General features: G+C 39.5%; 1 protein-coding gene, 1 long non-coding RNA gene and 2 pseudogenes across 17 annotated transcripts; 2 read left to right on the forward strand and 2 right to left on the reverse strand.

Annotated features, from left to right (window-relative positions):
* Positions 1-20,392: 20,392 nt before the first annotated feature.
* On the reverse strand, positions 20,393-59,050 carry FMR1 (fragile X messenger ribonucleoprotein 1). Of its 16 annotated transcripts, none has more exons than XM_026479765.4 (17): positions 58,752-59,049; positions 49,049-49,101; positions 45,650-45,743; positions 42,824-42,895; positions 42,396-42,544; positions 41,170-41,263; positions 40,966-41,082; positions 38,608-38,778; positions 38,441-38,519; positions 34,480-34,589; positions 32,888-33,022; positions 32,315-32,377; positions 29,963-30,049; positions 27,268-27,463; positions 25,539-25,646; positions 24,980-25,062; positions 20,393-22,795 (listed from the first exon to the last, which is right to left on the reverse strand). In XM_026479765.4, the coding sequence occupies exons 1-17, from the start codon at positions 58,800-58,802 to the stop codon at positions 22,685-22,687; spliced, it is 1,773 nt and encodes a 590-aa protein (XP_026335550.1). In that variant the 5' UTR covers positions 58,803-59,049; the 3' UTR covers positions 20,393-22,684. The 16 variants fall into 16 exon arrangements, with proteins under 16 accessions (XP_026335550.1, XP_026335549.1, XP_026335545.1 ...); XM_026479764.4 differs by having other exon boundaries at positions 25,539-25,685; XM_026479760.4 differs by having other exon boundaries at positions 20,393-22,846; positions 25,539-25,685.
* A 175-nt stretch (positions 59,051-59,225) lies between these two features.
* LOC130544177 (uncharacterized) lies at positions 59,226-204,192 on the forward strand. The gene is made up of 3 exons (XR_008960226.1): positions 59,226-59,569; positions 93,608-93,729; positions 199,758-204,192. It is a non-coding gene; the product is annotated as an uncharacterized LOC130544177 (long non-coding RNA).
* Positions 105,728-106,102, reverse strand: LOC123002293 (60S ribosomal protein L31-like; annotated as a pseudogene).
* Positions 186,539-186,920, forward strand: LOC113241889 (60S ribosomal protein L31-like; annotated as a pseudogene).
* Positions 204,193-288,358: the final 84,166 nt, after the last annotated feature.

Here is a 288,358-nt window from a genome sequence, read left to right on the forward strand (position 1 = left end):
CCCCTCTCGACTGCATTTCTATCCTTAGTCTTACAATATTTTACTCTGGCTTTCCAAATGGTTTTCTACTGATTTTATTCTATTGTTCTTTCCAGTGTTAATAGGCAGTCCAAAGGGCGAAGGAGGGAGGAAGGTTTCTATGCAATTAATTCTTGACACTTAGCCCACTCGACCCCACCCCCACATCCAGGAGCAATTCATAATGCTCTTTAGTGTCTTAAAGGATCTGACAAGAAAAAAACCCTGCTTTTCCTTCCTTGTATTTTTTATAATTTTTTTTTTGCCTCAGCTTTTCCCAAACTAACCAGAGGACAGCTGCCCCCCCAAAACACTATTAACAGCTTCTGAAACTACTGTTTGCAACGTTGAGAGACTGAAGTACCTGAGATTTTACCCTACTTGCGAGTAACAAGGTAGGCTGCTGCAGTTTCATGGGTGCTGGCAGAAGATGCAAGACAGCTGGGTCAGGGACAAAAGACGAAAGCTCCCCTGAGACACGCAGAAACTTGAGAGACCCATGAAAAATTGCCCCCCAACAGCAACCTTGTTCATGTCATAGCACCTGTGGAAAATGATCGTGTGACCAGGCACCACGCAACCACCCTGAGGGCTCAGGGGATTAAGCTAGAGCACACAGGTTGGGCACTCAGTTCTTGAGCACTTCACAGGTTAGGCTCTCTGAGACTTAGATTCCCCTTCTGCAAATTATGGGCTACGGGCAGCCTGATGATGAAGGTTCCTTCTAGCTCTGGCTTGCTGTGATTTGTCCTGGACAGAAGCATTTTGGGTTGCTGTAGACAGGCAAGGCATGGCAGTTCTAAAACGCTGCAGTACTCCGAAGCAAGCCACATTATGCCTTTAGAAACCGAAATTACTAACTGGAACTCAGAGGGACAAAATCCCTAAGATTATGCCTGAGCAGTCCCTGGATTACATAAGACTAATTCCAGATTGGGGACACAAAAAGCCATGTGAAGTGTCCATTTTGAAGATTTTCAGATGGCGATTTAAAATTCTGCACTGGCTTTCCTCTTTCATTCTATATTCTCGAGGGAGCTAAATTTGATACTAGTCAACCCAGACCTAATTAGGGAGGAAAATCTGTTGTATGGGCATGAATACAAGAACTGCTCCATGAGGTGGTACTTACCACTGCTCAGAATGTGACTACTGTTCTTGTGGAAAATTGAGAATTGACACTATTTTTTAAATATTGCTATAGACAGCCATGAAAAGATGCTCAACCTCAGGTAATCACGGGAATGCAAATTAATCAATAATGAGATATCATTTTATGCTCATCAGATTGGCAAAAATTAATAAATATTCATAAGAATATGCAGAAATAGAAATTCAGTCATTGCTGGTGGAGGTGTAAGTGGGTACAACCACGTTGGAGTGCAATTTGACAACACTTGTAAAGTTAAATATCCACATAGTCTGCGATGCAGAAATTCCACTTTTAGGGATCTATCCTGCCATCCATCCTGCCATCCAAAGGAGACATGTACAAAGATGTTCATTGTTTTAGTGAAAGCAGTGTAAAGGATGTCTCAGTAGGGAAATGGAAACACAGTGTAGTTCAATCCTATAATGTAGTATACTACTAGTCTAGTACTTAATGGTGGTCAGGATCAATCACCCTAGCCAACATAGCAATTCTCTCTCTCTCTCTCTCTCTCTCTTTTTTTTTTTTTTTTTTTTTTTGCTGCTTTGCCTAGTGGCATGAAGCGGCAGTCCCAAATTCTAGTTCAGTGGAACCATTGTTGTGTTCCCTGAAAGAAATAGTCCTCTCTTAGATAATAAGCTTCCAAACATAGCAGAAACCAGAGTTGTGAGAATGAGAAGTAAAGTGCAAAATTTTTGCAAGTGGGTCATTAGGTATTTCTCACCACCACCCCTTAGTTCTCAGCCTTATGCGTCTGGTTATGGAAGAAACCATGCTGTATGTTGATTGGCCTTAGTTCAGAGCGCAGGACACATCCTGCAAGACAGCACCTCGAACTCACAGGGTGTTTTCTCTTAGGTGGTGTCATACTAGGTTTTCAAGATATGATTTCATTGTTCTATTAGACCAACCTCTTTTTTTCAGCTTTATTAAGGTATAATTGCTAAAAAAGTGTAAGATATTTAAAATGTACACATAGTGATTTGATACGCATATACAGTGTGAAAGGATTCCCTCTATCTAGTTAATTAAGACATCCATTACCTTGCATATTTAGCTCTATCTTTTGTTTTCTCTTCTTTTGTTTTCTTTCTTTCTTTCTTTCTTTCTTTCTTCTTTCTTTCTTTCTTTCTTTCTTTCTTTTTTTGGTGAGAACATTTAAGTTCTACTCTCTTAGCAAATTTCAATGATATAATACAGTGTTATCAACTAGGGTCACCATGTGTCACATTAGATCCTCAGACTCTATTCATCTTATAGCTGAAAGCTTATACTCTTCTTACTAACCTTTCCCTATCTCCCCCACCTGCCAGCTCCTGGCAATCAGTTTTCTAATCTCTCTTTCTATTTCTATGAGTTTGACTTTTTTAAAAAGTTAAGATTCCACATATAAACGATACCACAAAGTCTTTGCTTTCTCTGTCTGGCTTATTTTTGGGAAAAAAAATCATTTATTGGACTATGTTCTAAACAAATTGCTGGGACTACTGTTGAGTTGTAATAATAGATGTGTAAGCTTCAATTCAGCACATTTGAATTACATATCCTTTAATCAACATTGTATTTACATGGAAGTTAAGTTGGAGAACTTCCAGTTTTAAAGAACTCCCAGTTGGGCAATCCCTAACACCCATTGGCCCCAACAATATTTGAGAATAAGTTCATCACAGTTTAAAATCATGTAAGGTCACTTCAGGTACAGTTCATGTCTCCAATACTTGTGGTTGTTTAGTAAGTGTAAACGTTAGCTCATACATGAAAAATAATAGTTCATTCATGAACGATTTTACTGAATTTGAAAATCTTTAAAATTGAGATGGATCCTTCCTTGTACATTGCTGTTCTTATTTGTTATTTGATTTTTATTAAACTAGAATGTTATTATTCATTACTGCAACAGACCAATATACAGATGTAAGTTTGTTCCCCTTCCCCCATTATTAAATTAACCCATTGTTTTTCTTCTCTTTTTTTGCATTCAAATTCTAATATTTATTTTATTATTTATGAATACTTCTGGTATAATTTTATATATGAAGTTCAATAAAAGAAAATTTTCACACTGTCTGCATTTTTTTCTGGCCATTTATGTTTATTCATTTCATTTAATGATTATTCCTGAAAGTCATTGTGTCGTATGGAAGAGGGAGGTGTTAAAAAACAATCCACTCCAGTGTATCTGGTGTGAGATATGCTTGTCATCTAGTGAAAGGAACTGCTGCCTTTGCTCTAGTTGGAAGACTGGGGCTTAGGAAGTCTTTTCTAAAACTGATGGTTCTAGGAAAATGCAACTTTAGCTGGGATCTGGGGATTGGGAACTTGCTGCCGGAACTCTTGACTCCAGACCCTCACCAGCAAAATGAGTGCCCTGCATATGACGCTTTGCTCCCCCTTTGGCTCAGTTTGGAATTCAAGCATAGTATAGTTTTTGTCTAATTGGTCATACCGAAATCATATCAAAAACCCTGTCTGCAAGGTAATCTAGGAAATGTAGTTTTTAGCTTTGTAACTTCTGTAGTATAGAAGGCAAACCCCCAAAGACTGGATGTTGAGCAAAGAGCAAGCCATTGTCCCCTTCAGTAGCCTCACACCCAGCCAGATCAAGGCTACTGCCACCCAGGCACATTCCACTTCTGACTCACTCTACCAGCTCCTTCCGCTGTGCCTCCTGTCGTACAGAATCCTACATCTCCATCCTTTTTTTAAAAAAATATTTTATTTATTGATTGATTGATTTGTCAGAGAGAGGGAGAGCACAAGCAGGGGGAGCAGCAGGCAGAGGGAGAAGCAGGCTCCCTGCTGAGCAAGGAGCCTGATGTGGGGCTCCATCCCAGGACTGTGGGATCATGACCTGAGCCGAAGGCAGATGCTTAACCAACTGAGCCATCCAGGCATCCCTACATCTCCATCCTAATGCAGAGAAACTATGCCAAATCGTTACACTTTTCCTTTTCCCTGCTTTCCCGCCCCTTGAGTGAGCTCAAGTTTAGCTTCCTACTGATTAACCCTTCCTGGGTTCATCACTGTCCTGAAAACTCTCTGTGGTGGACGCTGCTCCTCCTTCCACTTCCAGGTGAAGAGAAGGGGTCAGTAAATGCCTTAGATCCCTTTGCTACCCCAGACCATGGTTTCAGTGTTTGCGGTCAGTCTCCTCTGTTTTGGAGCTCATGTTATTTGATTATACCATCTGTTTCATTTTCTGCATCTCAAGGGCCTAGTACATTCTAGAAAATTCTATCCTCTACTTCTCTGACTTCCTTTCCATCACAATTCTCGGCCATTATCCTCACAATGAAACTGGCTGCATGGCTCCTTCACCTTCCAGTTTTCAAATCAGAAGGGCACTGAAGTATTTCTCCTCCTCAAACACTTTGCAGCATTTGAAACTCTTAACTTTCCTCCTTCCGTGAGGGAAGCTACGTGTCCCTACAGTGCTATAGCTCTATGGGAGCAGGGATCTGGCTTATTTATTGATGTATTTTTAGTGCCTACAGGGCACATGGTAGTCACTGAATAAATATATTTTAATGGTAATTGCTATGACAGAGCACAATTCTCACATCCTTCGAATCCCTAGCCCATTGGCTAATGTAGGTATTCCCTGAGATTTAGCCCATGGCTACCTATTTGTGCTGTTTTTTTTTCCTGAGTGATATAGTTATTTTCATTTTTTCAGTGGTCACTCCTTGTCGGTGAGGCTTTCATCTTTATATATCTAGCCTCACCCCTGTCCTGAGCTCCAAACTGGAGATCAACAAAGCAAGTTCAATGTTGTTGCTTCTGGGAGAACCAGATGGAATAAGTCAGAGGCCCTGGGCTCTGGGATTTGCACTTAAGTGTGAGAAGCAGGCATATAAAATGCAATTATAACACAATGTGATGAATGCTCTTAAAAACAAAGATATGAACAGGGTGTGGTAGGAGCACAGATGAGAGGGCAAATAATTCAGCCTAAAGTTGTCAGTGAAAGCTACTGAAAAGTGACATTTAATTTAAGTTTTGAAGATTGAATAGAAAATGTTCAGGCCAATAAGATGGGAAAGGTTTTTTTTTGTTTGTTTGTTTGTTTGTTTTTTCATGGAGGAGGCCGAACAGAGACCCAGAGGAATGGAAGGACATGATAGATATGGTACGTTTGCAAGCCAGGGATAAATATTCTGCCACACCCCGAAGTATGTACGAACCCGACCTTTCAATCTTCTTCTCCCAAACCAATACCTGCTCCCGACTTCCTTTTTCCTGTGGATGTTCTCATCCTTTGGATCCCTTTGATTGATAACCTCTGGGTTATCTTGGATTCTTTATCCCTCATGTCCAATTAGATGCCTGTTGATTTTGCTTCAAAATACTCCTCAGTCCCATTCCTCCTTTCTATTTCTACTTAAAGAGTCCTAGCTTAGACCTGCATTACTTCTTCCCTTGACCAGCAAAAGTTTCCTGAGAGATCTCTCAACCAACAGGGTCTCACAGTTCTAACCCACCCTGCTTACTGCAGCCAAATGATTCTTCCTATGGAAATACCTCTGCTGGCTCCGTAAAGGCTACAGTATAAATGATGACAATAAATCTGTTCCTTCCTTCAGGAAGCAGTCTCTCTCTTTGGTGCTGGGCCCTCTGCTAGGCCTTCTTCTCTTTCCTTCCTCACTCTACACTGTCCCCCCAAAGGATCACATACACTCCTGCAGCTGACTTGCCATTACGTCCTGATTATTTACAAAACCGCAGTTCACATCTCTCTCCCGAGCCCCACTGAAGCCCCTCTGCTTGGCTGACTCACAGCCCTTCAAACTGCTCACATCCCAAATTGAATGATTATCCACCACAAACCTGCACTTTCTCCAGTGTTCACTATCTCAATCAGAGGTACTCCCTTTTATCCGGTTGCTAAAGTGGGAAATCTGGGGGTCTTCTCTGAGTGCTACATAGTTTTCAATCCCCACGCAGTCAATCAACAAAAGCTCTCCGTTCTAACTCTGAAACTAGGTGTGACGGTTAGTTTTCGGGGTCAACTTGGCCAGGCTAGAGGACCTAGTCATTCCAGCCAACACTAGTCTGGGGGTCACCGTGGAAGTAGTTTATAGCTGTGGCTTAACATCTACGACCAGTTGACTTCAAGTAAAGGACATTACCCTCAGTAATCTGGGCGGACCTTATCGAATTCGTTGAGAGACCTTGAGAGCAAAATTAAAATGTCCCTGAAGACGAAATTCTGCCTCAAGATGGCAGTATCAACTCCAGCCTGCATTTTCAGCCTGACAGCCTGCCCTAGGAATTCTGAACTTGCCGGCTCCCGCAATCACAGAAGCCAATTCCTCAAACTAAATCTGTATCTATTTTATAAGTTTTTATGGGTTCTGTTTCTCTGGAGATCCCTGACCGATACACAATGTCTCTATTCCATCCACTGCTCTTGCTTCCACATCACTCTCCTGTTCCGTAAACCTTTTTAGGACAGCTGGATATGGCCTTGACAGCCCAAATGCCTTTCCTGGGTTCCTGGTTCATGAAAGCTCACCTGCTCTGCACCTCTCTTACCCCCCAGCCTCAGCTCTTGCCCCTCTCCCTCATTCACGTTATGGCCGCGCGCAAAACTTGCCCAGACGCATGAGGCCCTCTGCTGCCTTTTCATCTGCTTTCCCCTCCTGTCCTCTTCCTCTTTTGTGCCTCAGCTTAAATATCACTTCTTCATGAGACTCTTCCTGACCCCCAGGTTATATCCCCTTCTGATACTTTCCTATGAGGTTAGATTATAACACTACTAATCCTATGGTGCTTGAATGTGAAAAATCGAAATCACAGTTGATTCAGAGAAAGAAAGGTCCGCTCCACGTTTATCACCTCCTCCACTCACTGTTGGGAGTTTTTTGCAAGACAGGATGACTTTTTTTTTGTTTACACTGAGTTTGAATTCCTCTGTTAAACACACATGCTTCTAAATCTTCCGTTTTTTATCACCCCATCAACAAGGTAGGAGAGGGAAGAATGCCTATGTTCCCCTAGCTGGAATTGGCATGGGACACTAAAGGGTCTAGAAAAGTCTCTGATTCTTCAGGGATTATAAGGGTGGCTAAAGATAATAAAATGCCAAAGTCTTAGTACCTTAAAACAGCAAAGGTTGACCGCTTGCTCATGCTACATGCCCAACACAAGTGAGCAGGGGTACTCTGCCCATCGTTGTCCCCGTTAACTGGATTCACGGAGGTGCCACTGTCTTAGGATGCCACCATCTCAACTTGAGCTTCCAAGCTGCTGTGTCAGGGGAAGAGAGTGTGCACAATCACAGCATCCCGGCTCGTCAACGCGTCGGCCCAGAAAGGATGGGCATCCTTTCTGCTTTCACCTCATCGGCCAGAGGAAGTTACAGGGCCAGGCTTCCCTCAAGGGAGGCATGTGCCTGGAAGCAAAGAAGATTCAGGAAATGTGGTGAACCCTAGAAATGTCTAACACTGGCATTAATATGAACAGCCGATCTTTTGGGGGATGAGCCATGTACTGCACGCTGTGCTAAGAACATTATATTAATCCTAACAGGCCTGAGGGAAGTGTTAATATCTCCATATTTCGGGGAAACTGAGGTTCAGGGAGATTGTGTGATTTGTTTGAGGCTGTAGGTGATATTTAAGCTGGGATCTGAACGTTCGTCAATTGACTGGCAGTCACTACTCGCTCTCCTGCCAAGCGCTGCTGCATTGCCGATGCCACACTCTTGTACTTAATGCCCTTTCCAGAACTCCATGTTTTTCTACCGGTGATGCCCTGGGCCTGACAAAAGTGGGAAAAGTGCATTCTTGGCAAACTCCAGTTCACCCCTGCTGATCCATTTCAAACCAGAAGCCCTCTGTGAAACTTCTCCTGACTTCCTCCTGCAGAACTCATTGCCCCAGGCTCAGCTGCACTCAGCTCAGATCCCTAGCAGAACACTCATCACGTGGTTTTGTTATTATTTGTTAACCCTCTTATTTTTTCCACGAGACTGTGGCTCCTTGAACTCCATGTCCCATTTCTCTCTGTATTTCCAGGGCAGAGGCAGAAGAGCTGGAATCCAGCCAGCACTGCCTATGCAGACATGCTGGATGCGGGTCTAAGCGCTTTACATATGCCAATTTCACTCTCACGCCATCTCGGTGAGTTGGGCGCTATTATTTCCATCATCCGTTTTACCAGTGAGGAAACGTAAACTAGAGAATGTTTAGATAACTTGCCCAAAGCCTCATAGGTAGTAAATAACTGTGCTGGGATTAGAACTCCCGCAGTCTAACCCCAGAGCCTAAGCATGCTTAGCCACTATTCTGCTCAAAACGTCTTCCAGCTCATATCTTAGCCCTTTGCTCCTAAATACTTCATGTATCTCCTAAAATCAGGAATATTCTCTTAAATAATCACAGTACAGTTATCAAAGATGGCAAATTAGCATTGTCCTATTATGTAATTTACAGAACTTATTCATAGCCAAGTTTCCTAATAATGTCCACTGTAACCGAAGACAACAATTATTTTCTGGTTCGGAATCCAGTGCAAGACCACATGTTGCATTTAACTGTCATTTCTTTTTAGTATGCTTCGACTGGAAACAGTTCCTCAGTGTTTCTTTGTCTTTTATGACCTCAATAATTGTGATGAGTACAAGCCTTTTATTCTGTAAAATGTCCATCGATTTGAGCTTGTCCAATGTTTCCACATTATTAGATTACACTTATTAATTTTTTTAACAGGAACACTGCTGAGTGAGTTGTGCCCTTCTCAGTGCATCATATAAAGAGGCATGATTATCTCTTTGTCCCTGTAATTATCTATTATCTTATGCTAATTTTTCTGTTTCCCACTGTCATTTTCTTCTGCATCTCCACGTCAAATACACTGCCTGACTCATGGTGTATGGTGGTTTTTTTTTTAAGATTTTATTATTTATTTGACACAGAGAGAGAGACAGAGAGGGAACACAAGCAGGATGAGTGGGAGAGGGAGAAGCAGGCTCCCTGCTGAGGCGGGAGCCCCATGTGGAGCTCGATCCCAGGACCCTGGGATCATGATCTGAGCCGAAGGCAGACGCTTAACGACTGAGCCACCCAGACGCCCCATGGTGTATGTTTAATAAACATTAGTTGTATGAATAAATCTTCGTTCTTCTAAAAGAAAACTATTAATCAAGCCCAAACTATGTGAATCATAACCCTAGTTTCTTCCCTTTCTCTTTCCCCACACATAATAATCATCAAGTCTCACTGATTCTCTCCCCTAAATATCATAGCGATCCCATCATCTCCATTTTCGATGCCATTGTATTGGCTCATTAGTCCAACAACTTGGCCTCCCTGCCTCTAGTCTTGCTCCCTTTAATTTATCTTTGGAAGATGAGCGAGAGAAAACACCAGTCCTGTACAATGGGCACAAGAATAGGTTTAATTGTTAAGTGTTACTAAGATGAGGCACAAGGTCTCATGTTCGGTCATTATCCCACAGTGAAACCTGCCTTCCCAATGGGCCCAGAAATTAACTGGATTTATCAGTGGGGTTTCTGGAAGTGTTGACAATGGCAAAGAAGACACTGTAAAATGAAGAGGGTCCTAATTAAGAATACAAACTTCCTCATGAAAACTGTAGGGCTTAGGTGGGGGGTGGTTGAGAGCCATGTGGCTAGCTCCTATAGTTGTTAGATAGCTTCACTCGCAGTGAGCTATTCAGTCAGAAATAGCAGGAGCTGTTGGCCAGGGCGCGTACTGCCTAGTCAGTAAACGGCCGGAAGCTATGCAGGTATCCAACACAAGCACTGGTAGGGAATCAAGAATATCTTCAGTAGTGAGACCCCAGCTATCTCATTGGTAATCTCGAGTGAGCCTTAGAAACACCTCCTGGTGGGAGGAAAACCCATATAAAATGGTGATAAACTGTGTCCCTCGTGCCCTCAGGTAGATCCCGCTAATGGCACCAGAATCTGGGGATATATAGCCTGCGCCCACCGGGTCTTCGTTTACCGAAGAGTTGTACGGCGATTCTCAGGAAGTGGGTAACCCTGTATCCAAGCGGGAGGCAGGGGAGGCGGGGAGGCTGTCTTACTACACGGGAAAACTAGCCCTGGAAGTGGGTGAGAAGAACACAAATGCTGCTTTGAGTTGGGTCCGAGGTGAATCTCTGTATTTAGCATGGATATCACAGGCAATGGACACCACAGGCAATGGACATATGAGTGTCGAAAATCAAGGCAAAGAGCGACTGAGTCCCCTGCCTGACAAAAGCAATATCAGAGGCATTGTATGATAGTGTGGTGCTGATAAGATCCCCCGTAGCCAAATCAAATTAGGGATGACATATCTAGCTTTGTGATAATTGGCAGTATGGTCACTGCCCCAGACGGGTACAGTCTGTCCATATCTGGACTAGGAAAAGAGAGATTATTTGCCCCTTGATCCTCTACTTGCTTCCCAGAGTTGGATCTGTCCATGCCCAACCAGATGGGGTCCAGGACCTCCCCTCGGGCTGGAGTGAAAAGCTCCACAGAGACCCAGGGCTAGCAATTCCATTACCAAAGGCAGTCTCTTGACATCAAGGAAGACGGCTACAGTGTAAAGGTGACTTACTGTATGAGCATTAGAACCACAGGAGCGTCCTCCACTTGCAGAAGAGGGGTATGACAAACCCAGTGTCAGAGTTGTCCGCCTGCTGGGGAAGGACACCAGATGCCATTTTAAATTTGTGTTCATCCACATTTCCATGATCTATGTAGTAAAAATTTTCCTGCTACTAACTATGGTCGATGAAGAGCCAAAGACAGGGGGGAATTATTATTATGTAGTGTGGTGCCCATGCAACTACGCCGCTTCAATCGCCTGACAGCCCCACTTGCTACCCTTCTGCAGCCAAGACTGTGTTTGTGCCAAGGTCATGTTTCCTGTAGACCGCTTCCAGTCAATAATTGAGCAACAGTGGGGGTACGAATGCAGATCCATTCTTACGAGGGGAAGAACCACTGTAACAGGTGACTTTGGCTCAAGAACTCCCCATCAGCCTGGTGGAAACTTGCTTGGAACTGTGTTATAGCCTAAGATCCTTGCTACCCAATTCTCCTTCCTTCCTTTTCCAAAGGCCTGTATGAGCCAGTCCTGTCTTCCATAGTATGACCAAGTTCACCCTGAATGACAGGTTTATGAAGCTGCCTGTGAGTGCAGGCTCTGGGTGGCGTCGGTAGCTTCTTTGTATGTCAAACGACAGCCCTTCTTGGTGGTTTTGTTACTGTGCTGGGGCTGCACATGGATCTAGTAGGCCACCGTAGATATGGCTATGACTGATGTCTCACGGGCTCAGGTGACTTACTTCTTGCAGATGCTTTGCTTTTCTCAGGATATGGCCCTTTCTAGGAAACAAATACGTATGTGACTTATTAATTGAGCTTGGGGGTGAGTTGTGTTTGTTTTCATAGGGTATGACTTGACTAGTCTCATCCTGGGTCGCTTAAAGACCTGACTGGAGTGGGGCCAATACCAGCAGCCCATGAGCCCATGAAAAGGTGTATTTCATTCATTGAGGAGCAGAATGCTTTATTACTGAACGCAGGACTTTGCAGTCTCCCCCATTGTGCAGAGCAACTAATGCCACGGGTTGTCAGCACTTACCATCATCATAACAGATGGCTTGGTATTCTACTGAACTTGTTCACTCATCAGTGAAACAAGTTTCTTTGTATGGTACCAAATCTCAAAATTGAGGCCCCTATTAAGCCAGTCACTTAGGCAAAGCAGCCAAAGGGCGGATCTTGGTTCCCTCTGAGTGGGTAGCCGCCTATTCTTACAGGTGGTTTAACCCCCAATCAGAGGTACTTCCATTTCACATTTCTCAGCTTGTGGCACGTTGTCGATGATGAAGCAATTGTCTCTCAGTTCCAGACCATCCTTCCGTGTTCTGCTCCACTCTGTGAGGCCAGTGCTGCCTATTAGGTTCTGCCCCTAAGAGGCTCTAGAGGGAGATTGGAAGACAGTGGTTCATGGTTCTTCACTCTGGTGGGAATGGTTTGCTCCAGTAGTAGCAGCTGAATCCAATTTCCAGATTTCCCCCCTCTGTCTCAGAACCAGCATCATCACATCTGCTCAGAGACACTAGCATCAACCAGTTGGCAGGCACTCCTTCCTCAGTGGTCTAAGTCCCCGCCCCAATGGGGGTCTTCCCGTGAGTTACCATGGTACCAGTACCAAACAACAGCATCCCTTTCCTAGAGGTCTGGGTTTGAATTCTGTGGGCCTCTCCTTTGAGCCTCATCCCGTTGTTCCCCCAGGCCTCAGGAAGGCAGAAGCTTCCTGCAGACCCCACCTCTGTGCTACCTTAATGTTCCTGTTCTGAATTTTCAATCCTTTAATGTCCGTCTAGCCAATCTCTATATTAAATTCTCTATTAAAAGCACTGGTGTGATTTCTGGTTTCCCAACAGGACCATTGCTGATACGCCTATGTGATAGAATTTGGTTTAGTGACAACAACCCATTGCAGGATGGAATGTTGGAGCTGAGACTCACACTTTTTTCTGCAGTGAGACAATGTGTCCCCACCAGAACCAATAATGGTCATTCAAAAGCATGTACTATTCAGTGGCGAAGAGATGACCCATCCATATACTGGCAGAGTTTTACTGCCAGAGGCATCAGATGTGAGAAGACACCAAAGACACAGACATAGTGAAGAGAAGGGCCATATGCACCCCAATGTTCATAGCAGCAATGTCCACAATAGCTAAATCGTGCAAGGAGCCGAGATGCCCTTCAACAGATGAATGGATTAAGAAGATGTGGTCCATATATACAATGGAATATTACTCAGCCATCAGAAAGAATGATTACCCAACATTTGCATCAACATGGACAGGACTGGGGGAGATTATGCTAAGTGAAATAAGTCAAGCAGAGAAAGACAATTATCATATGGTCTCACTCATTTATGGAACATAAGAAATAGCAGGGAGATTGGTAGGAGAAGGAAGGAAAGAATGAACGGGGGGGGGGTAAACAGAAGGGAGAATGAACCACAAGAGACTATGGACTCTGGGAAACAAACTGAGGGCTTCAGAGGGGAGAGGGGTAGGGGATTGGGATAGCCCGGTGAGGGGTATTAAGGAGGGCACGTATTGCATGGAGCACTGGTGTTATACACAAACAATGAATCATGGAACACTACATCAAAAACTGAGGATGTACTGTATGGTGACGTACATAACATAATAAAAATTAAAAAAAAAAAGATGTGAGAAGACAGGTCCCAGATACTTAAAACTCCATGGGATCAGAAGGAGTTATGGGGGCAGGGCGGGTGTCATTCCACTGCCTGTATTCCTTCCATGGCTTTACTGCAGGGGGCTCTGATCACGTTTGGCTACCAGGCTGATGACTTAAGAGAGATTCTTAAATAACATTCCCAGGTGCAGGATGTGCTGTCTCTAATAACCAAAGAGGTCAAACAGGTGAGAAGGGCTCCTTTTGCGTTGCTAGTGTTTGCAAGGCCAACAGTTTTTCCTTATTAGGCCGTGGAATAGCTCTTTGGGCAGCTGCTCTTATAGCCCCCAAAGTTGAGACCTGGTCCTGGTCTCTATCCTAATTCAAGGTCTTGCCACCTGTGCACAGCTGTGCTTAGCATGCATACAGAGCTGTGAGGGCCACCAGAAAAATATCATTACTAGATGGGCACCTGGGTGGCTCAGTTGGTTAAGTGTCCGACTCTTGATTTCAGCTCGGGTCTTGATCTCACGGTCGTGAGTTCAAGCCCTGTGTTTGGCTCCACGCTGGGCTCAGAGCCTACTTAAAAAAAAGGATCATCAATATAATGTAATACACTTGCCCAGCTCATTCCTGATATGTTGCAGTTATGAAGTAATTCTGGGGAAGTTCAAAACACCTGCGGCAGGACAGTAAAGCTCAAACTTCATGCTTTGGCAGGTGAAAACATTTTTGTTTAAAGATTTTATTTATTTATTTGACAGAGGGAGACAGCCAGCAAGAGAGGGAACACAAGCAGGGGGAGCGGGAGAGGAAGAAGCAGGCTCCCAGCGAGGCAGGGAGCCCGATGTGGGGCTCGATACCAGGACCCTGGGATCAGACCCTGAGCCAAGGGCAGACGCTTAACGACTGAGCCACCCAGGCGCTCCAGGTGAAAACAATTTTTGCTCTTCCCAGAGAAATTGGGAGAAGACATCAGCAATGTCTAGGGCAATTCTGTCCAAGAATGACATACTGTGAGCCACATATGTAATTTAAATTTTTCTAGTAGATCTATTTTTAAAAAATCAGTAAAAAGAGGCAGGTATAACTAATGTTAATGACAGAGTTTAGTTAACCCGATAGATACAAAATATTAACAATTCAGTATTTAAATATAAAAAATAATTAGTGAGATAATCTTCAAACTAGGTCTTCAGAATCCATCGTATATTCTACACTTAACAGAATATCTCAGTTCAGACCAGCCACATTTCAAGCGCTCAACAGCTGCCACATGTGGCTAGTGGCTGAAGAACTGGACAGTGCCACTCTAAGGCCACATACCAGGTGCCAGGAATGGCTGCTATCAGTTCGGTCACCTGTTGGTGTATCGGATGCCTTGAGTGTCATGGTGGCCACTATTAAAACCACAATGATCTGCAATCAGGGGCCACAGACACTGCATTTACTCACTGGCTAAAGAGGGCTGGGAATTAGAAGATATTGTGGCCTACCACTCCCTCCTGGCAATGGAATAAGTCTTATATGTATTCTTTCTCACCCACTGGTATGTGATTCTCGTTCAACTGCACAATCCTGGCAGGCTTTGGAAATACAAGAGGCTCTGAATTCACAGGGGAAGATGGCAACACCCACACCCACTCAGTAGGTCAGTGTACCACGCTGGGTTGAGGGAGCCCAGCATGTCCATACCTATTATGCAGTCTGACAAAGGGACCAATGGCATCTGCAGAAATTGTGCTGAGTCTCTTGGCTGTAAGTAAAACCAATCTCAAACCCTGCCATGGAAATTCATTTTGTTGTCCAAGAACAACAATGCCTCAGGCTCTAGTGTCTGGTAGGTCCCAGTCTGCTGAATCCTCCCCACGCATGTTCCAGGCTACATGGACCAGGACAGAAAGTCAGCAATCCCCTTGAAGAGGGCAGAGGGCTGGGCCCTGGGCCAAGTTTGCTTTTGAATGAACTCAAGTCTGAATTGAAGGGCCCTCTAGCATTTGGGCTAGAAAACCAGTCTCCTGGGTGGCACAGACCCCTGTTGGAGATAGGGAGTCTCTGAGAGTCTCTTTCAGCAACATTAAGATGTGGCTAACCACTTTGCTTCCTCCTCTGGAGCCTTCTCCAAGGACATGGGAGGCTTTGCAGATTTGCTGGCCACGCAGTAGGGAAAATGAATGGCCTCCATCTCCAAAGGGAATCCCCCTCCCGGGACCTCCTGGCATCAGCTCTCTGTAAAAAAAATCAGTCATTGATGGGGCGCTTGGGTGGCTCAAGTCGGCTGAGCATCTGACTCATGATTTTAGCTCAGGTCATGATCTCAGGGTCGTGGGATGGAGCCCTGTGTTGGGCTCTGTGCTCAGCAGGGAATCTGCTTAGGATTCTCTCTCCCTTCCCCTTTGCTCCCCGCCCCTGCTGGCTCCCTCACTTTCTCTCTAAAATAAATAAATCAATCTTAAAAGAAATGTTCCCTGCACACCTCCCTATGTTCTCTCTGCAACCTCCTTAGAGTGATTTATGGTTTACTTAGCCCACTGGCCTCTACTTTTCCCATCTCTCCCCTTACTTCGGGATCCCTTCATTCAAGACCCAGTGCCACAGCATGCTGCCTGAGGGAGCCTCAGAAGAGGTCTGGAGTGGTGCTTTGATGCCTTTCCACTTTTGCTGAGACCTGAGGCGCCTTACAGGACCCCATATCTCATCTTCCCCCTTTGCATGGGGCCTAAGTCAGCCCCCGGAGGATTATCCCATCCCTTACTCCCTGGCAGAAGGAGTAAAATTAGGGCTGTCTTCCTCATGTAAGATGACATCAGCTTTGCTGATGCTGAATGAAAGTCATTTGCTCACAAGTTATCCCCGACGTCCAGGGTTTTCCTACGAGCATGCTAATAGTGCCAGAGTGCCTCAAGGCTGCTGGGACCTCAGCAGGGAGGTCTCACTTTGCATTCAGTGTCTCAGGAGAGGCTCCTCGTTGTGGCTGTGTGAATCTGACTTCCCTGCGCGTCCAGCTCAAGCCCAGGGCAGGCACACTTGCTCTCTCCCCATGGGTCAGACTAGCCAATTCATCCGGCAAGAGGGAATCCTGTGGTAAACCCCAAATTTTGGTCACTCCGTGTCTCACCTCGTGGGTGCACCTTCTTCATCATGTAAGCTGTTCAAGGCTCAAGGGATTCCCGAGACTACTTAGTGAACCTCGCCCCCACCCCTGACCAGCCCCTGGGTGGTAGGTACACTGCACAACGGACAGGGTTCAAATCCAAGAAGTTAGACTAAATCTACTATTCTAATGGCACTTGGGACCAAGGGCTCTTTTCTCCCGATTTCTTTCTTCTTAGGGCTCACAGGCTGACTTGAGAGTGCTGAGGGACCAAATTGTTTCAATCTGCCTTACATGGAGGACTTTCCAGGGCCTTTGTGGCGCCTGGGACGGCCACAAGCCCCGCAATAACATGTTCACCGGGGATCTCAGCTCATCCAGGTTTCCCACTACCCTCGGAGGGCTGCTGTCCATCCTGGTATGGCTTAGTTGATCCCTTTTGCAGTTTCCAAAAGGCCCGAGCTGGAGTAAATGGCAGGTGCCTCATGCTGGGCATCATCTGTGAAACAGTGGGTGAAGGCAAACGGCACAACACCATAAAAAAGGAAGAGGTTTTAATAAGGGAAAATTATCAGCAAGAAGAGGCACCTGGACGCCCATTTTCTCTTGCAGAGATGCAAAGGTCACGGCATTGCTGGCTGCACCCCGGGGCTGCGCTCCGGGGGAAGGTTATTTCTTCTCTGGGACTTTACCCTCCCACAGGGTAAGCCTCGCAACAACCCTGTACGCAGACAACCAAATCAGGGCTTGAAACTGCCAGCGGTCAGGGGCGCCGTCTGGGAACGCAGACCGCTGGCACCTGCAACCCTGTGGGAAGGAAGCTGGATTTGGACTGTGCGGCTGAAGAGCCTCCTGAAAGCTGGATCTGCGCCCAGTCCCTCCCGCCAGCTGGTTACAAGGTAACTTGACAGGGGCTCCCAGAGTCATGGGACAATCCTGTCTGCCGCGCCACACTTCAAGTGGAAACCTGATCATTTCAGACCCTTCCAAGGCTCTCTGAGGTCCAACCTCTAATGTGGCACCGCAGGCCTCCCTGACAGTACCTCGTCTCACCTCTCTTCCTCAAATTCTGTGCCCTAGCCACACGGAACTCTTGGAAGCTTCCCAAATACGGATTTCCTCATGCCTAGATTATTGCCCGCAGCACCCTCACACCAAGCTAACTCCTCCAATCTGTTTATTTTTATTATGTTATGTTAGTCACCATACAGTACATTCTTAGTTGTTGATGTAATGTTCCATGACTCATTGTTTGTGTATCACGCCCAGTGCTCCATGCAGTACGTGCCCTCCTAATACCCATCACCGGGCTAGCCCATCCCCCCACCCCTCCCCTCTGAAGCCCTCAGTTTGTTTCCCAGAGTCCATAGTCTCTCATGGTTTGTCTCCCCCTCTGATTCCCCCTCTTCATTTTTCCCGTCCTTCTCCTAATATCCTCCCATCTGTTTTAAGTAAGATTCACTTCACCTGAGAAGCCCTTGACTGGCTCCACACCACCCTGATTTGGGCGGGTCCCTCGGTGCTCCCACCTCGCTCTGTGCATTTGAGCATTTACGGTACCGTATGCTGCCACTGCCCATTGACTCAAGCTCTCCCACTCGATAGTGAACTTCTTGAAGGTCTGAGATATTATCCCTGTATCCCCAAGAAGCTTGTGAAGTGCCTGCTATATAGTAAATATTAACTATTTAATGAGAGATGAAATCATGGGGGTGGTTCATTAATACTCTCTGTAGCTTTCTCCACATAAAACATGATTATTAATGCATATACAACTTTGGAGTTGGGATACCTTAGCAACCATTTCTTTAACCCATGAAAAAACCAAAACATAGAGATGAAATGACTTACTCAGTTACCACAGAGCTAGCCTATGCCTGGACAGGTGTGGAATCTACCCCTCAATTCCCTTTTCCGCAGCGTAACTCCCTAGGTCCCTTTCTGTCATGTAGTAGCTACACTGCATTTGCAACTTTTAATGATATATATTTCTTGAGCACCAGTACTCTGTTCTTTGATGCAGTATCTCACCGGTTTTGATTTCCAGGGAAATCTGACAAAGATGCCTTAGTATTTACCAAAGGAAATCTATACCTGAAGAAATAACACTGGACTTTTTCTTCCCCGCATAAGCCATCCAAATTTTGGATGATGCTGAATCATCACCATATACCCCAATTCCCAGGATTCTGCGTAACCGTCTCTTGTTGACACTCGGTCTTCCTTTCACTATTCAACCTACCTCTGTCATCAAGCCTATGGTACACATACATTGGTGGGAAAACCTTTAAGCACTCAACATTGAAGCTTAGTCTTTAATCATTTAGCAAGTGCAATTTGCAGAGTTTTAATGCCTCTCCCACTAACATAAAACTCCTTAGCATTAAAAAAAAGGATCTCCCCGTTTCTTCATGGCAAATTCTAAGAAATGGAAAGAAAATTCCTTTTTTAAAATTGAGAGAGAGAGGGAATGAGAGCGAAAGAGAATGAGCGGGAGGGGTGGAGGAAGAGAGAACCTCAAGCAGACTCCTCGCTGAGCATAGAGCCCAAGATGGGGCTCAATCTCACAACCCTGAGATCACCACCTGAGCCAAAACCAAGAGTCAGATGCTTAACCAACTGTGACACCCAGGCGCTCCAGAAAGAAAACTTCTAAATAGCCCCAAATAAAATTTTTAAATAGCCCTAAATAAACATACAGTGGAAAAGATGCTCAAGATTTAAATACTGGTACCCGTGGGGCGCCTGGGTGGCTGAGTCGGTTAAGCGTCTGCCTTCGGCTCAGGTCATGATCCCAGGGTTCTGGGGATCGAGCCCCAAGCTGGGCTCCCTGCTCAATGGGGAGCCTGCTTCTCCCTCTCCTCCCCATGCTTGTGCTCTCTCTCTCTCAAATAAATCTTAAAATAATAAATAAATAAATGCTGGCACCTGTTAAGCCTTCTGAGCAATCAAGATTAGCGTCTGCTAATGGCTATTTCAGAATAACCGGTTATCAAAGGTATCAGAAGGTCATGAAGGAAAGATACTATTTATGGCCATGAGACAAATGGACTCAACAGGGATCAAATCAGTATACGGACTCTAAAAGGCATTATAGTCCTAAACACCAGGAGCTCTAAGATCATGATCAGATGGGAGAAAGGCCTCTGAGTTAAGCCGAGTTAAGTCTCAAGGCTGATGTCGCCAACAGGCTATTCATATGTAGCACTGAAGAGCACTGTGAAACCAGGAAAACCCAACCGAATTACTTGTAGACTGGTTTTACCTATCACATCTAATGGACCGTGCTTAGCTCTTCTGGCCCTAGAAGAGTCCAGAACCAGGCAGAATAGGTAGCAGAGAACCAGGTGAGTAGAATGAAAACCCAGAAAGGCAGAAAATGAAGATGGAGTTTTCAGAGAGAGAGTGGGCGAGGGGAGAGGCAGGCCATCAATGTAGAGGACACTGTCCTGCATCCTTAAATCATTCTGGATGCTAACACGGAGAACTTCGACCCAATCACCTCCCTACTTCTACCCTTTTTTCTCGGCTGTGCCTGAGCTTCTTGAAGTGACTACAACAACCATTTCAGGCACCATCTACCTACAAACTCATCATTTATTTTATTACGGAGATACATCAAAAGTTTTGTTTTCTTTTTAAAACTACATAGATACTTTAGTATTTTCCAAATGGCAGGGTATATTTCTGTGTGTGCAGACAGGAGTATGTGTTTAATATGGTTTCGTGGCACCCTATGTAATTAATGTGTTGAAATCTTCTAACTGGGAATACAGAGAATCATTTTCTAGAGGTTATGTTTTTGCCTTTTAAGGGCACATGAAATGTTATTTGCAAGGCATATACGCTTTGCATGATAAATAACTCCCCCCACCCATATTCTGCTAATATTTGTTATATTTAGAAATTTAAGACCAGGAGCAAACATCTGTCAGACTAATTTTTTGCTTTTTCATAAGTGCAACTTTTTAATAAAAATTTACATCTAGATAAACAATCTTCAGATTTTTGAAACTTTAATAAGATTTTAAAAACATCATGACTTAGAACTGAAAAACATACACGTTTAGCACACAAATATTGTAATACGAATCAACTCCAACTCCATTTGAAAACATGTGAATCAAATTACAGTTTTAGAAGTTAGTAATTCACATTTAAGCAAGTTAGCGCCTTGCTGAATTCAGCCTTTGTAAAAAAAGAGACTTAGTGCATATTGTAATGGCACAATGTGCTTTTGTACCATTTTGTTGATTTTTTTTCCACCTTATTAAACAAGACCAGGTTCTTGAAAGTTGGTAGATAATAGCTAACTTCCTATGACATGTGAAACTTCCAGTGGTAACAGTTACATTTTGTAACAGAACACTTTCTATAGATTTCTTTTCCTATCTTAAAATTTTAAAAGCAATCATTTGTTAAGGATTGCATCAACATCAATTTAGCAGAGGAAGATCAAACTTTATTGAAACTGCTTGCATACAAAATATATTGCACTATAACCAAACAAATGTCAACATAAAATCCAATCTGTTGTCGCTAATATGTACAGAGAATATTGCCCAAGAGCAGTTACATTACAAGGTCATTCTACCTTGGTTAATTATCTACAGTATTTTAAACCAAACAGCTTACAGATGATGTGTGCAAGGTACCAATTTCTGTTTTCAAATACTATACATTCCCAGAATAAATAACTAAAAATCAACATTAATGTTTGGCAATACTTTTAAAAGACTTTTTAATATTCTTGAAATCATGTGCAGTTTGTTGCCATTTTTATATGCTTATTTGTATGCAAGGAAAAGTAACTGTAAAATGAAAATTCAAAGAAACAAACTCACAAAATACATCAGAGGCAGAACTTCGGTTTGCACGGCTCTGTACAGATTCAGTGGTACCCCTACTTGGAGTTATTTTTTAAGAAAAATATAACATCTTAAGAGTGAAGGTCCTTCACATATTTTTCCTCAGTAAATTTCATTCATAAAAAAGACTCAAAAACAGAACCAAAACCCAACACATCAAAAATCAAAAGAAAAAACTAAAGAAGTATTTGTTAACCCATTCTAGTCTGCTTTCCAATTCCGCTTATACATTAGACCTAATATTTCAAAGCTTACAAAACATTTAACCTGCTTCCAATGTTTCTTAGACAAAGTACCTGTAACTTCACAGGATTATTATGCACACATGAAAATGACCTTTCTATCTCCCCCAAATAACCTCAAAATTAAAATATGAAAAACTTCACAAAACTTGGGGAGGACAAAATAAAAAAGGCTCTAAGTTAAAATTGGTCATCAGGCCAAAGAGCAGGCATATCCTACTAACTTTCGACCAGGAAGATCTGTTCCTAGCTGAAAACATTTTAGCCTCTCTCAAATGAAAAGATAGTTATTTCTTCTCCTGTCTATACAGAAAAATTACACATCTCTCTCAATAACACTATTTGTCAAACTTCAGTGCAACAAAACAAAAACAAAAACAAGTTCTATTCTTTATACTGCCTAACCTGATGTTTCTGTAAGGAAAAAAATATGGAAAGCATGCATTCTTCTATAAAGTACTAATGTTTGACAGGGTTTGCTACATCTTTAACATTTAGTGTTTCCAACTTATCTTCCCTGAACTCTGCATCCAAATATAATATTCCTACCTGCCAAGATATAAAAAAGGCACAGATCATACAACTTTTTTTTTTTTGCTAATGAAAATGACAAACGTCACATCACACACATCTCAGGGTCCACTAAAATACTGGAAAAGTGGACCAAACATAAACTGACACAGGACATGAAATGACATAGTATTTCATGGACTTCTACAGGAGATTGAAAACAGAAGTGTAATATGATTACCAAAAATGCTATTTATTCAGAAAAACTGAAATGAACCGGCGAGTTATCACCTGATGCAGAAAAAAGTTCCAAATTAACAAAAAATATCACTGCTCAGTACTTTATAAAATAAACCAAACTAAAATCCTGCCCTGAAGTGTTAAAGTATACTTAAAAGCAATGTTTCAAAATTTCAACGTATCTTTTTGTGCAAATTTGAAAATTGTTGCTTATGGCCAATACCAAAAAAATAAAATTCTTAACAGAATTTGTATTCATTTCATGCCCTGTGCCATCTTGCCTACTATTTGTCTTTGGCCTAACAAAGTTTTCTAATATGGAATAAGAGTTATGGAAATGGTTTAGGAATTGTAACTTCAGAATTATGCAGTTTAGGGTACTCCGTTCACAAGTGGTTGCTGACCATCCACGTTGTCTGGCTTTTCCTTCTTCTGGTTACGATCTTTACCCGTGCGCAGCCGATTACCTTCACTGGAGGTATTCTGTAATGTTTTAGTGTGGACACTCCTTTCATTATTGCAGTCAACTCTGATCTAAAACAAGTTATAGTTGTTATATACACAGACCATATCCTATTGTAATTTGTAATTGGCCTGACAAGAAATTTAAGCCTGAAGTGTCAGTTCCACATGTTAAAAAGGGAAATGGGAGTGAGAACAGAGGAAGTGCAAGAAATTAAGATCAGGCAGGGCTTTTTAATTTAGTTTATGATTTTAAAACACTCCTCTTCTTTAACTGGAACACATTGGTCATCTCATTGCATCCAAAGTTAGATAAAAACTCACAATCCTACCGTGTCTACTTCTAAGCAGAATAAAATAGCGAGAGACAAATAGTTAAAATGATTTCCTATTACTAATTACGAGATAATATGTACCTACAATACTAGAGTTCAAAAGAATGGGTTATTCTTAAAGATTGTGAAACCCAAGAGGGACCCAGATTGATGCCTTCCAATTCCACCTTTACCAGGATAAGAACTCAACTCACTTGAGTTTACACCTGAATTACCTATCATGGGTAAGATTAACATTCTCTTAACTGAGGCTCCCACTGTCTTACAGTAGAAAAATCTGAGCATTGCTTTCTTATAGCTTGTATTTTCAGTAAGGCAAGTCAGATGATCATACAACTTGAACTCTACCTGAAGAATAATAATGGTATAAGGAAATTCAACAACACTAACGTGTGGAAGGATTGGAATACTAAGACATGTGTAAAGATGAATGCAATTCAGAAAATAATATCCTAAGATTTATACGATAGTTTAAGTGCCAACACAGAACACTTAAAACATCGCTAACAATTCCAGATGCTGTATAAAAGGAAGATAATATTGACCAATGGGCTTAAAACAACTATAATATTGATCTGCTTGAAGTACAAATGCTACATAGATCTCTAATTTCAAAGTGTGTCCAAGTGTTGGGGCTCTGTGTGTGCTCTAAATGTCTGGCTGGCAAGGGTTTAGTGCTTTGACTTGGGTCTATTCACCTACACAGAAAACACCACCTTTTTATTTGATGTCCCATTTTAATTTTAAATATAATTATGAATATACATCCTTTTGATCAATACGATCAGATTGCCAAATTCCTGGAACATGTCACTTTAAGCAGGGAATTAAAAGGCCAGCAGATAAATGCCTTACACCTCTGTAAAGTACATGTACGTACATCATTTCATCATCTCTTTACCTAGATCTAAGGTCTTGCCTATTCCTTAAGAACCAGCCAATAGTTAACACCTACTTACAACTACTATGAATCCTACGGAACACTCTGTCATGAAGTTTCTGCTCTTAAAAAGCATCTCACTAATCTTGGCTGTTGGTCCTAAGCCAATTCATAGTCAATAAGGAACCCTAACTACTTGGATTAAGGATTAAGAGTTAAAGAAGCAGAGGAGAATATGGGTTCTGGGAATCAGACACCAGGGTTCAAATATCACTCCACTGTATGCTCACTATGTGACTGTGGACAAAGGACTGAATCTTTCTGAAAGCTTCAGTTTACTCACCTAAAGAACAGAAAAATAAAACTACTTACCTCAGGGGGCTGCTGTAAGATTAAATGAGATAACACACACACAAAGCACTTAGCAACAGTGTCTGACATGCTCAGGAGTAATTTTAAAATTGTTTAACAATGGGTTCAGCACTGGTGATGACCAACTGAAATGGGATCTCACAATAGGGGCTGGTTATAAATGTACTAGCTGAAAGCCCCATTAGCCCTGTCTATCACGATTATTACCTATGAGATAGACACCTTCTCTTCCTTACTTTCCACTCAAAGAGATCACCCTATCCCTGCAACTCAGGGGAAGAGGGGTCCACAGGGTTTACTCAGGTCTCTTTCTCAGTACATTCCAGGATGTCCCTTTTCTTGGGGGAATAGGGAGGGGGACCACCAATGTGGTATTGAAGTCCTAACGGGCTGTCAAAGTCTTCACAAATGCTTAAGACTGGATAGTCTAGAGAAACTTTCTTTGTATATTTGTCACGAAGAACTAAGATTGCCCACAGTTACAATGTTGAAAGGAAAACATTTCACATGTACCATTTTGCAACTTTTGAACATGTTTAAAAATCAAGTAAAATAAACTCTTAAGTCTCAAACTACAGTAATTCAAATAATTTAGATATAAAGAGGCACATAGTTTACCTGGAGGGATGCGTCTGCTGTTCTTCCTTTAGCCTCTCTTGGATTACGCGGGCGATTATCTGTTCGGGAGTGATCGTCATTTCCTATAGGGCCATTTTTAAAAGGTTCAACAGTTAACGGATTCTGATGTGCTTATTGGAAGTTCTTTATTCCTACATTCTTAATTTATTCAGACCACAGAATCTAAAATATAATCAACAATCTAGTGATTCCAGTTATATAATGCTTAGAAATTTAGCAAGCTACCAAGAAGCAGAAAATATTTCAAAGGCATTACAATTTTGCATCAACTATGTTACAGGTCAACCTGAGCTAATGATCACATTATGTGTAGAATCCCTAAAGACGCTGAACTAGTTATCAGTGTTTATTTGTATATTCTACACAAACCATAGAAGGCTAATGTTCCACTGATTACTGCTGAGCCTTTCCTCTGTTGACCGGTATAAAACAGGAAAAATGGGGTTTTAGTAATACGTCCTTGAATCACCAAGATTTTTCATAGAACTTCAGTTGTTAAAATTCACCTCTAATTATTAAGAAATGAACATCTCTGTACCTTTGAAGCCACCTCCACGTCCTCTTCCTCCCTGTCCTCTTCCTCCACCGCCACGTCGTCGTCCGTCTCCTCTGCGCAGAAAGTTCTCCCTCTCTTCCTCTGTTGGAGCTAATGACCAATCACTGAGTTCGTCTCTGTGGTCAGATTCTGTTTCAGAAGCATTTGATGCTTCAGAATTAGTTCCTATCGAGAGTTAAAAGTTATATACCATTGTCCGACTTAAAAAAAAAAATTAGGTTAACAGAAGCTTCCAGAGACGTTTCAGGGGTAATCCAATACTCTTCCCAATTTATAAGCCCAAAGAGTATTATCACCTTCCATTTTGTAAAACAAATTATCTTAAATTCAAAATGAAGGGTTTCACAATATTTGAGGTAATTTTGGTTTTAAATGTTTTGGTTCTCATTAAAAAAAAATAAAAGGTATTTTATTAGCCATCTAATTTCAAACCTGAGTATGCCACATCATTAAACAGCTGTGCTCCTTTAAACATCTGCACTCTCTGGAGGAAAAGTTGTCTACAACAGTTAAATGCAATACCTTGATAAACAAACCTCTATAAAGAGAGTTCCTTTTAACAAGGTTTGGCCCAGGGACAGAGGGGAATGCATACATTTTGGTCACCTCTGAGAGGGTGGCAAAGGCCACCATGGCGACTGTCTCGGGGAAGGATCTTTTGTGGGATTAGGGATTGAACTTAGCTGAAAGGGGATATGCTTGCCTGATGCTTGGTCCACAACCTTCCCTCCCACTCCCACTGAAATAATTTATCATTAATAAAGGAATTATTACGATAAACTCATTATGCGTGAGGGGGTGGGTTAATGATGTAGGGGGGATGGGAGTGGGGGAAAAGAGCTCCATGGTGAGGTGGGACTTCAACAGCAAAAAGAACAGACTGTTGGGAGAGGGGTTAGGGGTTAGGTTCAAGGTTGGCCTTAGGAGTAGGTTCTCTCTCCCCCACTCCAGAATATCAACTCTACTACCTCTCTCTCTTCCTCTGTTGGAGCTAATGACCAATTATAGCTTCACCATTATAGCTTCTTTCCTGTGGATCTTGAAGGCTTTTCCATCTTAAAGAGTTCCTTTTTGAAATGCAAATATTTGTGAGATGGATTATACCTTATACCATCATTAGCAAGTTACATAGTAGATACACAGTTGAGCAAGAAAGACAGTAGGCACTGGCAGGTGGGGACAGTGTTCAGTGGAAGGTACTGGGAGAGAAGAAAGAAGCACTGACAGAAGAGCTGGGAAGGCAAAGAGAAACTTTGCCTACTTCTTGACTGTGCCTAGGGCTGACTTTGGCCATGACACTCAAATTCACCTTATGAGCCATAGGATGCAGAGCCCTGATTTACACAGTCCATCCAGCAAGTATGACCAGCACATGCCTGACAAAAAATGAGCCACAGTACACAAATGAAAAAAATTTTGGCTATACAGTAATAAAATTAGGAAAGGCCTTAAGAAAGTTATCAACACACAAGGGCTTAAGCAGATTTATCCCCAGTCAGAATGTGGACAGAACTCACACCTGCCCTGTACACTCTAAGTGTTATCATCAGGTTTTAACTCTATATGTCTCTTGCAACACAATTTGACCCACTGTGAATTGGAAACCATGTAGTGAGAAACCGTTATAATGGGGTTCTAATGAATATTAGAGATTAGCAGCTATTAAGTCTAGGAACAGATAAAGTTACTGAGTAAAATGCTTAGTTTGTACCTGAAGTATATCCAGGACCGCGTCTGCCGTGCCCCCTATTTCTGTAAGGTCTACTACCTCGACCCATTCCTTGACCATCATCAGTCACATAGCCTTTTTCCTTATCTGTACGATTTGGTGGTGGTCTAGAACTAGCTCCAATCTGTCGCAACTGCTCATCAATTTGTAATCTCTCCAAACGCAACTGGTCTACTTCCTATTTAAAATATACAAGATAACAGTAAAAATAATTTGACATTTTACTTAATAATACCTTTCTCCTTTTCATCAGATAAAAAAATATACTGGAAATATTTCAATTTCAGTTCTAAATTTATAGTAAACACTGTTACACAGAATTATCAGGAAATTGAATGGTCTCCTTAAAAAGAAAAATTACTATAGATAACAGATTATTGATGTCCATAATTAGAGCTATAACAAAAATACTCAGCATTAAATTTCTACTAAATAGAATTTAAAGTTGATTTGGCACTATTATCCAATAGAATCTGTTAAGGCACAGATATGCTAGTTGGGGGACTTCTTGATGATAGGATATTGAATAAAGCAACTTTAAAATGCAGGTAAATGACATTTAAGGTTTAACGAGCCAACCTTAAAATCACACACTGTAAATAATCTTAATTGAAATATATTTGCCAGTTAATATCTTAATTTATGAAGCACTGAGTTTGGGCCATCTTCTGCCTTCAAACAACATACATTATGGTAGGTCTTTGGATGTGATTACACCATTAAGGAAAAATTATTTTCAGGGAACTGAAAATGCTCCTATTCCTTATATGGTGGGGAAGGGGGGGACAACTATTTAAGAGCTAACCAAAAAAGTTAGATCTTAACATCATGCCTTGAAACCTCTTAAAGACTACAACTGCTAGAACAAGTACAACGAACAGTATTAATATTGATCAAAATATACACCTGGGGTCCACTGACAGACCCTTACACACAGTGCTTCTGATATGCTGGGTTTTGTCAAATTCAGATGAAGCCTCAATTCTAACCTCTGTCCTTGCAATCTACCCATAAAATATCTCCTTTACTGGCTAATAGGGAACTGGAGCCATAACTCTAACAGTACTGGGTGTCTGAGTAAAGCAGCAGCCATCATAGGGACTGCCTACATGGACAGTCACTGGATAAGCCTCTGTTAAGCTAAGTTCTTAAAATCTTGGTTGTGGAAGCTTCTGGAAAAGAAAGGGCAGATACGTTCAATCTGTGCTCGGAACCAGAACTTCTGTTTTACAAAGGACTTGAGCAAAGGAGAGACTGAGTGAGTAGCTTGCTCCAAGAGTATAGTTATAGCTCATGGAATGGGTGTTATCTTGCAAAACAGAATGGTAGTCCAGGTTATCCCACTGGGGCAAAGCAGTCACCTTTTGGTGAGAGATGCCAGGCCCAATCAAGGGAAGATCTGGTGATGGAAAGAATGGCAACAGGACAGCTGCTGATAACCAAAAAAGATATTCAATTATGAAGAATAAATAAAAAGATCTAAAAAAGAACATTAGTCAAAAGAACAAGGGATTGATTACAATGCAACCCTAACTCTCCAGGTCATCGTAATTATTTAAGCTAAGAATATGAAGAAAAACACATACAACAGATTACAAATAAAACACACTTTAAAACAAAAATAAATAAGCAAACCAACGGGGTATCCTACCCATGCAAACCTTGCTGGATGAAACCTTCCCATTTTCAATTATTAGCTGACCACCATAAGATGAACAAAATGCCTAACTATTGCACTTTTCCCCCCTATTTGCATCCAAGTCAAAATTTTTTATTTCTTTCAAGAAATCAGCAAAAATATTCTTATTAAGATAGGATCATAAATAAAATAGAATGCTGGATTATTTTTAAAATTCTATTTAGTACTAGTCACTTGTAATTTTGATGCATATGGATATAAAGAAGAAATTATAAAAGTGACATGGGTAAGATTTTATTTCATTGAATTATAGAATATTTTGGCTAAAAGAAATTTTAAAAAGCATCCAGTAATTAGGGAGAAGTGACTTGCCTGAAGTCACATAAGCTAGCTCATGGTAGAAGAGAGACTAGAAGCAAATCACTGGCCTGCCAATCCAGTGCTCTTTCCACTACACCTTGTAGCCTCCTAGTTCCTGATTTCCAGTTTGCAATCTAGAGGAGGCATAACTGTATAAATACTAAAATGAGCATCTACAAGACACACGTTATTTATATTTTGTGTAACATAGTATAGAGAAAAATACAAAGGGTAAACATTTAAACAGAGGACTTCATGAAACACTGGGATTTCCTCGATAAATGACATAAAAGGGACAAACAAAGGCAAGTGTTAACAGACACAAAATTTGTCCTGGGAAAAAACTCATAGAGGCTAGAAAGGATCAACTGGATGAAAAGGCAATATACAGGAGTACCTACATTGAATGTAAGGGCTTAGCAGAAAAATAATGGGAAATAGAGGGATTTATTGAGAACTGGGATATTGGTCCTTAAATTTATAATGATAGAAAATGGACTTGTGCTTTCAGAAGGAATATAATAAGCAAACCAAAGTGAATATTTGCTCTATTACCTTTTACAGGTCATTCATTGTAATGTACAGGCTAGAAAGAACCTTCACTGCTGAAAGACTGACTGTGGAGTTTTTATATTTTAGCACAAAAGGATTAGAAGTTAAAGTTCTTCTTGTTCTCACCTTTAAATAGTTCAGGTGATAATCCAGAAGAACAGTGGCATTAGCAATGCTGTCCTTTGTTCCCACAAAAACAAATGGTACCATACCCTGAAAAATAAATGGCAACAATAATCCTATAAAATTAATAATGGATTAATCTGACAAAAATGAAAATAATAACTAAATCCCTAGCAGAGGGCCTGACGAACAGTAGGTACACAAATGTTTGTTGAAAATGTAAATCAATACATGGAAACAAAGTAGTTGGCATATTTTACACACCTACTGTGAATAACGACAGATCAATACAGCAACCCCTTGAGTGTACCAGATTATGTTTTAAACGCTACTATTCAATGTTGGCAAAATCACAAATTACGTAACTCAAAATTATACAAGCTCTGACATGAGATGCATAAACAAAACGAATACTTTAAAGTACTCTAATTCATACGCTACAGGTTTTATCTACATCAAATTCTTTAAAGAGAAATTCAAAATTAAATACTAGGGCACAGTAGTAAAAACTAAATCCATTTTGCTAACCAAGGCAAGAGAGTACGAACAAAACACAAACAAAAAGAATCAGGATAAATTAAAATGCACTAATTATTCTGTGTGGGGGATTGAGGGTAAGAGGCAGATCCATGAGCACAAAATTCAGCATTTCAATAAATATCAATAATGTACTCTAAAAAATTATAAAAGGTTGAATCACAAGGAAAGCTTGATCTTTTCTCTATGGTACTACTTCAGTACAAAGACAGATTTTTAAAAAGGAGTATACTAAAAAAACTATACTTCTAGCCCATCGGTACAAATGAGAAAAAAAAAATATTTCTTGTCACAAGTTCTAGGAAGCCCAGGTGTTGTGCAAACTACTAGCTGGCAATTAGGACATTCAAAGTCGAGAATGCTTCAATAATTTTGCTACTGGAGAAATACACATGGTTACTGATATTCACATATGACTACAGAAAACCATACGGTGGCTTTGATGAGGATATAATTTTCTAGGTGAAGTTTCTAGGTGTGAAAAATCAAGACGCTGTCTCTTTAGCAAGTATCACTCTTTTAAATGAAAAGAGCCTTCATCTGATGGGCGTGGCTGCTGCTGGGCGGCTTCTGCTTGCAGGCATTCAGGAGACAGCATCTTAATGTATGTGGGGCTGGAACAGGTTTTTTCTTTACCCTTCCACGTGAACATGGCGGTTGATGGGGAACAAAACTGACCAATCAGGAAATAATGCTTGTAAAATGACCTTTACCTGGTAGGCAAGGTACTGCTTCCTAGTAGCAGTGACCCCCTGAAGAGTCAGGTGCCACTGAAAACCCATGGGCTTCATGAATATGGATTTTTTTTGCATTGAATAATATATGAACTATGGAAATAATCAGGCCTATAAATCAGATCGCCTTTTCTCAAAAACATTTTTGACTGTTTTTTCCCCAACTGACATTGTTACAAAGCAGTTAAACCTTATTATACTCCAAAACATCATATGATGAAATGCTATACTCTTCCCTCTAGATATGTATGTCCAAAATAAACTTCAAAAACCCTATGTCACAGATATAGTCTGATCACTTTGGAGCAAACGATTTTAAAACATTTTTTTCTTTCCCCGCATCCAAACTGTTGTTGTACCCAAGTGCCACTCTGATTTGAGCACATCACTAGGGGACCAGAACAGTAAAATGAAGAAGGGCCAAGAGTACAATGGCGGCCTTCCACATGGACACCAGAAGAAAGGGATTCCTTGACTGGGCTTTTTTGCTTTTAATCTCTGGTGAGCCATAACATTTTCCCCATAAACAGTTCTCGCAGGCCAGGTAGGGGGCCCTGCGCCCTCAAGAAACTCATGATGTGGCCAAAGAGATTAACAAGTGAATGTCTATGTAGGAAGTGCTACTGACAGGGATCAGCACACTGGAACACAGAAGCGGGAAAGGCCCCTGGCCCAGCCAGGGGGAGGAGACCTGCGGCAAGTACACAAGGAAACACTGCACAAGGAGTTAAGGTCAAAGCAAGGTGAGAAGCTGGACAGTAAAGAGCACCCCGGTGGAGGAAACATATGCATACAGAGATAATAGTGTTCAGAGAACTCTAAGTACTTCAGTGTGGTTCAAGCCACTCTGGAAGGCAAAGGGGGGAATGATAAGAGGTGACACTGGACAGGTGAACATCAAAGAAAGGCCCGATAAGCAACAAGATGGAACTTGAGCTTTCTCCCCCGGGCAATGGATGAACATACCCCAAAACACTCCTCCACCATCCCCCAACCCTGATGATCATTTGTAGTCTTTCTTAACAAGGGGAATAAACATTAAAATATAAAATTAAAATGTATTTTTCAAGGAATGTTTTCCTACCTGCCAAGCCTTGAGTTCAGGTTTCTGGGATTCCCCTGCTACAATTGATGAAACCACTAACACCTAAAGCAGTATAAGGAATGCAAGTGATGTCATTAACTATAACAAATGATACACAGAAGCCTGAACGCAGGACTTTCACTGTAGGACTTCTAAACCCATTTCTAAACAGGTTAGTTCACCTATTGCAAACCAGTTTCTAGAATATGGTTCTAAGTAGTAACTAAATGTATCTAACAGAAGGTACATTTTGAGCTACCACAACCTGCAAAATTTCAAGATACAGCATGAAAAAATGAAAGACCACCCTCAAAAGAAAAAGTGTGATCATTAATTGTAACCCCATATTTTATGCTTATACCATCATATTTGTCACTGTGAGTAAACTGAGAAGTACGTTTATCACTTCGGTTTGTAACGTCTCATAAGCTGGCAATCAGATTTCGAAAAAAAAAAAAAAAAAAAAAGAGTAGCCTGTAAGCCTAACCAGAGAAAACACCCAAAACACGAACTGTGACATCTGGGTCAAAGAAATTCCTTTTAGTATAATTCAAAGTGACAAATATTTCTTACCCTCTGGACTTTTGTACTGTTAGGTTGAGAAAAATGAGCGCTGTTTTCCTTTATATCTATATGTTTTTTTTCTTCTGAGGGAGTAGGTCCAACCCTTGAGTTACTGGAAGGTAGGGAATTTGGTGGCATGATTTCCTTGGTAAAACACACAAAACACAAAAGAGAAAAAAGGACCAATTTAAAAGACTGTATTTAGCCCTGTTTTGTATCAATGATCATATTTTAAGAATATAAATTATTATAAATATTTTGGCAGACAGAATTAGAGAATGCAAATATTATGCAGTAAAACTCCCAAGAGATCTAATAACATCAGCTAAAAGAACCTTTCACAAAAGAAGACTAGACAATATGTTAAAATTATGGCAATTTGGGGGGATTTTATTTTTTAATTTTAATTTTTTATTATGTGATGTTAGTCACCATACAGTACATCCTTTTGATGTAGTGTTCCATGATTCATTGCTTGCATATAACACCCAGTGCTCCACGTAATACATGCCATCCTTAATACCCATCACCGACCTATCCCAATGCCCCACCTCCCTCCCCTCTGAAGCCCTCAGTTTATTTCCCAGAGTCCATAGTCTCTCGTGGTTCATTCCCCCTTCTGTTTACCCCCCCTTCATTCTTCCCTCTCTTCTCCTACCGATCTCCCTGCTATTTATGTTTCATAAATGAGTGAGACCATATGATAATTGTCTTTCTCTGCTTGACTTATTTCACTTAGCATAATCTCCCCCAGTCCTGTCCATGTTGATGCAAATGTTGGGTAATCATTCTTTCTGATGGCTGAGTAATATTCCATTGTATATATGGACCACATCTTCTTAATCCATTCGTCTGTTGTAGGGCATCTCGGCTCCTTCCACGATTTAGCTATTGTGGACATTGCTGCTATGAACATTGGGGTGCATATGGCCCTTCTCTTCACTACATCTGTATCTTTGGGGTAAATACCCAGTAGTGCAACTGCTGGATCATAGGGTAGCTCAATTTTTAACTTTTTGAGGGACCTTCACACTGTTTTCCAAAGTGGCTACAATGTACCAACTTGCATTCCCACCAACAGTGTAAGAGGGTTCCCCAAACAGTATTGTTGTACAGAAGAGCACACCCTTACCTCCCCCAACCCACACAAATACTTTAAAAAGTTGCGGCCAAAAAGCATATATTCATGAAGATAAAAGTGAGGGTTATAAAATTTAATGACTGGGAAGAGATATTATGCCCAGATAAAAATTTAAAGCACACAAAATAAACACACATAAACACAAACTAAAAAAGACAAAGGATGAAAGCCAGAGGACCTAACTAGTGTCCCAACTTGGTCTCTGTCAGCAACATTAAGTAATATTTCAAATGTGCCTTATACTCTTTTTAAAATTTATGAACATCCATTTTAAAGACTGAGAAAGAAGATCTGAAGGCGTTCAAGTAACTAGTCCCAAAGTCACTCTCCAGCTATGACAATGACTGGCTTAACTAATTCCCAGCACGTGCATAGTACAGAGGCCTCTAAATTAAAATGTTGAATAAAACAATACGAAATTTTTATCAGACAAACCAGAAACACATGCACTATAACATACCTCTTCTTGTGGAACGCTTTTCTCATTTTCGGCTTCAATTCTCACCCTCACAACTCCTGACTTGTCCACAATTTCCTGAATCAGTTTTCCATTTTTTCCTATTACTTTGCCTAAGAAATGAATAATTCATGTTTGGTTTTAAAAAGATATAAAACTATCACATAAAACCATAAGATTTCAAAACCAAAACAAAAACTCTTTGAAAAAAGACAGAGTTAAACTGGCTTTCTGTTTTATTAGGCTGTCACTGTTTAAACTACTTTGGTCAAGTATCAGAGGTATTTAAATCTCAGGAATTGATGGGGTAATTTTGAATTTTTAAGGAAGTTCAAACACAGGCTCTTATTTTACATAAAAGGGTCTACTTGGAACTTGCTGGTACAGTGGTATGTATCACTCTTTCTGCAAAGTTCTGTGAAAGGAATTAAGGAAAAGGACAGATAATTCACTTATTCGACAATTTTAGTTCTGTCTGTACCTGATTTAAATTCGCTTCTTTGCCCGTGGTAAATATTTTTAGAATTTTATATGTCACATTTATAAAAGATACTCTAAGTTTAAAAGGGATTTAAGCAGCTGTACATACATCTAAAAGAAGTGCACCTTTTTCAGGCCACTGTGTTAACATAATATTACTCCTGTGTATCACTCATACGTTGTATCAGTATATTAAAAGGTGAAATGTGACTTCTTAATCTTTATTAGTCATAGAATAAAGGATTAAGAAATCACACTTTAAAATAACTCAAAACCACAAAGAAAAAACTTAAAACCAGTTCAAGATTAACTATTATTCAATACCATCTGTTAAAACTCCAGAGACTTCAAATACTGGTAATAAATAGGCATTCTTTCCCTCATTTCATAAAACTCAATCATATCCTTCAACTGGGAAATGACTGCTTTCGTAGCCATCATCATGCATTTGAGTAAAGCAAGACTGCAAATAAAAGAACTATTGGTTCCAGGAGTCTACATGTGAATTACATTGGTTTCTAAGTGCCCTCCCAAGGTACCTAAAAGCACCCTTACACTAGCCAAGACCATCATGTGCTTGTCCCACCACCTCACCTAAGGCAGGGATGGGGAAAAAAGTGGAAGCCAAAATTTGCTTTGAGTCAGTCCTACAGAAGAATCCAGGGAAAGCCTCACAACAGGAACTTGTGTTTCTTCTAATGAGCATAACCCCATCACTCTTGCCACGTCTGGCAGCCCCACTCATCCCTATCACCTCTTTTGACTGGTCAGTGGTCAGGGAACAGAACTGACACCAAATCAGGACTCCTGATATAGGTAGGTCCTTTTGTCAATTATTTCTGCTCCTTTTGTCTTCAAATGAATAGAGGTGGGGGGAAAAAAGAAGTTACATGGAGTCATCCCACAGTTTGTTTTTAATCTGTAACACTTATATTTTCATGAATTAATGGGATTTTAATAAAGGTCTAAATGAGTCAGGAAAAAGAAAAATGAGCTTGGTACATGCTGCTGTTAATATCTTAACTATCCTAAGTATTATGTGTTAACATAGTTAACTGAATAATTAAACAAGTTCACTGTCGAAGTGGATGAAAAACAAGGAAATTTTTAGAAAAGAATGACAAATTCATGTACATGCTAAAGAGAGTTTGTGAAAAATAAAGAGATCATAAATCATACTGTGGGACTCAAGGAAAACTCATGCAATATTAATTAGACATCTCCCTAAAGATCTGCCTTGCCAAATCTCTTATTATACAAAAATGCTTTCTGAAAACTCTCAACATTCCCAGTGTTGTAGTAGACCATCTCTAAACAGAATTGTTTTATTTTACTCACTAGAAACAAAACCAAACCCAGGCTGATTGTACTTCAGCAGGCTTTCTGGTGCAAGGTCACGGCTGGAACCCTCTTCTCTTCAGGTATGACCAGAGGTAGAACCTACTTTTAATAGCAGATAACGCAATTCTACACCACACAGTCATTTCCAAATCCCAACGGACAGCTTACTACAATTCTGCCTACTGAAACGGATGGAATTGTTCTAAATGAGGAGGAGAAAAGAGAAGTAACATTTACAGAGTCCCCTACTATGTTCAGAGCTTAGGTAATGTACATCTATCTAAACCTTTCTATCTACATCTTCCTGTTTACTTATCATGGCAACTCTGTGAGGTGGACATTATTCACATTTTTTAGAGGTAAGGAAAATAAGATTCAAGGTGAGCTACCAAATAGCTACCAAAAGGTGAGGTAAGGAGTGAAATCTAAATCCAACTCCAACTCCAACACCCAAGAACTTTCCCCTAGAGGCATCATGCCATCTCCCAAATGAATGTTAGTGAATCCGACACATAAGTTTCTGTTTGGTAATCATTGATAAAACTGTCTACTGGCTATATAAGAATTTCTAAATTTAAAATAACTTTTCTAACTATAAAATGTATGCAATTGGCTTGACAAGCTGTAAATAAAAGGAAAATAAGAATCATTCAAAACCCCACTTATCCTGAGGTAATAAGGACTGCACTATACACACAACGGTGTCCAAGTTACCTCAGTAACATCACATTCTTTAGCTGTCTGTAGAACACAGCTGAATGATTAATTCTGCATTAATTTCACTAGTATTTATCATTGAACTAATTTTATTCAAGAGAAAAATATTATTCCAAGTGTGTTTAATGGCATAGGAAGATGTTTATTAATTCTATGCTGACAAAAAAAAGCAGGCTAAGCAGGACTGAAACTATGGGAACAAAATGCATATAAGTCCTTATTTTCTTGTTCTTTAAACTCTCCAAAGGGCATGCATTACTTTTTATAATCAGTTGTGATATCAAGTTCAGAAAATTAAAATGTATAGGCAGTATATCCCAATTTTATGTATAAATTAAAGACATAGGTAGTGTTTTGATTTAAAAAAACCCAAAAAGCTGCAACTCGTTTTGATATGTTCTGCTAAAGATATCTGCAGCATTTGAGAATATTGGTAGAGAGTTTCTGGTATTTGCTGGTACTTGCGATGATGATGGTAATGAAACAATAGTACTCAAAGACAAAATGAATAATTATCGATGTTGCAAAAAGCCCCAGAGACATTCAGAGTTACTTGTAGCTTTGCGACTTATTAGATTTAAGTAACCTACATTCAGATCTTCAACTCAGAGATAATTCAGAATGCTGTCATAGCCCCATCAGAGAGATCCAATAAATATCCAATATCCTCCAAATTATAAAGCCCTCAAATGTCATTCATTTTGAAAAAATGGTTTAAGACTGATTTTTTACAAGACTTATCTATTTATTTGAGAGAGAGAGAAAGAGAACGCACAGGGTTTAAGGGCAGAGGGAGAGAGTCCCAAGCAGACTCTGCACAGAGCGCAGAGCCCAATGTAGGGCTCAATCCCACAACTCTGAGGTCACCACCTGAGCTGAAACCAAGAGTTGGATGCTTAACTGACTGTACCACTCAGGCACCCCTAAAAATTTATTTATTTCAGAGAGAGAGAGAGAGTATGCACATGAGCTTGAGTGGGGGGAGGGTAAAAGGGGGGGAGAGGAGCAGACGCCCTGCTGAGCACAGAGCCCAACGTGGGGCCTTGATCTCACGACCCCGAGATCATGACCTGAGCTGAAATCAAGAGTTGGATGCTTAACTCACTGAGCCACTCAGACACCCCTTGAAGAAATGTTTAATTTTAAGATACAGAAAATTCACGCTGAAGAGGCTGTACAAAACTTATCCTTCCAGGCACTAGTAGGTTTGAACTAGCAAAGCAGTATCTTTTGTATACCTTCTAATTTTTGAGTATCGTATTTATCAAATATTTTCTGTATACTGTAACAACAGACCATATTTCAAAGATTAAGCTTCAATTAAATGACTCCCAACGTGAGTGAAGACTGAATTCTATCGGTAAAACTAAACTGTTTCCCTAACTGGTGTTTTTGTAGTGTATGTCAACAGTAATTTCTGACTCACCAACTAAGTTCCTTGGAACTTGTATGACATCTTCAGCAAATTCAAGAAAGCTTCTAGCCTTTTTCACTGCATCCTGATCCTATCAACAAAAGGGGAAAGATTTAAGGCAAAAGAAGAGCCATATAAAATATTGTTATTTTAGAAAAAATACATAGTAAAATATTTACCTCTCCATAAATATGAAATGTGCAGGTATCTTCATCTAGATCAATAGCAGTGACCCCAGGTACTTTTCTAGCTTGCTGAATATTAGCACCATGAGTTCCAATAGCTAGACCCATCAGATCTTCTCGTACGATAAATTGTTCATGAAACCGTGAGGCAAGTTGCCTTGAACTCTGAAGAGAAATGCATATCTCATTAATATGCTTTATCAACTATTAAGACAACTGTATTTAGGTCAGCCATATAAATTATCTTGACCCTATATATTAGGGGCCTATAAATTAGTTTCAATTTAGGTTATTGAAGGTCTATATCATTTGATATATTTTTATTAATAGGAAAGGGCTTCTTGTCAAGTTTCCAAGGTAACTTTTGAAAACCTACTTGCAAGGCTGCCCTACGTAACCAATGACATCAATAATGTAATAATTAAGAAGCAGCTCAAATGTTCCCAAATAAAAACCAGCTCACCGGACCTGACAGACTCAGTGTTACTTAAGTAAAAAAAAAAAATTAAATACCATCTTTACAGAAAATTGTATTCACCTCATTTTTATTAAAGGATATCAGTACATATACATACATATTTTTTCAGTTTTTTTCCCTGGAAACTGCACCATTTATATAACTTATCATTAGATATTGTGGTCTAGATATCCATCCCTCTGATGAAGTGGTGGTATTAAAATACTCTCTTTCCCCTACCTCCCTAACCTGAGGAATGGAATCATAAAAATTGTTGGTGCAGTCATGAAATCAAATGATTACAGAACACCAAAGATTTACAACTTCTCCTGCATATGCACCTGCAACTTAATACGAGAGTCTGTAAGACCTTGTGATCTGGATCCACAAGTATGAATTCTTTCAAATATTCAGTAATGACTGAACTACGTCACACTTGACACCCCAAACTTGTGGATAACTGCTCTCTCTTTAAACAGCATTATCAAAATTTAATGTTTAGTTCTAGCATGCCATTAATGAAAGCCAAACATATTAGTGGCTCATGTTGAAAAATGGAAATTTCTTATCTGAATATGTGGATCTCTTTAATATTAGTAGTGAGGAAAGATAGGCATGCACACTAGTTTCTCAGTATTCAACATACCTGCTAATTGGAATGTATGAGTGTAACTACTGTAAACAATTTTAAAAAGTCTAATATCCATCTTGTAGATCAGAGTAACAAAATGTATCAAATATTCCTAGGACTTTTCAAGAAGTCTTGTTTTTTGCATCCTGGTTCATTCACCTAGTTTATTCTTTTCACTGATAATTCACTGATAAATGGTAAGCCAAAGGTATCATAACAGATCATTTAAGAAGAACTGGATGTTTAAGAAGAGGCATGAGTATATTTTTCATAATACTCACAATGAAAATAAGGAGGCTGTTCTGGCCTAAACGTTATGAGAGAATTGCTAAAGAAACCACAAATGTGTGAACATAGGGACATCAAGAAAGAATGAGAGTAAAAAACCAATTAAACAGACCTCCATGGCCATAAGGAAAACAAAGTAGCAAAAGGAGATATGAGTGTCTCCTTTCCTGCTAAGAGTTCAGCAATCACACATCAAGTGGGAAGGTGGCAAGTTTCACAGGGTTGTACAAGACTACAGCCTTGACTACCTTCTCTCTTAATATGCAATTTGGAACTCTTTTTTTTTTCTTTATTATTTCAACTGCATGGTGTTTTCCCTCTAATGAAATGAATAATGACGAGGAACTCTGGAATCTGACGGTAATACACTTGAGTTGGGACATTAAAATCCATTTAGTTTCTACGGTTATGGTTGGAAGTACTAGATAGTTATCAATGAAAATAAATGTATGGTGATGGAAATTATTGGAAGATTAATAAAAGTAGATAAAATGCACCTGAAGAGACGAAATAGTAAGTTAGGGAAATAGCCTCTGGCAGGAATCTGAAGACAGGAGTTTTAAAGAGTGACAACCAATTAGAATGAAGAAGTTCTATACCCTTTTAAACAGAGATAAACATACATAATGAAAGGAATATGATTAGATATTTAAATACTCTCTAGTACTTAAATGATAACATGTTATATGGAAGAAGCATTGCCTCATTTTATTAGCAGCTTTGATGAACTTCTAGAAAAAGTGAGTTGACCAGAAGTTCCTTAATATATATCAACTGCTGCTTCATTCTGAAACCTTAGGCATGAAAAACTTTAGTATGATTAGGCTTTGTATAATTTAATTTTTCAAAATATAAAACATAGGGAAATTGCTAAGAAACAGTAAATAAAGGACAACCTGCCCATATTCAAGTTTTGTAACTCCACAGTTATCATTTCTAGATAGCCTTACAAGCAGCACTAGGGAAAGCCACATACCTCTAGCTGCTTACTGGCTTCTTCATTTCTCAGTATCAGGGACAGCTTAGTGCGCAGACTCCGAAAGTGCATGTCAATTAGCATGTGTGCTCGTTTCGAGGTGACTTCATTGATAGACTAAACAATATTTGAATTAACACCATTATTATCAAAGCAAATACTCCAAATGAAGTACACCAAAATAGACATGTCAAAAACACTCACCAAAATGACAAGCTGATAATTTTCTGGATCATAAGTTACGGAAAAGGCACCAACTGCCTTTTTAAAGTCCTTATGTGCCGATTCTTTGGCACACCTAGAAATAAAAAGAACACCCACTGTGACGTTAAGATGAATGACTGCCAACTACTGGCGTAAGTATATGCAGAGATTTGCACTTGGTAGAACTGTGAATTCATACTAAACGTGATACATGCAAAACGTTATATGCGTTTAAAAGTTTAATTCCTTTGCTGTACATCCCTGAAATACTTTTAGCCCACTCAAGTATTTGAGATTACAAAGAAAGGTTCCTTTGCTGTCCATCTCTGTAATACTCAGCCCATTCAAAAATCTGAGATTACAGAGAAAGGAAAAAACTGGTTATGCTCTTAAGGGATTGCTTGTGGTCTTAGATTACCAAAGATGACATTATTTAGGAGAGTCACTCTCCTCTGAAGCTTCTTTATTTCAGTTACATATGATTAGTAATTTTCTTAACTGTTGAAAACTTCTGGGGATAGCTACATGGTACCCAATTTTATTCTGCTGCTTTTCTACAGAAAAACCGTTGACCAATTTAAGGGAGAGAAGGAAATGTATATGAATCAGAAAGCACAAAACTTTCATAAATATGCAATCTCTTGGTCAAAAAGCAGGATTTCTATGCATGTTGAATTGCAAGTTAACATTTATCTAAAGTGTGACATATCCAAATCAAACTCATTATACCCCCTTGATGAGACCTTTAAAAAGGAATCTCTTATCTAAAAAGTCTTTAAGCATTACTCCAGACCAAGGATGATAAGATTGAGACAACCTTTGGAAGCTTCTTTAACTCTACTTATTACATATTTACCTGAAAATATTAACTTAAAGGAAAAAGACCTGGAGAAATCTTCATTGTCTAGAATTTGATTTGTGACTTATGACAGAAGACCTATACTAATTGATTGTAAAATTTCAAAATTCTATGAACAAAGTGTATTTTAGAAAACAAATGGACATTAGCTATGTATCTAGCCAGTGAAGTTTAGACAAGTGCAGTGCTGCCTTGATTATTTAACTGGAAAAGCTAAAGGAGACATTTTTTTCACAACTTTTGTAAACCACTTTTGCCAAAGTTCATTGAATTTAAAAACTAATATCTATTATTTTAAAATTTATATTCTTTTAAATTAATTGCATATCACCTGTAAGTTCTCAGCACTTCTTGCATAACGACTTACATTTGTCGTAAGTCTTCTGGCACGTCCAGTTTGATTTTATGGAAAGTATCTTTCGTGGCAGGTTTGTTGGGATTAACTGATCGTAGACGTTCAATTGTGACAATTTCATTGTATGTAGCATCACATGCTGCATATTCTATCACATAAAACTGAGAGAAATAGATAAAAGTCATTCCTGGTCATAGTTTTTAAAGGGAGAACAATAAGCTATACCTATACAGTTATTTTTAAGTTCTCTAGAGGGAAGAAAAAACTCTACTTGATGAATTAACTAAAACACACAAAACATACTGAACATGTAGAGAAAACATTTTAATAAAATGACCTAAGTTAGGGATTACTTTAAAACAGAAATCCACACTGAAATGTAATACCTGGGTTTAGAAAAGGCAAACAGTACAAAAAATTTTAAATATGCAGTTTCCTACCTCACCCTTTATCATCCTCACTTTAGCTAACCACCAACAGCAAGGCTCTTTTTCATTTGCTCTGGAATAAACCTACACAAAAATTACAACATAGATTATTTCATAATTAACATCATTCAGAAATCTACAGATTATCAGACATTGAAGAAAATTCTTAAAATGAGCCTTTCAAATTCTTAAAATGAGTCTTTCAAACCCATATGCTGTATGCCTTAAAGCGGACAGCAACCCTACAGTCAGTCATAGACACATAGACACATTCTTAAAATGAGCCTTTCAAATTCTTAAAATGAGTCTTTCAAACCCATATGCTGTATGCCTTAAAGCGGACAGCAACCCTACAGTCAGTCATAGACACATAATCAGAAACTACTGGATTACCTGGGAGAGCCCTGTACAAAGCACCTTCCTATTTTCTTTGTTTCGCATCAGTAATAATCAGTCCTCTGTATATGAATGCTCAAGAAAAGCAGATTGCTCAGAAACCTGGGCATACTTGCCTTGGATACTTTGTCAACTACGAAAATGTATCTAAAAATGTATTAACTTGTTTTTGTTTTACTCTAGTAAGTAAATAACTGATTGGAAGTTACTAACCCTGGCCTACTGCCTGGTCACTAAATGGGTGAGGCCTCTGACCACTCAAGCCCACTAAGGATACCACCCTGGCATTCATGTCACCTGGTGTCTAAATGAACAGATCCCTGGTCACTCACTGGTCTCCTGTCCCCTTTCTCTCTCCACTAAAATGGACAACTCCATGCTGGCAATCCTCTGGATACCACCTTCCTGCTCTCACATACTGGATCAGTTCTTCTAACCGATCTTTCTGGTGACCACGTCAAAGTTCACTTACGATGTGCAGCATGGAACCTTTTGTGAAGACACTAGCAAATCAAGGTTAATGGGAAAAGAGCACAGTAAACATGAAGAGACAGACAAAAATACTCAAGCAGAAAGCATGGAGAATAAGGGGGACAGGGAGGAGAGGAGAGAGAGCTCAGAGCCTAAGGCTGATGAGTAACTCAAGGCTCCAATTCTTGTCTCCGTTTTACAACTGAAGTTAAAAGTCACACAACTCAGTGATTAAATACAGCTTAACCTATCTTTCTCTCTTGCCCTCATCACGTCTTCTCAATTCTGCTCTAGCCAGAGAAATAACCTCAGTTAATTTTTACGTAATACAGTGAGGTCATCCTAGCAATAGCACCTCATTGGTCTCCCACCTGTCATGTGACTAAGTTGAGGAAAATTTCCTTTAATCCATCACTATAATGAGCATTCCTGATACAGACAGACCAAAAGACCCGGTGTCTTGTGTCCCTTTCATAACCTAAGTTAATGGTCATATAATACAGTGACTAATACAACTTAATTTAACCTACCTTTCCCTCTTGCCACCATCAGGCCCTTTCAACTCTTTTCTAGCTAGAGCAATAATCTCAGTTATGTATCACTGTGAGGCAATACAGTAAGGCCACTCTAGCAACAGCATCTCATTGGTCACCACCTGTCATGTGACTTAGTTGGAAAAAAAAAGTCTCCATTGTCCACCCCAACATTATTAGAACATTTCGGACATAGACAGACCAAATGTCCTTGCCTTCAGGAAGCTTGTAGTCTCCTGGGGAAGTGAAAAACTAAAGGTCCTCAAGTACAGACAATGTTTGTGTTTCCTACTAGGATCACAACACCTCACAACACCAAGCCCAGGCCCTTATACCTAGTAGGGTACTGAGTACATTTTTGGTAATTACATAGTACTTTATTCTACTTGAGAAAGAGAAAAGAACACAGGCCTGGACATCTGGAGACCTTCCCTGAGTATTTTCTAGAATAGTACTCCTGCCCGTATATCACCTTCCATCTTCTTACTTTTTTTCTTCCATCTGCCATAGTATTAGCTACCCTGACTAGAATGCGACCTCATCAAAGGCAGGGGACTCTTCTGTTTCACTGTACCATCTGTACCCTAGCACAGGAAATAAGAATTCAAGGACCTAGTACACTTTACACCTTACTTGTATATAAATGTCTACTTAGCTGCTTCCTTCATACCACAAATATTCATGAAGTTGCAACTATTAACAAGATATTGTGGAGAAAGAAGAGAAGCAACTTAAAATGGTGTGAAAGGGGAGGAAGGAGAGGATACTACACAGATCAACTACAACATAAAGCAGACTCCAAGTGCTTTAAGTCCCAAAACAATTTTCAGTGGCTAGAGAAATTATAAACACAATGTTTTTGTTAATGTGTTATATCTCTATAGCACATCTTGGTCAAAGACATCAATGGTACACGAGCAGGTGGTTCACAGCATGCCCAGTGAAAAGATGTTTTCCCTAAACGTGTTTATGTTAAAACTCATAGCTGGGTTTTTAATACACCAGAAGGATTTACTACTACTTAAAGAAATTCTAGAATGCTGCTCTATTACAAGGCATGATTTCTTCTCCTTTGTAAAACTAATTTTCCTAATCCATTTTGCTTAAAATGGAGACAAAGTTGTAAGCTAACAATACATTATTCAAATAAAGATTCAGAGATTGAAGGAAAGGGTAAAAGGAATTTCCTAGCAGGCAAAGGAAATTAGCAGTGACTTTCAACGATGCGCCCTCAGTGCTGCTCAGGCAGCCACATTTAAGCATCATGTAGTATTTCAGATCATTATTAAGATGGCTCAATCAAAAGCACTTGTCCATCACAGCTATAATTTTCAAGGTAGTTTAAGCTGTGTTAAAGACAAGAGGTAGAAAAGGCACAGGCAAATTAAATGCACCCACTCCTTCAGTGCTTAGTAACTTGAGGGCAGGGGAAACTTACCTCAACTTCATCACTTTCATTTATATCTTTATTATAACCTACAGGTGGAGGGAATCTCACATCATGGAATGGAATCTGCCTCTCTGGCTGCCAACTGCAAATAAGCAAACACATAATTAACATGCTTTCCGGTTTAATGGAAACAATGACCACAATGCCATCAACTCTTGGTTAAGTGTGACCTTCTGTTTTTCTAGTTTAAAGAAGCAAATGCTTTTTAAAACAGTGTTTTGCTGAGTGGGGCATAATGGCAATGTAGAAACATTTCAACAAACTCTGCATGCAGCATAGCAGCCTTGTAGTTCTATTTGGAATATTCCTCTAAACACAATAGATCGACATTACAATTTTCCAAACAGGTCTTTCTTTCAGTAATTTCAACCTCTAAGAGTGCTAAATGCAAGGCCACAACAGCAATTTCCTCTGATGCTTAAATTAAATGTTAGTATCAGTAAGTGTTAGTAACATCATCACCATACTTCTACTTGCAAAAGAATTTTAACCACATTCTAAGGACCACAGAAACTGGTCCTAAATGCCCTCTAATTCCCAAGCAAAATGGGGCAGCCAGCACATCAGGAATTCACAACTCACTTTTCCCCCTTTAAATTTAAGATCCCACGAGGTGGTCAATTCTTGCCATGGATAGCTGGCTGCTGATCTGCATGGCCTGGTGGGGTCTGTTAAACCACAGAAACCCGATGGAGACAGCCTACAGGAGTTTGGTAAGTTGCCTATGTTTTTAAATTTAAAATAATATGGAACAATTTTGAAAAACACCAACTTATTCTTTTATATCCAAAATGATATAAAATATTAAAAGACAAACTTTGCAAAAACATTGCAGGACTCAACTGCTGCAGCAGTCATTTCTGGGTTTTTTCCTAAAAAGCTTTCTTTAGTAAAATCCTACTGAGAAAAGTGCTAATATTTTTTAAAAGATTGTATTTATTTGAAAGAGAGCAAGCACATGGAGGTGGGGGCAGGAGGGATGGACAGAGGGGGAGGGAGACTGAGAGAATCTCAAGCAGATTCCCCACTGAGCACAGAGCCTGACTCGAAGCTCGCTCTCAGGACCCCGAGATCGTGACCCGAGCTGAAACCAAGAGTCAGATGCTTTAACCAACTGAGCCACCTGGAAGCCCCTAATTTTTTTTTTAAAGAAGAGCCATATATAAGGTAGAAGGGTAGGTAATTAAGACAGAATTTGTGGAAATCTGATTAGGCCTATGTTAGACTGAACCCATTATTATACACATTTGAAAACTATGAAGCTTTAGAAAACAGTGTCTTTACCTCAGAAAATCCTTTTTATATTTACTGAAAATTAATGACTTTTAACATTTTACAAATTCATTGCTAAATGTGAGTGGAAAAACATGTAATAATACATAACATAATTTTCTGGGTTCCAAAGGAAGAATTATTTTAAGTTTTAAGTGTACAGAGATAAAAATTCAAATTCTTTATTCAAAAATGTGAAATATGGAAGGTAAAAACATAGCACCTAAAATAAGCTGGTGTTATAGTATTAGGAATTGCTTTACGACTGAAAGGAAAGAAAGGGTAAATACAGTCTGAAGTTCTATAAAACATTAGTTTGTTTTTTTTTTTTTTTAACAGAAAAACAAAAAGGAAACACCCAAGGAAGGGCAGAGACTACTTTGGTAGAGACCTATCATACCCTAGTGATGTGCTCAAACCCGGTGTTGAATCTCAAACATACTCCATGAACACAAGGAAAACCGTTCATTTGTTTCAAATTCCCAGGATGACATCTTGAAGAGAAACGTTTATACAGATATAGAACAGAAGAGAATTAGGAGGTCCGAATGCAGAATAATTTTAGGTTTATAGTAGAAATCTGACTCAAAACAAAAGAGAACTGATCTGATAAGTCAGTGTATTAACCAGACACATTCTTAAATGCATGGAGGAAATGAGTGTTTGCTTAACACGTTAGATTAAAGACTACCGGAGAAATTAAAAGAGTGGCAAATAAAGATAACTCTTCCTTGATGGGAAACAGTGTTTATCTAGTGATGGGAGCAAGCGGATTAAGAGTAAATTACAAAAAAAAAAAAAAAACTTTCAAGTTCAAGATCCTTCTGTTAAAAGCGTGATGTTGCTGTCTAGTGTATAAACAATGCGAATCCATGGATACTTGAGCCAGCAGAGGCACATTCTGGAACTTCTGGCTCTATGCATTCAGAAAAAGTTATTGTTACTCGTACTTGTATTCTGGACTGAGATTAGTATAGAACTGAGAAGAAGGTTGGATATTCTAAATCCTTTTATTTCTGTCCCCTAAATGTGTTGCAGGCATCCAAGAGTACTACTACTTTGTTCTCTTGGTAGCTAAAAGATACTGCTAACAGTCAAATTACAGTATGTCTGGGTCAGATACTATATTTTAACAAATTTACTGATATAACTTACATACCATAAATCCATCCACTTGTGTATGTACAATTCAATGGTTTTAAGTATATTAACAGATATGTGCAACCATTACCAGTCAATTTTAGAACATTTTCACCCCATGCCCTTAGTTATGACTCCCCAACCCCCCCAGCCCTAAACAACTACTAAGCTATTTCTTTTCTCTATAGATTTGCAACCTGCTTTGGGGATACTATCAATACTCTTGGTACCCAAAATCCAAAATGTTAAAATTGTTGATCATTCTTCAGAGTTCAATATAATCCTAAGATCATAACATCGACACTCTAGTTTAAGGAGTTTATATGTACTTTAGAATCTTGAATGGCTACTCTGAAAACAGCCTTTATTAGTATTCAGGAAATTTAATCAAGAAATTCGTCTCTCCTGACAAAATGCTAACATCTATACCAATGATGTCTTTGTATAGCTAACGTTCCTAGGCTATAAGTATTTCTATATACTCTTCTAGCAGAAAAGATTGATTACTGCTATTACTGACTATAAATACATGAAACATGTAAAATAAGCTAATAAGTAAATATGATTATTCCTGATAAAATACACTGGACAGCTAAAACCATCAATTTTAGATTTAACATTATAAAACCCACATTAATTTTACCAATACCCATGAATCCATTCATTTTCATCTTGTAACAATACAAACATTTCTATCTAAACTCTCAGTTACTAACACAGAAGACTCTGGTTTTTTTCTTCACATTCAAGGGGACTGGGATGTAGGGATCAAGGTTAAATGAAAGGGATCTCTAAGGTCATTAGCGGGAACAGTCATTCCATTGGTTGTTCAAGAATTTCCTGGGCAGTAACATGAAGATCCATTCCTGAAAAACACTCAAACGAGACTTGAATTTTTCTAAACGAGGAGTAAAAAGAATAATTAGTATAAAATAGTATAGAACCTGAACATTAAAATTATATCAAGACACTTACTTGTTTTCAAATGCAACTGTTATTGAATCTTCATGAACATCCTTTACAAATGCCTGGAAGAAAAACACCATTTAAATTAACTTCTAAGCTTAAAAATCATGTTTTTAATAAATTTTATAGATACCAAACATTTTCTGTTTAAGAAAAAAATGGAGCTTCAAATGAAAGTTTGTCAGTTTGTGCAGATAACTCATTCATAAATCACATCTATATTTGGCCACCTACTATGTGCAAAGCCCTAGGGATACGGATTAGTTAAAACAAAACATGAAAAAAAATGCTCCAGAGTTCAGCATCTAATGAGTGAGTGAGAGCGCTAAGTAATTGAAAATTACAATGCAGGTGTTGAGTACAAACCTGGAGGTGCACTTTAGGCTAGAATTATTGAAAACAAAGAAATTTGTTCCATGTACCACATGCCAGCCAGTACAGATTTGTTGCAACTTTTCTTCTTCTCCTTAATAAAATTTTAGGAGAATACCACAGTAAATGACTAAATATAATCTCAAATCTAGGTAGACACAAGCACACTAAATTTTCCCTACCAACGATATGCTGCTAATACCACTAAAATGTCCAATTAGCAGAGTTTAATTAAATTCCCAATCTCATAAGCACCTGCAGAAAAAAACCAGTAATACAGAGTAGAGGTTTAAATCTTTGAAATCTGATGACGCAATTGCTAGTAATCTGCAGAAAGACATAACAAAATAGCTAACTAATTATCGAAAATTCTTTAATCAGCATGCCGTCCGTAATTCTATAAAATGACATAACTAAAGTAATAGCTAACTAATTATCAAGAATTCTTTAAGCAGCATGCTGTCCATAATTCTATAAAATTAAGTTTTTAATAGGTGCAGGAAAGGCGGTTTTGTTTCTGTTTTCACAATCAGAGGAGTAGGATAAAACATAAAGAAACCCAAGAGGCTTTATATCTTAATTCATTTTAAAATGGCTTGAGAGATTTAAGCTTCTTACTCAAATTTGTTCTATACACATTTCTCTCTGCCTGTGGGATTACAGCCAAACTCCTTTCGGGCTGTAAAGGGCCCTTCAAGACCTGGCCCTACCCCTCAGCTCTCCAAACTTCATCTTTCACATCCCTGGAGGCTGTGATCCAGCAGTGCTAAAGGACTTGGGCGTCTCTCCCTTAAATGGTCTTCCTTCTTTCCCATTGTCTTTCCCCTCTTTTCATCTAGCTACCTCCTATTAGTTTCTTTTAGGTTTCAGTTCAGATGTCACCACCTATGGGAAAACCCAGACTAGGTTAAAATCCATCCTCTACATTCTTACAGCATATCCTGTGCTTATCCCTACTATAAACTTACCCCACTATATTATTATTGCTCATTTCCCCACTAAGTTTCCTAAGGTCTTATTTTATTTACTGTTGGACTTCAGAGTGCCTACGAACTCAATGAGTAGTTATTAAATGGATCATTGCTTAAAGGGTTCCTATCCTACCCTTAGAGGAAAGACTATGTGTGGGGGGGGAGGGTGGTACGTTCATCAGGGAAGACAAAGTGAAGAAGGTGAGTTTCCCTATCAAACTTTGAAAACTGGGTCAGAGTTAGCCACACAAAAAGGAGCGGAGGATAAAGGAGGCCTGCCAGGCCTAAGGGGTGGGGGTGGGGGGGAAGGAACAAAGGCTTTGACCTGGAGAAACAGCTTAGGGTATGGTAGAAATAAATCCTTTGTGAACCAAGAAGCCAACACAATTCAATGGGGAAAAAGAATAGTAGTGTTTTTAACGGTGCCACCGGGCCGACTGCATATCCACGTGCAGAAGAATAAATTTTTGACCCTTATCTCAGACCGTACACAAAAACCACCTGAAAATGCATGAGACCAAAATGTCAGAGCTAGAACTATAAACAAACCAGTGATCCAATGCAAATGTCTTGGTAAACATCTTCAAAGGCTTGAAGTGATTAAAAAAAAACCTTAAACTTCTTCAAATATAAAATTAAAACTTATCAGTCAAGTATTAATTAGCTGCTCTTAAGAAAAATAATCAGGTGAGGCGGGGCCCTGGAAAACATTTATATGGAAACTACATAAACAGACACACCAATCTTCTAAAATTATGCTTAAAAGAATAAAAGCAAAGTTATGCTAAAAAAAGCTTCCTTATAAGATCAAGGCGGATGGGGCACCTGGGTGGCTCAGTCGTTAAGGGTCTACCTTCGGTTCAGGTCATGATCCCAGGGTCCTGGGATGGAGCCCCGCATCGGGCTCCCTGCTCAGTGGGGAGCCTGCTTCTCCTTCTCCCACTCTCCCTGCTTGTGTTCCCTCTCTCGGTCAAATCAATAAAATCTTAAAAAAAAAAAAAAGATCAAGGTGGACTATAATGGAAGCCAAGTATTCTGCTATCCCCAGCATGGCTAAATTATTATTTCTAAGTTAAGCATGTCTATAGATGCTAGTTTGGAGGGGAATTCATATTTTCTTCCCATTGCTTTTCCTTGCTTATTTTTCCTCAGCTATATTTAAATCATGAGTAGTTTCTACAGCAGTTTTTGAAAACTCTAGTTTAATACCGACCATGATGTTTTAGAATATACTAGATTTCATAAGGGTGCATGCCCCGAGTACTCTAAGGGGTTGTCTGCCTATTACTTCACCAACAGAAAGGCTCGATTTTGAGTTAAAGTTAAAGGAATTGGTTACTCTTAATTCTATAAAGTAAGCCCCCCAAATTTTGAAGAATGGGACCAACGGGACTCCCCCACCCCATTTCTCCCTTCTCTTTACCTGATAGCTAATACCAAATTAACAATCTGCTTTTGGGGAAAGGGAGTCCACCAAGGATGAAAATCAAGACTCCTATTAGGAGGTGATCCCTTACTTACCAAGAAGGGCCACTGCTTCTGCTTTCATTCTTGTCTGAAGTTTCACATTTGTATGTATTGGCAGTAATTAACATTAGTTCCTTACAGTATATTATGCTGAAAATGTTAAGTCCTTTAGTCAGTTAAGAGAACCTTGTTGTAGCTGAGTGAGGAACTGTTCTCACTTAAACAGGCATCTTTCCAATACTATTACCCTTGTCTAAAACTATTCTGTCTACCATAGCACCCACTGGCCATATGTGACTATTTATATTTAAATTAATTACAATTAAATAAAATTACAAATCAGTCTCCCGGTTATACTCGCCACATTCCAAGTGCTCAATTGCCACACATGGCTTAGTGTCCACTGTAGTGAACAGCACGGGCAGAGACCATTTTCAACACTGCAGAAAATTCCATTGGATAGAAGGGATTTACAGGGGCACCTGGGTGGCTCAGTCGGTTAAGCGTCCAGCTCAGATCATGATCTCAGGGTTGTGAGATGGAGCCCTGCCTCGGGCTCTGTGCTGGGTATAGAGCCTGCTTAGGATTCTCGCCCCACCCCTGCCCCCCTCCCTCTCTAAAAAAAAAATAAATAAAAATAAATAAAACATTTACAAATGTTGGGGACTGTTTTCAAACCCACCTTAGAAGCATTCTAAAAGTCAATCTCATTACTTTACTGCTGTATTCTTATTTTTCTTATTTTTCTCTCTTTGCCACAAAGTTATTGCACAGTTTAATCATACTCACCACATTTGCCTAGTTCCTAAAATCAAACATTGCCTCAAAGGAGGAAGGTCTGCAACTGTTGTGACTATTAACAACAAAAGCTTTCAAAGGCTTCCAAGGCAATTCCGGATATAGAGTGTGCCCACGGCCTTCAATTTAACAAGGCTTATCTGTATGTGGATGTTCGCACGACTGTTCCAAAATCAGTCATTTTTAGTCATTGTTTGCATATTAAGTAAATACAGAAGGTAAGTAATATCTTCTGTTTGCTGCTGTAACACACTAAATAAAACTATTGTTTGCATCTGGCCTGCGTTTACACCAAGGACAAACACCTCTTTTGATTTCTAAGTCCTTTTTACTAAACTGTCATTCACTTCCAACAAGGGTCCCATCTTCCTGATGCTCATCATATTTTCTCCAAGGAACCGTTGTTTTGGCCACCCCTCCCTCACCCCAACACTCTTACCCTTGTGCCCTGGAAAACCCCAGAGCACTACTACCTCCCCTGCCACCAACCTGGAAAACTACATTTTGTTGTGATCCCTACCTATCTACACCAAGCGAAGTTGGTATTTGGGGAGAAGATGTTCAGGAGATTCCTGAGAGGTTACCAAAGAAGGCAGATTGAACAACAGAAGGCACAAAGGGAGCTGCACCATACTGAATGAGAGCTAGGGATCTTATAGGAGTCAGTAAACTTCGTAGTTAAGAGTTTTGCTGTGAATGAGACGTAGGCTCAAAATTTTGGTTCTATAAGCTATAAGGCTTGACTCTCCAAGTGATCTCTGTGCCTCAGACTCCTCAAATGCAAGGAACAAATGGATACGGGGGGACTGCATTCTAAGGGTGTTGTAATGAAATCATACATGTCTGTTGCCTACTACAATGCCCGCCTGGCACATAGTTGGCACTAAACAAATGAGAGGCAAAGCAGAGAGGGGCGTATTTTATAAAAGATGCAGAACCATAAATACTCTTGCAGTTGAGAAAGTTACATCTTAACAAAAGCACACTAAAAAAAATTTAAAAATTGGGATACAAAAAGAAAAGGCTGTTTCCTCAAGGATACTAAATACTGAAAGGTTATTTAGATTCTGAGAAGAAAAAAAAGTGCTGAAAATCTTTGGGGTTCGAGAAAGGTGCTAAAGTGCAGTGTGAAAGACAAATACGGGCTCCTCATCGGGGGAATAAACAAGAAATCAAAAAGTCATTATGGGATCCTCAACTTACTGGCAAATAGATCAGAGAGGCAGTCACAGAATCATACTTACCAAAGTGTGCGAAGACTAGAGTTATCCAATTCAAACATTACGAGGATTGATGAAATTAAGAAGTCCATCCTTATCTGGGTGAACGCCCCCTCACCCTCAATTTCACACCCCTTAGCTTAGTAAACTCACAAATGAATCACTGGTCACAAGAGTACTTACTGTATAGTCAAAATTTCAATGTGAGGCCCTGACCACCACTGAAAACAACTACTACATTATCACTGAAGACAACACATGCAGTGCAATAACTCTCCTTAGAGAAAATGTAGAGCACCACAAAATGTCCCTCCTAACGAAAGCACACAGGACCGGAGGATAGGGGGATAAAATACAAATCCAAGGCTTCACAGATAAAGTGAGTTACCGCTTTGTCACCCTTGTATGTGGGCACTAACAACATAAAGGGATGAACAATGTAAAAAGTACAATTAACCTCATCAACAATCCTTCCAACCACAGCACAGGTCCAGGAATACTTGACTTTACTTGGGCACTTACCACAAATTCTGAGGAAAAAAAATGCATTCTTTTTTATTCATCCTGACCCAAAGACAATACACAGGTAAAGAGAGAACAGTATGAACTTTCCTGTGTGTATGTAGTCTAACTTTTTAATACTTCAGTTCTTAATGTGCTTCCAATATAACAAAAGCAAATTTCAGAGCAAGGTCAGAGATTTTCAACTTTCTCTTTCCTTAGTGGGTATTCATATGAAGAATTACAGTGTAATAATAACAAGTTGCAAGAGGTAATAAAAAGGAAGTTGATACATACACTGAGTAGGTCATGACATCTTTGTATCAACAGTAAAAAAGTGGTAACATCACTTTGCAACTGTACTTAAAAAACGCTAAGGAGGTTTTAGAGTAACAAAATAAAATAGAAGGTTACAAGGAAATAAAAAAATGGGCAGGAAATCAAATCCAGTTCATTTCTTCAAGCTAACTTTCATCATTTCAGGAAGTCAGACTATCTGATCTCAAATTCCAGATCTGAGGACCCTTCCTAGCTCTAATGCTTAGTAGTAAGCCACTTACCCAATCTCTTTGTACATCTTCATCCTCATCTATAAAATGGGAATAACAACAGTACCTCAGGATTGTGGTAGAGGATTAAATAAATTATTTACAGATGTAAATTATTATACCACTAAATTTTGTATTAAATAATTTGGAGGTTTTCAGAATGTGTGAACATGAAGTTGGAAAATGCACAGTTCAAAAGGGGAAAAATGATGCTTCCACAGACACCAAACATTAAAAAGTTAGACTTGGGGAAGAAAAAAAAATGTGGTTGACCTGAATAACTCACTTCCTTGAAGTACATAATAACACCTGTATGCAAAGTTAGATCTAGAGACTTCAGAGAAAACATGAGTAACACCTTATGCAAGTTTATGTGTGGTAAAACACTGATTTCTAGAAGGCTATGTAGCTAACATGACATGCTAGGCCACCAATGTCTTCCTTAAAAACATTTCTTCCTGGTTGTACATTTTATCATAGCTAGCTGCTAGTTCCATAACATTACTCACCATGTTAAAGTCTGTCCTCAGATACCAAACTTAAAAACATAAGATATATTACATGAAAATCTAAAAATAAGAATATAATTTAGCATATTCACACCATATTACAGTAATGAATCGGATATCAGTCACTACATTTTCAGAAAATAAAAAGGTGTTATATCTTATGTTTCCAACACAGGATTTATCCATCTTTAGTAATTTTCATACTGGTACCAAAACCTAGGATCGGGATATGCTAGTACATTCATATCAGAATGACACACATTCTATACTTGAAATGGAGTTAAATTCATGTCCATTCTCAATATACTAAAACTCAGTCCCCCCCAAAGAAGAAACCCCCAACACCAAAAAAAAACCCCCAAAACCCAAAACACTACACTATTTTAGGCAGATGCCCCTAGAAGAACTTATTTCAACATTATGCATTTAGGAAATGTTTTGTAAAGATTATCCAAGTGTCTTCATGTCTTAAATAACATAAGACTCTAAGTTGTACACAAGACTATCTTTTTCTAAGTCAAAGAAATACCTAAGCATGAGAGTAGTGGCTCTGACAACTACTAAATCTAACTTTCAAGTTTTTAAGAATAAACACCAGAGGGAAAAATAAAAACGAGCTGTTCAATCTTAGGTTTAGGTTTCATGGTTCTGTTAATTCTAAATCCTGAACTTTAGATATTTTGCAGAGAAAGAATCCAAATATGCCCAGCTATACTCTATCCAGTTTATATTGTAAACTTGGACTATGTGCTCAGAAGATGGAGAATCATCCCTTGCAATATGGTGGTTCTGTTAGGCAAATCAAAGTCAAATTCACTAATATTGAAGTCATTTGAGTTGTTCAGTTTTTTAAAGGCTTTTCTATCAATTTGATGAACTGCGTTCCTATTTTTTTCATAAATATAACATTTCTACCAGTAGTAATTTTTTTATTGGTCTATTTCCCATATTTTCTGCCCATCTCACTGGAAAAGCAACTCAAGTTTACTTTTTGCTTTACTTTATAACTCACAACACTATGAGTCCTATAAAAACTTAAACCTTTTCATTATAGGAACTATTTTTCTACCAATACGGACCATTTGAGGTTTTCTTAAAAATAAACATTAATTAAGTAAATGTAACAGCAATTTCTCCACACATGTTTTTAAAAGATTTTATTTATTTATTTGACAGAGAGAGACAGCCAGCGAGAGAGGGAACACAAGCAGGGGGAGTGGGGGAGGAAGAAGCAGGCTCCTAGCAGAGGAGCCTGATGTGGGGCTCGATCCCAGAATGCCAGGAACATGCCCTGAGCCAAAGGCAGACGCTTAACGACTGCACCACCCAGGCGCCCCTCTCCACACATACTTGATCAAGTTTGACATTTCTCCTCAAGGAACTAAAGGACAATCCATTCTTTTTATTCATCTTCAAATTAAGCAAATTCGTTTTTGAAAAAACCCAACTAAAATGGGGGATTAATAGCAAAAATAGAGGGCACTTCTTATTATATTCCAATCAGTTTGCAAGCAAAATCACCAGAACAAATCATAGGTTGCTGGAAGAGAACAATAAATCCTTCAAGACCACGATGTGCTACTTGCCCTCTTGGAGCAGGCAAACTCCACTGAAAGACATTTAGAGTGGTGTCCAATCTAAGCAAATATCACAAATTAGAATACTGCTCAATCATTAACCACTGCTTATATTTATTACAGTTAGCACCACAAATCTAGTGAGCAAAACTGCCAATCTAGGAACCAGAATGATTCTACACTAACTAGCAGGAATTATTATGGATCACTGAAATAAATGCAATCAAAATTTTGCCCGCAGAGTCAACTGAAACAATTTTATATTGGTGAGACTGTTAAGGACATAAATGCTTTTTTCCTTTTACAGCTATAGGTTTTTTCTTTTGGCTAAAAGTATGAAACAGTTTACATACTTTACACACTTATGAAATACGCTGATCTCCAAATATCTCCATAGAATTGGTAAACACACACAAGAAGTCAATTGTTAAATTTCTCTTTGCCAAATGAGTCTCGTTTGAAATGCTGAAGTTATGCTATAATAAATTTAAGAATTTTGTTGGACAACTACAATAGCTAATTTCCATGTGTACCTTCTATTGCCCGAATACTCAAAGGTGGGATATTACCTACAGAAGTTATAAAGGAACATTCAAGAGAAAACGAGAATTTACAGATTACTAGTACAGTAAGTAAGTACCAACAGACGCACAACCGATACATTAAAATATTTTTAATCCTCCTTTTGAAAATCTAAGCTATTAGTTGATCTGCAACGGTGTAACTTAAAAAAGAAAAATCCACCGTAATACTCTGCATGTCTATTTAAAACCTCAATACTGTCCACCGCAACATTACACATTCAGAGAAGACAGTCAAGTACCTGGGGCACAAAACAATTATTTCCACTCATGATTTAAAATTCTCTAGTAATGATGTACTTTCAGTTAATTTCTTGCAGTTTCATGGCATATATTCAGGCCTTTGGAGGGTTAAAAATGTTTTCCTTAACTAGAAGAGTTGTTATAATGTTTTTAGATGCCGAAGCATCTGTATTCCTGAATTTGGCCGCTTTTATAACAAGGGAGGGGGACCGCGAATATTTAAGGTTACGAACTTCTCTAATGCATTACTCGGTTATGTCAGGGTCTTCCTGAAACTTTTGGATCTAAAATCTCTTCTGAAATTCACAAAGAGAGGCCACTAAAAATCAGTTGCCATTGTGATTCGGAACTGACTACAGCGTCTTACTACTCTTTCTCCACACCCCTTGCCCAGAACAGTGGAGCTCTCCGAAGTCCCAATGCTGGACCGGAAAAGAGAAGCCAAAGGAGATCTCAAACCCTCTTTACAAGGCAGGAGGCGGCTCGACGGAAGCGCCCCCCGCTACTCAGCAACTACCCACACGTCAGGCCCGGATCCCACTGGGAGAGGATATTTAGTAAAGGGAAATAAGCCGTCGCCGTCACTTCGCGGGGATACCGGCCCTTCCCGCCAGGATCTTGTACCTGCCGCCAACCCTTGTCCATCCCCAGGTCTCCCTCGGCTCCCGAGAGGACACCTTCTTCTCCTTGCCCGCTCTCATTCCGATAGGCGCCGGGGCCTCTCATAGGAAAGGCAGTGGGGCTCGAGGGGCTTCCTACAGGCCCCAAGTCCGGTCCTTCTCTCCCAAACAACATCCCAACGAGCGCACCCTGGCCCCCGGGCGCGGCGCTCGGGAAGAGGGCCCCAGGCCTGCCTCCCGCCGAGGCCGAGAAGAAAAGGGAGGGAAAGAAGGGCGAAGATGGGGCCTGCCCTGGAGCCAAGTACCTTGTAGAAAGCGCCATTGGAGCCTCGCACTTCCACCACCAGCTCCTCCATCTTCTCGAAAGCCCAGCTCGCGCCGGGAGCCCGCCCCCGAGAGGTGGGCTGCGGGCGCAAGAGGCCCAGCCGCCGCCGCCGCCGCCGCCGCCGCCGCGCTCCCGCACGCCCCCCGGCAGCGGCGCCGCCGTCACCGCCGCCACCCGCGCTCGCCGTCGGCTCACCGCCCGCTCGGAGGCGGCCCTTCACCGGAAGTGAAACCGAAACGGAGCCGAGCGCCTGACTGAGGCCGAACGCTCCGGCCGCTCCGCGTGTAAACACTGAAACCGCGTCACGTGACCGACACCGCCCCTCCCCCCGCGGGCTTGGCCCCCTCGGCCCCGCCCTCTCTCTCCCCGCGGGCCCAGGAGCGCGCGCATGCGTGCTACTGGGAAACCAGCTGGGGGCCGGGCCCAACGTAAGGCGCGCGGGCTCGGCGTGCGCGGGCTCGGGGGAGGGCGGGAAGGCGGGAAGGGCGGTGACAGGTCGCACCGCTGGCCGAGGTCGCGCGGCTTCGCGTCGCCTGGCGAGGGCCAGAACGCCTATTCCTGTAGAAGGTCAAGTACAGGCGTGGGAAAGGTCCTCCTGTAGCAATCAAGTATATTCACTTATCCGAATCTGGGCTGGCTTGGGTTGGAGGGTTTGTTTTTTTTAAGTGGGGCAGAGTCTGAGCTGGAGGTGGAGTAGGGGACAAGACTAAAGCTGAAGAATTAGATTGAAGACGACTTTGAACTAGTAACAGTGGCAACCACGGTGACCCAGGCTTGTGTGACCCTTAGAGGCAGAAGGTGAGAGTAACGCCGCCCCTTCCCCCAAGAAATTTTGGGCTGTCCTGTGGATACATTCTGTGCCCTTTGAGGGGCAGTGGATTGTGTCAGGACCTCTGGAAATGTTAGTCCTCCCTCAGACCCAGTACTGACCCATGTACTTCCCTTCCCTCGATTCAGTTTCATACTTGACATTTAAAAAAAAAAAAGAATGTCTTAAACACTCGTTAATTTCTTTACCATTTATTTTCCTACTATTTTGCCCCTACTGTGTGCCCACCCTGTACTGGAGGGTGGGGTGGGCATGTATGCAGCAGTCAGGTGACCTATCTACAGGGGCCAGTGCACCTGTTTTCCTTGCAGCTCTCTCCCTTTACCCTCCACAGTACAACAAACCCCAGCTCTTTCTCATTCCTGTTTCTGCACTGTGCTTGTATCCACTTTGACCTAGGTTTCTTTTGGAAAGCTTGTATCCAACTGAGAAGTTTATTGAGCCTCTACCATATGCCAGGCACTGTGCTAAATGCTAGTGAGAAATTGGTGAAGAATAAAGAGAGAAAGATTGCCAACATTTAACTTGGAACCTAGGGGCATAGATGGACATAAATCAAATTATCAGAAAAGTAAATGTGGAGTTGCAACTGTGACAAGGGTGACGAAAAATTAGGTACACCTATAATAGTGGAACAGGATCCAGTCTGGGGTGTGTGAGGGGCGGTCAGAGCTGGGAAATGACTCCAGCTGGACTGTGACCAGGGAGAGTTGGTGGAGGTGGGGTGAACTGCCCCAGACAGGTGCCCCAGAATTAGAGGCATGCTTGGGCCTCCAGTTCCCTTCCCACCCTACTCCTAGCCAGAACAGCAGTGTTACTGGGGTGGAGTTCCAGTTTTAAAGCAGCAAATCAAGGGCCACATTCCTTGAGGCCACAGTACACAAAAATGAGCCATTGGAATAGGATTTCTGGGGTAGTCACGAGATGTGAAGACTGCAGGATGGCTGAAAGAGAATCTCACCACAGGCTGGATGGGAGCAGAGCCCTTTCTTTAACCCCAATGTAGTAAAAGGGGACAACTTGATTAGAATGGTTATACCGTCCACATGTAGGGTGTTGTTCAGTTCACCCAGGGCTTTCAAACATTGTCAGCTCTTCAGAACCTGTACAAGCCATGCTAAACATGGTGCTGTCCCCTGAACCTATGACTTTCATGCCTCCATGGCTCTTACACAAACTTCTGGTTCCCCGGAACTACCCTTCTCCTTAGGGTTATCACATGGATTCCTTTTTTTTTTTTTTTAAGATGTATTTATTTTAGAGAGATAGACAGTGAGTGAGCTGTGAGAGGGGCAGAGGGAGAGGGAGAGAAAGAATCCCGAGCAGACTCCACGCTAAGCACAGAGCCTGACGTGGGGGTCGATCCCAGATGCTGAGATCATGACCTGAGCCAAAATTAAGAGTCGGATGCTTAACTGACTGAGCCACTCAGGCGCCTCTTAGATGGATTCCTATTAGCTAGTTATTTTACCTCAGGTGCAGAGAGTTGAGTTAACTTTGCTCCTCAATTCTCAGCACATTATCATCATCAGTCATGGCCAGGTCCTTCTCTTATTTTTATTATTTTATATTGTTGCTATTATTTTTCATTGTCTTACTCAATACCCACTCCCATTCTTCTTCTAGATACCAACTGCAATGTGTTGATATAGATCCTTAATAATTTAAGACAGGCAGTGTTTTGTGTATGCCTTTACATTTACAGAGATGGTATTGGACTAGAAATGTGCTTCTTACTGTTTTCACTCAACACTGTGTTCTTGAGCTATATCCACGTTGCTGTGTGTACACCTAGTTTTGGGCTTCTAACTGCTGCTGAGTATTCCGTAGATTTTCCTGATACATTTCCCTAGTGATGGGCATCTAAGTTACTGCCAACTCCCTGATGTCACACTGTGGTGAAAACCCTTGTGAATGTCTTTACGAACCTTTGCAAGAATTCGTGTGTGTGTGCTCTCATAGAACTTTGTACATACTTCTTGCTTCCTCACCACACTGCTTGTCATATGGCAGGGATTCAGTAAATGTTGGATACCTCTCCTATGATGCTACAATCACTTATTTATATTTCTATTTCCCTCATTGGACTGTGAGTTCCTTCCAGGCAGGAAAGATGTCTTATTTTTCTTTGTATCCCTGGCACAGAGTGGTTGATTTTAGGAAATGTTTGATGAATGAATACCTGCCTAGGTTCACTTCCTGTACGTGCTCTGACTTAGTTTTGCACTTAACTCCGTCTTTTTTTTTTTTTAAGATTTTATTTATTTATTTGACAGAGAGAGCGAGACAGCCAGCGAGAGAGGGAACACAAGCAGGGGGAGTGGGAGAGGAAGAAGCAGGCTCCCAGCAGACGAGCCTGATGCAGGGCTCGATCCCAGAACGCCGGGATCATGCCCTGAGCTGAAGGCAGACGCTTAAGGACTGAGCCACCCAGGCGCCCCCACTTAACTCCGTCTTAGCGTTGTTCTGATCTCTAGCTCTTGCAATGCCCCTTTCAGGACAAGCTTAGCTGATTTCAGACACAGGCTCGGTCCTGTTTATGAGCCTTCTCCTCCCATATTCTCTCTCAGTCACTGGCAACCCTTTCTTCAAGTGAGTTCCTCAGGCCTAAAACGGGGTCATTTTGACCCTTTCCATCACACACCTAATCCATCAGCAAATCCTTTCAAAGTTTACAATCTTTTTCTCACCACTTGCATTGCTAAGACCATGTTCCCGGCCCCCATCTTCTTTTGCCTGGATGACTGCAAAAATTTCGCTGGTCTCCCTGCAGCCCCTCTTTTTTTTTTTTTTTTTTTAAAGATTTTATTTATTTATTTGACAGAGATAGAGACAGCCAGCGAGAGAGGGAACACAAGCAGGGGGAGTGGGAGAGGAAGAGGCAGGCTCATAGCAGAGGAGCCTGATGTGGGGCTCGATCCCAGAACGCTGGGATCACACCCTGAGCCAAAGGCAGACGCTTAACGACTGTGCCACCCAGGCGCCCCTCCCTGCAGCCCCTCTTACCCTCTTGTCTATTCTGAGCACAGAAGAGACAGGACCTTATTCAGGTGTCAGTCAAGCCACTCTGCCACTCAAAACCCCTCCAGTTGTTCCCTGATTGTCTCAGGGTCAAAGCCAAAGTGCTTATTTATTCTGGCCTCAGTGCCCTATATACTCTGGCCTCTGTTATCTGTCTCACCTTCCACCTCCCCCTTCACTCCATTCCAGCCATACTGGCTTCTTGCTGTTTCTTGAAACACCAGGCAGGTTCCGTCTGTCTCCTCTCACTAGAATGTAAGCTCATTGAGAACAGAGATTTCTTTTATTCACTGCTTGTCCCCAGTGCCTAGCACGGTGTTTGGAACATAGCAGGTGCTTACTAAATATTTACTGAGTGAATGAATGAATGAATATGTGGTGAGGACCCAGATCAGATCAAGTCTGCTCCCATGACTATGTTTATCTGATAGTGGAATTGATGCTTCAGCACTTCTAGCTTTGTCTTGGCCCCTAGCTTCCATTAAATTGCTGCCTGTTGTCTTTGCATTGATGTATTCTGTGTTATTTCCTGCTCCTTCGCAATTTGAGCCCTCTGAGTCTTTTTCATGCCTCAATCCCAGCTGAAATGCCCTTTCTCTTTTCTAATTCTAGAAATCCTGTGTATCCTCTAGGACCCAGCTAAAACTTCACTTATTTCATGACACTTTCTCTGACAATTTAACCTCACTTTGACCTATCCTTTAAACTAGGCTTTAGGAAAAAACCTTTTAAAATTAATAATCTTGGTGTTTTAGAACAGTTTTAGATTTACAGGAAAATTGAGGCGATAGGAAAGAGTTCCCATATCAGTTCCCTGATACCCCCTCCCTGTGTCCTCTGTTATGAACATCTTGTATTATTGTGTTACATTTGTTGTCATTGATGAGCCAATATTGACACATAGTTGTTAACTGAAGCCCATAACTTACATTAAGTTTCACTCTTCGTGTTGTACAGTGTATGGGTTTTGACAAATGCATAATACCCTGCAGCCACCATTACAGTATCATATAGAATAATTCCATCACCCTTAGAATCCCTTGTGTTTCCTTGTATATTCATCAGCTCAACCCACTAACCTTTGGCAACCACTGATCTTTTTACTGTCTCCATACATTTACCTTTTCCAGAATGTCATACGGTTGGAATCCTATAGTAGGTAGCCTTTTCAGATGGTCTTCTCTCACTTAGCAATAGGCATTTAAGATTCCTTCATGTCTTTTCATGACTTTATAGCATGTTTCTTTTTACTGAGGAATAATATTCTATCATCTGATGTACATGGTTTGTTTATCCACCAATTGAAGGACATTGGGCTGCTTTCAGTTTTTGTCAATTATGAAAAAAGCTGCTGTAAACGTTCATGTGCAGGTTTGCGTGGACATAGGTGTTCAACTCATTACGGTGAATACCTAGGAGTGCAGTAGCTGGGTTGTATGGTGACTATGTTTGGCTTTGTAAGAAACTGCTTACTGTCTTCCAAAGTGGCTGTATTATTTTGCATTCCTACCAACAGTAAATGAGAGTTCCCACTGCTACACATACTCACAAGCTTTTGGTATTATCAGGGTTTTGAGTTTTCGCCATTCTAATAAGTGTGTAGTGGAATCTCATTGTTTTAATTTGCAATTCCCTAATGGCTTATGATGTAGAGCACCTTTTTATGTTTATTCGCCATCTGTATATCTTCATTGATGAGGTCTCTTTTCAGAACTTTGGCCCATTTTTCAAATGGGTTGTTTTCCTATTGATGAGTTTTAGTAGTTCTTTGTATATTTTGGATACCAGCCCTTCATCAGATTGTGTTTTGCAAATATTTTCTCCCAGTTTGTGGCTTCTCTTTTCATTCACTTAATGGTGTCTTTCACAAGGCAGAGGTTTTTAATTTTAAAATAGTCTAATTTAGCAATTTTTTTCTTCATGGAGCATCCTTTTGGCATTGTATCAAAGAAGTCATCACCAAACCTAAATTCACCCAAATTTTATCCTGTTATCTTCTAGAAGCTTATAGTCTTGCAGTTTCCATTTAGGTCTATTGATCCATTTTGAGTTAATTTTTGTGAAAGGTGTAAGTAAGGTCTGTGTCTAGATTCTTTTTTTTTTTTTTTTTGCATATGGATATCCAATTGTTCCGTTGCCATTTTTTTGAAAAGACAACTGTTTCTCCATTGAATTGCCAACTGATCTTTTCCAAAGGAGCAAAGGCTATATTTGTATGCATCTAATTCTGGTCTCTCTCTTCCATTCATTGATTTGTGTATTCTTCCAGTAATACCATATTCACTTGATTACTGTAGTTTTAACGTAAATCTTAAAGTTGGGTGATCTCAGTCCTCTGATTTTGTTCTCCTCCTTCAATATTGTGTTTGCTATTCTAGTCTTGCTTTTCCATGTAAACTCTAGAATCAGTCTGTCAATATCTACAAAATAATTTGCTGGGATTTTGATTGCAGTTGCATTGAATCTATAGATCAAGTTGGGAAGAAATGATAACAATATTGAATCTTCCTATCCATGAACATGGAATAACCCTCCATTTACATATTCTTTGATTTTCATCAAGGTTTTGTAGTGTTTCTCATATAGGTACATATTTTGTCAAATTTATGCCTCATTTGTATCTCATTTTTTTGGTGCTGATGTAAATGGTATTGTGTTTTCAAATTCTAGTTGTTCATTGCTAACCACTGCTTTTGCTGCAACCCATAAATCTTTTTTTAAAGATTTTCATTTATTTATTAGAGAGAGAGAACACACGCATGTGCAGGGGGGAGGGGCAGAGGGAGAGGAAGGCGCAGACTTCCCACTGAGCAGGGAGCCCGAAGCAGGACTTGATCCTAGGACCCTGGGATCATGACCTAATCCAAAGGCAGACGCTCAACCAACTGAGCCACCCAGGTGCCCGTGCAACCCATAAATCTTGGTAAGTTGTATTTTTTTCATTTAGTTTAAAATAGTTTTAAATTTCTTTCGAAACTTCTCCTTTTACCCATGTGTTATTTAGAAGTGTGTTGTTTAATCTCCTAATATTTGGGGATTTTCCAGTTATCTTTCTGTTATTGATTTCTAGTCTAATTCTTTTGTGGTCTGAGAGCAGACATTGTATGATTTCTGTTCTTTCAAATTTGTTAAGGTATGTTTTGTGAACCAGAAGTTGGACTGTTATGGTAAATGTTCCACGTGAACTTGAAAGTATCCTGCTGCTATTGGATGAAGTAGTCTATCGATGTCAATTAGATCGAGTTGATTGATAGAGCTGTTCAGTTCAACTATATATCCTTACAGGTTTTTCTGCTGCTCAGTCTATCAATTACTGACAGAATGGTATTGAAGTCTTCAATAGACCAATAGATTGGTCTATTTCTCCTTGTGGTTCTATCAGCTTTTGCCTCATGTATTTTGATACTCTGTTTGTTGGCTGCATATACCTCAAGAAATTTTATGTCTTCTTGGAGAATTGACCTCTTTATCATTATGTAATACCTCTCTTTATCCTTGATAATGTTCCTTGCTCTGAAGTCTGCTTTATCTGAAATTAATATAGCTACTCCACCTTTCTTTTGATTAGTGTTAGCATGGTAGATCTCTCTCCATCCCTTTACTTTTAATCTATTTGTGTTTATATTTAAAATGGATATCTGGTAGACAACATGTAGTCATATCTTCTTTGACAGTCTCCATCTTTTAATTCATTTTTTTGTAGACTATTCACATTTAAAGTGATTACTGATATAATTTGATTAATATACCATGTTCGTAACTGTTTTCAATCCATTACACTTGTTTTTTTCCTTTTGTATCTTCCTCTTTTTCTACCTTCTCTGGTTTTAATTGAGCATTTTATATGATTCTATGTTCTCTCCTTAGGATATCAATTATACTTATTTAAATTTTTTTTGTGGTTTCCTTAGAATTTGCTATATATTTACAGCTAATTTAAGTTTACTTTCAAATGACACTATATGGTTTCATGGGTAATGTAGGTACCTTATTATAGAGTATTCCCAATTCCTCTCTCCTGTCTCTCCTGTCATTTAATTTCACTATTCATGCACAATAATCACCAATACATTGTTGCTGTTATTGGTTTAAAAAGACAGTTATATGTATATCTTTTAGATCAGTTAAGATTAAGAAAAACAGGAGGTTTTTTTTTTTTTTTTTTTTTACCTTCATTAGTCCTTCTCTTCCTGTGTTTCTATAGATTCGAGTTTCTAATCTGCATCACTTTCCTTTCCTCCAAAGAAGTTTTAACATTTCTTGTAAGGTAGATCTACTAGTTAGAAATTCTGTCAGTCTTTAGCTGAGAATGTTTTTATTTCTTCTTCACTTTTGAAGGATAATTTCATTGTGTACAGAATTCTATTTTTTTTCCATTTCAACACTAAATATTTTACTGCACTCTCTTTTGACATGCATGATTTCTGATGAGAAGTCTGAGGTAATTCTCCTTATGCCTCCATAGGTAAACCCCACTACCACTATCCCCTGACTTCTTCCAAGTTTTCTCTTTGTCTGTAGTTTTCTTCAGTTTGAACATGATATGCCTAGCTGTGGATTTTTTGGTATTTATTAAGCTTGATGTCTTCTGAGCTTTCTGAAACTGTGATTTGTTGTCTGTCATTAATTTTGGAAAATTCTTAGCCTGTATTAGTTCAAATATTTTTTCTCCTTTCTTTCCTCTTCTGGTATTCCCATTATGTTAGTGTTACACCTTTTGTAATTGTTCCCCTGTTCTTGGATATTCTCTTTTTTTTTTTCTTCTTCCATGACTGTTTTTCTTTTTGCATTTCTGTTTGGGAAGTTTTCATTTACATATCTTCAAGCTCACTGATTCTTTCCTCAGGCATGTCCAATCTACCAATGAGCCTATCAAAGGCATTCTTCATTTCTGTTGTTACAGTGTTGTTTTATTAATTTCCATAATTTTTTGATTCTTTCTCAGAGATTTCATCAGTCTGCTTACACTACTGATTTATTATTTCTTATATTTTATACTTATACTCCCCCTGTTCTCCACAACAAAGGCCTGCCCTCCAAGAGAAATTTACTTACCAGAGCCAGACCAGAGTCTTTTTTCCCCTTAGGAAGTAAGTTACTGATCTGATACCCATCCCACCCAAATACTTCAGTGCATATTTCCTACAAACAAGGACATTCTGTGCATAACAACAATACCACCATCAAAATCAGGAATTAACATCAATAAAATACTACAATCCTGGTATTCTGTTCAAGTTTGGCCAATTATCCCAGTAAAACCATTGATAGCAAATGGATCCAGTCTATAATAATATTTTTACATTTAATTGCCATGTATCTACAATAGATACTTGGTTTTACCTTGATTTTCATGCCCTTGACACATTTCAAGATTATAAGATAGTTTTTTTGTACAATGTCACTCAAATTGAGTTTATCTTATCTTCTATCAGTGTTAGACTCAGTAGTAATATTGGAGAAATGATGCTGTGTTTTTCTTATTCTTTCTGTTTCTGCTTGTTCCATTACTTGCTTATGTTCATGAAAATATTTTTCCTCAAATTTCCATTAAAACTACAGTGCTGAACATTTTAAGGTTATAAGGGCAGGAAAAATAGGATTAGAGACAATAGCAAAAAATGTAACCTGGAAACCAGTTGTGTGTGTGGTGTCTGATTTTGACTACTCATTTGTTCTTGCATATTGTCTTTTTCCATTAGAACCTTTAATGTATGTAATTCATAGTTGTTTTAAATTCCCTGTCTGATAACTCTAAAACCAGTGTCCTTTTTAAGTCTTATTCCTGTGCTTGCTTTGATTGTTCAGACTGTATTTTTTTTCCTGCCTTTCCACATGCCTTGCAATTTTTTGTTGAAATCAAGGCATGGTGTATTGGGTAATAGGAACTGAGTTAATTAGGCTTTTAGTTTGAGGTTTTATATTAATTTGGGTAGTAATGTAGCTGTGTTTATTCATTGCAGCTGTAGGTGGAAGAGGCTTCAGTTTCCTTTAGTATCTTTGTTTTTGTTTGTTTTTTTTTTGTCTCCTTTGTTAACTTTGGGTTTCCCTGAGAACTCCTTCTTACGTAGCTTGTCGTTCAGCTCTCTTAGTTCTAATCTACTATTACACTGGAGCCCTGCTGATGTGGTGGCAAGGTGTCAGGGAGAGAAAACATTCTATCATCTTATGATTGACTCTCAGAGTTTTAGTAGACCTGAGTGACCTGACCTGTGTTTTTCAGAAGCACTTCCTATCTCCCCACCCCCTTCAGGAGATACAGGAAGGTTAGAGGGGACTAACATTGGCAAGTAGCCCCTCTCCCAGGTCAGGACTGGCTCTGGTAAGTAAATTTCCCTTGGAGGCCAGGCCTTTGTTGCGGAGAACAGGGGGTATATTTTAGAATGGTTGCTTTTCCCCACCTCTGCCGGGAAACAGGAGGGACTTTTTCTCTGATCTTCACTGTGAGAACCTCATGGGTTCCTGGAGGCAAAACCCATGAAAATGTAGGCCTCCCCACAAGATTGGTTTCCCAGGAGTTTTTAACTCTCAACCAGTCTACACCCAGCCTCAAGCAATTCATCAAAACCACCATTTAAGTGTTCCTATCAATAATTGGCTCCAGCAACTTCTGTGTTCGGTAATCTGATCTCTGCTGCGATTCTCTGAATGCACCTGTCTCTCCACATTTTGGGCTGGCAGTTTGCCACGTGACATCAGTTCTCTGGGTCCAAGAAAAGTCATTGCTTTTCTGTTTGCTCAGCATCTTTCTTGTTGTGAGGCGGGGAGTGACAACTTCCAAACTCTCAACGTCTCAGAGCTCTGTATGAGGCATTCAAGTTGGAATTTCTCTTGGACATTGGGGTTGTGTGTCAGAACTCCAATTCATAGCCCAAACATCACCAGTAAGCCTGCACAGGTAGAAGTATTAACTTTCAAGTTAATGAAGTGTCTACTTTATTATGAAATAGTTATATTATTTTCTTTTTATCTATTAAGAACAAATATGCATGCAATCTGTGGCAGGCACTGGGCTGACTAACTCCACTTCCATTCCCAGTCTCATTCTCCCTTGGCTGCCTCTACCCTAGAGGCCAGATAACCTAAATATGCATTTTTTCCAGCTACCAGAGGTGAAAATGGCTACAGGGCTGGCTTTCTTTCTTTCTTCTTAAATAAGTTGTAAACATGAGTTTATTAGCAAGCTTCTGAGAAAGTGCTTTTTTGAGAAAAGCAGACAAATTTGGCTGGTGTTGCTACTTCCTCTGTAATTCCTGCCTTGATTGTAGATTTGGTACCTAAAGCTAGGGAATGGCCAGGTAGCATCAGTAAACCATTGCCAGCAGCCACCCAGCACCATATTTCTTGAGTCAGAAAAATAAACCTCCATTTGATTAAGCCTTCTTAATTTGGCTTTTCTATAACCTACAGACATATGCACTTCTAACTCATGGAACACCTAACTCATATGGAATCTGAGCTATAAAACCAAGAAATGAGTCTAATAGATAAACACTAGGAAGAGCAGGAGTAAGTTTGACTACAATGAAATAGTAATACTGATACCCACCCATTCAAAGAACTAAAGAAAGATTAGTCTTAATGTTGAAATACCAGGGACTAGAGTTTTGCTGATTGCCATTTATTCTACACATATGTTATGTGAGATGTGGAGGGAATGTTGATTCTGTGTAAGTTCAAAGTCGCAGGGACCAATAGCATGAGAAAAGGGCAATTTTTAAGGAACTAGGGCTATCGTAGTGTCCCAGTGCTGTGCAGATGAAATTAACCAGAGGATAGATTTCTCAAATTGTCTGAGTAGGGGTAAGAGGTTCTTCCTTAACCAGTCTTCTTGGGCCTATTTGATCTCTGTGTGCTTCAGTTTCCCTATCCATACAATGAGAGTATTGATAGTATGCACCTCACTAAGGCATAGTGAGCATTAAATAAGGTAATCTATGTGAAAAATTTAACTAACGTCCACACATCAGAAGTATTGTATCAACAGTGTTAGAACTAGATTGTGGACATAGCCCTCTGCCTTGCATTGCCATTACCAGCCACAAACTCACTCAGAACGTTGCCTCACTCTGGGGAGCGGCACACATGACTGGCTTGTTCTTCACACATCAAGGAGCCGAAGAAGGGCTCTTAATAGCAGGGCAGAGATATGTTTCCAAGTTGCAGTGGACCTTGATTTGATCCTTTATTTGAGCTTGATGAGCTGCCAAAATTAAGTGAACTTTAACCTGGAGGGCAGTAAGTAAAGTCCTTCAGAAGCGTGAATTTGTTGAGTAACAATCGTGTTTAGAGTTCTTCCAGGAATTGACTAAGCTTGGAGGTCGGTACATCCTCTTTGAAATGTGGAATATTGTCTGTCTTCAGTCTTCTGGCATTTTTCTCATCCTCTTGATTTCTCAGAGATTGTTTAAAGAGGTTACCAACTGTCACTGTCTACTATAGTAGTGGGTCAGTACATACCACGAGCAGGGCTTTGTTTATCAGTATGATTACATTTGATTGCGTATCACTCAAACCTGACAAATATTGACTTAATTAAAGGGTTTCTAAAATATTATTTTATTTATTATTCTCATATAATGAGAAGCCTGAAGACAGGTAGTGTGGAGCTAGTATGGGGGAATCCTTCTGCTTTTTACTTACTGTTCTTGATGTCCAAATGCTTGCAAGTTGACTGCTCCTTCTCCAGGCCTTGAGTATACATTTTATGCAGGAAAAAGGGGGAAGATTATAATGTACGAGGCACATGCCAGCTGCTCCTTAAAAAAAAAAAATCGGGAAAATCCTAGCTTTTCAAAAGCCCCATGCAATAAACTTCTGCTGACATCTCACTGGCCGGGATGATGATTCATGGCCACACATAGCTACAAGGAAGCCTGGGAATTGCCATCTCTTAGCCAGACACATTGCAGCTCTAAACAAAACGGTTTTTTTTTTTTTTTTGGAGGAAGATGGGAATGGTATTGGGTACACAGCTGGCTGCAAGTGCCACACTCTGAATCCATGGTGTCAACTACGTGTAACAATAATAGCTGAGGAGCCGACACTTGCAAGCTAGTCAACCGAGCAGAGGGTGTTGGTGAAATGTAGAAATGTTTGCGCCTGGCCTCGATGGAAAGGTTGCCTGTTTTGAAGGAGTAAAGGAAAGTTTAACCTGAGAAATATGTAATTTTTATATTGCAAAGCTGTATTCTAGAACTTTCTTGCTCCTCTCTTTATTGGCAAACCTGTCTTTTCAGAATTAATGGGAAAAATGTTTTGCATAACCTTTAGAATCTAGGCAGAGCAGGGCTCAGACTCTTCCAGTAGAGCTGACATAAAAATACTTCAACCATTTAAAAATTAAAGGGACAAGAAAAGACTGAGGAGTGGTAATAGACCAAAGGTGACTAAAAAGACATGATGACAAAATGCAATGTGGTGTCCTAGTTTGGGTCCTGGAAGAAATGAAAGAAGGTAGCAGAAAAACTAGTGAAATCAAAATGAAATCTTTAGTTTAGTTAATAGTAGTGTACAGAAGTTGGTTTCTTAGTTGTGACAAATATAACAAGGTAATGTGTATGTTAATACTAGGGGAAAATGGGTGAGGGCTTATGGGAGCTCTGTATCATCCTTTGTAACTTTTCTGTAAATTGAAAATTATTCCGACATAAAAAGTTTATGAAAAAATTATGGGACTGTTGTAGGAAAAATTGTTTCATGTCAAACTAGGTGATTCTATTTAATTAAAAGCAACTGTAATTAGAGTGAATGGGATCCAAGTGTGCTACTATGAGCATAAGATATTTTCACAGTTCAAATTTAAGCATGTCCAAAAAACTGATGGGAGGCAGACCCACCATGAGTCTGTTTTTCATGAGGGATGAAAAGCCTACTATGACAGAAGTTATATCTGAGGTGGAGAGATCAAGCAAATGTGGTTCAAGGACTGATGCCACCATGGGACAGAAGGACCGATTCAAAGTATAGTGTGATAGCAGTCATTCAGATTGTATCCCAGTTCTGGAATCCCTGACATCATGCCAGTGTTCTAGATGTAAGGAAAACATTAACGAACTCATGAAGTTTGCCGACAGAGGATGTAAGGTGTCAACTGCATTGGGCCCATGATTTTCTCCAAGCAATAGACACAACATGATCCATTTTAGCAGTGATGGGAGTGTGCATCCTTAATTTTCTTATTGTAGGACTGTTAGCAATGGGCCTGAACATCAGTGGTCTGATTGGAGGGCAGTGGTAGCATAGTTTTAGTGATAGAAGATGTCAGTATGGGAGAAGAGGGACATAGAAAATGCCACAGGAACCAAGAAGGCTGGTTCTAGGAGAACACATGAAGCACAGCCAGGGGACTCACCAGAAGTATGTTTGCGATACTGAAGAGGCCAACATCTCCTCTGAACTGTATAAAAATACTAACACGCAACTGCCATTGCAACTTTCCTTTTACATTGAGATTGGTATGACCTGAGAATCACAGTTTATATGAGAATGCATTTTGCAAGGCCTCACTGCAGAACTGATTGCTACTTGCTGGGTTCTTTTAGTACATGAAATCTGACTCATGGATGCTGACCAAAATACAGAGTGATAAAAAAGGAAATGAAAATCAGTTTGGCTTGAAAGATGTGTATTTGAAAATGTTACTTTCTTCAAGTAAATGGTGATCTTGTCTTGTAAGAAAGAAGATAAGCTACACTTTAAGCATTACTATTATTCATGGAAATTGACCACTTAATTACTCAGGAGAAATTAATTCTTCAGCACAAGGGTTTAGGGCTGGTGTCAATCTGATCATTGACAGTTAAGTCTTATAGTAAGGAGACTATATGAAGAACACCAAAAAATGTTACAAATATTGTAATTTTTAAAATCAGAAACTTCTTTACCATAATGAATTTCTGAAAATGCTTGCAATAAATCTAGAGGAAAATCAGGCAGAGTTTTAAAATTCAAAGTCAATTTATAGCTTGAAATAAAAAATTCCCTAATTTTAGTGGAGTTACCAAGTCTTGGAAATGGAGAGGGAGAATTTGAACATATATATCCCAACTCCAATCTCTTTCCCTCTCTTGAGACAGATGCTGACCCTTACAGCCATTGAGTGCAGGTAAAGCTTTGGGCTCTGCTTGAGCTCCAGTGGAGACAACTGCTGTGGGACTTTCTCCTACACGGGCTACAGAAACACCTGGTGACCAGCATCCAGGAGTCCTGGGCTTAGAAGAAGAATGCTTTACATCCCAGGAAAAGCTTGGTGGTTAGAACAAAATGGAGTCATCTTCAGTGTCTTCTTGCTGGGGACTGGCAATCTATTTACTTCCATATTCCTGACCTGTGGGGCTGAATCTTTTTTCACCTGCCTCCAGCTGGAGGACTGCCTCAACTTAGGACTCTCTAAAATCCAGAACTGAGCCCCAAAGAGGGAAGAGTAACAAAATAACCATCAGCTCAGAGGCTCAGCAGCCAGAGAGAAAGATCCACCAAGACACATCCAGGTGAATGGCTTGGTAGAGGAAACAGAACAAATAGAAACCAGGGATGCACTGTATGGTGACTAACATAATATAATAAAAAAACATTAAAATAACAATAATAAAAAAAGAAAGAAAATAACAAGAGCATTTAAGGATGTTCAAGAGCACAAAGAAGGAGTCTCAAGCTCTACAACCGGATCTCCCAACTGAACGATACAGTAGATGAATTGGAGGAGAGTCACTGTTGGGATCCAGTCTTGCGGCCTGGAACATCAACCCAAAACATACACAAAAAATGGACATGGAAATCATGAGAGAAAGCCACCAGAAAGCCACAGGATGAGGTACTTTACAGGGACACCATGGCACAGACTCTGCTCCCTTTCCTGGCTGGGGCCAAGTTCCAGTCGATAATCAGGAGAGCTCAATGTTTGTAAACCTTGCCTTGAAGGAAAGCACCCAGATTATTCAAATTGTCCGGAATGTGATGTGAGTTTGAGAATAAAAGGGCAGTGGTATAGCAGTATTTGGCTACTTTCCCTGACCTGGGGGAATCCCGTCTACAGGGAAAGTGCCATTGGCAGCTGCACCTCCAGGTGGAACTTAGAAGCAAGGGAAAAGTCATGGAAAATTATGCTGCATCTACTCTCATACCAAGGTAGCCATTAGTGCTGTTTACCAACTATTTCTAGTTCTCCCCTGTTCTGGGAAATTGATACTATCTTAATGTTTCTGCAATTTTTTTTGTCTTAGTCTTTTTTATTTCTCATTTGTATTTTTTAACAGCAAAAGGAAGTTGGAACCCTGAATGGAGAGGAAACCAGACATTCAAGCAGGGGCCTAAATAAGTATCTCAAATGGATGCCCCAGGTCCTGTTACTGCAGATGGTAACATAGGAAATTAGGGATGTCTTGAGAACCACCTTGCAACCCCAAGAAATGAGCAGTTGCTAACTTTTCAGGCAGGGATTTGATAGTACCCAGCGCTTTTAGAATCCAGAAGTAAGTGGAGACAGCAGTGATGAAAAAACTGATAACTTTCATAGAGCTAACTCTCCTTGTAGAAATGGTCTGAAATATGGAGACTACAAAATCAGGACATTTAAATAGATACCTAAAGTTTTAAATGTAGAAATGGATAATAGTAATACCAGTAAAGTTTTAAAAACCTTTGTTTTTTATTAACTTTTCCCGAAAAACTGGCCAAGGAGGGAATACACTTCAAGTTAAAAGTTTTTGTTAAAAGTAACTCTTGTAAAATGTGTACTAAACTTTTCCCCTTTAAAGGCACCTGGAATCTTTGAGCTCTATGATTTATGTAGATGAATTCTTTTGCTTTTAAGTGATGGTCAGAGGACAAGGATTCAGAAATAATTTTCTACATGGAATGACCCTTCCCCCAAAAATGTGTATGTAAATATTACACAAAACTTCCATTGGTTAGTGGTCCAAAAAACAATTTCTGTCTGACATTTTGTTTAAAAGATGACTGAGTTTATGCGTGCATTTTGGGCAGGTAGATCAGACAGTGCTGGGACTTTTAATGGGTCTGAGCAATTGCGATCTAAGTTTTGGCATTTCCATAATGATCTATGCTCTCCAAGTGTACTGAATTGAAATGGCCTTGAGGTACTTTACATAAAGGATTAAAATAAGTATAATTTTAACAAATTAGGTACCTTGTTTTACTTCAGTCATGATTTTATTTAAGGGAGAAGATGATCTTGCTGGAGTGGGATGCTGCTGAGACTGGGGGCAAGGGAGCAGTTGTCAATAAGCCCAGACTGTTGTTATTAAATAGTTCTTCTCTAAGGCTATCAGACTTGGGAAAAGAGTAGTTTGTTTGCTTTTCTTTTGTTTTCTTACTCTTAGAATATTTTAAAATCTCAACTTGAGACTGAGGGATCTGAGTTGGCAAATAGAGAATTTGAACTATCCTTTTTTTTTAAAGATTTTATTTATTTATTTGACAAAGAGAGAGACAGCCAGAGAGAGGGAAAACAAGCAGGGGGAGTGGGAGAGGAAGAAGCAGGCTCCCAGTGGAGGAGCCTGATGCGGGGCTCAATCCCATAACACTGGGATCATCCCTGAGCCAAAGGCAGATGCTCAACAACTGAGCCACCCAGGCGCCCCTGGACTATCCTTTTAATAAAAACTGGAGAAATGTAGATTGTAAAAGATGGCAGGGGTATTTAATGGACAGTATCAGACAGGATAGAAATCTGTTGTGTTCACAGTACAATAGTGCTTATGGCATTGAGCACACAAGAGAAGAGAGAGTAGGAGGAGATCCAGAAAGAGAATTCCCATCTCCCCACATTCTCAGGTCACAAGGGGCTCCTCTTGCAGGCGCAGCCAGAGTTAGCCAAGATGAAAGATGTCAGAGTCTCATTTTAGACCTAAAGACACCTGCAGATTGAAAGTGAGGGGATAGAGAAACATCTATCATGCAAATGGATGTCAAAAGAAAGCTGGGGTAGCAATGCTTATATCCGACAAGCTAGGCTTTAAAACAAAGACTGTAAGAAGAGAGGCACAGTATAATAATAAAGGGGACAATCCAAGAAGAAGATGTAGCAATTATAAATATTTATGCCCTCAACATATAAAGTACCCAAATACATAAAATAGTTAATAACAAACATAAAAGAACTAATCGATAATAATATAATAGTAGGGAATTTTAACACCCCACTTACATTGATGGACAAATCATCTAAACAGAAAATAAACAAGGAAATTATGGCTTTGAATGACACACTGGAACAGATGGATTTTACAGATATATTCAGAACATTCCATCCTGAAACAGCAAAATACACATTCTTTTCAAGTGCACATGGAACATTCTCCAGAATAGATCACATATTAGTCCATAAAACAAGCCTCAACAAATTCAAGAAGATCAAAGTCATACCATGCATCTTTTCTGACCACAAGGCTATGAAACTAGAAGTTAACCACAAGAAAAAAATCTGGAAAGACCACAAATACATGGAGGTTAAAGGACATGCTACTAAGCAATGCCTGGGTCAACCAGGAAATGAAGGAAGAGATAAAAAAGTATATGGAAACAGATGAAAATGAAAACACAATGGTCCAAAACCTTTGGGGTGCAGCAAAATTGGTTTTAAGAGGGAAGTTTGTAGCAATACAGGCCTACCTCAAGAAGCAAAAAAAATCTCAAACAACCTAACCTTACATCTAAAGGAGCTAGAAAAAGAACAACAAATGAAGCCCGAAGCCAGCAGAAGGAAGGAAATAATAAAGATTGGAGGAGAAATAAATGACATAGAAACTTAAAAAACAATAGAATGGGTCAATGAAACCAGGAGCTGGTTCTCTGAAAAATCAATAAAATTGATAAACCTCTAGCCAGACTTATCAAGAAAAAGGGAACGGACTCAAATAAATGAAATCACAAATGAGAGAGGAGAAATAACAACCAATACCATAGAGAAACAAATAATTATGAGAGAATATTATGAAAAACTATATGCCAACAAATTGGACAACCTAGAAGGAATGGATAAATTCCTAGAGACCTATAAACTACCAAAACTGAACAGGAAGAGATAGAAAATTTGATAACCAGCAAAGAAATTGAATTGGAAATAAAAAATCTCCCAACAAGCAAAAGTCCAGGACCAGATGGCTTCACAATGGAAATCTGCCAAATATGTAAAGAAGAGTTAATACCTATTCTCAAAGTATTCCAAAAAATAGAAAAAGAAGGAAAATTTCCAAATTCATTCTATGAGGCCAGCATTACCCTGATACCAACTCCAGATAAAGACACTACTAAAAAAGAGAACTACAGGCCAATATCCCTAATGAACATAGATGCAAAAATGCTCAACAAATCACTAGGAAACAGAATTCAACAATACATTATAAAAATCACTCACCATGATCAAATGGGATTTATTCTTGGGTTTCCAGGATGGTTCAAAATTCACAAATCAATCAACATGATACATCACATCAATGAGAGAAAGGATATAAACCATATGATCCTCTCAATACATGCAGAAAAAACATTTGACAAAATACCACATCCATTCATGATAAAAACCCTCAACAAAGTATGTTTAGAGGGAACATACCTCAACATAATAAAGGCCATATATGAAAAACTCACAGCTCACATCATCCTCAATGGGGAAAAACTGAGAACTTTTCCCCTAAGGTCAGGAACAAGACAAGGATGTCCACACTCACCAGTATTACTCAACATAGTGCTGGGAGTCCTAACCACAGCAGTCAGACAACAAAAAGAAATAAAAGGCATCCCAACTGGTAAGGAAGAAATAAAACTTTCACTATATGCAGATGACATGATACTCTATGTAGAAAACCTGAAAGACTCTACCAAAAAACTGCCAGAATTCATAAGCAAATTCAGTGAAGTCATAGGATACAAAATCAATGTCCAGAAATCTGTTGCATTTCTATACACCAATGATGAAGCAGCAGAAAGAGAAATTAATAAAACAATACCGTTTATAATTACACCAAAAATAGTAAGATGCTTAGGAATAAACCTAACCAAAGAGGTGAAAGACCTGTACTCTGAAAACTATAAAATGCTGATGAAAGAAATTGAAGAGGACACAAAGAAATGGAAAGACATTCTATTCTCATGGATTGGAAGAACAAATATTGTTAAAATGCCTCTATTACCCAAAGCAGTCTACATGTTTAATGAAATATCTATCAAAATATGAACAGCATTTTTAACAGAACTAGAACAAACAAGCCTAAAATTTGTATGAAACCACAAAAGACCCCCAAAAGTCCAAGCAATCTTAAAAAAGAAAAGCAAAGCTGGAAGCATCACAGTTCTGGACTTTAAGTTATATTGGAAAGCTATAGTAATCAAGACAGTATGGTACTGGCATAAAAACAGACACATAGATCAATGGAACAGAATAGAAAACCCAGAAATGGACCCATGACTCTCTAGTCAATTAATCTTTGACAAAGCAGGAAAGAATATCCAGTGGGAAAAAGACCATCTCTTCAATAAATGGTGTTGTGGAAAACTGGACAGCAACATGCCAAAGAATGAAACTGGACCACTTTCTTATACCATACACAAAAATAAATTCAAAATGGATGAAAGACCAAAATGTGAGACCTGAGACCATAAAAATCTTAAAGGAGAACATAAGCAGTAACTTGACATTGGCCATAGCAACTTCTTTCCAGATATGTCTCCTGAGGTAAGGGAAACAAAAGCAAAAACAAACTATTGGAACTACATCAAAATAAAAAGCTTCTGCACAGTGAAGGAAACAATAAAAACTAAAAGAACCTATGGAATGGGAAAAGATACTTGCAAATGACATATCCAATAAAGGGCTAGTATCCAAAATATGTAAGGATCTTATAAAACTCAGCACCAAAAAAAAAATATTCTGATTAAAAAATGGGCAGAAGACACGAACAGACATTTCTCCAAAGAAAGCATACAGATTGCTAACAGACACATGAAAAGATGCTCATCATCACTTATGATCAGGGAAATGCAAATCAAAACTGCAATGAGATATATCACCTCACAGCTATTAGAATGGCTAAAATCAAGAAAGACACAAGAAACAACAAATGTTGGTGAGGACGTAGAAAAAAAGAAACCCTCGTGTATTGTTGGTGTAAATGCAAATTAGTACAGCCACTGTGGAAAACAGTATGGAAGTTCCTCAAAATGTTAAAAATAGAGCTGCCTTATAATCTAGCAATCACGCTACTGGGTATTTACCTAAATACAAGAACACTAATTCAAAGGGATACATGCACCCCTATGTTTATAGCAGCATTATTTACAATAGCCAAGATATGGAAGCATCCCAAGTATCCATTGATTGATGTAGGGGATAAAGAATATTCCAATACAATGGAATATTATTCAGCCATGAAAAATGAAATCTTGCCATTTGCAATGACATGGCTGGAAGTAGAGAGTATGATGCTAAGTGAAATAAGTCAGTCAGAGAAAGACAAATACCACATGATTTAACTCCTATGTGGAATTTAAAAAACAAAACAAGCAGAGGGAAAAAATGAGAGACAGATAGATTATGAAACAGACTCCATAGAGAACAAACTGATGGTTACCAGAGGGGAGGTGGATGGGGGGATGGATGAAATAGGTGATGGAGATTAAAAAGGGTGCACTTGTTGTGATGAGCACAGGGTGACGTGGAAGTGTTGAATCACTATATTGTATGCCTGAATCTAATATAACAGTGTAAGCTAACTAACTGGAATTAAAATGAAAACATAAAAATAAAGAAAGATGTCAGAGTCAGATGCACAAAGGAAGTCAGGTGGGACCTGGTGGAAGAGAAGCTGCAGTTCTCACCTCCAGAGCTCAGAGAAGAGTCTGAGCACAGGCACAGGGAAGATGCAGAATTAGAAAAACAAAAAGCTGTTCAGAAAACTGAACTCTGGGGAGAGAAGCTTGACTGAGCCCTGCCTCCAAGCCAGATTGCTGCTGAAAACAGGTGCTGATTGGACGTGCAAAATGCAAACTGTTAGTATCACTGGCCCCTAGAAAAGGGTTAATCTAAAGCAGTTAAATTCCTGAAGAATACATTACTGGCCTTGGTCCCACCCAAGTTTGAGTAGGAATTTCAACCCCTAGTTAACCTGTTATGGGTCTGGCAAAACCATATTCCATACTTGAGTCTTTTGTGGGTTGTATTCACTAGGTTGCTTGGAAGGAATGGACTTTGCAGTTTATCACTATGTTGATCGTAAGGTAACCACAGAGTGCAAGATTAGGCTATTTTGCTTCTTTGGGTTCTTTTTATTATCAGAGAGTAATTTACATAAAGCACAATGTACTCTTTTCAATGTATGGTTCTATGAGTTTTGACAAACAGATACAGTTGTATAACTGCAGCCTTTCCCTCTCACACCCAGCCCCTGGCAATCACTCTGATCTCTTTTCTTTCCATACAGCCTTATCCTTTCTAGAATGTCATATTTATGTATTCATATGTAGCCTTTTGAGTCTGAATTTTTGCACTTAGCAAAATGCATTTGAAATTCATCCTCGTAGTTGCATGTATTAGCAGTTCATTACTTTGTATTACTGAGTAGTATCACATTTTGTGTATCTGTACGGGTACCACAGTTTTTTCATCCATTTGCTATTTGGAAGCCATTTGTGTTGTTTCATTTTTTGGGAGATTATTAATAAACCTAGTATAAACACTTGTTTGGAGATATTTGTGTGAATACAAGTTTTTGTTTCTCTCAAGTGAATACCCAGGAGTGGGATCACTGGGTCATATAGTAAGTATGTACTTAACTTTATAAGAAATTGCCAACGTCTTTTCAAAAGTGACTGTACTGTTTTGCATTTTGATCAGCAGTGCATACATCTTGCTCATAATTTTTGCCAGCACTTGGTTTTGTTATTTCTGAGAAGAGTCATTCTAATAGGTGTGTAGTGATATCACAGTGGTTTTTAATTTGCACTTCCCTGATGAATAGTCAAGTTGAGTTCATGTGGTTATTATCCATTTGTATATCTTTTTGGTAAATTACCTAACAATCTTTTGACCATTGGAAAAATGGGTTTGTTTCTTTTGTTATTCTTGATCCATGTCCTTTGCTACATATGTGTTTTTCGAATATTTTCTTCCTGTCTGTAGCTTGTCTTTTCATTATCTTAGTTTGTCTTTTGAAGAGCAGTGGTTTTTAATTTTGATGAAGTCCAACTTATATATTTATTCTTTATATATTGTGCTTTGTGTGCTCTACCTAAAAAATCTTTTCTTAGGCCGGGGTAGTAAAGCTTTTTTCCTATGTTATCTTCTAGTTTTATAGTTTCAGCTTTTAGGTTTAGGTCTATCATCCACTTCAGTTTAACTTTTGTATAAGGTGGGAGGTATGGGTTGTGCTTCACTTTCTTTTCAAATGGATATCAAAATGTTGTAGCACCACGTGTAGGTGTGGAAAACAGTAGGGCTTAGGCTGGAAGACGGGAAGTGAGTGGAAATAAAGGCCTTTTAAAAGATAGGGAGAGGTGGATAGGGTAGAGTGAAAGTATTCTAAATGTTTTATCTTGCGGGCATGGAGAAAAATGGGGGAGGAAATGGAGCATTTTGATATTTCATTTTATATTTTTAGAGAGAGAGAAAGCATATGTAGGGAGGGGGAGCAGAGTGAGGAAGAGAGAGAGAATCTTAAGCAGGCACCACACCCAGTGCAAAGCCCAACATGGGGCTCAATCTCACGACCCTGAGATCATGACCCAAGCCAAAATCAAGAGTCAGACTCTTAACTGACTGAGCCACCCAGGTGCCCTTGATACCTTATTTTAAATAAATAGTAACAAGGGGCACGTGGGTGGCTCGGTTGTTTAAGTGTCTGCCTTTGGCTCAGGTCATTATCTAAGGGTCCTGGGATCAAGCCCTGCTTTAGGCTCCCCGCTCAGCGGGGGGCCTGCTTCTGCCTCTTCCTCTGCCTGCTGCTCTCTCTGCTTATGCGTTCTCTCTCTTCTTATTCAAATAAATAAAGTCTTAGAAAAAAAATAGTAACAAAATATGTATATTAGAGGAAAGGAAAAATTAGCAAACAGCAATACAAGATAAATAGTAAATATAAAGCAAGATGCAAAACACAAAACCAAACACATCAGACTTTACATTATATTTGAATAGACCGATTTCTCCCAGTAAAAAACAGAGACTCTCATGTAGATTAAAAATACACTTAGGTGCACCTGGGTGGCTCTTTCGGTGAAGCATCTGACTCTTAATTTTGGCTCGGGTCATGATCTCAGGGTCGTGAGATCGAGCCCTATGTTGAGCTCCATGCTGGGTGTACAGCCTGCTTAAGATTCCCTCTCTTCCTCTCCCTCTGTGTCGCCCCCTGCTCATGTGCATTCTCTCTCTCTAAAAAAATAAATAAATGAAAATAAATGTGCTTAAATAAAGTGATAACATTTGACATTAGGGAATAGGCAAAAATTATTAGGCAAATACAAATAAAAAAGAATGTGGAAGGAATTTAATGTTAAAAGCACCAAAGAGGACAAAGAAGGAAATTATGTAATTATAAAAGGCAAGGTTATGATAAACATAAACATAAACCTATGTGCAGTAAATAACATAGCTGCCAATACATAAATTAGGAGCAGTCACTGATTTATAAACAGAAATCATTAGGTGGGGGTTCTAGGAAAGCTGTTTAAAGAGGGCTGCCTCAACTGTAAGATCTCTTTCACCCCTCCCCTTTCCTCTTCCTTCTTAGCATGTTTGATGTGATGGCTAAAACAGCAACAGCTATTGTTTGGTCATGAAACAACTTTGAGGATGGAAGGTAGCACTCAAAATTGCAAAGCAGAGAGATAAAAGGAACCCAGAGCTTAATGACAGGGAGCTGCCATGTCAGTTCTGGGCCATCTATTGCCAAATTTGCGTGTGTGTGTGTGTGTGTGTGAGAGAGAGAGAGAGAGAGAGAGGGAGGGAGAGAGAGAATAAACCTCTGCCTTGTATAAGCTACTGTCATACTGGTTCTCTTTCTAGCAGCTGAACACAATTCATGACTGATTCATAGAGACCTTGAATAACATAATAAATAGACTTGAGTTAATAGCTGTATGTGGTTTGGTAAACATGGAAGTAATGGAATATTTACATATAAATCATGAGTTGGTCTAAAAAGAAAGTCGAAAGAAATTTAAAAGTAGTTCCTTTACAGATTTATTCACTGATCCAATTTAAATAAAATTTGAAGTATATAATATAGACTTATCAACTTAGATATTTGTTTATTTTAAAGATTTTATTTATTTATTTGAGAGCAAGAGATCAAGAGAGACAACATGAGAGAGCATGAGCAGTGAGGAAAGGGAGAAGCAGGCTCCATGCTGAGCAGGGAGCTTGACATGGGGCTTGATCCCCAGACGCTGGGATCATGACCCGAGCTGAAGGCAGATGCTCAACCGACTGAGCAACCCAGGCACTCCTCAACTTAGATATTCAAAAAAACATTTTAAAATAATCTCTGGATCAAAGAAAAAAGAAAATTGAAAACTATTTAGAAAGGGAGTAATTTATATATATATATTTTAGGGGAAAACCCATGGCCTTAGATATTTTCATTTTAAAAAAATGGTGAAAAATAAACTAAGTCCTCATCTAAATTTTTTTAGAAAAAGAACAATGAAAGAAACTAGGAGAAACTATGAGAAAGTGATTAAGAAAAACGAAAGTTAGAGTTAATAAATTAGGAAACAAAAATGGTAGTACATAGGATAAAAATACAAAAGCTTGTTCTTTGAAAAACCTATAAATTAGATAAACCCTTTTGCTAGACTGATTAAGGGAAAAAAGCAGAAAAAACAAAATACAGTAAAATTTATAAGCAGAAAGAAGACATAAGCTCATATGTAACATAGTGATAGAATTATCAGTCAATTATTACATACAGGTCTTTGACAGCAGATTTGAAAACACGGAGGGTTTTACTGATTTCTTTGTATTATGTGATGACCAAAATTGACCAAAGTAGAAGTAGAAAACTGGGAAAGATTAATTTCATAGAAGAGCTTGGAAGAGTGATGTAAGTTCTGTGTCAAAATCCATCAGAGAATGTTGGACAAACTATTACAAACATCCTTTGAAAAGCATATCTGAACTCAAAAGAAAGTAAGGACAATTCCTGGGGAATAGATCAAATGGAGCTGAAAACCAGAGGGTGACTGGAGATGGGGCTGAACCTATCACTGTTATGAATGCCAATCTCAATAACAAAGGGTTTAGAATGCAATGACTGAGGCAGGACAGGAGATAAGCCCATGAGACTGCATAACATGGAGAGTTGAACTGAGACCCCCCACATAAAACTGAGTGAGGCAGCCTAAATGAAAAGCAAACTAGAGAAATTTCACCTTCTAGGGAATGGGGAGAACAAGAAAACTTATCTGTCTCAGCCAGGGCTCTGGGTGGTACATCCACCTCTATACTCCCTCTTCCATCTCCGTGCCTTCCCCCAGAAGTAGCTATTACCCTGCATTTTGTGTTTATGTTTATGTAAATCTCTGCGTATTTTTGAACTTTATAAAAATGAAATACTGAAATAGCATTGTTACTTGCTTTTTTCACTCAGTATTGTCTTCATAAAATTCATTCATGTTGTTGCATGTATAGTGAATTCATTTTCCCTGCTATATAATATTTCATTGTCTGAATTTTCCACCATTTGTTTGTATTCTCCTGTTGTTGGACATTTGATTTTTCCCCTTTTTATTTTTTGCTATTGCAAACTGTGTAGGTATAAGTGTGGCACTCATATACAAGCATATCTAGGCCATATTCCTTGGAGTAGAATTGCTGTTTTCAGGTTTTGAATTTCAGCTTTATAACATAGTGCCAAATTGTTTTCCAAAGTGTTTTTACCTGTTTGTTCTTCCACCAGCAGTTCCCAGTGATCTTCATCCTGACATTTGATGTTATTAGATTTCTTAATTTTTGACAACCTACTGGATATGAAATGATATCCAATTGTATTATAATTTGTATTTCCCTGATTACTAATGAGTTGAGGTATCTTACATGGCTATGTGCTATTCATTTTTCTTCTGTGAAGTGTTGATTCGTGTCTTTTGCCCAATTTTCTGCTTGGCTGTTTTTCTTATTGATTAGTAAGGGTTTTTATGTATTCTAGGCATATTTGTGGCAAATATCTTTTCCTAGATCATCACTTACCTTCTTTCTTTGTTGATGAACAAAAGTTAACAATTTCAAAGGAGTCAAATTTATCAATAGTTTCTTTAATTGTCATTGCTTTATGTGTCTTATTTAAGAAACACTTCCTTACTTTGAGTTTATAAAGATATCCTGCTATACTGTTTTAAGATTTTTTTAGTTTTGTTTTTTCGTATTGGAGTTTTAATCCATCAACAACTGATTTGTGAGTATGGCATATGGTAGCATATCCAGTTGTCTCAGCATCCTTTGTTGAATAGTCTATCCTGTTTCTGTAACACTACTCCTGGCATTTATCATTTCTATATATTTATGGGTCTCTTTCTCCACTCTATTCTGTTTTATTTTTCAGTTCTTTATCCCTATACCAATATCACATTAACGTTGCTTTATAATAATTGTTGACATATGATATAGCTAAGGCAAACCTTGGATAGTCTAAAGCATATAAATTTTAGAATGCATCTATTGAGTACCCTTAAAAAAAATCTGTTGAGATTTTAGTTGCAATTATACCAAATCATAGATCACTTGACCATGAACAAGGCATACCTTTTCTGTTTTTAAGATCTTCATTAATAACTTAAGGATTTCAAGACAATGACAGTAGAACATTAAACCAAGTACTTAGTGCTTCTCGGCTCGGTGTGATTGCACAGGTCGCATACCTAGGAAGCCAGCCCTGTCCACATTCCACCTTCTATACTGTCAATATCGCCTGTATTTACATTCTGTCCAAGAGATACAATCAAAAGTTGATGGAACTAGAAATAGAGCTTTAAGTACAGTATTTAAAGTTACCAAGGTAACCAGAGAGAGACTAAAAATAACAAAGATCAACAATAAGGGAGATGAGAAAGGGCCAGAGGGATCTTGTGAGTTAAGAGCTTCTTTCATTTCAGGGCTACCAGGGATTCAACAGATACAAATCAAGAAATAGATATCTAAGCATATCACCCATACTTCCAGAGAGCTAAAAGCAGAAATAGGAAAAGTAGATTGCTTTTGAGAAGTGGGTTTAGGGTTGGGGAAGGGTGTAGTAGGAGGGGATCTGTAGGCTTTTGCCTAGGATTTTCTGTACCCTTTGGTTTGTTACCATTTACATTCATTACTTGGATAAAATAAAAACAAAGACAAGAAATGCTGCTTTTTGTTATGTGTTGTGATAAGCTAATATGCATGAATTACCATAATTCACTCTTAGCTGATTGTGGACAGAGTATATTTGATTGCTTTTTGAATATGAAAATGCAAAGTTTATAATGATTAATTAGACCCAGATGTTTTCTTACTCTCATGAATTGGATATTTATAACAATGAAATTTCCTTATACTTTACATTCTTAAAAAATGGTTTGATCTGAGTAGATGTTTACCGAATAGAAGGAGATTTTATTTTATTAGGTGGCTGGTATTTCCACTTCTATATTAAATGAGGCTTTCTGTCAGACAGGATGAAGTAAGATTTTTTTTTCTGACTCATCAGCTGTTTCCAGGGGACGTTTTCAAACCAGTTCTGAGTTGGAGGCACTAGAGAGAAGTGGTTAAGATTATGAGGTTTCAGATCCTGGTCATTCTATTTATTAGTTGTCAGACCTCTGGCAAGTTAATAACTCTATTCTTCTGTTTCCTCCATTCTAAAGTGCAGACAGTAATAGTACTCATCACATAGGATTTTGTGACAATTAAATGTGATAAAATATGTAAAATCCTTAAGCAGTATCTGAGACAAAACAACTGTCTAGTTTCTATAGGTCATAGGGAAAATGTGCTTTCAAATATCTTCTTTTTTTATCCAAGAAATGGAGACAGAACCAATAATTTCATGTATTTTACCTCTTTTTGAAAGTCAATTCCAAAGAATCATAGTTGGTGATTTAGAATACTGTTTGGTTTATAACTTTCCTGAAAAGTCCTAGTTGACTCTATATCTTCCACGGTGAATAGCAGATAGACAAAAGCAAAAATCTGGATCAAGTGTTTGGATGACTCTAAATCCACTTAAACTGACCTCACATATGTCTAGTAATACATGGTTTATTTGATTCTTCATTCTGGAAACAGTTATTATCTTAAACTCCAAAGGTAAAGCTAACTGATTTTGAAAACTTTCTTTCCTCTGAGTTACTATAGTGGGGAAACGCATACCCTGAGTTACCATTTGTTTATACCAAGCTTAGAACATATCTATTTGGAAACCTGGCTTGATAGAATTATAATTATGCAAAAATCTTCTGCCTTGTATTTTTACACCCAAAAATTTGAAATTATGTTTATAATTAACAATTCAAGTTCTCTCTATCCCTTCCCTCCTTCTCTTCCTTCCTCCTTCTCTCTATCCTCCTTCTTTCCCCTTTTCTATACCAAAGTAGAACCTCACACTAATCTGAGTTCCATGTAAGCTCATAGCAACAGTGTTTGAAAACATTTTTTCACTTTTAATTTTTAAAATGTATCCTGAAGAGAATATATATATGTATGTGTATGTGTGTGTGTGTATATATACACACAGACTATGAACAGTAATAAATGTTTTTTTATTAAAGATTTTACTTATTTATTTGTCAGAGAGAGAGAGCATGCACAAGCAGGGGGGAGGGCGGAAGCAGAGGGGGAAGCAGGCTCCCCACTGAGCAAGGAGCCGGATGCAGGACTACATCCTAGGACCCTGGATCATGACCTGAGCCAAAGGCAAACGCTTAACCGACTGATCCACCCAGGTGTCCCTGAACAGTAGTTAATTATAACAGTTATACAGTAATGTTTGGAAAATTTAAGAGATTCCAAAGGATTTGCAATACTTAGCAGATCAGAATTATAACCTCCTTTTTAACATGTCTTCATCTCTACCATGTATCTTAGAGTTCACATTTAGGATATATTGCCGTTTCTGAAAATAACACTGCCTTTTAAAAATTAACTTATGTACACACATCAATCATATTGAATTATAAATACAAAATTACTTGATAGAGTAATAGGACCTCTCTCTATTCACTTAAAAGATCTCACTGAAATGTGAGTAAATCCTGGGGGCAAAAGCTTTTATAGTTGTTACTTGAATTTCTTGAGTGAGCTAGGAATGCTTGCTACTATTGGAATCTACCCTTGGGAAACAGACAAATTTAGCATATTCTGGTGATTACCCTCTCTTATGGTTATTCTCCTCTGAAATACCAATGCACTGAGTTATTGAATTGATTGGAACTCTTGGTTTAAGTGACAGAAACTTAAATGAGCTTAAGCCAAAAGGGATTTGTCGGCTTACATAATCTTGGATGGCCTAGAGTAGAGCGAGTTCTAGGCATTCAAGCAATATCATGTCAATTCTGTTTTTCTCTTTCCATCTCTTGGCTCTACTTCCCTTAGTGTTGGCTTCATTCTCAAGCAGGCCTCTTACACTTGGCTGCAAAGACAGCCCTTGGCAGCTCTAGGCTTACATTGTTTCTGGTGCTTACAGTCTCAGAAGAGGCCCCTTCATAACCAATATCTATATCAGTCCCTGAAAAAGAGCCGGACTTGGCTTTATTTGTGAAATGTGTCCATCCCTGAACCAATCAGCACGTTCAGGAATATGAGGTTTATTGATTGGCCTGGGGCAAGTGCATTCTCCCGAGGTAGGGGAAGCAGATGGATAATTTCCCTAGTGGGGTAGTGGAAGGTTACAGGAGAAAAGATATAGGGCAGTCAAAAAACTAACAAAAGCTTGTAGGGTCTTCTCTTTGACTTCAATGTTCTGAAATTTCTCAGTGAGAGGACTTAATGTGGTTCTATTTTCATCAAGTTGGAAGTCATGTCTTTCAGTTCTGGAAAATTTTCTTGTATTTTGATATTTCTTTCAAGTTTTTCTCCTGTGGGGCAGATTGTATTTTCCAAAGATGGTGATGCCTATTTAGCTCCCACCCTATATACTCTGTTAACAGTGTGACCTTGACATTCCTCCAAGGAGTGGTAGTCTATATTCCCTCCCTTTGAGCACAAGTAGACTTTGTAACTGCCTCAAACCAATAGAATGTGGCAGAAGTAACACTGTGCAACTTCCACGGCTAGGTCATAAAAGGAAATATGCTTTCTGCCTGGGTGTGTCCTCTCTCTCTCTCTCTCCCTCTCTCCCTTTTCTTCCATCTCTCCCTCCCTCTCCCTCTCATTCTCCTTCTTTCCTCTCCCTTCTTTCCTCTTTCTTCTCTCTTCTCTCTCTTTTTTATCTCTCTCAGAACACTTATTCTGGGAATCCAGCCACCACATTGTGAGAAAGCCCAGGCCACATGGGTGTGTCAGTTGACAGCCCAGCTAGACCTTCAGTCAACAGCCAGCATCAACCACTAGACATATGAATGAACCTTCAGATGATTCCAGTCTCCAGGCTTGGAGCCTTCCAACTGAGGCCCAGACATTGTGGAATACAAACAGTCCCCGCAATGCCGTGTCTGAATTCCTGTCCCATAGAAACCACAAGAGATAGTAAGTGATTATTGTTATTTAAGCCACCAAGTTTTGGGAGAATTTGTTATGTAGCAATAGATAACTAATACACTTTCCCTCTTTTCTCTCTATTGTCTCTATTGCTCTGCCATTATAATTCTGGGCTGTATCTCTTGAACTGGTCCTCTAATTTTCTTAACTTTTTTTTCCTGTCATTTTGATCTTTATCTTTTTGCTGTACTTTCTGGGAGATTGTCTCAATTTTATATTCCTATCCTTATATTGAATTAAAAAAAATTTAATGTAATTAAATTTCCAGGAGCTCCTTTTTTAAAAAGATTTATTTATTTATTTGAGAGAGAGAGAGCGAGCGAGTGAGCAAGAGAGAGAGAGAGAACAAGTGAGAGGGGCAGAGGGAGAAGGAGGGGAAAGAATCTAAAGCAGACTGTCCGCTGAATGCAGAGCCCATGTGGGCTGATGGGACCCTGCCACCCAGGCACCCCTCCAGAAGCTCTTTTTAGTTATTTTTTGAGTGTTTCTTGTTTATAGCACCCTGTTTACATTACATGTGTGTGCTATCTTTTCATATATCTCTGAGAATATTATTGTATAATCTTATCTATATAACAGTTTAGTGAGACATAAGGTACGTACCATAAAATTCACCCTTTTAAAGTATACAATTCAGTAATTTTTCATATAGTCACAAAGTTGTATAACCATGATCATTATCTAATTCCAGAACATTTTCATAACTCCACCCCCAAACTCCATACCCATTGGCAGTCTCTCCTTGTTCCCTCCTACCCCCATCTCCTGGCAACCACTAATCTACTTTCTGTCTCTATGAGTTTGCCCATTTTGGATATTTCATACAAATAAAAAAGCCTACACTATGTGGGCTTTTGTGTCTGGCTCCTTTCACTTAGCATAATATTCTCAAAGTTTATCCATGTTGTAGTATTGATCAGTACCTTAGAAGTGTTTTTTCCCATTGATGAATAGTTCCTGCTTTCTCTAAATCTTTTTCATTTATTTCTTGTTTGTTTACTTTGGATTCTGCCTTTCATGTTGGAAGTGTTCCATGGATGTGTGATAATCCTTGGATGTCTGCTGATATTTAAGAGTGGGGGACCAAGAGTTGATTGGAAGCTCTGAGGGTATGGGTTTGCCATCTTAGAGTTTCACTGCAAGGTTGTCTGGCTGGGCCATTTGGGGAGGAATTCTGGTATAGTACTGTATTAGTTTATTGCTGTCACAAAGTACCACAGACTGGGGTGGCTTAAGCAACAGAAATTTTTGCCCCCCAATTCTGAAGACTGGAAGTTGTAGACAATTTGCCAGCAGGGCTGGTTTCTTCTGAGGCCTCCCTCCTTGGCTTGTAGATGGCCACTTTCTCCCTGTGACTTCACAGAGTCTTTCTTCTATGTGTGTCTGTGTCCAAATTTACTTATGAGGACATCAATCAGATTGGATTAGGGCCTACTCTAATGACCTCATTTTAACTCCATTGCCTCTTTAAGACCTGTCTCCAAATACAGTCACATTCTGAGGTACTGGGGGAAGGACTTCACATGGGAACGGAGTAGAAGAGAGCTGGAGACTTGGCATTCACTGAAGCCATCTGCTTTCAGTTACAGCACCCCCAGCCCACCACTGTGTCCGATGCCCCCTGTCTAGAGACCTGCTGTTCTAGCCTCTCCAGAAAATAAACCTTCCGTTCCAGCTGGGGTTAGGGGAGGGACCTGGAGTTTTAACTGCATTCTAAGTATACTTTCAAGTGACCTTTCCTTCCAACCTGCCAGAGCTACCTGTTTCCCCCAATTAAGTTATCATCAGGAGTAGGGGTTCAGCATTATAAATTGGGTTACTTTTTAGCTTTCCCTACTGTCAGTTCAGGATTTGGCTTTCTTGGTTCTACTAAGTCACCACTCAGATGCTTTCTAGCTTCCAAAATTGTGTTGCTGTTTTCCCTTCTTCCATTATTTTTTCCTTGTCAGTTTGGACCTTTTAAAAATCTTTTATTGTTGTTTTAGTGGCATTTTAGGAAGAAGTAAAAGCAAATGTGGGTGTTTAATCCATCATCTTTACTCAGAAGTCCCACACATTTATATTTTTAAATGAGCTCATGCTATACAGACTGTTCTATAATCTACTTTTATCATGAAAGAAATTCTAGTGAATATTTATGTTGTATCCATGTCACTAAATAGAAATCTACATCAGTGGTTCCTGAGCTTGGCTGCACAGTGGGATCTCAGGGAGGGGTAAGGGTGGGGGAGCTTTAAAGAATACTGGTGTCTGCGTTCCACCTCCAGAAGTCCTAATGGAAATGGATATGAATTATTGTGGTCCTGGGAATTATAAAATCTCCCCCAGGCAGTTCAAATATGCAGCAAAGTTGAAGAGCCACTGACCTACACTATTGTTCACCGTGCCAGTGCAGTGTTCCATGGAAGGGAGGGAGAGCAACGTGTTTAAACAAACCCCTTTCTCAATGCATAAGTTACTTCAAATGGTTTGATATTATAAAAAATGCTATTACGAATCTTTAGACTTAAAACATTATATTTCTGATATTTTATTGGCTACATTCCTGGAAGTTGGATCACTGTGCCAAAGCATATGAATATTTATAAGATTTGGGGGTACAGTTTACCATAGTTCCTCTAAAGTGGTCTGGCCGCCAATTCAGATTCCCAATAGTAGCATGCGAGATTCCTTGTTTCCCCACACTCAGAAATACTGTGTACCATCATTAACAGAATTTTTAAAAATTCAAATTTAGTCAGTTTTTAAAATTGAAAAATTGTATTGCATTGCTATTCTATTTTTTCTGATTTTATTGTATTTTTTACTATTGTAAAGTATGTATAACATAAAATTTATCATTTTAATCATTTTTAAGTGTATAGTTAAGTGGCATTAAGTACATTCACATTGTTGTACAACCATCACCAACATCCAGTTCCAGAACTTTTTCACCTTCCCAACCTGAAAGTGTTCATTAAACACTAACTCCCCATTCTCCCCTCCCTCTCTCCCCAGCCCCGGAGATCACCATTTCACTTTCTGTCTCTGAATTCTGTTATTCTAGGCATCGCATATAAATAGATTCATAAGATACGCGTCCTTTTGTGACTGGCTGATTTCACTTGGCATAATGTCTAAGGTTGCTATTTTATTTTTAATATATTATTTGTGAGGTAAAACAGTGTTTCTGCTTATTGTCTATCTCACCTGTTCAGTATGACTTGCTTAATCATATAAGGAACATCCGTGAGGAATGTTTTTGGTTCACAGTATCTGAAGCCCTCATTAATTGTGGCTGAAACTCATAAGGGTTCATGTTTTCTTGACACAGACAGGAGTCTGGAAGTAACCAGCTGCTGGTGGTATTGGTTTAGTAGCTCAATGATACCATATTTGCAAGATGACTGCCCCAGCTTCAGCCATCCCATCCCTGTCCAAAGCAGGAAGAATGAGGTAAGGAATATGGGTGACAGCTGTACTTTTAGTCAAGAAAACAAATTTTCCTAGAAATGCTCCTCTCTTTCAGCAGATAGTTGCTTGCATGATTGTGTCACATTACGACCCCCGGTTGCCAGTGATGTGGGCAGGAGAGGGATGGTGGTGCTGGGAACGCTTGCTGAGTTAGACAATCAACAGTGCATGTTTGCCTTTGCCTATTTATCTGTTAGAATGCTTGTCCCTTCTCATTGATTTATAAAAGTTCTTTGTATATTAACAATATTAACCCTTTTTTGTGTATGTCAGACTTGATTGGCAGATACATTTTTTTCCAGCTTCTTGTTTGCAGTTTAATTTTGTTTCAACATACAGAAGGTTGATGTTTTCTAATTGTTAGGACCATATATCTTTTATGGTTTCTTCTTTTGTTCTTGTGCTTACAAAAGACTAGTCCATTTGGAGAAAAGATGAATGTTCTTTGGTATTTTCTACTTGATCTTTCATGGTTTCATTTTAATTTAAAAAAAGCTGGAATGGTACCCTGTTTGACTTCTTAGGAGGAAACACATTTAATCTCCTACCACTGAACATGGGCAAAACAAGCCAGTCCTGCCAACTGTACAAGAAAGTATCTCATGTTACAGTGTTTAGTGGTGGGCAGTGCTGGCAGCTGGATAAGGTAGACTCTTGGCATATTTACAAGCAAGAAATGTGGGGCGACTGGGTGGCTCAGTCAGTTGAGCATCCAACTCTTGATTTTGGCTCAGGTCTCAGGTCATGATCTCAGGCTTGTGAGATTGAGCCCCTCATTGGGCTCTGTATTAGGCGCGGACCCTGCTTAAGATTCTGTCTCTCCCTCTGCCCGTACGCCCCCCTTCCCTCTCTCAAAAAATGAAGGCAAGATATGTTTTGTGGTAAACAAACTTCAAGTGCTGATTGCAGAGAATATGAAATAAAGACACTGGTTTAATTTCAGAAATAAGAGGTATGAATATACAAACGGAAAGACAACAGAGATCAATTTTGCGAGCAGTTGTGCCATGAAACATCCCATAAGCTGATGTACAGTCTGAAGTTTCCTGAGAGGGAGGCACTAGAAAAGTGCAGCTGGAACTGCCTTAGCACAGTGGCCAAAAGTAGTTTTTATGAAGGGCAGAGAAAACCCAGCCTGCTTTATAAAGCTGTTTCCTATATTCTTCATTAACCTAGGGCTGGACACTCTATGTCCCAGACGAAATTAAGGTGACAGCCAAGTGACAACCCAGCCCTGTATAATAATGAGAAAATATACAAATATCCAAGACATTTTAGGCTTAGAAAAAAATATCTTCCCATATGTTTGCATCCAATCCCATCTGTCTTTGATATAGAAAGATGACAAACTGAAATTGACAATGAACTTCCAAATTATTTTTCTCTGCTCCAAATGGAAACTACAGAATGGCCTGAAGAATAACCTGTAAATTCCCACCCGCAGCATGAAACACAGTGACATCATGGTGTTTTCCAGTTCTCTTGATACTGCAAGACTAGGTTTGAGAAAAGGTATGAAATGATGATGCCATATTTTCCCATATTTATTTGTCTTTTCTGTGTCAGAGTATTGGGTGCTTGGACTCATGGCTGCTTTGATAGAAATTAGTACATTTGATAAATATTAGCCATGGAAGGGACCTTTGCATTCAGTCACTTGTTTACTGACCTCCAGACACCCTATGTTACATAGGAAGCCTGTTCCTTAGGACTTCAGTTCACTTGAAAAGTGCTTGTTGATCAGGGCGAAGGTAGTAAACTCTACAAAAACATCCATTTAACTATTCCTCCTGAGCTGGTCTCTCAGTGACACTCTATTTTCTCACAAGTTGAGTTGTGCTTCTTCCCATGTTTTAATAAAATATTTTCCTGTCTACTGCACCGGCTTCTTCAATTTCAGGTCATTTCAGAAAATTGCATGAGTTGAGAGCTTTGTTCATAACATTCAACCTTCGGATTTACAAGTACACACATTTTCACTTTGCTTTCCTTAGTACAGTAGTCCCTGACAAAATGGGTTAATTAGACTTCATACTATGTACCCATCTTATTACATTTGGTTCTCCCACAAGATGCTATTAATGACTAATGTTACAGGCTTTGCATAATTGGTTTCTTTCTGCTTTTGTCCTAACAGTTCTTTTGATCACAGCTAGATCCAAACAACAACTGGCTTAAGGTGACTTATTCCTTTAAAAAAAACCACGCTATTTCCATCTATATAAAAGAAAGGCTAAGGCACTTTAATAATGAGCACATAATAGAGAAAATTGGGACTTATGATTCATAAGGGTATTAGCAACAGGTCTCTTTTTGTCTGGTGTCTACCAAACACCTTAACAACTTCTTCAGGTGCTGCCTTGTTGAATCATGGCTGCTGCCTTGTTAAATCTTGCAGTGCACGTGTGGGTCTTACCTTCACAAAGCATTTTCAATTGCGGGGCTTTGGGCTTTGTTGGATCTAATTGCACTTCCTCCAACACGGTTATATATGCGCTGTAAGTACGCATTTCCCATGCACGGTGTCTTTCTGAACCTTTACATCTGCAAGCTCTTGATTTACCTGTCTTTTGCTGGCTGGGGACTTTGGAATAGATGGAGCTTCTGTTTCCTGAAGCCTTATAGATACAATTTGTGTCATTGGTTTTTAAAATACGATGTTTGGCCTGGAACGGTACTACACTGTTAATGATCATGCCCTAACAATGGAGAAGCGGCCTTCCATTTTCTGGAGAACAGGTCACTGTGTCTGGTGTTCTACTAACAACATCAAAGAGATCATCTATCGAGGAGATGGCAACATCATGGCAGATCTCCTGTAAGTTGGTAAGGGGGTTAAATACTTGATTACAAGAGAGCTGAGTCTCCTTAGAGTCTCCATTTGTATTCATGACCTCCTTTATAAAGGTGAAATTGAACTGTTGCTGTTGTACCGATTCATTTTATGTAAGCCTGGGAGAGACAACAGTAAGCTTCATGGTGATGGATGGGCACTTCAAGATGATGGGCACTTCAAGCTTTGTTTGGTAGCTTTTCTTCCTAATGGCCTCATTGTCTTCAGGCATGGGTGGTGGTGGTGTTGAGCTCCAGGAAAAAGAAGGTAAGCAAGGGGATGGGAATCTGGGCAGAAAGATCAGTGCTCTGGTCCAAGTTTTAGTAGGTTTGTTCCTCAAAGCTCACATGAAAGCAGACAGTAGATAAATGGTGAAATATATCATGTGATCACAACTATGTGAAAAAAATATGCATTGCGAAACAAGGGGAAAAAATAAACCAAAATGTTAACAGTTGTTATCTCGTGGGTGGGAATAGCGTTGACTGGCTTTTTTTCTTATGTCTTCTGCATTTTTCCATATTTTCCATGCTGATTATGCATTGTTTTATAATAGAGCAATAAGTTTATCAATTAAAAATGTGAAGAAAAAACTTCCACATGCCAAGATGCATTTGCCTCCGTGCCTTAGTATAAATATATCATACCATGAAATATAATTACTAAATATTTTTTCCTGTTGCTGGGAATAAATAACAACATGCGATCTTGGCTTTACTCAGCATCTTTGAAAGAGCACACACTTCAAGAAGCAGAAGTGCATTGTCGAGCATTATTCCAAAACCAACAGTGTTTCATAAACAATTTAAAAAATTTCGTGGCAAAGAAGTTGTGTTGAGGATCCCTCAGATACACTGCTTGAGGCAAAAATCATACCTTCATATATATCAGCTTTATTGAGATTTAGTTCACACACCATATATTTCCACTATTTAAGGTGTACATTTCTGGCATTTTAGTGTATTCACAGAATTGCAAAACCATTATGACAATCAATTTGAGAACATTTTCATCACTCCCAAAAGTCACCCTGGATCACCTAGCCATCACTGTTCATTTCCCCCCACCCAACTCCCCCAGCCCCTGGTAACTGCTAATCTACTTTCTGTTTCTACAAATTTGCCTGTTGACGTATCTTATAAATGGAGTGATACAAAATGTCTTTTGTGACTGCCTTCCTTTACTTAGCATGGTGTTTTTGGGGTTCATCCATGTTGTACTATGGATCAGTACTTCATTCCTTTTTGTGGCTGAGTAATATGATGGTATGGATATACCATGTTTTATTTGTCCATTTATCAGTTGATAGATGTTTAGATTGCTTCCATTTTTTGGCTATTATGAATAGTGCTGCTATGAACATTCATGTACAAGTTTTTGCATGGATATTTTTGTCATTCTTCCTCTCAAGTTTATACCTAGGAGTGTAATTGCTGGTCATATGGTGACTCTATGTTTAACTGTTTGTGGAGCTGCCAGCTTGTTCTACAAAGCAGCTGCACCATTTTACATTCCCACCAGCAGTGTATAAGAGTTTCCATTTCTCTACATAATCATCAACACTTGCTGTTATCTATCTTTTTGATTATAGCCCAACTAGTGAGTGTGAAGTGGTATCTTACCGTGATTTTGATTTGTAGTCCCACTATGGCTATTGATGTTGAGCATCTTCTCATGTACCCAGTGGTCATTTTTCTATCTTCTTTGGAGAAATGTCTGTTCAAATCCTTTGCCCATTTTTAATCAGGTGTTCTTTTTATTGTTGAATTGTTGAATAATGGAAAGGATTTGGAGCCTGGCAATCCCGGATTTGAACCCAGGAACAGGCACTGAGTGAAGGTGCTCAATTAAGGGAGAACCATTCTTACTGTTTATCATAGAGCTCTATAGGGGATGGAATGTTCTCTGTGAAGGAATGGGGTATTCTCTGCAACTGCATTTTTCACATAACTGCAGTTTATCCCTTTGCTTGATGAAAGTTGAAAAATTTCTCAACTGCCTTATGTACTTTCTCTGTTTTACTCAACAGAGAGCGCTGAACCTGATTTAACCCTGTCTTGATAACTACTTGGAATATCCTGGATTGTATTGTATTTGTAAGCCCTTGTCAGGGCATTCAGGGGCCACTAAGGTGTGGAGGGTTGTTTGCTGAGGCTCTTGTGGCTCTTCTAGTGACTTCTTTCCTCTGTTTGGGATTCATTTTTCAGTGAAACTATTTCTCACAGTGTTCTTCCTTCACCGGCTCACTGTGTCTAATTGGATTGTAATTTTAGAAGGAATGGAAGGTTACCAGGGGAAACCAGATAAGGAAATTGGTTAAATATCACACAAAATTCAAAAATAATAGTTTCTAGATGAAAAGTCAGAGGGTAGCTTTTTTTGTCTACTACACAGTAAAGTCCATGCCCTTTGCTACAGCTGTTTTGTTGAAGGTTCATTTACTGTTACGGTCCTGTTTGAGCTTCAGTTGGTTGAGGTTGCTAGAAGTTACATTATTGGGCAGGTGGAATATTGTACTCATTCCATATTTAATAAGGGCTTTTGCTTCATTGTCAGTTTTCTTTCAGATATATGTAAACTCTCAAAATTCAAAAGTCCCCAGGATCAAATTTTAAGTAGTATTTAATGAAAATATCAACCAAAACAGACCCCAAACCTTTCATTAAATGGGAGAGTGTTTTTTTTTTAAGATTTATTGATTTATTTGACAGAGAGAGAGACAGCCAGCGAGAGAGGGAACACAAGCAGGGGGAGTGGGAGAGGAAGAAGCAGGCTCCCAGCGGAGCAGGGAGCCCGATGTGGGGCTCGATCCCAGAATGCTGGGATCATGCCCTGAGCCTAAGGCAGATGCTTAATGACTGAGCCACCCAGGAGCCCCTAAATGGGAGAGTGTTTTAAAAAATAAAATCAGACTCTAATATTTAACTTTTTTTAAAAAAAGATTTTATTTATTTATTTGCGAGGGAGAGAGAGAGAGAGCACAAGCAGGGGGAGCAGCAGGCAGAGGGAGGAGCAGGCTCCCCGCTGAGCAAGGAGCCTGACATGGGGCTCGATCCCAGGACTTTGGGATTATGACCTGAGCCAAAGGCAGACTCTTAACCAACTGAGCCACCCAGGCGTCCCTAACTTTTAATTATCTAGAGGTAAAAAAATCTGTATTTGGGATTTCCATAGGGAAATATCATCAAAGTACCCCATTTGGGCACTTGGGTCAACCGACAACAGTCTTTGTTGAAAATTAACACCTATTCCAGAGGGACCTATTGTTTTTTGTGCATAACCTGCACCCTACTAGGAAAAATTTAAAAACATCACCCTGGTTCCAAGGGAGGGTTGGGATGATGACTGACATGAAAGGGTTAATTGCACCGTTGGGGGGTTGCCCACTAACTAGAAGTGCTGTGTGGAGGCCCATGCTCTGGGGGAAGCCTGGCCTGCAGGTGCCTGGCTGTGTCAGATATTACGCTGTGCTGTTTATCTGTTCAAAATATTTTTTGAGGATTATAGGATTATGTTTTTGGTCATGAGAAACCAGCTTGAAAATTTTCTGACAGTTTTAGTAGATGTGGGGCTTAATAAACAAGCCAGTGGAATGCAGGAGAACTCAGCCTGGGATCTTGCTAAAACTTCAGAACCAGGTGTCACGTCCCTTGAGGGAAACCGTGACCTAGAGGGTTAATTGCTGGCCCCAGCTTGCCTGGAGTGAGTTCAGCTGCAGGCTGGAGGTGGCTGAAGTGGCCTGCAGCTGAAATCCTGACCTACCGGAGAGCCAGCTGGGGTGCGGCTGGTTTGAGGGAACGGTATCTGTTGGGACGGTGTTCTCACTGGGGAGGCCGTTTGGCAACCTGTTTTTTTCAGAAGTCCATGCCCCACCATGGCAGGCACACGTTGTTCTAGGACCTGGTTCTGTCTATCCTACCTGATCCCATTGGACTCAATTTTTTCATGCTCAACCGCATCAGGAAACATTAAAATGGTAGGCTAGGTCTCAATTCTAGGTTTTTTTTTTTTTCTTGTTGTTGTTTGTTTATGGGGTTTTTAATTTTTTCGTCTTCTTTCTTCCTTTTGGTGGCATGTGTCATGCCTATTTTGGATAGCTCATTAGTACTCGCCAGTGGACATCTGCGGCTCCCAGATTCCCTGTGCATTTCTCAGTGTCTGTGATTGTGATGCAAAACCATGTGCTTTATCTGCCAGTTCTCTGCTACTGTTGTTGCCACTGTGCTTGTGACTGCTGTCATTTGTACCCTTCCCTCCTGGCCTCTGCACAGCTGTGCCTTGCGCTGTCTTTGGGCTTCAGGTTTCCTTGTGTTCCTATCTTTTGTCTGATATAACCTCTCAATGCTGCTTTGCTCCCCCAAAAGGTGGGCCATAGGTCTCATGATTCTCCCGAGAACCCCCCCCCCCCAGATTGGTTGCGTGACCATGGGGTTGCACCCTGACTGTGAACACTGCTTTCTGGTTTGTGTGACAGCCCTGACTCCCATGATGAGTAGAGCCTCCTGGCCTGCCTGGCTCTTAACACGAGACACCCCAGCTTTGCAAACTGCTGACTTCCATGAAGCTCTGTTTCCCACCATACTTCGGCTCTGTTTGTTGGACTCCGCTTTTCATCTTCTCTGTGGCTTTAGCCAGGAAGGAATAGCAGCTTCTGGGCAGCATGCCATGAGAAAGGCTATTCCCTCAGGAGCAGCACTTTTTCTGCTTCTCATTTTCAAATGTTCCTGCTTTAAATCTTCCTTCCCTTCCCCACCATGGCATGCAGGTTCCTTCTCAATCTATACAATCTATGACAGAAACTGGTAGTTCCTTGCAATCTGTAACACCGACTCGTAGTACATGTATACCACAGAAGGAAAAAATGCCAAGAGATATCAAGATAATCACGACTGCTGTGTTGGAAAAACAGAAACAAAACAAAAAACTCATAAAGAGCAAAGAGGAATTTCCAAGAGCTTCTGATAACCCTGACCTAGAAGAAATTATACTGAAATGTACTCATGGAAAATTTCACCCAGAAAGTAATGTGCAACTGTGAAATCAAATGCAATGCTTCTAACACGAGACAACCAAGTATTTAATTAACTTTTGACTCCCCCAATAATGTGAACGTTCTGGTGTGTGTTTACTGGAAAGCTTTGAGTGGGGAGATTTTACTTTTTACTTCTCCACGGTGAGTTTTTAGTCCAAATAAATGTTAAAATGTGCAGTGGCAGCTTTAAATTGATAAACGTTAAATACAGAGGAGCCTCATTTTACAAAACGTGTATTCCTGAAAAGTTTTGTATACTAGATACAATTCGGGAAAACTTGGTCACATCTTAATGGCACAGCAGGAGCAGGCTGTTTAAAGGAACTCTGTGTGCAGTGAAATTTTTTTCTTTTTTGGTAACATGAATAATCTCTTAATATACCTATTTTGTGAGTTTCAGTTTCTTAAGGCATGGGGCCTCTACATTTTTCTTTTACGTCAGTAATTTCATAGGAGAACGTTGAAGGAATGGCAATTCCAGTTTTAATTATTCGTTGATTGATCCGAAAGCAAACATCCATAAGAATGCTTTCTCTTAGGGTTGACACTACTTAGTCAAGTTTCTTAAGAGTCTCAAGTTGCATTTGAATACTTCCCCAAATCTTTGCCTATAGTATCTGGCCTTCATTTTTTTGCTGCAGAAAAATTCTTCACTGAAAGCTTTTAAGTAGTCACAACAGTCTTTTTCACGAGTAAAATGAATCTAGACAGGAATGCAGCATGGCTTTTGAAACACGCATGGGTATGTGCTAAGATTTCAGCACTTGTCTGGGTGGAGAAGTGTGCTAGCAGGGTCTCTGAGAAAAGGGGTCTAGGATAATTTAATTTCGCACCCATTAACTTAGCCAACAGATATTTGTTAAACATCTACCAAGAGCTAGGCACTGTAGGTGTTTAACATTTCCTGCCTTCCCAGGGAAAACACCAGAACGGAGGTAATAGAACACTAAGCTGGGAGAAGGGAAAAAAGGGGCCAGGTCAGTATTTCCCCCACCCTGCACACACACACTGTGTTAGGTCAGTGCTGATTTATCACTGCCACAGCTCAGAGAATGTTCAAGTTGTAAAGAAGTTTTGAAATCCCCAGCCAACAGCTTCCTTTGTACAGAGAAGCAAACTGAAGTACGGTGCTGAGAAATGACTTGGTCAGTGTCACGTGATGAGGAAGTAATAGAGCCCGAGCAAAACTCATAATAATAGTATCCATCTCATAGGGCTATTAAGAGGATTAAATTAAGTTCATATTTATAGAGTGCTTAGAATGGTGCTTGGTCCTAAGTAAGCATGATACTAGTATCTGTTAAATAATGACCGCCACAACGCTCATAGGACCATGCTGCATCTTAAGCAGATCGAATCTGACCCATTTTATTCTTTCCTGATGCCTTCAGAGGCTTACACAGGCTTTCTGAAACTTGGAGGCTCAGGGAAGGAGCTCGCCTCATTTTGGTGCAGTCAGACTTGTTCATAGGAAGGGAGTCAGATAAAGGGGGTCTCAGGGTTAGACTCTGGAAGCTTAGAAGGCCACGCGTACAAGAACCACACCCACATATCCTGGATTATGCAGGTCATTCTTGATTTTACCTTTTATTGTGTCATAAGCATATTTGCCCTTTTCAAACCACATGTAATGGTTTTTTTTTTTTAATCAACTCTCTTCCAGTGTTGCTCAGTGAGATGGATGCTTCATAATTCTTACTTTGTTTGACCCCCAGGCAGTGTTTGACTGTTTTGATTATCCCCTCCTGCTTAAAGAATGGTTTCTGTGCCTCCACATTCTTTATCTTTTTCTCCCATCTCTCTGGCCAGCCCTCCTCTCCCCTCCTGTCCCCTCCCATCTCCTCTCTTCCCCTCCTTTCTCCTCCCCTCTTCTCTCCCCTCTCTCCCTCCCATGGAAAATTTCAAATGCACCCAAAAGCAGAATATTATTGTTCTTCTCTGTGAGGTTATGCCATGAACTCAGTATACAGTTAGGTTTGTTTGCTTTGTTTTGCTTTCCGTTTTTATGAGTTGTTGTTAAAAATTACTTTTGTCTTATAATTATGTAAAATATATTTCTGTAGTTATGAAAGAAAATCTACAAAACAAGGCCTAGTCACAGAAGTATAGCTTCTGTCTTTGTCTCTCCTACCATGTTTCCTCTTTCTCTCTAGAGGTGGCCATTTAAATTTTTGTTTTTAGTTAATTCTTCCATTTAAAAAATACATTATGTATTATTCAGGTTTTACCCTCATCTTTACACCTGTGTTTACATCTGTGTGCCTGCCCTCCTCTGTACACACGTACTGCTGTCAAGTCATATTGAATGAATTGTTTGAAATTGTGCTGTGTGTGTGTGTGTGTGTGTAAACCTCTCCTGCCTAATTTCTTGCCTTTAACCCATCTTTACACCTGTGTTCACATCTGCCTCCCAGTCCCCCCACCCCCAATACTGGACTTCAACCATACGCAAGTATTTGATAAGTTCCAATATACTATGCTTCCTATTGCCTTGGAGCTTTCTCAAGTGCTGTCATTTCACACAAAACCCTGCTTAGGAAGAGTTCAAGGGAGAAGGAGAGGAAAGGGTGTGGGGAAACAGACAGTGGCACACATCGCTAGCATGGTGCATGTAGTACAACCTCTATAATGGGCGAGCCTATGCATTTCAGCTGGTTCTCGGGCCTTATTTACCAGTGACACTGCACATGTACACAATTTATATGTGGATGTATCTACGTGTAAATCTGTCTCTATTGCTGTTGTTTGAATAGCAAGAGTCCAAGTGTTCTGCCACTATGTAAGCTACATAAATAACCTATGGAACATCCACAAGATAGAATAAGATACAGCTGAAAAAAATAATGAGGTTGATCACGGATCATTGGATATTGGAGGATCTCTAGGATATGCTGCCAAGTGTATAAAACCACGCTACCTCTGGCATAAGAAAGGGTGGGGAGGATAAGACTCTGTGTTCATAAATGCTTTCTTTTTATAAAGAAACACTGAAGGATAAGAAAGAAAATAATACACATAGCTGCCTATGGGGAGGAAAAGGATGGATGGGGCAGGTTTCATAAGTTTCACAAACTTATGAAAGAAGGAGAGGAATTAGAATTGAAAGGAAAGGGATTGGAGAGAGTATTGGCAACTCCTTTGAGGAATTTTGCTGCAAAGCAAATGTAAAATTCTATTTACAAAATGAAGCTTAAAGTTTTCATGACTTTCATCAGATTCAGTATTTAACTTCTTTCATAATGCTTAGTATTTTATTTTTCTTAATGTATTTTCTAATTATAGAATGTCAAGAAAATATAGTTGTTTTTTTTTTAACAACTCTCTCTTAGAGGCCCTGATGCCCTCCACTTTACCCCAAGGCACTATGCAAATATCACTTCCTATGTGTGCCCTACTATGAAAAAGGTAGGAAGTGCTGCCTTACAGAATGGTGCTTGAGGGGGGGCTCTCCATGCATGGGTAACATAACTCACTGCAGGGTCTTTGGAAGGTCAGAGCAAGTGCCAGATGTCATTTGAGTAAGGATCCGGGGATCTCTTACAAAGAACTGCAGAGAGGACTGTAGAAGCTGACATTAGTCCCAGAGGTATTCTGACCCTCAAGGCGAATAGTGGAGATGAGGGCAGCACAACCTTTAGAAAAAGGTGCCCCAAGAAGATAGAGATCCCACCATTGTGACTTGGGGGTTGTGGGCAGACTCAAAGGTCATGAGATTTTATAAAAAGTTCTTATGTAGAGTTCAACATTTTTTCATGAGAATATACTGTTTCAGCCAAATTGACAATTTTCCCCAATCCAGGTTAGGCAAGTCCCAGCCTAATGAGATTTGGTCCCATTCTCTGTGAATGAGGGATTGGGGTGGGGGAAGTGAAAAACAGGTCTCTGGGTGGAAATCTAGGCTCAATGAAGCAAACATCCTAATTTTTGTTTTAATATTAAAACAAATTATTAAAGTCTGATCAATGAAGTGAATTAACACCACCAAACAATACATAGGGCTCAGTCCTTTTGTTTCTAAGATGAGTGGATGGTACAATATGTTATAAGAGGGTGAATTTCTTTTCTTTTCTTTTCTTTTTTTTTGCAGTTTTATACCTTTATTTGACAATCAGTGATTAGTTCTCATCCACATTAACTGTGTGTAGATGTTTGAAAGTGGTGACAGGTACATAGGGAGCCAACGTGTAGAGCTTATTTGGTGAGTCCTCGTCCTCATTATGTTTTCTGGACAGCCACACATGGATACAGTACGGAGCGTGCCTTATCCCTTTGGCCCACACAGCGTTGTTGAGCCTGGTGTCAGTGCGCACATCTGGAGTTCCCATCTACTCCATGGCACATTTCCGGATCTCTTTGAGCGCCCGAGGGGTACACTTCTAGAAACCCACTCCATGGATGTGCTTGTGAATGATGATGGTGTATTCTTTGGTCACTACCTTGTTGATGGCAGAATGGCCCTTCTTCTCACCACCCTTCTTTGCGGGAGCCATTCTGCCGGGCCCTGGTTGCAAAGGAGAAAGTGAATTTCTTGTACAGAAGTGCATTTATAAGTAGAGGTAGCCAATAGTTTTTGCGCCTGCCTCAACCTCTGGCATTGTGAGGGCCAGGTTTTTGGTTTGTTTTGTTAACTGGTGTATGCCATTCATTAGAACAACTCTGGGCTTAGAATAGATATTCAATAAACATTTGTTGAAGGAAGGCATAAAGAAAGATTTTATGCTTGAAAGGCTTCTTGCAATGTCTGATCAAGACTTTTTAGAAGATCATCTCTTCAAATTCTTGATGTCTCCATTGATGAGAAACTTTATTCAAAATATAAAATCATTGTTTGCAATTCAAAATATACAATAGTTAAAACTATGTAAGGAACTCAACAGCTTTTTTATTTCATTGACAAATGTAATACTGAATTTTTGTTAATAAGTGTATTTTGGTATCCAATGGAATATTTTCACACAAAATTATTAAAAGTAATGTAGAATGTCTATGCATTCTTAGAGCAATCAGTATGCAGCTATCTTGTGCCACCACTAAAATGTCATATTGTCATAAAATAGACAGAAGTGTCCAATATAGAAGAGGACAGAGATTGGGGCCAATGCTTGAAGATGTGCCAGCTAGAAGCCTCTACCTGGATGCTGGTCTGCTCCCAACAACTGCTACCTTGAGTGTAGGAATTGGGGGAGGGGCATGGCTGTCCATGTCATTGCATACTGTGTTCTGTTCCTGTGCTCCAGTTGGGATACAGAGCTGTAAGAGCTGCTGCTTGGACTACGATAAAGATTAGGCCGGACTGTGACCCTTGCTCCAGGTGTAATATCCCACATATAGATTATCTCTGCAAAACAGGGTGTCTGCTGGAACTCCTTAATAGTAGAACATTCTAGAGCAGCACTATTCAATAGAGATATAACAGCCATGTATAATTTAAATGATCGTCACATCACCAAAGTACAAAGAAACAGGGAAACTAATTTTAATATTATATTTTATTTAAAGCAATATATTTGAAATTTATGAACATGTGTTCAATATAAAATTATTAGTAAGAGTTTGAGAGTCTTTTTTTCATATTAAGTACTTGAAATCTGGTGTATGTTTTACATTTGCAGCACATCTCGATTCTGATGTTAGAATTTCAGTGGTTAAAGTGAAATGTAGTCATCAAAATAATGAACGTGTAACAGAAAAATATTTTCACATTGCTTCAGTTTTTTAATTAATTTATTTTTTTGGAGTTTGTTTGTTTGCTTGTTTGTTTAATTTGTCAGAGAGACAGAGAGAGAGCACAAGGGGGGAGCAGGCAGAGGGAGAAGCAGGCTCCCTGCTGAGCAAGGAACCTGGCGCAGGACTGGATCCCAGGACCTGTGGGACTCCATCCCAGGACCGTGGGATCATGACCTGAACCGAAGGCAGATGCTTAACTGACTGAGCCACCAAGGCATCCCTGCTTCAGCTTTTTAATAAGATTTATTTATTTATTTATTTATTTGAGAGAGAGAGAGAGCATGTGTGAGCAGGGGGAGGGACAGAGCGAGAGAGAGGGTCCCGAAGCAGACTCCCTGTTGAGTGTGGAGCCCGACCCTGATGCGGGGCTCCATCCCAGGACCCTGAGATCATGACCCGAGTGGAAATCAAGAGTCGGCCACTTAACTGACTGAACCACCCGGGTGCCCACATTGCTAGAAGTTTTAAAATTCAAATTAATCAAAATCAAATACAGTGAAATAAAACAAAAATCTTAATTTCTCTGGGGGAGTAGCCACATGTCAGGTGTTCAAAAGCCACATGTAGCCGGTGACCACCACAGTAGACAGCACAGACCTGCAGCATTTCCATTGTGTGGGACATTGTAGCTCTGGCAGTGTCATCCCTGTAACTGAAAATCAGTCATAAACGTCATCCAGAAGACAGATATATTATGAATTATTGTTTAGCTATTAACATAATAACTTAAAAAGTAACTTTAAAAAATTGTCAAAAACATATTTCTTAGAAAAAAGTTTCCTGACCTTTAAAATACTGACTTTTATCTTTTATCTTTTACAATTCACTTTTGGAAAGTCTCCAAAACTACAAGATAGCTAAAAGATCCAAACTGTAGTAGTTGAGTTGTACCACAAGAGGACCTGCAAAGACAAGTTGAGCTCAAATTTCAGCCACGCTGATATTATTAAACTGAAGTGTAATTAGGAAAACATCTCACTGTCAGTATTAATATTCTCATATATGCCTTCATTAAAATCTAAAAAGGTAATCCATTTTAATCTAATTTTAATAGTACATGGTACGGGGGTTCTAAATGGCGAACTGAGGCTACAAAAAGTGCCATTTTGGCAGGAATTAGGAGACAGTATATTATGGTTAAGAACATGGGGTATGAAGTCATACAGGCCAAAGTCAAGTTGTGGTTTGACTCCACACCAGCTTTATGACCTCAGGCAAGTCTCTTCATCCTAAAATAGAACTAATTATACTACCTATATCGTAGAATCTTTTGAGGATTAAATGCAATAGAAGGGGGAATGAAGCATGAGAGACTCTGGACTCTGGGAAACAAACTGAAGGCCTCGGGGAGGGGGGATCAGGATAGGCCGGTGATGGGTAGTAAGGAGGGCACGTATTGCATGGTGCACTGGGTGTTATACACAAACAATGAATCATGGAACTTTACATCAAAAACCAGGGATGTACTGTATGGTGACTAACATAATATAATAAAAAATATTATTTAAAAAAATAAATGCAATATCACATAAAGTGCTTATCACAATGTACATCATAAGTACTCAAAAATGTTAGTTGTTATGGTTATTAATTGTTATTAGCTCTTAATCCTCTCACGATTTATAACATTTTTTGGGGTACAGAAGGAACATTGCTTTAATCCTACCATAGTTTGTAATGTAACTCTGTATAAGTAGTGACAGGAGGACTTATGTACAGTAGTGAATCAAAACAGAAAGTAACTATATTATGTGGGTAAGGGGTCCAGCCTTGCCTGGCTCCAGCCCACATTTGCTTTTCCCAGACTAGGATTGAATCAAGTTCCTTGACCCCTTCCAAGTACCTGTTTCTGTCCTAGGATCAGTTTCCCTGGCTACTAACTATATAGTTCCCACTCTCACTTCCCTCAGAGCTGCACCTTTTTGAACTTTGATGTTTGCTACCATTTTCCCTGCTGTGACCTTGACCTTGCCCCTTGGCTTTCCCCTCTTAGCCTGCTTCAGATAAACATCTTTCCTAGTTTGATCTGGCATCTTCCTGTTTAATCTTACTTCAATCAGCAGTGCTCCCACTCCTCCTCTCTAAGCAAGAAGTTGCTGAGACAGAACAAAAGAGCTCTGACTGCAGAATGCAGTGAGTCACTTTAACTCATTTATAACGATATTTGTTGAATCAGATAATAGTATGTGCCTTCAGAATTGGTCATGTGTGCATTTTGGATTTGCAATATTCTGTTAAATGTATAATACTTAATGTAAATATGCACATCTTTATACCTCCACCTTACAACCCAAGCAGGTACTCGTTCCCTCTATTCTTTGCTAGATTTGCCCCCATAGCACTTATAAGCATCTGAGAAACTGGACATTTTAGTTATATTTGTTGTCTGTCTCCCTTACAAGAAGGTAAGCTTCATGAGAGCTGAGAATTTTGTCTCTCTTCTTCACTGTTTTATCCCTGGTATCTAAAACAGTGACTGTTCCAGGGTAGGAGCTCCATAGGTATTTGTCGTATGACTAACAATGCAGATAAATAAGAGAGTGTGCCACCAGTGGATCAGAAATTATGAGGGATTCCTGGAAGATACAAAGCAGACAGGATCAGATAGACAAGAAGAAAAGACACTACATCCCAAAACACATGTGGGAGATGAGTGCTGAAGTAAGAACAAATCCGAAGAACCACCAGTAACATTCACTAAAGGACTACATTAGAATCGTAGGACTAGTTGCCCTTCTTTCTCAACCCCTTTCAAAATACCCTCCCATTCCTATGGAACTGAAGGCTGCCACACATTTAACCACAGGGGCAAAAAAATGAAACTGCACTTTACAAAACTGAACAAGCCACCTAGGAACTGCAGTGAGTATGGATATAGGAGTCAGAGAGAAGTAGAACAGAACTTGAGGTAGCTATGGCCTTCATGACAGACCCAGGAAGGTGGGATGGGAAGGAAAGATAGTTCTACTCAAAAGAGAAACATCGGTGGTCTACTTTAGGTTGACGTACCTTTAAGCAAAGGTGCCCAAAGCCATGCTTCATGTGCTATCCCACTATATAGAGCTGAGCTCACAGAACCTCCCATTCACCAGAGCAGCCTGTCGGGGAAACATATCTACACAACTGCAGAGAAAAACCATGCTAGCTACATATATTTGGAGCCTAGTCCTTCATTTATAAACATGAATCAACAGCCAGCTACCACTGGAAAAAGAAAGGCTGATCCCAGAAGAAATAGGAGTAATGCAGGCAGCACACAAGGAATAAAGCAATAACAATAAAACTTCTTCAGAGACATTTGAAAAGATATTGCACCCAATAAACAAAATAGGCTTCACTGCAAAAGAAAAGGTCAGAGAATAAGGAGTTCTTGGAAATTGCATTTTTACCAAAATAAGGAAAGTGTAATAAAAGGGTTAAATAACAGAATGTACATGACTGAAGACCAGATTAGTGCTCTGGACAATAAAATCAAAGATAAAAAAATGAAAAGTGAAAAAACCTGATAAACCGAAGAAATGAAAATTTTAGACAAAAATTAATCAGTATGGTCAATTGATCTAGGAAGTTCCCTCTCCATTTAATAAGAGGTAACATAGTGAGTTGGAAGAAACAATAATAGAGGTAAGTGTTGGTGAGGTGCAGAGAAAAAGGAACCCTCGTGCACTGTTGGTGGGAATGCAAACTGGTGCAGCCACTGTGGAAAGCAGTCTGGAGGGTCCTCAAAAATTAAGAAGAAGACTACCCTGGGGCACCTGGGTGGCTGAGTCAATTATGTCTGCCGTCAGCTCAGGTCATGATCCCAGTGTCCTGGGATCCAGCCCGGTGTCGGGCTCCCTGCTCAGTGGGGAGCCTGCTTCTCCCTCTGCCTCTCCCTCTCCCCCTGCTCATGCTCTTTATCACTCTCTCTCTCTCTCTCTCTCTCTCTAAATAAATAAATAAATAAATAAATAAATAAAATCTTTAAAAAAAAAAAGACTACCCTAATTATACTACTGGGTATTTACCCAATGAATACAAAAACACTAATTTGAAGGGATAGATGCCCCCCTATGTTTATTGCAGCATTATCTACGATAGTGAAGATATGGAAGCAGCCCAAGTGTCTATGGATAAACTGAATGGATGCAGAAGAAGTGGTATATATATACAATGGAATATTATTCAGCCATAAAAAGATTGAAATCTTGCCCTTTGCAACAACATGATTGGATCTAGAGAGTGTAATGCCAAGTGAAATAAGTCAGTCAGAGAAAGACAAATACCATGTGTGGAATTTAAGAAACAAAACAAATGAAGAAGGAAAAAAAGAGACAAATCGAGAAATAGACTCTTAACTATGGAGAACAAACTGATGATTACCAGAGGGGATGTTAATGGGGGGGATGGGTGAAATTGGTGAACAGGAGTAAGGGTACACTTATCTTGATGAGCACTGAGTAATATATGGAATTGTTGAATCACTATATTGTACACCTGAAACCAATTTAACACTGTAAAGTATACTGGAATTAAAATTTAAAGAAAACTCAAACAACCCCTTCTGACAAAGTCTAGTTGTATACCATGAAGAGATACATCTAGAAAAAGGCCAAATGAATAAACTGACACTGAGAAGTTGAAAATAAAGAGATAGAAAGAAATATCAGGCAAATGCTTTTTTTTTCTTTTTAAGAAAAACCATGTAAGACTATATTAATACAAGATATAATTTAAGGCCAAATGCCAAATGTGGGGTACAAAAAAACAGAATAAAATGAGACGTGGAGATCTATCTTATATTGATACAAGCTATCTTCCTCCAAGAAGATGTAACATAATAAACTTTTCTGTATCTACCAGTATCATTCTGAAATGCCTAGAGCAAATACTGTTACACATATAGTAAACTTTAACATTTCTTTCTCAGAAACTAATAGATCAAACAGACAAAACATAATTAAGATTAGAAAAGATAGACCAGAATTAAGAAGTATATATATTCATTATATATATATGAATTGAATGTATTATATATGAATTATATATATATAACATATACATATATGCATTTATATTCATTCTTATATATAATGATTCAGTCTATATACATATTCATTCTTAATATATATGTAATATATATTTATCATAGAAAGACTTCACATTCTTTTCAAGCAAGTATAAAGCATTTACAAGGGTTAGTGATGAATTTGGCTGCAAAGGAAAAGACGATAAAGTCTTCAAAGTAGAAATTAAGCAAGTGATTTTCTCTCACCACAGTATAGCAACATAAAGAATTTAATAAGATGTAAAAAAATCATCTGTGTATGAGTTTCTTGTTGCAGCTGTAACAAATTACCACATAATTAGTAGCTTAAAATAGATTTATTATCTTACTGCTCTGGAGGTCAAAAATACAAAATAGGTATTATGGGGCTAAAATCAAGGGGCAGTAGAGCTCCATTCCTTCTGGAGGCTCTAGGGAAGAATACTTGCCTTGCTTTTTCCAGCTTCTAAAGGCTGCCTGAATCACTCATACCTCTGCTTTTGTCACTTCATGTTCTCCAACTTTTCTGCATCCCTCTTTTATCTTTTAAGGACCATTGTGATTTCAGTGGACCATCCCTATCTTAAGATACCTAATTTAATCACATCTGTAAAGTTCTTTTTGCCAAGTAAGGTAATAGGTTCGGGGGGTTAAGATGTGGACATGTTTGGGAGTAGGGCATTATTGTGTCCGTCACAACCTGGACATGAAAAGACACCCTTGGATAACTGAAAGTGCAAATTACTTACAAACGAAAAACGGTGTTATATATCCAAACCTATGGTATGCTTAAAAGTTGAACCAAGAACAAAGTATAGCACTGAATGTATCTATGAGAAAACAAGAAATATTGGAAGAAAAAAATTAAGTGCTCAATTCAACAAGGTAGAATCAATAGAAAAGCCCCAAGAAATCAGAAAGAATTGATACAGATAATACAATAGAAAAACATTGAAACAAGTCAACAATACACTAAATTAAATCAATGAAACTGAAATCTGATTTTGGAAAGAACAAGGGAAAAAAACCCTTTGACAAGTGAAATTATGAAAAAAACAAACAAATAACATTAAGAGTGAGAAAGTGGAAAAAAAGAATGAGAAAGTGGGCTAATGAAAGATCTAGAGGATATTTAAAAATTTATAAGAGGAATTCTATGTCTAATGTTATACCCTACTTTTAAACTCTAGGAAATGGATGGTTATCTATTTATCTATATAACTCAAGAAGTAGTAGAAAATTTAAATTAAAAATGGCAATGTAAGAATCTGAGAAGATATTTAAAAAAATTTATCTTCCCAATGAACTTGACTCAGATGATTTTATAGTTGAGTTCCATCAAGCCTTCCATAGATATGTGATTAGAGTGTTATACAAACTGTACCCGTCATATAACAAAAGTAAAAAGCTTTCAAATTCATTCTCTGTAACCACTGCCTGCACTCCCCCATACAAGCACACTTCCTGTTTCTCCTTTTTTCTGTCCCCCTATACATTCGTTAGATCACTATTCAGTGGTTACATTATTATGATACTGGGGATATTAATGTATATGTTTTTTTTTTTTAAGTTTTCTTCTCTCTGCAACACCTCTGTTTCCTCCAGCCTTTTCCCTCTGTTTGCTTGTTTTGGTCTCTCTCTTTCATGTTAGAGTTTCCTCAGATATCTGTGGTCTTTGGGTATCTATTCACATTTACATGGGAGGCACCAAAAAGATTACTAGAGAATGCTGAGTGTGCAGGCAGGGCTGTTTCATTGGGGTACCCCTGATTGTACCTTTAGACTCAGCATCTTTAGAGCTTTCTTCTTAGGCTAGTTGTATAGTACAAAGAAAAATTCTCCCATCTCCTGCCTGGAGTGTACAAACTGGCTGCTGGTGTTCTGGGAACCCAGTTGGTAAAAAAGCCTGTGAGTCTCAACACTCAGTGCTCAGAGACTTGTACTTAATGTCAGTTTCCAGTGTGTTATCCTCACCCTCATCTGTGCATATGTCTTCCTGTCCAGACATCATTTGTCTAATTCTCTCCCCAGGCTATACCTTTGGCTTCTGAGCAAGCTGGGGAATGGTCGTCAGTCATGCAGGTGTAGTTCTGGGGTCTACCTGCTTCATAGGCAGACGTACCAGCACTTTTCATGTTTTCAGTCTTTCTTATGTCCCTCTTTCCAGAAGTACCTGGTATAGTCAATTCCTGGGATTTAGGGAGGCTCTTCAGTACAATTCAGGTGGTTTCTTGGCTTCTCCTATTACCTGTTTAAGATTCAGGTTTCTTGTGTTTGCTAAGTCGGGTACTCTGTTCTTTTGCTTTCTGAGTTCTAAAATATGGACTCTGTTGTCTCTTTCTTCTGCATGTGTGTTTCCATCTTTGATTTTATCATTTTTGTGGTATCTCACAAGGTGCTGTAGGCATATCGTGTTCAGCTCACCATCTTTTTCAAGCCCCACAATTTAACCACCGTATAACACTGTCTGGCAAGCTGGGCTGAGGAGTTAGTTGAGAGTACTAGAAAGTCATGATGAAATTGCCCTTCTAGCAAAATCATTCCCGGATGGAATGGGGGAGGGGATGGGTGGATAGGAAAGGGGTGATTAGAGAAGCAGGTTATTATTCCTTTCTTCCTTGTTGGTAGTATCCTTCTTCTTCCTTCATAATTTTTAAAATCCACAAGACCTTTAAGGTTTGTCACATATTAGGTAGTCGTCACAAAAATACTCCTGGCTTCCTGGGTGTCTGGGAATTATTCCCTCCCCAGAATTCCTTTAGCCTTCTACTTGTGTTTTGTTTGTATGTTAACATATGATTAATTCTTAGTACTATTAACTATCTTTTAGTGCACATGTCCTACCTTTTAGATGGATTATGAGCTCTTGTTTTATGGCCTTTTGGCACCATTCATCGAATACCTCCTAAATGAAGAGGGCTGTCCAAGAAAGAATCATTAATAAAGGTGGGGCGATGTGCCTTTAATAATAGGTCATGCAATGATGGTGGGAAAATATTTTTGAGATATTAAGCTGTATTTTTCTCTCCTCTGGGTATTTACCTCTTTCTCATTTCTCTTTTCAAGCACACAGTTGCCTCTATGCTTATTAGGGGTGGATATGACAGGGCAGAAAGAAAATTATGCAAGTCCTTTCTCTAGCTTGTGCTTCAAAAAGCTAAGCCCTTAGGGTTTCTTAGAAGATTCTGGGCATGGGGGGGGGGGTAAAGTGGAGGGTAGATGGAGGCAAAAGGCAGAAGAAGGAAACAAATGGGAGATCTCCCTCACTGAACCAGAAAGAGATTCCTTCAGGCTGGAGGGAGGAAACAATAGAGGGAATTTGATTAGAGCAAAGATGTTGGTGGGCCCTGGAAAGGGGGACATGCACCTCGTTTCCCATTCCCAGGCAGAGCCCCAGAGAGGGAACAAGAATAACTGTGAGAGCGATCTGCACAGACTCCTCCCGGGGTTTCATGTCCTTCTAGCACAGAAGCAGCCAGATGACTCCTCCTGTGTGGGGCAGAAGCTGCAGAAAGAGTCAAGACCTTAAGGTGACAAAAGACATTGCTAGGGATGTGTGCTTGCTCCAGGGCCAGATTCCACCCCCCCTTGTGCTTTAGCGTTTTAGAAGGTCCTTGGGATGTAAACATAACCCTGGGGAAATAGACCTCAAATTGACCAAGATCAACACTCTACTTGTGCAGGGGAGAGAAAGTTGAGCCGATCTTCCTTAGGAGGAAAAAAATCAAAGAGACAACCATGTATACATTATATAAATCTTCTAGAAAAAGGTAGAATAATACTTTTTTTTTTAGATGCTTTAAATGATCACATGCAAATTCAATTGCTTTTGAACTCTAGTCCAGCGTCATTCACTTGAATTAATTGGGGACAGACTTGTTTGAATTAATGAAGCATCAGAATTATAGACAATTCTCCAATACCTGCAGTAACTTGGGGTTGGCTGTAAAGCCCATCAATTACAAAGGCTGTGACCTTGAGTAAATCATTTAAAGGCTCTGAGCTCATTTCCTCAGCCTTGGAGTTGATAATAATGATCACTGTATTACATGGTTGTTGTGAGGATTAAATGAAAGACTGCTTATGGAAGTACCCAGCAAGAAGCAATCACAAAATAAACTATGGTTTCCTTTTCACCTTTTCCTGAATGTGGAATTGATGGAAATGCATTGGTTTCTTTGAAAGCCCAAGCTAAACCAAGGAACACAATAATGACATAAGTCCTAGGAATATGGGCTCCATACTACAAATGGGAAATTAGAAACCAAGGTCCTATCTTTTGAGTTCTGAACCCATTGGTTAGCTTGCTGCCATTTTTTCTGATATAGCTAATATATCTGATATTTTTCATCCTCTACATGAGCCTTTTAACCAATTTGGAAGGAACTGATGTTTTATTTTATATATATTTTTATTTTTTTGAAACTGATGTTTATTTTAATTAAAAATGCATCATTTAAAAAAATTGAATGATGTAGAGAAAAACAACTTACTAGCTTCAACCTGTAAAGGTTACACCTAAGAGGCTAAATGTCAGGGTTCAGTTTCTTTTGCCTTGACCTCATCACATCTGTTCTAAGCAGTAGCTGGGTGTAACATTTAATAACTCACTTAAACAAAATCTTACTATGAAGAGAATAGGCACAAAGGGGAGTATTTGACAGTCTGTGATGAGTGTGGTTTATATCCACAAGCTCCAAGCAACCTATGAATAGAATAAGTTTTACAAATAACACCTTGATGGTGGAGTCGTGGAGGTTTATGTTTTTAAGAGAATTAGGGCTGTTAGAAAGGGTGCAGCTCATATTTCTCAATTTGTGAGACAATGCAATAGTAATAGCTATTATTTATTGAACGTCTGCTATGTGCCTGGTGCTACAGTAGCTCCTTCACATATGCAATTGGAGGTGTATTTGGTCTGGAGGACTGTAGGTCCTTATTTTACTGCACTTCATCTTAGAGAAACTAGCTTGGTGACACCTAGGAATGTGACACCTAAGTATAGGAAGGACGTTGTTTCAAGAGATTGTGCAGGTTGTTTGTGGAGACATTGCTAGGTGGATAATAGCCCTGTAATTGCTCCCCTTTCCCTTGTCCTGGATGTCACACTGCCTTTTCCTGGTGTGGGCAGAGATCTGTGTAGACCATGTTTAATTTAGGGAAATTTTCTTCTTACTCAGATTGGAACTATTTTGTATATATATATATAATGTATGAACATATGTATGGATAGGTATTGTGTGTGTGCATGTGTATGGTGTGTGTGTGTGTGTGTGTGTGTGTGTGTAATTGTGTACATGTGTCACTGGTAAATAAGGCCTGAGAATCAGCTGAAATACATAGGCTCGCCCATTATAGAGGTTGTACTACATGCACCATGCTAGCGATGTGTGCCACTGTCTGTTTCCCCACACCCTTTCCTCTCCTTCTCTCTGGAACTCTTCCTAAGCAGGGTTTTGTGTGAAATGACAGCACTCGAGAAAGCTCCAAGGCAATAGGAAGCATAGTATATTGGAACTTATCAAATACTTGCGTATGGTTGAAGTCCAGTATTGGGGGTGGGGGGACTGGGAGGCAGTTGTGAACACAGGTGTAAAGATGGGTTAAAGGCAAGAAATTAGGCAGGAGAGGTTTATATACACACATACACACAGCACAACTTTATTTTTTAAAGAATTTTAAAAATTTATTTGAGAGAGGGAGAGAGCCAGCGAGTGGGGGGAGGAGCAGAGGGAGAGGGACAAGCCGACTCTATGCTGAGCATGGAGTATGACGCAGGGCTCTATCTCATGACAAGTTCATAACCTGAGCCAAAGTCAAGAGTTAGATGCCTAACCGACTGAGCCACCCAGGCACCCCCAGAGCACAACTTTAAATACTTTGCTCAATATGACTTTATGGAAGTATGTGAGGGGGTTTTTTGGGAGGGAGGGTTGAAGTGTGTATTTGATTTTGTATTGACCACTGGATGGCTGAATGATTTTTCATTCCACTCTTTGCATTGGCATGAAGATCTTGGAGTGGGGACCAGGTTTAGAGGACAAAAGGCCCTGTGGATTATTGTACTGACGGTCCAGGAGGATGGGCCTACAAGATTGAGCAGAAAGGCTGGTAGCTGGGAATGTCCTAGGTGGGAACTCTTGAAGAGCAACTCCTGGGGTGCTTCTCTCCCGGGCCATGGAAATAGTCATATGAAGAATACACTTTCAAATCTTTTCCCTCCTGTGTTGCAGTCCCCTTTAGTTACCCTTAACTCCTCAGGAAAGACTCACTTGCCACCATCTTGGGAGGTGGAGCTGTGAGGAGTGAAGGGACAGAGCCACACAAGGAAGTGTGAGTTGCCCCACATTGGCCCTCCTGCTAATGCCCGTGTGCAGGACCAGCGTGCTCTGTAGTGGGTGAGTGTGTTCAAGTGTTTCTGGAGGCAACCAGAGTCTAAGAAAGATGTGGCTTCTGGCCAAGTTGAGAATAGCCAGGAGGAGCAGCTGCGAGGTGGGAGATTCAGGAGCAGATGTGATAAGCCCTTTCTCAGTATATCCTAGAAGGTGATCCTTGCAAAGGAGAAGACTAACTTGCACTTTACATAGATCATTTTTTATTTTCCCAGGAAACCTGTGTGATAGGTATTATTCTTCCTACTTTATGTATTAGAAAATAATAACAATAGTTTTCTTATGTCATGCTGTAAATATAAATAATAATAGTAACAGCTATTATTTGTCATGTACCTACCATATGCCATGCCCTTGGCAGTTTTCTTTTTTTTTTTTTTTAGAGATTTTTATTTATTTATTTGATATATATATATATATAGAGAGAGAGAGAGAGAGAGAGAGAGAATGCGCGAGCGCACAAGCAGGGGAAGCAGCAGGTAGAGGGAGAGGGAAAATCAGGCTTCAGATCATGACCTGAGCTGAAGGCAGATTCTTAAGCAACTGAGCCACCCAGGTGCCCCACCAGTTTTCTTTACATGCATTATTATTATGGAAAGACTGCTGCAAGGAAAGAATTGTTTTCTCAGTTTTACGGGTGAAAAACCAGCGAGTAAAAGATATACTCAGGGTCATGGGAGCAATAATTGCCTAACTGGGACTAGAAGCCGGGACTGCGGAGCCCGAGCCATGCTGACCCCCTGCATACGTTGAAGAGATATGAGATGAGAGAGGCCATTAGGGATGAGTTCCCCAATTGTACTCTCTCGCATTTCCCAGATTTACTCATAGCCTTACCTTCTTCTGATTTCTGTACTTTCTTCTCTCTGGGTTATTTTAGCCAAGTATCATTTGGATTCCATCTCTTTCTGTCCGCTTGAGACCTTTCTCCACCAATTATCTCTCTTCTGTCCCAATCGTAGAACTATGAGCATTAGAAAAAGAACTCCTTCACTCAGTTTTTTCTCTCTTTCAAGGTAGTCTTCTTCAAAGAAAAGTTTCTATTCACATGTTCTATTCGTTTTTTAATTCACTTCAGTGAAGCGCTCACTGAGGTTATCATGGACCTCCTGATTGCCAAACCCAGTGGCCTACTTTCAGTCTTCATTCTTTTGAACCTTTCTGAAGCTTTTGAGACTATGCTATTGACTGTCTCATGGTTCTTGAAATTCTCTACTTCTTCAGTATCCATAACACCAGTTTCTTGTTCTCCCCCTGCTTTTCTTAACATTTCTCTTCGGTCTTATTCAGTGGCTTACTCTTCTTCCCTGCCTACCTCTCACACACAGGTTTTACTCAGGGTTTCCTCCTCTGGGTTAATCCCTTCTCTCCTGAGATGAATTTATTCTGTCCCATTGCCCTGATGTCCAAACTTGAACCAGACTTTCTTCCTGAGATTCAGAACTGCTTTGGCAATTGGAATTGTTCTAAAGCCGTGTTTAAAAAGAGCCCTCATCTGTGGAACCTTTTGACTGTCTCAAGTGGATGCACTCTCATTCTTTTGAACCTCCATAGGATTTTGCTCTCAACTCTTAGCTAACTCATCACCTCAGACTTTGGTAGCTATTTGTGTGCTTGTCTTATTCCTTCTGGTAGATTACAAGTTCCTTTAGGGCCAGAACTTTGCTTTTCTTATCATTGCATTTTCTTTAGAATACGGTGCCATGTCCTTGATAAGGGATTGATATTAATTGAACTTATCTTTACTTTCACAATTAAATGGACTCTAATTCTATCTTCTAGAATTTATCTGAGTTGAGGCCCTTTTGAGCCAGGCACACTACTTGACAGAATGACAAGGTTGACCTCCTCACCAGGCTGCTGTAGTTTGAGGGTTGCAATTGGATCTCTGCAGAGGGTGTCATGAAACATTCATTCTTCTTTAGTTTGGGGAAAGCAGACCCACAAACTCCCTGACACTGTGCCCATATTTACAGTAAAGGAGATCCAGTTCCAAAAGAAGGCCAGCCTGACTCAGGCAGGCCAGCTTTCCATATGGTAGACACTGAGTTCTACAGCCATAGATCTAGGCCCAAGCAGGCAGTGGCTAGAGGGATTCCATACCCCTCACCTTAGAGGGAAGCCCCCTGACTATATTTCCCTTGCTTGTTGCCTGTCTACCTGCCTGACCCATGCTGACCTGGTCACATGTCCCCCACCGCCTGCCAAATACCTGACCATTGGCCTGTTGGCCCAACCATTGGCCTGTCTGCTGGATGCTAACAGAGCTTTCATCACTTCTTAAAGGAAAAAATATAAGTTGGTTGTTAATTGTCCTCCAATACAAAAAAACTCATAATTCTTGCTTTCCTTGTCACTACTCACTATTTCTTTTGTATGGACAAATGTAGATATATAATTTTAATTTTTTCTTTGCTTAATGCCTACTCTTAATATGTGTGTCTTGGTCTATATTGGTTATATTATGTTGTAAATTCTAAGAGGATAGGGATGGGTCTGGTTAGCTAATTTGATGAGTTCTTATCTTAGCATCATTTGAAATGTGCACTTAATAAGCAAAAATGCCTTTGATGAAGATTTAACACCATCTACTGGTCTTTGATCGAATATATCAGTCTTTAAAATCTGTGATTTATAAGCGGTGCAACTACAGCCTGTGTTCTTATGATCTCAACCAAATTGGTCTGACTTTAAGACAATAACTGATAGACATCTTTCATCATACTGAAAAATTAGAATGTAGTGGGGGGTTTACATTGAGTCAAACATAGATAACTGTAATGTAACAAGGCAAAATATCTGTGCTTCCGTGATGGCAGTGATAACATGCTCTCTCAAAGCAAGCAGGAGTTACAACTGGCAAGAAGTTTCAGAAAAAACTTCATGAAGGAGTTTAGATGTGATACAATCAGATTTGTGGTTTAGATGGCATTCTCATGGCTGAAGCATTGGAGATGAATCAGGAGAAGACAAGAATTAACATAGGCATACTGAGGAGACAGAAAAATGAAAGAGCAACCACTGATAATCTGGCCTGGTATTCACGACCTGTTGTACATAAACAATTTCACAGAACACTAACATCAGGCAAAGTTAATCTGAGACCATGATAAAGTGAAACAAATCATGACCACTTCACAAATTTGCTCTACGCACAGACAAAAATAATGTGCTGTGCCACCTATGGAATACCAAACATCCTCCTCTTTCTGTTAAAATGAGTGATTGATACTTCTTTACCAATCACAACTTTATCTCTGCATTAGTCTGCTCATGTAGGTAAGATTTATTGAGACCCAATTATAAAATTGCCCCTATTTTCTGACAGCATCCATTCCAGAGTGAAGCCCTTCGGACCAACTAAACCCAAATCCTATCACAGGTTCTTTTAATACCCTCTAGCTGAGATAACCCATGGTTCACCATGGTATGTGTTCTTCTTCACTGCAATGAGTAAGAAACTCAACTCATTCAGCTAAAGGTGTCTTCCTGGTGGTCTTTGGCTAAAGGACATTGACACTAGCAAGAAGACAGTTACAGAAGTATATGCAAGCCATGGTGAGGGCGTGAAATAAGCATGATACCAGGGATGGAGAAGAGTGTGCACACTCTAGAAACATTTAAAAGGTAACAATCATTAGTACATGATTGGTTAGATTTGGAGGTTGAGAGAATGGGAAGATCCAGGACAAAGTCAAAGTCTCTAGCATGGGTAACTAGGTGGATAATGGTGCTATATTCATGAATAAGAGGAACACAGAAAGAGAGGAACTTTCAGGAGGGAAGATTTTGAATATTTATAATGGAAGTACCTATGAGATATCCAGATAGAGAGGTCCAGTAGGCAGCTGAGTATGTGGGTTAAAACTAGGAAAGATCTGATCTAGTAGTTAAACCCCAAAGAGGGGATGAGATCACCCTGGAAATATGTATAAAGTGAGAAGAGAATCTGGCTGAGATTGAAACTCTGAGATTTATTAACATTTACAGAATAGGCAGAGGAAAAAGGAGAGCCGGGAGAAATGAAGGTCACAGAAGCAAGGGAATTGAAGGTTTAAGAAAGCGGGGAGCCGTAGACAGTATCAAATGCAGTTGAGAGATCAAGTCTATTAGGTTTGGAAATTATGAAATAATTGGTGACCAGAGACATAGCAGTTCAAGTGGAATGGTGGAGGTGTATGCAGACAGCAGTGGGTTGGGGGGGGTGAATGGTAAGTGAGAAAGTGGAGGCAGTAAGTGTGAAAAACTATTGAGACATTTGGATGAGAGGAAAAATTGAGGGTCAGAGTAGACGCTAGGTAGAAATGTGGAGTCAACAAATCAAGAAGGATAAGATAAAAAATACCAGTGGAAAGTCTGTTTTGTTCACTGATACATCACCAATGACTCCAACAGTGTTTGGCACTTATACAGGCATTCACCAAGTGTGTGTCAAATGAATGAATGCCAGAGAAAAATTGGTGAAGATCTTTACAGAAGAGGTAAAAGGGGTTGGTGTCAGTGGAGCAAATGGTGAGGTTGTTGTTAACCAGAAAAGTATAGATCTTCCTCTGTAGTGAATTCAGAGACATCATCCCATTTAATCCTAGGGTCTTTTTCTAGAACCATTTGATCTTTTCTGTTATCCCATTATGCATAGTTTCACGTAGTTCAAAACTTTGAGTAAAATTATCACCATAGATTTCTTTTGGTCATAGGAAGAAACATCGTTTAGAGAAAGTTTGTGAATTGATTTGTTTCAAATGTTAATAACTGTCTTTAATGTTCCACTTGTACAACATTTCCTCTTTATGAAGCTGTCATGATTGTGTGATTTTATGAAGACTTGATACAATCCGAACTGGCCCCTCATCTACTGGTTTGTCCCAGAGCGTGCTGATTTCCCTATCACTGGAGGGGCAGTCATACAGAAGTTAGCTGACCCCTTGCTGGGAATAAAGTAGTTGTCATCCAGACATCATGTAAGAGTTGAATTAGATAACTTTGAAAGATCCATTGTGATGCGAAGCTTCTAAGATTCTGCTACTGTGTGTCCACATTACCGTTTCCCATTTTAAAAGCAATTGTGCTTCCAAAATTGTCATCTGATATTTTAGGCTGTTGGAGTTAAACCTTTGATATTGGAGAAAGGAGTTTACCTCATGAACAATAATCTAAGTAGTCTTTCCTAAGAACGTGAGAGAGAAGAGGGGTGGGGGGATAAGGATGAAAACAAAATACTGAACTTCATTTGCTTTCTAACAAGTTAGGATTCTCCTTCTATCAATTCACAGAAGTTCTAGACTGAGATTAGGGATTTTTTTTTTTTTTTTTTACAAAGAAAGAGTTACTGTTAGGAAGCTATATATATTTTTTCCAGTGGAGCATAAAACTGTGGCTGTGCTCTTGAGGTCCCTGAGAGATTTTTTGTTTCAGGGGCCTTCTTTGTCAATTCCACTGGATAGTTTTACCAATGCAAACTGGCCTTCCAGAAAAGCCTGATGTCTGCTAGCTGCCAGGTGTCTATTGATGAGAACAGTATGAGGCTGATATGGCAGAAAAAATAAAGTGCACACATGACTGAGGGCAGATGGTGAGAAGGGCTAGACTATGGAAACCCTACCATCTCCAAATCTGGCAGTCTCCATCTAGCTCTAGCCCAGAATATCATCTTTTTCAAAAGCCATAATCTTGGCCCCTGGATAAGTAAAGAGGAAAGTCTTGATGGAAAATCATGAGTCTTATGAAGTGATCTGTGTCTCAAATAGGAAGTCAGTGTAAAGGGGCTTCACCATCCCAGTGCTTTCCTTAACATTGCTGTTGTCTTCCACCTGGACCTTTCAAAGCTTCTTGGATAAGTTCAGACCAGATAATGACTGAACTCCTAACACCTCTTCCTCTCTAGTGATCTGAAATTTTGTGACTCTAGGTACAGCACAAAATAATATAGAATAAGTACTGCTTATTGAGTGTCTATACACAACACCCACTCCACAGACTATCCTCATACTAACTGGTATCATTGTACAGATGAATACACTGATGTGCAAGTTGAGTGACTTGCCCATGGCCACACAGATATTAAGTAGAAGAGCGAAGATTTCAGTTCTAGTCTGCTTGGTTCCAAAGTGAGTCTTTTCACTACATCATTTGTTTATGAATCAATTAATGATGGTTCTAATGTCTTTTTACATTTAATTTTTTATAATAATATTTTTTTATTATGTTAGTCACCATACAGTACATCCCCGGTTTCTGATGTAAAGTTCGATGATTCATTACTTGCATATAACACCCAGTGCTCCATGCAATACGTGCCCTCCTTACTACCCATCACCAGCCTATCCCATTCCCCCACCCCCCTCCCCTCTGAAGCCCTCAGTTTGTTTCTCAGATTCCATAGCCTCTCATGCTTCATTCCCCCTTCTGATTACCCCCCCTTTCTTTATCCCTTTCTTCTCCTACCAATCTTCCTACTTCTTATGTTCCATAGATGAGTGAAACCATATGATAATTATCTTTCTCTGCTTGACTTATTTCACTTAGCATTATCTCCTCCAGTGCCGTCCATGTTGCTGCAAATGTTGTGAAATCGTTCTTTCTGATGGCTGAGTAATATTCCGTTGTATATATGGACCACATCTTCTTAATCCAGTCATCTGTTGAAGGGCATCTCGGTTCTTTCCACGATTTAGCTATTGTGGACATTGCTGCTATGAACATTGGGGTGCATATGGCCCTTTTTAAATTTAAATCACCAAATTTGATTTTCTTCAATGGTTAAATTGAGAAGATAATTGTCCAATGTGGTACATACCTCCTGAATAGGAGATACACACTTTCTCTCTTTCTCTTAGTTGAAAGGTAGTTTCACAGTAAAGATAGTTTTTCAAACTAACATTACCTTTTAGCCACTGGTTAAATTTTAAGCTTGTGATAAAATATAATTAACATCAGTGTTGGCTGGTTGGTCCCAGGTTTTTAGGCTCTCCGCAGTTCAGAAAGCCTGAACTTGAGCTCCTGAGCATTTTTTCCCTATCCTTTTGCTCCATCCCCTCAGGGCCACCTTGGATGGGTTGCAGGTTGGACACTGGACAACCCTAGGGAGCACCATTCACATCATAGTCTATATGAGTGGCACCTGACCTCCTCCTCTATTTCTGAACACACATGAGGACCATCTGACAGGGAAGCTAATTAAGGGACACGTGGTGATAGTTACAGCATTAATTAAGTAACATACTGTCAAATAACACAGGAGGAATGGCACCTGAAAGTTTAAATTTTGACACTAAATCTACCTCAGAACTAGAAACCAACAAAGTGGCAAAACAAATTATGAATTCTCTGGGATATTTTGTTCCTGAAAATGCAGACACATATATATCCAGTCAGGTCAGCAGCTTATTTCTGGTATTGAGTGACATGTTTTGAAATTTTAACTGTGCCAGAAGAGAGGGAAGGATAAGAAAAAGCTGACTAAAGGGTTCCCCTTGACCTAAATTCCAAAAAGATTCCCAGTAACAAATGGCTTCCTGATCTGAAAGGCTGCAAGCTTTCCTTCTGGGAGACATTTTAGATTAGGTCAATAGGACAGAATCTAGAAGTTGATTAACCACATACCTAACTAGTTGCCACCATTGGAGTCTTTGTAGGAAAGTAATTGGATGCTCTCAAGGTACACTGTTGTTTGTCCAAAAGGGAGGACTGTGACAATGGTAAAGGCCAAGTGGAAGAAGTGAGCAGAGCAAATGGCATTACCTGAAATTTCAGATACTGTAAAAGAAGAAAATTATGCTGTGTTTGGATGAGATAGGTTTTTTTTCTTGTGGAGTATATAAGTGTCAGGACACTGAACACTTCCATTTTGAATGTCTTCCTTTAAGATCCTTGTATTAGTTTGTTAGGGCTACCATAAGTAAGTACCCCAAACAGCCCATCACAGAGCCCTTAAGGATTTCTTAGATGCAAAGTTGTATTTCAAATACAAAAGAGATTCAAGAAAAGAAATACTGCATGTACAGTAAAAAAATCATATTTAGTTATCATTTTTGGAGAGTTAAAATGACAAAATAGTATGAAGACTTTATACTTGCCTCATCCCTTGAACACAGATAAATATCAGATCATTCTGAACACCCAAGAAATTGATCTGAGGCCTGAGAGAACAAACTGCACAACTAGAGGGAAAGAAGAGGCCACATGGTGGAAAGTAGTAGGTGTGGAGACATGATTTGGGGGAGAAAAGGATCACAGGTGCTGCAGACAGAGGGAGCCCTGATCGTGGGGAGAGGAGAGAGGAGAGAAAGAGAGAGAGAAAGAGAAAGAGAGAGCAGCACACAGGGGATCACAGAAGAAAAGCACTTCCCCAAAACCAATGACTGGGAAAACAAGAGGGACTGATTAATCATGAGTTTTTACAACCAGCAGAGCTCAAAGATTGGAATTTTAGAAGTCTGCACTGTGGTTGGTGCGGAGCCCCGAGGGTGCAGTGGTTCTCCTGTGGAAAAGGAGCGCAGTGGCCTGGGAACAATCTGAGGATCCCCTAGGACACACTAGGAGAAATGTTTCCCTCTTCTTGGAGTTGCCATCTAGGAGAGGTGGCATTGCCTCTAAGGGGACAAAAGAGCCCATGGGTGACATTACGCTGTCCATTCCTTAGCATAGGGACAAAGACACCTGCTGAGGGCAGCTAACCTGGACACTGGCGTTTTGCTGCCCTTTACTCTAAATTCCAAGCTCCCGTGCATTGGTGTGGCTGTCCTTCTGGGACACACTGGCACCAGCCCCAGTGCAGTGAGACCCTCCCCCAGAGGACCAGCATGGGTCTGAACCACAGTGCGTCCCTAAAGTTTTTGGTTTTGAAACTCTGCCAGCACACCTGAGATAAAACAGAGGTACACTGCACTGCTGAGTAGGCAAATGGCTTGGAGACAGACAGGGTGAAGGCAGGGATCTGAGGGGCACCTGGGACACATGAGGTGAGATTGTTCACTCTTTTCTGAGGGCATCCCAGACAGTGGTGGGTGCCAGCTCCCCTCTCTAGGGATGAGGGAGAAGGCAGGCAGGCTCCATTTTTCTCCCCCACCCATCAACACAGACAGACTTCAGTGAGGAGAAGAGCGCCAAGAGTGGAGGCTGAGCCACTTATACCGAGCCTCACTCCCCTGCCCACTGCAGGTGCTTCTTTACTAGGACCAGTGTGCCTGAGAACCAGAGCAGCGGCTCTTTCCCCAGAAGACCAGCACAAACCCCCTGCAAGTGTACTGACCACAGAGTGCTGCAAAGCTTCAGCTCTAGTGGAAATAAGATCAGGCCTCTTTTAACAAGCAGACCAGAGCACACCTAGTTAAAACCCGCCACAGTCTGGACAAGGTCCAAACACTCTCCACTGCAGGCAAGGAGAAACTCTATAGGGTACTGATGTGAGAGAAAGAGCAGCCAAAACACAGGAGTAAAGTGCACATAGCATACACCAGAGACACTTCCTGAAGTTCCAGGCCGTGGACAGTGTATGACCTCTTCTTTATAAAGCCATCACTCTCAGGAGCAGGAAACATAGGGCTTTCCTACACAGAGAAGAAGACAGAGACCTAAACAAACTGCAAGATGGAGGAATTCGTCCTAAAGGAAAAAACAAGAAAAGGTCACAGCTAAGGACCTAATCAAAAAAGACATAAGTAATATGCCTGATCCAGAATTTAAAACAGCAATAATAAGGATACTATCTGGGCTTGAGAAAAGCATAGAAGACAGCAGGGAGTCCCTTACAACAGAGATAAAACACCTAAAAACTAGCCAGGCTGAAATAAAAAATGCTATAACTGAGATGCAAAACAGGCCAGATGTAATGACCACAAGGGTGGAAGAAACAGAGGAATGAGTAAGTGACATAGATGATAAAATTATGGAAAATAATGAAGCTGAAAAGAAAAGGGAAAGAAAAATATTGAATCATGAGGGTAAACTTAGGGAACTTAGCGACTCCATAAAGTATAATAACATTCATATCATAGGAGTCCCAGAAGAAGAAAAGAGGGAAAAGGGGGCAAAAGATTTATTTGAGCAAATTATACCCAAAAACTTTCCTAATCTGGGGAAAGAAACAGACATCCAAATCCAGGAGGCACAGAGAACTCCCATCAAAATCAACAAAAGCAGGCCAACACCAACACATATTGTAGTAAAATTTGCAAAATACAGAGATAAGTAAAAAAATCTAGAAGCAGCAAGGGAAAAGAAAACCCTAACTTACAAGGGAAGACAAATAAGGTTAGCAGTAGACCTAAGCACAGAAACTTGGCAGGCCAGAAGAGAATGGTATGATATATTCAACATGCTGAATGAGAAATATATGTAGCCAAGAATGCTTTATAAAATAAGGCTGTCATCCAGAATAGAAGGAGAGATTAAGAGTTTCCCAGACAAACAAAAACTAAAGGTGTTCATGACCACTAAACCAACCCTGCAAGAAATATTAAAGGGGAGTCTTTCAGTGAGAAAGACAGACCAACAGTGACGAACACTAGAAAGGAACAGAGAAAAATCTCAGAAACAACAAATTTAAACATAATACAGTAACACTAAATTCATATCTATCAATAATTACTCTGAATGTAAATGGATTAACTGTTCAATTCAAAAGACATAGGGTATCAGAATGGATAAAAAAAAAAACAAGACCCATCTATATGCTTCCTACAAGAGACTAATTTTAGACCTAAAGACACCTGCAGATTGAAAGTGTGGGGATGAAGGACCATATATCATGCTGATGGATGTTAAAAGAAAGCTGGAGCAGCCATACTTATATCAGACAAACTAGATTTTAAACCAAAGACTGTAACAAATGATGAAGAAGGGCACTATATCATAAATAATTCTATCCAACAAGATCTTAAATTGTAAATATTTATGCCCCCAACATGGGAGCACCCATATATATAAAACAGTCAACAATAAACTTAAAAAAACTTATTGATAATAATACAATAATCATAGGGGACATTAACATCTCTCTCATAGCAATAGACAGATCATCTAAGCAGAAAATCAACAAAGAAACAATGGCTTTGAATGATACACTGGATCAGATGGACTTAACAGATAAAATCAGAACATTTCCTCCTTAAGCAGCAGAATACACATTCTTTTCGAGTGCACATGGGGCATTCTCCAGAATAGATCACATCCTGGGTCACAAATCAGGCTTCAACCAGTACAAAAAGATTGATATCATACTATGCATATTTTCTGACCACAGTGCTATGAAACTAGAAGTCAACCACAAGAAAAAAAATGGTAAAGACCACAAATACATGTAGGTTAAAGAATATTCTTCTAACGAATGAATGGGTTAACCAGGAAATTAAAGAAGAGATAAAGAAATACATGGAAATCAATGATAATGAAAACACGACAATCCAAAACCTTTGGGATGCAGCAAAAGCAGTCATAAAAGGGAAGTATATAGGAGACCTACCTCAAGAAGCAAGAAAAATCTCAAATATACCACCTAAGCTTACACCTAAAGGAGCTGGAGAAAGAATATCAAATCCAGCAGAAGAAGGGAAATAATAAATATTAGAACAGAAATAAATGATACAGAAACAAAAAAGCCCAGTTGAACAAATCAATGAAACTAGGAACTGGTTCTTTGAAAGAATTAATAAAATTGATAAAACCCTAGCTAGACTTATCAAAAAGAAAAGATAAAGGACCCAAAATAAATAAAATCACAAATGAGAGAGGAGAGATCACAACCAACACCACAGAAATACAAACAATTACGAGAGAATATTATGAAAAATTATACGCCAACAAATTGGGCACTCTGGAAGAAATGGATACATTCCTAGAAACATATAAATTACCAAAACTGAAACAGGAAGGAATAGAAAATTTGAACAGATCCATAACCAGCAAAGAAATGGAATCAGTAAGCAAAAATCTCCCAACAAACAAAAGTCCAGGGCCAGATGACTTCCCTAGGAAATTCTACCAAACATTTAAAGAAGAGTTAATACATATTCTTCTCAAACTGTTCCAAAAAATAGAAATGGAAGGAAAACTTCCAAACTCATTCTACAAGGCCAAAATTAACTTGATTCCAAAACCAGACAATGACCCCACTGAAAAGAATTACAGGCCAGTATCCCTGATATTGGCCTGTACATGGATGCCAAAGTTCTCAACAAACTACTAGCAAATCGAATCCAACAGTACATTAAAAGAATCATTCACCATGATGAAGTGGGATTTACTCCTGGACTGCAAGTGTGGTTCAATATTCACAAAATCAATCAATGTGATACACCACATTAATAAAGGATACAAACCATATGATCCAGAAAAATAGATGCAGAAAAAGCATTTGACAAAGGACAGCATCCATTCTTCACAAAAACCCTCAATAAAGTGGGATAGAGGGAACATACCTCAATATCAAAGAGACCATATATGAAAGTTCCACGGCTAATATCATCCCACATGAGGAAAAACTGAGAGCTTTTCCTCTGTGCTCAGGAACAAGACAGGGATGTCCACTCTCACCATTGTTATTTTACATAGCACCGGAAGTCCTAGTCACCGCAGATGACAAGAAGAAATAAAAAGATTGGCAAAGAAGAAGGCAAACGTTCACTTTCACAGATGACATGAAAACCTGAAAGGCTCCACCAAAAATTCCTAGAACAGATACAGGAATTCAGTAAAGTCCCAGGATATAAGATCAATGTACAGAAATCTGTTGCATTTCTATATACCAATAATGAAAGAGCAGAAAGAGAAATCAAGGAATTGATCCTATTTATACAGTTGCACCAAAAACTTTGAGATACCTAGGAATAAATCTAACCAATGAGGTAAAATATTTTTTCTCTGAAAACTATAGAACACTTATGAAAGAAACTGAAGAGGACACAAAGAAATGGAAAATAATTCCATCCTCATGGATTGGGAAAACAAATATTGTTAAAATGTGTATACTACCCAAAGCAATCTACACATTTAATGCAATCCCTATCAAAATACCACCAGCATTTTTCACAGAACTAGAACAAACCATCCTAAAATTTGTATGGAAACACAAAAGACCCTGAATAGCCAAAGCAATCCTGAGAAAGAAAGACAAAGCTGGTGGCATCTCAATTCTGGACCTCAAGCTACATTACAAAGTTTTATTGATCAGGACAGTATGGTACTGGCACAAAAACAGACCCATAGATCAATGGAACACAATAAAAAATCCAGAAATGGACCCACAGCTGTATGGGCAACTAAACGTTGACAAAGCAGGAAGAGTATCCAATGGAAAAAAAAAAAAAAAGCCAGTCTCTTCAACAAATGGTGTTGGGAAAACTGGACAGACACATGCAGAAGAATGAAACGGGACCACTTTCTTACACCATACACAAAAATTCACTCAAATGGATGAAAGACGTAAATGTGAGACAGGAATCCATCAGAATCCTAGAGGAGAACACAGGCAGCAACCTCTGTGACCTTGGCAGCAGCAACTTCTTGCTAGACACGTCTCCAAAGGCAAGGGAAACAAAAGCAAAAATGAACTATTGGGACTTCATCAAGATAAAAAGCTTTTGCACGGCAAAGGAAATAATCAATAAAACCGAAAGACAACTGACAGAATGGGAGAAGGTATTTGCAAGTGTCTTATCAGACAAAGGGCTAGTATCCAAAATCTATAAAGAACTTATCAAACTCAACACCCAAAAACCAAATAATCCAGTTAAGAAACGGACAGAAGACATGAATAGACACTTTTCCACAGAAGACATCCAGATGGCCAACAGACACATGAAAAGATGTTCAACATCCGTTGTCATCAGGGAAATACAAATCAAAGCCACAATGAGATATCACTTCACACTGGTCAGAATGGCTAAGGTTAACAACACAGGAAACAACAGATACTGGCAAGGATGCAGAGAAAGGGGAACATTCTTACACTGTTGGCGGGAATACAAGCTGGTGCAGCCACTCTGGAAAACAGTATGGAGCTTCCTCAGAAAGTTAAAAATAGAACTACCCTACGATCCAACAATTGCACTATAAGGTATTTACCCAAAGGATACAAAATACTGATTCAAAGGGGCACATGCACTGTGATGTTTATAGCAGCATTGTCAACAATAGGCAAATTATGGAAAGAGCCCAAATGTCCATGTCCATCAACTGATGAATGGGTAAAGAAGTGGGGTGTGTGTGTGTGTATGTGTTACTCATTATTATCCATAAAAATAATGAAATATTGCCATTTGCAGTGAAGTGGATGGAGCTAGAGAGTATTATGCTAAGTGAAATAAGTCAGAAAAAGACGAATACCATGTGATTTCAATCATGTGGAATTTAAGTAACAGAACAAATGAACATAGAGGAATTTAAAAAAAACAGGCAAACCAGGAAACAGACTCTTAGCTATAGAGAACAAACTGAGGGTTGCTGGAAGGGAGGTGGGGGGATGGGCTAAATGGGTGAGGGGTATTAAGGAGGGAACTTGTGATGAGCACTGGGCATTATGTGTAAATGATGAATCACTAAATTCTATACTTGAAACTAATTTTATACTATATGTTTACTAATTTAGTTAGAATTTAGTTAAAAAAATTTTTTTTACAGATATTGATATTTTATTTTTAATTTTTAAAATTTAAATTAAATTTAGTTAACATATAGTCTATTATTAGTTTTAGGGGTAGAAGTAACTAGAATTTAAATAAAAACTTGCAACATTAGAAAAATAGATATCATTTTTGGCAATTCACCTATCCTGAGCATGTAGGGGCAGGCCCACTCCTAACTTTTGCAGAGCCTGGGACAAGAGTACAAATGGAGGTCCACATATCATTTTATGTAAATATTTGAAAGTTATAAATCACACTAATAGGTTATTAAAGGTAATATGTTCTGTCCTTCCACCTTGACAGATATACCTTCATAATAATCTTGAGGGCAGGATCCAATTTAGAATTCTTGGACTGCTCAGAAGAGCTTTGTGTCCGAGGGTGATGGTGCACTTCTCTTCCCAACCCAGCTCAGCCCCACCTCAGGAGGGATCTCCTGCACAAGTGTGTGGATGCCCCAGGCCATGTATTCAAGTCTCTTCTGAATGGCTCTCCATTGGCAACCCTCGGATCTAGGGTGCACATGCCTTGGTGTGGTTGGCCCCGAGAGGACAAACCACAAGAAGACATGGGAGCAGGCTTCAGAAGCAGGCTGAAGTCATTCAGGAAGGGAATTCTTGGGTCCTGGGTGCCCAAACTAGTATCTGAAAGGGCCCACCCTGGACTCCAGGGAGGGGCATCCTCCCTCTATGGACTCTTCTCCCCCAGGGAAGGGTTGTAGCCAGAGCAGGATTTGTTGCGTAAAGAGGAGTAGTGTCATGGGCAAGGCACCATGACTAACAGGCCAGAGCTCTACTACTGTTCAATTCTGTTCCTAGGGCTTTCCCTCTTTGGGAAAAGATAGCTCAAGGTCATTCCAGTTAAGTAGAATGCAGTGCCCATACTGGCAGAGGCCAGGGACATTTGAGTCACCTTCTGATGAGGAAACCAAATGAAATCAAGCAAGAACAGATGAAGAAAGGGTCTGCTAGCAGTCAGCCACCTGATGGAGGGCTTAGCCTCACCCCTGCTGGGACCTGGGTGGGTGGAAGAGGAACCCAGGTGGTCCCTAAGGTCTCCCTCTATGAGACAGGAACAATCCTGGATTTCAGCCAGAGAGACCCATTGGAATTTCTCCCAGGTCCCGTGGCGCTGTTGTCACAGAAGGGTGGGGCCTGGATGCCCCTGGAAAAAGGAGAGAGTTCTAAAGAGAAAGCATCTGGCAGAGTGGCTCCAATCAGTCCTCGCCGAGAGAGAGACAGGCACGGTGTCTTGCAGACCACTGCGCAGCTTCCAGAGCGTACTCAGGAGTGCAGTGGGGGTGATTGATTCTGCAGCCCTTATCCCAGCCTGAAGACAATGGTCCCACAACTAGGCCAATCCCTTTTGCTCTCATTGCAGACTGGAAAAGTAACCTTCAGAAACTTGGTTTCCAGGCTACCTCGTTACCAGTGAGGCCTCACACACCAGTCACATAGCACAGAGCTGTTTCTTTCATACAACACGAACCCACGGATTTCTGCTTTATCAATTAATTTCGTTGGCCCGAATCAGGTCCTCAAGAGGAGGACTGACTTCGAGAAAATGAAGAGCCCCGGTGAGCAAAGCCAAGCTGCTGGCTCTGGCTTTTCCCTCTCTCTCCCTCTGTTTTCTCTTGCCTTCTGTCTCTGTCTTCCTTCCCTCCTGCCCCCACCTTGTCTCTCTCTTCCTCCCTCCCCCTTTACTGGCTCCCTCTCTCTTTCCTGTCCCTGCTTTCTCTCAGTCTCTCTCACCCCTTCCATCCTCCCTCTGGTTCTTTCCCTGCGGGCTGTTTCTTCTCTCCTCTGCTCCTAGTCGCCCACCCTTGCCCTCCCTTCTTCCCTTTCCAACTCCCTTTGGAAACCATTGCGAAAGTCAGTTGATCATTTACATTTTCAAATGTTGCACTCTATAGTTTATTACTATTTCACCAGAATCCAACTTTCCTTTCCACCCGAGAATTTCATGCAGTACAACAAAAAAGAGAACAGCGTATTTCCAAAGGAGCATTAGCTCAAAGCCCTCACCCTCCCACCCACCCTCGCCACACTCACAGCATCCCGAGATTCAAAGGACATACTCACGGTGTGTGAGATCTTAGACCTGAAATTCTGCTTATTATCTTTTTTTTCCCTCTCTCAGTTCTGAATGAGGCCTCATGGGGGAGCTGCTATCTCACTGTAGATAGGAGTATACTATTGTTTCCAGCAGGGACTGACCTTTACAGGTTGGAATGAAGCGTGACTTTGCTACAGAGAAAAAGGTTCTCTTGATTGTTATTTTCCTGCAGGTGTCTTTATTTCCTTCCCTACAAGAGCCCATAAACACGTTTTAATCAAGTTTAGAGCTCCACGTTGCCTGAGCAAAATAAAATCTCAAAATAAAAAAATAAGATGTTCTTTGTGGAAAGATTTTACTTGTTGAACACTCAAATCAAAGGCAATTTCAAGCATTTTTTTCTTCTGTGGGGGGTTTCACATGTAACATCCTCAGAGAAAGAGTTCATTGTATATTAATTTTGTTGTTATAGCTACGTCACATGCGTAAATCTTAAAAAATATCCAGGATAAGAAAATGAAAATGAATTACATGGGCATACCTTGCAAATTAATTTACAAACACAAATATTGTCAGTTTCTCTTTTTTTAAAGTAAAGTTCTAGGATAAAGTAAATGAAAGTGACTGCTGCAAACAATTTATTTGATATTCAATCGATTTGAAATTTCTACAAATCCACGTTTTGGTGCAGCTCCAGGATGTGAGGATTGATGTTCCTATTGATAACCCACAGACACTGAAGATCTTAGCATCTCCTGAGCTTTGTTGCTGAGCAGAATTTTTTTCTGTGTGTATATTTTTAAAAATTTTGATTGACCAGAACATTTGATGAGATTAGATTATTTAGTTCATGTTCCTTATTTTGCAGTAGAGGGAACTGAAGTCCAGGAGGGGAAAGGGACTTCTCCAGGGTTATCCAGTTGCAGTCCTTTTCCAGCTGTGTTCCACGGGGTCCTAGTAAGTCCTGGACATACTTTCGGGGCCATCAGCGAGAGAGGGGTACTGATTGGCCATCCCTGGGTCCAGTCTCCTGTTTTGACCAGAGCATCTCTGCTTTTATTTGTGTGGTAGATGTAATATTTTGGGAATATTAAGCCAGTGTACTTGCTTCCTTGCTAAGCTCTAGTTGCTAGCTGTCCCAAGGTTTCTGAATCAAAAGCATGCCTGGCCAACACAGGTCATGGGGTTTCTGCCATAATTTTCGTAGGTTGTTTCTTCTGCCATTAAGGCTTAGTCGTGAGCCTTACTGCCCCAGAAAAAGGAGTTGGCTTTGACCTAAGGGAAGTCTCTACCACAAAAGTAAAGAAGGGAAAAGAAAGTCCACCCATTCTGCTTAAGTAGACTTTGGGAAGAGAAAGAAGGCTGATGTAGGGGACAGTAGCGTGAGACACAGGAGTCCTGATCACCCCTCTATAGGCTCAGGTCCTGGACTTGGGAGGCTCTTACACAGGGAAAACTAAAAGCAAAGAGACTTCTTCCTCATTCCCTGTTTAGAGCCCCAGCAAGTGAGGGAGGAAGGTGGCTAGATAGAGGGACTTGGCTCTCCATGGCCTGCACATGGTATACAGCAGATCCAGAAATTTCGAGGTTTCCCACACATGAGAAGATCAATGGAAGCCTGGGGTCGGGCCAAAGAAGTGGTTGTAGGTAGGGACTTTGAGATTGTGAAAAATGAGCTCCAGGGTTGAGTATATAACCCCAAAAGGCCAGATGGGACTAGTTACATCTTAGTGGTCACCTGTTCAAGAACCAGACAAGTACAGCCATTCCCCTGCAGAGGCCAAAAAAGAATGAGAAGAGCCAAGGGAAAACTGAGGTCCCACTTCTCTCTTTCCACTGTTGAGATGAAGTAAGCCATCTCCTCTCAACAGGAAGAGGATCAAAGGGTCAAGGAAGCAATATGAGGGAATAAGCATTTACCTGAAAGCTACTGTCATCCAAAAGAGACTGCTTAAGTCAGTACTGTTTCAGGGGTTGAATAAAGCCCCAGGGCTTGCAGGCCCTCACTGTTACTTCTTCCTTTTCTCCTTCTTGAATGTGTTCAAGGTTTGGTCACTTGGAGCTGCATGGACACAGGAGACAATGTGATGAGGTGGAAAGCCAGGAGAACTGAGGTGTTTGTTTTGTTGTTGCTGTTGCTGTTGTTGTTGTTGTTGTTACGTAAGCTCTACACTCAACACAGGACTTGAACTCACCACCCTGAGATCAAGAGTCATATACTCTACCAACTGAGCCAGCTAGGTAGCCCAGGAGAGCCAAGTTTAAGTACTGGCTCTGCAGTTAAGTCCCTGTGACTCTGGGGAAGTGACATCACTTTTCTGGGCTGCAAATTCTGTATCTGTGCAGTTGGAACGACTAGTCCTGTGAGATTCCTTCTAGCATTTGTATTCAGTACTCTAGAAATCCCAATGTTGCCTTTGGTGGAGCCCAAGAGCCCCTTCTAAGTTCCTCCTCCGGCAGGTAAGAATGAAGTTCAAGAGAGAGTCAGCCTCACCAAGGGCATTTGGTGGTGGGGTCACCAGAGCTTGGGGCTGGTTCCTAGACTTAACAGTTCAGGACTTAGATGGGGTCAAAGAACATGGAGGGAAGGGAGTTGTGGGGACTGACTCAATTAACCAAGTTCACAAGAGACTGATGGAGTTCTGTCTTTTCAGTCACCTCGACTCTTAGGCTCTAGAGGAAGCTTAAAAGAAACAAATGCCTGCCTGCTTTCCCAGTCTCTTCAGAAGCTCTATGGATGTCACAGGGCCTTAAGTACCATGAGAGGTTGGCTGTTAATGTTTCCCACCTAACTCCAGAGTGCCGGTCACATTTAAGGATTCAAAGATGTTTGTTCCGGGTACTTTGGCATCTTGTGGTGCTCTGCCTGGAGGGAACTGAGAGGAGTGGGGCTTCCTTGGTTACCCTGGTGATGGATGTGGGCCCTTCCCCTCTATCCAGCATGGATGAGTTAGTCAAATTCCCAGAGTTTTAGAATTCCTGCATATCAGATAGAAGGGAGACTATTTTAGGACAGATAAGCCACAAATAGTCACCCAGTGGCAATTGATTAGACAAAGGAATGCAAGAGTCCAGGAGGACAGCAGGGAAGAAATAGTAACTAGGATGGCTTTGAGTCAAGATGGAGTTAAGCGTGGGGCCCAAAGCAGAAATGTGATTCTTGCTGAAGAGACTCAGCAGTACAGACCACAATGCAACAGTGTCATTTAAACAGAAATACAGCCCCATTCTCTGCCCATGAGGAAGCAAAGCTCCTATGGGGAGATGTCTTGGTGTGCGTGGACTCGGAGTAGAGGAAACCTACTGACCTTCATGGTCAGTGCCATTAGCTGTCACATCCTGATGATGCTAGGACTGAGATGAGAATTGGTTTTTCAATGACCAGAACCCCTGGGCTTGGGCAAAGCTGCAGACCTAGGACTCAGTCCAACTCTGGCTTCTTTGGCTGGACTCCAAGTAGGCCTCACCCATCTGTTGCCACATGGTTGCTTCAGACAGTCCAGTTACCATGCAGTTGACTCAATTACATCTTCACATTAGTTACATTCTAGTTCCCAGGAAATAGTCTGGGTTTTTGATGGATGCTTTAGAAGTCCCCGAAGCGGTAAGCAAGATGTATCATCTCCTCCTGTCTTACCTCCTCTACCACATGCTTATCTGTAGTAGCTTTAACCCCAAAGGGTGCGGCTTGTTGTTCTGTGGCTGCCTGTTCATAAAACTGTCCCTACTGCCCCCTTTCTCCCTACCAGCAGCAGCTGGGACCAACCTCTCAGATTCCCTTTATTTATTGCATTCCAAAAAGGCACCTCTTGTCAGGGTGGTGGCATGTGTTTGAGGTAGAAAATGGTCCAAGGAATCCACTTTGCTCTGCTGGAAATGTGAGTAAGTCTACGATCCGGCTGTAGAGGGCACCTCCTACATACAAGACCCGTTAGCTATCCTGTCAGTTTAGCCTCATGCCAGGCCTGCCAGATAGAGAATTCTTCTCATTTTATAAATAGGAAACCAAGGTTCAGAGAGGTTAAGTAGCCATCTAAGGCTACTGTCCACTGTTGACTGATGAATAGTCCTCTTCTGTCTGGGAGAATTGTTTGCTTTGAGCTATTGATGGAGCTGCCAGCAAAATGCAAATGGGGTGGAAAAGGAGGAAGGCACTCTTTGGCCAGTCAGCTCTGACTCCTTTACCCTGGTGGCCAATGGAGTGAAAGAAAGAATAGTCAGTTCCATCTCAGCTTTAATGTGCACTAGTAGGTGGCTAGTTCCTACTACAATGGGAACTAGAACCCCAGTCAGCCTGACTCTGAAGCCCAAGCTTTCCATACCATCCCACACTGCTAGCTACACTCATTTTTAGGTGTAAGCATTTACTGCTTTTGTCTAGAGGCATCCATTTGTTCTTGTGAGGTTCCTTGCCCACTGGCAACCAGGTGACTATGTCTTCACTTTGCGGTAGAGCAATCCACTCCTAACATTGACTTTTTATCTTTTTCCTCTTTATTTGAATCCCACTGGAAACTGCATCAATAGGTTGGTGAAGTACAGGAGAACCATTCGTCAGTGAAGACCAGGGCAGCAAGTGCTTCCCCTTAGGAGTCATGCCTATGATATGGTCACAGCCTTCAAGGGGAATCCTGAGCAAACTTATCTTCAGCACTGGTCTAATTCTGCCACATGGCATCATCGATCTTTTGTCCTCTGAATTTCCATTTGTGAAATTGAGGTTTTGGATATGATTGAAAGCTTTAATTTCCTCTTGAATCGCTCTGTCCCTTTACGTTGTTGTTGAAGAACTATCCTCGTAAGCAGGATGGGGGACGTCGGCTGGTTAAGGAAGTCGAAGTGCAGGGAGAGTCTCCTGCACACCATTAGCAGCCTTGTGTGGTCCAAGGAGTTTCTAGTGCTCAGCTGCAGAGAGAAACTTCCTCACTGATCATTCATAAACAATAACCAGACCACAGACTAATTGAAACCTTCCCTGACTACCCCGTGTCTGAATGTGGGAAATAGATCTTCATTCTTCATGCTGGAAAGGAAAAAAAAGGGTGAGGGAGTGGCTAATTATATCAGTTACCAATTCAGGCATAGTCAGAAGATGGGAACTCCCAGATTTATTCCCACAGAAGCATGTAATTGAATTGGGGGATCTGGGAGGGACAGGTCAGAATGTAGGTAGCAGACAGATCACACAACTAAAGTGGCCCTTGGGAGTTTGGGTCATCTTGATACCCTCTCCCTAGCCAACACTTTGATCTCAGTGGTATGTTCAAAGCAGAGGAGCCACGCAAGCCCTGTCACCAAGCTAGATGGGGAGACTAACAGTGCCTTGTCTACGCAAGGTGGCTAAGAAGAAGAATCTATGTCGAGAACCAGCACACACGTCTGTTTCTGACTTCTCCCTGTATGTGCGTATGTATTTTCTTTAAAAATTAAAAACAAACATCTTTCATGGTAGTTACATGTAACCAACAAATTATAGAAATGTAAATCATGGTTCCTAAGGAAGTGATAAGACAGTGGCAACAGATGGAATGAAAGGAAGGCAGTGAGATTTCAAACTTCCCTTTTTTTCTGTTCCATTGAAAATCTCCCCCATTGAGCAGACCCTGGTGGGGCGTGTGGTGTACCTACCACTTACCCACTAGCTCCGTAGGGGGGAATGTTTTTGTTGGAGAGGGAATTGCATTTATTCCTTCAAAATAGAAAGCACTATGGCAACTGAAAAACTTGATTCGCAATAGCCTCATGTCTATGACTATTCAGATAAAAGTACCAGGCAATAAAAATAGTTAAGAAAATATGGGGAATGCTAGATAATGGATTTGAACCCTAAAGTGTATCAACCTCAACATTTTATGAGAATATCTCTTCAGTTTGAATTGCACATTTCTTAAGAATGTCAAGTTGAAGGACAAATTCAGCAACTTGGACAAGGCCTCAAATTGATCTGGTGAACAATCATGAACAATTTTCTCTATAATCTCATAATAACCCTTTGCCTTTACACATATCAGGCACAATGTAAACTTTCTACAGAAAACAATCTGTGTGCAAATTCTAGAGATAGTGGGTAATAGCAACAGTTTAGTAACAGTAACAGCTATTTTGAAAGTCAGTAAAATGATATTTTAAAAAATCCCATCCTGTGCCTTCTTCAAAACCTGTAGTTGCTGTATATAGGAGTTAATGAATTAATGTTGGGATTATATTGTTGCAGCAAAATAAGTCTGCTCTGTTCTTCCTAGGCATTGATTTCTTTCTTGGTTAGAGCCCTGGTTAATGAACTGACTCTTCAGGCTACAAAGGTACAGTTTAGGGTGAAGGTTTCCGGACTGTGAATGTGAACTATTGGGGGGGGGTCCCTCTTTTGGTTGATGGGGCTTCCAGTCTGGCACTCACAGATGTAAGGCTCTTGGGAGACCAAATACATGCACAAGACATTCCCACTAAGTATGTTTTCATTCCTAAGCCATGTTTTTTCCCCTGAAACCCCATTTTCTTTTCTTTGATGAGTTGGGATCGGTAACCTGGAGGAAAACTTGTATTTCTCTTCTCTACCTTCTTTAGAGCCTGTGGGCAGTCTTAGGAATCCAGCTCCTCACCCTCTGCTATCTGGACCCTGCCTTGTTCTCTTAGCTCTCCAAGGCCAAAGATACTTCTAAGAAGTTGGCTTCCAAACAAAGCTCAGAAACTGAAAGAGAAAAAAGACCCTTCACAACTTCCTTTTACTTTTAATAATTCTTTGCTTTAGTCTTCCCTAGAAAGGTTCCATCTAATCACAGCACTGTGACACCCTCCACTAGGGGTAAGGTGAGAACATGACAGAGCCTTTCACTCTATCCAGGGTGGGGCTACCCACTACTTTGTTCCAAGCTTTTTCATTCTCTAGTTGTAGGTCCTCGATGGCTATCATCGTGCCCACTCCCAAAAGAAGCTGGAATGCTTCTTTATATGGTGTAAGAAAATGGTCCAGTTTCATTCTTTTGCATGTTGCTGGAATTTGCCAAGGGCTCTTCTATTTTTTTTTTAATTTAAATTCTAGTTCTTTGATGTACAGTTCAATATTGGTTTCAGGAGTAGAGTTCAGTGGCTCATCATTTACATATAACACCCAGTCCACATCATAACAAGTACCCTCCTTATGTCCATCACCCATCTATTCCATCCCTCACCCACCTCCCTCCATCAACCTTCAGTTTGTTCTCTGTAGTTACTCAGCTATCAAAAAGAACAATTTCTCAACATTTGCAGCAACATGGACGGCACTGGAGGAGATAATGCTAAGTGAAATAAGTCAAGAAGAGAAAGACAATTATCATAGGGTTTCTCTCATCTATGGAACACAAGAAGTAGGAAGATCGGTAGGAGAAGAAAGGGATGAAGAAAGGGGCGTGATCAGAAGGGGGAATGAAGCATGAGAGACTATGGACTCTGGGAAACAAACTGAGGGCTTCAGAGGGGAGGGGGTGGGGGAATGGGATAGGTTGGTGATGGGTAGTAAGGAGGGCACGTATTGCATGGTGCACTGGGTGTTATACGCAACTAATGAATCATCGAACTTTACATCAAAAACAGGGATGTACTGTATGGTGAATAACATAATAAAAATATTATGAAAAAAAAAAAAGTCTGTCATGATTTGTTTCCCTTTCTCTCCCTCTCTTTTCCCCCCTCCCGAATGTTCATGCATTTTGTTTCTTAAAATCCACATATGAGTGAAATCATATGGTATTTTTTTATTTGCCTTTCTCTGATTGACTTATTTCACTTAGCATAATAGTTCTAACTTCATTCATGTCATTACAAACGGCAAGATTTCATTCTTTTTGATGGCTGAGTAATATTCCATCATTATATATATATTATATAATATATACACCACATCTTCTTTATCCACTCATCAGTCGATGGGTATTTAGGCTCTTGCCATAGTTTGGCTATTGTTGATAATGCTGCTATAAACATCAGGGTGCATGTAATCCTTCGAATGTGTATTTTTGTATCCTTTGGGTATATACCTCGTAGCACAATTGTGGGATCATAGGGTAGTTCTATATTTTAGCTTTTTGAGGAACCTCCATACTGTTCTCCAGAGTGGCTGCACCAGTTTGCATTCCCACCAGCAGTGCAAGAGGGTTCCCCTTTCTCCTTATTCTCACCCACACCTGTTGTCTCTTGTGCTGCTAATTTTAGCCATTCTGACAGGTGTGGGGCAGTGTCTCATCACAGTTTTGATTCGTATTTCCCTGATGATGAGTGATGTTGAGCACCTTTTCATGCCCCTGTTAGCCATCCGGATGTCTTCTTTGGAAAAGTGTATATTCATGTCTTCTGCCCATTTCTTAACTGGATTATTAGTTTCTTGAGTGCTGAGTTTGATAAGTTCTTTATAGATTTTGGATACTAGCCCTTAATCTGATATGTCGTTTTACTAATATCTTCTCCCATTCTGTAGGTTGTCTTTTAGTTTTGTTGGTTGTTTCCTTCACTGTGCAGGAGCCCTTTATCTTGATGAGGTCCCAATAGTTCATTTTTGCTTTTGTTTCCCTACCCCTGGTGATGTGTCTAGTAAGAAACTGCTATGGCCAAGTTCAAAGAGGTTGCTGCCTGTGTTCTCCTCTTGAATTTTGATGGTTTCCTGTCTCATATTTATGTCTTTTATCCGTTTTGAGTTTATTTTTGTCATGGTGTAGGAAAATGGTTCAGTTTCATTCTTTTGCATATTGCTGTCTAGTTTTCCCAACACCATTTGTTGAAGAGACTGTCTTTTTTCCATTGGATATTCTTTCTTGCTTTGTCAAAGATTAGTTGCCCATATAGTTGTGAGTCCATTTCTGGGTTTTCTATTCTGTTGCATTGATCTATGTGTTTGTTTTTTTGTGTGCCAAGGGCTCTTCTAACCATTCCTGGTAATTCTTGTTTTACCATCTTCTGCATAGAGTTTTTGAACTCCCAAACAAGAGAGGAGATTGCCAAGCTTGTGGATTTTTTTTAAGTAGGCTCCATGCCAAGTGTAGAGCCCACTGTGGGGTTTGAACTCATGACGGTGAGATCAAGACCTGAGCTGAGATCAAGAGTCAGATGCTTAACTGATTGAGCCACCCTGGCATCCCCCAAGTCTGTGGATTTTTAATGTGATAGTTGATTCTTACCCTATCTCTGGGAAATGAAGAGCAGCTTCTCATGCATTTCTTGAAGGGACTGAAATAAGTGCTTTGAAAAATCTCATCTTTTAATTAATTTTCCCATAATTCTGCTCAGCATTGGAAAATAGGGAGTGCTACTTAAGCATTTAATAAAGATAAATATTCCAGAGATAAAAATGGAAACATCCAGTTGAGAAACTGCCTTAATGAAGAAAAAAAATTGTATTAGCACAGTCTACTGCCTTCAAGAGGTTGAAGCAAAACTAATACTATTGGCTCTATATATTAGTTCCACTCATGATGGCCAAGGCCTGCCCAAGATACACGGTAATGTTTGCCTATGAAAACACATCACTATATACAAAATTTCCTAATCACTGTAGCATGGTGTGAAGTTAAGACTTGGACGGAAGACTAAGCTGGAGGCAGGTCAACAGAATGTCATTGCCAAGAGTGGTATTGATGGGTCTTACCCTTAGAGTTTTTAAGATATAGTAGCTGGCTTTGGGGGTGCTTTTTGCCAAATAACCTATGAAATGCAGCTTATTTTAATGTGTGGATGCTTGATAAAGGTCTCATGGATTTTCTACCCGAATTTCTAGCCCAGGCCAATCTATTCTTCCTCCCTGAAGGTTATGCTTGGAGTGTTAGTTGGAAACATTGGATCTGAGGAACCTCCAGGTAGTGGTGCTGTTTTGCAGCCAGACAGTCTTGCATTTTCTCCCAAAGTTTGTTCAGAATAGTTTTAGCTTTAGGCCCCATATCTAAGTTCTTTCCTTCTTCTTCTTCTTCTTCTCCTTCTCCTTCTCCTTCTTCTCCTTCTCCTTCTCCTCTCCTTCTCCCCCTTCCCCTTCCCCTTCCCCTTCCCCTTCCCCTTCTCCTTCTCCTTCTTCTTCCTTTTTTTTCCCAAGAAAAAGAGTCTTGCTGATGTTCTCCTGGGTTTTATATAATTTGAATCAATTTAAGAGGCACCATATTTTACTTGTTGTGCCATTTAAATTAGTTCAATTTAAGGAGCACTTGTGTGGCTCAGTTGGTTAAGCATCTGCCTTTGGCTCAGGTCATGATCTCAGGGTCCTGGGATCGAGTCCCATGTCAGGCTCCCTGCTCAGTGGAGAATCTGATTCTCTCTCTCCCTTTGCCCCTCCTCACTCCTTGTGCTATGTCTTTCTGTCTCAGATAAATCAAAATAAAATCTCTAAATTAGTTCGATGTAAGAGAATTGGGTCCACTCTAGTGTTTGTTATGAAGACCTAAAAACGGTCACCAAAATGCTTGAAATAAGAATCTATTTTGTGTTCTACGGAACTGTCCTAAGGGATATATCTTTCCTTGGGGTACAAGTGATTATTAGAATCAAACTAGTACTTGATAGTGATATTTAACTTTTCATCGAGAATTAGATATTAAGAGCTATGACAATTCTTCCTAAAGTGATAAAGAGATAAACATTCAGAGAATCCAGTGCTGAGTACACTTTGTGAACTTTACCACTTGAGGACTTCTAGTGTGTGCCAAATGTGGATGCAATGGTTGTTTGCTCTCCAAATAAATAGCTTATACTGAGCTGGAAATCTTTTTGAATTAGTGTATCTTGAATGGATTTTTTATTCAGTGAGTAATATAGTTTCACACTAAATTTGTTTAGCTTCTGACAGTCCTGTGGAAGTAAGTCTGCTGTTGCTTACAAGTAATAATTTTGAAAATTTATCAGGTAAAATTACACATGAAAGTATATAAAGAATAAGTTGTTGCTTTTCATTTTATAATTGATAATCATGTTTGCATATTTTCTCTATATTTGTGATATTTCTAGAATAAGTAATAATATGTGTAAAAGAAAGCACACTAGAAACATAAGCAGGTGGAAAAAAGGAATTCACAACACAAAGAAGATTGTACAGTCATCACATTTCACCTGAAGGCAACATGTCTCCCCTTTGCCCATTACCTTCCATAGGCTCAGTGTCAACACTGAGGAACTTATTGCTGGGTGTGCTATTTATTTCCATGATGTATGGGCTAAATCATCAGGTGAAATATTTTGGACTTATCAACAATGCTGAATTTGTGAATGTGAGTACCCTCTAGAGTCCTGGCTTATGAACTTCACAAATGATGTATCTTTTAGTGTGCTCTGATTTCTGGTCCTTGAAAACAGACAGTGCATCTAATGTCCCACATTTCAAAGTCCGTTGAGATAGTGACTGCAGGGCAGAGCATTGCAGGTAGAGGGAACAGCATGGAAAAAGCCATGGGGTTGAGAAAGTATGTTCGGAGAACTACAATATACCTATAGCTTGTTTTGTTTGTTTATGTTGTTTAGTAATGGGCTATAGATTTATGGTGGACTTTCAGTGCCAAACTTCTGGAAAGTGAATTTATTCAGTCTAGACTAGGGGTAGGTAAACTGTGACCCTTGGGCCAAATCTAGTTGACTGCCTGTCTTTGTGAATAAAATTGTATTAGAACCCTGTGAGGCTCATTCACTTATGAATTGTCTATGGTTGCTTTCATGCTACAACAGCATAGCTGAGTAGTTGCAACAGAGGCCATATGGACCACAAGGCCCAAAATACTTGCTATCTGGCCCTTTACAGAAAAAAAAAAATTGCTGACACTTAGGCTAGGCAAGGGGGAATGGAAAACGTTGGAGCAGAGGAATGACAAGATTGAAGTGATAACCTATGACAATTCTGAAAGTTACAGGTAGGAGATTTGAGACTGAAAGATTAATTCTGAGGCTTTTGGAATATAATCTAGATCTTAAAAGCTAAGGTGGTGGCAGGAAGAATAGAATGGAGGAGACAGATGCAAGAAACAGTGAACAGGGAGAATCAACTCTACTTGACAACAGATGCAATGTAAGAGATGAAAGAAGTAGAATCAGGTGATTGGGGTTTTCTTCCTGAGTCACTAGATGATGTTGGTATTATGCAATGAGATAGGTAACGTGGTGGGACAATCAGATTTCACAGGCAAAGCAAAGGTGAGTATGGTTTTGGACATGCTGAGTTTGATATGTCAGTGTGACATCCAGGTAGAAATGTCCAATAGGTATGAGTATAGAGCTCAAAAAAGAGATCTGGGCTGGAGATTAGGAATTCTGTTATCTGCATGGAAGAAATTTGTGAAGCCAAGGAGAAACTGGGTGTGCTGAGAAGAGAATGTTAGAGAATGGCCACATTGGCAGTTAGAGAAAAAGAGCAAACAATGTAAATACAAGGAAGTGGCCCAGGAGATGAAAGGAAAAGTGAAACTAAGAAGTGTTTCAGAATGTAAAGAAGAGATTCAAGAAAGGGCATTGTCAGCAGTATCAGAGTGGCAGAAGCACCTGGGAAATTGAGGCATAGGAAAACAACGGGGCTTTGCATTCAGGAGTTCATTGGTAGACTTTGAGAGCAGTTTTGAGGAAAAAGTTAGGAGCAGAAGCCAGGCTTCCAGAGGATAAGAAATAAGTAGAGGTACAAAAATGGACTGTTCTTTTGGGAAATGTGGCTAAAAAGGAAGGGGAAAAATTGGAAACTGTTTGAGAGGGCAATATATGTCACCTCCCTACAGCCTTCCCTTGATCCTGTTACCCTCCTCAAGCACTTATATGCTGAGAGAGGAGGTGGGGCTGGCAGGAGGAGAGTGGAAAGGGGGTGGGGCCTAATGGATGGTTATTGGAGATATTGTAGGTAAAAATCCTGCCCTGCATGGGAGGTTTCAGGTGGATGATGCCTTCCTCATTCCCTCGAACTCAGAGATTCTGGATTCTGTGGCCAACCTCGAGTAGGGAGGTTGCTTTGAATGCCAATAAGGCACATTTTAGATCATGATTACAGACCTCTAAAGCTCCATACATGTACCCATATTGAGGCAGAAACTTCAACTTCCTAACATATCTTATGAGAATTTTTCTACACAGATCAAGTGCAGAAGGCACTGGAAAATGAGCTTGTACAAAAGAACGTCAGTCCCTACAAACATCCCTCTCTTTTCCAAGTGACTCCTGCATTTTGGGAATCTAGAGCCTTGCTCATTTTGCAGTTGGAAGGTATTGTTTGGGGGCTCCACGTGTGTATTGTACCTACTGGAAAGAACTGATTTTCTAGTCTGCCTTGCTCAAAGGCCAACTGGGTCAGATTGCATTACACTGGTCACTTGAGAAACGGAAAGTATCAGTTAGGCCATAGAAAAGCAGACAGCACAAACTGTCATTATGTAGCATAAATTAAAGTTGCAGAAGTTATGAGGAAATGAGCACATGGGAGGCATAAGACAGCTAAATTTATACCCCAAACTCAGATATTTTCCTGGCTTTAAAATTGGAATGTCTGAAGAATGTCTGAATATGTCTCCAGAGAGTCAAACCAGGACTGATGGGGAGGGAGTTTGAGGGAAGCAGAATTTCAGCTCGACATATGGAAGAGCTTTTAGACTCCTAGGACACACGATTCCAGGAATTGTTGTTTAAGCCTACCACTGCGAATCTAGTGGCGACTTACCTTTTGGTGTGCATGTGGAGAGCATGCACCGAAAGAGCACCGCCCCAGGAGTGGGGGTTTATTAACAATGCGGGATGATCCACCCTTCTTTAGGCCTCTTCCCCTGTTTGTGAATTGAAGATGGACTAATGACCCCAGAGGGCCTTCTAGCTCTATTATTCCTAAAGTCAATGTTCTTGGTAAGATACAGAGGTACAGTGCCTTTATTATTATTATTATTATTATTATTATTATTTGGCTAGGGGAGGAATCTGATATTTCAATAATTCTTCTTTTTAAGGGGAGCCTGCATGAAGTAGATCTTGTAACCCTGTCTTTTCCCATTAAATTTTCAAAAAAACCCCAGGGGTCTGAGATACTATAGTTAATTAAAACTTCTTTTTACATCTGTGAAAAACAAAGATCGACTAAAACTGTGTCAGATGGTTAAGAGCATAGACTCGGGAATAGAACTGGGTTAGAATCCTGACTGTGATTCCTAACAGCTGTATAACCTTGAGCAACCCGCCTCATCTTCATGAGCCTCAGTTTACTTGTCTAAAAAATTGGGATGATAATAGTGGCTATATCTCAGAGTGTTGTTGGAAGAATCAGACAGGACTGCAACATCTGTAGAAGGGCTGTGGAGTGTGGGCAAAGACCATACAACCACATTTATTCACAGCGAGGTCGTTTCCTAAAGGATCCAAAGTCTCGCAGGAAGTATAATGGGCACCCAGAGAAGGAAAGGAGCAAATTTGGCTTTCCAAGACCCCAGAGTCCCAGCCCAGCTGCTGGAGGAGCTGTCTCAATCAAGATGAAGTTCAGTCAGATTTCCAAAGCTTCATTTTCGTGCTACTCCACAATCCTTTTATTTTTGTATGTTGTGACCTTGCTGAACTTGTTAAATTTAAGAAGGTATTTTTTTTTGTAGATTCCTTTGGAGTTTTTAATATAGACTATCATGTCATTTGCTAAAAGAGATCGTTTTAATTTTATTTCATCCTTTAATATCTGTATGACTATAATTTTCTTTCCTTATTGCACTGGCTAGAACTTTCAGCAGTATGTGGAATCAGGGACCTTATATATTTGGGAGTTATGCCGCCATTCCTAACGAGCTGACTTAAACCGTGTACACACTAAATTTGTCTATCTCAAGGAAGGTTTGGAGACATCTGGCCTTTCCTGGTCCTCAGGCCAAAACCAATTAATACCTTTTCAAACCTGGCTTAAAACACAGAATCAGGTCTCCTAGGTTTCTGAGCAGTTTCTCTACCTCTGGCTTTCTTGGCATTTAGGGAAGTCCATTTCACCACAGGAAAATGTGTGGAAACCATTAGGAGAGAGCCCAGCAACAATAAGCATTGAATAAATGTTGGTTGTTGTTGTTGTTATTATTATTATTATTATTATTATTAGATCAAGGCTTCTCAGACTTTAATGTGTATACATATCATGGGGAATCTTGTTAAAATGCAGATCTGGGGAGTATTTTGCATTTCTAGCAAGCTCCCAGGTATTAGTAAGTCTGCTGGTCTGTGGACCAGACCTGGAGTAGCCAGATATGGAGGATATCTTATTACTCAGTTTGTTTAGTACCCTCCTTCTTAGGGGAAACTACTTCTCACTTGGTGACCATAATTCAGATCTCTGACAGGGCCCACACTCCTAGTTTTCTCTGGTCCATGTCACCTGAGCTAGTTAAGCAAGACAGGGACCTATTTCTTATTGGCCTATTTATGCCAAAGACCTGCTTGGAGAAGTGGGCATCTAATTTTCGTTAGCGCAACCACTTTATCTTGCGCAGGGAGACTGAGTCAACTAATATGAAGAAGCTAAGCTTTGGTGGCCAGATCTCACTGACTGGGACATTTTAAACTGAGATACTGTTGGATGACTTGTTCTCCCCATTATTAGGGTAAAGTAAACACAAATATTACTTTAAGAAGTGTCTCATGGACCATTACTGAAACCAGAAAAAGACAATAAACGAGCTGCTATAAATTTCTCATTCTCCAAGGTTACCCTTGGATCCACACCCCTGTGCAATGCACAAAGCCACAGTATCTCATGAGGAGGCATTATGTCTGGCCTACTTGCTCCTTTAAGCTCCACCGTCTGCCCTAGGACACAATCTAAGCATTGTGTATGAGGATAGTTTCAGACCACACTCACCCTCCTAGGTTTAGTTCTGAACCACTTCTCAACCCAGTGGATTTTAACCTGCTTCTATCTTCTTGGGCTGTTGACATTACGGTTTGCTTTCCCATTTCCTCTTGTTTTGCTCTTGGACTTATGGGTTGAAATGCCCTGTGAAGCAGGCATTCAAGGGGAATAGGGGTAATCAGGAAATACACTGAAGGTCTGAGTGTCAGGGAGCATTGTTGGGTGGCAGGGCTCAGCCCTGGGGCATCATATTCCAGGTGAGACTCACAGAGCTCTGCTTCCAAGAAGTAAATAAAAGGGGAGGGGGAGCAGTAGTGAGTAATTTTCCTTCATATGACCTTGAGAATAATTGCAGTCATGTATTTGCTTCATTGTTTTGTGTTGGCTGGACATTAAACTCTGAATAGGAGTTAAAAAGAGCACACTGTTTTGTGGCACCTGGGTGGCTCAGTCGGTTAAGTGTCTTGATTTCGGCTCAGGTCCTGATCTCAGGGTCCTGGGGTCAAGCCCCCTGCAGGTCTCCCCGCTCAGTAGGGAATCTGCTTCTCCCTCTTCCTCTGTCCCTCCCCCAGCTCATTCTCTCTCTCTCACAAATAAATAAATAATTTTTTTTAAAGAAGAGCACACTGTGGGTCTGGAGTTCTGGGCTTGAGTCCCAACCCTTGTAACTAGCTCAAGGACCTTCACTATGCTATTTGCCTTTCTCTGAGTCTCATTTCTCCATCTCTAAAATGAGGCAAAGTGATTGTGGACTTTGTCTCTGTGGGCTTGTTCAGCAATGATAGTCTAGGATTTTCTGTGCTACCCAGCCGCAAAGACTAAATCCAGTCAGCTCAGTACTTACACTGCTAATCTGTTTTTTCTTTTTATCGCATTTCCTTAGGTGGCTTGACTTTTAAATGAGTAATGGTGCTTGGGTTTACCCCAGGTCTATTAGCTTTGCTCATCTGCCAGAGCACCCACCAGGCAATAGATTGATTGATTTTTCTTTCTGAACTTTTGTGAAGAATGTTTTTAAAGGCAAGTGCTCTGTTGCTCTCCGTGTCATCATTTACCAACTACTTTCTTGTTGAAACTTGTTAAAGTCAAAAACTATTTCTGCAGCCATTTAATTTCTTCCATTAATTCAAATATTGATTTTGTTTTTCCTGGAGACATGAAATAGATGACATGTGTTTTTATCTGTGAGATTTAGAATGCTTTACACTTTCTCAATTAGAGCCCTCTCTATTAATTAAAAAGTACTTACACTAAGTTGGGTAGGGTGGATTTAGGGAGCTAAACTCCTTCCCTCCCTCCCTCCTTCCTTCCAAGTACAGGAAACAGACATATTGAGCACCTACTATATGAATCAGGCCTCATGCTAGATGCTTTCACATGCATTTAATCATCACAAAATATTTTTAGGTAAGACTTATCACTATTTTACAGATGATAAGACAGGATCACTGAGGTTACGTGATTCATTCAAGATTGTATGACTAGTGCGTCTGCTCCACACATGCCTGCTCTCTCTGGTGTGCCAAACCCAAATCAGTTTCCCCTCCCCAAAACTATTTCGCTGGATTCCCTAATCCAATTTATCAAATAGAAGCAATGTCTACTATTTGCATTGTAATTTATAAGAACATGTTATTTTTCTCTCTAGCTTTCTGTAGAAATCTGAGAAGTATAGATGAGCATAGCAAAGAACGTAAAAAAAAATTTATAGTCCTATCACGCAGAAATAACCTCTGCTAATATTATAGTGGACGTTTTTCCAGTGGAAAACACATTCACATATATCATTTGTGCTTCTCAGCAGCCCTATACAGCTTCATCTTCATGAAACAGCAGCAGAAGCTGAGGCTCAGACAGATAAAGAACTTGCCCAAAGTATACAGCTGGAATGTGGTTGAGCCCAGAATCACCCCTTGGGTTGACTTTAGTCCAGGGCTGATTTTACCACATAAGCAATTTATGTTAAGGGAGAAGAAAGGAGAGCTTTTCAGGAATCACTTGTCCGCATTATTTGAGCAGATGTCAATATTTGGTAAAATGCAAATTCTCTCAGAGCCTCACTAGTGATTATTTGCCAAGCGCTCAAATGAAGCCAGTACTCTTGGCAGTTCTAGAAGGAGATCACAAGATGGGCTTTGAAAAGGTACTTCATTAGTGGTTTCCAATGGACTTGGGAGTGACTCTAATGCCTTGTTTGTTCTATAGCCTTTGGCCATACCTCAGCTGGCCACCAACTTGGAAGATATCTGGCCTCTTAAGAGTTTTGCAACCCCCCTGGGGATCTGAATCCCAGCTGTGGTTTCCTCTAGGCATATATAAATACTCATTTGAATACTTAAGAGCGGCAGGTAATTGAAGGTACCACTACAGTCTGATGGCTATGAACAGAAGTGCTTTAAAAAACGGCATTTTGGAGTCAGAGACACCAGGAAGTGTGCCTCAGGCCTAGTAGCCATCAGGGTGGAAGGCTTCTCCTGCTGCCCTATAAGCCCATGCATCTCCTTCACCTAGCTAAGGATTTTGTCCTTTGGGAAAAGTGTCTGAGGGTGAGTGCTCTCTGACTTAAGCCCAAGTGGAATCCAGGATTTAGATCCCTGGCTACTTTTAAAAATCTTTTTAAAAAAAGTAATGCAAGATATATGTGATTATTTTGAAAAATTCAAAATGATGGAGAGGCATAGAAAATTATAAGAAGGCCCCTTTTCATTCTACCCTCCTTTCCAATCTGACTCACCAAGAGTAACCTCTATTGACAGCTTGATGTGTATACTTAAAAACTTTTATCAGTGCACAGACTAAGTATAAATATACATATATGGTATATATAAATCTTTATTGAGATATATAAAGAAAAGTACACAAGTATTAAGTATATTGTCCCTTTTTTTACATCTGTATACACCTATGTAATCACTACTTAGATCAAGATAGAAATCATTGGTATAGTTTAAAAAAAACTAAAATAGGGCAGTAACATACATGTAGCTTTTTAATTTTCTTTTATCACTTGTTTGTCAGTATATACAAAACTACCAACTCAGTGAACACAACCACCATTCCATAGTATGGATATATCATAATTTATTTAAACATTCACCTGTTGATAAACACTTAGATCATATCCCCAGATTTTGCTATTACTAACAATGTTTTCGTGACTGTCCTTATACATACAATTTTGTGTACATGGTTCCAGACTTTTGTATGAAAGTATTTGAAGCAGTGAATGTAATAATCCCTAACATATGCACAGTGTTCTCTGGGTTCCAAGAATGGCCACAGTTATTACCTCTTTGGCTGCTATTAACAACTCTAAGAGAGAGGCAGTTCTGACTGTTAATATTCCCTTCACGGGGTCAGAGACTAAAGTTAGAGAATTTGCAAGTCTTTGACACCTATAAGTCACATGGTGTTGGGTGGAGGCGGGAACAGAAGCAAGCACAGATGTGTGACTCCAGATTCCATGACCCTTTCCATTATTTCTCAGGTACCTTCCCACAGAGCTCTCCATTTGTGTCTGGACCCAGTCCCCGGATTGTGATACCAAGTCACCTCTCTGATCAGAAGAGTTTATTCAGTCCAACAAAGAGAAAAAGAGAGAGAGGACTGTGGTGCCAGGCTAATTGGATTTGAATCTAAGTTCCACTGATAATTAGCTAGGTGATATGGGACCAGTTCTAAGCCACAATGTCCTTTAACTGTAAAATGGAATGAAACACAGCACCTCCTTACAAGATTATAGTCAGATTTTCAAATGAGAAATTGGGTATAAATAATTGAGCAAAGTTCCTGGCCCATTAGAAGAGTTCAATAAGATATTTTCAATAATCCCCTTTTTTGAGATATAATTCACATACCACAAAGTTCACTATTTTAAAGTATATAATTCAGTGGTTTTTAGAATATTCACAGAACTCTGCAACCATCACCATAATAAACTTGAGAATATTTCCATCATTCCAAATAGAAACCCTGTATCTGCTAGCTGTCACCCTCCAACTCCCCTCAACAACCCCGGCCCTAGGCAGCCACTAATCTACTTTCAGTCTCTATAGATTTGCCTCTTCTGGCTATTTCATATAAATGGAATCATACTATACTTGTTCCTTTGTGTAGGGCTTACTTGCCTTAGCATAATGCCTTCAATGTTTATCCATGTTGCAGCATGTATTAGGACTTCATTCCTTTTTATTGCAGAATTGTATTTCTTTATATGGCTATACTACCTTTGTTTATCCATTCATTAGTATATGGACAAATGGGTAGTTTCTACTTTTCAGCTATCATGAATAATGCTATGAACATTCATGTGCAAGTTTTTGTTTGAATGCCCATTTCCAATTCTTTTGGGTATATATATTGGGTACACACACACACACACACACACACACACACACACCTACACCTACATCTAGGAGTATATATACAGCATTACTCCATATACCCCATAATTCATATACTTCATTAAATGAACTTTAATAAACTCCACTGGGACTAGAATTGCTAGGTCATCTGGTAACTGTTTAATCCTTGGAGGAAATTATATTCCAAAGTGGCTGTATCATTTTATAATCCCACCAACAATGTATGAAGATTTTAGTTCCTCTACATTTTTTTTTAGAGAGAGAGAGGGTGAGAGAGAGCACAAGCATAAGCCGGGAGTGGGGGAGGGGCAGAGGGAGAGGGAGAGGGAGAATCTTAAGCAGACTTCATGCTCAGTAGAGACTGACATGGGTCTTGATCTCATGACCCTGAGATCATGACCTGAGCTGAAATCAAGAGTTGGGTCCTTAACAGAATGAGCCACCTAGGTGCCCCTAGTTCTTCTAGATTCTTATAAACACTTGTTGTTTTCCCTTTTTTGAAATTATAGCATCCTGGTGGGTGTGAAGTAGTATCACACTGTGATTTTGATTTGCATTTCTCTAATAACTAATGATGTTGAGCATCTTTTCAATATGATTCTAACCATTAATTATTGAACAGATATTTACTAATTCCTACTTTGGTCATGTCATCCTTATATTTTCATATGGCTTAGAATTCCCCAACTAGACCATGAGCTTTTTGAGAACAAAGACCATGGCATGCATTGCTGTGCCTCCGAAGTCTTGCCCAGTGATGGCCACCTCAAAATACCTAATATAAATATTGAATAAATAAATGAATAAATCATCATTGGCTGTGGGAATTCATTGGTGAAGTCGAAAGCAAACATTTCCTTTTTTTAAAAAAGATCTCATTGGCTTTATTAAAGAATTCATGAATTGGGCAGCAATTTGTCTAGCAAGTAGAGGGGGTTCTGAGGAGATGTACAAAATGGAAAGTTTTTGTAGCAGGAGGATGAGGCAAGAAAGTTGTCAGGGAAAGAAAATGATTGTTTCAGGCAAGTTGGGTTTTCCTTAGGGAGAAAGGCAAGGGGGCTTATCATGCAGATTATCACGTTTTTCTTAAGGGGATGGAGACAGCCCAAGTGGCAGACTTATTGGGGCCCATCAGAAAATTCCTGACAGAACTGTTAAAAGTACATTTTGGCAGGGAGGTTGAAACTGCAGTGAGATTATGTATTAAGTCCTGGTTTGGGAACTTGGTCTAAGTGACACCATGTTAGGTCTGTGGTTTTCTTTGTAACAACCCCCACCCTTTGATCAGACTTAGCTTAACTGAAAGATGTAATCAAAATATAAGACATTAGAGTCACTCTCAGTGACTGCTCTGACATTTCCACAGCTTTGTAAGCAAGCATTTCTTAATCATCCTCTTTGTGTGTGCTTGTTGTCTGTGGTTGGGCTTTAGTGACAGGCAAATTAACTCCAAAAGTGATTCATCACGGCCCTAGTCATCATTCTGCTCTATGTGACAATTTTAGCTCTGACAAGGTTCTGCCAATACCTGGATCCAGGTTAAGCATGGGTACTATAATCAAGCTCATGGTAAGAGGAAAAGCCAACCCTGTTCCTGACAGGAAGTCAGTGTGCCCCCTTCTGGGAAATACAGTGAGCCTTGGAAAACTGACAATTGGGGCCAGTGGGTGCCTGGTATATTGAAACCCTTCTGCTGTCTTTTGGTGTTAGTGGATCTAAGAGTGTTTCGTGTTTAAAGTGCTTTCAGTTCTGCCAGGAATAAGCATACTCAGTCTTGGATGAATTAGAGCAGTTCTGGCAATTTTCATCTACATTTATTGTGAAAAGCATATATATATATACTTAATATACACTCTTACTGTTCCTTCAGAATATGGAGTAAAACAGCATTGATTTATTTGCAACGTTGACTATTTTGAGTACTTTATTCCAAAGGTATAAGTCATGTTGAAAATTGGAAACAGACTTTATTCACTAAATAGATTTCTGCTTTGCTTAAGACATTTTTCCTCATCTGTTTTCCTACTTACTATATGTTCTAACAAACTGAACATATTAAAAAAGCAGGGTAGACACATAGGAAGAGCTTGAGTCTTAATGCCAAATAGACCTGGTTCACATTGACTTCGGTCACTTACTAAATATGTGATCTGGGGGAATGTGGTAGGTAGAATAAAGCCCCCCAAAGGTGCCCATGTCCTAACCTCCAGAACCCATGCATATGTTATCTTGCATGGCAGAATTGACTTTGCAGATATGATTAAGTTTATGGATCTTGAGATGGGGAGTGTCCTGGGTTATGCAGGTGGGTACTGTCTAATCACATGAGCCCTTAAAAGCTGAAAACTTGCTTTAGGATGGAATGCTCTGTATATATCTATTAAGTCCATGTGGTCCAGTGTGTCATTGAAAGCCCTTGTTTCCTTGTTGATCTTATGTTTAGATGATCTGTCCATTGCTATGAGTGGGGTGTTGAAGTCCTCCACTATTATTGTATTATTATCAATGTGTTTCTTTAATTTGGTTATTAATTGGTTGATATAATTGGCTGCTCCCAAGTTAGGAGCATAAATATTTATAATTGTTAGATCTTCTTGTTAGATAGACCCTTTAAGTATGATATAGTGTTCTTCTTCATTCCTTACTATAGTCTTTGGTTTAATATCTAATTTGTCTGCTATGAGGACTGCTACCCCAGCTTTCTTTTGAGGTCCATTAGCATGATAAATGGTTTTCCACCCCCCACTTTCAGGTGTCTTAAGTTCTAAAATGAGTCTCTTATACAGCATATGGATGGGTCTTGCTTTTTTATCCAATCTGATACCCTGTGTCTTTTGATTGGAGCATTTAGCCCATTTACAGTCAGAGTAACTATTGAAAGATATGAATTGGCTGAGATGTCCATCGACAGATGAATGGATAAAGAAGATGTGTGTGTATGCACACACACGCGCGCGCACACACACACACACACACACACACACTGGAATATTACTCAGCCATCAAAAGGTTGAATACTTAACATTTACATCAACGTGGATGGAACTTGAGGGTATTATGCTGAGTGAAGTAAGTCAATCAGAGAAAGACAATTATCATATGGTTTCACTCATATGTGGAACATAAGAAACAGGACAGACAACTGTAGAGGAAAGGAGGGAAAACAGAATGGGAAGTCATCAAAGAAGAAAACCATGAAAGACTCTTAACTCTAGGAAACAAACTGAGGGTTGCTGGAGGGGAGGTGGGTGGGGAGATGGGGTAATTGGATGATGGGCCTTAAGGAGGGCATGTGATGTGATGAGCACCGGGTGTCATACACAACTGATGAATTATTGAACACTATATCTGAAACTAATGATGTAATTAAGTTGGCTAATTGAATTTTAAAAAACCCTGAAAACTTTTTCTAGCTGAAGTCAGAGACATGCAGGGAAGTGGGAGGCAGAAGAGACTAGGCAGAAGAGGAAGTCTGAGAGATTCAAAGTGTGAGAGAGACTGGACTTGCCTTTGCTGGTTTGAGGATGGAAGGGCAATGAGATGAGGACTGCAGGGGCCTTAAGGAGCTGAGTGAGACTCGTGGCTCACAGCCAGCACGGAAATGGGAATCTCAGACCTATAACCACAAGGAACTGAATCCTGCCAAGAAGCTGAGGGAACTTGGAAGCTAATTCTCCCCTAAAGCCCCCCATAAAGAGCACAGGCCCACACCTTGACTTCAGCCAGTTCAGCCATGCCATCCCTGGATTCTGATCCACAGAACTGTTAGATAATAAATGGATGTTGTTTTAAGCTATAAAGTCTGTGGTAATTTGTTACAGCAGCAGTAGAAAGCTTATACAGTAAGTTACTGACTGTAAAATGGGAATAACACTGTCTACCTTGAAGTGTTGTTGTAAAGATTAGAAATTACATATGTAAATTGCCTGGCATATAATAGCTAATAAATGATAGCTTCATATGTGGAAGGATCAGAATGAGAAATAGGAGAGAAGAGATGTTAATAGAAAGAAAAAGATCTTTGTTCATATGTGAAACTACTTTTGCATAAGGTCAAGTTTAGCTGACTTGTATTACATTGCTTGGCTGGTTGGTAACAGCTTCAGAACATCTGCTCACCTGCTTCTACTGCTGAGTATTAAAAAAAAAAAGCGTGTTCCAGTGATAAGTGATGCAAGAAAGTGTTGTGAGGCAGTAAATATTTAAATGAAGTTTAATAAATCACTGGAGATATTATGCTGGGTAACTGCATCCTTTTCCCACTATTGCTGAAACAAGTCAGCTCTGATTTCCTGTTTTTGCAGTGAGGGTAGTGGTAGTAGGAGGAAAAAAAGTCCATTCATGCGAAGCTCTACTGACATGAATTTCCTCATCTAGGGGACCCAAGGAACAGAGGATGACTCCAAAAATGAATACTACATCACCCAGGTACATGGTAAAGCTCCAGTCCTGGGGGCAACAATGAAAGATCTTATGCCTCTCTGTGATACAAGGACATAGAATTTTCCTGAGTGGATCCTGGGAATTGAGAAAAAATTATTGCAACATACTTGTCTCCCATGTCCCCTCCTCTACCTTCCCACCTTGTCTCTGGACACAGCCTTGGCATCCCTTGTGTATTAGCTCTGTTGCAGTCGCAAATAACCACAAGCTTTTGGTGATTTATAGCAGTGATTTCTCTCTTGCTCGTGGTACATGCTGGTGGGCCTGGATCTGCTTTTAGCTGTGAGGTGGCTTCATGCTTTTCTCATTCTAGGACCTAGGCTGAAGGAGCAGTCCTGTTTGGGAGGGGTGTTACATTCATGGCCTAGGGGCGAAAAAAGTAAGAATCACACTCATACCATGCAATTTAGCTTAAGACTTCTGCTCAGATGTGACAGATGTCATGACCACTCACATCCCATTGGCCACGTACAACATCAGTGGACTGAGAAAGTAACCCCTTACCCCCTGCATATGAGGCATTGCAAGTCACATGGCACTATGGGTGTGGGGGTATAATCCTTTTTAAGGGGGTAGAAGGGCAAATCCTTGGGAAGCTGTTATCTAATCTACCATACCTTATCCTCTGTCTTCCTGAACCAAGACTTCCTACCTTACTTCTTGCCTCTGTTCCATTAGACTTACTTTCCCCACTCTTTCTCCAAGTGTAGTTCCCAGAGTTCCTATCCTGTCCAAAAGGGACCTTGTCCTAGTGGTTTAGAGTTTCTGTCCTTAGATAGGATCCACTCTATTCCTACTGCCATGCAGAGAGGAATGCAGTTTTAAGGATATGGGGACTTAATGAGGAATAACAGTAAAAAAATTCATCTTTTACTTTTGGGTGGGGCAAATTTGGCTGGACAGATCCCTGCATGGCTGTAGATAGCTTAGATAGCTCAGGTGACTCAGGCACTGACCCTGCTCATTCTGGATGCAGGTCAGCCTCACAGAGACTACCTCACCCAGATGCTTTGCACTCAAAGCTATTTTGACTCAAATTGAAAGAGTATCAAAGGAGCCTTGGTTTTTGCTTTGCATTAGAAAGCACTTTGTGATGCAAAGAATCTTGTCATAATGAGCCTGTTTGTATTTGATGGAAAAGAGGTTCATTTCACCAAATGGACACTGGGGAAAGGAGCAGGAAAATTCTTTATGGCAGTACTTGCTAAGGCATAATCAAACCTGAATTCTGACTTTCACCACAACTGGTCATAACACACACACACACACACACACACACACACACACACACACACACAAAACTTGCTGATTAAAGATCATGAACCGAGAGTGACCCCTGTTTGGTCGACTCTGTCTGGATCTATACATGAAGGTTCTTTCTTGACCCATGAAAATGAGACTTAAGTCCCATTCAAAGACCTGTGAACTTACCAGAAGGTAACTTTTCACTCCCATATTAGCATAACCGTCATGAGCCTCTTCTTTCTACTACTTATAGTTTCCTGATTTTTATGTCTCAGAGAACTGCTTAGGAAATTTCTTCACTAGTGTGTCAACTACAAAAACTCTGCTTTTTTTTCCCTCTTAAAAAAAAAATCTCTGGGAGAGGGTCTTTGTTGATTCTCTGCAAGGTAGTTCCATATAGGCAAAATTTTCTTTATTAAATCTTTTGTTTCGGGGCACCTGGGTGGCTCAGTGTGTTAAGCGTCTGCCTTCAGCTCAGGTCATGAGAGTTATGTCATCAAATGGGATTTAAAAAAAACCCACACAACTCAGTATTGTCATTCTCTGCGGGGTATACTACTTACTACTTGCTGAACATAGAGGAAACATAGTAAAATTACCACTTTAAAGTTTTAGGGTGGGATGAAGGTCGAGAGAGTGATGTTTTCCTATAATTCAAGTATTCTATGCTTTTGTTAACCAGTCCTATACAAAGAATCTGAACATATTTTAATCTATTCCCATAAATTGACTCTTCTCCAAGCACACACCCTTTTGATCATTTATATTACCCTTTTCTGTAGCAAAGCCAAGGACAGTACACCTTTTTTAGGGTGTAGCCTGAGCACTGGCCATGGTGTGCCAGGTGGGAGAATGCAAATGAAAGGGCCTCTGAGGAAAGGGTTCTACTTTCTAGAAAAGTAAGAAATCCAGAACAGTCATGAATCCCAGACTGCATCTGTCTGTGGTTCCTGGGTAAGTGCACTTTGTGTTTTCTTTCCTATTTTGTCCGTAGATTATAATGACCCCAAACCCTCTCGCATACACATGCTCAAGCAATCTGATCTTTCTCTCTGGGTCGCTTCTCTCCGGGACTTGGCCTCTTGTAGTTCCCAAAGTTCCCAGGGTTCTCGGTTCAGAGGGTTAATCTTTGATGTTCTTATTTGTTGCTGAAGGTTAAATAAACTGTAAAAAGAGATGTTCTAATTGCTGTTGCTGTTCTGCACTGACGGTCTAGGATCTCTACAGAAACTAAGTCGTGATTCCCACTGCTGGTGCTGCTGTTGCCTCTGTCACCCCATTGGAACTTGGAATAAAGGAGAGCATACTCCGCCTCCTGGTCTTATGATCATCTCAAATATTCTACATCTTATTTGGTATGGGCCTCAAGACTTACAACTTGTGATAATCGCTCTCAGACACACACACACACACACACACACACACACACACACACACGTTGTTTTTGTCAATGTACAACTATAACACTAATACAGTTAAGCCAGCAAAAGCTGATAGATACATCAACCACTACTCCAACTAGAACTAGCTTGACTTCTAATGTTGCATTTGAGTCACTAGTCCAGACTTTTCTCTCTCCCCCAGGAATCCTTTTTGTCTTTCACCATACGGCCTCATTGGGAGCCATCCCACCCAGCCGATTGGTTTTACTCCTGTATATTTGAACTGCCATGTGGTGGGGGGTGGAAATTCTACTCATTCTTCCATAATGATCTTTGGTTCCTAAGTAAACTTAAGGGTACAAATCGATATGCATGGGAATGATAAGAAAAACGCTATCTACAATCACTTAATGTGAGTATTGAAAAACAACCATTGTCAATTTTTCTTCCTGTACTTTATGACAGTATCCAATTACATCCTTATCTAAGAAGAATGGTAGAGTACTGATTTACATTAACGTTATCTAAAGGGGATATTGCAAGATTTTTTTTCCAGAATAAGGAAAATCTGTTTTTTTAAAGATTTTTATTTATTTATTTATTTGAGAGAGAGAGAGTGAGACTGAGAGAGAGCATGAAGGGGAGGGAAGGATTGAGGGAGAAGGAGAAGCAGACTCCCCACTGAGCTGGAGCCCAACACGAGGCTCCATCCCGGGACCTCAGGATTAGGACCTGAGCTGAAGGCAGATGCTTAACTGACTGAGCCACCCAGGCATCCCAAGAAAGTCTGTTTTATTTTATTTTTTTTAAAGATTTTATTTATTCATTTGACAGAGAGAGAGAGAGACAGCCAGCGGGAGAGGGAACACAAGCAGGGGGAGTGGGAGAGGAAGAAGCAGGCTCCCGGCGGAGCAGGGAGCCTGATGCGGGTCTCGATCCCAGGACCCTGGGGTCTCGCCCTGAGCAGAAGACAGACGCTTAACAACTGAGCCACCCAGGGGCCCCAAGAAAATCTGTTTTAAAGGTGAATTTCTCTCTAACTCTCAAAAAAGAAAAATAACTGCTAGGAATTTTTTAAGTGTTTATTTAAATTTCCGTTAGTTAACATACAGTGTAATATTAGTTTCAGGTGTATAATATAGTGATTAAACACTTCTATATAACACCTGGTGCTTATCACAAGTGCACTTATTAATCTTCATTAACTGTTTTACCCATCCCCCCCCAGTAACCATCAGTTTGTTCTCTATAGTTAAGAGTCTGTTTCTTGACTTGCCTCTCTCTCTCTCTTTTTTGTTCCTTTGCTCATTTGTTTTCTTTCTTAAATTCCACATATAGGTGAAATCATATGGTATTTGTCTTTCTCTGACTTATTTTGCTGACCATGATACTCTGTAACTCCATCCACGTTGTTGCAAATGGCAAGATTTCATTCTTTTTATGGCTGAGTAATATTCCATTGAATATATATATCACATCTTCTTTACCCATTCATCAGTTGATGGACACAAAGGCTATTTCCATAATTTGGCTATTGTAGATAATGCTGCTATAAATATCAGAATGGGTGTATCACTTTGAATTAGTTCTTCTGTATTCTTTGGGTAAATAAATACCTGGTAGTGCAATTGCTGGATTGTAGGGTAGTTCTATTTTTAACTTTTTGAGGACCCTCCATACTGTTTTCTGCAGTGGCTGCACCAGTTTGCATTCCCACTAGCAGTGCAAGAGGATTCCCCTTTCTTCACATCCTTACCAAGACCTGTTGTTTCTTGTGTTGTTGATTTAGGCGTTCTGACAGATGTGAGATGATCTCTCACTGTGGTTTCAATTTGCATTTCCATGATGAGTGATGATGAGCATGTTTTCATGTGTCTGTGGCCATTTGTATGTCTTCTTTGGACAAATGTCTATTCATGTTTTCTTCCCCCTTTTAAAAAAGATTTTATTTATTTGAGAGAGAAAGAGAGAGAGAGAGAGAGCAGGAGGAGAGACAGAAGAACAGCAAGAGAGAAACCCAAGCAGATTTCATACTCAGCACTGAGCCTGACGCTGGGCTTGATCTCATGACCCTGAGATCACGACCAGAGCCAAAACCAAGAGTCGGATGCATCCCCAAGCATCCCTTCTGCCAATTTTTAAGATTAGATTATTTATTTTATTTTTTAGTGTTGAGTTTTATAAGTCCTTTATATATTTTGGATACTAACCCTTAATCAGATGTCATTTGCAAGTATTTTCTCTCATTCTGTAGGTTGCCTTTTATTTTGTTGATTGTTTCCTTGGATGTGCAGAAGCTTTTTATCTTGATGAAGTCCCAATAGTTCATTTTTGCTTTTGTTTCCCTCACCTCAGGAGACATATCTAGAAAGAAGTTGCTATGGTCTAGGTCAAAGAGGTTACTTCCTGTGTTCTCTTCTAGGATTTTTATAGTTTGAGGTCTCACTTTTAGGACTTTTATCCATTTCGAATTTATTTTTGTGTATGGTGTAAGAAAGTGATCCAGTTTCATTCTTTGGCATGTTGCTGTCCAGTTTTCCCAACGCCATTTGTTAAAGAGACTGTCTTTTTTCCATTGGATATTCTTTCCTGCTTTGTCAAAGATTAATTGACCATATAGTAGTGGGTTCACTTCTGGGGTTTCTATTCATTCCAATGATCTATGTGTCTATTTTTGTGCCAGTACCATGCTGTTTTGATTACTACAGCTTTGTAATGTAACTTGAAGTCTAGAATTGTGATGTCTTCAGCGTTATTTTTCTTTCTCAAGATTGCTTTGGCTATTTGGGGTCTTTTGTGGTTCTATACAAATTTTGGGATTGTTCTATTTCTGTTAAAAATGCTGTTGGTATTTTGATAGGGATTGCATTAACCTGTAGATTGCTTTGGGTAGTGTGGACTTTTTAAAATATATACATCTATGTTTGTATGCATTTATATATTTATTTGTTTATTTTTGACAAAATACAACATCCATTCATGATAAAAATCCTCAACACAGCAGGTATAGGGAAAACACCTCAACACAATAAAGGCCAGATGTGAAAAACCCATAGCGAACATCATACTCAATGGTGGAAAAACTGAGAGCTTTTCCACTAAGATCAGGGATAAGACAATGATGTCTACCTTTACCACTTTTATTTAACATGGTACTGGAAGTCCTAGCCACAGCAATCAGACAAGGGGAAGGAATAAAAGGCATCCACTTTTATAAGGAAGAAGTAAAACTTCCAGTTTTTGCAGATGGCATGATATTATAAACACAAAACCCTGAGGAGTCTACCAAAAACTACTAAAACTAATAAATAAATTAAGTAGAGTTGCAGGATACAAAAATATACAGAAATCTATTGCATATCTGTACACTAATAATGAAGTAGCAGAAAAATAAATTAAGAAAATAATCCCATTTACAACTGCACCAAAAATAATAAAATACCTAGGAATAAACTTAACCAAAGGGGTAAAAGACCTGTGCTCTTAAAACTATAAAACATTGATGAAAGAAATGGAGGATGGAGCATAAAGGGAACAGAAAAAGTATCTGAAGAAATAATAGCTGAAAACTTACTTAATCTGGGGAAGGAAACAGACATTCAGATGCAGGAAGCACAGAGAACTCCCATCAAAATCAATGAGGGCATTCCATCACCAAGACATACTATAATTAAACTTGCAGAAGGTAGTGATACAGAAAAAATCTTAAAAGCAACAAGACAAAAGTTCTTAACTTACAAGGGAAAACCCATAAGGCTACCTGGAGATTTCTCAACAGAAACTTGGCAAGCCAGACGGGAGTGGCATGATATTCAAAGTGCTGAATGGGAAACATCTGCAGCCAAGAATACTCTATCCAGCAAGGTTATCATTCCATACAGAAGGAGAGATAAAGAGTTTTCCAGACAAACAAAAACTAAAGGAGTTCATGACCACTAAACCAGCCCTGCAAGAAATATTAAAGGGTCCTGGATAGCTACATGCAAAAGAATGAAACTAGACCACTTTCCTACCCATACACAAAAATTAACTCAAAATGGGTTCAAGACCTATATGTGAGACCTGAAACCAAAAAACTCCTAGAAGAATACATAGGCAGTAATTTCTTTGAAAATTAGTTGTAGATACCTTTTTTTTTATATGAAATTAAACTATTGGGACTATCCCACAATAAAAAGCTTTATCACAGTGAAGGAAATCTTCAACTAAACAAAAAGGCAACCTACTGAATGGGAAAAGATATTTGCAAATGATATATCTGATAGTGGGTTGATATTCAAAATATATAAAGATATTATACAACTCAACACCAAAAACCCCCCAAATTATCTGATTAAAACATGGGCAGAGGATCTGAACAGACATTCTTTCGAAGAGGGCATACAGATGGCTAACAGACACATGAAATTATATTCAACATCACTCATCATCAGGAAAATGCAAATCAAAAGCACCATGAGATACCACTTTACACCTGTGAGAATGGCTAAAATCAAAAAGACAAGAAATAACAAGTGTTATTGAGGATGTGGAGAAAAAGGAACCCTTGTGCACTGTTAGTGGGAATGCAAACTGGTGCAGCTATTCTGGAAAACAGTATGGAGTTTTCTCAAAAAATTAAAAATAGCATTACCATTCGATTGTGTAATCCTACTACTGAGTATTTACCCAAAGAAAACAAAAGCAATATTTCCAAAAGATAGATGCACACCTACATTCATTTTGGCATTATTTACAATAGCCAAGATTTGGCAGTACCCCAAATGTCCGTTTATAGTTGAATGGATATAGAAGATGTGATCTATACATAATGAAATATTACTCAGCCATAAAAAGAATGAAACCTTGCCATTTGCAATAACATGGATGGACCTAGAGGGTATAATGCTAAGTGAAATAAGCCAGTCAGAGAAAGACAGAGTCCATAAATTTTACTCATATGTGGAATTTAAGAAGGAAAACAAAGAAAAAAGAGACAAACAAGTAGACTCTTAAATACAGAAAAAAACCTGGTGATTGCTAGAGGGGTGGTGGGTGGGAGGATGGGTAACATGAAGGGATTAAGAGTACACTTATTTTGATGAGCACTGAGAAGTGTATAGAATTGTTGAATCATTATATCGTACATCTGAAACTATTTAACAGTGTATGTTAATTATGCTTCAAAAAAGAGTAAAATGTTTCCTCTACCAGATGCTTTCTGACATTTATAAAAGAGGAGGATCACAGTTTCAGGCATTTTTGATGAAAGTCCTTATGTCACTACTTGATAGGCCATTGTCTTTGGGCAAAGTCTAGAGCTCTTGATCTCTTTCCAGAGTTGGAATCTGAAGAATAAATATAGTTTGTATTATCCAAATATGTGCACATCTAGCTTTTTAGGATGGCAGTGATGAGGTGACATTAATGTACCCTGACTGATCCTCTAATCAATCAGATTGATATATAAAATGAAATGAACTTGACTAAATAGAACATCCCTCTCCAAGGTGTTGTCAGGCTTCACCCATCATCCTCTTTCATTAATTTTCAATTTTCATCTGGAACCAAATTCAATTTTACTTACGCTGTTACCCACAATGAATTCATTGAGTAGTGCCTAGGACACAAGGAGTTGTCTATTTTTTAGTTTTTTTTTAATGAAAAATGAATACATTAATTTCAGTCTACTTGCATGGTGATTTAGTTTTTTATTACCAATTGGAATAAATAAAAACCTCATCTTAAAGTCTGAAGAGAACAACACATTTGAATAAAAATATTATTAAGCATCTGGGAGTTCTGGTTTTCATGGTTCCAGTGAGGGTTGCCAGATTTAGCAAATAAAAACACAGCAGTTTTGCCCAGTTAAATTTGAATTTCAAATAAATAAGTTTTTAGTATAAGTATATTCCATGTAGTATTTGCAACATACATATACTAAAAAAATTGTTTTTCTAAAATTTAAATTTAACTAGGCATCCCATATTTATCTGGCAAAACTACTCCCAGCTTTGTTGGTCTCTTGGGGTGGTGGCTAGTATAAATCTTAGGAGCAAACAGTTAGCAGGAAGTTGGCATCAGGCTGGTCTGGCAGGAGGCAGACATTTTGACATTAGGTAGAACATGGCAGGTGGGAAGTATGACAGTATTAGATAGGTGTTTAGGCAGGTAGACAGGCATGACTGTGGTGATCCAGCCATTAAGGATACTGCCTCAAGGTCTGAAGACCTAAGACCTAAACAAGAACCCAGTGGGAAAGAAATTGAGATATATATATACATCATTGGATTAAGGTGCCCACAGGAGTTAGGCAATAATTGGACAGAGCCCAATTTTTAGAATGGGAATATATGATAAGGTCTCAGCTACTACAACCAGGGTACAAAGTTAAAGCAAGAACAGAGACAAAGTTATTCATATCTAGTTATTGGCATACAGCTCTTTACATTTACTGATCAGAATAGATTGTCAAGTACGTGGTCCCAAAGCCTTGGTTGGGACTGAGCTTATATTTAGGATTAAGTAACCACGGCTTCATAGACGAAAGAGCTATTAGGGTGTTAGGGGATTGGGCTGCAGAAGGTCACAAGAGTCATTTACTGACATTCACTTCAATTTTTAAGCGAGGGGTATTTATTGAGCCTCCCCTAGATGTCCAACACTAGGTTAGGTACTGTGGGCAGTATGAGACATCCCACTTGTCTTTATTTTTCTGTAAACACATTACTGAGTAAATAATTGTATTTGGACTGCAGTCTGGACCAGAAGATTTCTTCCTGCTCCTCTTTGCTAAATATAACTGTAATCCCTGGAAATAATGTAAGAGGTAACCAACAGGAACTTGGAAAAGTAGGGGAAAATTGGTAAGAAGAACACAAATTGGTGTTTGGACCCAAACATCCCACCTTTTCCATTACCCGACAGCAGAAGGCAACATAGACCCAGCAGTTACTGAATCCCCCGCCCCCAATCTAGTAGCCAAAGGAGATAACCTAGATAACACCAGGTGGGCCAGTACTTCCACTGGGGGGATAGACTGGTCAGTCCCCTTGTATTAGTTTGTGAGGGCTGCCATAACAAAATACCAAAGACCAAAGGAATGCTTGCAGACAGTACATCTGTTTGTTTTTTTAAAGATTTTATTTATTTATTTGTTTGAGAGGGAGAGAGAGAGAGAGTGCAAGCATGTGAGTGGGAAGGGGAGGGGTAGAGTGAGAGGGAGAGAGAGAATCTCAGATGACTCCGAGCTGCGTGCAGCGTCTGATGTGGAGCTCCAGCTCACGACCCTGAGATTGTGACCTGAGCCAAAATTAAGAGTCAGACGCTTAACTGACTGAGCCACCTAGATGCCCCACAGCCTGTACATCTCTTAAACTCCAGACTCAGTTTTCTAATTAATATATTCAAATGGTTAGCTAATAAACATCTGAAATTCAAAATGTTCAGACCTGAGTTGATTGTTTCCAACACTGAGCCTGTTCTTCCAACAGCCTTCCTTTTCTCCATTGAGAGTAATTCCATCTTTGCAGACACTCAAGCCAAAAATTTCAGGATCACTTCTTGAATTTTTTTCTCTCATATCCTACATACAGTTTTGTTTGTTTGTTTTTTGGAAATTCTATTGACTTTAAAATATATACAGAATCTCACCATTTTTCACAACCTCCACTTCTATACTGGTTCAAGCTATCATCATCTTCCTAGATTGCTACAATAGCCTTATCTTAAATGTTAACACTAGAATGGTGCTTTAAAAACCTAAGTCTGATCATGTTCTTCTAACTCAGAACCCTCCAGTAGTTCACTGTGCACTCAGAGTAAAACCTGAAGTCCTTAAAATGGCTTACAAGGCCTTAATTAATCTGATCTCTCATCACCTCTTGGACTTTATGCCTTCCCACTCGACCAGTCACTCTCCTCCAGCGACACCTTGTGCTGTTCTTCAGAAGCTTCTGCCTTTGCATTGGCTGTTCTACTCTTCTACCATTTCTCTGTGAAACTAGCTTATTTACCTCCTTCAAATCTTTGCTCAGATGTCACCTTGTCAGTGGGGACTTCTAAGACCATCCTTTTTTATAATGCAGTTGGCCTGCAATCTGGCACTCCTCACCCCCTTTATATTCTCTATTTTTCATATTACTTATCCTTTTTTAATATACTATAATCATTCATTTGTTGTTTACGCATTGCATGCTTCTCCCCACTAGAATGTAAGCTCCTTGAGTGCAGGAATCATTGTCTGTTTTTTCCACCATGGTAATCTAAGGGTCTAAAACAGTGCCCCTTGCATAGTTGGTGTTCAGTCAGTACTTATTGAATGAATGGAAGAATGGCCTGTATTCCTGAGAATGAGGTCTGTGGCACATTTATGCAAGAAGAATTAGACCTTACACAAGAGTAATAATATTAGTAGGTATTGTTTGTTATCATTATTGAACATTTGATATGTGCCGAGAGCCTTTCTGAGCAAGGGTTTTCTGCTTCCAGTTAGATGGGGGATTTTTCCCTTAGGGATTGGTGTTAAGGACTTAATATTTTTATTAAGACACAGATAAAGTCCTCTTCATATATAGACAATATTTTAGCTACTACACAGATAATATTGAGCCTTCTAGTCAATTTAATTCTTTGTGGGACAAATTTATGCTTGAATTTGATTCTGTATCCATAGTTCCTAGTCAGGTGCATAGTAGGTATTCAGTAAGTGTTGGTCAGTTGAGGGAGTTGACTGAATGAATGAACAAAAAAATCTCCTGATTTATGTTCCCATGTACCTTCTCCTCCAGTCACACTGGATTATTTGCCTTTCTTCATGTATTATTTATCCTTATACCCTTAACACCTAGCATTTTACCTGTCACATAGTAAGTACTCACAGCACTTTGGATGGGTGGGTGAATGAATAATGAGTCACTAATGTCCTGGAAATGTTCATTAAATTCAGTCAAATCATTGCTTTGTTAACTTCACTTGACCACATAGTATAGACATAAGTTAAACCCATCTACACTGTTGAAGGATTCATGCTGTATCCGTCACTGATTTTGTCCTCTAAGTTTTCATCTATGAAGAGAGAGGACGTAACTTTTCTGAGTTTAACTTTGTTATAGTCTCAGCATTGTCACTCTTTTTAAATAATTCAAAAACTCCCTAACTCCGGCTTTTCCATTCATTCATTGTCATCGGTGCAAACTATATTGCCTCCTTGAGAGGGTTGCCAGCATATTAAAAATAAGAATATAATACTTCCATAGAAGAACCTTTTAATATTAACATAAAATGTGTAAGCATTGACAGAACAATTAGATTAATTCACCTCTTAGGGCTAGCTTGTTGGGAGCTGACTCATCTAAAATGGTGTTAAATGATTCAGTTATACAATGAATCTATAAAGAGCTGACATAAAATATTAGCTTCATTTTTATATTTACCTTTGCATTTTAACATTATTAAAGTAAAAACTGAAAACATTCTTCATAAGAAACATTTGTATTAATTTAGGTTTATCATTCATGCAACAGCAGCATTAAACTTACAAAAAGATGTGTAATGGCTCAAAGACTATTAGGTGCTTGTCTTCTAGTTTCAGGATGGTATCAGGCTGTGTATTCACAGAGAAGAGGCTATTAGGATTTTAATTCAAATGAAATAAGGTGTACTGATTAAGGACATCTTTTACATCAGTTAGGATTAGGTTTGGCTGTGAGTAACAAATAGGTGAAAATTAGTGCCTTAAACAAGATGTAGGCTTATTTCAGTCTGGAGAGAGGCAGTTCAGGGCTGGGAGGGGAGCTCCATGGTGTTCGGGATGCAAGCTTCTCTTACTTTGTTGCTCATCCATGCTTGGGTTTAGATTCCCAGTGTCACCTCAGAGACCAAGATGATTCTGGCTGTTGCATTCACATTCCCTATACAGAAAAGGGGAAGAGGGAACAAGAAGGGTGCCACCTCCATTTTTCTTGGAAGTACCATGCCAGACTTCCAGTTGTCATGAACCCAGTTGCATAGCTATTCCAAACTGTGAAGAGGTCCTGGAAATGTAGTTTTCTTAGCTAAGTGGCAATGTATCTGCTTAAAAATTGGGGTTCTTTTACTAAGAAAGAAGGGGAGAATGAATATTGGGAAGGCAAATGGGTCTTTCCCTTATCCAAGTGGACTGGGGAAGGATGCTTGCTTCCTGTTGTCTTTACATGATGATTTTATTAATCTTTGTCAGAGCTGCAATGGGTTCTATTGAATTCCAACCATGTCTCTGGGGTGATAGGACTTTTTTCCTGTTTCATGAAGTTTGTTTCACATCTTGGGCATAAATATTTCTCAGCAGTATTTTTCATGACCAGCTGGCTGGCTTATGACTGATTTTGGAGAGAATTAACTAGTTATTCTGATTTTGGTTAAAAGTCTCTTAAGGTAGGAGAGGGAAGATGGGGTAACAGGGTGATGGGCATTAAGGAGGGCATGTGATGTAGTGAGCCCTGGGTGTTATATACAACGGATGAATCACTGAGTTCTACCTCTGAAACTAATAATACACTATATGTTAATTAATTGACTTAAATAAATTAATTAATTAATAAAAATTAAAGTCTCTTAAGAGAAATTTAATCTATTTCTACCTTTTAATGGACCCACTGACTACACAGGACTTCCAAATCACCAAGAATCTGATAGAGATGGAGTCTGTTATAACCAGAATATTTTTAAAAAATTTGGTTTTCTCTCCAGCTCCTCCCAGATAAACAACAGAAAAGAAAGTTAGAGAAACATCATTTGTTTTGATATTAAGCATTTCCCCAATGGTATAATAATAAAAAGTATATTCATACTAAAAATGCAGGATTGTTTGTCATGATGTAATATGACTGGTATTATCAGATCATTGTTTTAGTGGACATTTGTTCTTTTTTAAACTTTATTTTATTGTGGTAAGAATACTTAAAAATTTAAGTGAATAGATCCCATGTTAAGTGTACAGTGTATTATTGTTGACAGTAAGTACAATGTTGTACAGCATATCTCTAGAGCTTACTCATCTTGCTTGACCGAAACTTTATGCCTGTTGATTAGTAGCTCTCGCCTTCCTCCCCTCCCCAGCCCCTGGCAACCACCATTCCACTCTTTGATTCAGTGAATTTGACTATTTTAGATACCTCATGTAATTGGAACCTCTGTGATTGTCTTTCTGTGACTGGATTATTTCACTTAGTATAATGTCCTGAAGTTTAATCCTTTTTTTAAGGCTAAATAATTTTCCATTGTATGTATATACCAAATTTGCTTTATCCATTCATCTGGTGATGGGCATTTAGATTGTTTCCACATCTTGGCTGTTGTGAATAATGCTGTAGAGAACATGGGAGTGCTATTACCTTTTGAGTTTCTAACTTCAATTCTTTTGGATAAAAACCCAGAAGTGGGCTTTCTGGGTCATATGGTAGTCCTATTTTTTAATTTTTACAGGAACCTCCACATTATTTTCCATAGTAGCTACACAATTTAGCATCCGATTTCTTTTTTTTAAAGAGTTTATTTATTTATTTGAGAGAGAGAACATGAACGGGGGTAGGGAGCAAAGAGCAGAGGGAGAGGGAGAAGCAGACTCCCTGCTGAGCAGGGAGCCTGATGTGGGGCTCCATCACGGGATCCTGGGATCATGACCTGAGCTGAAGGCAGTTGCTTAACTGACTGAGCCACCCAAGCGCCCCAGCATCAGATTTCTTCACATTTTTACCAATACTTTTCTTTTGTTTGAACATTTATTATTTATCTCTTTCCAGCAACCTGTCCCACCTTCCTTTGGGGAGTTTTTTTCTGCCCTCATTACGGTTTACAGGTGGGTTGATAATCAAAGCCAAAGCAATCATAATACGGCATCCTCCTGGCCACATGGATTGGTCCAGGGCTAAGCTAGAAGGATTAGAATTGAAGGCTAATTGTAGCCATAATTTCTGTAACAAGGAGGAATTCTTACTGTATTAGAACAGAATGGATGGAGTCAAGCAAAAATCTGTGGTCACTGGCAGAAACGGGAGAGGGAGAGAGCCTGTGCAACTCAGTAGCATGAAGTCTCCAGTCCAAGCCCCTGAGGCTCATTCTTTGATTCTGAGAGCCAATCTGTCACCCTTATGCTTAAGCTGGTTTGGGTTGGGTTTTTGTCACCTTCAACCAAAGGAATTCTAACCCATTCAATTTTACTTTTTAGAGCACCTAGCCATGGTCTCCCTTGGATTCTAGTTGTTTGTGTTTTCATCTTATCTCTTACCCTCAGATGTGAACTTCTTGAGACACAGCACCACGACTGACTTGTCCTGTGTCTTAGATAATCCCTGTTTCATACTAAGTGGGTCTTAATAAGCATTTGCATTTGGTAAAGAAGTTAAATAAATATGTATTTTTTCTATCTATAGAGTCATACTAGCTACTTTTTGTTGAGTATTTGCTATGTGGTAGGTACCTTCCAGAGCGATGTATTTGTTATTTAATCTACAACCCATTTGGGAGGCGCTCTTACTGATTTTACAGATGAGTAGCCTGAGTTTTAAAGAGGTTAAAGCCACTTGCCCAAGGTCTCTTAGTAAATGGTGAATCTTAGACTTGAGCCAGGACTCTCGACTACAAAGCACATGCCTTCAGTGATTGCCTATCAGTATTGGTCCTTTCTACCCTAAAAGTTAGATTAGACATGACTCCCAAATACCTATCTACAAATGGGAGAATTTTGTTGCCTTTAAAGAAAGTTCTGATGTTTGTTACTTTTTACATGATTATAATCTAATTGAACACAGTCCTCAAAGGTAAAATTATTCTGTCTTTCCCCCATATTAGATTGAATTCAGACAAGTGGGCTTTATATATCAAAAAGTCTTGCTTTCTGAAGGAAGAGAAACTATTTGAATACTTAGTGTGCTAGCTATCAGGATTAATTTGACCACTGATATTTAGGCTTACAGTATACTTTTAGGGGTAGAGTTTCATGTTCACCTCATACCGTAATAGTAGGTTTTGATTAAAAGGTGTAGAAATTAATAACTACTTACGAGAAACATGCTTGTTCAAAATGGCTCAGCTGAATATAGAAGGACTACAAAAGGCAAACTTCACCAGTTATGTTTATTCAAGTTGCCTATATCATGTGGTATTCAAAGAATTCAAGGTGTTTCCAATGCTATGACTAATTTAAAGTAAAAGAGGGAACTGACTGCATTCTCATTAATAATTCTAATAAGTCTCAGGCTTAAACCCTGTTTAGGCTAGTTAGTGCTTTTTGAAGCCACAGATACCAAGGCATCCCTGTGCTGCTGGCTATGAGGGATAACATAAGAGAGCAAGGATCATTCAGTACAACTCAAAGTACATGTTTTCTCATGGCTCCTTTATTTCAAACCATTTACTTCAAACCATTACTCCTTTCATTCCATTACTACCTAATGTGTGTCAGGTACTATACTAGGTGCTGGGCAGTCTCATGATGAACAAGACACATACAGTCTCTGTCTTCATGCAGCTTAGTTAAGGAGACAGACAATAAAGAACTAAAGAAATAAGAAAATATCAGGTGGTGATAAGTGTTATGTTGAAAATAGGATAGGGTAATCTGATTAGAGATGATTAAGTTCTTCCTACTTCTTATGTTCCATAGATGAGAGAAATCATATGATAATTGTCTTTCTCTGCTTGACTTATTTCATTTAGCATAATCTCCTCCAGTGCCGTCCATGTTGCAGCAAATGTTGAGAATTTGTTCTTTCTGATAGCTGAGTAGGGGAAGAAAGGGATAAAGAAAGGGGGGGGTAATCAGAAGAGGGAATGAAGCATGAGAGACTATGGACTATGAGAAACAAACTGAGGGCCTCAGAGGGGAGGGGCGTGGGGGAATGGGATAGACTGGTGATGGATAGTAAGGAGGGCACGTATTGCATGGTGCAGTGGGTGTTATACACAACTAATGAATCATCAAACTTTACATCGGAAACCGGGGATGTACTGTATGGTGACTAACATAATATAATAAAAAAACATTAAAAAAAAAGAAATGATTAAGTTCTAAAATGAGGAAGTTGGGTAAGGGAAGGTTCTTCTGAAAGAGCAGAAAAATGAAATACCAAGAAGGAACTAGCCTGAGAAGGTGTAAGAGAAGTACTCCAGGTCCTGAGGCAGAAATAAACTTGGTGCTATCAGATGTTGGAAAGATGATTGGTTAAGTGTCATTTTTTGATAGAATAGCATACAACGATCTTATGGCCCTGCCACTGTTAACTAGAGGAAAGCCTTATAATGATTCAGATCATCCTCAGAAAACTTTGCAAGTATTAGCAGTGGCAATTCCAGAGGTGGTGGGATTAGGACTTATTTTTGTTTCTCTGTGTTTTGTTATATTGCTTAATAATAAACATAATTCTTTTTGCTGAACAAGACAAACATATCCCATGGAAGGCATAGAAATGCACTTGAGGACATGAGTAAAAGTAGATTTTGGGCGGTACTTGGGTGGCTCAGTTGGTTAACTGTCCGACTCTTGATTCCAGCTTAGGTCGTGATTTCAGGGTTGTGAGATTGAGCCCTGAGTTGGGTTCCACACTGGGCATGGAGCCTGCTTAAGATTCTCTCTCTCTCTCTTTCTCTCTCTCTCTGCCCCTCTTTCCCCCTCTCTCTCTGTAATGAAAAAAAAGGGTAGATTTTGCAATGACAATAAAATAAAATTTATTGCAAACTAAAATGTAATTTACTGGAAAACATAAATATGATTTTGGTAGAATTGGAGAGGGAAGGTTTCAGGAGAGCATGGGGCAACCTGTCAGGGAAGGGGGCATTAAAATGAGTAAATGGCTGTATTCTCTCACCTAAACTGGAGTGAAATCTCAGCCTTTCATGAGAAAGGGGGTGATAGCGTCCTTCTGGATTTATGTGCTCAGGCACTAGTCACTCTCATTTTCTTGGTCATTGGATTCATATAGGTGAGCTGGGCTCTATTTCTGTTTTTTAAGTAGGCTCCACACCCAGTGTGGAGCCCAACGCAGGGCTTGAACTCACGACCCTGAGATCAAGACCTGAGCTGAGATCAAGAGTTAGACACCTAACTGACTGAGCCGCCCACGTGCCCCAAGGGCTCTATTATTTATTAATGGCTGTTTAGACTGGGGCTCAGCCTCCTAACTTGTCCTTAAGATGGATTTGCAGCAGTCCCCAGAGCCTCAGCTGGCCAGTGACCAAGCCCTAGAGAAACTCTGACTTGAGCTATAAGTCAGAGTAGGTAGGGTAAAAGAGCAAGCCTGGGTGACCTGAATACTGTCTATTCCTTGTCACTTACTAGGCTATGTGTGGGCAAGCTACTCTCTATCTTGGGAGTCTCACATTTTCTCATCTCTAAAATGAAGAGGCTGGACTAGAACATCTTTACGATCATTTCTAGCTCTAAATTTCTATTTCTGTTCTAAACCTCTTACTATGAAAATTCTTGTGGCTATATTTCTCCCTGAGAGGAGCATAGCACTGACTGATAAGCAAAATTTGGGCCAGTGAAGCATTCAAGCGTGCACAGACCAGAGAGAGAAAAATAGTTGATATGCTAATTTTTACTTTCCCTTTCCTTAGGCCTTTATACAGAAATGTTAATATTGGTGACATTCTTTGGGAAAAGGAACTGGTCAGTAGGCCTTGGATTCTGGCTTATACATTTGGAGAGTAGTTCCTCATAAGCCAAGGCTGAGAGGGCCTTTCCAGAACATCTCTATTCACCCCTAAAATAATATCAAGTCCTCTTCTGTTTTGGTGGAAGGGAGGTTTGGAATAGGAAGCACAGGGTACCTGAAAGAGGAGGAGGGGTGTCACTGAGATGGAATGGAGTGACTTGCCAGTGTCCTCACATTTCCGCTGAGGACTGATTGTGTATGCCTTCTATTGTTTGGGAATGTATGGAAGCTGTGGAGGAAATGGCTTCATTGTATAAAGACACATAGCAATGCGACATAGTAAGAACATTGTTATTGAGTTGCACTGTTCACACCAATATATGATTTGGCTTTTTTCTTTGTTATTGTATTAATTTTGGTAATATTATAAGGAGAGCTTTATTCCAGTAGGGCTTATTAATTGACTGAGATGGGATGAGGAACTGAAAACCTCTTCCCTTCTCCTATCAGAAGATTGTTTTGGAATTAAAAAAAGAACCTAAAATGAGCTGATGCCATTCCAAGCTGTGAATTATTGAGTTACTGATAATAGCAGTGAGCACTGCTCTAGGTACAAAAGATATTAAAAATATTAACAAATGGGAGAAATTATTTCACCAGTTCTGTGTACCTTGATTTCCTCATCTCTAAAATGGGAATAGATTTTGTAAATTGTAAAGTCCTTAAAGATATGTAGAATAATAATTAGTTTATTGAACATTAATAAATATGACATGGGAACTTAGTGGAATGAAAGTGTTAAGGCAGTTCTTCAAATAATTAATCCCCTTCTAGGAGCTCACATTTATTCAGTGTGAGAGTCTCACTAATTATTTGACTAATGCCAACTATATCATACCTACTATGTGCAGGATATTTGGATATAAACAGGCATATATACAGGTTTATATTGAAAACAGTCATAAGAACAGGGTGCATCAATTCATAGGAAACTCAAAGCTCTCAGATGAATTTTGGTTGCCATGGACTGAATTTCTCTTGAGAACTGTCTAGGGTTTGGGGAATTGCTGGTGCTAATAAACTTAGGGGGAGACAAAGGAAGGATTTCTCCAATTTATTGTCATTAAAATAAACTTTCAATTGGAAATAAGTGTTTTTGTAAATTGGTGTCATGTACAAGCCTAGGGAAGAGCATTTCATTAATTCTTAGTTGTCGTTTTGTATCTTACAATGAAATTGCTCAATTCAGGAAGGGGAAAAAGAGTTAAAATGTATGAGTGGCAGAATGAGGTCTCCTCATATGTAAGTGGTGCTTGGTGACCATTTGAGAATGAAATGAAGGTGGGGGCAGAAGATACTTGCAGCAGTTTCTCCTCGCCTTGTATGAATTAATGATTGAAATGTTAGTCACAAGGGAAGTAAGACTATCCCCAAAAGAGGTAACTGAGGGGACTCCCAGGGAAGGGGAGTGTGGAAGGCATTATGAAATAAGATATTCTTAATCTTTTCATAAAATGCATCAGAACGATTGGACAGTCCATTAAAAGTTGGCATGTTACCAGCCACATCTAGACATCCAGAGAGCCTGCTGCCATCAGTCACAAAGGACATTCTGTCCTAGTCACCCTAAGCCAAGACTGTGTAGTAATGGTAGTGTTGGTGACTGAGAGCGTGTCAGTGGGATCATGGCACAAGTTCTGTCTAATATTAATCATGAGGGTTTTTGTGTACCATATCCTCGGTGTTATTAGAACCATAAAGGAGACACAGAGAGGTCATTTTATCAAGTCTCCTCATTGTATGGAAGGGGATACTGGCCCGCTGACTTACCCAAAGATGCACAACAGACATCCTGTTTCTTAATCTGATGATCTTCCTACTATAGGAAATAATTCACTTCGACTCTTGCATGTATTTCTTAAGCATACCACATAAGGCGTTTGAACTGTATGTTCAGTATATACAAGGAAAATCAATATGGAAGGAAATCATTGCAACCACCATGGCCATGTATAGCACTTTTTGTAGGCTGCTGTGGTGGTCATAACCAAAAGAATAGTAGTTTTATTAAGGAGACCAATTGTCGTGGCTCATTATGTGCCAACACTCTCTTACCAAACACATTCTTTCCTGTTTATGTCACACCACCTGAGAAGTTTTGAAATATAAGTCTAGCAAAAGAAAAATGCCAAGTTCTATTACCAGTCGCTTCTAATCTGGGTCATATCAAAGGTTGCATAACATTGCCTACATGTTCAGCATACTCCCGGTGGGAAAGAATAGTAAGTGCTGTCTGATGCATATTTTGTTTCTTGAACACATTCCTTTTATGCCAATAGCTGTGGTGGTGGTCTGGTGGGATCCAGGGCTAAAGGAAAGGACCCACAATGATTTCTTCTTGGCAAAGAAGTTGCTATTAGTTTCCCTCTGTGCTCTTTTCTATTCCCAAACAGTCTTCCTCGTGGACCTCCCATGATTACCCACATCCCCTTCCGTCCCCACCCCATGCACCCCCCAGCCTTAAAAGGTATCTGTTGTATTACACAAGTCCACAGTGTTACAGCAATCTGGACCCAGCTCCCAGACAGATGCTTTGATTCAGGAAATCCTTGTCAGAACACAGACTCAGCTTATACCCGTATGGGATGAATGAATTACAAGAGCAAGTCTTCTGTTCATTTGCCAAGTTCACAGTCCATAGGCACAGAATATTTTCAAGCATGTGTTGACTGGAGATGTATGTTAGTTATATGTTGTAATTCATGGAAGCATCCTTCCTTCCTTGTAACACATCATTTGTCATTCTTTGGTGGGAAATTAGCTATTTCACATATGAGAGTTATTCAAGTAGCCGAATGTTAGCCTTTAAGTACCAAAGCTTGGTTTATTTTAGCCTCTTTTATGGACAGGTTGCTTAAATGAAGTGTATACTCCTCTGCCCTATACATTGAATATCAGAATAAAGTATACTGGCCCTGTCGTTTAGGCTTAAGGGTGAATATGAGCATCAGTGACTTTATTGTGTCCTGATACAGTGTTCTCCACAGGAACTATTAAGGGGTGTGGGCAACTCATCCCTAAACTCAGTGGCCCCAGTCTGTCACACCAGAATATATAAATTCTGGTTCCTGCTTTGGAAAATTCTCTATCTTGCTTTCATTCCTCTGAGCTACCAGTTACAAGAATCTCTTTCTTCTTTCCTGCATCTCCCCCTCCCTCTCCCAACTGCACAGCACCTATCTTCCAGTTGCCTGCAGCTGATATTCTGTGTACTGGGAAATGACAACCAAGCGTGTTAAAATTGTGTATGCAAGATGGAGTGTACAGATTTTGTAAGGTCGCGGAGAGCACTAATGGGAGGGAAGCGTGGGAACAGAAGCATCTAAAATTTGACAAATCTCATTTGAATGCTCAGGGTTTCTTTGTGTCCTTCCCAATTCTAGGCTGTGTTGTAGAGAAGTGTTGTTTACACTGTCTCTTATGGCAGGGCCCTAGGATTCTGCTGAGATGCTAGAGGCAGGAGAGGTGTGTGTATGTGGAAGGGGACGTTTGCAGTGTTAGGGTTGTGGCTTGTTGAAGAGGGAGGCCAGTGGTCACGCTCTGCCTCCACTCTAGCCAGAGCAATGTCCCTTTACATATCTTGTACATTGAAAGTAAGATTTCATTAACAGATATGCGCATGACAAATAAAAAACAAAACAAAAGCAATAACTACAAAAATAAGTCAATTTCCATTCTTTAAAAAAAAAAGATGAGGGGCGCCTGGGTGGCACAGCGGTTAAGCGTCTGCCTTCGGCTCAGGGCGTGATCCTGGCGTTATGGGATCGAGCCCCACATCAGGCTCCTCTGCTATGAGCCTGCTTCTTCCTCTCCCACTCCCCCTGCTTGTGTTCCCTCTCTTCGCTGGCTGTCTCTATCTCTGTCAAATAAATAAATAAAATCTTTAAAAAAAAAAATAAAATAAAAAAAAAGATGAATTGGGATAACTAATGTGGTAGTATAATCAGGTAAATAAATGCTCAGTTACTCTCTACTAGAACATGTTTTATAACCTGATGTTATCATGGGTAGGAAAGGCATTTAACATTTTCTAAGTATTAAGAAGCCATCTAGCCCAAAGAGTTTTAAATCACTATTGAGGATAAATAACACAACATTTAAAAATTGCAAGTACCCTTTACCTAAACTGTACCTTTCTTTTTCCTGAGTTGAACAGTGGAGCATGTTTTAAAACAGTGAAGGCCAATAGAAATATAATGTTAACTACTATGGAATTTAAGATTTTCTAATGGCCATGTTAAAAAAATAAAAATAAATATGCAAAAATAATTGCAATAATTTTAATATTTTATTTAACTCAATATATCCAAAATATCTTCACTTTAACATATAATCAATATAAAAATTATACTGCTTCAGTTTTTAAATTTAAATTACTTAAAGTGATGTAAAATTAAAGATGCAATTCCTCATTCACACTAGCCACATTCCAAGTGTTCTGCCACATGTGTCTAAGTGCGTACTATTTTAACCAGTATGATTTTGGAACATTTTTGATACATCTAAAATGTTCAACAAAGATTGGTTGGCCCTTTCATAGGAAGAGCTTAAAGCAAAATCTCATTAATTCGGGCTCCACTAGTTTGGAATTATGATAATTTTATCAGAGTTCAGCTGAAGTTTACAGTCTGATTGCTCTGTGGAGAAAGGTTTTACTTGGCACATTCACCATATAAATCAGATCACAGGAGGCATGCTTAATCCACTTAAGAGTATTAAGCATTTTGTGGGACTTTAGCACATTTATGAATGCAAAAATATTCTGTATGCATAGCAGAGTGTCCTATATTCATTAAAGGACATCTAACAGGAACCTTTCCTTTGGGACACTTTGTTAGCAGTTAGTTATGATTACACAATTTTTGAAAGATTTATATAAGTCAAATTTACTTTAAAGTTGTTTAAAAACCTGATTTGTTAAGATTTCAGGTAATTATTACTTAAATAGAACTTCACAAATGTAGTCTATGTCAACTTAAATGTAACAGTAGCATGGTGCTTTGTTTCAAGGTGGTACTATCTCATAGGGCGGTGAAATTAAAATGAGATAAGGCACTTTATAACTTGCAAAATATCTCGTGCATGTTATTCATTCATCCAGTATTTCTTTCCTGGCTTTTATAAGCCAATCTTTGCGGTAGATAGTAGGGATATAACTGTGAACTAGATGGACAGACATGTTTCCACCCTCGGGGAGCTTACAAGCTGGTGGTGAAAGATAGGCAAATAAGTAGACAATGAAAATAGAGGGTAGTAAGCAATATGCTAGGGGAAGCACAAGTTGCTAAGAAAACATACAGGAGAGCCATAGAACTCAAACTAGTTGGAGAGGGTAGTCAGGGAAGCCTTTCTGGAAGAAATAGCATCTAGGCTGAAACCTACAAGTTGACTTGGAGTTAGCCAGGTGAAGGAGTGCACTGAATGCTTCAGAAAGAGGAAATAGCATGCACAAAATGTAAGAGGTGAAAAGGAGAGCATGAAGCAGTCCTGGAACATAAAGTAGTTCTGTGCGACTTCAGTAGGGAGTCTGCATGAAAGAGGGAGCCATGACGAAGGTGGGGAGGCCAATAGGAACCCGATCACAAAGGACCTAAGGAAGTTGGACTTTATTTATTTGTTGGTCGGTTTATTTATTTTAAGTTTCCTATAAATTCCAGTTAGCTAATACAGTGTAATATTAGTTTCAGGTGTACAATATAGTGATTCAACACTTCCATAAAACACCTGGTGCTCATCACAACAAGTGTGCTCTTTAATCCCCCATCCTCTAAATTATCCATCCCTCCACCCCCTCCCCTCTGGTAACCATCAGTTTTTTCTCTAGAGTTAAGGGTCTGTTTCTTGGTTTGCCCCTCCTTTCTCTTTGTTCATTTGTTTTGTTTCTTAAATTCCACCTGTGAGTGAAATCACGCGGTATTTGCCTTTCTCTGACTAATTTTGCTTAGCATTAGACTCTCTAGTTCCATCCATGTCATTGCAAATGGCAAGATTTCATACTTTTTTATGGCTGACTAATATTCTAACATCTATCCATCTATCTATCCTATCTATCTATCTATAGATATATATATCACCTCTTCTTCATCCATTCATTAGTTCATGGACACTTGGGCTCTTTCCATAATCTAGCTATTATAGATAATACTGCTATAAACATAGCTGCATGTGTATCCCTTTGAATTAGTGTTCTTCTATCCTTTGGATAAATACCCAGTTGTGTGATGACTGGATCATAGGGTATTCTCTCTCTTTTTTTCTTTTTTTAAGATTTTATATTTTTATTTGAGAGAGAGCGCATGAGAGGAAGAGAGAGAGCACAAGCAGGGGGAGGGGGAGAGGGAGAAGCAGACTCCTTGCTGAGCTGGGAGCCCAATGTGGGGCTCGATCCCAGGGTCCTGGGATCATAACCTGAGCCAAAGACAGACACTTAACTGACTGAGCCACCTGGTAATTCTCTTTTTAACTTTTTGAGGAAACTCCATACTGTTTTCCAGAGTGCCTGCATCAGTTTGCATTCCCACAAACAATTCACAAGTGTTCATTTTTCTCCACATCCTCGCCAACACTTGTTGTTTCCTGTGTTGTAGATTTTAGCCATTCTAACAGGTGTGAGGTAATATCTCATTGTAGTTTAAAAATTTTAAATTTAAATTCGATTTAGTTAACATATACTGTATTATTAGTTTCAGGGGTAGAATTTAGTGATTCACCAGTTGCATATAACACCCAGTGCTCATTACATCAAGTGCCCTCCTTAGTGCCCATCACCCAGTGACCCCATTCCCCCACCTACCTCCCCTCTAGCAACTCTCAGTTTGTTTCCTTGAGTTAAGAATCTGTTATGGGTTGCCTCCCTCTCTGTTTTTATCTTATTTTATTTTTTCTTTCGTTCCCCTATGTTCATCTGTTTTGTTTCTTAAATTCCACATATGAGTGAAATTATATGGTGCTCGTCTTTCTCAAACTGACATATTTTGCTTAGCTTAATACCCTCTAGTTCCATCTATGTCATTGCAAATGACAAGATTTCATTCTTTTTGATGGCTGAATAATAATCTATTACACACACACACACACACACACACAGACACATACATGCCACATCTTTATCCATTCATCTGTTGATGGACATCTGGCCTTGTTCCATGGTTTGGCTCTTGTGGCATTGCTGCTATAAACAGTGGGGTGCAGGTGTCACTACGAATCACTACATCTGTATCTTTGGGGTAAATACCCAGTAGTGCAATTGCTGGGTCATAGGGTAGCTCTATTTTTAACATCTTGAGGAAGCTCCATACTGTTTTCCATAGTGGCTGTACCAGCTTGCATTCCCACCAACAGTGTAAGAGAGTTCCCCTTTCTCCATATCCTTGCCAACATTTGTTGTTTCCTGACTTGTTAATTTTAGCCATTCTGACGGGTGTGAGGTGGTGTCTCATTGTGGTTTTGATTTGCATTTCCCTGATGATGAGTGATGTTGAGCATCTTTTCATGTGTCTGTTGGCCATTTGTACGTCTTCTTTGGAGAAAAGTCTATTCATGTCTTCTGGCCATTTTTTAATTGGATTTTTTGTTTTTTGGCACGTTGAGTTTTGTAACTTCTTTATGTATTTTGAATGAAAATGAAAACATAATCATTCAAAACCTCTGGGATGTAGCAAAAATAGTTCTAAGAGGGAAGTTTATAGTAATACAGGCCTACCACAAGAAGCAAGGAAAATCTCAAATAAACAACCTAATCTTGCACCTAAACAAGCTGGAAAAAGAACAATAAACAAAACTAAAACCAGCAGAAGAAAGGAAATAAAGACTAGAGCACAAATAAATGATATAGAAACTAAAAGAACAATAGGACAGACCAATGAAACCAGGAGCTGGTTGTTTGAAAAAAAATCAATAAAATTGATAAACCTCTAGCCAGACTTGACAAGAAAAAAAGAGAAAGGACTCAAAATTACAAATGAAAGAGGAGAAATAATAGCCAACACCACAGAAATATAAGAGAATATTATGAAAAGCTATATGCCAACAAATTGCACAACTTGGAAGAAACGGATAAATTCCTAGAGACATATAAACTACCAAAACTGAAAGAGGAAGAAATAGAAAATTTGAATATACTGATAACCAGCAAAGAAATTGAGCCACTAATCAAAAAACTCCAAACAAGCCTCTCCCACAATACCTGCACTTCTCCTTTGCAACCAGGGCCCGGCAGAATGGCTCCCACAAAGAAGGGTGGTGAGAAGAAGGGCCATTCTGCCATCAACAAGGTAGTGACCAGAGAATACACCATCATCATTCACAAGCACACCCATGGAGTGGGTTTCTAGAAGTGTACCCCTCGGGCGCCCAAAGAGATCCGGAAATGTGCCATGGAGTAGATGGGAACTCCAGATGTGCGCACTGACACCAGGCTCAACAATGCTATGTGGGCCAAAGGGATAAGGCACGCTCCGTACTGTATCCATGTGTGGCTGTCCAGAAAATGTAACGAGGACGAGGACTCACCAAATAAGCTCTACACGTTGGCTCCCTATGTACCTGTCACCACTTTCAAACATCTACACACAGTTAATGTGGATGAGAACTAATTGCTGATCGTCAGTCAAATAAAGGTATAAAACTGCAAAAAACAATAACTTCTTTGACATCCAGCCATAGCGAATTTTTCTAGATATGTCTCTCAAGGCAAGGGAAACAAAAGCAAAAATGAACTATTGGGACTACATCAAGATAAAAAGCTTCTGCACAGCAAAGGAACAATCAACAAAACTAAAAGGCAACCCATGGAATGGGAGAAGATATTTGCAAATGACATATCTGATAAAGGGGAAGTTGGACTTTATTTTATACCAAGGACAATGAGTGATCATCCAAAGGTTTATGCAGGGGAGTCTCATGACCTGGTTGCATTTCGGATTGAACACTTTAGCTACTTCAAGGTGAAGGGGCTGTGGGAGGGTGAGAATGGAAACATTGAAATTCCTGAGGCCTTGGCTGGAGACCCTGGGGGCCTGATCCAAGGGAGTGAGGGGAGGGAGTCAGAATTTGATTGATAATTAGGAAACAAAAATAATAAACCCTAGTGTTTAATGGGATATAGTTGGAGAGGGATAAGGAGGGGTGACATGGGCAACCGGGTCCTGCCATTCATTAAAAGTGCAGGTGGAGCAGGTTTGGAGGGGTGTGATGAGAGCATGAGGTCACTTGTGGCCATTCTGCAGCTGATGTCCCAGGGGCAGTCTCCAAGTGGGGATGTCCTGTAGTCAGTTGTATTTGTGTATAACCAAAGTCTGCTGAGGTACACTGGCCTTTGAAATTAAAATGGAAATGATTCAAACCACATTCCACATGCAGTGGGAGCTCTACATCCTTCCCAAAGTCTCTGTAGATTCTTGAGAGGGTGATTAATGTTTTTCCTCAGTGCCTCTAGACCTCGATTCTGGGCTCTGTTCAGTTGATGGATCTATGTTTCTGCCTGGTTTCGTGCCACATTACCGCAGCTGTTTAACTAAGCTACTTTCCCTTAATTTTCACAAAACCCAAACCAAAAACTCAATCAGACAAGACCATTGTATATGCGGCAGGTTTAATTCAGTGATTTGTGGAGATGCGAGGGGTTTGGGTGGCAATAGCGCAGAACAATTTTAAAATGAATAACCATCATCCTTGTTCTCGAGAAGCCCTGGGCCAACCTGCCAACCTCAGCTGCTGCCTCCTCCCCCCGAATTGCTTTGCCCTCTCTACTTGCTCGCAGTGCCTGGTAGCGATGGAAACAAACAAAAGCAAAACAAAGCCAAACCTCCCATTTTATTATGCTGAATTTCTTTGTAGTTCTTTTCAAGCTGTCTTTGCATATTCAAAGGTTCGTAAGGTGCTCTACTAACGGTGGTATGTATCTTCCGGTTTCTCACCATCCTCCCTCCCCTCTTCTTCCAACCACCTCATCTTTGTATGGAGAAGGAGGGGTGTGAGTTTTTTTCACCACTGATAGGAATGATCCCCCCAGAAGAGAAGCGGCCGCAGGTAGTATTTATTTTAAGTATCCATTGTTTCCCTTCCTTATATAAGACTGGTTCTTGAGAGTGGGCTGGAGGTAGAGAGCGTCTACTTGAAGCAGTACAAGTGAATGTGATCATCCAAAGAGAATTTGTACAATGAGAAGAGAAGGCGGCCTAGGACGAAAACCTGGTATCCAGAAACATTTAAGCCTTACATTTGAAGGGAGCTACGGAAGCGAAGGGGCCCTCGGAGTGGACTGAGGAGGAGGAAAAGAAGCAGAGAGAGTGTTTTGTCGTGAATACCAAGGTAGGAGTGTACTATTTCTTAGAAAGGAGGTGAAATCTGAATTGTGTGTCTTTGTAACCTGGGCGCCTGCCGGAGTGCCTGGACTCTCATAAATGCTCAATGAATATTTGTTGATTTCAAACAGGCAACCTTACTAATCTGACTTCTATGTTTTCATAGCTGAGAGAGCAGCTGTTTCAGTTCTTTTCCATGTATTTCTAACAGACTCCTCACACTCTCATCACATGGCTTAGCTTGAGGTCCTGTGACAAGTGTTCCCTCAACATCTTTTTTCTCAAACTTAAAGCTTACATTTGTCTCTACTGCCACCATCTCTACCTCAGCATTCCTTTGTCTCTCTCTTCTTTCCCTTGTGTTTTAGAGAAAACAATGTTTTTCCTCTTTTGTCAGGGATTGCTATACTATCTACCGGCTCTTCCCTTCAAGGGAGCTCTGATTTGTGATAATGAGAAGCTCTAGTGAGCAACTACCCTAGATTAAGAAAAGTTATGAACTCCATTATCATTAAACACCATTTGATAAACAGTAACTTTCAAAACATTGCCTCCAGGATAGTGGTGCTAGTGAGGGGAGAGAAAAATGAAAAAGGCTCATGGTGATGAAAACCATGGGAACTTCTGTTCTATGTAACCTCTTTCCTTCCTTTCAATTTGAAACTTCTGGAGAAAGGACTATACTCAGGTCTAGTTCTTCACAACTCACTTGTACTTAACCCCTTGTAGTCTGACTTCCTCTGTTGCCCGAACTGCTCTCCAGGGGATTTGGCTCACCAAGTTTCCCTCAGGCCTTATCCACCTCATGTGATTTGCAGTAGTATTTGATACGTCAGCCTCTTCCTTCCTTTCTTTGATTCACTAATATTCCATTCAATAGCTTCTCAGCTTTTTTCTCCTCTTTATTATGGGAACTTGTCATTTTTTAACTATAGGTTGCCTTTTGAACGGACTCCAGACCTTCACTTTGAACTGTCTACTGTATATCTAAATCAGAACAGCAATTTTAAACTACATATCTAAAAATAAATTTGTACTCGATTGAATCCTGATTTAAAAACCAGCTATAGAAGTCATTAGTTGTAAAACTGGATAAATTTGGACATGGACTAACTATGATGTTAGGGGATTATTAATTTTTAAGGTGTGATGTTGGTATTGGAGATTTGTAAGAAAACAACCTTATTCTTAGGAGATGCATGCTGAAGTACTGAGGGATAAAGTGTCATGATATCTGCAACATACTTCTAAATAGTTTTTGAAAAATACACATACATACACACAAACATGCATAGAGACATAAAGCAAACATAACACAATGGTGACAATTGTTGAATCTAGATGGTTGCTATAGAAAGATGCTCATTTTGTAACTTTTTTTGTATGTTCAAAAAATTTAATAATAAAAAATTGGGCAACAACTTAATAATCTCCCCATTGGTCCCAAACCAACTCTTCCTCCTCATTTTCTAATAACACCATAGTCTGCAGTGTAGTGGACACCTATGAATTGCTTACCTGGCACACCTTTCCAGAAAGCACCTCTGTCAGCCCTCCACATGGCTGCACAGTGCATTGTGTGTTGTGTGGCCCAAAGCACCTGAGCAAGTCCTCACAGATAAACCCATTCTCTTGGATTTTTGGATTTGGGACTTGGATAGCCACTTAATGCCTGAAGCCATAAGACGTAAAACTTTGAAACATTGGTTGCCGAGTTTTCTGCCATATGAAAAAAGAGAGTTTGCAGTGAGGGAAGACAGATGAACAAAGGTCAGAGGCAGGGAATAGAGGGTCGTGTTGACATCTCTGTGGACCATAAAATTTTTAATTGAGAAAATTCAATCTCCATGGGTGCAGAGGTATCTTGTAAATTCAGAGCAAATTCTGCTAAATGGATAATAATCTTAATTCTTTTTTTCCTATTTAATTTTGTAAATATTTTAACCTGAACTTTTTTTTTTTAAAGATTTTATTTATTTATTTGACAGAGAGAGAGACAGCCAGCGAGAGAGGGAACACAGGCAGGGGGAGTGGGAGAGGAAGAAGCAGGCTCCCAGCGGAGGAGCCCGATGTGGGACTCGATCCTGGAACGCTGGGATCACACCCTGAGCCGTAGGCAGACACTTAACGACTGAGCCACCCAGGTGCCCCTAACCCGAACTTTTTAACATGTACTGACTTTTTGTCTCCACTCAGAGATGCCTTCATTCTTTTTTTTTTTTTAAAGTAAGCTCCATGTGGAGCGTAATGGGGGGTTTGAACCCACGACCCTGAGATCAAGACCTGAGGTTAAATCAAGAGTCGGACACTCAGCCAGCCAGTTGCCCCTTAGAGATGCTTTTTTTTTTTTTAAAAGATTTTATTTATTTATTTGACAGAGAGAGAGAGATAGCCAGCAAGAGAGGGAACTCAAGCAGGGGGAGTGGGAGAGGAAGAAGCAGGCTCCCAGCAGAGAAACCTGATGTGGGGCTTGAACCCAGAACGCCGGGATCACGCCCTGAGCCGAAGGCAGACGCTTAACGACTGCGCCACCCAGGCGCCCCCTTAGAGATGCTTTCTTAAACAAATATTTTATAAGACAAAATTTGTCAAATAAGTTGTCTGAATTTATGATTTTAAGGAATTCCTTGCCAATTTTAAATGGTACAAAATCATAGGCCTTCTAGATTTTATTCTGTTATGGTACAGGATGTCTATTTATCCAACTAAAAAAGGAACTTCTTGAAAAAAAACTCTTCTCACAAATAGTAATAATCCAAAACACAGTTATATAATGTAAAAATCAAAATTTGCCTACCATATGCACTGTCATTGTTTGATTTGTTTCAGTCTCTTCCTTGCTTTTGTAGAAATATATTTTAGTATCTTTTGCAAACTTCATTTTCAGTAAACAGAATTCACTAAAAGCTTCAAAAGGTAAAACTTTTATCAGTCCACTTACTAAAACCTCAGATAAGATTTTTAAATGATTTTTAAATGATTCTGAACAAAACACAACCAAAATTTTGATAACTAATTTACAAGAAAGTTCAATTTTAGAGGGCACTTAGGTTGATTTAAAATGTATTTCTTCAAAGGCTCAAAAATGTCTGAAATGTAAAAAGTGAAAAAGCACATACCAGTATAGTGGAGTAACTTTTGGTGTTCCCATTATCTTCTTGATGAAAATGCTGTAATTGACTTATATTACTGTGTATATGTAAAAATATTGGTACATTTTGACAAGTACAGCTTCTATTTCAACTGGGAGACATCCACAAATAAATCAAAGTACATTTATGCTCCATAGTTTTCTTTTTAGATTAGCAAAAACAATGTTTTTACAGTGACATTGTGCCTTACCTATGTTTTGTATTTGTATTGCCACTCAAAAACATTTTGTGTTCAATGTTGAAACTTCTAACTGAATTTACAATCAAATTCTCAACAAAGTCAGATATTTCACCAGAATTAACTTCCATAGCTTTAATGTGACTCCATGAATTGAATGAAAGAAATCAAATAATTATTGGGTATTCTATTTGAAGCATCTGACAGCCCAGATACAGTTAACATCTTTTAACTCTTTCTGAGATTTTTCTGCTAATGGGACCAATATATTAACAGCTATAGCTTTACCCTCCCTCAAAGTATTAGGAAATTTGGAATGGAAAAGTGATTTAAATTAATTAAGAGCAGTCATTTGGTCTAAATGAAAATCACATTTTATGGAGTGTTATGTAAATCTACCCTCTGCAGCTGCACGTTTTCTTTGGGCAGATTCTTCTTAAAATAACTGCTCATTTTTGAAGGAGATGCTGATGCTTGTTCAGCATATTTGTGTCTTCTGGTTATCATGTGGGCACAGTGATATCACTTTGGCTCCCATGGTGGAGAGTAAATGCTGGCAAGCATTTTGTGCAAGTTTCCCATTCATCACCAATTTTTTTGGGAAGTGGAAATTTGGTACTTAATTTTTCATTAAATACGCACTTTAATATTTTCAGTTTTTTGCTTCCCAGAGGGATTCTTGCAAAATGAGAAAGTATCGCCAATCAAAAGTTATACGTTTTCACCATACAGTAAATAACAGATTCACTGTAACAGGAGCAAGCAGACTACTTTCCATACACTAGTGCAAGGCTATGCGTCTGTTCCTGTTTATATACACCGAACATATCCTGCTTTGAGCAACTTGCAGGTCAAGGCCTGGACCACAGCAGAACTTGGTTGTACATCAAGTGTCTGGCTAGGGCAACAGAGGCAAATAATTCCCCTGTTCCACCGGAAACTGGGAAGAAGTAGCTGTCCCTAGCACCTTACGTCAGAGAGCAGTGAGTGTGCTGCAGTTATGTCCTTGAATGGTAAGTGTTCATCATGGATCAGCAGAAATGGTTTTTAATTGGTTATCTTTTAGATTTACCAGTTTTTTAAACTGAGCAATCTGTGCACCATACATGCCCCTCGCACACTTCTAGAGGAAACCGTGGCAGAAGCTGGGTCCACAAAATAGAGGGTACCAAACACACCCCAGCTTATTTTAATGCAACTACTACTAATAATGCTTCATTTAAAAATCAACAGGGCAAATGCTAAACTAAATGGGATTCTGGAACAATAGGCATATACGAGGACTATCCTGGAGAACTGGGATATATAATTATCTTATGTTTGGCTCAATCTAGGAAAACCCATACATTCACGGATAAAATTCCTTTAAACTTGCATCGAACGTGGACTATATTTGTTTCTGATTGGGGTCCCCATAAGCCTCTCACATCCAGTAAGCATGAGCGGTCCTCTTTGAAAAAGGCTGTTTGACAAAATAGGAAGAGCCTGGTTTTATCTCTTGCTTTCTAGCTGGTGTGACCTTTGAAATTTACTTGCTTTCCTCATCTGTAAATAGGGGTTAAGATGCCCATCTTATAAATGGGTTGGATTGTTTGTTGTCCACCTAGCATCACCCTCATTGTTCTCTAAAATTTCTCTGGCTCATGGGGGAGAAACTTAGAGCAGCATTTCACACAATCCCTTTCTGGCATGACTCTGCATTATAATCTTCCAGTGGAGGGGAACTTGTGTGAATTTTGAAAGGGGAAAGAGGAAGAGAAGCTAGATCATTTGCAGCTGCTTCCCTTGGTTTTCAGAGTTCTCCCAAGATTCCCCCCACTAAAGTGCTGTGACAGCTGAGATCATCATAGTGGCCTCCTTGAGATTTCTGTACTTTCAGATTTCTGGAGAGTGGCCTTCCTGAGTTTCATTCCCTTAGCCCTGCCAAAGGTTGTAAAGCTTCCAATTCCCTACATTCAACCTTTCTATTTAATATACAGAGTTTCTTGGTTTTCTTGATACACTCTAACAGATAACTGGGGCGATTGTAAGGATGAAATTACAGGTAAGGTGTAAAGCACCTACCACAGAACTTGAGAGGCACCGAGCAGATATTCAATCAATAGTAGCTGTCCGTATACACATCAGTAGAATGCCTTAATTGATTCTGTTTCTCATTCTTGTTGCTGGGTGAAGTGGGGAGACCTCTGGGCCCTGAGGATTTCCCCTGGCCTGTCCCTGGGACTTTGCTGGAGGCTTGATGAGAAAATAATTCAAGGATGGACCATACTCCGTGTTTGAGGGGTGCAAGTGAAGAGTTTATTAGAGAGAGTACACTCTTGAGAAGCGAGAGCAGCCAGCTCAAGGCAGAGCTGTGCCTGCGGTTCGGGTCTGTCTTTTATTGGCAGTTGTTCACTAAGGGATGGAATATTTATTATCTGGGGAGGGGATTTCTTTGGGAGCAGGGTTTCAGTGCCTTTTTTCCCTTACTTGGTCAGGGTTTCCGGCCTTCTTTGTCTTGGGCCTGCGGGTTGGATCTGGCTTCTTGTGGCTTTGTTCCTGGAATGCTGCCAGGACAGATTGCTAACTTTCCTGATAACGGGCCTTGAGTCACACTTTGCTGGCCTCCAGGTATCCTGTTAAAGCCTAACTAACTGCCTACTCTAACAATTCTATTTTAGGACAAAAGCCTGTGCTCTATCTTTGTACCTCCGAACCCTTTCTCTGGTTAGAAGCCTCTGGCCATTGCCTGGAAGATGGCTTTTGCCATCCATAGCTCCCACCTGCTCCATCTCTGACAGTTGTTGGCCCACGGTTCTCTTTCCTGTCTGCTGGACCAGGCATATCAGGTCCAGATAAAGAAGCTTTACAAGGATGAGGTCTGAACTTCAGAGGAGGAAAGTGGGATAAGAAGAGGAAAGCCTAGGACCTTCTGCTTAGTGAGATAGAGTGAGATAGCTAGCTAGTCAAGGGGTGACTCTACCTTGTCCTGGTGCTAAAATCCACCTAATTCTCAAATACTGTTCCAGACTGATTTGTGGTAACATTGCTCTGTCATCACGGGAGAGTAGACGGCACTGTCCCTCCTTATTCCCATATACACAATTTGTGACTTAATTTGTCTCAATATTCTGATCTATCCTCACCCATAGGGATGTTGATGTGATAAAGAGAGAGAAGAATAGTATTTGCTCTAAACTTTAACATCCTCCCTTCCCCCTTTCCCATCCATAAATCACCTCTTGGGGTATAACTCTCCTCTCTGTCTCTTGAAAACATTAAGTGAACAATGGGGATAAAGGGAGTTGGCCTCTTTTAGCCTGCTTTTCTGTTTGTCAAATGATACAAGACAAATTTCTCTTGCAAGACACCCCAGGCATGTGCCATTACCTGTAGGGTGGTAGCATGGTATAGTGGAAATAACATTGATACAATAAGTAGGAGAGCTGTGTTCTCATTCTAGCTATGATACTGTAGATAGTTCATTTTCTGTTTTCTGGAACTTTGGTTTCTTCAAGTGTAGAATAGAATGTTGCTATAAACATCAGGGTGCATGTATCTGTTTGGATTAGTGTTTTTGTATTCTTTGGGTTAATAACTAATAGTGCAATTGTTGGAACTTAGGGTAGATCTATTTTTAACTTTTTGAGGAACCTCCATACTGGTTTTTTTTTAGTTTTTATTTTAAGATTTTATTTATTTATTTAACAGATAGAGAGAGAGAGAGAGAGAGAGAGAGAGAGAACAAGCAGGGGGAGCGGCAGGCAGGGGGAGAGGAAGACACAGGCTTTTAGCCAAAGAGATCTATAAGGTTCTAAGTGTAGTAGGGAGAGTTTTGAGGGCTTCAATCAGGGGAGTACCATAATCTGAATGAATTTGGAGCAAGTTCCCACTGATTGGCATGTGAAGAGTGGAGATGAGCCAGGGAGACAGGGCGAGAGGCCAGGGAGGTGAGAGGGAAACCAGGAACTGAGGAAGTCACAAAAGAATTTCAAAAGAAAGCATGTGGCCAACTGTGTGGATAGCTAATGAGGGGTTAAGTCAAATGAGAATCGGAAACTGAACTTGGACTTGGCAATGTGGAAAAAGTCATCGTCCTGGAAGTGGTTTCCATGGAGGCATGGGGACAGAGGCCTGATGCGAGCAGGTTGAGGAAAACATGACCCTGGCATTAAGGGGAGTAGAGCAATGAGGCTGCAGTTGAAGAGAGGTGTGGGTGCCATAATCCAAATGTGGGGCTAGGATTGAGGGCTGGGACAAATGTTAGGGACATAGAGTGAAGATGGGGTGGAGGAAGTCACGTAGCTTGAACCCAGTATCACAAAATGCGACCAGCCATAGCTGATGGACTCCGGTCCCCGACTGACACTGCCCGGATTGCCAAGAATAATTCCTGTAGCTCAGAAGTCGGCTTGAGGCTTTCTCTCGCAAATGTACTGGGAATGATGATAATTAAAAGCATTTGGGAAAATGTCAATGCCTGAATACAAATGCTCCAAGCTCATTGTTCCCATGAGGTTACCTCTTGCCTCGGCCAGTTTTTATCTGCGGTAATTTATCTGTTACTTAAGAATTTCCAAGCGTGTCTTAAACCTGGCTGGTTTTCTGCTTTGCTCATGGTTAAAAGCTCATTCTTATGAAATTGGAACAATCTGGCATTTCTCAAAGTGAACAGCGGCTCACTGGAAGCCTCCGCAATTGTTTCTCTGAAATAGGAAGCATCAAAGGCAGTCTGGTCTGCTTGGGTACAGTTTGAAAAGGGCAGTTCCAATTCGTACCCAACTGTTTTGTCTAGCAGGACATCCTGTAAATATTTGCCAACTGTGTGCCCTATGCAAGACCCTGGAGAACATGCCAGTGAACCAGACTGCATGGCATCTCCTTTCAAGGATTTTTTAGCTCACTTGCAAAGATGACTCATCATTGTTATTATGTGCTGAACACTTCACTTTCATGACCTCGCTGGATCCTTACCTGTGAAGTTGATTCTCCTCGTAGCTTACTTGACGGACAAGAAAACTGAGGCTCAGAGAGGTAAACTAATTTGCCCAAAGATGCAATGAGGAAGTTCAGATTCTAGAGCAGCGCCGTCCAAAAGAACTTTCTGCAATGATGGAAATGTTCCGTGTCTGCACTTTCTCTTGTAGTACTCATTAGCCACCTGTGACTATGGAACAGTAGAAATGTTGCTAGTGCAACTGAGGAGCTTCATTTACAATTTTAATTGAATTTCTTTATATGTAAATAGCTCCTTGTGGCTTGAGAGGCTGTATGCTTTCTAGTAGACCACGCTGGGTCACTGTGAGAACTAGCATTCTCCAGTCCATCCCTAGAGTGTGGAATGAAAGCTCCAGCCCGTGGCACACCTAGCAGCTAAGGGAAACAATGACTGGAAATGGGGAGGGGTTGTGACTTCCGTGCGGTGACTGGTGATGGGCTAGCTCTGGCTCCTGCAGCGACCAACCGTCTGTGGTTGAGAGTCATTAGGGTGGTGGGCTGCTGAGGCGGGCTGTGCCCCAGGCTGCGATACTGGGGTCAGTCTTTCTTGCTGGCTACTGCTCAGTACTCAGCATCGTTCCCTCCCCCCGGTGCTAGCTTCTCCTGGGCCTCAGCCTACAGTGCAGGGCCAGATGAATTCAAGTGCCCATCCTTTATTGGCCTGAGCTACACCCCGCATTCGTTCCTCAGAATCCTAGTGTGTCTTCTTAAAACGTGGGACTCACATTTTTAACCTGTTTGGGTGGGGGAAGAAGGGAAGGGGTGGATTCTCTATCTCTGCCTAGCCCTCTTACGTTTGTTTACTGTGATTGTCTTTTGAGATATGACCAAGGTGACTTCCTGGTACCCTTCTCGCTAGAGCTGAGGCTAAAAATCTTTTTATATTCACATCCCTGCTCAGTTTGTCTTCAGGGAATGGAAAGCATTTTCCCAAGGTCTTACTAGCTCTGTTTTCCATCCAGATCCTTAGAATGGAAATTTGCTCGTACAAAGCAGTGCTCTGGTGTGTGGGTGGTATTTTCCCCAGGCTTCCCAAGTGCTGTGTAGCTGAGCCTGGATGCTAGATGATTTTCTTGCTTCCCTTTACCCCTTGGGGCCAGAATTTTAATTTATGTGGTTCTCAGTTTACCTCTATGTCATTCCTAAAATTTAAAGGCAATTTTCCTGCCCTAATCTCCTTACTAATTTACCTATTTCACGCCCCTTTCCCACACCCCCAGTCTGGAAGCACACCCTCCAGTTCTGCTTTGGAGGCTGCACCCAGACTCTTCCCTGACTAACCCTGATTTATCCTGTATGGGGCAGCTTCCCCTACTAGTTCTCCTTGGGGCAAGAAGCACTCTCTGTGGCTGGCCTTCACTTTTCTTGTTCACTCTTTAGTATTTGAGCACAGGAAGGCTCCTGAGTTTTCCTACCATGAGTTTGGTGTGTTCTTCAGAAGTTGGCCAGCAGGATTCCTATCATTGGTCTCTAAGGTTCTAGGCACACTGGGTCAGATTCCTAGAAATCTCTCTATCCTTACTTACTCCAAAGTAGAAATTGATTAGCAGTGACAGATTCCCCCCTTACATATCAGGAAATATGAGGCAAATCCTGTGGTGTCAATCCGGTAGTTATCAGTCACGTTCTCAGAATGTCATATTGGTTTCTTTTTGCTCAGTCTGGGATTGTGCCCCCAATTTAATTTGCAGGTTAAAAAGACCCACAAAACTTTGTGCTTTGGAGATTTCATTTGTGTGGCAAATAGAGATCTTGGATTTCCTTACCCCCGCTAGCTGAAGTATTTCTCATGGTGAATGACTCTCAATGCTTTTCCCTTTATCTTAGGGGCTGAGCAACCTATCGAGACTTTCAAATTTGGTATCTGTGTGCACAATGGAGGACTTAGTAGAGCCATTAAATGCTAGAACATACGCCTGTATAGAACATCCTATCACTATCGTAACCCCTGATCACAGACCTCTCTCTCACTCTGAAGAAGTTGGAGAGGGGCTGAGGAGGCTGAGAATCTGGTTCTGGGGACTCCTTCCTTTATTGGCTTACTGGTCTTGACCTGATAACTTTGGGTTACATCTAGTCAGGAAAACCACTCTGCTCTAGGTGTTCCACATAGCAGGGATTTAACATGGGGAACTGGTTACACCAATGTCGGGGTTCCCAAATAAGCAGGATGCTAGAGCCAAAGCTGTTCTCTGTTGCTAAAGTCATGCCGGTGGTAAGCACAACCAATAAGGATGTCTGTTCTCCCCTCCTCCTACCTTCTAGTCTCCTGCTAGTTCCTCCCATCAGTAGAACCATCTAGGAACCAGCTGGCATGGCAGTCTGGAAAATAAGATGTGCAGAGTCCCAGCTCCAGAATCACAGAACATAGTACAGAAAGGTAGGCTTGGAGATGAGAGCAAATTGGGAAATAACCAATATAATCATGAAATGGCTTGGCAAACCTGGCCTGATTGTTCATAATTGTTTCTTAGAATCCACTGAATCCAGGAGGGTCTGTAGTTGTCTATGGCTAGTGGAATACAGCTCGTATCATTTTGAGGTCTGTGGCTTGCTGCGTGCTGGGACTCTGTATGTCCAATGTATTTTGCTGAGGTCTTTGGAACTGATATTTATCAAGGGATAGCTTAAGACATGCCTTTCCCAGATACTAGTATCTTAAGGGGGCATACTCCTTCAAGGTCCACTGGAAGGTCATGTCATTTAAATAACCTAATACTTCAAAATACTTTTTGTCCTCATTCTCTAGTCACTGAGACAGCTTGAGGCATCATTTCAACTGAAAACTTCTCAAAACATATGAAAGCAGTTTTTTCTTTGTTCCTAGGTGCCATGTACATCTGAGAGGGAACAGCGCAAGACATTTGAACTCAAGGTACAGTATATATTTTGTCATGCCTGTTCAGAATATGGTATTTTATACATATCTGTACCTTGTGTGATATGGGCTATATATGGGCCATAAGACTCTTTTAATATGTTCTCAAAGATTGGAAAGAGTAGTTGAAAAGGAAAATCTAAGCCAGGAATAACATCTTCTCTGTCCATGAATTGGGCCTGAGTTGGGCTTATAGTAAAAAACTTAAAAATAGATCTGCAAGACCCTCAACCATTTTGGGAAAGGTCTGGAAAGTTGGACAATAGAACTCAGTCACCCCCAAGGAAGCCTAGATCTATGAAAAATAATAGGATTATTTAATACTCCTGCAGTGATTTATCCTTCCAAATGTGAAGTTTTCTGGCATCTCTTCTCCTAGGAAAAGTAGAGATAAAGTGCAAAACATTCTATTGCACTAGCTACTGTATATGAAGAGAACTACGTGCCAGAGACTGTGAGAGGTTTTAAATATATTTTGTGTATAATCAACGACTGTGCAAGGTAAATGTGTTGCCTTATCCTCAGGATGAGAAAATCTCCTCATGGGCCTTCCTCAGACCCAGGGGAGCGCTCAGTGAATAACCCAGGAAGCAGTTCAGAGTTCTAGATCCTCACTACCCAAGGAGTGGTCTTTGGACTAGCAGCATTGGCATTAGCTGAGAGCTTGTCAGAAATGCAGAATCTCTGGTCCCACCTCAGACCCACTGACTTACAATCTACATTTCAACAATACTGCTGAGGTGATTCATAGGCACATGAAAGTTTGAGAAGCATGGCTCTGGGGCTGAGGTCAGCCCCTTTTTTTCTGTAAGGGGCCAGACAGTAAACATTTGAGGCTTTGCCGGCCGTATGGTCTCCGTGGCTGCGGCTCAGCACTGCTGTTGTAGCACAAAAGCAGCCGCAGACAACGTGTGAGTACGTGGGTGTGGCTGTGTTTCAGTAAAACTGCATTACAGAGCAGGCAGGGTCAGGCTGTGTAGCGCCTGTGGGCTGTGGTTTGCCCAGCTGTGCCGTAGATGGACTGTAGTGTTTTTTTTTCCTGCCATATTAGGTTGTAAGCTCCTTGAGGGCCATGACCATTGTTTTGTCCAGCACGGTCTTTGACACATAACAGTGCTCTATGCATTCTTGCTGGTAGGTTGCTTCGCCATGTGGATAAGATGCTTTATTCATTAAAAATTCAAATGAGAGGAAAAATACGTGTGCCGGAGGCGAGGCTGTTGTTCTAACACCAGAGGCTTCACAGTGTTTGGCAAGAATCCAGTGCCATCTGTCAATCTTTCAAGCACAGGAACATGCTTAGTTAGCCCACTGAGAGTGAATTCAATTCTCAGAGCTGAATTCATAGTGGCCAAGTTCATAAGAGTGATGTACAAAGCCAGAATGAGCAGTTACTAATAAACACTGAGAAATCATTTTCACCAATAGGCACTGGCATGACCAACATAACTTGGCACTTCTTAATCTGGGGTCTTGGGATTCAGATGATCATAGGGCACCTGAAAATTGTATGCAAAATATGTGTCTATTGCATTTTTCTTGAAGGAAAATCTATAGTTGTAGATTCCTAAAGAGGTCTATGAATGATGCAAAGAAGGTTAAGAATCACTATAGGTACACTGACATGAAAATCCAAATGGTAATTTAAATTCCTTCTTTACTTGAATGAAAACTGTTAATGTTATGGCAAGATAATATTTTTGAAAAATTAACCTCTGCTTATTTCCCTGGCCTTTTCAACATCCCCTCTCCTCTTCATTTCGTCTGCTACAGCTGCACCATTCTTTGCCTTAGGGGAAGGATGACAGACTAGATTGGAGAACTCAATTCTTGGCTTTTGAGTTTCAAAAGTCTAGCCCTGGGAAGGGTGGTGGGTGGGAAATAAGAACCAGAGCAGTAACAGTGAACACCAGATTTGACTATGATGAGAGCACAGTTTGTCTGCACCAGCTAAGGTTTCTTTTAACTGAGGGACAGGAAGTCAGTGTGAAAACAGAGAGTTTGGATTTTGGTGGGGTCCTTGAGGAAGTGGCCTTATGCTTGTCTCTTTAGGTTGAGCCCTGGAGGTAGAGGAGCACAATTGTAATTGTAAATACTTTTGGGTTATTGGAGAGCAGAGAAGACCTGTGCTTCCCACTCCCTTTTCCCAGATAGAGTCCAGTGGAGCAGTGACACCCCAAGGGAGAAATGTCTGAGTGGTGTGGCTAGTGGGTGGGCTTGAGAAAGCCTCATAGACTATCCAGAGTCCAAAGTAGTGCAGGAGGAGTCAAATATTTCTTGAGTATGTGGGAGCTACACAGACATGGCAGAGAGAAACAGTAAACTTGAAGAAGTCTTGTGGTCAGGGCAAGGAGGATGTGGCAGTGGTCTGAGCGAACAGATGACAAAGACCAGATGGAAATGAAGACAGCTCAGGGGATGTGACCGAGGAACGTGGGACCAAGGACAAGCCTGAAACCATCTTGCTATTATCTTCTCACCAATTTAGCAACTCAGGAGAAAGGGAGGCAGCCAAGATTAAATTTTCCCTACCCGGGATTCAAAATGGCAATCATAGCTATGGGAAAAAATAAAAGCAATTTTTTTTTACCATACTTCTGAGTTTGTGGATCCTAATTCCTGCCTGTCCCCTGTCACAGAGCATACCTAGAGTACCCTGAATCTGTGGAAGGCCATATTCTTTTTTAATAAGTCAGTGATTCAAATCCCTGCTTGCATATTAGATCCACCTGGGGAGTTTTAAAGATCCTCATCCCAGGCCATTTTGCAGATTAATTAAATTAGAATCTCTGGGGTAGGACCCAAACATCTGTACTTTTTTTTTTAATTCCCCAGGCGATTCCAATTTGCAAACAAGGTTGAGAATGGCAACTATAGGCTAATCTCCATGGGAAGGAGACCAGAATCAGAAACTTACGGGGTGAGAATGGAACTGAAACCTAGTGGATAGATTATGTGAATTCGATGCATAATGCTTTCAGGCGTTCGTCTTCACTGCAAGGATGGCCTTGTTGATGGGGTTAGAAAGTCTTAGCCTATGACAGAGTTTGGATGATGCTGCCAACATTTGCGTCACCTACTCTTAATGTTTTCCTGCTTTCCTAGGTAACCAAGCCCTCTTCTGACTAACACATTCCTTAGTCATATTAATGGGTTCAATCTGGTATAGTCCTGCAGGCTTGGGAGATCTTCTCTATCTTAAAGGTGATTGCATATCTCCTCTGATTCATTACATATTGATTTTAAAGTTTAACTCAGAGGGTAGCCTCATTTTCCCCATTTCTCAGTTCTTAGGGATGTTTTACTGTAATTCTACCCCCCTCCCAGTCCTGATGACAGTCACATCACAAACTATGTTATCTCTTCATAAAGACTGTTAATAAATAATATTGCCAAAGATACATCTGTCACTGATTTAAAAGGAAGTTCCCATGAACAACTTCTTTAAAAATATTGTTCAGTATCATGGTAGATGTTCTTCTGTTGTGTTAGCTAACAAAAGTAGAGAAATAGCTTGCATGACCGTGTAATCTTACATCAAATCATATGGAACAGTGTTCTTAAATGCCAAGCAGATGAATTTGCTAGCAAGCATTTACTGAGCACCCATTTTCTGTCCAAAGACTGTACTTGTGAAAACAAAAATAAGAAACCTGGTCCCTTGCTGAAGAATGACTGGATCTAGTCTATAATCTATCTGGGCACTACGATTATTTCAACGCGTGCATTGTAATCACTTAGGAATCTGGCAAAATGACTGCATTTTGAGCGAACTAATGATGAGTTTGATGATAACATAAGGTTTGTTACATATCTCACACACACACACACACACACACACACACAACCATTCCTTTTGTCTAAGCCTGACTGACACAAAACAAATTCTTAGGTGATGTTTTTCTTAGCAAATTTTGGAGTGAGGCCATTTTTGCTTACCATTAAAAGGAGGATAGAAATGCACATTTTTCCCTTTCAGAATACTATTTCACAAATATACTGTGCTTTTCCTTGCCTTCAATCCACATAGTAGCCAGAGTGATTCAAAAATCATTATGTCCCACTCCTATTTGAAAGTTTCAATGTTTCCCATTGCCCTCAGAATAAAGTTTAACTTTTTAAACATGATTAACAACTCGCCTCCCCCAGCTCTTGCAGGAAACATTCCTCAATTTCACATACCACTCCTACTATCCTTGGATTAGATGTTCTTTCCGGATTCTCTAATCATAGCAAATATCATGCTTCATTATAATTGCTTGCTAAATTGCTTGCTCCATTTCCCCAATAGACACTAGGACCAAGTATAGATATTTACAGTTGTACCCCAGGCACCTATCTTAGTACTTGGCACACAGTAGATGCTCAATAAACATTTATCAAATGAATGAATAAATGAATGAATGAATAACTCAGTCCATATGGGCTGCTCTAACAGAAATACCATAGCCTGGGTGGCTTAAATAACAAGCATTTTTTTTATACTTCTGGACACTGGGAAGTCCAAGGGTAAAGTGCTGGTATCTGGTGAGAACCCTCTTCCTTGTTCGTAGATGGCTGTGTTCTTGCCTTGTTTTCACATGGCAGAAGGGACATGGGAGCTGTCTGTAGTCTTTTTCCCACTCATGAGGGCTCCACCCTCATGACATAATCACCTCTCAAAGGCCCTGCTTCCAAAGACTATCACGCTAGGACTAGGTTTCAACATATGAATTTTGGGGAGAGACAAACATTCAGTCTGTAGTAGCCTTCATATAAGCTTGTGTTTTCTGAGTGTCTTCTCTACTAGACTATAAATTCCTGGAGGGCAAGAGTTGTGTTTTTCATCTTTGGGTCCTCACAGTGTCTAGAACAAAGCAGGATTTCAGTATTTGGTAAATGAATGAATACATGCTGTTCCCTCTTTGTAGAATGCCTCTATTCTCAGGGTCCTCCTCCTTTCTTTCTCCAGAGAAAGCCTCCTCCTCAAGACCCTGCTCACTTATTATCTCCATTGAGCAACCTTCCCTGACACCCATGGGCAGAGCTAAGTCATTTTTCATCACTCTCTCTCTACACTCTGATAGAGCCCCAGCCAGGGTGTACAGCCCTTATGGTCACAAAGCGTGCCACACTTAGAAGAGTCCCTCACTGGGTTTAATGCTCTGCTGTCACCATCTTAAAATTCATAATGATTTTGAACAAGGGGCCCTGCATTTTAATTTTGCCCTGGGCTCTGCAAATTATGTAGGCATTCCTGGTCCCAGTGCAGTACATATCTCCTAGCATGGGGTTCAGTAAATGATTTTGAATTTGAATGTTGAATTATCCATAGTTTTTCCTGTCCAGAAAAGGAACCATAAATATGTTCCTGTGAAATTCCTTTGCATTATTTCAACACATTTATCAAACTCTCACTACTCTCATAGATCTTTCTCCATTCACACTTGGCATTCCATTCACTGAAACCACGAAGGAAATGTTCTCATCCTAGAAAAACATATCCTACTCCAACTTTGCACTCATTCAGTGATCTGATAGAAAACAGAAGGTACTTTATGGTTTATCTTTGAGAGGATTCATTTTGATTCACTGAGACACTCGTGTGAGAAAGCAAGGGCAGGTGATCTAATCGCATACTTGGGAAGTGCATTTTGCCACTCTCCATTCTTCACACACTCAGGAGAAGTGCAGGACTTGGCTTTCCAGGAACGGCAGTAGAGCCTTCACTGTGATAACACCTCTAAGAGAGGGCTGTCAAGAAATTGCTTTTCGGTTGAAATAGGAAAACATGTTGTGAAACAAATGAATGTCCTCTCAACCTGGTTTGATGTAGAGGTATGATTTAGTAGTTCTGTTTGAGGATTCTATTCATTTGTTGTGATTTATAGAGAACTTTGGTTTTAGGAGTGTATGGAAGTCATCAAGGTCAGTTACAAGAGTCAAACATTCTCAATTCTCAGATTTGGATGCAACTGACAGAGTGTAGAGTACACTCTGTGATTAGAAACAGCTTGAGTGGTATATAGCACTGTATTTTCATTGACTTGTTTAAAGTAGTGTTGGTTCAGTGGTTGTACTGCTTTATTTGTTTTGAAAGCCTTAGTAAGGATCCGATGGACCTTGCAGACAGGAAAGCTGAGGTTTTGCAATCAGCACTGATCTCAGGACCATGTTGCTGCCGCCATCATCATCATCATCACCACCACCACCAAACACATTATTTTAGGGCTTAACAGTTTCCAAAGCATGTTTGAATCCACTGCCAGTCTGTTATTGCCAAGAGAGCATGCATGTCTAGGTAAGGTATGTTTGTCATTTTTGCCTCACATCCACTTACTGGAGATGTTTCTCTGAGAAATGAAAGGGAAAACTGGAAGAGGCAGGAAAAAAAAAAACCCTGGAAACTCAGAACATAAATTCTGTAAGAAATATAATTGGTTTAGGAGGAAAAAGTCTAAAATAACAGGGAAACCCGAATTACAAACGTTAAAGGAAGTGATCTGGGCTCTGTGCCTAACAGGGTCATTATGGCTGTTCTCCACGGAGGTGCCCAACCACCCGCGAGCGCTGAGAGTTGGTGTTCATGGGTTGTAGCTGTCCTCTTCTATCAGGAGGAATGGGTTAACCCAATTAATTGCTCTTTATGCAGACTCCCTGAGTAAATGATAAAGAGAGTGGGGGGTAAAAGTCTTGTTAATGGCTGGTTGGAGGCAAATGCATTGTGTAGATGAAAGTAGTCATCTAACAAAAGGACTTCTCTCATTACAAAAGGGATGACAGGTCCTTTAAAATGGAGACCTCTCAAATATTTGTTTATAGGTCATTAATTACTCAACTGAGTAAGAAACTGAAACTCCCTGCTGAAGAAATGTCAATCAGAAATTAAGATAAAGTGAATCTCAAATCATACTGGTAAATGGACTTTAGATATTAGGTTTTACATGTTTCATTTTACTGGAGAGCAAGTTAAAATACCAGAGTATGCTTCTATTCCAGGCCCTTGGCAATTCTTGAGAGAAAGCAAGCGAAAAAGATCAGAGCCTTAAAAAAAAAACCCTATATTTAAATTGTGGTTAATATTGATAAGGACAGCATATTTTCTATCCCTGTTAGATTCCAAGTTGTGCGAGAGTAGGGACTGTGTCTGGTTTATCTTGCAGCACAGGCATAAAACAGGAATGTAGGAAATGCTGCCTGACTGAAGACAAAATTTAGAGGGATCCTGGAATGATGGGGCAACATATTTGCATATTTGCTGTAATGAGTCAGAGAGTAAGTAGTTAAGTCTTGGCCAGAGTTTGGCAATTTGAGATACTTAAAAAATATGCTTGGTATCCCACCATGATGCCTTTTGCCCTGAGAAACATTATGGTCTGTGTTGTGAATATGTGTTTGGCTCTTTGGGGAGGGGCACCCTGGGGCATCATATTCCCTTCTGCTACACAAATTATAGCATACAATTTGATAGGCTTGATTAGGCAAAAGGACTCTGGACAGGCCCCTCTTTTTACTTCAGTGCCTTGAAAACGGAGGAAAAAGATTTTTCCTACCTTCTCTGCGCACCACCATCACTAAGCCCCTAAGCCTAGATTCAGGAGGAAGGCCTGCTGCTACTTCTTCCGCTGCCATATAGTGCTGCTGCAAGGGTAGATCTTAATAGTCAAGAGGTGCAACTCAAGAAATATTTCTTGAATGCCTGCAAATTGCAAGGCTGGAAGTAGTGGACTGAAGCTACTAGTGGAGAAGATTGGGAAAGTATTTTCCTCTAGCATCAGCTGAGTTGATATTGGCTTGTCAATACTACTTTCTAAAAGTATTTTAAATCCATGTCACATCTTAACCCTCTTTCAACCTTCTAAGCCATCGTCATCTCATCCATGGTTACTGCAATGGCCTCCTCATTGAACTTCTTTTTCCACATTTGCTCCCCTTCAGTCTGTCATACACACTGTAGCCAAGGGATCCTTTAACAACTTCAGTCAGAGCACGTTACTTCTCTTCTCAAATCTCTGCAATAGCTCTTGATTTCACTCAGTGTTCTTAAAAGCCAAAGTCCCTCAATAACCCTACATAGTTTCGCTGTGGTCATTTTAACTCCTCCTCCCCTCCCCCACATTCCATCTAAACTGGCTGCCTGTCAGTATCTTCAATATGACAAACTCCTGCCTCCGGGGTTTGGGGAGAACATATTTTAGAAAAGCTCTTTACCTACTGACTCTTAACCTGTCTTTTAGGCCATAGCTTACTTGTCCATGCATCAGTCTGCTCAATTTATCTTTCACAGCATTCTCTTGGCTTCCTTCATGGCATTTACTACAGTTTCTTAGTCTATATTGTGATGGATATGATTTCTACCTCCCCCACTAGAATTTAAACTTCATGATGGCAGAGATCATGCAAATTCTTGCTCCATATTGTATCCTTAGAGCTTTGTAAAACATCTGGCGCATAGGATGTACTCAGTAAACGTAGCCAATAATCTTTCACCCAGTGTGAGGTGCAAGTAACGTACCCAAAACTTTGCATGCCACTTACGGGGTGTACATTCCATGTAGTGTTTCTTTTATTTCCTATGAGCTGTTATTAAATCAATTGTACATCTCAATCAGTGGTGTCTTTAAATAAAGGAGATATGGCTTGCAAAGTCACCTTAGAGTAATGCAATGATTCATGGGTCAGTAGGACTTGAATGTAGCCTGATAGTAACACAGCAAATGAAACAATGTGTTCTTATTTTTTTTAAAGATTTTATTTATTTATTTGACAGAGAGAGAGAGACAGCCAACGAGAGAGGGAACACAAGCAGGGGGAGTGGGAGAGGAAGAAGCAGGCTCTCAGCAGAGGAGCCTGATGTGGGGCTTGATACCAGAACGCCGGGATCACGCCCTGAGCCGAAGGCAGACGCTTAACGACTGCGCCACCCAGGTGCCCCAACAATGTGTTCTTATAAACGCTGTTTGGGCGGTTAGTGCTAGAGGCTTAAGGAAAGATGTCGTAATGATAATCATATTACTCATTGCAAATTAGTATACTGGCCTCTGGTTTTATAAGTGAGTGCTAGGGACCTGCTTAATGTGACTTTGCCTTTGAGAGATGAATCTATTCCATTTTGGGGGAGGGGGTCTAATAAAAGATAAAATCAGATTTCAGAGTCTACAAAATTGAAGTCCAGACATTTGAATTACTTTGATCGTTCATCAACATAATGTTACTCTGATAGGACTCTTTACATAGGATTCATCCTGGTACTGTGGATTTCAATGCATAGAATGTCCTCAATCCTTGAACTTTAACTGAGGCTGCTACTGTTTCAAATTTATGGCAAACATGCAGTAGGGTACAGAGGAATGCTTAACAGACTTAGAAGAGTCTCCGAGGAGGAAACCTCCCTCAAAATTGAGTATAATTACTGGAAATTATTCCACAGTACAGTGAAATGAGTATATTATAGTCAGCTCATATTACTATAAATCAGGCTACTCTAAGATAAATAAAATATACTACCCCTCTTTCTTTCACGCTCCCATTTTGAACTACATAATATGACATTAAGTTTGATCTTGACTCAATAGGTAGTTCCTTTCTTGTTTGGTTTTCTTTTTTTATTCTTCTTCCTCATGAGATCTCTCTCTCCTTTTCTCCTCCCCCTTTTCTACCTTTTTCTCCTGTTTTTTCTTTCTCTCCCCTGCTGCTTGTACCTTAGCTGAGTTTACAAGAAAGCAGTCTAATCAGCAAACTATGAAGTAGTATTAGAAAAATGTGAATAGGACCCTCTGCTCCCAAAGAAAACTGCCCGACCCTCCAAAGAAGAACCTTTTGGTATGGCCATTTGGATGCTATGGATAGCTTAGTACTTTGTATGATACTGCAGCTTTCCTCTGGGGGAAAATAGTTTTTTATTCTCTCTTGAGAAAAATATTGATCTTTGATCTTTGTCAGGAAAAACTTTTAAGTACAGGATGGTCACTTGTTTGGAAACTGTAGCAAAGATAGCTTAGCTGTGAATTTCAGTTACCTATTACTGCACAACAAACTACCCGAATTTAGTGACTTGGCACGATAGTCATCTTATTATTTCACATGATTCTGTGGATTGATTAGGCTCAGTCTGGTGATTTTTCTGCTGGACTTTCCTGGGATCTCTCACATGACTGCAGTCAGATGATGGTTGAGGCTAAAACATACAAGCTGTCTTAACTTACATAGTCCGATACATTGGTTGGTATTGCTCGAGGCTGGGCTTGGCTGGGATGATGGGACAGCTGGGTCACCCTTCTCCACATGGCCTTTTCACATGGTCTCAACATCATGGTTGCTGGACTTTTTACATGGTGCCTCAGCACATCCAGGAGCACAGAAGCAGAAGCTGTAAGGCATTCTTAAGGTTTTGTTCCAAAACAGGCACAGGGTCACTTCTGTATTCTGTTTATTAAAGTAGGACACGGAGCAACCAGATGTAGTATGGGTAGAGCCCACCAAAGGCATGAATAATGTGATGCATCATTCATTTGCAACCATCTCTGGGTTAACTACCACACTGGGGAGTACAATACATATCCCTTTGGGTATTGCTGGTTGGTAGCTCACCAGCAGAAACTATATTTTCCAGAATCCATTGCTTCTTGTTGTGGCTGTTGGCTAATTATCACAATGGAATGGGAGTGAAAATGATGTATTTCCCTTTAGGGTTAAGGTTTTTATGAATGGTTGTGCCTTTCCTATCCTCTTTTCGTTTTTCATTGGCTAGATGCAAACAGTAAGATCTTGAGGATGACAGAGACACAAGTTAGCAGAAGCCTAAGTCCTTTACTATTATATGAATAAGAAATAAACTTAGGTTGTGTTAAGTGCCTGAAAATTTGGATTATATTTGATACCACTGCCTAGTGTTACCATACTAATAAAAAAATGTGGTATTTGCACCACATCAACAAAATGAAGGATAAAAATCATATGATCATTCCAATAGACACAGAAAAAGCATTTGACAAGATTCAACATCCATTCATTATAAAAACTCTCAACAAAGTGGGTTTAGAGGGAACATACCTCAATGTAATAAAGGTCATATATGAAAAACCCACAGCTAGCATCATACTTAATAGTGAAAAACTGAGAGCTTTTCCTCTAAGATTAGGAATGAGACAAGGATATTGACTCTCACCACTTTTATTCAACATAAAATTTTCTCATACTAGATGTCCTCACCACTTTTATTCAACTAAAATTTTCTCATACTAGATGTCCTAACTGCAGCAATCACATAAGAAAAAGAAATGAGAGGCATCCATATTGGTAAAGCATAAGTTAAACTGTCACTGTTTGCAGAAGACATGATACTATACATAGAAAACCCTTGAAAACTCCACCAAAAAACTACTAGAAGTAATGAATGAATTCAGTAAAGTTGCAGGATACAAAATTAATACCCAGAAATCTGTTGCACTTTTATACACTAATAATGAAATAGCAGAAAGAGAAATTAAGGAAAAAACTCCATTTACAATTGTACCAAAAAGAATAAGATACCTAGGAATAAACTTAACCAAGGAGGTGAAAGACCTGTACCCTGAAAACTATAAAAAACTGATGAAAGAAATTGAAGAGGACACATATAAAGGGAAAGATATTCCATGATCATAGATTGGAAGATTAGTGTTATAAAAATGTCCGTGTTACCTAAAGCAATCTTCAGAATCAGTGTAATGCCTATCAAAATACTAACCATATTTTTCACAAAACTAGAACAAATTATACTAAAATTTGTATGGAACCACCACAAAAGACCCCAAATAACCAAGGCAGTCTTGAAAAAGAAAAAAAAAAAAACCTGGAGGCATCACAATTCTAGACTTCAAGATATACTACAAGGCTGTAGTAAACAAAACAGTATGGTACTGGCACAAAAACAGACACATAGATCAATGGAACAGAATAGACAGCCCAGAAATAAACCCATACTTATATGGTCCACTAATATATGACAAGGAGTCAAAAATATGCAATGGGAAAAGACAGTGTCTTTAAAAAATGGTGCTGGGGTAACTGGACAGCTATGTGCAAAAGAATGAAACTGGACCACTTTCTAACTCCATACACAAAAATAAACTGAAAATTGATTAAAGACCTAAATGTGAGACCTGGGACCATAATAATTCTAGAAGAGAACACAGGTAATAATTTCTCTGACATCAGCCATAGCAACATTTTTCTAGATATATCTCCTAAGGCAAGGGAAACAAATGTAAAAATAAACTATTGGGACTATATCAAAATACAAAGTTTTTGCACAATGAAGGAAACCATCAACAGAACAAAAACACAAACTACCGAATGGGAGAAGATATTTGCAAACGATATATCCAATAAGAGGTTGATATCCAAAATATATAAAGAACGTATAAAACTCAACACCAAAAAAAAAAAAAGAACGATCTAAAAATGTCTGAATAGACATTTTTGTGAAGACTACATATGGATGGCCAACAGACACATGGAAAGATGCTCAACATCGCTAATCCTCAGGGAAATGAAAATCAAAGCACAGTGAAGTATCACCTTATACCTATCAAAATGGCTACTTTCAATAAGACAAGTAATAACAAGTGTGGGCGAGGATGTGGAGAAAAAGGAACCCTCATGCACTGTTGGTGGGAATGTAAATTGGTATAGCTACTGTGGAAAACAGTTAAAATTAAAAATAGAAATACCATATGATCCAATAATTCCCCTCCTGGGTATTTAGTCAAAGAAAACAAAAACACTAATTCAAAAAGATATATGCACCCTTATGTTTATTGCAGTAATTATTTACAATAGTTTAGATATGGAAGCAACCTAAATATCCATCGATGATGAATGGATAAGGAAGATCTTCCACACACAATGGAATATTACATAGCTATTAAAAGGGTGAGATTGGGCCATTTGGGACAACACGAATGGAGCTAAGGAGTATTATGCTAAGTGAAATAAGTCCGAGAAAGACAAATACCATACGATCTCACTCATATGTGGAATCTGAAAAAACCCAAATGGATAAACAAACAGCAGAATCAGATCTGTAAACATGCAGAACAAAATGATGTTTGCCAGAGGGGAGAGAGGTGGGGGGGGCGGTGCCAAATGGGTAGAAGGGAGCGAGAGATACAGGCTTCCAGTTATGGAATGAATAAGTCACAGGAATAAAAGGCACAGCTTAGGTAATATAGTCAATGATAATGTAATAGTGTTTTATGGTGACAGATGGTAGCTGTACTTGCATAATGTACAGAAAAATTGAGTCACTGAATTGTACACCTGAAACTAACATTGTATGTCACTATACTCAAAAAAATTAGAAAAAAAGGAAATGCGGTATTTGATGAAGTCTAATTGGTACTGATTGGCATGCTAAGTATAAGAATACCATACACCATAGTTTTCATGCCTACTTTGTGGAGACACTAAAATGCAGATCATAAAAATTTCAACTATTTAACTCATAGAGGAAATTCAACAGATGCCTCTGTTGACTAAAGAATTTCCCATTAATTCATGGTCATAACCAATTAATTTTCCCCTCTTATTTATAGTCAAAATTTGTGCTAAATTGCTGTTAATACACTGTGCATCGATATGAAAACTACTGAAGAATTGTATAAAGGATTTTAGACCTTGTAGGTGTACTAAAAGATAGAGCTCTGTATTAGTGCAAAATTACTATCACAAACACCAAAATTTATGGGAACTTAATCATCAAAATCTGTGTATAAAAAATTTCATCTCTCAAAATTATTTTGCATGGATGAAAAGTTGAGGCAAAATTATAACAGACACATAAAAATGGCAATAGGAGAGTACAATGGCATTTAGAATACCTTAGTGTCAAAACGGCCACAAGAGAATAGCAGTCTTAGATTCATCGTGTGCTTGCTATAATGCCTGATATTCCTACTATCCAAGTCTCACAGGGTTGGGAGGGGACAAGAAGTCATGCAGTTAACATTAGTTCTGGTGTTAAAACCATAACAAACTGGACTGGGATAAATGTAATGCAAGATCCTGCAGAGTGGAGGACAGGCAGGCTGAGGTATCACACTTTTTTTTTTTTTAAGATTTTATTTCTTTATTCGACAGAGATAGAGACAGCCAGCGAGAGAGGGAACACAAGCAGGGGGAGTGGGAGAGGAAGAAGCAGGCTCCCAGCAGAGGAGCCTGATGTGGGGCTCGATCCCATAATGCCGGGATCACGCCCTGAGCTGAAGGCAGACGCTTAACTGCTGTGCCACCCAGGTGCCCCTGAGATATCACACTTGGACTAAAGTTTGTACAAGTCTGTTAAGCTCTCTTGATTTTGAAGAACAAAGAAGACTCAAGATGCCTTACATAATTAGGGTTTGTTGTAAGAATATAGATTAGGAGTAACCTCACTGGGCAACAGATAGCTGTCATTTGGTATCCAAGGAAGCTTCTCCAAGGATGGGTTTTGTCATATACCCTTAGCTGAAACTATTCATGGATCTCCACTCCAGAACTCTGTTAACTGGACTTCACTAATTTCTTAGTTTTTGCTTCTCTTATCTCCTGTTACGAGAATAGATTGGTAAACAGATCTGATGAACCCCACCCCCTAGCCTCTGTATCTCTGTCCATAATACTCAGCCTTCTCCTGGTTCAATGGAGGACATACAAGTTCCTACTACAGCCAAACCCTCCATATATGCCATCAATCTCAGCCCTTCTTGCCTGCTCAAAGACATTCCAGCAATCTTCTCTTTCCCAATCAGCATTTCCCATCTCAACTGCATCGTTCCTGTGAGCACAAAAATATGTTGTAATTTCTCCATTCTTAAAAACAACACAAAACAAAAACTTGGCCCCACATCCATCTCCAGACATTGTCTTATTTGTCTGCTCTCTTTTATAGCAAAACTGCCTCAAAAGAGTTGCCTGTGTTCCCTGTCTTCATTTCATTTCTTCACATTTCCTCTTGGACCTACTCAAATTAGGGATTCATGCATAGAACTCTACTAATACGGTTATTGCCAAGGTCAGAGACCTTCTCATTGAAATCAGTGGTCAATTGTCATTCCTCATTATGCTTGACCTATCTGTAGTATTTGATACAGTTGGTCATTTCTTCCTCCTTGAAACACTTCAACCTGAATTTCAGGACCTGTGCTTTTCTGGTTTTCCTTCCACCTTACCCGCCACTCCTAATCCATTTCAACTGCTGATTTCTCTACATCTCTTACCCCTAAGGATTGGGTTGCCCTGGACTAGGTTCTCAGACCTCTTCTCTCTCTATACTCATTCTTTCTTGACTTATCCAGTTCCATGGCTTAGAATACCATCGATATGCTAATGATTCCCAAATCTGTATCTCTAGTCCAAAATCTTTTCCCTAATTGCTTGACTCATATATCCAATGGCCTTCTTGACATCTTCACATTAATAGGTAATGACATCTTAAACCTAATACTTCTGTTATGGACTAAATGTTTATGTCCCCTCAAAATTCATATGTTGAAACAAAATCCCCAATGTGATAGTATTTGGCAGTGAGGCCTCTGGGAGGTGATTAGATTATGAGGGCTAAGCCCTCATAAATGAGATTAATGCCTTATAAAAGAGGCTCTAGAGAGCTCCCTCAGCCCTTCTGCTATGTGAGGATACAGTAAGAAGACAGCCATCTGTGAACCAGGAAGTGGACCCTTAGTAGATACCAAATCTGCTGGCATTTTGATCTTAAACTTCCCAGCCTGTGTAACTGTGAGAAATAAATGTCTGTTGTTATAAGCCACCCAGTCTATGATATTCTGTTATAGCAGCCTGAATGGAGTAAGACAACATCTAAAACAGAACTTCTGATATTCTGCCCCAAATTTGAGCAATCTGCAGCATTTCTTACAGTCAGGACTTGGTAAGCCCATTATTCTAGTTGCATAGGCCAGAATCTTAGAATTATTCTCACTCTTCTTTTTCTTCTCTCACATCCCACATCCAATATGTCAGCAAATCTTGTGTCTCTACTGCCAGTTGAAACACAAAATTCAACCACTTCTTCTTGCCCTTGGACTACTCTGGTCCAAACATCCACCACCTTCTTTCTGAATTATTGTAATAGTCTGCTAACTCGTCTCCTTAATTCTGCCTTTTCTCTTTATAATCTATCCTCAATGTAGCATCCAGTGATCTGTTTAAACTTTAAATCAGATTGTATCAATCTCTTGCTCCAAACCATCCAGTAGCTTACCATCTCAAACAGGCTACAATGCCTACAAGACATCTGTTACCTCTCCTAAAAACAAATTTTTCATCTCCTCACCTACCACTCCTACCTTAGTCCACTCCAGCTTTCTTGATACCTCTCTCTACTTTCTTTGACTGTCTTTTCTCCATAGCTGTCTTATCGTCATCTGTGATGCTATTGTACCCAATTATTTGTTTTTTCTTTCTTTTTCCCATCAGACAATGAGCTCTGCAAGGTCAAAGATCTTGTTGTTGTTTGTTATTTTAAGTTAACTATTGAATACCCAGTGTCTAGAACAATGCCTGGCACACAGCAACTAATTTATAAATCTAAATATTTATTGAATGAGTGTATAAAGTACCAAATGGCTGTATTCCCCCCCCCCCAATTTCCACTCTGGGGATGAAGATCTGATTGGTCTAGTGAATTATCATTGTACTTTCATACATCGTTGGTTAATCTGTATTTATTGGTTGCTTCTGAGTCAGGGCCTACTCTTCGTCTGAATAATGAATAGGGGCTAGGGCTTTCTTTTTCCCCCAGAAGAGGCCCACGGCCAGGTTCTGTCTATTGCTGTTCGGTGGGATGAAGAAAGTTATATACATTAGCTTGTGGCATGGACTGGATGCTCTGGAGGAAGATGGGCTTAATGTATTTCCCTGTAAGATTTCAGGTTATAACTTCAATTTCTAGGTAGTTTATATGATGTTAACTACCACTTACACTTGAGGATGGGTTTTTTAACTGTACAGATTGGAAAATGAGCAGGCATATTTGAGTTTGGGGATACAAGCTATGTAACCTCAGAAAAATCACTTACCCTCTGAACTTTAGTTACTTCATCTATAACATAAGGGATAATCACAGCATTTCCCTCATAGGATTGATATGAAGATTAAATGAGAATATATATGTATATTTGAAAGAGAACCAAATAAGAATTCTAGAACAGAAAAAAAGTAAGTGAAATCAAGCTCTACCATTGTTGATTTAACATCTGAAGAGAGAATTAGTGAGTGAAATAGATGATAATTCAGAAGAAGTTATCCAAAATTATACAAAAAGGATGGAAAATAGAAGAGATGATAGGAGACAGAGGATACAGAGAGAAGCTTGAACATATATTCAAAATTGATGTCCAAGAATGAGAATGGGACAAAACAATATTTGAAGAGATAATGGCTGAGAATTTTTCAAAACATGTAAAGAGAATAAAAACAAAATAAAGATTTCAGAGTAACAAAAAACAAGGAACTTTCTATAAGCAGATTTAAAGGGTAATATTCACACAGAAGAAAAATAATCCCCAATGGAGGTTTGGAGATGCAGGAAAGAATAAAGAATGATAAAAGTAGAAAATATTGGTAAATCTAAATGAATATTTTAAAGTAAAATAACAACAGCATTTTGCATGTATATAGCATGTATATTACATATGCACACATTTATATTTAATATATATGTAATTGAAATACACAAAAACCTTAGTATAGAATTTATGCATTGTCCTTGAAGAGATGATAGTAGTCACTTAGCAGCAGAGCATAATTAGAGCAACAAAGCCAAGTTATTGAAGAATGCATATAGTATAGATTTATTTACAGAAAATTCAGAACATGCAAATTTAACACATTATTTAGAGGACAAATATATGGCTAACCAATAAAGAAATTCTGAGAATGATAACATAACATTCAGTGTAAGAACAGGGAAGGTCCTCCAGAGAATATCAATATCAGTGACACTTAAATCAGGTGGTAGACAGTGTTTGTTGAATTCTATTTCATAAGTTTTGTAAGAGCTTCATATCTACTCAGTGTTCCTAAAAATAGTGAAAGAGAAAGTAGGTTTATAATGCCTTATGAGATTAAGAAGTAATTTAGAAATAATAAAACATCAAGAAAGAAAACCCTAAAACCTAGCGAAAATGACAAGAACTCCTTTGAGTCTTACACAGTAGAAAATAATTAAGCCCAAAAGATAATGTAGCTATTAAAAAACGTCATAAGACAGTGTAAATACTGATAAAATAAATTGTATTAACAACACACTAGAAAGCAATTATAGTATACGCAAGTAATGAATCATGGAACATTACATCAAAAACTAGGGATGTACTGTATGTTGACTAACATAACATAATAAAAAATTATTATAAAAAATTATTTTACTATCAAAATGTTATATATAATTTTATTTTTAAAATATTTATATTTTATATATTTTTATTTATATGTGTATACAACATATTTTACATTTTTTAAATAATAATTTTTTATTATGTTATGTTAGTCAACATACAGTATATCCCTGGTTTTTGATGTAAAGTTCCATGATTCATTACTTGTGTATAACACCCAGTGCACCATGCAATACGTGCCCTCCTTACTACCCATCACCGGTCTATCCCATTCCCCCACCCCCCTCCCCTCTGAGGCCCTCAGTTTGTTTCTCATAGTCCATAGTCTCTCATGTTTCATTCCCCCTTCTGATTACCCCCCCTTTCTTTATCCCTTTCTTCCCCTACTGATCATTCTAGTTCTTATGTTCCATAGATGAGAGAAATCATATGATAGTTGTCTTTCTCTGCTTGACTTATTTCACTTAGCATTATCTCCTCCAGTGCCGTCCATGTTGTAGCAAATGTTGAGAACTCATTCTTTCTGATTGCTGAGTATTATTCCATTGTATATATGGACCACAACTTCTTAATCCAGTCATCTGTTGCAGGGCATCTCGGCTCCTTCCACGATTTAGCTATTGTGGACATTGCTGCTATGAACATTGGGGTGCATATGGCCCTTCTCTTCACTACGTCTGTATCTTTGGGGTAAACACCCAGTAGTGCAATGGCTGGGTCATAGGGTAGCTCAATTTTTAACTTTTTAAGGGACCTCCACACTGTTTTCCAGAGTGGCTGTACCAACTTGCATTCCCACCAACAATGTAGGAGGGATCCCCTTTCTCCACATCCTCTCCAACAATTGTTGTTTCTTGCCTTGTCTATTTTTGCCATTCTAACTGGCGTAAGGTGGTATCTCAGTGTGGTTTTGATTTGAATTTCCTTGATGGCTAATGATTTTGAACATTTTTTCATGTGTCTGTTAGCCATTTGTATGTCTTCATTGGAAAAGTGTCTGTTCATATCTTCTGCCCATTTTTTGATTTGATTATTTGTTTTCCGTGTATTGAGTTTGAGAAGTTCTTTGTAGATCTTGGATACTAATCTTTTATCTGTAGTCTCATTTGCAAATATCTTCTCCCATTCCATGGGCTGCCTCTTAGTGTTTTGGACTGTTTCCTTGGCTGTGCAGAAGCTTTTTATCTTGACGAAGTCCCACAAGTTCATTTTTTCTTTTGTTTCTCTTGCCTTTGGAGATGTGTCATGAAAAAAGTTGCTGTGGCCGATGTCAAAGAGGTTGCTGCCTATGTTCTCCTCTAGGATTTTGATGGATTCCTATCTCACATCGAGGTCTTTCATCCATTTGGAGTTTATCTTTGTGTATGGTGTGAGAGAGTGGTCAAGTTTCATTCTTTTGCATGTAGCTGTCCAATGTTCCCAGCACCATTTATTGTAGAGACTGTCTTTTTTCCACTGGATATTTTCTACACTTTCAATGCCATCCTGATCAAAATACCAATGACATTTTTCAAAGAACTGGAACAAACAGCCCTTAAATTTGTGTGGAACCAGAAAAGTCCCCGAATTGCCAAGGAATTGTTGAAAAGGAAAAACAAAGCTGGGGGCATCACGTTGCCGGATTTCAAGCTATACTACAAAGCTGTGATCACAAAGACAACATGGTACTGGCACAGAAACAGACACATAGACCAATGGAACAGAATAGAGAATGGCTCTTTGGGCAACTAATCTTTGACAAAGCAATATATTTTACATTTATATCTATAAATTTAAAATTGTATATATATTTTATAATACACTTAAGTATTATATATAATATATAAATTTATATGTGTAAATTTATAAATAAATAACACTGTTATATATAATACACCTCCGTATACCTATTACTCAGATGCAAAAATTATCAAGTTCTTGCAGCATATGTCTCATTACCTTTCTCCATTGCTTCTTTTTTTAAAAATTTTTTATTATGTTATGTTCGTCACCATACAGTACATCCCTAGTTTTTGATGTAGTATTCCATGATTCATTGTTTGCATATAACACCCAGTGCTCCATGCAATACGTGCCCTCCTTAATACCCATCACTGGCCTATCCCAATCCCCCACTCCCCCTCCCCTCTGAAGCCCTCAGTTTGTTTAAATGAGTCCATAGTGTCTCGTGGTTCATTCCCCCTCCCCATTGCTTCTTATGTTGCTGAAGTAGGCTGAGTATTAAAATATGAGAATTAAAGAAAACTATAAAAGAAATAAGATAATCTAAAAGAAAACTTGAGCAAAGGAAGGTTTCCTACTGCAGTGAAGAATTCTACAACAGTGTTTGGACAGCTGACGTTGGATCTCTTAGAGTTTGTGTAGGGTAGGATTTAAAACCCGTTAGACTTCAAAAGAGCTTTGTTTGGTTGAAGGTCCTGGAATGGGGGGCAAAGAGCAAGAAGATGACATCCTTACCCTGAGGAAGCCTACTGTAGGTGGCAACAACTCTGCTACAGTGTGGCAATACGGTGTGCACTGTGAGTGGTGGGAATTTAGTGCAATGGCACCAGAAAGGAAGGTATGGTAAATCAAGCCTGAGGGTCAAGAAGGCGGCACAATCTGAAATGTACCTTGAAGGATGGGCAGAATCTTGCCAGGTGGAGAAGAGGAGGAAAACACAGATCCATCAAGACCGAACAGGAGGACTCTCTCTGCACAGAACACTGGAAGTGAAGTTCCACAACCCTTTTCCTCGCCAGCTCTAAGCCCTACCACTGGCTCCTACCATTAGGCTAAGGGCACCCAAAGACCCTGGTAGTAAGTCATATAATGCAAAATGGGAATTAATGAAGCAGGTCAGTTACTGTGACATCACATGTGCCACAAGATAGGTCATTTTGATTAAAAGGATTGGGGAGTCTAGAAAATGGAAAGTGGATAAATCCTGGGGCAGTGTCAGGGGTGGGGGCTCTGGGTTCTGTGCGAGAACCCCTCATAAAGAGATGGGCCACATAGAGGAGAGGGGTGAAAACAAGAGAGAAAGCTTTGATTACTGACTGTTGCAAGGGCTATTGTTCTTAGTCTTAGCTGTACATTAAAATTGCCCTGGAGCATTAACCTTTGACCGGCTTTGCCTATAAGGGTTTCCTTTAATTGTTTTAGGGCATGGCCCTGGAGCCAGAATTTTATAAGCTTCCCAAGTGATTGTACTGTGCAGCCAGGGTTGAGAACCATCACTATATCTATCATGTCTCTTCTGGAATAGCTGTATGGAAGTAGGACAGGGAGCATTTCTTATGCATCTTGACATCAACTGATATACCTAACACAATGCCTTATAGTTAGTAATTTCTTAGGAAATGCTCCTTAAATACTCAATTTCTAGAGAACATGCTGTACTAAAATATTGGTATGTGTCTTTTTGGTGAAGTGGAATCACTGTTTTCTTTCAGATATACATTGGTTAGATACTTTAGTGAGAATGTCTAAAACAGTGTATTAGTCAGCTCCATACCTTGTTGTGGCAGACATTCCTAATTTTCTTTCGAACAGTCCTTTTCCCCACCTTGCGTTTCTTTGCTAACAGAACCCTGGGTCTTGTTCAGTTAACAATGTGCCTAGTCTAAACCAATTCCCACTGACCATTGACTGGTCTAGAGAGAAGTATGTGTGACCCAGTTTTTGGCCATCTAGATTACAGGGGGCCATATGGGGAAGACTTTTCTTCCTTATAGAGAGTTGTATAAAAAGTTTTGGGGAGCCCTCTTCCCTCCTATTGTGCTTTGAATCTTGTTGTGTGAATGTCTGGAGCTGCAGGAGACATCTTGAGACCAAGAGGTGATAAACCTGAGAATGGTATAACAGAATGACAAAAAGGGTTTGACTTGTGGATCATGTCTTTGATTACTCAAAACCTGGGGCTGTTTTCCACTAGATTTCTAATTCAGTAAACAATAAATGTCTTCCTGAAATAAGCTGTTGCTGGTTATAATTCTGTTACTTGCAGCCAAAAGCATCACACATTGAACAACTCCTTTTTTAAAAAATCAAGATATTTATTTTTAGAATATACTCATCTTCTTTAATGTCATAATTTTCTCATAACAGTAAGGTATTTTTAGTTTCTTTTTTACTGAGGTGTAGTTTACATACAATGTTACACTGGCTTTAGGTGTGTAGTGTAGCAGTTCAACAACTCTATATGTTAGCTAGGCTTGCCACAAGTGTAGCTACCAGCTGTCACCATACAACACTATTACAATACCATTGACTATATTCTCCACAGTGTACCTTTCTTCCCTATAACTTACTCATTTCGCAACTGGAAACCTGTACCTCCCACTTCCCTTCACCCATTTTGCCTATTCACCTACCTCCCTTCCCTCTGGAAACCACCATTTGTTCTCTAAATTTGTGGGTCTGTTTGCTTCGTTTGTTTGTTCATTTGTTTTGTTTTTTAGAGTCCACATATAAGTGAAATAATTACATATTTGTCTTTCTCTGTCTGACTTATTTCACTTAGCATAATACCCTCTAGTTCCCTCCATGTTGTCACAAATGACAAGATCTCATTCTTTTTTTTATGGCTGCATGATATGCCATTGTGTGTGTGTGTGTGTGTGTGTGAGTGTGTGACATCATCTTTACCCATTCTTCTATCCATGGACACTCGGGCTGCTTCCATATCTTGGCTATTGTAAATAATGCTGCAGTAAACATAGGGGTGCATGTATTTTTTTGAATTAGTGTTTTCATTTTCTTTGGGTAAATACCCAGTAGTGGAGTTATTGGATCATATGATATTTCTATTTTTAATTTTTTGAGGAACCTCCATACTGTTTTCCACAGTGGCTGCACCAATTTACACTCCCACCAACAGTACACGAGGTATCCTTTCACTACACATTGTCACTAACGCTTGTTATTTCTTGTCTTTTTGATACTAGCCATTCTGACAGGTGTGAGGTGATATCTTATTATGGTTTAGATTTGCATTTTCCTGATGATGAGTGATGTTGAGCATCTTTTCATGTGTCTGTCTGTTGGCCACCTGGATGTCTTCTTTGGAAAATTGTTTGGGTCCTCTGCCTATTTTTTAATTGGATTGTTTGTGTTTCTGGTGTTAACTTGTATAAAGTTCTTTATATATTTTGGATATTAACCCCAATAGTAGGGTATTTTTAATCACAATTGCTGAGTTTCCTCAGTTTTTCTCTCAGTATTTTATCTGCTTATAATAGTAATCCAGTTTCATTAAAGAGAAATTTCATAATACAGAGAAGTATAATGAAGAAAATTCAAAACACTCATAGTCTCACCACCTAGATATACTTGCTGTTAACATTTTGGTTTTTTCTTTTCAGTATTATTTGAAATTTCATTTTTATCAAAGTTTTATGTATTTATAGTTTAAAATCAAATAGTTCTATAAATTGTATGAAAATAGCAATCAACTGTCCAGTATTTCCCAAGCCTCATTCCCATTTTCCATATTTGAACTCTTTTATGTCTTCCTTGTCATATTCATCTCCATATATATAAATAACTTATAATACTTATATTTCTTTATATTTTAGTTTCACATGTTCTCTTTCACTTCCAAATATGAACAAAAGGGACTTGACTTTCTTGCATAGCTTGCAGACTTCCCGGCCTGATTTATATCTCCTATCCCATCCTTCTAATATGGTTATATTAAAATTATATTTAATTTTATAGTCCCATTTTAGTGATGGTTAAATCATGTAGTGTATTATGATTATATTTCCCTTATTATGTAACTCTCTAATCTCCATGAATTTACCAATTAACTTTTTTTCTCTCATATGCTTATAGTACCTGTCACTGTTACACCATCATATTCTCTTAAAAGATATGTATATTTCTTCTTGGTAGCTTCCTCCAAGATATCAAAGGAGGTAAACTTCTGCAACCTCATATTTCTGAAAAATGCCTACTTTTTATGTCTTTGCTTTATTGTTATATATTCCAGCAGATTTCCTCAAGTGTATCTTCCAGTATTTCTATTGAATGTTGAACTTTCTGCTACCGTATTTTAATTTCCTAAAGCTATTTTTGGGATATTCCTTATAGGATTCTATTTTTGTTTTATAATTTTATATTGTTTCCTGTATTCACCATTTTCTTCATCTTCTCTATAAATTTGTTATTCTTTTTTTCTGATCCTTTCATGTTGGACCTGTTCCTCAAATGTATGGTGCTACTTAGCTGTTGTTCATAGTGGGATATCTCTGCTCAGGATGCTGTCTTTTCCTTAATTTTCCTCTTCTTTTTGTGTTTCCATCTTTGGCTCTAACTGGTGTTTCGAAATCCAGAGTTTTTATGGATCAGCTTCTCCACAGTCTATCTCTGCCAGTATATGTAAGGGCTTCTCAATCAGACTTTCATTCAATCCTTCTGGTTTTTACAACCATACACACTCTGCCATAAGTGATACCTACCATCTCTAATTCCTGGGCTTTTCCAGGGTTGTTTACTAGTTTATTAAAAGGATGTGTATGAACAACCAGATGAAGAGGTACATAAGGTGAGGTCTAGAAGGATCTCGAGCACAGGAGCTTCTGTCCGTGTGGAACTGGGGTGTGTTGAGCTCCTGAATAACTCCGTTTTTTAGGTTTACTAGAAACCTCCATGTATATGAACATATGAATGAATATGTATTTATATTTGTATGTCTATATCTATACACACACACTCATTGTGAATTTTTTGATAATGTAAAAGAGGTGGAAGAAAAATAGACATCTATCAATAGGGGAATGGCTGAATAAAATATGGTATATCTAAACCATAGGATATTATGCAGTCATTAAGGAAAAAAGGTATTTGAAGGAGTTCCACACAGTAATATTAAATGAAAATAGCAAGATGCAGAAGACTGTTTTTGATGATCTTATCTATGTAACACAATCATCAACAGAAAAAAGTCTTTGTGAGATGTATATATAGGCATGTGTCTATATAGAACTGTGAGTGTGGAAGAATATGGATGATTGAATTCTAGGTGGTTAAAGTGGTTTATCTTCCTGTGAGGAGGGGTGTGGCTGGGATCATATGGAGTGAGGGGGAGAGAAGAGGGAGTGGAGAGCCAAGTTATAAAAAAATCATCATCATAATGGAAATATATTTTGTCTGCATCCTACCCGTCTGGCAGATATCAGATTTAGAATTCTCAAGTTTTAATTTCCATTTTGCTATAGCAACAGCCAACTAATGGCAGGACCTTACTGAGTAAGTTAATATTGGTTGATACCTCAAAATATAGCCTTCTGATTTGAAGATATTGGCCACATATTGGATTCCGAATCACATAAATAAGGGCTATAAATAGGAAATAGGATCATAGTTAAGCATATTAGAGAAAAATATGTGGGGTGTGTCAATTATGTTCTTTAAATATCCTGGAACTTTTGTAACTTAAAACTGTTCAGTAGACTAGGTAACTAACAATAGTTTCCTGCAAGTTCTGAAATCCTACTCTCCTAGGATCTCATTCTTTGATTAGATTTGCTTAAGTATTAAGGTATGAAAGAAGTAAAATAACTTAATGGCTTGTGCCAAGCCCTTTCCAGTGGTACTTCTCTGGTCTGGCTTTGGGAACCAATCTCCATAAACCACCCTCAAAGTTCACCACACATAAATATATGATCAAAGTAAATGTATTGTATTTGCTATGCCAATAGAGCTTCAAGACATAATCCCTCACCCCCTTTCCAGACTGCTGTTCCTAAGCCCCTCTCAGAGATTCTGGAGCCTGCCCAGAGAACTTTGAGTTAGTATTTAATTTAATCATTACAATTACTCTGTAAGATTAGGTGTCATTTCCATTTTACAGATAAGGAGCTCAGAGACTCAGAGAGGTCACATAGGATTCAAATTCAGGTACCCTTCCTGTGAAGTCAGAGCCTCCCCTGACTACTCTGTATGCACAGTACTTTGTAATTATTTGCAAACAACAGAAACCACTTCTGGCTGATGTAGGTAGAAAAGGGATTTAGGGGCACCTGGGTGGCACAGTCGTTAAGCGTCTGCCTTCGGCTCAGGGCGTGATCCCCGCGTTCTGGGATCGAGCCCCACATCAGGCTCCTCCGCTGGGAGCCTGCTTCTTCCTCTCCCACTCCCCCTGCCTGTGTTCCCTCTCTCGCTGGCTGTCTCTCTCTGTCAAATAAATAAATAAAATCTTTAAGATGAAAAAAAAGAAAAGGGATTTAATCATTAGGAGTGTTGGAATATATCAGTCTCAGAACTATGCGACCTTAAGCAATGCTCACTCCGATTCAGACCACAGAGTGGAGTGGGGGAGGACCCTACTTTACTAAATGCTATAGTTTGGACCACTGATGATGAATGCTTGTCACTGGCACTACTGTCCCTGCTATATCAGCAACCCAATTGTCTACAGTCCCTACTAACCCCAGCTCACAACCGTGCTTTCCTTGAGACACTCCTACAGCTAAGTCCCAGCACCTGTTTGGTGAACTCAGCCTAAGATAGGGGTTTTAAAACTTCATCGTACAGTGGAATCATCTGTGAAGCTTATTTCTCTTTCTCTCTCTCTCTCTCTGCCCCTCCTCCTCCTCTCTTTCCCTTCCCCTGCCCTCCACCCCAGAGATGACTTTATTTTATTTTTTTAAAGATTTTATTTATTTTGGAGTGAGAACAGAGGGTGGGGGCGGGGCAAGCAGACTCCTCACTGGGTGCGGGGCCCAATGCAGGGCTCAGGGCTCCATCTCACAATCCTGAGATCATGACCTGAGCCAAAATCAGGAGTCAGTCACTTAACTCACTGTGCCACCTGGGTGCCCCCTCCCCAGAGATGATTTTGATGTAGTTGGTCTGGGTTAGAGTCCAGGAATCCTAGGTTCCAAAAGCTTCACCGGCAGATGTAATGTACATTGAAGACAAAGAGCCATTTGTCTATTCCAGGCCAATGTTTGGTCACCAGGCTTCTATGATAGGAAGAATTACCTAAGTACTTGTTAAGGTAAACATTCCTTGGCCTAATCCCAGAACTACCAAGTCAGAATCTCTATGAGAAGAGCCCATGGAGCTGTTAATAAGAACCTCAGGCGATTTCTATCATCAGGGAAGTTAGAAAAGTACTCTTCTAGGACAGATGAGCATACTCTAGCAGCAAGGAGCCTGGCAAAGCAAATGTCTGGCATTTTCAGCCTCTCTAAGGGAGAAGTGGGCCCTGCCTCCCAGCATACATTGGAAGGGGGTTTGTATCCTGGACTGCCAGAAAGAATGACAAATGCCTATTATATTCCCACACAGTTTCACTGTTGACACCTAGGTTTCTTTAAATGGAGTGTGTATTTTCTTCCAGAAGGTTAATTGTAACTAAAACATCAACTTTCAGCATACATCCTTGCCAAGAATACCGCATTACTACTTCTTTAGTTAGTCTTTTTCTCTGTACACATAAGAAAAAGGAGAGGGTGCTTGACCTGAGTTGGCGATTGGAGAGGTTGTGGACGAGCTCTTGAATGTTATTCTGGTTCTGATCTCATTTCGGTAGAAAGAAGCTAAACCAGAACTTAGCCCTCAAGAGGTATGATAAAATAAATATGACAAAGGCTTGACTATTGCTCAGATAATTAGCATAAAAATATGATTCAGTTGTTTTCTTAGTGTTGCCATGTCTGGATTGTGAATGATATTTAGAAATTAAAATACCTCAGTGTATTGCATTCTTTAAAGATAAATCCTTTGGAGGATCTGATATTGTCTTTTACTCAGAGTTCACTTTTTCTTATGTTTTCAAGAATGGCCTTTCCACAGAATACAGTCTATACCTCTCTGAATGTACTAATTCCTTACACAGAGCATCAGCCAGTGTAAACATTCCAATTTCTACTGCATTTATACATCAATATGTTCCTTCAGCCAGGAAGGAAAGACCTCCTCATCCCTACTGCCAATCAATTAACGTTCTTTTGTAATGACATATTTAGGGGGACAGACACCCACCCCACATATTCCTTACACAATTGACTGCATGCGTTAGCGTGGTGAAGATGGCCTCATGAGCAGCCCAGTCACAGGAAGTTGCCGAAACAAAAAGTTTGGAATGGTGATAAGGATATGCTACTCAACCTCCTCTCAGTGACACGCATCACAACTTCAAAGCTGTGAAGTTCTCAGTCAGTGGGTTTATCAGAATGACATTTGTAAAGTTGTTCTCAGTAACTTTATAGACTACTCTTCTTAAGTTGCTGTCTAGGGCCCCTGATGAAGTTCCTAGGCAAAAGATTTGATTGATAAGACGCTTTCTCCATACCAGCTGTGTGAAAGGAAAGGCCAACTCTATTATATACTAAGTAAGGAAACCTCTTTGATGGCAACAGTGTGGTTGGTCTCTTTGGGTTCAAAACTTTTAATTGAATTGTGGCTTCTTGACCTCCAGGTGGGACCGGGCCCTATGCTAGTCATCAAAAACATCTCGCGCATCTAGGACTGAGCAACCAGCATCATTACAAATTACAGTGCCATTTGTTTCATGCTCTTTTGCCGGGGCCAGGTGATGAGTGGTGCCAGCTGGGGTTACCATTTCAAATTTGCCAGTCCAGGTTCCTGGGGTCAAGCAAATTGGGATGACCATTACTACTGCTTTTTAAAGGGAATAGAATGAAAAGGGGGGAAATGATGTGGATTTTAGTCTGAAGGTGTGTCTGAGAAGGTTCACAGTAGGTGGCACTTAGCCTGGGGTCAAAAGGCACCTGCAGTCACCTAGTACTAGAAACTTTGGGAAGTCTACATAGAAATCTGCTGCTTTTTATGCTTTGGCTCTCCCTGTGCAGTGTCAAGGAGCCCTGGCCACAAGGAATGCTGTCAAAATTCGGCTCTGCTTTTGGAAAAAGACTGAATTTAGGTGATGATCTGTTTCTAAGACTTCATTTCGTAATTGGTAATTTATAAAATGATTATGTATTGATAGTTTACAATACATAGATTAGTTCACAGTGCCATTAAATAACTTGTTGAAGAGCAGGGTCTACCCTTTCTGTGTAGAGGGCCAGAGAGTAAATATATTCGGCTCTCTGGGACGTATGGTCTGTCACAACTACTCAGCTTTGCTGGTGTGGTAGAAAAGCAGCCATAGACAATATATAAACAAATGGGTGTAGCTGTGTGCCAATAAAACTTTATTTACAAAACATCTGGCCTGATATAAACTGTGACACAGTCACACAGTAATCATAATGGCATTGACCCAAGAGTCTTAAGATATGGGCTCGTGTGTAGGCTCTGCCATCTACTAACTGTGTCACCTTTTTAAGTCTCAGTGTGTCCACATATCTAAAGTGGCATTACCTGCCTCTGCCTACTTTGCACATCTGTTGAGAGAGAAAAAATAATAGAATAATATATAACAAAATAATATTAGTGATCGTTACCATCTGTTGACCACTTACTGAATGCTGGGCATTAAGTTAGGTTAGTTACATTCATCATCTAGTTGCATCTCATGCTGTGAGAAATGTTCCATTTGGTGTACCTATTACCACCATTAATAATCAAAATTATAAATTTTTATTGAGCGCTTGTTATGTACCAACACTGTGCTAATTGTTTTACATGAATCATCTCACTTAATCCTCACAACTTTGGTGGGTATTGTTATTATTAACTCCATCCCACAAATATTAAGGTCAGAGAATGCTGCTATTTTGTTGCAGAGTATGCATTAAGGAAGTAGAAACAACATAGATTGATTACTAAATGAACCTAAACACTTCATTTTTTGCTATTCTAGAAGGACATTTTTCTCTTGAAATGTAATCGTAATAGGAATGTGTTCTCCCCTTTACCTCCAGCTTTGAGGTCGTCCCAATCTCTTTCTCTCTCTCGCTCTCTTCCCATTGTGTCCAGTGTTTGCTGATTCTAAAGGCTTACAAATGTCCTGAGGCATAAACTGTCCTGACGTGTATCTAAGCAATGTGGTTGCTCAGGAGTTGAAGCACCAGTGTGCTAGTAATACTATCAAACTGTGACTGGACAGTTTGTAAGTACAGCCTTGAGATAAAGGCAGGGCCTGTGGACTGGGTCTACTCTTGACTGAGAAAGGCTGATCGGTGCTCACTTCAGTTTTTCTACTGATCCACTGGTTCTAGCATTTTCTGTCACAGTCCAAACAAGGGGTGGTCTCACGGATGAAGATCAACTATTTGTTTTTTTTTTTTTATAATGATTTTTTATTATATCATGTTAGTCACCATACAGTACATCCCCGGTTTTCGATGTAAGGCTCGATGATTCATTAGTTGTGTATAACACCCAGTGCACCATGCAATATGTGCCCTCCTTACTACCCATCACCTATTTGAATTTGGAATTCAGCACCACTCCCCTCTGTCCCCCTTTCCCCAGCATCTTTCCATATCATCACATGCCCATTCATTCATTCATTCATTCAAGTATTCAACAAACACTTACTGAGTACCTATAATGGAATGAGCCAAGCACTGCGCTAGATACTGGGAATACAGCAGTGAACAAGTCAGAGAGATACTGACCTGAAACAGCTGACAGTCTAATGGGAGAGTCAGAGGAAAAAAAACAAGTGACATAATTATGAATTATTGTAAGTTCTAAGGAATTACAAATGGGTTAGCTCAAGAAGGAAAACTAGAGTGTGGAAGGAAGTTAGAGTCATCAGGGAAGGCCTCTGCAGAACAAACATTGATGCTGAGAGTTCCAGGAGAGAAGGGGCCAACCAGAGAGAGAAAATGGGAAGAGCCTTGCAGGCAGAAGGAATAGTATATACAAAGATTCTGAGACAAGAAGGAGATTAGAGTTTCTAAGAAATAGCAAGAATGCTAAGTGTGGCTGGAGTCCAGTGGGCAAGGGGAGGAGAATGAGACTGGGCAGATAGGAGGGGCCGTGGTAAAACTCTGGATTTTAGGGGCGCCTGGGTGGCTCAGTCATAAAGCATTTGCCTTCGACTCAGGGCGTGATCCCAGAGTCCTGGGATCGAGCCCCACATCGGGCTCCTCCACTGGGAGCCTGCTTCTTCCTCTCCCACTCCCCCTGCTTGTGTTCCCTCTCTTGCTGGCTGTCTCTCTCTGTCAAATAAATAAATAAAATCTTTAAAAACACACACACACACACAAAAAACCAAAAACTCTGGATTTTACTCTTATCATAGTGGGGAGTCATCGGAAGCCATGGAGCAGGATGGTGACTGGTCTGGCTTGGATTTTAAAAAAAATCACTGGATGCCAGGCTGAGAATAGACTGTGGGAGCCAGGATAGGAGCAGAGAGACAATTTAGGATTCAATTGAGATGAGGAGAATGGTGACCTGGACTAGAGGGGTGGTGGTGAAGAGGGAGAGAAGCTGACAGAATCAACATATATTTTGGGAATAGAGGTGACAAGGCTTGCTAATGAGTTAAACATGGTGGTGAGAGAAAGAGAGCCCTGAAATATGACTATGGGGGTTGGGGAAGCACCCCAATCTCTAGAGACCTCTGCAGGAGGAGAGCCAGTGGAAAGTGAGCTTGAGGTGGCTCCTGAGATAAAAGGAAAATCAACAGTGTGGTTCCTTCTGTCAGGGATTTCTGAGAAGGTATGTAAGATGAGTAGAGAGAAATAGCCCTTGGGTTAGGCAATGTGGAGGTCACTGGTGATCTTTGGTAGCCTGGATGTCCTTATGTGGGCAAAAGACAGGAGTGAAATAGAGAATGGGAGAAGCACTGGAAACAGAGAGGAGAGATAAATATTTTGAGGAGTTTAGCTGTAAAAAGGAGGTGAGAAGTTGGGGGTGGGTAGTGGAGGGGAATATGTAGTTGCGAGAGGAGATACCAATGCAGAAAGAGTCGGGGGGGGGGTGCGATGGTGGTGGTGGTGGTGGTTAGGGAAGGAGTGAAGGTCTTAAGAAGCCCAGGAGGGGGACAGGACCTGGAAACCCAGTAGAAGTGTGGCCTCAGGGAGGAATAGAGACAGGGCCTCCACTGTAAATAGAAGAGAAAAGGGTGCCACTGTGGGTCGGTTTGCAGGTTTGGCCAAGAGAAGATGATGGAGTTCAAGCCTAATGCTACCTGCTTCATGCACTCACTTAGCCTGTGTTTGCAGCACCAGCTATGTGCCAGGCACCGTGTTAGGCTGTGGGGATATAGCAGGGAATAAAATAGATAAAATCCCTGTCCCCGTGGAATTTAGTTTCTAGTGGAACTAAGATTGAGTGCCAAAAGAGTGGGTATGGAAGGTTTGAGGAGCTAGAAGCAGGCTTGAAACAGGCCTGCTAGAGGAAACGAGTGGGATCATGGCTGGGCATTTGGTGGTCATTTGGTTACACATCTGCTCTCTCCTGAGCAGTACAGCTCCAGCTTCACTCCCCTGACCATCCCCCAAACCTCCTGCTTCTAGACATGGCTACCTGACGCATCTATCCACTCCTCCTTGAGCCTGGGCTATCCTGAGTGGATTAGATGTGCAGGAGAGGAGAAGCAAATACAGTCTTTTTTTTTTTAAAGATTTTTTTTTAATTTTATTCGACAGAGAGAGAGACAGCCAGCGAGAGAGGGAACACAAGCAGGGGGAGTGGGAGAGGAAGAAGCAGGCTCATAGCAGAAGAGCCTGATGTGGGGCTAGATCCCAGAACGCGGGGATCACGCCCTGAGCCGAAGGCAGACGCTTAACCGCTGTGCCACCCAGGCGCCCCAAAGCAAATACAGTCTTAACCTCTAGATAATACTCTGCTAGATCAGTTTGCAGTTATTTGGGTAGGTCTTGGTAACGACAATTTACATGCTCTCATTAAATATTTTCTGTCCCTAGAACCTGGGCTCTCTCAGCTTTCACTTTAGAAAAAGTGAATTGAAATGGTCACACCTCAACAGTGTGTAAACATGTCCAACTGTAGGTACTAAGCACATAATGTGAGCCAAGAGCTGCCTGACCCTCACTCCGTCCCTAACCTTTACCTGATTTCAACAAATACCTGCTTTCCACTATTCATTTCTGTACTATTTGAATGTTTATGGGCACATATGACTTGTATAATCAGAAAAGGAAAAGATTTAAGAAAATATTGTGTCTAAGGTGGTACTCCTATTCTTCTAGACCATCATTATAGAGGAATAACAATAGGAAATCGAATGTAGTTGCATGACAGGATGATGTCAATCATATGTTAATTTTTTCCCTGGTATTTCCCCTCTTTGCCCTACTCTTTCAAGTAGCTAGAACTGCACTATCCAATGTGATAGTCACAAGCCACATGTGGCGCTTGGGCACTTGAAATATGGCTTGTCCAAATTGAGATGTGCCATTAGTGTGAAACACTGTATTGTAAAGCCTTAGTAATAAAAAGCAAAGTAGTTCATTAATACTTTTTATATTGCTTACTTGTTGAAATATTTTGGATATAGTAGATCAAATAAAATATATTGAAATCAGTTTCACCTCTCCCATCTAGAAAAATGTCACTACTAGAACATTTACGGTTTAATATCTAGCTCATATTCTACTTCTTTTGGACAGAGCTGAGACCTTACGGCGCTGATGGCTTTCCCCATGTGGCCCTCGGCTACCTCACTGACCTCATCTATTCTCCTTACTGCTCCTGTCTTAGGGGCTTTACTTTGCTCTTCCCTGGTCCTGGAATGCACTTCTACCAAATAATCATGTGGACACACTCCTTCCCTTCCTTCAGGTTTTTGTGAAAATGTCACTTTGATAGCGAAGCCTTCCAGCTAATCTAAAGTTACAAAATTGCAGCCTCCCTTCCTACTCCCTCCCCTGCTTGGTTTTTCTTTATAGCACCCATCTGCAACTGAAACACTATGCATTTTATGTAGTCGTGTGCATATTTTGTTTGTCCGTAGGAGAGCAAGGATTTATTTTGTCCTGTTTTGTTTTCTGCTGGAACGGTGCTTGGAATGTAGTGGAACCTTAGTAAATACTTACTGAAAGAAGGAATCAGTTGCCTCAGGGGAGGGATTTGGCTTGGCGGGCCACAGAACAAAGGAGGCTAACTAGCTCTGGTTTACAAAAGCGTGAGTCTTTGGGGAACAAACCTGTCCTGGCACAAAGTATTTGGGGGAGATGTTGGCAAAACTAGCAGGACTCCTTAGTATGGCAGAGTGGGAATAGGGGTCCCTTTAGAACTCAAGTGTGACGGGGCGAAGGAAGATGGACCCATGAACTGACTGAAGTTGAATTTCTACCAACTGGGAAGAAGGAAGTTTCAAAGTAGAAATCAACTCGAATTGCAGAAAAGTAAAGTTCTATTTCTCCTAGACCAGACTTTGTGGCTGAGATTTCCATACTGAGAGAAATGGTAGACATTTCATACTAGGATTTCCTGTGCCCTCAGGAACAGAGAATAAGAGACCACATTGGGGTCCAAATAGCTTTCTTCCTTCCTACCTTCACTCCTATCTCATTGTCATACATATGATCTATCAATAAAATTCCATATTCAGGATGATTTTCAAATAAATAGTTCCATTAAGACAACTGGAGTATCTCTATCTCTAAACTTATATCTATATGTATATCCATATCTGTATCTATCCAGAAAATAACTTCATGTGACCATTGTAACTTCCAAGGCAGAATCTGAAAATGTGAGATGCAGACCATTTAAGAAAGAATTGTATTCTGAGAAATTGCTAAAATGATAAATGACACTTCATTCAAGGAGCAAATGTGGTAAGCATATGATTCCTGGTTTTATGTGAGTTATCTTCCAGGTGATGTATGCCCCCCATGGCATTTCTATGTACCCTGCCTCACCCCATCTCTGAGATTCAGTCTGTCCTGCATTTGCTCCTCATCTTCCATTCATGCTCTGGGATGGAGGTAGGCCAGAAGGAGAAGCCGAGGGACGAGGTGAGGATATCTGCTTCACACATTTAGTGATTTTTTTAAGCTGCCAGTTTAATGGTTTGTTCCAGGCATCAAAATCATTGCATTAAAGCAGAAGACAAAAAAAAAAAAAAAATGGCTCGTTCAAAACAGCTGCATCTCAATACCATGTGCCTTGCCCATAGCTTGCTCAAACTGCCAGCCCATGGTCTGGAGCCTGATGAGGCATGTTGCTTTAAGTTGGGTCTATATGATTTCTTAACAAACATCACTGTTGTTCCCCGACTTAGAGGCTGAAGAAATGAATATTTTAATGAGCATTTTGTAGGTTTCAGATTTTTTGTTTGTTTGATTTTCTCCTTTTAGAATTAGGACAGAGATTGTTCTGGCACTTGGTAAATGTTGAAATTTACCAAGTTCACATTTGCACCCAGGAAAGATATAGGAAAGAATCTAGGAAAGATCATTGCACTTAGTATTCAAAAAAGGAGAATTCATTTTCTTTTCAGTGCAAGCAGAGACACAGAGGAGTGGCTTTGATGGCTTTCCAGTTGGTCTAAGATTAAACAGATGTTCAATATTCAGTTCAGATTGCTCATGTTCTAAAATCAAATATAGTCTGTTAAAGGGTTCAGTCATGGAAAAGGACATTTTTTATAACAAATTCATTCATTTTCAGGAAATTAGGTTGAATAATGAAGTGAACACATCAGTGCTGCTTTGCTCTAAGTCTTGTTTTCTTTCTTCTCTTTGTTACTCTTGAATATAAAATTTACTCTCTTTAAGTCAGTTACATGGGAAGTAAAAACACTTTTGTAACTTAGAGATATATTACAGAAATTTGGGGGCATATGCACCATACTGAAAATGGGATAATCTGATCACAATGAAAGAAGGCATCCACTAGAATGATGCATTAAACCTTTCAAAAAAGTATTTTAGTTGATTTATTCTTTGTCTTGGATCTGATGGGAAAGTGTCTAAAGCAGAGAAATGTATTCTTCATGTGAAAAATGAAAATTACTGAGTTCTATCCTTGACTTTTCCAGATACCTTTATATATTGCATCTTATTTAGTATAAAATAGCTCTGGTGGTCTTGAATAGCAGTCACAATTGCCTTTCCTGTTAAGGAAATCAGGAGCTGCTCCCTCTTGGCATGATCTCCTTGAATGTTTATGTCCAGTCTGCTTTGATGTCAAAAATCATTCTCATTGGTGATTTTAAATAATGTAGTATCCCTTCAAAATGTGAACCCCAGCTGGTAGCCCTACTCCTCAAACAATATCTAAAGAAGGAAATATAGAACATTTAGAGCCAGCGAACCGATCTTCTGTGTGCTATATCCATTTAGCCAGTTTTAAAAGTCGTGGGCTCATGGGAATGCCCTGGTTGCCATCCAAAACTGTGTCTAGGACCACTTGTTTGAGTGTAAAGACCAGAAGGTACAATGCTAGTAGACACGGATGTGCATCATACAGTGTGTTGAGACTTTGCATACAAGGGGTATACATCGCTGGAAAATCCTTCCCTTCACCTCTCCCATTTTGCCTGTAAAATTTTATTCTGCACACCTCAATTTCTCTGTCTTTTCTTCTGAGAAGTCCTCCCATGTACTTTTGTCATACCTTGGCCATGTCACTCATCACATTTCATTATAATTGCCTGTTTACCTTTACGTCCCTTCTCATCGGACTGTGAGCTCTGTGAGGGGCTTTTCATTGATCCCCTTTTCATCTTTGTATTTCCAGGACTCAGCCTGAGATAGAGCTTATTTATGGTTTGTTTAATAAACGAATGAATTTGGAAGACCTGTTTTTATGTCCCACCTCTTCTAGTTATTAGGTGTATGAACTTGTAGAAATAACCTCTTCAAATTTATGTCTTCATCTGTAAAATGGGGTTGATTATCCATACATTACACACTTTGTGGTACACGGAAGCCTGGAGGACAGAGTGACCATTTGGATGTCATATGGTCATACAGATAAAAAGAGGCACCGTCAGGTCTTAAGGCCAGTGTGCCCTCTTCTACATTTTGCTTTCTTTCTAGAACAGGACAGTGGCTCTCAAGTGAAGTAATTTTCAGTTGTGAAGACAACAAAGAAGGAAGTATATATTAATTGACAAAATATTATAACTTTGGTAAGTAAGCAAAGCTGTTCTTATTAATCCTGCCAGTAGAAATGCTAGGTGCAAATTACTTATCTTTTTGGATAGTGACTCTGTTTTGTGTACTTTGTAGTCAGAAGACCAGGTTTGGAGTCCTTGGTCTGAGTGAGACTTCCTTAGGTTTTGAGATACTGGGAAACTTTTTTTGAACCTCTGATTACTTGTCTATAGAATGGGGCTACATCGGAAACCGGGGATGTACTGTATGGTGACTAACATAATATAATAAAAAATCATTAAATAAAAAAAAAAAGAATGGGGCTAATAATATTTTCCCCCAGGGGCACCTGGGTTGCTCAGTTGGTAACGTGTCTGCCTTCGGCTCAGGTCATGATCCCAGGGTCTTAGGATCGAGCCCCACGTTGGGCTCCTTGCTCCTCCCTGTCCCCACTGCTCTTGCTCTCTCCCTCATGCTCTCTCTCTCAAATAAATAAATAAATAAATAAATAAATAAATATCTTTAAAAAATAGTAATAATATTTTCCCCCAGTAGGATTATAGTGAGGATGAAGAAATATATATAAGCTGTAAGTTGCTGTCCACATATAAGATGGTGGCTTCATGATTATTACTAAGAAATGTCAAGTTAACTACTGTCACATATGATCTCAAGGGGCAAGCACACTTTGTAAAACCAACAGAATTAGAAGATATTGAATTTTAGTTTTTGCAGTTATTTATAACTGTCAAAACAATTTACTAGGTTGTATCTTAAATATTTTGAATGAAATTATTCTCACAATGTCTGAAAGACAGAATGTCTTGTTTTCCAGCTTCCCACCCATGGTATAACCACAGACAACTGAGTAGCCCAGCAGTCAACAGACCTCACTTGAAGGAAGTATTCATATTCTGTAGCTGGGTTTCTTTGTTCCAAGGCTTTGGAAAGAGTCTGAGGCCCACACACTGACCAGCTTTTCTGAGAGCCGCTATAGGTGATAATGAAGTCAGCCTTTAGGAGTCAAGAGTGTCAAAAGAAAATAACAGAGTGAATTGTAGTAGTTTTTGATGGTTGTTGTAGCAAATTACCACAAACACAGAGGCTTAAATCAACATGAATTTATTATCTTACGGTTCTGGAAGTCAGAAGTCTGAAATGGGTTTTGCTGGTCTAAAGGCAAGGCTTTGGCAGGGCCACCACACTCCTTCTGTAAGCTCTAGGGATGAATCTATTTCCTTGCCTTTTTCTGGTTCTTAGAGTTGTCAGCATTCCTTGGCCTTTTGCTTGTATCACTTTAACCTCTTGTTTCTATAGTCACATCTCTTACCTTCTCTTCTGCTGTTAAATATCCCTCTGCTACCCCCTCTCACTTCTTATTACATTTTAGACCACTTGTGTAATCCAGGGCAATTTCCCCATCTCAAGGTTCTTAATCATATCTGCAAAGTCCCTTTGCCATATAAAGTAACATGTAAGGGTTCCAGGGATTATGATGTAGACAGCTTTGGGGGCCATTAGTCAGTCTACTATGTGGACATATACAGGGGTGGCATCATGATTATTACTGAGAGATGTCAAATCTGTCAGCCACTGTCACATGTGACCTCAAGGGGGCAACACCTTTTGTACGACCAACAGAATAGAAGGTATTGAATTTTAGTTTGTTTTCAATTATTCATATTAGTTAAACCAGTTTACCAGGTTGTTTCTTAAATGTTTTGAATGAAAACGTTATGTGCAGTTTCTCTCCCAGGAAGAGAGTTTCATCTTGTCAAAGCCAGTCATCCTTCCCTATGCTTCTGCTGATCTAACTCTAAAGACCAATTCCTGTTCCATCAGGCTTTGAGCATATCTAAAGAAATTACTCATGCTCACCATTCCATACATCTGATTCATAGGCCTTTAAATTTAATATGGTAGCCTAGAATTTACTTTAGCCATCCTGTAAGTTTCTTCTACCTAGGTTTCCAGTTATCACTGTTTGGTTCTGGATTTCTCTAAGTGGTTAAGGGGGAAGTTGAATGGAAATGTTACCAGACTTCTGGCTTCAGACTTGGAGATCTGAGTAAACACAGTAGGAGATCTGAGTAAACACAGTAAACACGTGGAACATGGAATCTAGGTCTTCTATAATGAGTTTGAAGTTTCCTCTTCAACCACGTTGCTTAGTGGTAAAGGTAAGAGAGTAGCTGTTCCATACAGTCAAGATGCAAAAGATTTTTCATAGGCTCTTAGATTTTGCAGGGTTGGGATCATACTGCAAAAGACTTTTAGAGCCCATGGTGCTTTCACAGACACTTATTTCATTTAGTCCTTGAGGACGATTCTGTGAGGGTGACGGAGTTACCATCCTCTTTTTACAACTCAGACACAGAAAGGTGAAGAGCTTTGCATACCTAGTAAGGGGCAGGCCTTGGACTTGAACTAAAGATTTCTGGTTTCTTATCCATGGTGCTGTCCACTACTCTAGAGCTGTCTGAGACCTTGAAGTTCAGTCTTATTCCTACCTTCACATATTTGAAGCTCCTCTCCAGTATTCTGATCTGTGAAAGCAGGTTTAATATCACTTTGAGTCTGTTCTGCTCACACTTTCTCTTGAAATATCTGGGTAATTGAAGCAAGAGATGTGAGTGTATGTATAAAAGAACTTGAATGATCTGGATAACTTTCTCCATTTTCTGTTATACGAGGTGGGAAAGACAAATTCCGTCTTCTATAAGACCTGTTGATGTGATTTGTATATGCCAGTATTAACGATTTGGGAAGACACAGATGGAAAAATTGAATGCACCCGTGGGGGCTTTAGTCTAGTATGGTTCTTATTTTTGAATATTAATCTGAGTTCATTCTTCTAGAATAAGGATCTTTTGGTGACTTTGGGGAAAAATGATAAAATATTAAAGAAGAAATATTGACTGTGAGACAGTTTTGTTCTGGGGAGAAATCACAAATTGGAAACTTAGAAAAAGGGTAAAGAACATTTTTTTGTAGCAGTATCATCTTTGTTTTTATTAAAATGTATAGAAACATAAAATTATAGATCTGGAAGGACCTTTGTAATTGCTTAGTTCCAACTTCTCATTTGGTGTAAGAAGAAACCAAGGTTATGATGTCAAAGTGGACGTTCATGGTAAAGTTGTGGTGGGCAAACAAGTGTTAAGTCTCAGGAGCTAGGGCCTCATCTACCTCCCTAGCAGATAGTACACTAAGATTACTGCATTATGCCTTTTACTATACTTTTATCTCCTTCACTCAATTCAGAGTAACTTTTTACACATACAGAGATGATAATTTAAAGATATGCAGTGTAAACCGATTTTTATTGATTCTCTGATTTTTGTACCAGCAGAATGTTTTACAGTATATGCAAAAAGTCATAACCAACCTTGAATTCAATCATAGTGACAGGAGTGAGATACAAAAATGAAAGAATTACATTGGTTGTAATTCAGAATACAAGAAGATTGCCAGTTCATGACTTGAAAATCATTTTAAGAGAATGTCTTTCCAAGAGGCCATTAATCAGATAGTTCAAGTTCTAATCCATAGAGAGAATCATTCCTCATGAATTAGAGAGAATCTGACAGTTTTGCTAATTCCTTATAATAGGAACAGTTAATAGGGACAGAGTTGCAGTCAATAAGCTGTCTCCATAATTGAGTCGTAAGCTTCTGAATTTGTCAACAATAATAAAGAGTGCAATTAGAAAGTAACTGGGGAAATAATAATAGTTGTGCCTTTAATGAAGACTGAGACCCTTTTATAAGCTCTGTGTAATTAGTTTCTGTGTGCTAGCAAATCTTTTTGAGTCTGCAAAATTATAGGCTATATCATATGTGAATATTATTGATGCCTCTTTCTCATATATAGAGCAATTAGGAAAGATAGCTTAAAAAGAAGACTGGTGAGGTAGGACTAGAGATAATTGAAAACTGAGAAGAGTAATTTCCATTGTCCAAAGAAGTGATAATGGAATCCAGCATGTAATCTACTATTTTTTGTCATGTCATCATTCTGCGATCTAATATCAGATTAGTCAATGGAAGAGTTCATCCATCATAATGGGCTTAATATTCTTTAAAACCAGAATCACTGCAGGAAGTTAGATTAGGACCAATAAGTTCCTGAAAGATTCAAACATTTCATTGGAAACATTAATGATGTCTGTATCCTATCATACATCTGGCTAGTTCCCCACTTTCAGTTTATATGAATAACTCCACCAATGCTGCACAATACTGTACAGAGAAGGGAAAATCAGAATTAATTTATAAAGTGCAGAGAGAACATGTGATTTTCATAAGTTTGGGAGGTAGGTGGGTTAGAGATTCCTAAATGCCCCCCTCCATTTTTTAAAATATTTTTTATTATATTATGTTAGTCACCATACAGTACAAGAATTTGAAACTCAAAGAGGTGAATGACTTGTCCAAGAGGGAGTTAAAGACCAAGTCTCAGGTCCAGGTCTTCCCATGCCACATCTTTCAATTTTCTTTGGTTGTTTGATTTCACCTCATACCAAACATATACTTTTGGTTCTGAATTGAGTTATAAAATTTATTAAATGTCAAAATCTGCGATCTTACATACAGATTCACAGTTAAATTTATCTTGTGAAATGTGCAACATAGCTATACCTTTCTGAATTTAAATAACCACATTCATTATACATTAGATACCTGGGGATATCCTGATTTATAAGATTCATGGTTGAAGAATGGCATATTCTTTACTTAGGGAGAATCCTTCATGGCTTTCAGAAGGTTGTTCTTCAGATTTATGATTCAATTAGAAAGGGCTTAGAAAAACTTTTCTTTCAATGCAATGGTAATCTAAAAGAAAATTATTTTAGTGAATTGACACCTAGAGTTTTAATGGAAGTAGATTTCTCTGACACAAACAACCCTCCTGGGATTGTGACATTAACAACAATCCAAGATTCAAGCAAATCAATACTGAGGTCCAAAGTGTTGATTGTTGAGTATATGAATTACCAGAGCCAGAGAACATTATTTAAATAACTTTGTCGCCAGAGGAAAAACATGGGCTAAATTACAGCGTTCACACATCTTTTGTTTAACTAGATAATGAAGATAATTTTTTGGCAGAGTAGATTGTGAGTTGAGAAAAGGAAGCAAAGAGAAACATAAATAACACTCCTTATCTTTGAAGATTCCTAGATTTCACTGAAGTTCCTTGAAGATTCTCCGAGTTTTCCTAAAAAATGCCACCTGGCTCCCTCAGTTAGATCTGCTCAGTCTGGTCTGGTACTAAAGAACAGACTAGTTACAATCAGTTTTCCTGATGGGGGAAAAATCTGTCCGCTTTAATTTTGTGAGGAAATAGCTTGAGTAGTGAAGTTTTCCCTCCCTATCTCAAAGAAAATGGACAGCTGTGATGTGTGATTTCTGGGAACATGGTGATGTCTTGGGGACATCAGTCCCAATTCAGAGAGCCTAGGTATTCTGAAGGGAATTTTTGGTCTTCTTGAGGCGAACTATTCAGGAGTTTTCTTTGGATTTTAAATACTGATGTTCAATTTATTAAATATATAAATCCCCAAACCTAGTTTTTCACTTTTGAGTTCTAATACAAATCTTATTATTCTCTTTATAAATCTAATAGATTTTAATAATCCTTCAAAGTGCTTCTAAATAATGTATAGTAGCATTTACCAACATAGTTAATTAAATATCTTCAACTATTTTAAACTGCATTTATATACTTAATATATAGTATTCATTTTCCTTTCTTAAGTCTTTTAATTGTCTGGTAAACAAATCCTCTGAGACTAAATTAATCATTATAATAAATAGAATTTACGTATACAGTGAACTAACAGTTCTCTCAAATGCTCCAATAATATTGAAGAATGCAGTAAAATTCCACTTAAAATCATAAGTATAATCAGTTCTTGAGCTTCACATTTTAAATTGGAGTTGCAAGGTTGTCACTCTAAAAGTCCAAATTATCTTAAAGTATCAAGTTCATAGATACCACATATGTACAAAAATATAATAACAGTTTGATTCTCTCAAACCTTTATTCATTCTAAAACTTCTCACATTAATATCTGTACTCACTAAAGAAAATACTGTTCTAAATTCTCTTACTTAGAACCAGAGATGTTGGCCAGGTGTGAGACCTGCAGTGGTAGGTCTTTGGACCACCCATGCTGTCATTCTGAGCCCTTTTTATATAGTCGATGTGTCTTAAATGACTCTACTTAAAAGAGAATAGGTCCCTTAACTCTCATTACCTAATTTTTTATTTCTCAAAGAAGTCTGCCACTGCCTACCCAAGTTGTTCGCTTATAATTTGATGCTTCTTGAGATATGTTATAATGCTCAGTGCCTAAGTGTGGATTCAGGAGCCAGACTGCCTAGGTTTAAATCCTGGCTCTACCAGTTATTAACTGTGTGATCTTGGACAAGGAGCTTACACTCTTTGTGCCTCAGTTTCCTAATCTGTAAAATGTGGATAACACCACAAACTGACTCATAGGATTGTCGTGAGAATTAAATGTGGTAGTAAATGTAAAATTCTTTGAATAGTCCCTGGCTTATAGTATATGCCATGTGGGTGTTAACTGTTATTACCATCATGTGTATTTTCCTTCTGACTCTAAAGATCTTCGAATTGGAGGTATCCTAAGATTGTCTTTTCCATTTAATTTTGAAGATCTTTGAACTCAGGGGATTCTTGCTATCCTTTTTTTTTTTTTTTTAAGATTTTATTTGTTTGTTTGAGAGGGACAGCCAGTGAGAGAGGGAACACAAGCAGGGGAGTGAGAGAGGAAGAAGCAGGCTCCCAGCGGAGGAGCCTGATGTGGGGCTCGATCCCAGAACGCCGGGATCACGCCCTGAGCCCAAGGCAGACGCTTAACGACTGAGCCACCCAGGCACCCTGATTCTTGCTATCCTTAAGAATTATCGAATCATATACTTTCCTTAGATACTAAAATTATATCCAATTTAATTTTGTATATTACTTTGGATTTGTTCTTTCTGTGGTCACAGCTTATTAATTCATTCTCCTGAATGGTTTTAGACTCAGCTCTATGCATTTAGTAAATGACTTGCCTGAGTCACTTAACCTCTCTCTGTGTCTCAATTTTCTTATCTAAAAAAATGGGGATAATAATCCTTGATATACCCTGTATACCTTGGTTAGTAAATACTAAATATTTATTGAGCACCCACTATGTCTTAGATACTATTCCAGGTTCTTCGAATAAATTAGTGAACAAAATAGACAAATATTCTTGCCTTCATGGAGAATGCATTCTAGCCAGGGTAGGAGTGGCAGGGAGAAAGTGGTGGGGAGAGGAGACATAATGAATGAGTACATTACATGGTAGATTAGATAGTGATATGTGCTAAAGAAAAAAAGAACAGGGTAAGAGGTATCAGACATTTGCAGCAGGGGTATGGGGGCCTATAACAATTAAAAATGATGATCAGTGTAGGCCTTATGGAGAACATGAGATCTGAGTAAAGACTTGAAGGAGATGAAGGAATAAGCCCAGACATATCCGGGGGGAAGAGCATTTTGGCCAGAAGGAACAGTGTGTTAACCAGCTTCCACTGCAGCAACAAACGACCCTAGTATATCAGGCTCTGACAAGCACACAGGCTCTGCTCATATTATGTGCTCAATAGCCATCCCACAATTGTTTTAAATACTTTCCTCTCTCTAGATGTAATTATAAGTATTTAATCTTGGTAGAGGCTGGGGAATATATTGCACTACAGGGAAGCATGGCAAGATTAGGGAGTGTGAAGAAAGAGTTAACACAGCCAGGTCTGGTTGTCCACTCTTTAAATGTCTCCAAGTGTCTTGGATTTACTCTGAGCCAACCCCTGGGAATATAGCCCAGAATGTTCTCTATATCACTGATGAATTGATTATTTTGTTGTCTATACTTGGGAGAAATAAACCATACCATAGTAGCTTGTCAGCGTTGCTTTGCACAAATATCAAGATTGATAATGTACACCTGGTTTCGTTGTTTTGGTCCTGAGTTTCAGTTGCCATGGCTGATGGCTAGCAAGATGTGCCTAGTGACCAACTTCCTATGAAAGCCTCAGGCCCCGAGATTCAAATGGGTTTCCTTGGTAGAGACATTCCACACTTGTCCCCACAGTTCACTGCCAGAGGAAAAAAAGCCCATCCTGTGTGGCCTTGGATGAGGAAGGGCATCAGAAGCTTATGCTGGATCTCTCTGGACTCTGTCAATACATATCTTTTTTTCTTGCTACTTTCACTCTTCTGCTATGATTAATCTTAGCCAAGAGTATAAACCTGCTATTGAAGTGTGATTCTTTCTACTGGATCATTGAAGTTAAGGAAAAGGTTGTGGGATTTCTTACACAAGAAGAGAATTGATAATTGCTATCACTAACAACTAGAACAAGGGCTTGAAAGCAGGAACGTACTTTGATGATCAAGGAACAACAGGGAAGCCATTGTTTGTGGAGTAAAGGGTTATGAGAGGGAGAGGTGCAGGAGGTAAAGTCAAGGAGTAATGGGGGTGGAGCTGGATCACGGAGCACTTTGTAGGTCATGGCGAAACAGAAAGCCATTGGTGGTTCTGAATAGAAGAGTGGTGTAATCTAAGTTTTAAAAGAGGTCACTGGGGCAACGGTTTTGCAAGTGGATGGTCGATGGGCAAGGGTAGAATTTGGGAAACCCGTTGGGAGGCTACTGAAATAATCCAAATTTAGAGACATTGGTGACCTGGACCAGGTAGCTACTGTGGAGGTGGTTAAAATGGGTCAGAGTTTAGATATTTTGAAGATGATTTTTATGGGTCAAGTGGAAGAATGGGGTATGTGAAAGTTTGCCAGACATAAGCAGCACATATGGGTAAATGATTATTTGGGGGTTTGGAATATTATTTTGGCTGTGAGGATGAATTGGACCTGAGAATCCGAAGGGAGGAGACACGCTCCCATTGCCATGGTCGCAGAGGGGGCTTTCTCAGGCCATTCATGAAGCTACACACAGACCTTTTTTTTTGAAAGATTTTATTTATTTGACAGGGAGCATGAGTGAGAGAGAGAGAGAGAGCACAAGCAGGGGAAGAGGGCAGTGGGCAGAGGGAGAAGCAGACTCTCCACTGAGAAGGGAGCCCTATGCGGGGCCTGACCCCAAGCCAACTGAGCCACCCAGGCGTCCCCATACAGACCTTTTTTGGTGAAAATCCCAAGAAACAGGATTTGATAGTGCAGTTATTTTAGATTGTCTGTTCTCCAGCCTAGGCACATCAACATGGAGGAAAATCCCTTGCTCTCCCCATTTGCAAAGGGGACCTTGCATAATTAAAATGTTTTCCAAAGACTGTGTCTGCATATTAGGAGAAGATTTGTTCTGCCTTTACTCACGGGCAGGCGTGTAAGCAGGGTGGTTTCAAAGTGTGCTTTCTGTCACCTCACATCATTGAAAACACACGCTGATGTCACACGCATTCTGGAGCCAGCTTCTGGGTTGAGGTCATCAGTAAGGATTTTTGCCTGAGCTCTACTTTCCGGTGTCCTAGTGGTCCTCTTGTGTGTATTTTCCCTTTATCCAATTCCCCACCCCCCAATGCCCACATATAGCCATATTTCAGAAGATATGATTCCCTCTTGTGCCCAGAGATTATACTGCTAACTCTAATGCAACGGAGAAATTTGAGCTGAATTATTTCTATTGCTTCTGTTCTAAAAATATCACTTCCTCTTTGCCTAATGTGTACAGGAAATATGTAGCTTTATTTCTGTATAACAGATGCAAAAGGACTCAGGTAAGGCAGTAAACCCCAGGTGTGAATGCATTTTGATGTACTTAGAATTGCCGCAATTAGAAAGCTAAGCCCTGATAGAAGACCCAGAGCTAATTATACCGGGAAGAGTCAGGAAATTGGTTTAACAAAGAGAATTTGTGATATTATCCCTGTTGACAATTGGATTAAGGGATGTTCCCAGCTCTGTGGTTTACAGGATATTTTTCTACAAATCATTAGCAAAAAATGTCAAATAAACTCTTTTGTTCTTCACCTTGAAAGAAAGCCACAGATTCTTTAGGGGATCTGAGTGCAGTGCGGCAAAGCAAGCCAACGTATTTAGAAAGTTGCCCAGCCAACAAGTTGTTTTGCTGCCTGACCCATGAGACAGTGACTGACTGAGGCTGGATAAGGCAACTTGCATAATGCTGTGCTACTTGGGGCGCTTCAAAGGGAGAGAGTGTAGTTTTCTGAAAATGTCAATTGCCATACTTAGGAAGCTTTCCATTTGGAACCATATGAATGCATTTTTCTTGTTTGATGCATGATAGCACTACCTAAGCCTTTATGATATAGAGGGGCACTTTAGGATGAAAGAAACCTTTGAGTTCTATTACCCATCAAAGCTCAAGTGCATGTAGGAAGGAGAGAGTTGGGGGCGAAATGGGGGTTCCTTAAACTGATTTCCATTCCTTTGTTTAGAACTAAAGTGTCAAAGTGGACTAGACCTGGATTCTAGCCATACCCCTGTTGTTGACAAGCTGTTAAGAACTGAACTTGTTAGGAACTTGGTTTCCTCAACTGTAAAAAGGGGGGCTTTTAGTTGGGTTTGATTCATTCAACAGATACTCGTTGAGTAGCTGATATGTGTCAGGTACTGTTGTAATGATGAGGCTATATCAGTGAATGAAACAGCAAAGACCCTGTCCTTATGGGGTTTCCACTCTAGTTGCAGGTGGGAGGCAAATGACAAACAATAAGCATAATAAATAAATAAGACGTTTATATTATGTTAGACGGTGATAAGTGCTATGGGAAGGAGAAAACAGTAGAGTCGGGGTAGGAGTTTTTGGAGTGCCAGCAAAGTTACGGGTGGTGAGGGTTGCAATTTTACGTAATCTCTAAGATGCTTAGTAGTTCTTAAAATCTGTAATTCTATGGTGTTTATTCATTTAATCATCATGATCATAGCAACTTTATATTAAAATATTTATCTACAAAGAGACTTTAAAACCCATCATGTCTACTAAGATATCCTTTGAACATGCTATCTCTTTGATGTCTTTTGTTCTTTCTTCAGGATCTAAGGCACTGTACAGTTTATTTTCTCTTTTCTGTCCTGGTTTCAGGAAGATGTGTCTAATCTCCCTCTTTTCTGTTTCCCTGGCTTTTTTGGTTCTGTCTCTATTATGGTACTTCTTCTAGTCTCGTTTCATGTTCAGTAGGCTGTGGGCCAGCACAGAGGTCAGGTTGGACCTTGGGTATATGTTCTGTTCATATTTATTAATTTCATGAATGAGCTTTCCAGGTCTCCAGGCTTAATATTCCACAACTTCACACTAATTGATTGCCAGGCTAGTGCTAACACACAAAACCTTCCAGTGAACAGAACGAGCGGTAGTTAGGAACTACTCATTCATATATCCACACATTTTGTGACTGGGGAGTGTGTGTGTGTGTGTGTGTGTCTGTCTGTCTGTACATATGTTTTAAATGCCATCAGAAGGGAGAATGAAGCATGAGAGACTATGGACTCTGAGAAACAAACTGAGGGCTTCAGAGGGGAGGGGGGTGGGGGAGTGGGATAGGCTGGTGATGGGTAGTAAGGAGGGCACATATTGCATGGTACACTGGGTGTTATACGCAAATAATGAATCATGGAACTTTACATCAAAAACCAAGGATGTACTGTATGGTGACTAACATAATATAATTAAAAAATATTTTAAAAATGCCATTTGAGGATAAGAAATACAAGTACTTTATAATCAATGATAGTCTTTCATATTGCTTAGAGGCCACAGAGGCCAGAATACTACTTCTGGAAGTCAAAAGACCCAGTGGACCATTTGCCACATTTGCTCTTACTTATTCATTCATTTTGTCATTTGTTTCTTTATCAAGTATTATTGAGCATTAAGAGCTGTCAGTGACTACTTTTCATAATATATGCATCAGAGAAGAATTATATTACTTTGGAAAATCTAATGGGGAGCATCATAATACAAATATTACTACTTCAAATGAAAATCAAATAGAAAAATACTGCACTATTAGAGAGATTAATACTACTCAAGAGCAGACGACTTTGAAGAGCCTTATAAATTGCTAATCATCTATTCACTATACGGGACAGCTTTCTTGAGTCCAGTGAATAGTCAAATAGTGGTATGATTGAATCCAATTCCCACCAATTCCTATTGTCTCATAATGTGCCTGGTTCAGTTATATATTATCTGTCTGTACGTGTAGACTTCTAGAAAATATATCTTAAATATGGGAGATCATTCCAAATGGGAAAGGACAGACAGGAAACTAGTTTTGTTTGGCAGGGTCCAAATGGAAGCCTGCAAATATGTTATCTGTCCAAAGATCAGATGTGGCAGGCAATTGGTATAAGTCCAATTTTTAGCCATTTGTTGAAGAGGTATGGCAAATATCAGAGACTTAGTTATAAGAGGACTGCGGTATAAGACAGATATTTTATCCATTAAGGTTCCAGGTTAAAGCCAGGATTCCTAGTCTTTGGGAGACATGGTTAGAGGCAGAGAACCCAAGTAACAAAAGGTTGGGACTTCAAGATCACAGTGGAACCAGTAGCTGAGTGAGCAAGCCCTCTAGAACCTCCATACCTAGGATCAGGATTTGTCCCAGAGTCAGGGGCAGAATTGAGGTGACATGTGGGGACTAAATATATTCAGTTTACTTGGTTGGAGGGATGTAGAGTCAGGGTACTAGACATGCCATTATGCATTTAACTTATAGAATAGGAAGAAGTTGGTTATATGAAGCATGGTGGTTAATGGCATACATCATATGTGAGGACTTACAACAAATCCAATCAATCAACAGAGATTTATTGGCCACCTAATAGATGCCAGGTGCTGGATACTCAGTGAGGAAGAAAACATTGCTCTGAGATAGTCACTATATCTACTATATAACACAAATTATGATACAACACATATAAGCTATTGTAGAGATATAATCTTTAACATATGGCCACCAGCATTGCTGTGCTCTTTTGTATCAACCTGGCAGAAGGGCAAAGAGCAAGGAAAATGGCTATGGGAAGAAAGATGTTGAGACCAGGCCTGGAAGTGACATATGGCACTTCTGCTCACATTCCGCTGAGCAGAAGGCAGTCATTTAGCTGTACCTAACTGCAAGGGAGGCTGGGAAATGTAGTCTGTGAGCCTAGGGGTAGAGGAAATGAGTTTAATGATAGCCAGTTTCTGCTACTACTCTCTCTCTCTCTTTTAAAGATTTCATTTGTTTATTTGACAGAGAGAGAGAGTGAGAGAGAGAGCACAAGCAGGCAGAGCTGCAGGCAGAGGGAGAAGGAGAAGCAGGCTGCCTACTGAGCAGAAAGCCGGATATGGGCCTCAATCCCAGGACCCTGGGATCATGACCCGAGCTGAAGGCAGATGCTTAACCGACTGAGCCACCCAGGCACCCTATCGTGAGAATTTAAATTTCTTATTGTGTTTCTAGTGCCTAACATTTAATAGATACTCACTAAATGTTTGCAGGATGAATAAATGAACAGGGTTTTGTTTTGCTTTTTGATTTATTTTTTCCTGGCAGTGTTAGTGTTGTGAGTTTATTATTTTTTAATTACAAAGGAAACATATTCTTCTTGTAAATATATAAATAAATAAATCAGAAATGTGCAATGTCAATACTTTGTTAGGATAACTGGTGGACGCAGAGCAGTTTGACAAGTACTGGGGAGAGACAGGTTAGGAGGCTGTTCCAGCAGCCCAAGAGAAAAATTTCTAACCCAGGGCAGTAGGAATGAATATAGGAAAGGCTGAATGTGAGATCCATTTCCCGGGGAGCATTAAAAGGACTTGATGGTGAATTTATTGTGTGGGGATGAGGAAGAAAGAGGAGTAGAAGGTGATACTATGCAGAGCTGAATATTGTTGCCATAACGAATTATGGCAAACTTAGCAGCTTAAAACAACATCCATTTATTATCATCACAATTCTACAAGTTCAGAAATCTAAGCAGTCTTAACGAGGCATTCTGTTAAGGGTATCACAAGGGCAAAATCAAGATGGTGGCTGCCTGAGCTGTTATCTTGAGGCTCTTGGGTGGAGAGAATCAGCTTTGAAGCTCACTGAGGCAGTTGGCAAGAATTCAGTTCCTTCTTAACGTTTCCACGTGGTCTCCTTCATTTTCTAGTCAGCAGTGTGGGGCGAATGCTTCTATGGCTTTAAATCTCTCTAAAATCCTCTTCTGCCACATCTTTCTACTTCGTCTTCTGCTTTCAGGGCTCCTGTCATTACATTGGGCCCACCCAGATGATCCAGGACCATCTCCTTTCCTTGAGGTCATCTGTAAAGTCCCTTTTGCCATGTAATGAAACATATTCACAGGCATGACGCCAGTGAGCAAATGTCATGGGGTCAAAATTTGGCTTACCACATGGAATGTGCAGGAAATGGTGAGTTGACTCATTTAACAGCCATTCTAGCCTCTTTGGAGTATGTTTCCCTATACTGCATAGGCTGGATCCTCTTCTGCAGCTGAGGTTCTGGATGTGATTTAGGTTCTGTGAATCGGATGTACTTACAGGAGACTTGAACTTGGGTAAGGTAAGGGGTAGAGAGGAGTGTGTGAGACATCTATTTCAACTGGTAAGAGTTGGAGCACCATTGGCATGGTTCTGATACCAGCAGCTGTCATAGTAACTTCTCAATTCAGCAGGCAGCTGTAACCTGAACCAGCCAACGCACCGGATTCTCCTTGATTGTTTTGCTGATACACAAATATCCTACCGAATGTCTTTATTTGGGCCTGCTGATTTGCAAAGGTTACCTACTTTAGTGGAAGCAACTCTATCCCATCTCCACAATTGAAGAAATGGAAAATCAGATGTCAAAGGGACTTGTCTGTGGTCACGCAGTGATCAGAGCTGAGATTCAACTTCAGGGTTCTCTCCATTGTGTGAGTGAAGCTGGCTCTTTTTGTTGTTGTTGCTGTTGTAAAAGATTAGAATCATTTCCCCAAAAATGTGTAGTTTTGTAGCCATGTTCTGGATTCTGACCTTGACCTTATATGGAACTCAGCTGTTTTCAAAGAGCCTTCACAGCCATAGCTTCATTGAATGTCAGGAGTCATAACTGGGGACTCAGTGATTATGGAAGATGTGGGGAGGGGAATGAGAAATTCCCACTGAAGTGGTCAGTGATAACCAGCACCAAAACCTGCAATGTGTACTTTAAACTGCGAAGAGAGCCTCACTTTTCTACTTCCTGCCCAGAGACCATGTAATTTCAGGAAGACTGCTCCAGAAGCACACAAAGAACTCGCATTCCAACAGCTGCACCTGCTGCCACAGGAGATAAATGAGGTGCTCTGGCAGGTCAGCCAGAAGACACAAGCTGGGCTGTCACATTCGTGCAGTGACAGATGCCTGTGCTCATGTAATGTGAGAGAGACTCTCTGGAGCTGGAAGAGACAAAGAAATGCCACATTTTCATAATTTCTTTAAAAATGTGAAGGATGTTTCAGGGTGGTTATGTAAAAGTTGCTGCTTTGTGAAGATAGGGAATTGCTTCTTTTAGGAGATGGCAACATGAATGGGAAATGGAGCTCTGAGTATACGCCTGGCAAAGGTAAAAGTAGCCTCAGGATGGGCTCACTTAACTAAGTTTGCGTGTGGCTGGGGGCAGGGTGCTGTAGGAGTAAGGAAGAGGCGTAGCGAGTGAGGGCTGGTGTTTTGCCTTGGAGCTCTATATAATGCTTCTAGACCTAAGATGGAGGCTCTTGGAAGCAGAACTTCAGTTTTCTCATTCAGCACTATATTCATAACAATTAGAAAAATACATGCCATATTTTAAGGACTTAATACATATTTGCTTATTGACCATTGTAAATAATTACTGGAGCTAGACTGTGTAAAGAGGTCAGCAAACTACAGCTTGTGGGCCAAATCTGGGCCACTGCCTGATTTTGCAAATAAAGTTTTATTGGCACACAGCATGCTCATTCACTTATGTATTGTCTGTGCATTGCAATGGCAGAGCCGAGAAGTCGTGACAGAGACCATATGGCTCACAAAGCTGAAAATATTTACTCTCTGGTTCTTTGCAGGAAAAGTTTCTTGACCCCTAGAGTAAAGCACCATTTTTTTTTTGTAAAGCACCAGTTAAAGAAAGTTACCTCATAGCAGATGGGAAAAAATCCCTTTATTTGACTCCATATAGGCCTTCAGCTACTGGGACATTTCTTTGCTCTCATTTGAAGAAAAAAAATTTTGTACTGTCTGTAATTCCTCTCCTCACATTTTCTTTTAAATCCACTCCACTGAAGCTTTTACCCTCCTTGGAATTGCTCTTGTCAAGATCATCAGTGTTGTGAAATCTGTGGTCAAATTTGTTGTCATATCATTTGACTTAGCAACAGTATCTGACATGGTTGGGCACACTTGGAACATTTTCTTGTCTTGGCTTCTGGGTTCTGACATGTCTTTCAGTTTTACTGTTTCCTCCTTCTCAGTATACTTTGCTGGTCCTTCCTCATCCTACTGGCCTCTTAATGTTGAGTGTCCTAGAGTTCAGTTCTTGGCCTTCATTTAGTCCACCTAAATTGCCTTGGTAATTCCATCTAATTTTATAACATTATCATCTATACAACCATGACTTTCAAGTTTCAGTCTTCAGCCTGGATCTCTCCTCTTAATTGGTCTCTTAATGTTGAGTGTCCTAGGGTTCAGTTCTTGTCCTTTACTTAGTCCATCTAAATTGCCTTGGTAATTCCATCTAGTTAAATAACATTAAGGACCATCTATACAACCATGACTTTCAAGTTTCAGTCTTAAGCCTAGATCTCTCCTCTTATTGGCCTTTTAATGTTGAGTGTCCTAGGGTTCAGTTCTTGGCTTTGTCCATCTAAATTGCCTTGGTAATTCCATCTAATTTCATAAAATTAAGTACCATCTATACAACCATGACTTTCAAGTTTTCAATCTTCAGCCTGGATCTCTCCTCTTAATTGGCCTCTTAATGTTGAGTGTCCTAGGGTTCAGTTCTTGGCCTTCATTTAGTCCATCTAAATTGCCTTGGTAATTCCATCTAGTTAAATAACATTAAGGACCATCTATACATCCATAACTTTCAAGTTTCAGTTCTAAGCCTGGATCTCTCCTCTTATTGGCCTTTTAATGTTGAGTGTCCTAGGATTCAGTTCTTGTCCTTTACTTAGTCCATCTAAATTGCCTTGGTAATTCTATCTAATTTCATAACATTAAGTACCATCTATACAACCATGACTTTCAAGTTTCAATCTTTAGCCTGGATCTCTCTTCTTAATAGCCTCTTAATGTTGAGTGTCCTAGGCTTCATTTCCTGGCCTTCACGTAGCCCATCTAAATTGTCTTGGTAATTCCATCTGGTTTCATAACATTAACTACCATCTATTCAACCATGACTTTCAAGTTTCAATCTTTAGCCTGGATCTCTCCTCTGAACCATATATCTAACATGGCCTCTCTATTTGAACATCTCCAGCAACCTATTCCAACAGAGAACCTGATAATTCTTCTTTAGACCTGCTCCTCCCACAGTCTTCTTTATCTCTGTTGATGTAAACTTTCTTTTCTTAGTCGCTCATGCCAAAACCCTTTGAATCATCCTTGACTCCTCTTGTTCACACTCCACATCCAATCCATAAGCAAATCCTGTTGACTGTACTTTATTTTTTTTCTTTTTAAAAATACCTTTGTTGAAATATAATTCATATGCTATTCAATTGTACTTTAAATTATATATCTAGGCTCCACCCCCTTCTCACCACTTCTTTTGCTAAAGTCATAGTCTGTCACCACCATGTCTCACCTGAATTAATGAGATAGCTTTTGATTTGTCTCCCTGCTTTGTCCCATCATCCCCTTTGTCTATTCTCAACGTAACAGAATATTCCTGTTAATTTAAATCACATAAATCCCCTAAATTAAGCTAAATAAAATTTAACTCATTACTGGTTAATTTAAATCCCTAACTGCTCTGCTCAAAACTCTCCAATGGTTCCCTTGTCACTGAGTAAAAGCTAAAGTCCTTCCAAAAGCCTACATGGACCTACATGATCTGGTCCTCTTATCTCTCTGCCCTTACATGTCACCACCCTGGCAGTCATGAAAATGCACTTCGGAGATCTCCTACTGCAGAGAGAGGAGTATAGAGATAGTCCCAACTGCTATGTTCTGAAATGCATTACTAAGTTTATGCCAAGGCCATGCTTCTCATGGTTGTTCTCTGCCAATGACAGCATGGCCAAGATACTGAGGCAGGGCCATTCTTAGAAGATGCAGGATTCCTGTAATGGAAGGTTTTGGCAAGAGGACTCCTCATTAGTCTGGTCAGAATTTTCCTAGAACTGGACTACATTCTTAGATTCTTCCTACCTCTCTTACCTTCCCTCTCTCCTTTACAAGGTTCAGACCTGTGTCATTGTTGGGAGGCTCTCTCTAACTCCCCCAACTCATTCTTTCTTTTCCCTCACAGGTGTTTTCCCTATCAAATAAGTTTCAAAATTATGTAAAATTATGGCATATAATTTGTTGTTTTCATGAAGCCATTGACTAATTTGACATTTGTCAGTTATTTCTAATGATGTGGGCAGTGGGTTCCAGAATTTATTTTTCATGCTGAAATTCATTGGCTGTATTGAGGCAAGGGTATGAATTTCATATTAGGCAGAAAATATAAACAAGCCCCCCCCCAAAACCCTGAGAACCAAAACTCTCCTCTTTTGACAAGTAACTCCATTAAATGAATATTTCTCAAACAGGAAATGGTTGCTTCAACTTGTATTTTTGTGTGTGTGAAACTTCTTAGTGGAGTAACTTCAATTTATCATTGTAGAGTTGAAGAATTATTGTGTTTATAACTGCAAATGAAGTGTCAGTGTTGAAACTGATGTCAAATTTTATTCAATATGCAAAATCAAAATAAATGAATTAGATTCTTTTGAAGCTTTGAAGAGCTATTTAATAAAGATAACCACTGAGGAATACGAAATTTTATCAAGTGGCATTGTTAAACATCTAAGAGTATTTGAAGATGTTTGAAAAAAAAATTGCTGTTGAACAATGACGATTTAGACTGGTTGAGGACCTACTCATTGACTTTCTTCAAAGAAAACCATTTGTAATTAGAGATTCTGAGTTATTGTTAGATATTGTTGATGAGTCACCTTCAAAACAATTGTCTACCACTCTTTTGCTCTAGCTTCTGGATCAATTTAATAGAAAAGTATCCTAGATGGCAAAGCAGGCTATAAAAATAAAGAAACCATCAGAAGTATTAACTTATGTAACTACTTATCTTTGTGAATTAAAGCTTTCTTGATTTCTTAAAATGAAAACAAAATATACTGGATGTTCAGGCTGATTTGGTTATCATTTGTAATCTCAATTTCACATTGTTATATTTATTGAAATAACTTTATTTTTACACTTAGAATAAGTGAATATTTTCATGTAGTAAAATCTAGTGCTGACTTTCCGTTCATGATTTTTATACATCCTTAGAAGGAATCTTTTCATTCCAATATATAACTCTTCACTCATGTTTACTTTTAATACATTTTCTGATTTCCTTTTTTCCTTTGTATGGAGAAGCTATTAATTTTTGAATATGCATTTTGAAACTGACACTGTCCTGAATTCCCTTATATAATACAGTCATGATTATATAAAAATTATGTATAAAATATAACATGGAAAATAAAAATACTGTAATTGTGTTAGTTGTTGTGATTATGGGAAGCTTTCTCATTTATTAGGAAACTTTTTAAGAATGATTGCATTTTCCCCAAACAGAGAAAAAAGAGGCAGGAATTTATGAATCAAGGCTCAAGCCCCAGTTCTACCCTTTTCTAGCTGAGTGATCTTTGGCAAGTCCCCTCTCAATTTCCTCACCCAGGGAGATGAAGTCATTTGAGCAAATGACCCCTAAGGTCTCTGGTAACTCTAGTATTCTGGATTGTGCATTTTGACTGAACAGATCTTGTTAACAGCTTGCCAATTCAGATCAAAACAGAAAACTGTTTTGTAGTTCTTGTAGACATATTTTTAAAATGTCTTTTGAAGTTTTAAACAAGGAAGTGATAATCCCCAGTCTTGCTTCCAAAGTGGATCACTAAAAAGCCAGATATTGGAAAAGGTAACTGTAATGATGTGATTGGTTATTTGATGTTTTGGGGGGGAATATTAACCATGTTGCAGAATTCACATGGTTGTTACAGTTTGCAGAATGTGCTCTGGAGAAATAAGGCTGATCCAGCATGGAGACTAAAGTGCATGCACTGCTACCCACTCTCTCCTCAGTAGTGGTTCACAGGCCTTAGACATGAGTTCCATTCTGTTTACTCAAAGTACATTACCTTCCAGTTCTCTGGGTTCTCATCTGTCACTGGTCACTATGTCTACTCCCTTCTTCAGTTAAAATGTACCAAAGTGAAGTTGTCAAAAACACTACAATGCTCTTAAAGTAATTGGATTTTCTGCTCTGAGTTGGGAACATAAGACATATATTAAATGGAACATGCCAAAATGCTAAGGCAGCATGAGGGACACCATCTGTCACAATATTTTTCTAGTTAATTTTAAGTGAGCAAAAGATTAAAAATATGTTTTCTTAGTCCTTGCATCTTCACGGAGGAAATCTATTAAAGCAGGACCCGTGCCGTTTGCCATTCCCTTATCTGTCTCCCCAAGTTACCAGCATTTAAATGAGGTTATGAATCATATAGGAAGAGAAAGGGGCTTTGGTGGAGGAAGGATGTTGGAGAGTGATAGAATTCTTTGCCGACTGTTTTAGTTTCCTATTGCTGCTGTAACAAATTGCCATAAACTTAGTGGTTTAAACAACCCAAATTTATATTACAGTTCTATAGGATAGAAATCTGAAATGGGTCTCACTGGGCTGAATTTAAGTTATCGCAGTGCTGCGTTCTTTTTAGAGGCTCTAGGGAAGACTCTCTTGTTTCCTTGCCTTTGCAGCTTCTAGAGGCCACCTGCATTCTTTGGTTCATGGCTTCTTTGTCCATCTTCAAAACCAGCAACGTTGCATCTAACAGAAAGAAATTGTTTAAATACATAACGGGTGACAAGTAGAGAAGTAGAGCCAGAATAGGAATTGTTAGATGAAAATCAACTATAGTGGTAAGTAAGGCTTTATATGTAATAAGCTCAGCACAACTTGTAGCTCATAGGCCCATTGCAAAAGTGGTTGGCCAGTTCAGCATTCATTTTGTTGATTGAGATATAATTAACATGTAACGTTGTGTAAGTTTAAGGTGTACAGTATTTCGATTTACACTTACACATTGCAATATGATTACCACTATGATGTTAGTTAACACCTCCATCATGTCGCATAATTACCATTATATTTTTGTGGTGAAAACATCTAAGACCTAATCTCTTATCAACTTTGAAGGATATAATGCAGTATTATTGATTACAGCCACAATGCTGTGCATTAGATGTCCAGAATTGATTCATCTTTTAATTGCAAGTTTGGACCCTTTGACCAACATTTCTGCAATTTACCTGACTCTCAGCCCCTGGTAACCACCACTCTACTTGGTTTCTACAAATTTGGCCTTTTTAGATTCCATGTATAAGTGAGATCATACAACATTTGTCTTTCTCCGTCCAGCTCCTCTCACATAGCATAATGCTTTCAAGGTCTATTCATGTTGTTGCAAATGGAAGAATTCCTTTCTTTTCCATGGCTGAATAATATTTTGCTGTCTGTATATATGAACCAATCTTCTTTATCTATTCATCCATTGATGGGCACTTAGGTTGTTTCCATGTCTTGGTTATTGTGGATAATGCTGTAATAAACATGGGAGTGCAGATATCTTTTTTTATTAAGTTTTAAATTTTAATTCCAGTGTAGTTAACATACAGTATTATATTAGTTTCAGGTGTACAGTATAGTGATTCAGTACTTCCATATATCCCCGTGTTTATCACAACAAGAGCAGTCCTTAATCCCCATCACCAATTTCACCCCTCTCCCCACTCCTCCTCCCTCTGGTAACCATCAGTTTGTTCTCTGTAGTTAAGAGTCTGATTCTTGGTTTGTCTCGCTCCTTTTTTTCCTTTGCTCATTTGGTTTGCTTCGTAAGTTCCACATATGAGTGAAATCATATGGTATTTGTCTTTCTCTGTCTGACTTATTTTGCTTATTTTGCTTTAACTTCATCCATGTTGTTGCAAATGGCAAAATTTCATTCATTTTAATGGCTGAATAATATTTCATTGTGTGTACATACACACTTATACTACATCTTCTTTATCCATTCATCTATTGCTGGACACTTGGGCTGCTTTCATATCTTGGCTATTGTAAATAATGCTGCAATTAACATAGGGGTACATATGTCCCATTGAATTAGTGGTTTTGTATTTTGGGGGTAAATACCCAGAAGTGGAATTACTAGATCATAGGGTAGATCTGTTTTTTTGAGAAACCTCCATACTGTTTTCATAGTGGCTGTACCAGTTTACATTCCCACCAAAAGTACACAAGGGTTTCTTTTTCCTGCATCCTTGCCAATACTTATTATCTCTTCCTCTTGATGGTAGCCACTCAAATAGGTGTGAGGTGATATCACATCAGCATTCATTTTTTTTGTTTCTCCTAGGCTATGAGTATAAGTGACTAATAAAATACTGTTGATCTCATCCGTCCAGAATCAAGTGTCATATGTTTAGCCCTAGTGCAGGGTCCCTGCTTCCTCAATGGGGTGGAGAGGAGTCAATGAAAACACTCAGTCTTCAGAGAAATAGAATTTATTTTATGATAGTTTTTCTGAAGCGTTGGGGATCATACATCCTATATAAATTTTATGAAAGTCAAGAATCTTATTCCCGGAAAGAATGAGCTGGTGACCAAAACTCACACATTTTGCATAGAATATCAGGGGACTCAAGGGATCCTCTGATGCACCCAGAAGGACTGTCCTTGTGAGTTCATGAGTTTTTGCTATGACATAAATAATTTGGTATCATTTTTTTTTGCACAATTTAAAAAGTGAGTCAGTTTGATTCCTTTTCTGTATCAAATGTGCTTCTAGTAGCTTACATTCTAAGATATTTTTGTAACAATGTTACTACATATATTACTGTACAGATGGACTCAATGTTAGATATGTAGAAAGAACATTAGATATGTGGTAAGAATAGAGGCCTTGCAGCTCCTGTTATTCAATCAAAGGAATTATGTCTTATTTGTTTGGTGTAGTAGATTGGGGTTTGGCAATAGAGAAACCTGGACTCGAATCTTGATTTTTCTACAGTATACCCTTAGGCAATTTACTTAACATCTTTGATTTCAATTTTCTCATGTAAAATGGAAACAACAACAATAATAATACTTATCTTTTATGGTGCATGGATATTAAAAGTGTTAATCTATGTTAAGCACCTGCTTTAGTGCCCAGTATTAATAGGCCTCAGTAGTGTTCAGTATTACCACCCCTCTTTTTTTTTCTTATTACGTTAGTCACCAAACAGTGCGTCATTATTACCACCCCTCTTTTACAGATGGGGTGCCTGAATGTCACAAAACTAGTAACTTACCAAGGTCATAGAATTGATATCATGATCTGAGTCAAGTAACAGATGATTGGACGTATATTTTAATTAGATTTATTTTCAGAATGTGTGCAATTTTTCTACACTTTCTATTAGCATATCAGTATCTATCAACAGAATGAAAGCGTGGGGCGGGGGAATAGGGACATCGTATTTGATGAGAAATAGAGGAACAGCTGTAGCTATAACATCTTGAGAGTGCTCAAAGAGCAAAGAAAGGGTCAATGGGAAACCGTTTAGGAACTCTGAGTTGAGAACTTGCCATCTAAGCTTCTGCCATGGTGTTATACCATAGAGGGCGCCTCTGCTGTGATTCAGCTGTGCCTTGGAGGTATCTGCTATATTTCAGATGCTGAGAGTTTGCATACATTTTGTCATTTGAGTCCTACAACTAAAGAGATATATTTATCCCCATTTTACATACATTGAAATTGAGGCTTTCAGAAGTTAAAGAACTTGTTCAAGATCACCAACTGCTAAGTAGGATAGGCCAAAAGGCAATCCAGGACTGGCTGCGTGCTCTTACCTAAATTGGGGAGTAAGATGATAATTATATAATGATAAAAGTAGCTATTACAATGACCATGTATTGAGTGTTTACAGTGTGCTAGGCACATCGCTAGCACTCTACACGAAGTAGCTCATTTAATCCTCCCCAGAATCAGAAGACATAGATGCAATTATTACTCACATAAGGAAGAAGAAACGGGTTCAAAGAGAAAATGTCACTTCTTCAGCCAGGATCTCACAGCTAGGAAGTAATAGAGCTGGATTACAAACTCATATATTTTTACTCCAAGAATTAAGTGTGGGTGAAAACACAGGTGATTTGAACTGGACTAGGAAGAAAACTTTTTAAAAATTTAAAAATTATTAAAAGTAGTATTTTTTTTTAGCACCAATGATTTAGAACAATGCAACTTTTACCTATTTCTTAAGATAAACGCCTGTTATAAATAAAGCTAAGGACAATTTACCATCTTATCTATTTTTGCTAGGAAATGCTATAAAATAATTGGCTGTAAATATATTTTATTTTTTATTTTTTTGTTAGGAAATGTAAGACATACATCTATTCTCTTAGCTGTGTTTCATGCAGAAAAGTTTTTTTTAATGTTGAGGAAGTTCAGTTTATCAGCGTTTTCTCTTATGCATCATGCATAAAAGAATATGCATGCATGTCACAAAGATTTTTCTTGGAAATTTCTCCATTTTCCATTTAAGCTGGTCATCTATTTTGAGTTAATTTTTGGATAAGGTGTGAGAGAAGGGATGGGGTTCTTTTTTGCATAAGATATCCAATATTTCCTGCAATATTTGTTGAAAAGACTACCCTTTCAGCATTGAATTGGGTCTATTTATATACTCTCTATTTTTGAAATTTCTTTAGTATTCCCTTTTAATATATCTCTGCTTTTTGGCTACATATTTTTGTATTTTTAGTGGTTTTTATAGAAATTACAATATGCCTACCTAACTTTTTACAGTCTAATATTTTACTACTTCAAGTAAAATGTAAAAGGTTCACAGCTGTATAGATCCCTTTTTGTCCTTCCCACTTTATTGTTTTCATGTGTATTACATTTATATACATTGAAAACTAGACAAAGTCAACTTTTGCTTTCAATAGTTATACACATTTTAAATAATTTAAAAGGAACAAAAGAGTCTCTTATATTTACACAGACTTAATCATTTTTGTTGCCATTCCTTCATTCCTGAATTTTCAAGTTTTCCTCTGGTATCATCATTCCCTTTCAGACTGAAGAAGTCCCTTTAGCTCCAAAGCAGACCTCTTGGTGATGAATAGTTTTCCTGCATCGGAGAATGTTTTTATTTCACCTTAATTACCGAAAGACATTTTTCTTGGTTACTTAATTCTAGGATATTAGTTTTCTAGTCTCAACACTTTAAGGTGGTATTCCACTATCTCTGGTGAAAATTTTCCCCATTTGAGTCAGCGTTCCCCTATCTGTAATGTCTCAGTTTTTCTCTGCCTGCCTTTAAGACTTCTTCTATCTTTGGTGTTTAGCAGTTATGAAACCCATCCCAGTTAGGATGTGTCTCTGCATGTTTTTTTTGAGTTTATCTTGCTTTGAGTTAACTGAGCTTCATGAAAATCAATATTTATCTGTCTCACCAAATTGAGGAAAATTTCAGGCATTGTTTCTTCAAATATTTCTTTTGCACCAATTTCTTTCTCTTCTCATGGAACTCCAATGACATGAATGCTAGATCATTTGAGATATTTATATAGGTTTTTTTAGTTTCTAGGTTTTTTTTTTCTTTAAACTTCTCTCCTTTTCAGTTTGAATGATTTCTATTGAAAGACAGAGATAAAAATTATTGAGGATTCCCTCTACATTCTTTGGACCAAAGGATTCCCTTTTTCTGTTTTTCTTTATTCCTGGTGAGAAATATTGGATTTTCCCATAATTTTAGCTATATTTATACAGAGAGAGAAAAAAATAGGATTTTTCTCTCATTCTCCATTGGCTCCTTTTCTGAGTTTTGTGGCCAGGAAGACAAGGCTGAGCCTGGGACTTGTGCCAGTCTGAACACAGAATTATGAGATCCCTTCTCCGGCTCTGGGCTCCCATCACACGCCTTAGCTCCCAGCCCCCTTTCCTGGTTCTCTGACTGAAAAGACAGACATTCTCTCAAATTTTTGGCTACTTCTTCCATGTGCAGGTCCATGACTGAGCCATAATTCATGTCAAAGCCAGAAGATAAAAGAGGAAATAAATCTGAGAAAATCAATTTTATATCAGCTGCTTTACTAAATTTGAATAACCTCTGCCTGCTATTTACTTTTCAGGACCCTTAGGTAGTTGTTTTTGTATTTTGTCCAGAGTGTTTAGTTGTAATCAGTAGGACAGATAGGCTGTGAGGGGTTTACTCCATTTTGGCTGGCACTCTGAATCCTCCTGTTGTGATTTTGATTGGACCTGTCTTAAATATAGGTCATTCTGTGGAGAAACGTGGACATGCAAAAAAAAAAAAAAATCAGGTCTTCAGATCCTTGACTATAGTATATTCCTTCGTTTATTTATATCTTCTAAATGTCTTTAAATAAATTGTATGATCTTCATTAGAAATGTTGATCATGTTTTTGTTAGATTTATTCCTAGGTATTTGATATTTTATGTTATTATTCATGGTACTTTAAAAAAAGCTTTTGAAATTGTTATTGCTTATATAGAGAAATATACTTAATTATTTTATATTGATATTTTAACCAGAAAATTGCTAAACTGTTATTTTTTAATGACTTGATGTTGAAATTTATCAAGTGCTTTTTCTGCATGTATCAACATGGTAAGTTTTGTTTTTTCTTCTCTAACCTACCAATGTGGTGAATTATTTCTTTTGATTATTCAATATTAAACCAACCTTGGATTCCTGAAATAAACTTGACTTGAGCAAACTGTATAAATTTTTCACTTACTTTTAGATTTTGTTTACCACAATTTTGTTTAGGACTGTGTATCTCCACCCATTAGTAAGAGTGGTTTATAATTTTTCTTTTCCAAATCATCTTTTCAGGTTTATATATCAAAGTTATGTTAACCTCATAAAATGAATGGGGGAGTGTATCCTCCTTTTACATTTTCTGGAACAGTCATGTAAGATTGGAATTTTTCTTCTGCTAACAATTAACAGAACTTGAAAGCTGACAAGGAAGTTAATGTCTCTCACTATTTGCATGTGTGTTTGTGTATGTGGGTGTGTGTGCACACGTGCACGTGCATGTGGGGTAGTTATAGGACTGTTCATATATTCTATTTCTTCTTGAGGCCATTCTGATAAGTTACAATCTTTCAGGAACTTGCTCATTTTGTCTATATTTTCAGACTTCTTAGACTATATTTTCAATATCTTATTTTTCATGTCATATTTGTAATCATGTCCCTTTTTCATTTCTTACATTTAATAAATGCTTTATCTTTTAATCACTCTCACCATAAGATTATACATTTTTTTCAGTTTTTAAAAACCAAATTTTGGTTTTTGACCCTCTGTATTTTTATGCTTGTTTTCTATAATATTATTCTTTCCTTGCTTCCATTAATTTGGGGGATTTATTTTGCTCTTTCTTTCGTTTTAACTTCATTTTTAAATTGTCTTCTAACATATGCTGTTAAGAATATATAGGCTTTTTTCTAAGTCCTGATTTATTGGCATTTAGTCTTTTTTAAAAAAATATTTTATTTATTTGTCAGAGAAAGAGAGAGAGCACAAGCGGGGGGGGGGAGGGCAGCAGGCAGAGGGAGAAACAGGCTCCCCACCAAGCAAGGAGCCCAAGGCAGGACTCCATCCCAGGACCCCAGGATCACGTCCTGGGCCGAAGGCAGACGCTCAGCCGACTGAGCCGCCCAGGCATCCCTGCGTTTAGTCTTGATCTGTAGTATTGTTATTACAGGTTAGTTCAAAAAATTTTAAAATTTCCCATTATCATTTGTTTTTTGTGGATTATTTGAAAGAGTATTTCTTAATATTTAAACATATGGGAATTTCTTCTATTTTTAAAATTGAGTCCTCTCTTAGTTTTCCTGTGGTCAGAGAATATACTCTAGGATTTCAGTGCTCCAAAATTTTCTGAGACTTGCTTTATGGCCCACAATATCACAGTATTTTTGGTAAACATTCTATATTTTTCTTCAAGTGATGTATTTTTTCCAGTTTTTTTTTGTACAGTGATCTAAATATTTCTACTAGGTCATTGTTTATGAGGTTGTTAATATGTTCATGTTTGTGTTATTCTTGATCATTTTATCAGTTACTGAGAGTTCTGTCTTAAAATATTCCAATATAATTGTAGATGTGTCTAGTTTTCCCTATAGTTCTGTTAAATTTTGGTTTATGTGTTTTTAGTTTGTTGTTAGTTATATATACATTTCAGATTGTTTAAGCTTACTGGTTATTTAAATCTTTTATCGTTAGGTAGTGATCCTCCTTATCTCTATAATGGTTTTGCCTTAAAGTGAAATTTGTCCACTATTAATATAGCTATACCAGCTGTCTCTTGTGTTTGCATGATATATTTCTTTATCCTTGTATTTTCAATCTTTAAATGTCATTATGCTTTAGATTTGTTTCTTATAAATAGCCAATGCTGTTTTTTTTTTAAATCCAGTCTTATAATCCTCTTCTTATAACTAGAGCAGTTCATCCATTTGCATGGATTATAACCACCGATATATTTAGGCTAAATTTGCCATCTTATTTTGAGCTTTGTATTTGTCTTCCCTGTTCTATATTTTGTTTTTCCCTGTTTCTTTTTTTTTAAGATTTTATTTTATTTATTTGAGAGAGAGTGAGAGAGAGAAATAGAGTGCGTACACAAGCTGGGGGAGAAGCAGAGGGAGAGAGAGAGAAGCAGGCTCCCCGCTGAGCAGGGAGCTGAGCAGGGCTCCATCCCAGGACCCCAGGACCCCGGGAATCATGACCTGAGCCAAAGGCAGATGCTTAACCAACTGAGCCACCCAAGTGCCTCTTTCCCTCTCTTTTTTGATTTCAGCTGGACTGATTATTAATCTCATTCCATTTTTTCCCTCAACTGGTTTTGAAATTATTCATTCTCTCTCTTAAGGTTGAGTTTCCCTGGACATCCCAGATGTTACAAGATCAGGCAGCAACTTAATGTGAGAGACTGTTTTGTTTCAGCCTGACTTTGCAAGTGAGGTCTTTCAGTATTTTAGTTTAAAAGGGATCAGAGTCCCTAACTTTAGTAAGCCCTGGGTTTGACTTTTATTGCTTTAGGCCTGCAAAGCCACCAACAGTGCAGCTCAATTCTTCAGCTTTTCCTTTTGGATTGGTATATATCCTTAGAGCTAAGATGGCTTTGAGTTTTTCTCTAAGTTCTATTCATCCCTGAGATTTTGTTGCTGGCAATTTCTCACTGTATTTATTAGCCCTTCAGTTCTTTTAAAAGATGGTCTTAATATTTTTACAGCATTTAACTTATTATCCTCAGTGGTAGAGATGGCTAAATTGCTTAGTTTGCCTTTTGTGAAAGTAAAGGTCCTAAATATCCATTTGATGTTAGCAATCCTTTGATCCTTGTAACAGCCTCCAGATAGGCTTACTTATCCTTACTTGGAAGACAGCAGAACCCAGACTGAGTTAGGTCAGACAGCTCGTATGTGGTGGAACTGAGCTGGGAAACCTGGTCTATTGGATTATAAACCTGGTGCTCATGTCATATACCATGCAGTCTGTTTTAAAATAATTGGAATCAGGTAGTAGTGGTTGTTCACATGATATTTTGAATTTCTTTTGCTAGGCAAAAACATTTTTCCCTTTGTTTACTGAGACAATATTAGTAGGATGTGCATTATATAGACATGGCACTTCAAAAAATTGTACTTTAGAACTATTTTAAAGCATAATGGTTAAAAATAGTGGCAGTATGGTAAAATCCATCTATTACAAAGATAAATGAACCAGTGATAAATCCATGTGTGCAGACAAGGCTGTTTGCTTACACAGTTAATTTATAGTTGGTCGCCTTATTTTATGAGTTGAGAAGCAAACTCCTGGTTTGAGCCAATTTTGTTGAAAAGCAAAAGTGTTTTAATGGGAATAAGACATACGAGATTTGAATATCAGATTTTTGCCTTGATAAAACATTGTGGTAGATGTTGAGTGACTGCGTGAATGCACCCTGAGTATGTTTATTCATGCTCAGTTTTGAATGTTAAAATCAGAATGTTTTTGACTGCAAACAATAGTCACAGATATTGTTTCAAACAGTAGCTAGTGAGATTTACGATACAGATCTCTAGCAGTTATGAGTTGAAAATGTTTCTTTTGTGCTATTTAAAATATCTCTTCTTGAAAATGTTCAAATATTATATAGCAAACCAAGCTGTTTCTCACTTCTGTTGCTATGCATAAATCTACCTAACCAGCTTCACTGCAGGTTTTTGGCTTCTTGGATTGAATGAATCTTCATTGTGGCATTGCCTCAAATCTTGGATCTTAAGACTCTTGGAGACTTTTTCTGATGCCAGTTCACGTTAACTTAAAACACCTTTTTGGGGTATGAATTGAAGATGTCAGGATGAGATTGAGCTGATCTGGCTGACTCAGGGCAAAGTTGGCATTTGCCATCCCTTAAGGTAAATCAATCTTTTCCCATTGGTCGCGTACCAGCAAAAAGCATGAGAAACTAACTACTTATGGATCAGAGTGGAAAATCAAGCTAGTTATTTCCACAGCTAAGTAATGTGTGGGCATTTAGAACACTTTTTGTTGAAAAATGAGGTGGGAAGACACTAAAGCTCATGTCTATTGCACCTGGTAGTCATCTGCTCCAGGTCTAGTCTCCTTTGCTTGTTAAGTTCCTGACCCAACAGGGAGTAGGCAAAAAAGACCCCAAACCCAAACCAAACAAAATGAAAAACCCCTAGACCAGGGTAAAAGTTACTGGTATGACTTTCATGTTGAAACCTGAGCTTATTTTGGGCTGTCATTTAAACACAACCAGGATATTGCCCACGTAAACACATGGCTCCCCCTCAAGGATTTTATTGCTAATTAGAGATTTCTTTATTAACTAGCTGTGATTTGTGTTGGTTTGAACAAACGAAAACAAGAAGTTTTTGACAAATACAACTTCATTTTTAATTAAAATGAATCTATGCTTATTATCAAAACTTAGCAAATACATATACAAAAAAGAGAAAAAAATTGATGATTTCATAACCCAGAGGAAACAGTTAATATGTTTGTGCATTTTCATTTAGTCTTTTATTTATGTATATGAGTATGTGTGTGTACATGCTTGAGATAATAATGCATATGCAGTTTTATTTCTTGCTTCTTTTCACTTTGTATTGTATGTATTTCATTATGTCACTAAATGAACATGCTGTAATTTAATTATTTACCCGTTATGAATGTTTATACTTTTCTAATCTTTCATTATTATTAATATATATATTTTATATACTAATTATCTAATTGTTCTGTCTCTAAATATTTCCTTTAGAGCCCTAGAGATGGAATTATTGGATCAAAGGGTACAGCACATTTTTAAATAAGCATATTTTGTACACATTGCTGAAATGACATTCAGAAATCCTACTGCAGTGATTTGTACTCCCCCCAGCAGTGTATGATAGTGACTATTTCTTTGCCCTCCCCCAAGTCCCATATAGCAGCACTATGCACTAGAGATATAATGTAAGCCATACCTGTAATTTAAAATTTCTTTTAAAAAAATGGTGGCTATGTGAGGAGATGATATGGTCATTAGCTTGACTATGGTTATCATATCACTGTGTATGTGTATATCAGATCAGCATGTCGTAGACCTTAAGTTATATATAATTTATGTTAAAAATAGAATTAAAAATGTCCTAGTAACCACATTAAAAGAGCAAAAAGAAATAAGTGACTTAATTTCAGTAGTATATTTTATTTAACCCTATATATCCAAAATATATCATTTCAACATGAAATCAATATAAAATTATTAATGGCGTATTTTACTTCTTTTCTGTGCAAAGCCTCTGAATTCCACTGTGTAGTTTATGCTTTACAGCACATCTCAATTGGACTAGCCATATTTCAAGTGGCTAGTCATGACCATAATGGATAGTGTAGTCAGAGTATTGCATTAAAAAATCCCTTGCCAATTTTATAGGAGGAAAAATAACATTCTTGTGTTAATTTGAATTGCAGTTCCAGGGGTGCCTGGGTGGCGCAGTCGTTAAGCGTCTGCCTTCGGCTCAGGGCGTGATCCCGGCGTTCTGGTATCAAGCCCCACATCAGGCTCCTCTGCTGAGAGCCTGCTTCTTCCTCTCCCACTCCCCCTGCTTGTGTTCCCTCTCTCATTGGCTGTCTCTCTCTCTCTGTCAAATAAATAAATAAAAATAAAATCTTTAAAAAAAAAAGAATTGCAGTTCCAATTACTTAACAAAGGTGAGTATTTCCTCACATGTTGCATTTTGGGAAATATTAACAGATGAGTTAAGTCTGTATTTAGAATGTTAACCCTTTTATGTCAGAGTTGTAGAAAACATTCTTCCTTTCATCAGACATTTTCCCCAATTTTTGGTACTGATTTTTAAAATTTCTATGTAATCAAATTTATGTATTTTTTCTTTGTGGTGTCTTTCACTGATCATATGCTTAGGAAATCTTTTCTCATTCCAAGACAGTTAAATATTCACCTATGCTTTTTGTGGTTTCAGTTTTTTCTAAGCTCAACTCTTTTATCCATCTGGGTTTTATTTTGGTTCATGGCATGAGGAAAAGAATGAACAGTTCCTTTTGTTTGTTCCAAAAAAGCTAATTTCCATAATACCATTTATTGAATAATCCATCTCTTCTTCCTTGATTTAATTCCTTCATAATATGTTAAGATTATCTGGGTATTAGGGTCATTTTCTCTGATCTGTCCCCTTGATATTTTGTTGGTTTCCGTGTTTATTACTCCAATATTTTAATTATTATAGCTTAATAATAGATTTTAAGATTTTGCAGGATAAGTTTCCTCTTTATCTTTTTGTTTTGTTTTTTTTTCTAATATTTCATACTTACTCTTGCTCGATTTTTCTGCCAGATAAAATTTAGAATAATGTGGGAAAGCTCCAAACAGTCCTGCTGGTATTTTTTCCATTGGTGGTATTATTAGAAATATTTTAAAACTACATATTATCTTGGGAACTATTGCCATCTCCCTAACAGCCACTCTTTCCATTCAGATACACTGTTTCTATCTCCATTATTCACATTATTCCTGTTGCTCAGCAATGTCTTCTAGTTTTTGTCATATAATTTTCTCTTGTTTCCTGTTAATACAATTAGCAGGTTATTTAGATTTTCTAATTGGTTATTTTTGGTTCATCAGAAAGTATTAATTTTGGAATACTTCTGTCTAAGCATCATGTAGAACTTGTACTATTGTGGGGGGTGGGGGCTGTTTTGTGAAAAGAAACTATTATGGAAAGAAAAACACTAAGAGATTTACCATTAGTTAACAAAGGATATAAAAGAGATATGTTATTAGGCTTTAAATCAAGGATAGGTGACTCCTAAATATACATCTGTACGTTCTTCCATCTCTGGGCTGTAGCACACTTTGCTTTGAAACCTCCTTTCTAATCAGAAGCTTTCCGGCATTCCTTTGCCTGCACCTCTGCCCCCTGCTTCCCTGAGCTGCTGAGATTTAAGTCTCTCAGGAACCACAGCTGCCTTTTTATTTCACTAACTGACTACTCCGTTTGTTTGAAGGCTGGTTTTTCCTGCTATAGCAGTCATGAGCTCTTCCTGTCCCTTCTCACCACCTGATTCAATTTAGACTAAATTCAAAAGGCAGAACGTGGCAATGGTCCAGCTGCCCACCCTGTATTTTTCTGCCTCAGCAAAAGGGCATGATCAGGAGGTAGAAATGTGGGGCTGCTGGTCTGCATTCAGCCCACGCCATCCCTCCTGTCTCTCCTCCTCAGCTACTGCCTTCCTGCCTGCTCCCTGCCCTCCTCTCTGCTCCCGCATCCCTCTGCCTGGGCTCCTGATGGTTCTGTCGCCACAAGATGGGTTTACCAAATCCTTCAGCTTCTGTTAAAGCAATCAAGCAAATCTGCTGCTGACGCTGTTGTAAATATTTTTTTCTTTAGTATAATGTCTTTTTAAACATAAATGATTTTGAACAGTTAAATTAGCAGTCTTTTCTATGGTGACCTCATTAAATTCTGCTTTCTCTCAGCTCTGGGACCGGTATGTGACAGTTGATTCCAATCACTGAGTAATTTATCTTGGAAAAATGTGTCCTATGCCATCTTGGTAGAGTAAATTTTAAAAGTAAATTATATGAAATGAAAATACAGAATGTGAGTATACTTAGAGACATATTACACAATAGCTTCTTGATAACTTTGCTCACTTTGTGAGCAAACAATATTTAGTAACAGAAGCATGGTTCCATTCCATATTTGTTGTCATGCCTTACGTGAGTTTAACATTTTATTAAGTGTCTACTCTATTTCACAAGAATCTAAGATTTGCCAAGAGTTTGGTTGGGCCGTGGGAAATATATTATTTTGGAAATAGCGGATGAGCTCAGAGATTTCATCTTTACCGTCCCGAAGTATTAATATTGTCCCTACTTGTACGTGAATGTACATGTACCCAAGCCCATGGGGAATTCAAATCTAAGACTAAGAGCAAAGTTACATTTTAACACTCATAACGAAACACAGACACTTCTTTCAGCTTTTTTTAAATTCCTGTCTCCATTATTTACCAAAATTAAAATTGGTGCAGCATTGTGCACATCAGATTTTAACAACAGATCCTGACTTTTCTACCCTGAAGGATGCCCAACTGTTTAATAATTGGGGCGCCTGGGTGGCTCAGTCGGTTAAGTGGCTGCCTTCAGCTCAGGTCATGATCTCAGGGTCTTGGGATCAAACCCCGCATCAGGCTTCCTGTTCAGGAGGAGTCTGCTTCTCCCTCTGTCTCTGCCTCTCCCCCCAGCTTGTGCGCTTGGTCGCTCTCCCTCTCTCTCTCTCTCTCTCTCTCTCACTCTCTCTCAAATAAATAAATAAATAAATAAATAAATAAATAAATAAAATCTTTAAAAAAATAATTAAATCAGTGACCTGGTCACACAAATGGGTATCTGTATACTTTCTCTGCTGGGGCCCTGACACCAGATTCCCTCAGGTCTATCTATAGTAGAATACAACATCGAGGCAACTTAAAAGTGTGAAACTACCTTTACTGTAGCAAATAGTTCAGTCTAGATGTAAATTACAAAACAGCCTCTATATTCTTCATGAAAAGGAAACTGACCATTTTTCATTTCATACATCATTTACAGCATGATGCAGTGATTCCACAAAATCACTAGACTTTAAAAAGAACAAATGAGACAGAAATATTCCTTTCCTAGTTCTAAATGTTCTATAGTGTGTAAAGGTGGATGTGTTGCTGCACATTTCATTTGATTTGTCCTGTATTGAAGGCAAAGATAACATTTGTAAGAAAGAAGAGTATGTTAGAGACACACTTTTTGTTACACTGTCTGAAGTATGAAGTTCCTTTATTGGGAGAACCGAAGATACACCTTAAATCTAGATAAATTCGATCATGTGAGAGAGAGAGTATCTAGGGCGTTCATTCAAACTATATTAATAAAAGTGTGGCTGATTAATTCAGTAGGTACCCTTCACAGTATTTAATCTGCTTAATCCTCAAAAGTTAGGAATATGTCAGAAATTTTACCCAGATCTGGTATTTCATGCTCTTAAACTTTTGCTTAAAAAATAACTGGTATACCCAAGAGATTTCAGTAAAATTTGATGGGTCATAATTATACAGTGGGATTAAATTTGGGGGCTTTCTATTGGTTATCCAGTGGCATTTTAGCATCCATTCAGTTAAACAATTTCATTGATATTTTTTTCTCATTAGAATTTTTAGTATGCAATGCACTCACATGGCAGAAAAGATAATACATTTCACTAAACTTGGAGAGTCATGGAAGTATGGGTGGTATAGGTGAGATTTGAGGAAAGAAAGGGTGGAATTGGAATTGGAGAGTAGGAATGAGAGCTTTTGAATGAATAGAGAAGTTAATTTGGATAGACAATGGGTAAGATAATGTCAGGCAAGCAGTTAATAAATATGGTGCTTAGTAACCCATTGTGTTGGTAGACTTTTCATGTATTAAAGAGACTTCACAGGCGCTTATGATAGTATTATGTACACAAAGTTGGATTTGGTTTTAAAAGCTTTCTTTTTCTCCCCCTATGTGCATTCAGAAAAAACTTTTGCCAGCATTTTTCACTTGTAAGTTGGTTGTTTTAATGTCGGCTTTGTTTTGGACAAGTGAGCATGATGACTAACAGGTTCCCATCCTGCTTTCTCCGAAACCATTTCCCCTTCAAGAGAGAGTTGGGGAGCATCATTTGAACTAACAATATGGCTTTTATGTTGAAGTTATCTGGTTTTGTGTGACACTAAGAGGTTCACAGAATGTCAGTGGAGAAAGAGGTGTTAGAAACTGGTTATCTCAACTTCACTTTACTAATGGGGAGCCCTAAGACCTACATGTGGTGAGGGCTTGGCCTCGTCACTTGCATAGCTAGCTCTTTCTCCGGGATCATAGTTGGGTGTATAGCTGTCTTTCTCCCCACTAGACTGTGGGCAACTTGAGAACTGGTACTAAGTTTTACTTGCCTTTATACTCCCTGTGACTCCTTGTGTGGGGGCTTGAATGCAGTAGACAATAAATATTTGCTGAATGAATATTAAATGAATATTTAGTAGAGATGAATTTTACAGGCCACTAAACTTAGACATTGAAGTAGTATAACAATTTTTTGTATAACCCAATTTATCCTCTATTTTGAACTCCTTCTCAGCTCCAAAGAAGAAAACTTAATTTTGCCAATTCAAGTTAATTTTATAGACTCAGGTTTTTGCAGCTGATTTGGAATGAATACACAGTCAATTTAGGGTTCTTTTCCTCACCATCTGTCCACAATGGCACGTAGGTATGATGTGCTCACTTAAGTGTATCTGATACTTTTTATGCATCCCTTTAGATCCTTTTGCTATTTCAGCCACCAGTGAGGAGACCAGTTTGTCACCAGCTTGGCCTCATTGAAGCTAAAGTGTGAGATGTTTCAGAAATCACTCAGAGCCTGTGCATGCACAGCACAGAAATGGGGAGGAGTTCATGGCCAGTGGGGCAGAACTTTGAAGCAAGGGGCATGGGGGCAAGTTGATAATTCCTTCTCAGTTTTATCCCCAGGAAGATGCCTTTTATATGGTTTCTCAGACATTCCATTAGATCAAGCAGCTATTTACCTTTTGCAGTGGCTAACTCAATAATGCATTCTTATTTTGCTTTTGCCCCTTCCCTGCTTTATTTCCCTTTACCTTATCCTTAATTCCCCGGGGATCACACTCCCAAGAAAAGTCTTTGTGTCAGGCTTTCCTTCCAGGGAGCTTGGACTTAGACACAGCTGGGTGGATAGTGGGCCCTAGGATGGCATCTACCCATGCTGCCCTGCTCTGAAGTATACTTATTCCTGTCCTGTTTTGAGTCATCCTCACCCCTCCATACCGCTACCTGCTGAAATATTTCATTCCCATCAATTCCTATTCCCAGCCTTAAAGTTCCTCTTGTATCTGCTGAGTAGCTTTTCATTCAAGTTCTGAGGCCCTTCCAGATCCATAACACTGTGGGCCACAGGCGACATATGAAATGTTTCCCACATGCCATGGGGATCTATTAAGATTCTGTGAGGCCTATCTGCCTAGGATGAATCATCTTTCCTTTCTTCTCCTAAGCTGTGATGGCTTAAAGATGTCTCTGTGAGTCTTTTTGCCTCCCAGAGCATTAGTTAGAGGAAGTAGTGTATGGGATCTTCTTAATCTTGATTCCAAAATTTATCTGGGAGCTTTATCACCTCCTGCTCCTGATTGGTCTAAGAAAGCTCACCAATGCCTATCTGGCATTTTTCTTGGACCATCTCTCCCCTCCTCTATGCCTACCCCATTACTCACATGAAATCTTAAACAAATTTGGGTGGGAGGGGTGAAATTCATTCTGAGAGATGATATTGTTCTTTTCCTATTATTTATACCAAGGCTTTGCCTTCTGAGACTCAAAAGACATAGGCTCTTGTAACTCAAAGAAAGTATTTCCTGTAAAGCCAATTGTCTCTGTCTCAAATTCAGAAGTTCTACTGGGAAATTCAGAATCTCAGCACTGGTCACCTTTTTGCTTTTATATTTCTGTCCTAATAACCTGCCCTGGGGCACTTAAGTCTGTGATGCTCCTGCTGCGGGTACTAGGAGAGGACCTTGAGGAACCATGAAGTGGCAAATCAGTTAACAATAGTTTCATGTTTCATAATATTGCCATACCACTAATGTAAGACTGGACATGGCTGAAACTAAGGCTAATCTTAGGTAAAGTTTTTCTTTGGCATCACCACCATTCCCGGGCTCAATACCCTTCTTTCCTCTTTGTGTCCAGACCTCCATGTCCTTCTTCATTAAGCAGCTCTAAGTAGTCACTAAGGTAAATTTTATGTCATTCCTGAAAGCAAAATATGTTTTTTTATAGGGACATTGACTTCTAGTTCTGTTGAACTGGGCTTAGAGCTAAACTACTAGTTCGATTTTTATTGTGGGTTACCCCTTTGTGGGGGCAAGAGCGTTGATTAACCAGACCCTGCTATGCCCTAGGATAGAGCATTTCCTTTTTTAGATTCAGAGACCTTGTTCTCTTTTCCTTTCTATTTATTCTCTTTTTAAAATTGAGAAATAATGCACAAACCATAAATTCACCCTTTTAAAATGTACAGTTCAATGGTTTTTAGTATATTTGTAGATTTGTGCAACTATCTCTACTAATTCCAGCATGTTTTCATCACCACGCAAAGGAACCTTGTACCCATTAGTAGTCATTCCCTGTTCTTGCTCTCGCAGCTCTTGACACAGCACTAATCTATTCTCTCTATAGATTTGCCTATTCTGGACATTTTATATTAATGGAATCATACAATATGTGGTTGATTGTGTCTGGCTTCTTTCAATTAGCGTAATGTTTTCAAGTTCTATACATGTTGTAGTATTTAGCAGTATGTCGTTTCTTTTTTTCAGCTTTATTGAGGCATAATTGACAAGTAAAATCACATATATTTAAAGTATACAACATGATGATTTGATATACATATGCATATGAAATGATTGCCAAAATCAGGTTCATTAACACATTCATTACCTCACACAGTTACCATTGTGTGTGTGTGTGTATGGTGAGAACACCTAAGATCTACTCTCAGAAAATTTTGAGTATACAGTACAGTATTATTAACTATAGTCACTATGCTGTATGTTAGATCTCCAGAACTTATTCATCATTTTCCCCACCTCTTTAACTTAAAAATATTTGAGCTCTTTTGACATATAACTGACATATGAGATTCTATAAATTTACGGTGTGCAGTGCATTGATTTGCTACACTTGCATATTGCAAAATTACCACCGTGGCATTAACTAATACCTCCACTACATCGCATAATTACCATTTCTTTTTTGTAGTGAGAACATTTAAGATCTATTCTCTTAGTAACTTTCAAGTATATAGTACAGTATTATTAGCAATAATCATCACGCTGTACACTAGATCCCTAGAACTTACTAATCTTATAACTGTGTTTGTACCTCTGATAATCACTATTCTACTCTCTGTTCCTGTGAGTTCAGCTCTTTTAGATTCCACATAAAAGTGATACAATATTTGTCTTTGTCTGACTTATTTTACTTTAGCATTATGGCCCCCAGGTTTATCCAATAGATTACAAATGGCAGGGTTTTTTTTTTCTTTCATGGCCAAATAATAGTCCATTGTATGTATATACCACATTTTCTTGATCCATTCATCTGTCAGTGGACACTTGGGTTTTTTTCCATGTCTTGGCTATTGTGAGTAATGCTGCAATGAACATGGGAGTGCAGATATTTCTTCAAGATACTGATTTTATGGGGCACCTGGGTGGCTCAGCACTTAGGCATCCGCCTTCAGCTCAGGTCATGATCCCAGAGTTCTGGGATCTAACCCAGTGTCTGGTGTCCTGCTCAGTGGGGAGTCTGCTTCTGCCCCTGGCTCTGCTTGTGTTCTCTCACTCGCTCTCTCTCTTTCTCCCTCTCTCTCTCAAATCAATAAATAAAATCTTTAAAAAAAAGATACTGATTTCATTTCCTTCAGATATATACCTAGAGTTGGGATAGTTGTGATGTGAGGAATAAAGGCAAAAGGAAATGCATATAAAATTAAATTTCCTTGTAACTTACAGCCCGTTGACAAATACTAGAGGCAAGCAGACTATGACCTTGCTCCAGGAACTCCCAAGTGTCTTACTGTTAATGCTTCCCTAAAGGGAAAAACTACCTTAACTTGACAATAGGTAGGCCTCCAGGATCCTGTGAGTCTTTAGCATATGAAAGTCGTTTTGGAAAATTCCCTTTGTCTTTACCTTCCCCGTGTCTTTACCTTCCACAACTCCAAAGTATGTAATCAATTGCTCCTCACAACCTCAGGGCAGCTCTTTCTGCCCTCGGGTCCTGTCCTCATGCTGTAATAAAAACACCTTCGTGTACCAAAGATGTCTCAAGAATTCTTTGTTGACCCTCGACTTCGATCCCGAACATGTCCACATCAGCTGAATCATGTGGTAATTCTATTTTTAATTTTTTTTGAGGGACCACAGTGCTGTGTTCCATGATGTCTGTACCAATGTCCATTCCCACCAACAGTAACAAGGGTTCCCTTTTCTCCACATCCTCATCAACAGTTGTTATCTTTCATCTTCTTCATAATACCCTATCTAATAGGTGTGAGGCGATATCTCATTGTGGTTGTGATTTGCATTTGCCTGATGATTAAGGAATTTGAGCACCTTTTCATATACCCGTTGACAATCTGTATGTCTTTTTTTAAAAGAATGTCTATTCATGTCCTTTGCCTTTTTAAAAAACTGGATTGTTTGTTTTAATTTTTAATTTAATTTTATTTTGGCTATTGGCATTGTATAAATTTCTTATAAATTTTAGATATTAACCCCTTATCAGATATGTGGTTTGCAGATATTTTCTCCTATTCCATAGCTTGCCTTTTCATTTTGTTGATTATTTTCCATGCTATACAGTTGCTTTTTCTTTTGATGTAGTCTCATTTACTTATTTTTGCTTTTGTTGCCTATGCTTTTGGTGTCATATGCAAAAAGTCATCATCAAGACCCATGTCAAGGAGGTTTCCCCCTACGTTTCCTTCTAGGAGTTTTAAGGTTTCACATCTTACATTTAAGTCTTAATTAATTTTGAGTTAATTTTTCTGCTTGGTGGAAGATAGGGACCAATTTCATTCTTTTGCATGTGGATATCCAGTTTTCCCTTACACCGTTCATTGAAGAGACAGACTGTCCTACTGTGTATTCTTGGCACAGTTGTCAAAGATTAGTTGAACACATATAGGGGTTTATTTCTGGTTTCTCTATTTTTTACATTGGTTTATGTGTATGTTTTTATGCCAATACCATACTGTGTTGATCACTATATCTTTGAAATATAGTTTGAAATCAGGAATTGTGATACCTCCAGCTTTGTTCTTTTCCCTCAAGATTGTTTTCACTATTTGGGGTATTTTGTGACTCCATATGAATTTTAGGATTGTTTTTTTTCTATTTCTGTGAAAGTGCCATTGAAATTTTGTTTTTGTTTTTGTTTTTATTTAATAATGATTTTTTATTATATTATGTTAGTCACCATACAGTACATCCCCGGTTTTCGATGTAAGGCTCGATGATTCATTAGTTGTGTATAACACCCAGTGCACCATGCAATACGTGCCCTCCTTACTACCCATCACCGGTCTATCCCATTCCCCCACCCCCCTCCCCTCTGAGGCCCTCAGTTTGTTTCTCATAGTCCATAGTCTCTCATGTTTCATTCCCCCTTCTGATTACCCCCCCTTTCTTTATCCCTTTCTTCCCCTACTGATCATTCTAGTTCTTATGTTCCATAGATGAGAGAAATCATATGATAGTTGTCTTTCTCTGCTTGACTTATTTCACTTAGCATTATCTCCTCCAGTGCCGTCCATGTTGTAGCAAATGTTGAGAACTCATTCTTTCTGATTGCTGAGTATTATTCCATTGTATATATGGACCACAACTTCTTAATCCAGTCATCTGTTGCAGGGCATCTCGGCTCCTTCCACGATTTAGCTATTGTGGACATTGCTGCTATGAACATTGGGGTGCATATGGCCCTTCTCTTCACTACGTCTGTATCTTTGGGGTAAACACCCAGTAGTGCAATGGCTGGATCATAGGGTAGCTCAATTTTTAACTTTTTAAGGGACCTCCACACTGTTTTCCAGAGTGGCTGTACCAACTTGCATTCCCACCAACAATGTAGGAGGGATCCCCTTTCTCCACATCCTCTCCAACAATTGTTGTTTCTTGCCTTGTCTATTTTTGCCATTCTAACTGGCGTAAGGTGGTATCTCAGTGTGGTTTTGATTTGAATTTCCCTGATGGCTAATGATTTTGAACATTTTTTCATGTGTCTGTTAGCCATTTGTATGTCTTCATTGGAAAAGTGTCTGTTCATATCTTCTGCCCATTTTTTGATTTGTTTATTTGTTTCTCGTGTATTGAGTTTGAGAAGTTCTTTGTAGATCTTGGATACCAGTCCTTTATCTGTAGTGTCATTTGCAAATATATTCTCCCATTCCGTGGGCTGCCTCTTAGTTTTTCTGACTGTTTCCTTGGATGTGCAGAAACTTTTAATCTTGATGAAGTCCCATAAATTCATTTTATCTTTTGTTTCTCTTGCCTTTGGGGATGTGTCATGAAAAAGGTTGCTTTGGCTGATGTCGTAGAGGTTGCTGCCTATGTTTTCCTCTAGAATTTTGATGGATTCCTGTCTCACATCGAGGTCTTTCATCCATTTGGAGTTTATTTTTGTGTATGGTGTGAGATAGTGGTCAAGTTTCATTCTTTTGCATGTAGCTGTCCAATTTTCCCAGCACCATTTATTGAAGAGACTGTCTTTTTCCCACCGGATGTTTTTTCCTGCTTTATCAAATATTAGTTGCCCAAAGAGCTGAGGGTCCATTTCTGGGCTCTCTATTCTGTTCCATTGGTCTATGTGTCTGTTTTTGTGCCAGTACCATGCTGTCTTTGTGATCACAGCTTTGTAGTACAGCTCAAAATCCGGCATTGTGATGCCCCCAGCTTTGTTTTTCCTTTTCAACAGTTCCTTGGAGATTCGGGGTCTTTTCTGGTTCCATACAAATTTAAGGACTATTTGTTCCAGCTCTTTGAAAAACGTTCTCGGTATTTTGATCGGGATAGCATTGAAAGTGTAGATTGCTCTGGGTAGCATGGACATTTTAACTATGTTAATTCTTCCGATCCATGAGCATGGAATATCTTTCCATCTTTTTATGTCTTCCTCAATGTCTTTTAAGAGTGATTTATAGTTTCTAGAATAAAGGTCCTTTACGTCTCTGGTTAAGTTAATTCCAAGGTAACGTATGGTTTTTGGTGCTATTGTAAATGGGATGGATTCCCTGATTTCTCTTTCTTCGTTCTCGTTATTCGTGTACAGAAATGCAACTGATTTCTGAGCATTGATTTTGTATCCCGCCACGTTACTGAATTGCTCTATAACTTCTAATAGTTTGGGAGTGGCTTCTTTTGGGTTTTCCATATAGAGTATCATGTCCTCTGCGAAGAGAGACATTTTGACTTCTTTGCCGATTTGAATACCTTTGATCCCTTTTTGTTGTCTGATTGCTGTTGCAAGGACTTCTAGTACTATGTTGAATAATAGTGGCGAGAGTGGGCATCCTTGTTGTGTTCCTGATCTTAAGGGAAAGGCTTCCAGCTTTTCCCCATTGAGAATAATATTTGCAGTAGGCTTTTCATAGATGGCTTTTATGAGATTGAGAAATGTACCTTCTATCCCTACACTCTGAAGGGTTTTAATCAGGAAAGGATGCTGTATTTTGTCAAATGCTTTTTCGGCATCGATTGAGAGGATCATATGGTTCTTGAGTCTTTTCTTGTTGATATGATGTATCACGCTGATTGATTTGCGAATATTGAACCATGCTTGCATCCCAGGTATGAATCCCACTTGATCGTGGTGGATAATCCTTTTAATGAACTGTTGGATTCTATTAGCAAGTATCTTGTTGAGGATTTTGGCGTCCATATTCATTAGGGAAATCGGTCTGTAATTCTCCTTTTTAAGGGGGTCTTTGCCTGGTTTGGGGATCAAGGTAATATTGGCCTCATAGAATGAGTTTGGTAGTTTTCCTTCTGTTTCTATCTTTTGAAATAGCTTTAGGAGAATAGGTATTATTTCTTCTTTGAATGTTTGGTAGAATTCCCCAGGAAAACCATCCGGGCCTGGAGTTTTGTTATTTGGAAGGTTGTTTATCACTGACTCAATTTCTTCATAATTAATTGGCCTGTTTAAGAAATCAATTTCTTCCTTTTTCAATCTTGGTAGTTTATAGGTTTCCAGGAAGGATTCCATCTCTTCCAGATTGCTTAGTTTATTGGCATATAGCTGTTGATAAAAATTTCTAATAATCCTTCCAATTTCAATGGTGTTCGTCGTGACCTCTCCTTTTTCATTCATAATTTTAATAATCTGGGTCCTTTCTCTTTTCTTTTGGATAAGTCTTGCCAGTGGTCTGTCAATTTTATTGATTCTCTCCAAGAACCAGCTTCTAGTCCTGTTGATCTGCTCTACTGTACTTCTGGTTTCTGCTTGATTGATTTCAGCTTTAATTTTGGTCAACTGCTTCCTTGTGCGTGGATTAGGCCTGTCCCTCTGTTGCTGTTCCAGCTTCTTGAGGTGAGAATATAAAAACTGCATTTTAGATTTTTCTATTCTTTTGAGTGAGGCTTGGATGGCTATGTATTTCCCCCTTAGGACTGCCTTTGCAGTATTCCATAGGTTTTGGACTGTTGTATTTTCATTCTCATTGGTCTCCATAAATTGTTTAATTTGATTTTTGATTTCCTGGTTTATCGAGTCATTCCTGAGCAGGATGGTTCTTAGTCTCCAAGTGTTTGAGTTTCTTCCAAATTTTTCCTTGTGGTTGAGTTCCAATTTCAGAGCGTTGTGGTCTGAGAATATGCAGGGGATAATTTCAATCTTTTGGTATCGGCTGAGACCTGTTTTGTGTCCCAGAACATGGTCTATTCTTGAGAATGTTCCATGGGCATTAGAATAGAATGAGTATTCTTTGGTTCTGGGGTGTAGTGTTCTATATATATCTAAGAGGTCCAACTCGTCGAGTATGGCATTCAAAGCCTTTGATTCTTTGCTTAGTTTTTGCCAGGGTGTTCTGTCTATCTCTGAGAGTGGAGTGTTGAGGTCCCCTACTATTAATGTATTTTTATCTATATGTCTCTTTATTCTGGTTAAGAGTTGGCTTGTGTATCTTGCTGCTCCCCTGTTGGGGGCATATATATTTATAATTGTCATATCCACTTGTTGAATACTTCCTTTAAGAATAATATAGTGCCCTTCTGCATCTCTAACTATAGTCTGTAGTTTAAAATCCAATTTATCTGATATGAGAATTGCTACCCCAGCTTTCTTTTGAGGTCCATTTGCGTGAAAGATGGTACTCCATCCCCTTACTCTCAGTCTGAATGCATCTTTGGGTTCGAAATGAGTCTCTTGTAGACAGCAAATGGATGGGTCATTTCTTTTTATCCAATCTGCAACCCTGTGGCGTTTGAAGCCAGAATTTAAACCATTAATGTTCAGGCTGAGTACTGAGAGATATGCTTTTAATTCTGCCATGTTGTCAGTAAAGTCTTTGTTTGTATTGGCTGTGACTTTCTGTTTTGTATCACTCTTGGGGCCTTTTTACTTTTATAGAACCCCCCGTAATACCTCCTGTAGGGCTGGTTTCGTGGTTACGAAATTGGCTAGTGACTGTCGATTCTGAAATGTCTTTATTTCTCCATCAATTCTGAATGACAGCCTTGCTGGATAAAGGATCCTTGGCTGCATGTTTTTCTCTGAAAGAGCTTTAAAAATGCTCCCCCAACCCTTTCTCTCATTCCAGGTCTGTGTAGACAGGTCTGATGTAATTCTGATGCCTTTGCCTTGGTACGTGAGAAATTTCTTTGCCCTGGCCGCTTTCAATACTGTATCCTTCGATCTCATATTTGCGAATTGCACTATGACGTGACGTGGTGTAGGTCTGTCATGATTGAGCTTGGGAGGGGTCCTCTCTGCCTCTTGGACACGAATGTTTGTTTCCCTTGCTAGATTAGGGAAGTTTTCAGCTACAATTTGTTCAAATATCTCTTCTAGACCTCTGTTTTTCTCCACCCCCTCGGGGATGCCGATGATTCTAACATTGGATTGTTTCGTTGAGTCAGTAATCTCCCGTAGCCAACATTCGTGGGCGTGGATTTTTTTAAGACCATCTTCTATTTTTATTTTTTCCTCTATTAACTCATCCTCCAATTCACTAACCCTTTCCTCCGCTTCCGTGACCCTGGCCGTCAGAGCCTCTAGTTTTGCCTGCATTTGGCTCATAGAATTTTTAATTTCTGTCAAATTCGCTCTCATTTCCGCCCTTAGGGATTCTATATTCTCAGTAATATTTTCCTGAATACTTTTTTCAAGTCTACTCATTATCTTGACCATTGTTACTCTGAATTCCATTTCTGATAATTTGGTTACATCCATATCCGTTACTTCTGTGGCAGAGGCCACTGACTCACTGTCTTTTCTTTGCTGGAGGGGGCTTCTCCTTCTTGTCATTCTGATGAAGAGAGGTTGCGGGGTTTCCAGAGCCCAAAATTATTGACTGGGTCCCAGGCCGTGCCCCTTGTTTTATAGGGATCTTAGAGATGTGGGCTTCTTCTTTAAAGATTTTATTTATTTACTTATCTGAGAGAGGGAGACATACAGTCAGCAAGAACGAAACAGAAGCAGGGGAGTGAGAGAGGAAGAAGCAGGCTCCCAGCGGAGGAGCCCGATGAGGGACTCCTTTCCGGAACGCTGGGATCACGCCCTAAGCCTGAGACAGGCGCTCAATGACTGCGCCACCCAGGCGCCCGGGTTGTGGGCTTCTTGATTTTTCAGCCTGCCTTCTGTGTTCTGGGGGAGGGGCCTGCCGCGCCAATACTCAGGCAACCCTGTTTGGTTAGAGTCTCCGTGACCCCTGCGAGGGGGGATGGGGATGGGCACTCTCTGAGCCGGTATTTCCAGGCTTTTGTTCTCTGGCGGCTTTCCCTGGCGGCCGGCTATGCCTCTTCTGAGGGTCAGAGCAGCAGAGGCTGCATTGTCGCAGAACAGAGGGATTGCGGCCCGTTCTCCACTGATGTTCTGGCCACTTTAACTCTATTACTGTTGGTGCTGCTCAACCCTGCAGCGTCCCGGGATGTGCGCCCCACACCCGGCGTCCCTGCCCTCACTTCCAGGGCCGGCGCGTCTCTGTCCTTTGTGTTTCTAATGCCGCCAGCCACCTGCCGCCCTGCGCGCTCCCGGGTCTCCCGGTCTCAGTCTATGCCCGGTGAGCACACCTCGATTCCGTGAGAAGCCTGGTGGCGCGCGCACCCGGTTCAGGGTCTCAGTCTGCTGTTTCGCGGGTGCCGACCGCGAGTCCGCCCGCTCCCCCGTGCAGGTGGCCCGCCAGCCGCCAGCCGCCCCGCGCGCGCTCCGGGAGTTCCCGGTCTCAGTCTGGATCCCCTGAGCACACCGGGATTCCGGTGTTCCGGGAGATGCCTGGTGGCGCGCGCGTTCACGGCTCACCGGTCTCAGTCCGCTCTCTCACAGGTGCCCTCTGTGAGTCCGCCCGCTCCCCCGTGCAGGTGGCTGCCGCTTCCCGGAGCCCAAACGCGGCGGCTCCCTCCCCCTTCCGTTTATCTTCCGATATCCGTGCACGGTTTACAGCTCCCCTCTTCGTACCTCAATACTCAGCGCTGGAGATGTTCATTTGTAGAGATCCAGATGCATCATCCTGCGTCTCAGGCTGATTCCGTGGTTATTTAGGCTGGTCTGGTACCTATCCAGCTCGACTCAGGGGACCGGCTGAAAAAGGGGTCCCCTAGTCCTCCGCCATCTTAACTCCCTCTGCCATTGAAATTTTGATAGGGATTGCATTGAATCTGTAGATCACTTTGGATAGTATGGATGTTTAAACAATTTAATTACTCAAATCCATGAACACAGAATATCTTTCTATTTATTTATGTCTTCTTCAATTTCTTTCATCAATGTCTTATCGTTTTCAGTGTACAGGTTTTTCACCTCCTTGGTTAAATTAATTTCTAAGTATTAGTTGTTTTTGGTGCAATTGTGAGTGGGATTATTTTCTCAGTTCTTTTTTCAGGTAGTTCACTGTTAGTGAAACACAACTGATTGTTGTATGTTTATTTTGTAACCTGAAACTTTACTGAATTTGTTTATTAGTTCTAATAACTTCCTGTTGGAATCTTTAGGGTTTTCTGTGTATCATCTGCAAATAGATGTAAGTTTGCTTCTTTCTTTTCTGCCAAATTGCCTTGGCTAGGACTTCCAGTACTGTACTGAATAGGAGTGGTGACAGTGTGCACTATTTTCTTGTTCCTGATCTTAGAGGAAAAGCTTTCAGCATTTTACTATTAAGTATGGTATTAGCGGTATTTGTCATATATGGCCTTTATTACGTTGAAATACATTCCTTCTATACTCAATTTGTTGAGTTTTTGTCAGAAAGGATATTGAACTTTTTCAAATACTTTTTCTTCATCTATTTGGATGATCATTTGATTTTTATCCTTCATCCTATTAATGTAGTATATCACATTTATTGATTTTTATATGTTGAAACACCTTGCATCGCAGGGATAAATCCCACTTGATCATGGTGTGTGATTCTATTAATGTGCTGTTGACTTAGGATTGCTAGTAGTTTTTTGAGAATTTTTGCATCTATGTTTATCAGGGTTATTATCCTGTAGTTTTCTTTTCTTGTAGCGTCCTTATGTGGCTTTGGTATCAGGGTAATGCAGACCTCATAAGATGAGTTTGGAAGTGTTCTCTCTTCTTCAGATTTTTGGAAGATTTTGAGAAGTTTCTGCATTCATTCTTTGTCTTTGGTAGAATTCACCAGTGAAGCCATCTGGTCCTGAGCTTATCTTTGTTGGGAGGCCCACATTTAGGTAGGGTCACTGACCATCCTCTGTGATCAGATGGGGCCTTAGGCTGGCTTCCACAGCTGGTCTGCTGGGCAGGACATCTTACTGTGTTCCTGGCCAGATGGATCTGTCAGCCTGGCTTCATGGATCGACAGAGCTAGCTGATGGTTGGGCTCTCTGGACAGGTGAAGCTGCTGGCAGGGAAGCAGTATCGCCACCAAGATTTGCACACTGGTTGCTGTGAGCCCCAAACCCCATTCTTTGTTCCCAGATGACTCCAGGTGGTCTAGCCCTGCCACGTACCCCAGTGTTCCCCATGATATGAGACTAAAGTACACCTCGTGCGTTGTGCCCTGGAATCCTGGGGAAGCTAGGTATCTGACTCAAGCTCTCTTTTCTCCATTGGAGAAATCATAGGCCCAGAGGATCCCTCTGGATATGGTGCTGTGTTGATCTGGGGTAGAGACAATGTGGTTGGAGTGAAATGATTTCTCTCACCCTTTGAATATGGGTTTTCCTAGTTTTTTGTTCTAAGGAAGTACTTCAGCCTCACACCCATATTCTGGGATTTTCACAAAGATGTTCTTGTCGGTTGATAGTTACTAATCAGTATTTCTGTGAGGTTGACTAGAGCCAGGGACTGCCTATTTCACCATCTTGTTGCTGTCATTCCTTCATCCCTTTTTATGGCTGAATACTATTTCATTATATGGCTATACCACATTTTTGTTTATCCATTCACCAGTTAGATATTTGTGTTGTTTCTACCTTTTGGTGATTGCCAGTAATGCCACTGTGAATATTTGTATGCAAGTTTTTATTTGAGTATCTATTTTTCAATTCTTTTGGGATATACCTAGGAGTGGAATTTCTGGGTCATGTGGTAACTCTATAGTTAACTTTTGAGGAACTGCCCAACTGTTTTCCAAATACATTGTACAACTTTACTCTCCCATTAGCAGTGTCTGAGGGCTCCAGTTTCTCCACATCCTCACCAACACTTGTTATTCATATCTATTCACAATTTTTCATAATATGTCCCTGATTATATGGAACCACAAGGATGCTCTGTGCTTTTAGTAAAAAGATACACACCTTATCACTTATTGCATTAACTGAAGTTTTTATAAGGTTCAAGAGCATATACATGCTTCCTTAGGATAGCACTTTGTAAGAGTTCCTGTTTGCTAATGGGGGTTGTCTCCTGCTACCATGCAAAAGGAAGGTTTATTAAAGTGTTGACTTGCATATGGAAAAGGACCTGTGTCTTTATTATCCCCAAACATATTTTGCTGAGGAGTCATCTTCACTCTCTCACATTCAACTCTGAATTAATGCAGCTGAGATCTTAGATAAATATAGAAAATTTACATGGTTCTAGCAATTGCATGCCAGCTTTTTATTGTGATTTAAACAAAGACAAAATATCATGTGCGAAAACAAACACAAAATAGTTAGTCAGGCATTGTTGTTTCTAAAGATGGAACCCAACCTCCAAAGCTAGAGATTCTTCCTCTATTTATAAACCTATGTGGAAATGTCATTGCTAATTTTAAAGAATTGAAGCCTGAGTTGTTGGGTAGTGCTGAGTGTTGGGCAGTTGTTGGGTAGTTTTAGATAAGCATTTGAATTTAGATTTCTAAAACAAATTCAAACTCTGAATCTGAAAATAGTTTCTTATTATGTATAATGTACAGTGCTTGGGATATAAAAATGTTTGAAATTAAAGCTTTATATAACAGTGATTTTAATTTCCTTATTTGTCAGTTTAATGGCGGTATTTTGGAAATACTAATCTATCATGTCTCCCCCTACCACCTCCAAATCATGTCTGCAGTAGTCATTACACCGTTATGCACTTGGGAATGATGGGGGGCATCTTCTCCCCCGTTATAACACCTAGCCACTTAACTACCTCGGAAGGAAAAGGGTTAACAAGATAGAGGAA

The sequence above is a fragment of the Ursus arctos genome, chromosome X (genome assembly GCF_023065955.2).
Source record: "Ursus arctos isolate Adak ecotype North America chromosome X, UrsArc2.0, whole genome shotgun sequence".
Classification (NCBI taxonomy): Eukaryota; Metazoa; Chordata; class Mammalia; order Carnivora; family Ursidae; genus Ursus; species Ursus arctos.

Bases quoted from the DNA above. Each gene is read 5' to 3' on its own strand.
- FMR1 (XM_026479759.4), bottom strand. From the start codon at position 58,802: ATGGAGGAGCTGGTGGTGGAAGTGCGAGGCTCCAATGGCGCTTTCTAC. The intron at 45,744-49,048 runs GTAAGTGTCTTG...GCTTATTTGCAG, and splicing joins ACAGTTGCATTTGAAAACAA to TTGGCAGCCAGAGAGGCAGA. The intron at 27,464-29,962 runs GTGAGAACAAGA...TATTTTAAATAG, and splicing joins ATCACCTGAACTATTTAAAG to GAAGTAGACCAGTTGCGTTT.